The sequence below is a fragment of the Parambassis ranga genome, chromosome 22 (genome assembly GCF_900634625.1).
Source record: "Parambassis ranga chromosome 22, fParRan2.1, whole genome shotgun sequence".
NCBI lineage: Eukaryota > Metazoa > Chordata > Actinopteri > Ambassidae > Parambassis > Parambassis ranga.
In genome coordinates, this window is record NC_041042.1 from 17,714,376 (window position 1) to 17,993,805 (window position 279,430).

General features: G+C 42.6%; 8 protein-coding genes, 1 long non-coding RNA gene and 1 other non-coding gene across 18 annotated transcripts; 5 read left to right on the forward strand and 5 right to left on the reverse strand.

Annotated features, from left to right (window-relative positions):
- Positions 1-3,952: 3,952 nt before the first annotated feature.
- rab3gap2 (RAB3 GTPase activating protein subunit 2 (non-catalytic)) lies at positions 3,953-14,417 on the forward strand. 4 transcript variants are annotated; one of them, XM_028394933.1, is made up of 35 exons: positions 3,953-4,568; positions 5,471-5,559; positions 5,794-5,911; positions 5,995-6,076; positions 6,265-6,312; positions 6,428-6,503; positions 6,622-6,723; positions 6,849-6,948; positions 7,634-7,732; positions 7,859-8,007; positions 8,087-8,166; positions 8,342-8,434; positions 8,523-8,662; positions 8,784-8,979; positions 9,062-9,205; positions 9,448-9,530; positions 9,618-9,682; positions 9,765-9,855; positions 9,938-10,059; positions 10,144-10,354; positions 10,433-10,530; positions 10,716-10,824; positions 10,907-11,067; positions 11,165-11,339; positions 11,454-11,621; positions 11,727-11,833; positions 11,934-12,000; positions 12,169-12,239; positions 12,332-12,367; positions 12,470-12,598; positions 12,966-13,181; positions 13,263-13,352; positions 13,450-13,662; positions 13,745-13,909; positions 14,006-14,417. In XM_028394933.1, the coding sequence occupies exons 1-35, from the start codon at positions 4,460-4,462 to the stop codon at positions 14,156-14,158; spliced, it is 4,155 nt and encodes a 1,384-aa protein (XP_028250734.1). In that variant the 5' UTR covers positions 3,953-4,459; the 3' UTR covers positions 14,159-14,417. The 4 variants fall into 4 exon arrangements, with proteins under 4 accessions (XP_028250734.1, XP_028250736.1, XP_028250733.1 ...); XM_028394935.1 differs by having other exon boundaries at positions 12,470-12,544; XM_028394932.1 differs by having other exon boundaries at positions 3,954-4,568; positions 5,468-5,559.
- A 275-nt stretch (positions 14,418-14,692) lies between these two features.
- On the reverse strand, positions 14,693-21,668 carry iars2 (isoleucyl-tRNA synthetase 2, mitochondrial). Of its 2 annotated transcripts, XM_028394936.1 has the most exons (24): positions 21,251-21,668; positions 20,881-21,003; positions 20,600-20,753; positions 20,375-20,523; positions 20,254-20,303; positions 20,058-20,167; positions 19,882-19,969; positions 19,645-19,760; positions 19,370-19,539; positions 19,180-19,270; positions 18,950-19,101; positions 18,698-18,858; positions 18,503-18,605; positions 18,319-18,412; positions 17,750-17,830; positions 17,068-17,176; positions 16,888-16,990; positions 16,640-16,762; positions 16,425-16,556; positions 16,241-16,347; positions 16,021-16,166; positions 15,744-15,934; positions 15,520-15,664; positions 14,693-15,411 (listed from the first exon to the last, which is right to left on the reverse strand). In XM_028394936.1, the coding sequence occupies exons 1-24, from the start codon at positions 21,515-21,517 to the stop codon at positions 15,266-15,268; spliced, it is 3,111 nt and encodes a 1,036-aa protein (XP_028250737.1). In that variant the 5' UTR covers positions 21,518-21,668; the 3' UTR covers positions 14,693-15,265. The 2 variants fall into 2 exon arrangements, with proteins under 2 accessions (XP_028250737.1, XP_028250738.1); XM_028394937.1 differs by lacking the exon at positions 17,750-17,830.
- A 998-nt stretch (positions 21,669-22,666) lies between these two features.
- LOC114427682 (uncharacterized) lies at positions 22,667-23,741 on the forward strand. The gene is made up of 2 exons (XR_003669475.1): positions 22,667-22,779; positions 23,117-23,741. It is a non-coding gene; the product is annotated as an uncharacterized LOC114427682 (long non-coding RNA).
- An 8,965-nt stretch (positions 23,742-32,706) lies between these two features.
- Positions 32,707-36,345, reverse strand: qrsl1 (glutaminyl-tRNA amidotransferase subunit QRSL1). The gene is made up of 11 exons (XM_028396265.1): positions 36,197-36,345; positions 35,469-35,628; positions 34,991-35,089; positions 34,817-34,913; positions 34,565-34,726; positions 34,314-34,489; positions 34,106-34,218; positions 33,832-34,024; positions 33,635-33,752; positions 33,316-33,521; positions 32,707-33,066 (listed from the first exon to the last, which is right to left on the reverse strand). The coding sequence occupies exons 1-11, from the start codon at positions 36,218-36,220 to the stop codon at positions 32,870-32,872; spliced, it is 1,545 nt and encodes a 514-aa protein (XP_028252066.1). The 5' UTR covers positions 36,221-36,345; the 3' UTR covers positions 32,707-32,869.
- Positions 36,346-36,363: 18 nt separating this feature from the next.
- On the forward strand, positions 36,364-42,816 carry rtn4ip1 (reticulon 4 interacting protein 1). The gene is made up of 9 exons (XM_028396266.1): positions 36,364-36,918; positions 37,103-37,254; positions 38,590-38,658; positions 38,768-38,892; positions 39,134-39,182; positions 39,297-39,433; positions 39,565-39,748; positions 42,171-42,263; positions 42,356-42,816. Exons 1-9 carry the CDS (start codon positions 36,648-36,650, stop codon positions 42,473-42,475), a joined length of 1,200 nt encoding a protein of 399 aa, XP_028252067.1. The 5' UTR covers positions 36,364-36,647; the 3' UTR covers positions 42,476-42,816.
- An 862-nt stretch (positions 42,817-43,678) lies between these two features.
- crybg1a (crystallin beta-gamma domain containing 1a) lies at positions 43,679-76,545 on the reverse strand. Of its 4 annotated transcripts, XM_028394826.1 has the most exons (23): positions 76,121-76,545; positions 63,471-63,612; positions 57,152-58,548; positions 54,824-55,827; positions 51,244-54,707; positions 50,795-50,833; positions 50,596-50,714; positions 50,325-50,502; positions 50,041-50,180; positions 49,507-49,633; positions 49,390-49,425; positions 48,670-48,818; positions 48,300-48,426; positions 48,042-48,187; positions 47,070-47,196; positions 46,963-46,992; positions 46,758-46,870; positions 46,538-46,670; positions 46,319-46,458; positions 45,601-45,724; positions 45,139-45,297; positions 44,721-44,883; positions 43,679-44,451 (listed from the first exon to the last, which is right to left on the reverse strand). In XM_028394826.1, exons 1-23 carry the CDS (start codon positions 76,459-76,461, stop codon positions 44,363-44,365), a joined length of 8,487 nt encoding a protein of 2,828 aa, XP_028250627.1. In that variant the 5' UTR covers positions 76,462-76,545; the 3' UTR covers positions 43,679-44,362. The 4 variants fall into 4 exon arrangements, with proteins under 4 accessions (XP_028250627.1, XP_028250630.1, XP_028250628.1 ...); XM_028394829.1 differs by lacking the exons at positions 63,471-63,612; positions 76,121-76,545 and adding an exon at positions 60,762-60,914 and having other exon boundaries at positions 44,363-44,451; XM_028394827.1 differs by lacking the exons at positions 63,471-63,612; positions 76,121-76,545 and adding an exon at positions 60,037-60,159 and having other exon boundaries at positions 44,363-44,451.
- Positions 76,546-79,534: 2,989 nt separating this feature from the next.
- On the forward strand, positions 79,535-83,269 carry ccr6b (chemokine (C-C motif) receptor 6b). The gene is made up of 2 exons (XM_028395615.1): positions 79,535-79,776; positions 81,644-83,269. The coding sequence occupies exon 2, from the start codon at positions 81,659-81,661 to the stop codon at positions 82,745-82,747; it is 1,089 nt and encodes a 362-aa protein (XP_028251416.1). The 5' UTR covers positions 79,535-79,776; positions 81,644-81,658; the 3' UTR covers positions 82,748-83,269.
- A 12,878-nt stretch (positions 83,270-96,147) lies between these two features.
- Positions 96,148-136,387, reverse strand: pxdn (peroxidasin). 2 transcript variants are annotated; one of them, XM_028395403.1, is made up of 23 exons: positions 136,154-136,387; positions 126,387-126,458; positions 125,244-125,315; positions 121,602-121,673; positions 119,491-119,562; positions 118,286-118,357; positions 116,491-116,660; positions 114,809-114,926; positions 113,650-113,819; positions 112,839-113,111; positions 112,381-112,656; positions 111,146-111,258; positions 110,861-111,017; positions 109,968-110,076; positions 108,698-108,855; positions 105,468-106,474; positions 104,889-105,385; positions 104,605-104,739; positions 104,254-104,462; positions 101,766-101,877; positions 100,943-101,072; positions 99,373-99,486; positions 96,148-98,355 (listed from the first exon to the last, which is right to left on the reverse strand). In XM_028395403.1, exons 1-23 carry the CDS (start codon positions 136,336-136,338, stop codon positions 98,212-98,214), a joined length of 4,437 nt encoding a protein of 1,478 aa, XP_028251204.1. In that variant the 5' UTR covers positions 136,339-136,387; the 3' UTR covers positions 96,148-98,211. The 2 variants fall into 2 exon arrangements, with proteins under 2 accessions (XP_028251204.1, XP_028251205.1); XM_028395404.1 differs by lacking the exon at positions 121,602-121,673.
- Positions 114,466-114,559, forward strand: trnai-uau (transfer RNA isoleucine (anticodon UAU)). The gene is made up of 2 exons: positions 114,466-114,503; positions 114,524-114,559. It is a non-coding gene; the product is annotated as a tRNA-Ile (tRNA).
- Positions 136,388-142,409: 6,022 nt separating the features above from the next.
- Positions 142,410-195,800, reverse strand: myt1lb (myelin transcription factor 1-like, b). Its single transcript, XM_028396064.1, has 22 exons — positions 195,789-195,800; positions 195,641-195,686; positions 193,563-193,596; positions 172,049-172,509; positions 167,204-168,385; positions 164,194-164,331; positions 160,760-160,850; positions 158,144-158,251; positions 156,862-157,088; positions 156,490-156,782; positions 152,866-153,102; positions 151,466-151,587; positions 151,067-151,129; positions 150,345-150,413; positions 149,108-149,170; positions 148,893-148,976; positions 145,902-146,123; positions 144,755-144,849; positions 144,449-144,552; positions 144,198-144,341; positions 143,412-143,471; positions 142,410-142,670 (listed from the first exon to the last, which is right to left on the reverse strand). The coding sequence occupies exons 1-22, from the start codon at positions 195,798-195,800 to the stop codon at positions 142,530-142,532; spliced, it is 3,996 nt and encodes a 1,331-aa protein (XP_028251865.1). The 3' UTR covers positions 142,410-142,529.
- Positions 195,801-279,430: the final 83,630 nt, after the last annotated feature.

Consider the following 279,430-nt stretch of genomic DNA (forward strand, 5'->3'; position numbering starts at 1 on the left):
TCTGTAGCATTACACATCAGAATGTTTTGGCATCAGATGACCACTTTTGTGAAATGATAGAAACAGAACAACCAAATAAAAGAGTTCATCATAGAGAATCAGAATTTGTACAGTGGGGATCGAAAGTTTGGGCCCCCAAGGTAAAAATGTGTATTAATGTGCACAAAGAAGCTGAGGAAAGATGGAAATAACCACCTGGGGTGCCCAAACTGTTGATCCCCACTGTATGTCCTCAGCATCTATGTATAATCACATCTAATTGTCAATGTGTGAGCTGCGATTGGCTCATTATGCACACAAAATTCAAGGTCATGTTGAGCAAGTGACAGGAAATCATATGAAATGAAACCGAAAAATAGTGAGAAAAAGCAATGTTTGTCAAAGCCTTCCAGTTAATGGCAGGAATGCTGATGAATTTCAGTAAAAGCTGATGCAGCCAGACTGTTGACATTTCCCGGACAGTTATTGTTGGCACAGGCTAAAAATGATCACAACAGCCTGAAGGGCTCAGCAGAACCCCAGTGAAGAATTCACCTCAGAGGTCTGGCAGCACTGAGAGGTGATATTTGTATTACCGTCTGATGTTCATATTATCAGCATGTTATTGCTGCTTATTGTGACGGTATGTGAGGCGGATTTTTTAAAATGTGCAAATGAAAACATTGTTATTGCACTCCTGCCATCAATGTTTGACTAGAACGGGCGGTGTCAGACAACCTTCACCCTTATAAATGTTAACTCGTGATGATTGCTGATGATGGTTACTGGACCAAACCGAAGAGAGGGCTCAGTGTGGAAATGTGCTGAGTGTGGTGGAAAGCAGAATGTCTCCTGTTACTGTGGGATTCCAGGCGCAACATAAATCAACTCTCCTCAAGTTCCTCACTCCGAAAGTGGGATCCAATATGTACAAGTAAATTACAATGGACACTGAAACCATTGTTATTTAAAGATCCTGAAGCGAACAGACCGTTTTTGTTAAGTATTTTAAGTCGTTCTGGGACTTTTAATACATACATAGATGACCGTGGGGCAGATAAATGCTACACAGACGTTCAAACCAGTTTCTGAGGTTAGAACAATGTAAATAATCTGGAGAAATGATGACAGACTTTTAATTTAGGGGTTAGGTGTTAGAAACTGTTGGCCGACGTCACACCTTCTATGGATTTATGTTGCTTTATAGTGGGTTATGTCTTACGTGGTTGTCCATTACAACTTCACTTACAAATTCTAAAATAGTAATATATAATAATGACAGTACCACTATATGTGCTCAACCTTCACACAGTAGTTAAATCAATACAAGGTCCTCGTAAGTGGAGCATGTAAGCACTTACTCATTCACCACCCAAAGGAAGCTTAGAGAGACTGAATATCAAATGTACACACTTTACTTCTGCTGTAAAGTTGGAGTTTTTAACATAGACATCGATTGGGATTGTTGTGGTTTTGCCTGGTTGCTGCATCATACAAATACAATTGGGGATCAATGGCTCCTTGGGTCAAATAAGGCAAATTTGTCCAAGGTAACGCGCTGTCTGTAAACATTATAGTTTAAGCCTCCATCCTTCTTGTTTCCAAGAAGTGAAAAATGACACAATAGGAGATGAACACTTTTTTGAAAACAAGTGGCAATCAAACCCTTGACCTTCGACCTTTAAACTTAAACCTGTTAAATCCTGGTTGTTTCACCTTCTCCAAAACCCAGTCCACTTCAAGACAATACAGTAACAATGTTCAAGACCCAGACAGCATAATATACCTTTAAGGTAAAAATAATACTGGGCAAATTAATTAACACCTTCATTAAAAACTGAAGAAATCATTGATTAGAAGCTACATAAGAAAACAGGAAGTGACTGCAGATGTGTGGAAGCTGTCCCATAAGCTCAGTCAAATCAACATATTCCTCGTCTAAAAAACAAGTGCAGGATGCCTCATGCCTGATGAAACTGACATTTTGACATCTGTAATCAAACTCAAAGACGTACTTCTGAGTCAGTGTTGATCAGTTAAATCAGCAGAAGTGTATTTGTTTCCTGCACAACTTCCTTTTTCTGCAATAACCACAGCTGAAGGAGGATCAGAGAATCTTCTGTCTCCTAGTTTCACGGCACGGCAGCGATGATTCCGCACGGGGGGATTTACCCATCGACGTTAGATGAGGGTCAGAGATCAGGAGACATTTGCATTGTGCAGAGATAAATCCACTCATCTCAGTCTGTCGACTTCTGTCCTACACACTGTTCCTGGAAACGAAGCTTTAGAGTGTCATTCTGCTCATACTTAGAAACTTGTTTAAAAGACTTTATATTGCAATTCAGCAGAAAGGTGAATGAGTTACATATTATCATTGAAAACCCAGAAAATTATATTGCAGAGCTCAGGTTTTATTTGTCATAAATGGCTGTTTGACCTTTGTATCTATATTACCATCTTCACTGCAGCTGTTATGTCGAACTACAGCGGGTAATAAACAGTGAACATTCACATCCTGGTATGCCGACTGAGTGTTGCAAGAAGATGCACTTCATAAAAGATCAGACAACATTTTACATTTCAAGGACAATATTACGTTATTGGACATTTCCTTTAAACTTTAAATTAGTTTGTTATCATGCCCTTCTGGATGTGCTAATAAACCAAATTATGTAAAAATGCAAATAAGGTCTGGCCTCTGCTAGGCTTGCCTTATAGGCAGCAACTTATATAAGTTGAGAGACAATTAACTATTTATCTAAGTCTGACCTGATAGCACGAGCTGTCTGAGCTGTGAGGTCTTCCAGCTGTGTGGGCCTGTGTCTGTGTACTGTTCGGATTATGCAAGCAGACCTGAAAGCAGCCAGCGTGGCAGCCTCCGTCTTTCACACCGCACTTCCTTCAAAGTTTGTGTTTCCCCAGACGTAGCGTGTACTTGTGAAGAGATTACAGCGAGGCGCCATCCAAGGCTGAAGAGTCAGAGCACACTGTAGCCAAAATGCATTTGAACCGTTTGTGTCTTATGCTATTAAAAAGCTCTCTTCTTAAGTCTTTCCATGTCTTTGTCTAAAAAACGTCCAAAACACATCTCAAGGTCTTATATTTGTGACTAAGACTGGGTGTTTGATTAAATCTGTGCCATTTCTCTCTTCTCTTTGTCTGTCAGCAACACGTCCATCCTGAGACCGAGTGATGCCAGCTCACTTTTTTTTGTCAACAAAGGAAGAGGGGGAACCAGATGGAGACTTGTTTCTGTGGCCTGTAAAACAGCCTACGTAACAACAGTTCAATAACCAGCAGGCCCAGGACGGGGAAATGTGACGAGCCCAAGGACCTCTCTGACACCCAATTGTTTCCTGAGTTTCTGTGTCTGGCCTTCCGGACCGGAAACTTTTGGGCACCCCCCTGAGGTGAGTTTGTACTTGTTGGGTTCATGTGTGCATGCACTCTACTGTATATTTGCGTGTGTGAATGTTTTGGATGTGAGAGGCAAGGATTGTTAATGAAGACGCAAGAAGTACGCTGGCAGATTGCCCGTTGCTTTTTTTAAATAGTGTAAAGGAAAGGATGGGAAAGAAAGACAAGGGGCAGCGTTTAACAATGCCAATAACAGCTGCTCCTGTTGACCACAACCATTATGTTCCCAGGAAGGGAAGTAGTAATTGTGACCTTTGTGACCTACATGGCAGGACCCCCTCTCAACATGATGCTCTGTGTGGGACAGAGTCCACAAACAACAGAATGTTTGGACCATTTAAAACATTTTATGGAGGTTTTAAAAGTGCTGCTTCACATCTTTTGTTATAAATTTGCTTATATTTTTGTTTCTGCACCAGCTTTTTACACCAGATTCTGTTTTTAGGCCCCAAATTCCCCATTTCCAGCCAGAATGCTTATATATGGAATATGCTAAATAATAATAATAATAATAATAATGTTTTGTTATGTTTTAGTACTAAAACAAGAAAAAGTGGGAAGAGAAGTAATATCTTGTAAAGTGTTCCTCTATCGCCATCTGGTGTAAAAATATAAAAACACAACCTTTTAAAATCTAAATGCCAGCACTGTGCCTCTAAAATGGAATTTATATTTTAATAACTCTAAATTATATGACACATTCCGTCATGTTGTATTCGCATTTGTAAACAAACGTAGCTTTTATTTTGAAATTTTCGATAGAGCTCTGACCCGGAAGCACATTATTGTTATTATGCTAACGATGTGTCATCAACACATTAAGACCAGGGTGGGAGCTGTACATTTCGGGGAAAAAAGAGTATCAGACAGTTATTAATATTTCTTAAGGGGACAGTTTAAGAAAGGGAAGAACTATTGACTCTGTGAACAGGCTGTCATTAACTTAACACGAAAGCAGGACAGGAAAACAAGCTTAAACTACTACGCTACGTTGACTGCTAGCCAGGCGGCTAACTGGCTAATTCCTTGTCTTGTTGGGTCCTGACGGGACGGGAGAGGGATGTCCTGCAGCTTGTGGGAGTTTTGCAGGCTCCAGGAGCTCAAAACGGTCCGGGACTTCTTGTTCCAGAACCAGACAACCGAGCCAGCCGAGGAGAAGAATCAGACGGGTAGCGTTACGATGTTTGCAAGTCAGATGCATGTCTGTAGCATGCTAGTGTATCGCTGTTAGCCTAAAGGCTGCAAGACTTTGGAAAAGTACTTTTGTTTGCCGTTACTTTTACATTTTGGGTTTCAGCGGAGAACTACAATTTTAGTGGCTGTTTTGCATGAATTCACGGTTCTTAATACCTTTCAGTTTGACAAAATAAACTCGTATGTTCCTACCTACAGCGCATCTTACTTTGCATTATATAACAACGTGTTTTGTTGGCCTTGAAATGTTGCGGATCTACCATCAGAATATTTATTGTTTTGAGTATATACCAGCTGTGCATCCTGGGCAGAGTTTCATCTGTGCAATGTAACACCAGCAAAGAAAAGGGAGGCGAAGATATCAGCCTGCCCTTTCTGCTCTGAGTCATCCCTCATGTTATGATGCACCTGAATGCACCATCACAGCATGCTCAACAACACAGAAAGAGCACTCTCTGCACGCCTTAGTCATCATTTCACATATTTTGCTAAATTTCTTAGCTTCGGATAAATATTCTATTCTATTCTATTCTATTCAGTCACCACCTCTTACACTAGACACGATGTATTATAAATATCCATGGAACCACGTCTTCCAGCCTCATTTAGGTTATTTCCCTGCAGCAAGGTGTTTCTAGGCTGTTCTTCTCTTGTTCTTTTCTCATGTAGTTTCTATGGTTTGCATTGTTGTGTGTGTTATACTGTCTCATGCAGCAGGCCACAGAGCTCCCATTTATCTAATACAACAGGCCTCTGTAACAGTAATCAGTCACTTTATACTTTATACTCTACCAGAAATGTTATCTAAATTGTATGTTATTCACCTTAAGTCTAGTTTCCCATAATGAAACTAGATTTTGTTTTTCTTCACCAGCAGATAATGACCTCACTTGGGACACCTCTGACTGGGAGTCAGCATGGGATAGTGGTGAAAATGAAGAGGAGAAATCCACGTCTGCCACAGAGGTCTGTATTTGGTATTTTATGGTGTATTTTCATATTCTGCAATATGCAGAGCAACAGCAGTCTGATATTGAAAGTCCAAAGCTAAAACGCTGATTAATTACATACCGTCCCTAAAGAGTGATACAAACGAATTAAACCAAAACAAACAAAAAAAAACAAGTAGTTGTGTGTGTGTGTAACTGATGTAATATTTCAGGTGTGAACATCTGTTCTTTCTGACTCGTTTCTTTTAAGGTGGAGAGTGAGACCACAGGGCAGAGTGGACCCTGGCTGCAGGACTGTGTTGTGTCCCTGTCACCCTGCTCTGACCTGCTAGTGGTGGCCCGTGAACACAAGGCAGCCTTCCTGTCAGGTCAGATATCCAAACGGATGCACACATTGTCTCTTGTCGCAATGTAGTTTCTATATTTCTGTTACCTTTGGTGATTCTTACAGCGAAGTGGCGTACAGATGACAGTGGCAGAGAGGAGATGACTCTGGCTGTGTCTTGGACTGGAACTCTCAGCACTGAAGAAGGGTGAGTGAGAGAAAATTGCGACAATATGAGGAAAGATGAAAATGTTGCTGGGTCAACAATAGATAACATAAGTCTGAGTGAGAGTGTTTGCCAATATAATAATATCAGTAGTTTTGCTGTATGCCAAAAACAAGCACTATAAAGAGATGAAATCATATTGGATGGTGAAAGGATCTTTGTCTCTCCAGAGAGTGTGTGAGCAGCACCATCTGTATCCCCCTGGCAAGTCAAAAAAGGCAAGAAATACTCTACTTTATTAAATTCAGCATCTGTGGGATCACAGAATACTTGTGGGTATGTTTACATGTTTGTGTTTTGTGTGTGTGTGTGTGTGTGTGTGTGTGTGTATAGGAGCTCCACTGGAAGGCCTGACTGGACATGTGTAGTTGTGGGCTTTACATCTGGCCATGTCCGCTTCTACACAGAGGTATTGTCCTGCCTTCAGTGCCTACTGCTGTCTTCAACATGTTATTTTGCTGATTGGAGTCTATAAATATAAATGATAGTCTTTGATGAATGTAATAACTGTAATTATGTCTCCTCAGAACGGAGTTCTGCTTCTGGCCCAACTGCTGCATGAGGACCCTGTACTGAGGCTCAAGTGTCGCACTTATGAGATCCCACGTCATCCTGGTGTCACCGAGCAGGTAATGCTCATCCCGGAAACAAAAGCCCGAAATCTGTCAAAGAATAATTTATTCATACCAAGAAAAATGAATCCCTCCATGTTGTTCTTCTAATGTGTATAATTATCGATGTTCCTCTACTGCAGCATGAGGAGCTGAGTATCCTGTACCCTGCTGCTCTGGTCACCATTGATGGCTTCAGTCTATTTCAGTCTCTGCGTGCCTGCAGAAACCAGGTGGCAAGAGGTACTGCTTGGTTTTTTTGTGATAGCATGCACCATGTTGCATTTATCTGTGTTGCCCACTAGGGAGGGGGATAACAGATATACATAGGGATAGGTGCAATATTCACACACCACAGTGTACAATAAATTATTTATTTAGTTTTTGATGCACTATGTACAGTTTTCGTACAGACCACTTCTACCTCCACTCACCTGTGCAATAAATGTTCATATGTTTACTGTTTTTTTATTCTATTCTATTCTATTCTATATTTTATTGGTAATCTATTTTATCATGTGTATATCTTTCTTAACTTATGCTTACCCATTGTGGGACTAATAAAGGCTTCTTAATCTTAATCTTAAACAGATATACAGTATGTGATTAGCAAGTGTTGTGTGATTTTCGTTATACTGTGCTAACATGATATGTGTTTTTCATTTTCTGGCTAAATGGATAGATATTGCCACAAAGCTCTCAGGTACTAAGGAGACATTGTTATAAAATCACATGAATAGTCTTTAGAGGTTAATAGCCTAGCTTTAGCAGCATTTAGCAGTGCTTTGTGTGTTTGCCAATTAAAACACATTTTTTGTTATTTTTAAGGTAAGGTGCTACAGTTTTAATGAAGCTACATGCAAGGCCTGTGAAACAATGAAAATTAATTTTCAGAAATACTTAGATTCGCTTTGTTCTTTCTTTACAGCTACAGCAGCAGGCAGCGATGTGATCCAGCCTCCTCCCCTGGCCTATAAGAAGTGGGGCCTGCAGGATATGGACACCATTGTGGACCACAGCAGTGTGGGTAAGGCGCTGTTACACTGACTGGTGAATGTTGCTTATCCAATTTTCAGCTTTTAACTATATGGCAATGATAAGATTGAGGTTACTCTTAATATGTTTCACAGCAGTTTACCTCTCCTTGTCTTAGGGGTTATGACACTGTGTGTTTTTGACCAAATGAAGAATGCATCAATCCTGGGGGGGTTCAATGCATCAGTCAAGGGCAGCCCCCCTGCCATGAGTCAGTATGTCACCGTTGGAGCTGGGCCATACACAGGCTTCTACTATGCTGTAGAGGTAAGGGCATGAGACAGAGATGGTGCTTGTATGTATACAGTTAGTAAAGTCAGTATTTATGTGTCTTATCTGTTTCCAGGGAAGCTCCCAGCCTCTGCTGTCCCACGTGGCTCTGGCTGTGGCCAGTAAACTCACCTCAGCCCTGTTCAATGCTGCCAGGTGAGTGCATGCAATATCACTGCATGTGAAAGCGCAATTAATACAAACATCTGTCAAAGAAACTGAGTTTCTGCAATGAGGTTGTCTGTGTCACGCACATTTTATTTTAGGTCAGCATCCACACACTATTTATAATCCTGTTCATTTGTCTGCTCTTCCATTGCTTTGCATTCAGTGGGTGGTTGGGGTGGAACAAGAACAAGAACGAAGAGGAGGCTGTTCAGAAGCAGAAGCCCAAGGTGGAGCCTGCAACCCCGTTAGGGATCAGGTATCACTCATAATATCTAAATACAAATACATCAGGGTGCTATTGATATTGGCATTCTGAAGTCTGTTTATGTCCCTCTGCCTGTCAGATTTGGTCTCCCTGACTCTCGGCGCCATGGCGAGTCCATATGTCTGTCCCCATGCAACACACTGGCTGGTGTGACGGATGACTTTGGTCGAGTCACTCTACTGGACTTGGCCAGGGGCATTGCCATCCGTATGTGGAAAGGTAAGGGAAGTAATAATCAGACTTTGAATTCCTTCATCGGTCCTGACATGAAGACATGTGATTAGTTCAAATGTTTACTGTGTGTAGTATATACCTGACCATTAATTGAATTCACTCTCAGGATACAGAGATGCCCAGCTAGGTTGGCTTCAAGTTCCAGAGGAGCGTGGTGATCGGGAGTTCTCCCCTTCCGCTTCCCTTCCCAGACGCCACGCTCTGTTTCTTGTGATCTACGCCCCCCGTAGGGGAATCTTGGAGGTCTGGGCGATGCAGCAGGGGCCTCGAGTTGGAGCTTTCACTGTGGGCAAACACTGCAGGTGACTTTTTCTGTAATCTAAGACAAAACAGGACTTTGTACTGGCATTTAGAGGATATTGATATGCATGCATGCTCTCTCAGGTTGCTATATGCAGGTTACCGTCTGATGGGGGTTAACAGTGTGACCAGTAAGGGCTGGCAGCTTCACACACAGCAGGTGTGTCTGCTGGATCCAACAACAGGAGCACTGAGGACAGTAAACATTCCCTTCCACCTGGCCCTCAGGTTGGTACACAAACGTTGAGGTCTTATATTATTTACATACTTTCAATTGCATTTTCTTGTCTTGACTTAGGAGCCTTGTTCATGGTTATAAAAGCTAAGGTGAACAAATATGACTCCTAAATGCTAAATTCTCGTTATGCTGTTTTGAAATGATAAAAATTGCTTCATGCCTCCCTGCATAAGGTCGTAACGAAACACTTGTGGTGCTTGAACAACATCTTTCTGTGTGTTTTCCACCTCAGTGACAAGAAGAGCGAGCGAGCCAAAGATATGCACCTGGTAAAGAGATTAACTGCTCTACTAAAAAGCAGAGACGTGGAGCCTGGTAAGAAGAGTGAGAATGAAACCAAGATTATGTAAGTGAGGCAGTAATCTTTGTTCGTCTCATTGTTTTCTTATGGCTTCTTTTTAGATGTTTTGGAGAGTGAAGCCAGAAGTGTCCTGCTGGATATCAAACACCCTGCCATTAAGAAGCAGGTACAAATACATTCTCCCCTGCTTAACAGCTGTTAAGAGTTTGTTCAGCAGTCAGAAGTCTAACCAGTCTGTTTCCCTTCAGGCTTTGGAGTCTCTGCTTGCAAATAAGAACGTTCCTGTGTCTTGTCTTACTAACGTCACATGTGCCTTAAATGACACTTTAAAGCAGCAAGGTAAAGTATATGATTATTGGTTGGAGGAAACCGTTTTTAGATATAATATGTATGAATGGTTATTCTTGTTTCTTTGTGGCAGACCCTGAGGAGGTGGACACATCATTACTCCAGCTCTGCTCCTCCCAGCTGAAACTGCTTCAGCTCTACACTGACATCCAGCAGCTGCACTCTGCTGGAGACAGCGAGGCTTCCTCGGAAAACGTGCGAGGACACACAGTCAGAAACAACCATATAGATTGCAAACTTTTCCTGTAGGTGTCTTAACATTACCTTCTCACTCAGCAGGACTCCCTTGAAGGCATAGAGGAGGAACTGTCCCGTGTTGGTCCCATCTTGCAACGTTATGCCCAGTTCACCTCAAGACCCAGTGTGACCTTTGCTCAGGACTCACCTGACACACCCCTGCCTGCCCAAGCGTTTCTCTCCCAGATTGAGTGCACAGAGGACGGGGAGCTGAAGGTGCTTCGCAGGTCTGAGACAGAATGGAACCAGCTAGGTATGGCAACATATTTATTTATTGCTTTAAACAACATATCCTTATCCTAAAAGGGGTTCTCTTGTGTGTGCTTTGCAGGGAACTTTTTGTTTTGGGGTTGTCTGTGTGGAAAAGGTCCACTCCATAAAGTCTGTGACACACTACAACAGGCTGGCATCAGTCCACAGCAGCTACTGGTAAGATAGAGGAAGAGGAGCCAGGGAGTGAAATTAGGTTTAGGTGGATGAGTAAGATCTAGAGGAGAACTGACCCACTACTCCTTTCATTTACAGTATCATGAACTGAGCATCTATGGCTTCAAATGACAGGTTATTGCCTTGTACTGAAAAATACATGTTTTAAATGTTTCTCTTTATTTCAGTCTTTGTTGCTTAGCGTGTGGTTGCAACGGGAGAAGGAGGTGGTGCAGAAACCAGCTGAGACTGTGAGAAACCTGCACACACTACTAGTTGCTCTCAGCAACATAAAAGGTTTGTATTCATCTTCAGTATATGCTAATAAAAGGTTGTAAAAAACAACAAGATAAGAGTGCTTATTTCTTCTTCTCTTCAGGTGCTGTTGAGGATTCATGGGACCCACAGTCTATCTCCCCCTGGTGGCAGCAAGTTCGACACACATGTATCCAGTCCCACAATGCCGCTGCTGCTTTGCTGGCTGCCTTAGTCGCTCACCGCGCTGCTAAGGCTTGCATCACAAGCCGGGCCGACAGCAAGGTAGAGTAGTGCCCTTGGCAATGCAATAAAATAAGATTTTCTAAAACTAAGCAGAACATTGTCATCATTTTTTTGTTCTGTTGTGTTTGTGTGACAGTTGCAGTCTGAGTGGGAGGCGGTGTCGCTGGAGCTGGAGCAGTGGGTGGTTTGTGTTCGCCAGCTGGAGGATGTGCTGGTACTACAGACTCTCCTGTTGGTGCCTCCTCCTCAGGGAGCAGCAGGGGGCGCTGCAGTTCAGTGTTCCATCAAATCATTGCAAGAGGGAGGCACAGGTGGGTTGGACATAATCTCAGGATGTGCTTGTGTTCCCTTATAGTGTATCTTTTCTCCTTCTTTGTCAGTTTGCATACACAGGTGTTTATTTTCTTTCTCTCTTCTCTCTCAAGGTGGCGTTGCCGACAGCGTCTCCAAGTGGGTATTTAGACAAAAGTTGGCCCCTGAGTGCCTGAAGGAAATTCTCCAGAAAAGAGAAAATAAAGATGCAGATGACAAAGTGGAGCAGAGAGAAGTGGTAGAAGGAAATGAAGAGAAGGAGACGACAGACAGGACAGCAGGTGAGAGCTAAGAGAAGCATTGGCATTATTGTAAACATTATTCCGCTGAATCTTTTACCCTTGAAGTCCAGTCCATGTCAGACCCCTGTCCTCTCTGTCTCCCAGAGCTGTTGGCGGCAGTATGGCAGCGGTTCCCGCACTCCCTTTCACCTGACTTGCTCTTTGCCCATTGCAGCTGGGAGTATGTGGTGCAATGGAACAAAGACCCAGAGGTGCACAAACACAACATCTTTGTATCAATTCTGTGCCTAATCCTAGAAAAAGCAGTTTTAAGTGGATTCTCTTACTCTTAATTTTTGTTTCTCCTCATAGGAGGGTGCGTACTTGAGATGGGCTGTGGAACATTTGAAGCTGGTTTCCAGTCCCCATATTCAACTAGGTAAGTTTCTATTGATGTGCGTACATATGTCTTATTTTATCTAATCAGTGTTGTATATGTTTATACAGATGTTCATGAAAATACTATAATGTACTAAAGTCCTATAATGCCAGAAGTCATGTCAGTGTTCCACTTTGTGTGTCGTTGGTGTTTATTGAATTGTCACAGGCATTTCTACAATGATGTGGAGTACATTCATTGTCAAGCGTTTCTCGGCAGCAGCTTTCCTCATGGAGAAGGTAAATCATGCATGTACAGAATACAGCAAGGCTGAGTACAGACAAGCTTGGTTAAGTCTGAGAGGATTTGAATCAAATGACATTTCTTTTAGGTGGGAAAAGCACCCAAAGATCGCTTATGCCGTCGGGTAAGCATGTCTCTTTAGGGCACATCCTGCAATTGGTGGTTTAATAAGTTAATCCGTCTGTATGTATTGAGCTGTGTATAATACACGTACATTTGTGTGCAGGATGTCGGGATGGGAGACAAAGCCATGACGTCTTTCCTGGGCTGCTGTGTCCAACTGCTGCAGATTCTCATGGAGGTGACTGGAGTGTTGTTTAAGAATCAGTGCCCTTTGTCTTTTATAAACTACTATGTAAGTAAAGATCATAGAACAAAGCATGGGGAATGAGCAGTGCCTCAGATAAATCAGTTTATTAAGTAAGCATATTAAAATGGCTTTTTACTGACATGAGTGTAGTAGGATACACAGAGGTGTGTTGCTGCCTGCTGTGTGATGAAGTTGGATAACAAAGTGCTGATGCTGTTGGTGTGTTTTGAAAATTGCTAGAAGTACCATTTCTAAAAGTTTAAATTAAGGCAACTGGACTTGTTTTAAAGACATTTTGAGGAGTCTAGTTGCCTTGATTTAAACTCTTGGAAATGACTTGGATGAATGTTACTAATGTTTTAATATAATTATCAACACATCAACTAAATCACCATTTCCTGTTTTAATAAAGGCGGACTCTGCAGTGGAGGAGGTCCCTGTGCCAGAGCTGTCTGTTGAGGAGGCCTGGTGCGGAGCAGAGGGCCCAGCATCCATAGCTGAGCTCGCCCTGGAGCAAAGAGGCGTCCACTACCCTCTGGTCCAACACCACTGCCTGTTAGCCTCTCTGCTACATGCTGCTATGACTTTCAGTCTCAAGGTCAAACCACTCGGCTTGTTTGATAGCAAGGTGAAGACAGTCACACACATCTATTCGTTGAAATCCAGTAGGATGTGCTCAGTTTAATCGTACTGCAATGTGTTTGTGTAGGGAAAGAACGCTTTCTTCAGAGATCTGACAACTATCCAGCTGATGCCGAGTGGAGACATGGACCCAGGCTTGGTTTCAATACGACAAGAGGTGGGAGTAGAATTTAATTGCAGAAGATGAGAAGAAAATGAGATGTCTGCACCCGTCACCTCATCTGTTTCCCCATCACTCCCTCTCTCTGCCACAGTTCCTCCTTCGGGTGTTGACTGGGTGGGTGCAAGCTGTAGATGATCCCTCCAGCACAGCCACCACCCCTCTGCCTTCTACTGGACCAAAGGCTGACTGGTGGCCCTCGCTGTGCTTGGAGTTGGGCTCCCTGCTGCAGGTCAACCCAGACATCCTGCGACGGCACCTTGTCTGCGAGCTCTATAACCAAGGCCTGGACCCGCGTGCTGAAGAGGTACAAGATGTGACATGTTGACATCTGTTTTATGAAAATGCTTCGCTGACCCCATGTCTGTCTTTGGCATCCTGCTTTCTAGGTGATGTTAGAGGTAGAAGATAAGGATGTGCTGGGCTCCCAACTCTTGGTTCTGACTGGTCAGAGGCTGAGCTACTCACTTCTGCACAGTCAGAGTCAGACACAGGCTGCCATGGAGCTGCTGGCCCGCCTGCCCCCCACCCTCTGCACATGGCTGAAGGCTATGGTAAGAAACCCAACACCTTTCAGAAAGGAGAGCTGACAGCATTTGGTGTGCTCTTACTCTCTATGTGAAATCTTGATTCTGATGTATTTTGTGCAGGACCCAAGTGAGCTGAGGTGCCCGCTGGTCCCTCTGCCCCAGACCAGCCGGCTGGTCGGCCGCCTGATTGAAATCCTGCCAGAAAACCACGCCCAGTACAGCCTGGCCCTGCACCTTCTAGAAGCTGTGGAGGCCCTCACCACTGAAGACTGATGGACACTGCAGTAAGTCAACCACCCTGCAAATCAAAGAGATTGTCCTGGAGTACGTTGTCATCCTCAACTCTTGTTAATGTTGGTTAATTCATCCTCACTGATTAATTGTAGAAGGCAGTGCTAAATACAATATGGCTTTTAATTTTTTTTTAATCCATATTTTTGCATGTAACCTCTATTACATTAAATATTTGCATTATTAAGAGGATGTGTTTATTGTCCAGATGGTTATTGAGGAATAGATCATTTCTTTTTGCTTCTCATGTTTAGTGTTGACTTTAAAATCTGACGTCTGTGTGCCATATCAGAGTTCTGTTAGACATTTATCCTTCCAGACATGAGCTGTATCATAAAAAAATGGACTTTATTTTTTATTTATATATGCAGACAGTACTGTACTAGCTGTGCCTGTACACCTACTATTCTGTAGTTTTATGTCCAGCTGCTTCCACTGGACTGCAGTGCAAAAACAATGATGTTTCTCAAAAGCTTAGATGTTGCTATTGTTTTTTTCATTCTGATTCTGAAAAGATACAGAGATAAAACTTTATTTATTAATACAGAGACAGTTCCTTCAATATACCCTCAACTTTATGGGAAAGACCAGAATATACAAAGAAGGTGTTTTCAAGAACTCTTCCACGTAAATCTTTTCTGAAGTGTAAATTCACTATTGTAGTCACATGGTGACAGTCATTGTAGTGAATTGCCTCCATACATTAAAAAAAAAACAAATACACCCTCTGAACCCTTTCGAGACTGAAAATCACTTTGGTTCCTAACAGTATACACACAGCATGCTGCATTAGGTTGCCGATTTAAACATTTTTGTTCTACAGTTCACCCCTGCTGGAACAAATGTGCATACAACAGTTCTTAAGCACACTTTGAAACCAAAAGCTTTGTTATTTGCACTTAAGCCATTTTCTCCCAGTTCCAAATTTGCAATGACGAGTTTTATGACAGAACAAGCAAAGGAAAAGCTGATCTTTCATTCCTCGTGGCCAGCTTCCAGCAGGAGCCTAAAACCTGTTCAGACCTCAACGGTGCTGCATTCAAACCAGGAACACAAAAGAAGCCGGTGTTTGAGGAGGATATTTGCCTGTCACTGAGCCTGTGAAACAAGAGTCTGACAGCGTGGGCACAGGCAGTCTGCTGAGTTTGCAGTGTATCGGCGACAGCGAGGGCACCGGGCAGCTGAAGTGGGCACCACTGCTACGCTGTAGGCACTGTCCTCGCGGATAACACCACCTGACAGGAAATACACAATCACTGCTGTGATGTAGAGGGGTATACAGGTCTAAGGATTTCAAACAGCAAATGATCAACAACTATTAGTGTAGTGCTGTAGTTCCTCACCCTCCAGGTTGATGAGGAAAGTACCGTGGCTCAACAGGGCATCTGGGGGCAGGTCACGGGGGAGCTCACTAGTCAGGGTGACCCTGGCAGCCATCATCATCTCAACTAGTTGCGAGGTGGTGGAGGTGGGCTCTTCCTGGAGAGACTGGGGGTAATGTGGAGGACGGCATGAGTGGACTGAGTAAAGGGAATCTACTTAACTGATCCAGAGAAATTCCACTTACCTCCATGAGTTCAAACAGAAGACCAGGTTCAATGGCAATCATGAGCTCACACTGTGCAGCATTTTTGCCTGGTATGGACGACAGGAAGGAGTCTCTGATGGCACAAGCCCCTTCCACTGCCTCCTCTAGTCCAGGTCGCCGCCACACAGAACTACTTTTGATCCAGCCGCTTTTAAATAGGGTCTCTTCTTCTGCAGACACAAGTTGTGAGTGCACTTATTAGCAAACACAGAATGTAGGTTTTCAGGAGTAACTACAGAAACTAAATGTAACATACTGTCATGTCCTGGTGCATGTAGGTAGACCTCTTCAGCTAAATGTGGCAGGATTGGAGCTATGGATCGGGTCATGCCATCTAGGATTTCTTCTAAAACAGTCTGACATGATCTTCTGCCCAATGAGTCCTCTGGATCACAGTACAACCTGAAGGAGGCATTATTAAGGCATAGATAAAGCTCGGGGGATAGCGATTACCCAGTCATATTTATGGGAAGTACCTGTCCTTGATGATGCTTAAGTAGAAGCTGGAAATATCCCTGCTAATGAAGGCCTGGAGGACTCGGATCACCCTGCCTGCATCAAACTCACTGTAAGCATCTGTAACCTGTGGGGAGAAAGATTTGGGTGAGCAGCTGAAATCATATGGACGTAAGATGTAACCGCATCATTCCTCAAACACACCTTCATACTGTACTCGCGGAGCAGATGCAGCATGTACTGATCTATGTAGTGCATCTCTTTGGGGTCCACAGCCTGAACACGTGGGTCGAAGCCCTGGAGGTTACCGAGCAGGAACTTCAGAGTGTTCCTCAACTGAAAGGTGGATAGATAATAAAATAAGAGGAGATAAGGAAAACAAACAAACATGTTTTGCTTTCTGCTTGCTGTACTGGTACCTTGTTGATGCTGTCTCTGGCTGAGTTGAGAGCTGTGGGCCCGATTTGGACTTCGGAAAATATGTTTGATTCTGCCACCCACCAACGGAGCACATCCGCCCCGTAGGCAGGCATACTAGGGTCCTGACAGAGAGGAGACATGAGGAAATCAAGAAAGGCTTAGTTCACATACGGTCAGCATTTAAAGGCAAAAACCAACCACTGTTGAACACAGTCCCGTCTAATTTCAGTGTCTCTTGTTTTCTTACCTTCCCTCCATTAATGACTACATCAGGATCCACAACGTTGCCCAGGGACTTGGACATCTTTTCTCCCTTCTCACTGACTGCGAAGCCATGGACCACCAGAGACCTATAACAAATACAATGACTAACAGATCTGTATCGGTTCATTTTGTCTGCTGTGGCACACAGGGATGGGACTCTTACTTATAAGGTGCCTTGTTCCTCACAGCTACACTGGTGAGGAGTGATGACTGAAACCAGCCTCCAAGCTGGTCCTTTCCTTCCACATATGCGTCTGCCCTGGCGTCTGACTCTGTAGGATGAGATGAGGTGGTCAGTCAAAATCAGTCATTTATACAAACAGTATTTCCAAAATGTAGATGCACAGAATGGTTACATCTTAGAAGACAGTTATATCTAGAAAAGGACAAGAGAGAGCAGCCACTGTTAGTTTAAATCTGAAGCAATCCATCAAGTGTGCAGCAGACAGGTGTGCCATGTCCGTACAAAAGAACAGAGAAAGGTTAGAAACTGACAGACGTGCTGCAGCTTTCAGCCTCCTCCATTTCCACCTGGAATAAAATCACAGAAACTCGCCAGCAGAGAAGGAAGGAAAGAGTTGTTTGCCAATCGAAGAAAGAGCAGAAATTGCCAGGTTTTTTCCAAGCAAGGGCTAAAACCTGCATGCAAAGAGGAGACAGACGTGAGAGCCAAGATGCTGCACTTGAGACTTTAGAGGTTTGATATTCTAAAGACTCCTGAAACTACAGCATACCCAAGAGCAAAAAGAAGAGATACGAGCAGACACTCAGTAAGAGAAATAGTCTAAAACAGAGGTGGCTGAAGACATATAAAAACAGAGGCTGCTGTGTTGTTCTCCAACAACCTGTGACCCGAGGTTTGCGGAGTGTAGCCGGAAGCCAACTGAGACGTGACTCTGTCTCTGCAGAGTCCTCCTGAATCTCCTCTGGAAATGACAACACAACCCAACACAGACAGTAAAACACGTTTCCTTTAGGAAGACACTTCTGTAAACAAGAAAAAGCCCTTTAACATATTTGACACTTGCAAAGTTTGGCTTATGTTGAACTAGCAGGGGGTGACAGGGCTACTGCACCACCTGACAGGTGTGGGGTTACTCTGGATAAATAACACCTCCTGCGTTCAAGGTAAACCAAGAGTGCACATCTTGCTAATCCAGGATTGTGACCTAGAGCTTTTGCTAATGATACTTTGCAAAAGCAGCTTAATCTGTATTGTGGACTGCATGAGGTAGCTTTAAGTAGCTTTCTGCACAATAAAACTAATTACAGGAGACATGATTAAAGCCATTTTGACAGCCTGCACTCACCTTTACAGACTGTAAGAGGATTACCAGCTGTTAACAACAAGCAACTTCTATTACTGTTTATCAGAACTGCACATGGCCTGCGACTGAAGACATTCTAGATATACCTTCAAGCACTGCTGCCCATGATGCTCCACTGTCGAACCAGATGTCCAGGACGTCTTCTCCACGGACATAGTCACTCACTGGACCCGCTTTACTCTGACAGAACACAGACATTCACAGACAGCCACTTAACTCACTGAAGTTTCCACTATTTATTTTAACAACTAGTAAATAACATTCCCTCACCTTCTTGAGCACCTCTGGTGGCAGCAAAGTCTCAATGGGAAGCTCCCACCAGCAGTCACTGCCCTGTTCTTTGAAAAGCTTTGCAGTGTGGGTCACAGTGTGTCTGCAGAATCCAGAGATTGTGTTTGAGCGTGACGGAGATTTTGTGTCCAAATATGTGCATGAGCCAGTTTGTCAGTATGTGTGTCAGCTTACTTGTTGATGAGAGCGTCTCCGGTGTCTTTGTGGTAGAATACTGGGATCGGTACGCCCCAGCTCCGCTGTCTGGAGATGCACCAGTAGGTCCGTCTGTCCAGCATGGCCAGCAGGCTCCCCCTCGCCGACTCTGGCAGAACACGCACTTTCTGCAGTGCCTCCTGGACAAACACACAGCAGTGTTTTGTTTTAAAACCACACATTTCTGTAAGCAACAAAACTACTCGAGTATAATATGCATGTCAAATTCACCTTTGCTTTGTCTTTGAGTGATGCGGTGTTAATAAACCACTGTTTACTGGGCCGGATGACTACAGGCTGCTTCGTCCTCCAGTCGTACGGGTAACTGTGGACACACTTCTCCTCCAGAACCAGAGCCCCACAGTCCTTCAGCATGGAAATCACTAACACAGGCAACAACACACAGATAAAACAAACACTCTCACACCTGCAGCAACATGTCCAACATGTTCCACATCTACCTTTGTCCGTGCCCTCTGTCATCACACACAGGCTCTGTAGCTCAGGCCCCGCCACCTCAGTGAACTTGCCATCTTCATCCACTATACACTCCTTCAGAAGGAACAAAAACACGCATCACGTCATTCTGACATAATATTCATAACTGATGCCGCTACATGTAATTATTGTTGACAGTAAAACAGAATGTACCACAGAGAGTTTAAACTGTGAAGCCACATTGTAATCCTCCATGCCGTGAGCCGGCGCCGTGTGGACCAGTCCCGTTCCTTTTGCCATAGTCACGTGATTGGCTGGCAGTAACGGCACTTGCTTCTCAGGAATTGTGGGATGTTTGCAGATTCCGCCTTCAAGCTGAGAGCCTGTAGGAGAAAGACGAGCAACAATGGTATGTTTGTAAATAATAGGACACACTTATACGAACTGCTGTGTGTGTGTGTGTGTGTGTGTGTGTGCATGTAAATTACCTGTGAAGGTGGCTACGCTCTGCAACTCTGTGCCCAGCAGTTTTGCCATGCTGGCTGTGCGCTCAGTTGCTACCAACAGCAGCTGAGAACTGTCGGCCCTCTTTACCACAGAGTACCTGCAAACCAGACCTTAGCCACTTACTTCCAAAACAAATATAACTCAACTATTTATATTTAGATTAAAACATACATATTTTTATATATATATAAAATGTAGCAATCATTGCAGGTTCGTACTGAGAGTTAGGCATGAAGCAGACTGCCTGGTTGGCAGGAATGGTCCAAGGCTGAGTGGTCCACACCAACACAGAGATATTTTCCAGACCTATTGAGTGGGGCACAGTCAATAGAATTTCAACAAACACAGTAAAATGTAAAAAAAAAAAAAGGTCTGATGTATGTGTCTGCATTACCTTCTTCTGAGGCGATCTTAGGCGGCAAAGTAACCAGTGGAAAGGTGGCATAGACCGCTCTGCTCACGTGTTCCTGGTTGTACTCCAACTCTGCCTCTGCCAGAGCCGTTCTAAGGCACAGAGACAGGAAGAGAGTTTATATGAACAGTCTGAAAACAAGGATACTCCCCTGAAATAAGCTTGTTCCATGTGATACCTTGATGAAGGAGACCAGAAGACAGGCTTGTAGTCCTGATATATGAGCCCCTGGAGAAGACAGAGGTATTAATATTTCTGACTACTTTGATTCAGAATCATAGGTCACACCCAGCGCCCACCTTGCTGTGCATGTCCAGGAACACTTTGAGCTGAGCAGCCTCATAGGCCCCATCGAATGTGTAGTAGCACTGGTCCCAGTCAGCCATCACCCCCCAACGACGGAAAGCAGCTTTCTGACGAGCAATGGCCCCCTCTGCAAACTCCCGTGCTTGATGAGACAGAAACAAACCATCAGAGGGTGCACATATAAACTCCTAAACATGCACCTGACAGTTCTTTATCACCTTTCTGTCTTATCTGTAGAGGACTGAGGCCACTCGTCCCCAGGTCTCCCAGAGCCTTCAGCTCGATGGGCAGACCATGGCAGTCCCAACCTGGGATGTAGTGGACCTGTCGTCCCCTCAGCATCTCAAAGCGGTTACGGATGTCTTTCAGGATCTAGATGGAATAAAATTTAATTGTTACTTTGTTTGGAACACAATCACATAGCAGCAGCAGATAATACTGAACGTATCAGTGATTATTATTACCATGGATAATACTAAGAACGCTGTGAATTCATCACCTTGTTTAGAGCATGCCCAACGTGAGGTTCTCCGTTGGCGTAAGGGGGTCCATCATGGAGGCAGAACTCTTTCTTGGCCTTCCTTTGTCTCTGCCATGAGTACAGTTCTGCGAAACCACACTCCTGAAAAAGCACATGGTATGAGTATGATCAGACTGATGATGTGTGTAGAGGAAGTCCTTCGGTTTTAACGCACCACAGCAACATGCCTGTTTCTGGGACTATTCCTGTGCAATACAGCAATTAAAGACTGACTTCTAAAACTCTATACGTGATTAATGTATGTTCTGCAATTTGTGTCTAGCTATTAACAAGCTAATACTTAATATTAACTCGACAGTCTTTGAGTGAACCGTCCTGTACGACGTACCTGCTGTATCTGGAGTTCTCGGTCCAGGAGCTTCTGCCCGGTCAGTTTCATTGGAAACGCAGTCCGGGGCAGGAGCACCGTGTCCCGATACAGAGTGTCTGCGGAGCCTGCCTCCGCGGGCTGAGCGCTGCCTTCTCCCGAACTGACACCATGACAGCGGCTGGAGCTGAAGGAGACAGCACGGTGGAGGAGGCCGCCCACCCGGTGTGACCTCCGTCCCCATCTAGCTAGCGTCTGGCTTACTGCCGAAACCCGGCACAGCAGCATGGAGAGGTGAGGTAGTTCCTACGCCAACAGGGAAACGCCAACACTGTACGCTGTGCCCTTGTTTCTGTGTTGTGACAGTATGAAGCTATGTTGTTGTTGTATTCCGCCCTTCCAGGCGTGCTGTGTTTCCACCGGAAGAAATAGCGAAGAGGACAACTACGGAACCCAAGTGGGGTCATAAGTAAACCATTCGCGTTCTAATCCGGTACAATCACAAGAGGCTGAGACTCCACATTCATTTCTGATCGTACATAAGATTGCACACTGTTTATATTATGCAGGAGTCTATAGATACAAATAATATAAACATTATAAAAAATTATAGTTTGCAATTTCGGAGTCATCAGCCAAATGTATCTCCTCCTACAAATTTCAAGCTACAGACTCCAGTTTAGTCTTAAAATGCTCATTAGATGCTGCTCTATCAAACTTGTATTCAAACATTTTCTACTTTTCTTTTTAAATTCTTAACCGTGTTTCAGCAAATTAAATTCAGATTGCAGATTCTCCAGCAATTTAGAGCAATCCTTCACATCAGGATTCAAAGCAATGCTTCAGCTGCAGGAATCAAACTGGCTTTTTCTTCAGCTGCTTTTCTAGTTATACTTAGAGTCAATATATCAGGTGTTTTAGATTATAAAAAACTGTTTTTTTTCTAGAAATACTCCTGTTTAAGAATACATCGTTATTGCTGCCCCCTGTGGTCAATGTAAAAACATCTAACTTCAGTGGGTATTGATTAGATTCACATAACTGTAAATCTATTGTATTCATACATTTCTAATCTGTTAATCACAAATGCATATGCCTATTATTATTATTATTATTATTGTTATTGTTATTATTGTTGTTGTTGTTGTTGTTGTTAATCATTATTATTATTGTTGTTGTTGTTTTTATTATTATTATTAATATTAATATTGTTATTATTGTTGTCATTATTATTATACAGACAGCATCTGTGCAATTTCACTAATATAACCATGTAATCCAAGGACTTTGAACCAGGGAATCCTATTTCTTCACTCTAAGTCAATATTTCCTACAGTCCGTGAATGCAGCATGGTGTAGGTCAGAACCACCTGTTTGATGGTGATGATGTCACTGAGCGGTATAAAACGCACGCCTGCAGCCTCTTTCATTCACACTTTCCCTAATCAGAGGAGCACAGCGGGTCTTTTTCAACACTCCACGCCAAAATGAATAACAAGTGCGTCGCATACCTGGGACTCCTCTTTCTGGCGCTCTGTTTCTCATTACAGGTTAGTTTGAGTCTAACTGTTTTGTTTGTGTCAATCAAACATTAGGAGTAAATTAGGCTACTCGGTTTTGGGTAACTTTTTTTGAGGTTTGTTTAAATGATGTTAATTTTCACTCGGAGAAACTCAATGGTTTTATGCGCCTTCATTATCTGAAAGGTTATTTTATTTTACATTGTGACTTAGAAAAATTCCACTAATTACCCTTTTAAATGACTTAAAGGGTTAACGCAGTCGTAGCGTCTTGAAATTGCTGTTAAATGGTCGCAGCTGTGGTAGGCTCCTTGTTTGTGTCGTCTGAATGTGCCGGGCAGTATGTGACGGTCCTCTTGTGTTGCAGGTGGTCTGTGCGAGCAACAACAACATCACCACCTCCACCAACGGCACTTCGTCCGGCAACAGCCTCGGTAGGACCGACGCCTTCACGCTCCTGGTTCCGCTGACTCTGGGGGTCTCCCTGCTGCTCCACGGCTGGTCCTGGTGACCGCACTATATTTGCACATGGCTGGACTGGAGACGCAACTTTAGCCTCTTCCAACAAGGGGGGATATGTTATCTCTCTCCCAAGCATACGAACTTCACTAATGAAAATTGTCATCGATGGGGAAGTTCTTAAAGCGCACCACTGTTAGTCCACCGTGCCGTCTCCATTTTACGCAGCAACTCCGGACGCGCCCTGCTTGTCCGGGTTTTTTTTTTTGTTGTTTTTTTTTGCAGGGGTTTTTCGTGGACTATAAATATCCCCACTATGCTGGAAAATATTTAAGTCTTCTGTTGAGGTGGTAGAAAATTGGACGGGTAATCGCTATGCGCGCAAAAATGCATCCTTTATCGTGGGTTCCATAGGCTTAGAATATAACTTTAAACCAATTCTATACTAAAAATGATGGGGGGAGCGTGTGACTAGTCATGTTTTTAGATCTTGACTTTTGTAAATTCAATAAAACTTTAAACTGAAAACTTGACTCTTTTCTGTGTCGGTTTTTTTGTAGTTTTGTCCATAGGACAAACAGCTCAAGCTTGGATAACAATATTTCCGCTCTCCAAGCTCGTACCCTGACCCATTAAAACTGCAGAGGTGTGTGTGTGTGTGTGTGTGTGTATATACACGAATGGTATGTCAGCGGAGAACATAGGCCCTAGAATATCAGCTCAAGTGTCACTATCGGTTGCACTGCAGATTATCCGGATCTGCTTCAAATTCTAGGGCTCTTTGGAGGAAAGGTAAACGACATGCTGCTCTGGCACACTAGAAAGGGTTAATTTTCAAAATGAATGTCTTACTGATGCACACATGGAAGTGTAAGACTTCATGTAAGATTATTTTTTGTAAATGGGTTTTTCTAAGAATGTGTAAAAGTCATCTCCTTTCAAAGTAAACGCTCCTTTGTTGGTACAAAGGAAGTCATTGTGTGAAGTTAAGAGCTGCACACTTGGGTTAAAATTTGAAGCCATTGCTGAAAGATGTCTTCAAAGTTTGTCTTAAAATCTATTGAAGCCTAATTTAATATGATGGAATGAGTCGAGTTTAAAACTAGTATGCAAGCAACCTAGATGCAAACCACATCGACCACCATCAGGCAACCACACCTCAAACCGTGTCCTCCCCACACAAAGGGAGGATGTCTGCAAAGGACAAAGGACCATTTCAATAATTAAGAGTGAGTGAACAATTGAAAGACCTGAGCCCTTCCTCCTCTTCCTCCACCTGGAGGAAGGGGGCTGTGCAATCAAAAGGCCCCTCTATCTGTTTGAAAAGCAGCCTGCTGGAATTCACCTGCTTCTGCCCCCCACTGTTGATCTGTGTGGGAATTGCATCCCTCTCTGATCGTTCGACAAAGGATGTATTGTGCAGTTCATCTTATCTCCCGTCATCCTTTGCTGGTTCTTCATCGGGCACTGTAGTGTGTACCCGTTGTTTTTGGAAGTTGTGGGTGTCCACCGTTTTTCTTGCGTCTTATCTCACCATTAATAATCCAAGTCTAGAGGCCTGTCAGAGCCACATTCCAGCAGGACTGCTGTGAATCTGTAATCAGGTGAAGAATTTTCCTTTGGTTGACCATCAGTGGGACTACTCAAATTGCCCCCTCCTCCTCCTCCCCCTCCTCCTCCTCCTCCTTGTGCTTATTCAACCGTTCCACCCTCCTTCTACCATCCACCTGGAACGTAAGGAGAAACCTGAGTTCACACATAAAAGGCAGAGGAGGTGGTAAAGGTGAAGGACACTCTGTAAAGCTCCTCTACCTGTTCTTCATCATCGAACAGGGGAAGTGAAACGGTAAAGTTACTATGGTTACAGTACAATCACCATGTGCATTAACTTCCTGTGTAAAGGTAATGATGTAAAAACAGCAGGTTGTTTTTTTCAGTTCTGCTGCAAAGACTGATGCAATGCCAGAAGCTTGGTTTTCACAGGGTGTGGCAGTCACAGCAGGCTCACTCACACCGCACACAGAGGATGGTCTGTGACTTCTGTTAAAATTTTCCTGTGTGATTAGTTAGACTTAAGTGGGAGAACATGACATGGTGATACCATGGTAACTGAGATGTACCCTGACTGTGTATTTTTATGCCTGATCATAACCAAACAGAGAGTGAGAGTGATCAGGGAGTGAAATTGAAACCTCTTGTGAGCATCAAACCTCGGTCTGTTGTCCATGCGGATCGGTGTGAGAATGTATTGTCCATACACACTGAAACATTTAACCATAATGATCCTGACATTCTGTCTTAAAAAAACATTGCATGACATGAGAGGACTTATTTTGATGATCCAGCAACCATGATCCTGACTGAATAGTAGTAGTAGTATTACATTTTTGTTGACAAATCTCAATACAGACAGTGAATAAATGATGATGCACATGAACATGAATGAGGACCAGAGAGGCCAGTGCTAAAGAAAATTATGTAATCATATTCACGCGCAGCTGTTTTTCATTTGAATGTTCCTAATATTTCCATAGCACATGCATGGAGCTATTGATGCACTCTTTCCATTGCCATGGAGTCGGGGCAGCTGTGGCTTCAGTGGATGATCTCCCGCTGTGTTTACTCTGTTATTTTGTGAATGTGTGCATGTTTGTGTGTGCAAATGAGTGAATGTACCTTTAGAAGCTCTCAAAGATAGATTGTCATTTACACACGTCAGTGCCCACCATCCATCAGTGGATGTAGGTGAAAGGTTACGTCTAAATAAACTGTACTAAACTTATGACTCATAAATGTGTCCCACTCAGGACCATCACTTCATCACCTCTCGTCATCATCAGGATGTTTGTGACTAATTCTCAGCTGTGCTGTTTCCATATAGTGCTAAAAATCTAATGTTAGCCTCAGTGTTAGGGTTTCAGATCTTTGGTATTGCAGTGAACTCACATTTGAAAAGTGCAGTTGTGCCTTTGACTGTAATCTTCTTGTAGCAGCAACGGTAAGGGAGGAACCTCCAGCCCACAACTCTCTTGGTACATAAAGGAAGCTGCAGCTGTTGTGGTTGGATGTCTTTTCACCACAGAATAGAATTGTCACAATAGATATGTATTCACAAATTTTTCACAGTATACTGTTTTGCAATAGCTGTTGCAGCAGATCTTGGTGAACACACAAACCATTGTGTTCCATTTAAATAATGCTATTTTGCGGAAAGTACACAGTGTACTACATGGAAGTGAAGCATCATCATGATTAGATTAAATATATCACTGTTAAAGCAGGATAGAAATGGGGACCAATTAAACATGACATGAATTGTGATGTGCGACGTGGTACGCTGTCATTTTATTGTATGAGTCAACATAAGATCCTTTCACTTCATAGGTGTACTGATACATTTGTGCTGCAAGTATCACTTCAGGGAAGTTCAATTGTGCTCTGACCACATCCTGTACACAACGGAACTTTAGACACAGTTGAAAGATTATTCCCTTTAGAGCAAAGCCTCACTTTCTGGTTACTTTCATTGTTTTGCCTTACAGTATTCACACACACACACCTTAGCCAAATGCTGCAGGCAAATCAGTACATACATCCTCCTTTTCCTTGTTTTTGACCAGTGGTGTCAAAAGTACACACGTGTATACTCAAGTGGATGTATAGACACAGGTAAAGTAGAAATACTTTAGTAAAGACTGAAGCTCTGACACAACATTTCTACAGAGGTATGGTTATTTGAGGGCAAAACTAGGTAGAAATTCACATCACTATAGTGGCTGCGTATTGAGCGCCATCAACCAATGTTACAGTGGAAGATATGATAACAGGCTGTACAACTATTGTAAGGCATGAAAGCTGCTTTTTACATAACCAAGTCAAAAATAATAACAATAATAATTGAAACCTTTATTAGTCCCACAATGGGGAAATTGCTTAAGGCAGCCAAGCAAAGAGCGCCATACACCAGTGAGTACACTGGAGGCTATGCAGGTAAAGTGTCTTGCCCAAGGACACACAACAGTGACTAGGGAGGAGTTGGGATCGAACCACCAACCTTACGGTTACGGGACAACCCTGCTATACCACTGCGTCACTGCCTAATCAAAATGATCAATATATATTGACACACAATTGATTTTTATTAATGTATGTACAGGTTAAAAAGTTCAATCACATTTTCAGTACAAACATCTTTGAAATGTAGCATACCCACAATCAGTTATGGGCAAGTAGTCCAGTCTGTGTGGTGGGGCAGGCTGTGGGTATTAAGTGAAGACAGGGGCTGCTGAAGGATGATAACAGGCATCCGTCCATTATTACTGTGTATTATACTAGCTGACAGTAGGGAACGTTTTCCTACTTTAGTTTGTGTTGATCAACTTGTCAATGATGGATGGACTTATGTTAGCAGACAGACGCTAACTAACGAACCAGTGCACCAACATCAGAACACAGCACTGAATGACACCATCACTCTTCATCCACACGCAGAGTGCAAATATGTGTGTTATTCAAAGATCTTGTATTAATACCTGTGGATGATTTGTAACAAACAGAAGTAACATGTAGGCAGACAAATAAACAGTGAAGTAAAAAAAATCCAAAAACTCTACTTATACCCCCTAATTTCTGTAATCTCGTAATCGTCTCGGTAATCTTGTAACCTCAAGCTAAGTCAATTATTAATCAAAAACACACAGCAGTCGGCAGTCGAAGGCGGGGGCCTCGGCGACCTGATCACTGGACACAGAAACTGGCTCTGGGGACATGGAATGTCACCTCGCTGGGGGGGGAAGGAGCCTGAGCTTGTGCGGGAGGCCGAGCGGTACCGACTAGATATAGTCGGGCTCGCCTCCACGCACAGCTCGGGTTCTGGAACCCAACTCCTTGAGAGGGGTTGGACTCTCTTCTATTCTGGAGTTGCCCATGGTGAGAGGCGGCGGGCTGGTGTGGGCTTGCTTATAGCCCCACAGCTTAGCTGCCATGTGTTGGAGTTTTCCCCAGTATGTGAGAGGGTCGCCTCCCTGCGCCTTCGGGTTGGGGAGAGGTCTCTCACTGTGGTTTCGGCGTATGCGCCGAACAGCAGTGTACTGACTCCCAGAGACTTCTTACAGTCTCTGGGAGGGGTGCTGGATGGCACCCCAACCGGGGACTCTGTCATCTTGCTGGGAGACTTCAATGCCCACATGGGCAGTGACAGTAACATCTGGAGAGGCGTGATTGGGAGGAACGGCCTCCCCGATCTGAACCCGAGTGGTGTTTTGTTATTGGACTTCTGTGCTGGGCATGGTTTGTCCATAACGAACACCATGTTCGAGCACAAGGTTGTCCATCGGTGCACCTGGCACCAGGACACCCTAGGCCGGAGGTCAATGATCGATTTTGTAATCGTGTCAGCTGACCTTCGACCTTGTGATTTGGACACTCGGGTGAAGAGAGGGGCTGAGCTGTCAACTGATCACTACCTGGTGGTGAGTTGGATCCGTTGGCGGGGGAAGAGGCTGGACGGGCCCGGCAGGCCCAAACGTACTGTGCGGGTCTGTTGGGAGCGTTTGGCCGAACCCTCCGCTAGGGAGATCTTCAACTCCCACCTCCGGGAGAGCTTCACCCAGATTCCGAGGGAGGCTGGAGACATTGAGTTGGAGTGGACCATGTTTTCCACCTCCATTGTCGATGCAGCTGACCGAAGCTGCGGCCGCAAGGCCTCTGGTGCCTGTCGTGGCGGCAATCCCCGGACCCGGTGGTGGACACCGGAGGTCAGGGATGCCGTCAAGCTGAAGAAGGAGTCCTATCGGGCCTGGTTGGCTTGTGGGACTCCTGAAGCAGCTGATAGGTATCAGCAGGCCAAGCGTGCTGCAGCGAGGGCAGTTGTAGAGGCAAAAACTTGGGCCTGGGAGGAGTTCGGGGAGGCCATGGAGGAGGACTATTGGTCAGCCTCAAAGGGATTCTGGCAAACCGTCCGGCGCCTCAGGAGGGGGAAGCAGTACTCTGCCAACACTGTATTCAGTGGAGGTGGGGAGCTGTTGACCTCGACTGAGGGGGTGGTTGGACGGTGGAAAGAGTACTTTGAGGGTCTCCTCAATCCCACCAACACGCCTTCCATTATGGAAGCGGAGGCTGATGACTCGTTCATCACCTGTGCTGAAGTTGCCGAGGTAGTCAAAAAGCTCCCCGGCGGCAAGGCACCGGGGGTGGATGAGATTCGCCCTGGGTACCTTAAGTCTCTGGATGTTGTGGGGCTGTCTTGGTTGACACGCCTCTGCAACATCGCGTGGCAATCGGGGGCAGTGCCGCTGGACTGGCAGACCGGGGTGGTGGTCCCTCTTTTTAAAAAGGGGGACCGGAGGGTGTGCTCCAACTACAGGGGGATCACACTCCTCAGCCTCCCTGGGAAAGTCTACGCCAGGGTACTGGAGAGGAGAATTAGGCCTATAGTCGAACCTCGGATTAAGGAGGAGCAATGTGGTTTTCGTCCTGGCCGCGGAACGCTGGACCAGCTCTATACCCTCCACAGGGTGCTGGAGGGTTCATGGGAGTTCGCCCAACCAGTCCACATGTGTTTTGTGGACTTGGAGAAGGCGTCTTGTTCCCACAAGACGCCTTCTCCAAGTCCACCAAGTGCTCTGGGAGTATGGGGTCCGTGGCCCTCTGCTGAGGGCTGTTAGGTCCCTGTATGGCCGGAGCAGGAGTTTGGTTCGCATTGCCGGCAGTAAGTCAGACCTGTTCCCAGTGCATGTTGGACTCCGGCAGGGCTGCCCTTTGTCACCGGTTCTGTTCATAATTTTTATGGACAGAATTTCTAGGCGCAGCGAGGGACCGGAGGGGATCTGGTTCGGGAACCATAGGATTTCATCTCTGCTTTTTGCAGATGATGTTGTCCTGTTGGCTTCATCGAGCCGGGACCTCCAGTGTGCACTGGGACGGTTTGCAGCCGAGTGTGAAGCGGCTGGGATGAGAATCAGCACCTCCAAGTCTGAGGCCATGGTTCTCGACCGGAAAAAGGTAGTTTGTCCTCTCTGGGTGGGAGGAGAGCTCCTGCCCCAAGTGGAGGAGTTTGTGTATCTCGGGGTCTCGTTCACAAGTGAGGGAAAAATGGAGCGGGAGATTGACAGACAGATCGGTGCAGCTTCCGCAGTAATGCGGTCGCTGTACCGGTCTGTTGTGGTGAAGAAGGAGCTGAGCCGGAAGGCGAAGCTCTCGATTTACCGGTCAATCTACGTCCCTACCCTCACCTATGGTCATGAGCTTTGGGTAGTGACCGAAAGAATGAGATCGCGAATACAGGCGGCCGAAATGAGTTTCCTTCGAAGGGTGGCTGGGCGCTCCCTTAGAGATAGGGTGAGAAGCTCAGTCACCCGAGAGGAGCTCAGAGTAGAGCCGCTGCTCCTCCACATCGAGAGGAGCCAGCTGAGGTGGCTCGGGCATCTGGTTCGGATGCCTCCTGGACGCCTCCCTGGGGAGGTGTTCCGGGCATGTCCCACTGGGAGGAGGCCCCGGGGAAGACCCAGGAGCGGTGGAGAGACTATGTCTCTCGGCTGGCCTGGGAACGCCTCGGGATTCCCCCAGAGGAGCTGGAGGAAGTGTCTGGTGAGAGGGAAGTCTGGGTGTCCCTGCTTAGACTGCTGCCCCCGCAACCCGGCCCCGGATAAGCGGTGGAAGATGGATGGATGGACAAAGCAGCAGTTAAGGATTGGTAATCATCAAAGCAACATGGCAACCATGTGTGAGTAACTTTTGTTATGGTATTTCAGAGTGTGTGGTGCTTTTACAGACCATGCAAATGATGTTTGGATTAAAAACAAATGAATCTAGTCTGAATATAGTCTGAATATGTGTTAGAGTCTGTAGTAACTCCTGCGGTGTAGTAACACATGGGTGGGACAGACCCACATTACATCCCTGATGCCAAAACTGACACACTAAAATCACAGACATTGTGATGTTTGAGCTTAAAGGGATCTGAAACAACCTTTAAAAGCAAACAAAATTAACTTCACATAAGCAGACATTAATTTGTGGAAGGTGCACTGTGCTTTAGGGAACCAAAAAAATATTTTTGTGTTGTTCCACACACGTTCAGTCCTATTCTGTTAACTCTTTTACTTGGATTATTTTTCAGTAAAAGTGCATAAATCCACACATCCCGATGGCAGAATGTCAAAGGAAACAAGAGCCTGGTTTGAGGTCTCTGTGTACAGCTGTGTGTATGTGAAAGGGAACACTGGAAAGCTGTGTGAAAAACCCAATATGCAAATGGTAACATTTTGTTTTACATATTTTCATAGATTGTGACATGAATATCACAACCTGAAAAGATTAGACATAATCCATCTATGTTTTTTTCATAAAGCTTGGGCTAAGCTACAGATAAATAACAGTGATAGATGCTCATTTCCCTACAGACACAGGAGCAAAGCCTTTAGCTCACCTCCACTAATCCTGTTTTTAATATTCCAAGTGTTGCCTGCTGAGTCAGAGCAAACACTCAGCTTCTCAGTAGAATAGAAAATAATAGAATAGAATAAAAGTACTTTATTCATCCCAAGCTGGGAAATCTTGCTATTGCAGCAGCAGTATACAGGCACTCATACTAAACATATACCTCTGCTGGTAAAAATAAACAGTATAGACATTTACAGAAAATAAAATGTACAAAATAAAAAGTACAAAAATAAAGTGTGCAATGAGTTAAATGAATGCTGTCATTCACACGTGTAGACGAATAAAAAGAACTGACACCAGTGAAAAAGGAAATACGCATAGTTGTTCTGATAAATGTGATAACAGCAAAGCATTAGTTGTTACATCATCAGTACTTCCTAGCTCTATTCTCCCACAGGCCTGAAACATATTCACTTATGTGCAGCAAAACAGCATCGGGATTAATTTACGTACACCAAAAATTAGGATTACATGGACTGAAATAAGAAGACACCTTGTAAACAATGTGTATGAAATGCAGCATCTTAATTTTAGGACAGCTTCCAGCGATGTAAAGAGCTGATTGGTCAACACTTAAATGTGGTCCTTCGTACTGTCTCATGAAAGGGTCTGCATGACACTCGATCTGCTCATATTTGGTCTCACAAATTTGTCACACAATTTGGTCTCACATGTTCTTACTAGTGCTGTTTTCAGAACAAACCCTAACTTCCTGCTTTACACATTTCCGCTTAAAATAACACAGACGGCTCATTTGAAAATGTTTAGATACTGCTCGTCTATTTTGTATGTCTTTGTAGCTTTAAATGCAAATGTAATGTGGGTGCTTGCCCACATCCTGTTCCATAGTACCACCATTATGTACGCAATGAAAAGATGGATTGCTACGTTCTGTTCACATGAAATTTACATGAAGTTAGGTTGTTGGTTTAGCAAGTATTATATAAGCTTATATGTAAGTTTAGTTTATATATAAATGTATTTGAAAGCAGTTTCTGTGCTTTCACAAACTGCATGCACTAGATGCTGCACAACAATGACACAGGTCTGTGCAAACACACTTGCATTGCATGTATTTATTTGCATCATCTTCACACAATCTACACAGCAGGATGTTCATGAGTTGTAATTAGGTTTCACACAATCAAGGTGTCTGAGTTATGAAGAAATGTCCTAAAAAGGACACAAGCAGTCATTCTAGTGTGTGACTTGTATCAGTTCACACGAATGAAGTCTGCTCCATGCCGCTCTCCTGAGAGTCGTCACAGTCACTGATGGAGGGAAACTCAACCCTTTGCTCGATCCATTGGGCGACACTGAGCAGCTTCTTATCTTGGAAGGCTGGTCCTATGAGCTGTAAGCCAATGGGAAGGCCCCGTCTTGATAATGCAGTTGGCACAGAAACAGCAGGGAGACCTTGGGAAAAAGGAGAAAGAGAGGTGAAAGGAAGTTCATGGAAAAGGTAACAAGGTTAGTTTGGAGAGTGATAAAAGACGGGAGAAAGTTTAACTATGCAGTTGTTGTAAAATGGAGGAGAGTGGCAGGAAAGTGAAGGTTTTCAGTTACAGGTGTGAATGTGTGCATCACGATGTAGAATCTAAGTTCCTGTATCCTCCCACACTTCTGTCATGGGTGCAGTCTGTAGTGCTGTTCATGGCTCCGTACCTGCCATGTTGGCGGGCTGGGTGAAGACATCTTCCTGTGCGCTGCGTGTTCGGTTGTCTTCCTGTGTGAAGTCATGGTAGCAGGCTGCATCCGTCAGTGTGGTGGGCGTGAGCAGAACATCAACACCCGAGCTGAACACGCGCCTGAAATCATCCGATATTAACCGACGAACTTTCTGGGCCTTCACAAAGTAGTGCTCATAGTTTCTGGAAAAACATGAGCGAGAGGTTATTAAATCTGCTTGTTACTGTAGATTCTGATGCCGTGAAAGTGACATGTTGGTTCAGGTTGACTAAGAAGGGTAGATGGTTCCAGTTACTGTTTTAACAAGAAGTAGTTCCCAGACAGTATCCTTCCTCTTACTACATCGTTGAAGCCCTCATGTCGTGTGGAAGCATACATGACCTCTGTTGAGCTGTCCATCTCACTGCGATGACCTGGTAGAACAGTGATTAAAAATAAAAAACATAATACTGTATGTATCATATGAGCAATAATGGCCATATTGGTTCATACCATATTCCAGGCCATCAAAACGGGCCATGTTAGATGCCACTTCAGCGTGGCAGAGAACGTGGTAGCACACAATGGAATACTGGGTATGAGGGAGGGACACTTGCTCCACTCGCGCCCCTGCTCTCTCAAACAAGTCAGCAACATGACTCCACTGTGCTAGAGTCTCCTCAGACAAGCCCGGAGCATAGTATTCCTGACATAAATGAGAGCACATTTCTTATCTTACACTTTCTGTAGCTCACTTGAAAAGTTTTTATGAAGCAAATGGACTCACCTTTGGGATGCCTACGCAGATGTTCTTAACATCAAAGTCCTCAGGAAGCTCTGTTAGTGATGAAGGTGCAGGAACTGTTGTTGAGTCTTTAATATCAAGGCCTTGAAGGATACCTGTGTCAATACAACATCAGCTTAGGTTCCATAGTTGAAGTCAGTTTTTAACATGCTACACAACTTTAATCTGTGTAAATAGCATTGTTTCCCACCTAAGACAATGGCTGCATCATTGACACTGCGCGTCATTACACCAGGGACATCCATGGAATTGACCAAAGGGATGAGACCATGTCTGGACAGCAGACCGTAAGTAGGTTTCAGGGCCACAACACCGCACAATGCTCCAGGGTTACGGGTGGAACCGCCAGTGTCTGAACCCAAAGCTCTGCCAAGACAGCACATTTTTAATCAGAGTTCTTTGCGATGTTTTTCTGCAGTGAATGTGAATGTGTTCTCTCACAGGTAGCTGGTGAGCGAGGCCACAGCTGCAGCGCTTCCACCTGAACTTCCTCCACTGATGACCCAGTCAGAGTCTGGTGCTGTGGCAGTCTGTTCTCTGTAAGGAGCAGCGTAACTCCACGGGTTCCTCACCGGACCAAAAGCCCCATCAGTACTACCCGCACTGCAACCAGAAACACAGTCAGGGTGGGTACTCTTATTTTTTTTATTTTAATAGTACCAAACATTACGATTATGATAAAAATGACTTTACCCCATTGCAAACTCATCCATGTTAGTCTTCCCTATCAAAACTGCCCCATGGTCAAGGAGTTTCTGAACCACTGTAGCATTGTATGGCGGGGTGTAATCTGAAACGTAATGGCACTTTAATAATTGCAGTGGACTGACAGAGAGTGGGAAATCCGAATAGCTTTTTTATTCAGACCTTTAAGCATTCTGGATGCACATGTAGTCTTTATATTCTCTGTGCAGAAGTTGTCCTTGACCGCAAAGGGGATTCCATCCAGAGGACCTTTAGGGTTACCTGAAAAAATAAAAAAGACAAGATCGTACAGTAACCACTATACGATCCAAAACATAACAAGCAAGGCGACGTTTGTGTAAATGAACATAGTGAAACATAGTAGGGAAGAAGTGGGACACTGCACAAATCCACACATCTGCATGGGAGAATGTCAAAGGAAACAAGAGCCTGGTTTGAGGTCTCTGTGTATAGCTGTGTGTGTGTGAAAGGGAACACTGGAAAGCTGTGTGAAAAACCCAATATGCAAATGGTAACATTTTGTAATTGTACATTCCCACAACCATTTATGTGATTTAGCATAAAGCTTGGGCTTAACCACAGATAGTCCCAAATGCTTCCTCCAACAAAAAACATATCATATTCTCTCTCATGTCCACACCTTGCAGCAGCCTGGCTTCTGACTGCTGAGCCTGCTTCAGTGCCAGCTGCTCGGTCACAGTGATGTATGCATTCAGATGCTTTGTTTTCTTGATGCGATTCAGACACTTCCTGCAGAGTTCTGTAGGGGAGATCCTTCCCTCCCTGAGTGCCAAAGACACCTGGAGAAGAAGAAGTAAAGTTCTGAAGGACGTGTTACAATAAATAAACAGTGCCGTAATAGTGTAACAAGTGAATCAAGCATTTTTGTAAAGTCTTTTTTTAATTCTAATTTTCATGTGTGAATACAATTTGATGGACTATAGAATCATTCGGAACCATTATATTTGACACTAATGCATCCTTGCTAATACGTATTTTATGAACTGCTACCAAACACTGTGTATAACACTATATAATACTTTTGTCACTTTTAACATTACTGGACTTTTTGTCATTCTCTCACCTTTATGAAACAGTTTGTGTCATTAGCTTCCCTTTGAATGTACAGTACACAAGAACATTAGCAACTCAACCTAAACCTAGATATCGTATTATTAGCTATTACACATTTGTACAAATACAGAGAAAGCAGCTGGACGATTGAAGTTTTTTTATACGTTTACTGTAGTTAATGACATTTAGTATGATTCTGTGTACGTCGGCAGGCAACAGCAGATAATGTCAATCTAAACGCGGCTATCAACCGCTGAGAACTGCCTCATAAGATAAGTAAACAGTCGTACTAACCTCCTTTATTGTCAGGCTGAGCATGTTAATGGTATTTTAACGATAAACTTTTAAATTAACAACAACCTTCGAACAGTGTGTAGAAGGGAGCTGCCATGTTTATTTCCAGCGCCAATATCCAACAATCGCTCCTGTGATTGGACTGCTGTTGAAGAAGCGGCTCTCTGATTGGTGGACACGTTAAAGGCTAATTTACACACCGGCAGAGGAAGGGGCATGTTACGGAAGAGGACGTTGTTTTGAATTTCAAACTTCGAATTATTGCATGTGTCGAAATTAGTAGCTGGAAATGTTCTAACAAGAAGAAATACGTACAGTCAGAAGGTAGTGGTGACTTATCATTAACTTTAAGGAGTGCATTAGCAAGTCGGGCCGGTTTTTATTGTATGTCAGGGGCTAAATGCACTGCTAGCCAAGTAATACAGATTCATTTCTGCCTGGTGCTTGAAAAATGAGCTCTGTTAGACATTTGGTGACCAGCAGGTTGCTTCATCTTAGTAAACCATGCGTCCACACGGCCAAGCAAAGCAGCCTAATGAGACTTTTCAGTACCTCCAGCAGGTGTAGGACGGTTATGCCTGCCTGGGTCATAGACAAATATGGGACCAATGATGTTCTACGGTTTACCAGAAACGCCAGCTTCCCCGTCATCAACTACCCCAATGAGGTCATTGTCAAAGTGTTTGCAGCAGGCCTGAACCCACTTGATGTCAGCATGAGAGGTGAGCATGTTTTATTAGACTTTTATCTGCACCCAGAGACTCGTTATAGATACATAAATATGAGACAGATGTTGACCCTGTTTTGTGATAAATGCATCATCTCCTCCCACAGAAGTGCTTCGGGCTCTCCCGTTCGTGTAGGTGTAGATCCTGAGACTGCACTAAACCTTTTCCTTTCTGTTAGGTGGCTATGGTGCAGCTACATTGTCTATGAAGAGAGACCCTCTGAACCTCAAGCAGTCAGGAAGCGAGTTCCCGCTCATTCTGGGAAGGGATGTGTCTGGGGTCATCATGGAGTGTGGCCTGGATGTGAAGTACTTCAGAGAAAGGGATGAGGTAAACGGTAGATGCACAGTAAATACAAAGAAAGTATTAAGAGTCCTGTATGAATATGGAGTGTGTCACAGTGACAGACCAGAATCACAGGATGGTGAAAACACACAACCTGTGCTGATGAATCCTGATTTCTGATGCAGGAACAATGTTATTATCAGCACCAGCAGCCTGTCATGTATTTTCTCTTATGCCAGCAGCAGTATTCTGCGTAGTAGTCTGAGAGAGGAACACATGCATTAGATGACAAATATGACAGGTTGTTGTTGTAAAAAACAGTAAGTTACAGAGAAATAAAAATATATAACTGAGTAGGTAGAAAAACGCTATATAAGTACAAGCCATTTACCATAAGTTACATCAACAAGTGCGCTCCAGGTCCAAGTCCAGGTTTAAAAGCCTGACAGACCACCAAACCAGCAAACTAAGGAAAAAGGTAGAATCTTGATAAAAGACTACACAAAGATACACAAAGTCCTGTCACAGACTGTAAAGGAGTTCAGCTTCCTTAGTAGATGCACTCTCTGCTGACCTCGTTTGATAATACATACAGTATTTTTTATCAAACATTAACTGCTGGTCAAACACTGTACCTAAGTACTTTTGTCTTTTTTACATTAAGGTCCAGGAAATTTTCACCACACCAGTTAACAAAATCTGGCAAATGCTCCCGTGGTCCAGCTCTGACCCTTAAAGAGCCAAGAGTGCTGTGCCATCTAAGAATTTTACCAAGTGGCTGCCCTCATTTCATGACCTGCAGCTGTCACTGCGATATGCACGATAAAAAGGAGGGGAGATAAAACACAGCCCTGTAAGCGTACTGCAAATATAAACAGCATAAACAAGTATACAGAATAACATTGAGGACTAGAGCTGCAACGACTAGTTGACTAATAGTTGACAGCAGAATTCATCAACTAATTTAGTAGTCGACGGGTCGTTGGTGATGTCATCGCATGGCATGCAAGTCTTTGTTGGTCATTGTCAGTTGAGCTCAGAGTGATGCTGCCTTCACATTAGGCTACTTGTGGAGTTTTGGTTCTAAGACTAGTGTAAATGATTAGGTTTCTGTGGGAGAATTTGAATATGTGCCAGCGAACCCGTTTGCAGCCTGACATTATTCAAATGTGCGCACACACACAGCTCTTTTGCCTTTTGTCAAGAATTAGTTACTTATACATGTGTCAACATCATTTATTTATGTAGGCCATAGGCCACTTAGAAGCAGGAACTGAAATAAACTGCACTTTACAGAGAATAAGAAATGTCACATTACAGTGTTGAGGACAAACTGCAGTCTCAGCATAGAGATGAAATGTGTTGCTGTGTCTCCCTAAGGTGTGGGCAGCCATTCCACCATGGAGGCAGGGCAGCTTGGCTGAATTTGTGGTGCTCAGTGCTAATGAGGTATTGCCCCTCTTTGTGTATAGTGCATGATTTCATCAGTATTACTTATGTTTAATCAGGTTTGTGTTTCGTTGAGTGTGCAATTGCTTCTACTGTGTGTTGTGCTCAGGTGTCGCACAAACCAAAGTCACTGAGCCACACAGAGGCGGCAGCCATTCCCTACGTGGCGACCACTGCCTGGTCAGCACTGGTTAATACGGGTGGGCTCAGTAAGGACAACTGTGCTAATAAACGGTGAGCCAACACACATAATTGTCATACACACTTCTTCCCAAGGACACTCATTGGCTTTGTTCAGCCATTTATTCCACTTGTTGTGCCTTCTTAGCCCCTTTTAGCTCAGTCATTAATGAGGGTCTGGGCCCTGATGCTAAAACCCGGAGCAGCTTTGACATAAATCCTAATGTGGGAGAGACTCTGTAGAAATAGTGTGGAAAACATTGTTGACCTGTTTGTTGTGTTTTTTTCCCCACAGGGTTTTAATCCTTGGAGGATCAGGGGGAGTGGGAACATTCGCTATACAGGTATGCATGAAATAAGCACTGTTGTAAAGGAAGTTAAGATGATGGATAATTTTACATTCTCTCTGCTGACATCCTGTGCCCTAGTAAGTAAATGACACTGATATTTATGTCCAGATGCTGAAGGCGTGGGGAGCCCACGTGACAGTTACCTGCTCCCAGAATGCAGAGCGATTTGTCAGTGACCTCGGGGCGGACCACGTGGTGGACTACACAGCCGGACCCGTAGAGGAGCCACTCAGCGCGCTAGAAAGGTTAGAGAGAGGCACACACAGAAACCTCTCAGCCCAGGCAGTGTAGCTGTGGCACACAGACACACACACCACACTTTAGTTTCTTTTGTGCCAGGTCAACACACACCTCTGGGTCTGCTTTTCCACTCAAGATTTGACCTGATCCTGGACAATGTTGGGGGGGACACAGAGCGGTGGGCCCTGACTCTGCTAAAGCCTTGGTGTGGCGCCAAGTACATCACCCTTGTAACACCCTTCCTCCAGAACACAGACCAGCTGGGTATAGCTGACGGAATGATGCAGACGGCGGCGACAGTGGGCTCTAAGGTCCTCAAGGTAATCATGAAAACAGTGTGACTGATGACATATTACAGAATACAGTTTTGTATTGATGTTGTCTGCCGTGATCGATGTGGATGAGAGCCCTTACTGGTGAAACTTCCAGGTCCTGTCAATTTATGGGTTATCTTGCATCAGCAGTGTTTCAATGATACTTACATCAGGGGACGCTGATGAAGCCTGATGTCATTAAGTTAGGGCCAAAGGTCTTTAGATTGTGATTTATTCATTTATTTAGTCAATACAGACATTTCTCATTACAGAAATATGCTGTAAATGAGTTGGAGTCAGCCTTGTAGGCTAACTTATGTGCTGTCCACAACAATTCTTTCTTAGGCAAACCAAGATAAACATGATTTCTGAGAAATACCAAGTCTGCAGATAAGGTTTCATAGTCTACACATAATAACACCACACACACAACCACTCATTTTCCCCTTCTTAACAAAACTGATCACCATTTTTAAAGTGCACAAAAGAGGTGCTTTATTACTGTCATGTGTTTTACCAGTGTGATTCCAGTGGTCTAACCCTTAGTTCTCCCATTTTAAATGAGCTTGTCTGAACCCTATTAAAGTCAGGACTAGTATAAGAGTGCAACACCATTCATTACACACACACACACACACACGCACACACACCTACACACACCTACACACACACACACACATGCACACACACACACACGCACGCACGCACGCGCGCGCGCACACACACACACACACGGATGTGAGGGCACAGCATCCTGTCAACGTGGTGACTGTGGTGAAGTGCACAGCAACGTTTGCAAGTAGTCACTTCAGTACATCCATGCCACAACCTCTTTCACTCAACCCCCCCAACCACACAATCCACAGTAAAATAGAAAATGTTTCTAAAATCGAGCGTGTGTCGCTCTTGGTCGAGGTACATATAAATAGCTGTTATTGTGGCTCTAAAAAGTTACACCTTGGTCCTGTTGGTGGTTCAGTGAGGTCAGATTTGGTTTCATTTTTCAAGTGACGAAAGAAAGAAAACGTATGCTGTGTTTTCATCTGTTTAATGACTTTAATGATGTTGTGCTGTCGACAACATTATTACAAAAAAATCACGAGGCTGTGTTCTTCTGAGGAATATTCCATTTTAAATTCTGCAGTGTTCTCATATCATTCCTATTAAAAGCCGTGTGTTAGTCCATTTCTGTCTTTCCTACTAAGGTGAACTTTTGAAAAATCGGGGACAGCCCCATTTGTCATCGTTTCTTGTTACTGTAAGAGTTACACTAAGTGTGTGTGTGTGTGTAAAAAGGGTAGCGTGACATTTGGTCTGATTGTAGCATTTTTTTAGAAATCTAATGAACAGCCAGTGGGCTGCACTGCTAACCTCCTCTGTTATACACGGCTATATTTTTTCACACCTTGTGATTCAGACAATAAGAAAAGGAGGCCTGGCTGAGGTCTTTCTCATTAGCATCCACACTGTCCCTGTAATCTGATCTGCACGCTGTGACTGAAGTGTGCTTTTACACTTGATGATTTGTTGTGTCAGTGTAGAGTTACAGGTTGGCATGTTTACAGCACAAAGCTGACATTGTTAGATCGGGGATTGGATAAGGATATACAGTTTGTGAACACTTTAGAATTTCCCTATTTCTGCATTTTCATCAAAATTTGCAGATGTATTGGCTCATATTTATGCAGAAATATAGAAAAATTCTACTTTACTCTAAAAGTTCACAAACTTTGAAACTGCAGAGTAGACAGGAAGTAAAATGAACAGTGCTGTTGTATCTCTGAAGAAAAAACTAGAGCATCGACTGCTGGTTTGTTTGTGAGCGTCCTTGTTTCTAAATGGGCCTGAAGGTTGAGCAACTTCTTTATTTTGACAATTCCTACACACGAGTGTCGAGCATAACAAAAGGACTAGATTCACCTTGTTCCTCCTTTTGTTATGAGTTGCAGAACATCCTGCTTAGCTGTTCCAGTCATCTGACACACAAGACTTTGTAGGTATCTGCCTCAAAATTCTGTGGATACAAAGAAAAGTTGCATTCTCATTTAAATGTATGACCACCCAAGTGATCCGATTCAAACCAGCAGATCTGATCAACACTTTACACACATACATTTTGACAAGAGCTCTGCAGGTGCACCTTATGTGTGACTGTTGTGAGCCCTCTTGTGGAGAATCTCTGTCTTTTTTTTAAGCTGAATTTGTTTTTCATCTACATCATGGCATGGGAATATGGCTCTTTTCATGTATATATTTCATGTATGTATGTATATATATGTATGTATATATATAGTTTGAACTGCATGGACTGTCTGACAGTATCACAGTCAGAGTGGATGAGGCTTCATGACGTTGTGCAGTCATTTAAAATGTTCTTGTCATCTTACTCAAAATGTATTTCTGCTTGTGTCACTTTATTTTCTTGTAGCACCTGGTCAAAGGAGTTCACTACCGCTGGGGATTCTTTGCACCCAGTGGTCCTGCACTGGATGAAATCAGAGTCATGGTGGATGCAGGACATGTATGATGCCAGATTTATCCTGTTTAGTACCCAGTGACTGTGAGTGAGGGGAAACTAACACCTGTTTCCTTCCTTTCTCTCTCCTCATACAGATCCGGCCCGTGGTGGAGGAGATTTTCAGCTTTTCGCAGGTTCCTCAGGCCTTTGAGAAGGTGGAAAAGGGTCATGCCCGAGGAAAGACTGTAATCCAGATCGGCAAAGGGCCAGAATGACTTTTGCACTGACTTTGAAAAAGTGCGTGTTTGCAACAAACTGAATGCAAGGTATCTGCTTATTTTGACAGCAAATATGGATGCTACAGTGGATGCTACAGTGGTTGTGTCTCCAGTGTGTTGCTTTTTTATGTTAGGCTGATGAACATTTTCACATATGCACCTGGGCTGCTGTTGGTCAATTGGTTTAATTGAAAATAAACCAATTTGACTAATGTCAGTTCATTCAAAGAATAAATCTGGACTTTATTTAATGAATGTGTTGCTGTAGCAGGAAGTAGCAAAGACTAGAATACTAGAAGGGATTGAGTGAAGAAGCCTCTGAGGAGGATGAAGAGTGGAAAGGCTGTTGTTGGCATACCTGTGAAGGTGTGAAAGTGTCGAGAGACAGCAGTGGAGTTTCTAACTAGTTTGTTCAACAGGATTTTAGAGAGTGAGAAAAATACCTGAGGAATGGAGGGAGGGTGCTCAGATGTAGGAGAGAGAGGGGTGGGTGTGGTCAGCAGAGGAGAGGCAGAGAGGTAATGAGCAACTGCTTACACCTGGGCGTGTGGAGGGGAGGAAGAAACTGGTCTTGGTTCAGAGTGCATGAGGATTAGACTGTTTTAATCAACAAGTGTGAGAATCAGCCCAATACGTTAATGGAGCTTTACCGTGAGAGCCGGTTTGAACACCGTAACGGACGTGATGGATTTGTAGCTGCCTGCCCCGTGTGCTCCCGAGGACAGGCCAGCAACCACCCACCCTCTGGACAGCTGTTACCCTTTCCTATTCCGAGCCCACCCTGGTTGTACATCTTCCTCGACTTCATCACAGGACTTCCTTCATCTACAGGTAAGATGTAGACAGTATCTTAACGATGGCGGACTGTTTTTCTAAGGCTGCACATTTTGTTGTTCCTGAGAAATTGCCTACAGCTTGTGAAACTGCTAGGCTGGTAATCCACATGGCATCCCCATGAACATGGTGTCTGACCAAGGCCCGCAGTGTCCTCTCCCAAGTCTGGCTAGCATTCTGCAAGGCCTTCCGGACCACCGCTAGCCTGTCATTGGGGTTCCATCCACAGACCAATGGACATGTGGGGCGAACTAATCAGGATCTGAACCTTTCTACAAATCCATAACATCCAGAGATTTAAGGTACAATGGGAAATGGTAAAATCTGATAGAAATTATGTGGAAAAAAGCCCTCTAAAAATGTCAGTTTGAGAGAATTTGGTGTTGTATTTTAATAGAAGACAATAATTCACATTACAATTTTATATGTAACTGTTTCCTCACATTTTCAAAACACCTAAAGACAACTCTGATTGTAAAAAGCGCTGTACAATTAAAATTGAATATTTACAATTAACAGTGGGCAGCATTGTTGCAGTTCCATTTCAAATGTCTGTACAGCTTGATGTTTATATACAACTGAGTACAGTTTGTGTAAAAAGTCCTAAAAAGATATCAAAACATCTTTGGAGTATAGGTACGTCAGCCTTCATATTGCAGCTATCAAGTGTACGGTTTACATTCATATTTCCAACATGATGATCAGACTGTGTAACCTAATGTAATAGAAAAGTACCAATAAGGTAAAGAAGGAGTGTGCAGCATTGAAACAGGGCTGAGCTCTATATGTGGTAAAAAAAGACTTGTTCGAAATACCATTTAACAATCACATTTACATCATTCATTTGTAATGAAAGTACAAACAGTTGGAGAGAATGTCCAAAGATTGATTATAATATTGATCCAATCAAATGGTTTGCCTCCTTATCAAGAGTAAAAATACTAACTAACAAAACTCAAAGCCCAATACAGGATTACTGCTGTGAAGCTGCGTCCACTTCAGGGCTCAGTCTCTGCACAGGGCTGCGGCAGCAAGGGGCTGCTCTTCAGATCACAGCATCTCCAAGGTCCACCTTTGGTTCAGCTTTCTTTCATCAAACGTGTTGAGGATCACCTGGTTCTTGTCATACTGATGACCACCTAACACACACACACAACATAAAATGTTAAAATATAGCAAGAACTGATATTTTCAAATATGCAGTACAGTCCTGATACTAACTGTAAATGTAGAATAGACAGACACAGGTCTACATGTACTTCATTCAAATACAGCAGCGATTCTCACTGCTGCACCTCTTTAATCCACCAGGAGATGGAGCTGTTTAACTCTCCTTTAGTTAAATATTTCATACAAAATATTACATACATATTATTAGTATTGTTATTATTTATAAATCAAGTCTAACCTTTGACCTCCAGGACCAGATCAGGTTTGAGATGGCAGCGCACCACACCGTGTGGGGTGATGTTCCACAGCTGGTTGTCTTTGCCTCGCTCCGGGGAAACACAAAGCCGACCGCCCGCCATCACCACGCTGCCCGCCGTCTCCAGACAACAGTCCTCCATTAGCTGGAGGGAGACGATGGATAAAAAAATGTCATTATCCAGTTGTTTTTGCAGACAAACTACACACAGTGTGCACTACTACTGTGTCCAGTGGAATGAACACACCGTGGTGTGTTCAGGTACTCTGTTGCTTTATACACATTTATGCATGAATCTCACTACTGTAATATTAGGCTTGTGAGACCATGTTTGGATAAATACTTTGTGTATTGTGACGCTATAAAAAAATATCTTCAGATTCCTAAAGTTGTGTGTCACCTTGCAGGTGAGCTGTCCGTCCCGATAGAGCCAAATCTGCTCTACTCCTCCTGTCTCCTCCATGGCCTGAACCCTCATGAGCTTGATGTCATCCAGCGTTCCTGTCAGTGACATCACACTTCCTGTCTCCCTGTTCCGCAGATGGAAGTACATCTGTTTCTGTTGGAGGAAAGATTTATATAAAAAAAACCTCTTAAACATCTGTATAAAGTGATATTACATTCAAGGAAAACACACTAAGCACAGCTCGAATATTTCCTAATATAAATCATGCTATCACATCTGACAGTTTCCGAAAATAATAAATAAACCCAGTCCAAGTGACAAGAAATATTGGGGAAAAAACAAACAAAAGTGTGATAGGTCAAACTTTTGAGAAAACACAATCGCACATGAAATGAAACAATTTGCAATTAATGTTCTTATTATTGTGTAATGTTTGTTACGTCTGTGCTTCTGTACCTGGAGTAATGGTCGGAGTGATCCTATTCGCTGCCAGCCAGTACACCTGCACAAATCCTCCACTTCACCTGGCTGGAGGAGCAGCTGTCGCCCCCTGTAGTTAATGCCTTCATACAGCACCCACCTGGAGACAAGGCAGTCAGCTGCTAGCTTCAAATATTCCCATTAAAACATATAATTTTTCCACAAATAAACAATATGGGTTATAATTTGTTTTGACATTTTACTGGCACATCTTTGATGACTTTTAGACATGACTAAGCTAAGCTAAACACCTTTTAAGGGAAATTCCTGGGTGCCTGTCAGACCTTTTACAGCAGCTGTGGGTACAAGCTCTAAAGCTTTCAGTTAACATTTTTTTATCTTTTTTTTGTCTAACAATTTGTCTTAGTATGAGGCAAATACAACCTCAGACATGCAACAACATACAACTTTTTTCACTGTGCTATTATTTATTTAGATAAATGAAGCCAAAAAGAAAAAAAAACTCAGTACAGTACAATGTGCCCCCTTACTGCTTCCATTGAATTTAATTGTGTGAGCTGCAGCAGGTGCTGCTGACCATCAAGCCTTGATGAATTGATCATCAGCAGGTGTACAGACCTTTATTTTGGCTTATTTTTTTCTAAATAAATAATAGCAAGGGGAAACATTGTATGATGTTTTTACACAAAAATAACACAGTTTATGAAATGAAGTACATGAAATGGATACATACATTCCTCCTTCCACCACCAGGGAGCGTACATGTGCACAAGAGCCTGCCTGCAGCAGGTTCACAGCACCGTTGGTGAACACCACCCTCCGACCTTTGCAGCCCAGCTTAGTGAACAAGATGACGGAGGGCAGGGAGAGCTCCTGAGACACGAGAACAGGATGTTAAACTGCTGTGACTGAAAACGACACACACACACACACACACAATAAAAATACTCACATGCCCTGCTGTCTGTATAGAGCGGATGTGAGGCTCTGAGGACAGGATGCCCATGGCCTCTGTGCTGGGGTACTCTCCCTCCTCCAGGACATACATGTTCTCTGTGAACTGCTCTCCCTCATACGCCACCCAGCTGACACAAACACACACACACACATGTTCAATGTCACAACCTTAGGGCTCTCTGATCACAGTATGACATGTGTGTGTGGTGCCTTACCATCCAGTCAGCACCTTACAGGACCTGGGTGTGAAGTCCTCCTCCAGAGCTGCTGTGGTGTCCTCCAGAGCCAGCAGCCTTCCCTGGAAGTCCGGTTCAGAGTACAAATGGACCTGTAGTGCACATCCAAACATCCTTAGCACACAAGCACAGACTTATTATTCATTCTTTTAAATACGGAGCATGTGGAATGAAGAGATGATACCTTAAATTTAGTTGATCCCATCAGCATGTCCTACAGAGAAAACAACAAGTCAGCGAGCCGTTTTTGTAAAGCATGTCTTATAACATTTTCTCTGTGTTATTTCTTACGTAGAAGACGGGCTGTATGGACGAGATCTTGAAGTTCTGTGCTCCCCAGTCCTCTGGTGTTGCATACATGCCTTTCTCCAGGACATAAAGCTCTCCATTGAACCCAGGGTTTTCAAACGCCACCCACCTGTACACAAACACAACACACTGTTGCGAGATTTTAGAGATTACAAACACAGCTAATCTGATTGGTTCTCTGAGTGAATCGCTGACCTAACCTTCAAAGCTGTGGTTAGAAAATGAGTGCACGCCTCTAACAGGTTGTAAATGGCAGGTGAGGCGCATGTAAAGCAAACATTGTACTATTACATAAAAGTGGGTCAGTTATCTAAAAATCTGTTTTTAACTTAAAGAACCTTAAACAACAGGTATAGTTACAGTCACTTCTTGACATACAGCCACAGGTAGAACAGGCTGACCCCCCCCACCACTTCCTCAACACCATCTCTCTTCTTCCTCTCCCCTCCTCTCCTCTCAACAGGCCGACGTATGATTATTTCATGGTACTAACTGTGTATCCAGTTGTCCTCGTAGTGTTGGGTCTGTCCCTCCCCCCTTCTCTCTCTCTCTCTCTCTCTCTCTCTCCATCCAGATTAGCATGCTAAAAAGCATCCGGCCCTCTGACAAAATCCAGTGTCTACTGTAAACACCTGCCTATGTCCTTTTCCATGCAGTAGTAGTATAACTGGAACTGTAACAACCTATCAGCTAAAATACAGTCGCTCAGCACTTCAATTATAACATCCTGTCATGTTTGTTCTCTGTATGTCTGTGCATGTCTCTCTCTCTCCTTCATCCTGTCCTGTCTCCCTCTTCTTCTCCTCCTCTACCCGGCCGGGGGCTGTGTGTGAATACCTGTGTGTGTGTGTAGGTGTGTGACAGAACAATCAGTCATGTCAGTGAATCACACACCCAGGGTGTGCACGCCACACCCTCAAAAGCTTTCTTTTGCATTTTCTTTGCCTAACTTACACTCCCGCAGTGACGTTGACAGACCGTGTTTTGACACTGTGGCCAATGTCCTCCATGTTGGGGACGGGGCCCAGCAAGTCTACGTTGAGTCCCAGCACATCAAAGTTCTGCTCACTGAACATTTTGAGGTGAGGGGACAGGAAGTCCTGGAGGAGATAATCACAAAGGAGAAAAATACACATAACATATCCACAGAGCTCAGCACAAATGATGGAGACATAGAAGAGACAGAACAAAGATATTAATAGTGGCGCTTACTGTCAATATAGGTCGTAGTGACAGGAGCCCGTCCTCACACCCTCCCCAGTCACTACAGTGAGGATACTCCCCCTCCTCCAGGACATACTGCTGCCCTTCAAAATCTGCCTCTTGGTAGCCAACCCACCTATCACAAAGAAATTACATTAAATAAAAAAAAATTATAACGTTAATTAAAATAAATTAAAATACTTTTTTAGCACTGTATGGATTGAAGTAAATGGCTGATTTCTGGTACTGTGATGGTTGGCACATTTTACCTGTATTTTTCCATATTTTCTATATAAAAATAAATTATAAAAAATGAAAATTCCAATAATTCCAATTGAAAGGGACAATGGGTCACCTTATATTTGGAACAATAACTTACAGGCCGCCAAGGATCTTTAAAGACCCCACTGCAGACAGCGTCGTCTTCACAGGTTTGTCTCCTTCCTCCTCCACTTCTGCTAAGTTGTAGACATCACCGTCCACCTCTATATACTCCCCTTGGAAGTTTGGCTTCTCAAACACTAAAGCCTGGATTATAGACAGAGAGAAAGAGGAAATGAGTTCATAACCTCAGGTGTATTTGTGGTACAAAGACAGAATGCCATTCATTCCCCAGGTTACACTGCATCTGGACATCTACCTATCTATCAATATAGGCTGCAAGTATTAGTACATGCTGTAGGCAACATACCAGAGGCTCACACTGGAAAGTGCTTGGACTTGCTCTTAATGTTTCTTAGACCAGTTTTCGAGCTATTCGGTCATGAGAATGAACATATTTTGGGTTATTTACAGAGCCAGCAGGGCATCATGTGAAGGCATCATCTGACTTTTGTTAGGCTTTTTCTGAGCAAGCTCCCTTTTTGAACCAAAATCCACTCGTCTTTCTCCTTTTTCATTACACACACACAAATATTTCCCAACACTCTGTGTTGTTTGTCTCTAAGCCAGGCTGTCGACATAATGAATCACATCAGGCAAACATACCTCAGCTTCATTTTAGATTAGTATTAGTAACTTTCCTTTCTCAAAAGGACTGATTGAAAGCACCACTTCCAACATGTGTATGTCTCTGCAAACAGGAGGTAACGGTACACACCTTGACATCATGAGGATGCTCCACACGGATTGCTCCCTAAAAATAGACATACATTATCAGACCTAGAATAAATGGCAAACACACAGTCAATCATTTTGTATTTTTAATCTACTGTACCATTCGGAGGGGCCTGAGAGAACCGATGAAGGGCTCAGGGAAGCCCCAGGTCTCTGGACAGGGGTACTCTCCTACCTCCAGCACTCCTACAAACCCTTCAAACCCTGGATCAGTGTACACCAGCCAGCTGCAGGACAGAAAGAGGGGGGGTGAAACATGAGCAGGGTGACAGCATGATACAGAATTGCAGACAAGATCTTGTCTTGTCTTATTCTGTAACACAATGAAGGAAATAAAGACTGGAATTTCACTTTCTGCACTAAGAGCATATTACAAAATCTGTGCAAACCATCAGTAATCTGCAGCTGCAAACTGTGACAACTACAAGCTGTAGCCTGCAGACTGCATTCCTTCTGAGACAGAAAACAGATGCTGCATGAGGACCGTTTCCACAAACCTTACATCTCTGCTTTTAAATGATTAGTTAGTAGCAAGGCAGCCTCCATTTGTAAATCTCCCCTGCGGGGGACTAATAAAGGATTATCTTATCTTACCACCAGCGAGGGTTTTCAAAGATAGAATATAGACACTTACACTCCAGAATGGACCTTGATGGAGCCAGTGGTCTGAGGGATCCCGTAGGAGCCGACCTCCATGGTGTCGTCGCAGTAAGACGACATCCTCCCCAAACCGTTCACTTCGGCAAACAGGTCGATCCGAGGGATGCTGTAGTCCTATACACAAAGAAATACCTTAAAGATGAAGCTTCTGTAAACCCCTTTTGGAAAAACCATTCATTAAACAAAGATAAACCTTAATTGTCCACTTAGGACAAACAATAACACAAACACCATGAATGAGGTCAGATAGGAACTTACCCTTACTGCCAATCGAATAGAACCTATCACCATAGGTGCTGTTGGGACAGGTTGCTCCATCTCGTTTAGTGCTGCTGGGGTTTCCTCCTCTACCCACATATTTACTATTTGCTCTGTAGGTCCCTCCTCCAAGGCAATGATACGCCCCTGGAAGCCAGGTTTTTCATAAAGGAGCCAGCTAAGAGACAAAAAAACACACAAGAAGGTGAAAAATGAAGGTAAGTAATATTCTAGACATTGCAGCGACAGAGAGCAGTCAGAGGGCCCTCACCATCCTCTGATGACTCTGACCGATATGACAGGGGACAGCTTCATTGCGGTGGCATCTTCTACATCGCAGAAGAGTTCAAAGGCCTCGCCTGCGAACTGCGCCTGCTCATGTATGACGATCTAGATTAACAGATAGACACATCATTGTATTCTGTGCTCTCACTGCAGTAACAGTCAGGGTTGAACATGCCATGTCGTACCTTTCCGGGCCTTTTGTGGAACCCTCTTACTGCAGGTATCTGTGAGAAAATGTACACAAATATTTACACAAACGTGCAAATGCAACATCAATGTCTGCATACAACTCAGTCCACAATGATTTATTATTACTAATAATAAATTATTTCTAGCTTGGTAAAACTGCATATCAGTCCACATTTTCCTGTGTTTTAACTTGCAGTGTTTTTGCATAGGTCTGCTCCATTTGCCTGTTGATGCAAATATTCTACCATGATGCAACAGATAGACTTTTGATCACATTGGAGAAAATATCCTGTGGAAAAAAAATCCTGCCCCTACTTGCAAGTGATTCATGACTCGCCTGCAAAAACATCATCAAACAAAAGAACAGGATATAAATCAGGGGCGCATGTCGCCGTGGTAACAAACTAGAATACACTCGTTGATTCATTTGAAGTATGCTTCCTACCTTTGTCTTAGTGGCAGAAAGTCCATTTAGAGAGGTCTTCTGCTGGTTGTTGGTGGTTGGAGACAGTCCTGCAGGGCTCTTCAGGCTCATATCCACATCAGGTACGCTGCTCTGTTCCATGGCGTCACTCCTCTTCAGGTTAGTCTTATGTATCTCTGTAGAACCCTGCGACACCTCCGACTCCCTTTTGTTCTTCTTAAGGTGCTTCTCTAAATCGGGCAGCTTTATCTCAGAGAACGTGGGCAGAGGAGGAGGAAAGGTGGGGCTAAGTGCTGACTCACTAAGTGTGCCTGCACCACCTCCCATGAATGAGCCTTGGTCTACACCTTTCACGCCCCTGTTATCAGCTGTGACACCAGGCAAAGGTGAAGCAACAACTCCCTGCCTTCCCTGTGCAGGCTGGTCAGATGGAAGTGTGCTATTTAGGGAGGAGGAAGCTTCCTCTTTGTTCTTCCTGAAAGACCGAGGAGAGCTCAGTAAGCTGGAGAGGATAGATATCCTTCCGAGTCTTGACGTCAGCTTCCCTTGCTCTTCGGAATTGTTTTGTTCTATCCCTGCTTCGGCTTTGGCCCCCTCTTTGACTCCATCTGCCTGATCATTGGTTTGGTGTTTGGTGTTGCTGGGCTCATCAATGTCCTGTGAAGGTTTTCCCAGAGTATTTTCTCTATTGGCTGCTTTTTGTTTTATCACCATTGCTGGGGACATATCCATCCTGCTGTTTTTTCCTAAGCCAAAGTGGAACTCCTCTGGGTCAAATGTTCTCTCAAAATGATCCTCCTTGATGGCCGGCATGGCAAAAGGTGGCGGTGGGGACTTCTTACGAACAGGCCTCTTTGGAGGTAGTGAGAAAGGGATTCCTCCCTTCTTAATGCTCTTGATAAAGTCCTCAAAATCATCGGGCTCAAGAGATTTATCCTCACTAGCTGATGTCTCCACCCTTCTCTTATGTTCCCTCTTCTGTTTGGGTCGATGTTCCACATCCAACCAGCTGGATGGAGATTCAGTCTTCAGTGGAGCAGATGACTTCACAGATGAGTTTGGAGGCTTTTCTTTTTCCTTTAAAGTCTGCAGCTCCTGCTGGATAACTCTACTTGTAGCAGAAAGTTTGACTGCTTCTTTGCCGTCCACTCTGATGTGGATGCTCCTAACATCTGAACCAGAAGCAGCCTTTTCATTTTGCTTTGCACCGCCCGTGACCAAATCATGCTTATCATTTTCAGTGAGGCTTTTCTGTTCCAGTTTCACTTCAGCCTTATCAGCTGTGGGTTTTTCAACTAATTTTGTGGTTGTTTCTGAGAGGTTGGTAGCTACAGTCTTCAGTTCCTGTTCTTGGTTCTTAGCTGGAGCTTTAGAATCTGGGGCCTGATCTGTGGTTTTCTCTGGGTCCTCTTTGTCAGATCTTCTCATGTCAGCTTTCTCAGTTGTAATCTCATTCACGTTCTGCACTGATGCCACTTTGGTTTTAGTCTCTTCTTTTGCTCCCTCATCACTCATGACGTTTAACTCCTCTAGAACTTGGCTCTCAGCTGTCTCTGGGAGAAGTGTCTCCAGTTCCTGCTTCAGGTCAGTATGTGGACTTTCTGATTTGTTTCTAATGTGGTCACTAACAGTTGTGGGCATCTGGACCTGTTGGCTGCTAATGTCATTTGATGATTTAGTGGCTTCTGTCTTTTCTTCAGTTCCTTTAATGAGAGTGCTGACAGTGGTCTGGTCTTCGGTTGTGTCCACTTTCTTGCTCTCTGTTATCTCTTCATGAACTTCACCTTTTGTTGTCTTTGACTCCTGTTTTAATTTATCATCTAAAATTTTGTCTGACTTTCCAATGTCCTTCTGCTGCTCTCCAACATTTATGGACTTTTGCTGAGTTTTTAGCTCCTCAGATGTATCCACATGTCTTTCAGGAGTCTTCTGTGGGACTTCCACTGTCCCATGTTCCTGATCTAGGTTCACATTTAGACATTCAGACTCTTTGACGTCTTCACCTTGGTCATTAGCTATTAAAGCCTTATTTTGCCCATTGACTTCAGTCTCATTTAAAAGGTTATTGATCTCTTTTTCCACATCCAACACGTCTGTGTTCGTTTCTGGAGCTTGTCCTTCATTTACACTGTCAAAATGTTTGCCATCCAGATTTGTGTTGACCTCCTCCTCTGTCACTGCCTTCTGCTGCAGCGTTCCCTCACTGTCTGTAGACTCATGCAGTGCTTCTTTTCTCTCTTCTGAAGCATTTTCAGCTACCAGCTGTGGTTCCTCCTTGGACTCCTCGGGCTGTAAACATTTCTCCTCTGATGACAGATGTGTTAGTGTCTCTGAATTTGTATTGTCTTCTTCTGTTTCTGCTTTGAGCTCCTCTTTGCGACAGTTCTGAGAGTCAGTGTTTTCCACTGCTGCGTCATTAAGCTTTTCATTTGAGTCCTTGCTTTCAGATTCTCCTGCTGCTAAAAGAACCTCTTTGTCTGACTGGTTTTCAACATTCTTGGCCAATTCACAGACAGTCACAGTCTCTGTTTCTATGTCCAAACCCACAGCAGTTTCCCTGCCAACCTCCTTTTTACTTTTCTCCTCTACTAAATCCCTGCTGGGCGTGATGGTTAGAACCTCCATTACCTCCTTTACGTGCTCCACAGCTTTGTCTATATCAGGACTGAGGATAGCTGCCAGTACATCTGCCGGTTTAGGATCTTTTAAGGCCACTTGAGCAGGAAGAATGCCTTCCTTAAAAGCTCCTGTATTAATTTCATCATGAGAAATACTTGCAGGTGTAACAGCCTCATCAGATTGGGTCATTATGTCATTGTGAGCACTATCAGGCAGCACAGGTTTGGCTGAGGTATCAGTTACATCCTTGTGAGCTGGTGCTGCAGCATTTCCCTCTTTCATCTGGATTAAATCTGGGCTCATGTTACTTGTTCTCTCTAAACTGTCTTTTACAGCAGGAGGAGGTGCTTTCTCTTCCTGAGTGGTGTAAACACTTTGAGAGAGATTTTCAGGTGGACCCTCCACCTTTTCATGCTGTCCTCCATCTGTTTCAGCTTTATTTACAGCAGTACCTTGTGGCTGAGGTGCATTGTTAACCTCAGCTGCAGAGTCTGAAACTTTTTCCGGAGCTGTGATAATGCTCTCCTGTAGCAACTCCTCTTTCTCTGCAGAAACAAACTTAAATCTAAATCCGTCATCACCGGTGTGTTCCTTAAAATCCTGACTTGACTCCTCAGAGTTTCCATTCAAAGATGCTTTTTTGGGTTCAACTTTGTTGGAGCTTCTCTGTCTAGGCAATTTGCTCACAGGCGACGAGGCCTCGGCTGACTCGTGTAGAGGTTTGTGGTGTTTGACGTTGTCATTATGTCTGGTGAGCCTTGATGAGGCCATTTTCTCCTGCGGGGTTGGAGGTGGACTCTTACTCTCTTCGAGGCTCATGCTTCTTTTAGAAAGCTGCTTGGGGGGTTTCATGGAGAGCAGGCCCCCTGTTGGACACACACACAGATTAAATACACGTAATACAACATTTTCCTAAACAAATCTATTGTGAGAATCTAACACTAAGCGAGGATGCACAAACTAACAGAAATGACTTCCTTACCTTTCTTGGGGCTTTCAGAGAGCGGGGGTGGTGTCTCACTTCCAGGGCTCTCATCAGGTCTGTCTGAGTCTGAGGAAACTTTTTTACTGCTAGTCAGAGTCACATCTTCATTCTTTCTTCTTGTTTGGGATGTTACAGGCAATCGGCTCTTATTCTCCAGATGGTTCTGCGGCTGCTTTCTAACATCCGGGCTTTCCCTGTCAGACACTGTTTTCCTCTCCTTGTACTCTTTCTCCAAACCATTCACAAGATTCACGGTCTCAGAGTCCTCATCTGACTTCTCTTTAATAAGCTTTGTTCCCGTCCTGTTTTTTGTGGGAGAGATGTTTCCTGACACAGCTTTCCCTGCTTTAGCGTCCTCATGAGTCGGTTTCCTGTCAGCTTTTGTTGTTGTAGTTGATGATTTCACAGAATCCTTGCCTTTGGTTTGTTTTTGCAGTTTAGACCCTGAGGCGTCAGGCAGGGAAGTTTTATCTGGTGACTTCACATCACCATCTGATGTCGACCTTTTGGGGATTTTAGACTTTGAACCTGCTGCACTTGAGGGACTGCTGGTGCTTTGGTCTTTTAACGTTGGCAGCATAGAGGCTGTTTTCTCATTGCTGGGCTCCTTCTGTGGATAATCACTGGAAATTTCCACTTTTGTGCCCTCTGTGGAACTCTTTGCTTTTGTTGTGACATTCTTGGCCTTGCTTCCAGCTGCAGAGGACAGAGCCTTTGTTCCACTCGTTGTGGTATGCCGGCTCACTACTGCCACTTTAACCCCTCGTTTCGAGGCGGCTGCCTGGTTAGCTCGTTGGCCTCTTGCCCCAGATTCTGCTGCTTGTGACTTGGGTTTGTACATGTCTGAAGCTGAAGAGGTGTCATCAGAGGTCTCAGAGTCGGTCCTTTCTTTGACTATGGCTTCAGGGGTGTGTCTGTCAGAGTGTGTAGTCTCATCTGTTGTGGAAAGTTCAACGTTTGCATCCTTGAATTCAACATTGTTGTTTTGGAGGCTTGGCAGACTGATGGGAAAAAGATTTGATTTTAGTCTTTAGATTCAATCAAACTATTTAAATAACACTTTTCAAACAACCCAAACATAGCCCCTCCCAAACATATACCAATGCACACACACACAGAGGCGTACCATTAAAACCTAAAAGATAAGCTAGAAAGTGCTAAAAACTAATTCCATGCAAAAAAATAAAAAAATGAAAAAAAATATTTTAATAATTAAAATAAACCACATAGGTAAACTATGGTAAGACGGTGCATGACATTAAGCTGCAGGTAAAGTGAGTGACACATTAAAATACAGTAAATTGTAAACAGTGCACACTTTGTGACACTGTTACCTTTTGTTACCTTTTCACACACACTGATGGCCTTATGGGCAGCTGCTGCATAAAGACAGAGTAAAAAAATGCCAGCCAGCCTGTTCGATGAAAGATAACAAATCTGCAAAGCATCCTAATAAAACCCTGTTTGTTTTTGTTGTTGTGTGTGAGCTGTAATCTAAGCTGTTTCTTAGAATTAGGTGTGCATTATAGATTAGTGAGCTGTTTCTTCTCACTTTCTCCTGTCTCTAAGCTAAAAGCTCGAGCTTCTGTCTCAGGTCATCATCTTCTTTCCAGAAAGCAAGAATTTCCAGACTTATTGTCACATTTTTAAGATTTCAGGCATGTACCTTGAGAGAAGGTTTTAAACTTAGGACTGCACATTCCATTCTAAACAAGCAGGCGGAGGAGAAGCAGCTTAAAAACAATACAGGCTAAAGAATCCCCTCACAGAAGCCATAAAACTGTAAGTCAGTTCCAGTGGATTTTTCAGGCGTGAACACTTTTAGCCTGGAGTGCACTCAGATATTTGCGAGTGATTGCCTTGTAAATTATACCTCTCTTTGTCACGAGAACAGTGTCTGTACTGAAATGCCGAGTTAAACACATGTAAGTGAAAATGGCTGCTTCTTGCCTGTCATGTTCTGTAATGAGTAACATATTCAGGTAGTGAATATGCATCAAAGACAATGACAGAAAAGGTGACCTTGATTTCAGCTGAAATATGACCAAACAAAAAACAAGCCTGACTTCTTTATGGCAAAAAATACATAGTTCAGTAGGTTTGTTGATAGAAAATGTATGGTAAAATGTACTGTGTATTAATATTTCAGTGGCTCGCTGCAGGTTTTACTGATTGTTCTTCTGTGGTACAAAGGAACATGGGAACTCAGGGCTCAGGTTGCACACAGGCTTAGCTCTCTATAGCTCCCCTGCTTTCTGCTTCCCCTGGGATCAAAAAGACTATTAAACAATAACTACAGGAAAATCCAAACAGACAGATACTCACTCTTTCTGCTCTGTTGTGTTTAAAGCCTTTGAGGTTGAAACTCTGCCGCTCTCCTCTCCTCCCACTCTGTCCTCTTCCAAACTTGGCTCCGGGCTAACGTATACCTTCTGGGCAAAAACCTTGTGCTTGGAGGGCAGATTCACTGTTTTGCGTGTGACGCAAATTTCTCTGGTCTTGCTTTTGCTCTGAAGTGAACTTGCCTTTGTTTCTGTGCCAGTGTCAGGCTCCTCTGGCTGCGGTAGGGTTGTTTGGAACTCCCCTGTAGTCAGTGCCAAGGAGATGGCGGATTCTGGCGGGCTGCCACCGGACCGCTGAGTCTCTGAGGGGGTAGAAGGGCCGTCGGCGGCACACTGTTTCACTGAGTCATCCTCAGGAATTACTGTGACAGGTACAGCCAGCAAGGGAGGCGAGTCCGCTCTGAAGACCTCCTCCTCTTGTTTCATAGTATCCTTTCCCCTCTCTCCTTCCTCCTCCTCCTCTCCCAGGTGTGTTTCCACCCATATGGCTTTGTGGAGCTGGATGGGAGAATCACCTGGAGGTGCGGTGTGTTTCTCAGGGGAAGAGCTCCATGTAGTGGCAGCAGTTTCCCCTGCAATGCTGCTGGAGGATATCTGCACATTACTACTGGCTCCTGTGCTGTCTCTCTCTACATCCAGAGAGTTTCCTTGCTTTAGAGTCAGGATTGTGTGTGCTGTGGATGACTGTGAGCCTAAAGTTATCCCTCTTAGTGCGGTGCTGTGTCCCTTCTCTCCAACTTTTACTGCGGTTTTCTTTGATGCTAAGCTTATAGACGTTAAGTTAGGGGACTTTGGGGCTTCAGCAGTCTCAGAGCATTTAAGTGACAGCAGCGTGGTCGGGCTAATCATGTTATCCTCACTGGAGCTCTCGGTCCTCAAGATGCTTTCCTCTAAGTGAACCTGCAGCCTGCTGTTTATTTCCTCCACTACTGACTCTGCAAAGCTTAAGTCAGAGCTGGCATCAGCAGCTGATGCAATGGTGGGAGTCACATTCCCAGAATTCCTTTCACTGCCGGCTCTGCTGACCCTGCACACATGGGCCTCCCTCACACTGCTTCTGCTGCTGTTACTGTTGCTGTCTGCAAACGGGAGGTCAGCTTCATCCGTTATCAAGGAGCCCATGCTCGAGGTGCTGGGAGTGGAGGTGCGGCTTGGCCTGGACTCTGCATGATGCGGCGACGTCAGCTCGCCATCTTTGCGAGGGGGAGTGGGAGTCTTTAGCCCATCTTCCTGAGGTGGCTGTGGGGAACGTGGGGACAAGGGGGACGCTGGGGAGCTTACTTCGGTGGAGGAGCTGGAATGCTGCTTATTAAGGCTCTTTTTTCTGATGGAGCTGAAGAAGCTGCTCATTCGATCAAGCACTCCCCTCTTCTCCGAATTCTGAAAGAGGGCAGACAGAAAGGTAAATACTGAGATGACAGCACAGGCGGTCACACCCTTTTTTCTCAAGCTCTGCTAGAAAAACAAAAGAGAAAATGAAAACTTAAAAGAACGTTATGCACCTCATCAGACATGCAGACATGGAATTTAATTACAGACTCCCACATCCTTTGAGATATTTTAATGTTAGAATCTATCTACGTAGTTCTGACGTAGTTATGACACCTATTATATAAATACATTGTAATACAAGTTAACAGCTGGAGCACAACACATGCCAGAACTTAAGAATGGAAATGATTTGCATTGAAAAGAATATAAAATGGTTTTGTTCAAATATCTGACCTTGTTAATATACTGTTTTTGAAAGGGTGATATACTTTTAAGATGTTTATTTAAAGATTATATTTACCCTTTCCTAAAAAGTTTGTTAAAAGTAGTTTAAAGGATATAACAAAATACAAAAGTAAAACAATCAGGCTGAATAATGAGTAACTTGACAGATATAAAAATGTCTTGCTCAGACCAAGGGTCGCTTATTTCAGCTACTGCATATCCACAGAATGAAGTTAAAGAAACAACTATAGGTCGAGGAGTGAACAAACAGCAGCAGTTTGGAGAATTGTACATGAACCATTATTTTCATGGGAGCTGAAAAACATTTCAGTAAAATGTCTTTTAAGAACCTAACACAAGGGAAAAACCACCACCCTGCCATCACACAGCATGGAACCTGGCTAGCTTTAAACAGAGAGCACATGTTAGGACAAGAAGCATGAATGAAAAAAACGCAATGTATTAAACAACAGACCCATACCATTCCGACTTCCTGGAGTCTAAATTCTGTTAAAGTCCTGCATCCAGTGATAAAAAAATAACTGGGTTAATTTTTAAGTCCTTCAGAAGCCAGAGTTCTGCCTACTGTCCAACCTGCCTGCTGTCTAAAAAGAAGTGTCTACTCTGAGCAAACACCCAAAACCGTCTGCTTCTGCTGGTGTGTGTGTGTGTTTAGAGTTAAGTGTCCCAGCTTAGAAACAAAGTGTCTGACTGGAGGGTACGGCCATTTGCATCACAGCCACACTGAGGAAAAAAAAATATTGTGAAAGAAGTTCACATGGCAAACAAGAGCAAAGAATTCACAATCCAGTAAAATTGAAAGGGTGTGGAGGAGCCTGCTGAACACAACCCCACCCTTCCTCATTCTAAAGCTGCGGGTATCAATAGGACTGGCAATAGGTCTGTTATCAACTATAGGTAGGAAGAGGTTTGTATGTGTTGACTCAGTATCATTTAGATAGCAGCTATACAGTGAAATGGGTCAAAGGTGCGACGATCTAATAACATAAGGGGCAGTAAATGAGACAGGTGAATATTTTTCATCTGTTTCAGTCAAACGTTTACATATTTTCACTGAGCAAACAGTCTGCGGCTGGGTTTCCTGTTCATATCTAAACAGAATAAAACAGTGTCAAAGCTGTGATACTCTACCTCCGGATTGTTTCCACTCATTCACACAAATCCAGCTGGGGTTAAAAAAAAAGCACCAACAATTAAGTATCCAGTGTCCACTGGCTACCTGTTGCAGACCTACTACTCCAGCAAGCCTCGTGTTTACCCACAGCAACGACATGTCAGGTAGGTGGAGATATTGAACTATATCAGTGCGTATCACGGCCCATTTCCTTATCTGTCAGCCAAAGCTTTGCTTCACTCTCTGATCTCTGCAGCAGATTATAATCCGAGCAAAACCACAATCTCCATCTTAACTATGGTTAAATACTGCAGGGTGCAGGATCTGTACACACTGCATGTCAAAGAGTAAATACAACTGTTATTAACTCAGTAATAGAAGTCTTCATGTATAAATAATATCCATGACTTTTTAGAAATTATCAACACTAAATATGACCATACTGCACACTACCCCATTGTGTGTTTGACACAAATAACACAGAGAACAGGTCTGACAGGTCTGAGTCAATGGAAAGCTGGAACAGGGACAGTCAAATCCCACAGGATTATAATGTGGACCGCATCTTAAAGGGGAAGCACACTTTACCAGCCTCACTTCGACCACCTGAGACGATCTGTCCCCTACAGGCAGAGAGGACAGGAAGCACTGGTGATGTCTTGGAGCAGTGCAGCTGTTTAGAGAGACCCCTGTTATAACCTCCATAAAACAGCCGCGCAAATGAAAGTGACACAAAACATACCTCTCTGTCTGCAGGCCGTCATGCCTCAGTCGAAGAAGCACTTAAGCAAAATGTAGCAAAATAATTATTAAAAAATAGCAAATAAAATAGGTAGTGGGTTGACACATTGATCTAAGGCTCATTATCCTACTGCCATATAAACAGAGGGTGTATCTGACTGTCAATAATGGAGCACTGCTTCTCCTTAGTCAGGGTGGAGCAAATTCACTGTAGGTGGACCCTGGAATAATAACGCACATGTTACTGTGGGACTGATAAAGACTGATAAAGACTGATAAAGATTTTTATTGCATGCTGTTATAAGTGGTGTGGCCTCTGAGACTGAGTAATGTGGGTGTGTACACCGAGTGAGTGTGTGAGAGAATGTGAACTTAGTGGAGGAAACCTTGCCTCCAGGAGCTCATGTGTTAAGCTTTGCAGGTGATATATGAAGCAGCTAACAATAAAGCTGAAGGGTGCTATTCCTCTGATACGAGTTTACATATCCAAATCAGAATCAGAATTACTTTATTTATCCCCAAGGGGAAATTCTTTAAATAAATATTAGTCCAGATCAACCTCTCTGGAAACAGGCTTTTAAACCTGCTGTGATCATTCCTATACTTAAAAGTCCAGTTCACTGGACCTGGACATCTTAGCAAACTACAGATCAATCTCCAACCTCACCTTTATTTCTAAGATACTTGAAAGAGTGGTTGTACGTCAGTTAAATGACCACCTGCATAGGAACAGTCTGCTTAATGTGTTCCAGTCTGGATTCAGAGCCCATCACAGCACAGAAACAGGTTAAAGTCACTAATGACCTCCTCATGGCATCGGACCGTGGACTTGTCTCTGTACTAGTTCTACTGGATCTCAGTGCTGCCTTCAACACAGTAGATCACAGCACCTACACAGATTAGAACATGAGATTAGGATTACAGGGACAGCACTGCGCTGGTTTAAATCATATTTAATTCATATTTTATGTTAACGATGTTTCCTCCTCAGGTACAAGGGTTAACCACGGTGTTCCACAGGGTTCTGTGCTCGGACCGATCCTGTTCACCCTCTACATGCTCCCTCTAGGAAACATCATCCAGAAGCACGGCATAAACTTTCATTGTTATGCTGATGATACCCAGCTGTATTTATCCATGAAGCCTGAAAAAAACTAAGCCGCTAGTCAGACTACAGGCTTGTCTAAAGGACATGAAGGACTGGATGTCCTCCAAATTTTTACTGTAAACTTAAATGAGGTCATTGTTTTTGGCCCCAAACATCTCAGAACTAGATTATCTGATAATATTCTATCTTGATGGAATTACTCTGGCCTCCAGTACGACTGTGAGGAACCTCTGAGTTATCTTTGATCAAGACATGTCGTTTGTCTCTCATATTAAACAGGCCTCTAAGACCGCTTTCTTTCACCTGCGTAATATTACTAAGATCAGGAGCATCCTCTCTCAGAGTGATGCTGAAAAGCTCATCCATGCTTTGTCACTTCAAGCCTGGACTACTGCAACTCTTTATTTCAGGATGTCCACATTACTCCATCAACAGTCTGCAGCTGATCCAGAACGCAGCGGCTAGAGTTCTGACAGGAAGCAGCCAAAGGGATCATATCTCTCCTGTTCTAGCGTCTCTTCACTGGCTCCCAGTGAGGTCTTCCTCATAGTTCCCTCTCTCTCAAACCAATGATTACGGTAATGACTGCACTAGTCTCTGTTGTTCATGCTTGTTTTATAATGAACTCATGATATATACATCCACTATAATATAAACAATAGTTTTAGCTTGTCAACATCAACAACCTGTCATGTTTGTTCTCTATAATGTATAATGATGTTTATGCGTGTCTCTCTCTCTCTCTCTCTCTCTCTCTCTCTCCTTCATCCTCTCTGTCCTGTCTCTCTCTTCTTCTCCACCTCTATCCGGCCAGCTGCCAGCAGGAAGGTTCTTCCTTATGAGCCAGGTCCCCTCTTCATGTTAAAAGAGTTTTTCCTTGCCACTTGAGTAAGATACTGCTTGCTATTTCTAGGTTCAATCAGTTGATTATTGACCCCAATAATAATCCAATAATCCATGTTGTGACAGCACTTTTTAGACATCCTCTGGTGCCTGTTGCATTCATATCTCAATAACTCCCGAGCTTGGTTTACCTAACCTATGGTAAACCAAGCCAGTGTGAAAACCAATTCCTCATGTGTCCACTTGGGACTGAATCCAAAAATATTGAAATACACAAAAAAGTTTTTTTATTGTATCAAGACTTAAAGTTATGAGCTTCCTGAGTCCGAGACAGACGCCGTCAACCTAATGATGACTGGGGCAACCACGCTGAGTTTGTAATCCACTCTTTACAGAAGAAAGCTCCTGCCAGCTTTATTACAGCATGATCACACCACTCTCACCATGGTGAACACTGGCTGTAGCTGCTACATCTGCTGAAACAAGCCAACCTGAGTGTTCTAAGCACTGCTTAAGGAAATCTGACCCATTGACCTTTTCAGGAACTTTCTGGTTTACATTAAAATACCACTGCTTCAGAGACACTTGAGCCAAGCTCACGAGAAAGCGTTTGGAAGTTTGCTGCACAGCAATCAGGTCTGGTAATAGAAAATAAAATAACATACTGCCAGCAAACATAACATGCATCAATGAGCCACAATACTTATATACAAACTGGACTTAGATATTTATTACCGTAATGCGTAAAGAAACACTGACCTTGAAGAATTTGGAGGGTGAAGTAGGATTGTGCGGCTGAGTCATGTCGAAGCTGATCATGGAGGTGGACTCAGAGTGAGGGTCCCAGTCCGATTCAGTCCGGAAACTGCACTCTGTGGAAATACTCATCTGGTCGTAGCTCCTGGGATAGAGAGAGGCAGGAAACACAGAGAGAGAGAGAGAGTGGGGAGGGGGAGAGGATGTTATGTCACGGGCTTTTGTTTCTCCTCTCATTGTACAGTACTGATGTTTCTACAGTAGTTAGCAGACAGCTTGTCATGATACTTTAATTTCTTAAGAATCTCCATGGAAGATAAAAGCAGTTTTATAATTGAAATGCTCATGAGTGCACATGATTTTAATGTGTATCTTTGTAAAAACAGATCCATAATATGGTATGAATTTCCCAATGCAGTGTTCCTCGTGAGTAGTAATAGAATCAGTAAAACTATTAGTCCCAGAGGGGTTGCTGTGGGACTTGTTACTGTTGTAGTGAGGCGCTGACACTAATTGTTCTTAACTGCAGTGACATTTTCATTCTTTAGCGATGACTTGGAAAAACACACTGGAGGACAGAGAGGTTGAAAATATGACACTCGACGAACAACATTCACTCGTCAGCGGTAAACAATTAGAGTGCCACAGAGGATTCTAGAGCGTACGTGAGGCATGAGGAGGAGCATCTATTTCTAGAAGGAGAGGTTTCTCAACAGTTAATGTTTAAGTCAGAGCTCGTACAGATCGATCACACCTGGTGTGGAGCAGTCATGTGATGTAGTATTAAGGGCTCATAAGGGCTAATAAGAACTCAAATACCTCATGGTGCGATCACATTCATTTGCACAAATCCACATCATCACTTGTTTTTGCAGCAGCATTTCACACTACGGCACAGACAGGAGACATTTATCAAACACTGCTCTATACTGCTGCTGCAATGTGGAAACATCTTGTTGACAAAAGTTTCCCTATAGTGACACCTTGTCCCCAGCCACAATCACAATGCCTGTGAAACACTGTTTTTCCCCCACAAGGGGGCAGCATGCGATTGTTTTTTAAAGAACGCTGGTAGAAAGTCAGTTCAGTTACATTTTGTAGCTGCTGTGTGTCGGAGAGTCTGTGCCAAGACTTTGAAGTCAGACTGGTTAATGAGTTACTGAAGAAATACCGAGGTAGAGGTGAACACTGAGCTTCCTCACAGCAGTAAAGTCATGTCGTGTAAACTTGACTCGCTGTAGAACAGCTGACTCTAAGAACTCAGAAATATTCAGAGACATATTTACATTTTCTATTCCGACCACGCCTCAGCTGATAGGATCCTCTGTAGCTTTAGCTTTCTGCTCGGTCTAACAGGCTGATCTTTGACAGTGCTCTCTTTGGTTAAGAGATTAACACCTTGTAATGTTGCTCATGTGATTAAATAATGATATTGCATATAATATAAACACAATTTCAACTGTAGAAAACAATAGTTTTCTACTCTTCCTTTAATGAGAACTGTTTCCATGGAGTTTATACTGCACTGCACTGTGGTGTTTAAGAGTTAATTTGAAAGAAGGCACATAAATATGACTATATAGAAACCAATTGTAGTTTAAACAAAGCAGGCGGATGTTAGGCAGAGGAGTGGTTGTCAGTTTTCATACCATCACACAGTGGAAGAGGGCATGAGGCAGTGTGAGGGACGATGAGCTGAGTTGTTTTGTTTTCTAGTATGGGAGCTGAGCTTTGTTTGAATCCAAACCTTTTACAGGTGATCAGAGACATTCTGTTTCCCAGCCTGAACAGGCTTTTAATTAATATTAAAGCAAATTATTCAAGTAGCAACCAGGACAAGTAAAGTCCCTGTATCCATTAATGTCACAAGCACCAGAAAAACAGTAGACTTCTAGGACAAAAGAAACTGAGAGAGAGCCAGAGGGAAGCAGAACTTTGCAAACTTTGACTTTTTGATGCTCCTCTTTTCTACTTTTCTTTAAACGATTGAACACCTTCCATGAAAACAAGCATCCACTTGCTTATTTTCTTGGAAGGTGTTCAAAAATCAAACATGTGCATATGGGAATTCAAGTGACATCAGTGTTTATCATGATGATACAGGCAACAACAGGTTAAAGGTGCTGCAGCAAGTGCTGACATAGATGCCTCCAGCACTCACTGTGACTCACTGCGTCCCGTCAGTGGATGGATGTGCCCAACAGTAATGAGGCCACATCGTGTTTTACTTTTAATCTATCTGGAAATAAACAGCCCCTGATGACCAGAGCATGATCAGAGCACTTGTGATTGTCACATGGTATCTAAATCCTGCTGCTTAAAAACACAACAAATCATTTCTTTTCTTAGACTGTGGTAAGCAAGTTTCCTGATGGTGGAAAAAGTTACTGTTGTATTTGCTGTTTCCAAACCCCACCTTTTTAATGCTATGTTACATGAATAGTAATATAATGTAAGCACTTGAACTTCAAATACAAATGTGAACAAATAAAACACATCAAACGGTTGAGTTTATGAGCCAATCAAAGCTTACAGTTAGGGGAAAAGTGGCCAGTGGATTAAGCAATCTATGACAACACAGGCACACAGGGCAAATGTCACATGACATGAGTCATGTGACCTATGAAAGCTCATCTAAAAAAGCCTCTGTGTGTGTGCGTGTGTGTGTGTGTGCGTGCGTGCGTGTGTGTGTGTGTGTGTGTGTGTGTGTGTGTGTGGGGTGGGGGGCGGGGGTCGGGGTGCAAGATCATTTGGGTAAAATCTGTCTCACACTTACACAGGCACAAACCAGCTCCAACGTGCCTGAACCTTCACTTTGTTGCACCACAGACAAAGCACTACTGTAATAAGCACTAAATTCATAGGATCTCATCCAGGAACGTTTGCTGTTGTGTCTGTTACACCATGGTAACTGAAAGTATTCATCAAAGTTTGAATGTCACTTTATCTCATCCTTTTTAAAGATGTAAGATAAATGATGTTATGACACTTAAACCTCTAAGAAGAAGATATGAAAGGAACACCAACAATTGTTATTGATATAAGGAAATAGTAGATATGATCAAATTGCTTAAGTGCATCTACACATCTATGCAGGTAAAGAGGCATCAGAACAAACACAACACAATACAGTCACATTGGAGCGATCTAACGTCTGACAACCATGACAAACATAAACGCCTTCTTGGCAAAAACCCTGAGTGAGTCAGTCTGCTGAACCAAACAATAATGCTCTACTTTTTAACTGGATTACAGGATATTTATAGGCTTAGGTTTTCATCAGACTGAATGACTCTTTTTATATTTGTGTAGTCCTGTTCCTTCATACAAACATGTTTTACCTTCGGTGTACTGCACACTGATGTTTGAATTTGGAACATTTACAGGCTCTCCACGGAGGTCAAGACAGCTTACAGTGCAATTTTAGAAAACTGATGCAAATAGACAAACACCAGCAAAGTAGGAAATCTATATTAACGTGACAACACATACATCTCAAATCCACAAAATATAACTAATATAAATACAGAGATGTGACGCAAATAATCAATCAGAAACAATGGTAATGTTTTCAGGAACCTGCTGGACAATAAGCAACATAAATATCAGCACTGAGTATTAGCAGACTATATAAAGATCAGATGGGGAATAACAAGTTTTTTCCCAGCATGCCTCTTGTTAGGGTTAGGGTTATGGTTAGGTAGTAACAGTATTTGTATTTGCTCATCTTGTCATATGACCTGATATAGAGCTGATGCAGAACTGTTAAAACTGCAGTTCACCTGCCAGCCTCTAGGTGCTAGCTCCAAAAAGCGAGTCAATCTCCACAGTCAAAAACAAACTCATTCTATTTACATGTGGACTTAAAATTACATGTAATTATGGGTGTGACTGCTTTGACTGACAGGCAGGTTTAGGCTGACTGCGACACTTCCGACGTGGCTCACACACTCAGAGGAGCTCCTCAGAAACCTACAGGTGACGTCACAGAGGATTCATCCGTCAGGGCCACAGCCCGAGACTTCAAGGTGGCACTCCATGGGGGGGCTGGAGATGTCAACAATTCCCCCATCCGCAATGGAATTTCACTACCTCATACTGTAGCAGAGAAAATTTGAATAGTCTTGTGACAGCTGACAGTACTGTATCCACATCCATGGAGCTACTGTACCATACGTGTTTACACAGCACTAGACTGCCAGGAGGTACATTTTGCGTGTACCGGAACCTTTACGAACTTAATCTATTGCCTTCATTAGACTGGTTAGACACAGGTTATCAACACCAACTCATTTTCCTTGTTCCTGAACAAATTAAACAGTCGATTTCAGCTCTGCAGCTGCTACTGCAAAGACTCAAACAAGGGATGGAACGGATTCAAGCACTGACTCACCCTCTGCTTGGGATCTGAGGGGTTTAATGAGTCACTGGGAGCTGTTGATGGAAGATATCTTGTTCTAACACTGTATAAGAACAGTGCAGAGCAGACCACACCGAAGGAGGCCACTGGATCTGACTGCTGGACACAGCACAGACACAGAGATGCAATCCTGATAATAAAGCTTGTATCAAGGTCAATGGGAATCTTGGACTTCAGCGCTAAAAAGTCTGATGTTATTACATGAAATCCAATATAATGCATTTTTAAAATAAGCCAACAGATCACAAATAAAGGAAGAAAAATAGACTCTGCACAGCAAATCAAAAACAGCTGTTGTTTGGAAGAGCGACTCAGCATTAGGGAGTGCCTGGAACAACTGCTGCGGAGTCGAACGTTTGCCAGATACAGGGCGGGTCTGCAACAACCAGTAGGCTGCAGCCACTAACGCTTCCTCCTGGACCGATGGCGTGCAGAAGAAACCCAGCCAACATGTTTGTGAATGCTTTCAGGCATTTTTTTTTCTAAGGCAAGTCTCAACTGCAGACCTCCAAGTGAAACCAAACCTCTGTGTATGTGCAGCACAAGAGACGACTGGAGGAGGTGGAGGTAATCAAGTGCATGCAGTTACAGAGACAGACACACGTTGTTGTGACAATACCACAAGAACAATGCTGCTTATAAAGCTGACATGTTGACTTTGGAAGGTGAAGCGGAAACCAAAATATACTGACACCTTGTATCTCCTCTCTTACATTATATCAAACTCATCACATTTAAAGATAACATCATCGAGATAAATGATGCGATGTGCTGCAGGGGTTGTGTTGCTCAACCTTTCTCTTTAAAGTACCACATATGTGTTTGGATTCGGAGTTTTCAAGTGGTTTTTCTCATGATTAACATGCTGGAATTATCCTTCTCTGGGGAAAAGGTTCATCTCCATTAAGTCCTGTATCATCACCATACTCCCACCTCTGAGGTATGTTAGTGTTTTAAGTGCCGCAATTTGCAGTGCCGCTAGTGGCCACTTGAGGCTGACTCCAAAAGCGAATCAATACCCAGTAGACCTCCATGTTAAATGTACAAACCAGAGTGTGACAGGGGAGTGAATCTGTACTCCTGTCCCATCTCACCTCTCACAACAAACTTCCTGTACCATCTCGGTTAAAGAAAAAACCCAGTGTCATCATACACTTTATTCTACGTCTTTATTCAGACTTCTTCACATCTGACTCCATCTGCTGCTGCTGTTGGATTTTCGGTCACTGTGCTGTGCATGCTGACGTACACCGTCAGGTTCTAGTCAGGTATATCACTGTAATCAGCCAACACACCAGATGGATCAATGTTTACTCTCTGGTTTGCTTGTAAGTTCATTTGTACATATTGTGTTGAAGAGGTAGACATAGTACTTTCCCTGGACAAAGTGCCCTGTGCCAAGTCCAAAGCAGGCAGCTGTTTGTTATTCAGAGCCAGAATGTGCAAACAGTGTACTGCCTGTTGTTAGCTCAAACCCTGCACACGGTATTCACTTCTGTTGTATATTATCAGCCCAGATCCAACATCAGTATTTGATAGCTTTGCTTAACTTATACTAAAAGGACATGCATTTAATAAGGTAGAGCAGGGGTGGCCACATTTTTTGTGAGGGTCACATAGACTTCCATAAGAAAAGCAAAGTGCCACATTTTTTCATAAATACTAATATAAATTGGAAATCACTGGCACAGTATCTACCATTATAAATATGCTCTTGTTACAGTTTCATCATTGTGAGAGTCTTTTGCTGTCATTTTCTGCTCACTCCTCTGCCCTCGGTGTGTGTGTCCATGTCTACTTTGAGTGTGTGCTGGCGTCGTGGAGTTTCTGCACTCTTTACCGTACATTTCAGCATAGTCGCGCAGCATGTTTTAAGTGTACACAGCGCGACAGTGTTTCTCCAAAGAGTAGATGGGATGACGCAGTACTGCAGTGTGGAAGAGACAAGGAGGGTTGCTCAACAGCTGCCTTTGTTTAATACTGGGTGAACGGTCGCTTGCGGGCTAGAGCGGTCCGCCGGCCGCATTGAAGACACAAGCAGGCCGGGTCTGGCCCGTGGGTCTGAGCTAGAGAGACACTACACACTATACACTTTCAGAAAAAGAAGCAGAGTTCTTATTGTTGTATTGGTATCAGTTGTTGTCATAGCTATTATTTTCAAATCCTATTATCATTATTCCCCATATTTGAAATGAATGAACATCCAGCTTCTGTTCCACTTCCATTCTTTTGTTACATTTGGGGCTGGGTTATCACATCATACACAAAATAACTTTACACCTCCATAACTTCTGCCAACAAAATTTCCTGCCATCTGTTGTTGTCATTTTGCTGTCGCATCTCAGCCAGATCAAGTTTCTCCTTGAACACATCATGCATGGTATAATTATTATTACCACCAGATATTCCCTTAAAAAGAAATAACAGCTATCAGCCAATAAGATGGAGGTATTAGATGAGGGGACACTGACCGAGAGGATGCATAAAAATGGCTCATTACATCAGTGAGTGTATTAACGTGAGTCTGCCAAGGTTCGCAGTGTGACAAACTGCTAACATTTAATATTTTTACAACAAAAAAGGCTCGATAGTCTTTACGGTAAGGTAGGGAAATATGTGAAAATATCAGTAGAACAGCAGCATCGGCCAACAGAAGATAAACAACAATCAAACAATCAAAATGTACATACCTATATTTTAATGTCAAATATTTTCAACAAAACTAAATCCCGGTGACCGGTGAACTCACGATTCACCAGTTGTTCTGGAACAAAAGTCAGCTATTCTCAGCATAACTAGCAAACCATCACTGTCACATGACAAAAACTGGTCTACAGGCTTTCTACAAATGATTTGTAATAATAATAAGCCCCACAAGAGAAAAAAAAAACAAGCCTACAGCAGCAACATTCTGGTAAGGTGTGTAAAGACAGTAATAAACAGCATCTATCAACAAAAATAATCTAATTTCCCTACAGGGATTAATAAAGTTAGTCTTAATCTTAATTTGCCATGTAGAGTAGTGCTTTCTGAATGTATAAGGTGTTAACCTACACACAGTGGACTCAATAAATCCCACAATGCATTACAGAAAGTAAAGTACAACCAGCAATCACCACATTAGCACTATGTATGTACCATCATGCATTGCGCTAAATACTAAATTTGACACAATTATTAACAGCCCTGAGAAAATGGTGCCAATGCTGTCCAAAGTCCAAAGCTGTATGTTCACATAGATTTGACCGAGTTAACTTCGCTGACTCAAGGAACGCCGACATGCTCATTTTATTTGGCTCACTTCATTTGATCCTTTGAACACGCTTCAAAAATGTTATCTCATTCCATAACATCACCTCTCCACATGGCTTGAATTTAACTATTTTCATTTTCATACTTGCAGCACAGCAACATGAGCGCGTGTTTGTTTAGACAAAGTGCAAACGGGCCGAATGATACTGCAGACGTGAAAGGTACGAGCTAAGTGCTCTTACGCAGCTTGTGAGCACTGTATTCCAGCTGATGCCTGTGCAGGATGAACACACAGAGTGTGAGTCAAAGCTCGAAGCTGCTTTGAACAAATAAAAACCTCCATACAAAAAAAAGTCCCAAAATGCTTTGCCAGTTATCAGACACGTTTTAATGCCTTTGTTCTGTCACAGCTCCATTATTGTTTTGTGATTTGGTCCAGTTCTTTCAGTGAAAGAGATTTAACAACTGCAAGCAGCTCAAAATAAAGTAGCATGCTGGGATTTACTGTGCTCTCACAGAACTAATGTAGCACATTTTATTAGGAATGTAATAGTGACTCAACCACTGAGGATGTTGATGTTATGAAAGCTTTTTCTATTATCAAACACAAAACAGAAAGTCCACGATAAAAGCAAACACAAATATGAAACAGCACGCACAAACATGGCAAAGCAGAATTGATGATGAGTAAATCTGGGAAATAAAGAGTAATTATTATATTGGGTTGGCTTCATGCTCATCCTCTGGAGACCATGTAAAAACGTTCCTGGACCATCAACAGCTTCATCCCTAGAGGCAAAACACTGAAGGGGCTTATAGGGGGAGTCATGACCCAAATGATCGTAATTAAAGATGCATCTATCTGGTGTCAATATCATATAACAGCCCAAGTATTGGCTAAATAGCTAGATTAGGTATCAGATGATGGGGCTGATCTATTCACTTCATGCTACATCAGTATGCCAGTTGACTTGACTCACAACAAATGCAAATGTTATTTGATCGGTCACACCCAAAGCCCAGACATATGTGTCGTTATCAGGGCTACAAAGTTAGGATCACTGCATTCCCAGGTTCAAACCCTCCGCCTTTGTCCTGTAGGTAAATCTGCCAACTTCAATAACTGAATTAAACAGCTTTCATCAATAGAAGGATGGGTAGCGGCAGGATGGGAGGCATTCCTCAGACACATTTTGGCGTATTAAACCAGAACAAAGGTTACAAACTCGACAAAGCTGGCTTGTCAATAAGGTATTGAACAACAATGTCTTAACAAATCATGTATTAGAGCATGACAAGCCAAAATGTGAGCATCACAGATGCAGGTTCAACAACTTTTCAACCAACAAACCAGCTGCAAGCGCTGAAAAAAAATCCCTCTCAACGGTTGAAACATGAGGCAGCGCAGCCTGCTGCCTGGAGCGGCGAGGGGGAGGATTCATTTAGCTGCTCCTTTCACTGATCAGTCTGATCTCTTATCTCAATAGCAAAACTGCAAAACATCTGGAATAGTGGCCAACGGGTTGGTATATGACAAAAATCAAACTCAGTTGTTGACAACGCACAATTCCCGCTAAGGCGGCCTGCAGGTTAGTCAGCGTTCAGTGGCTGCCATTAACTGCAATGATCCTGCTTCATGTTAAAGCACTGCTGGCAGAGTGCATTCCTGCACAAGGGACAACAAGGAAGTCTGCTCAGATGTGAAGAAGTGAAAATGACAACAGATTTGATTCATGCAATGTGTGATTAATCACCATCACACTCAGGCTGATTCCTTATTGGCTTTAAATGCTAAGTTAAAGTTTATGCATGTTCAATCATTTTCAAATGTCATGCACCATTTTTAATGTTTTTCTTGTTGCTCTATGAAGTCAGCTAGTTCTAACCAATAAATCCTTAATAAAGGCAGCTTATTGTTGACACACACACACAGGTCTTGTGTACAAAACTGTGTTTCCATCCACACCCCTGCTTTCAGGGCTATCATATAATTTTGAAAGCAGAATCTGACAGTCTCTGTTGAAGGGTGTGACAGGCTTATCTAGTCTGCCAGATCAGATGAATGCTATATAAACTTTCATCCTTAAATGTCTCAGCTAGAAACCTTCTTGGAGCTCACCTCAAACACGAACTTTTTACCAATCCCTCAGTATCATCAGCAAGTTTGAACAGGCAGTATGACCTCACGTGTATGTTTGCTAGGCGAATGAGTGCCTCACTGGTCGGATTCCAGCATGTCACAGGCCTGGAAATGATGTGACATAGTCCCTTCTGTCATTTCAACAGGGCAGAGTAAACATGCCGCAGTCTTCAGTGATCTTGTTCTCTTGCATAACAATCTCTGCACTGATAAGCTGCTGTGTTTTTACCAGCTACAGAATATAGGCCATGCGCCTTAATGGCCCAGGTGTGGATGTTTGCTCAAACACAACAAGCCATCATGGCCGCAGAGGGTCACATACGGGCCAGGGATATAAATTAGAACCATGACACAGTTTGTTAATTGAAATATTCTTAGAAAGACAGTAAGTGGTTAGTTCTACTCTTAAAAAGAACAATGTCCTAAAATTCGGATCAGTTTAAGTAGAAGAGATGTGGCAGACATCATTTATATAAAACATATAAATATATATACAGTGGGTGTGGAAAGTATTAGAACCCCTTCAATGTTTCACTCTTTGTTATATTGCAGCCATTTGCTAAAATCATTCAAGTTCATTTTTTCCTCATGTACACACAGCACCACATATTGACAGAAAAACACAGAACTGTTAACATGTTTGCAGATGTATTAACAAAGAAACAGTGAACTATGACCTGGTCCTAAGTATCAGAGCCTTTGCTGTGACTCATATTGAACTCAGCTGCGTCCATTTCTTCTGATCATCCTTCAGATGGTTCTACACCTTCATCTGAGTCCAGATACTGATTGGACTTGATGAGGAAAGACACACACCTGTCTGTAGAAGAGCTTACAGCTCACAGTGCATGTTAACCGAGATATTTCACTTTTTCTATTTTAATAAAGCATCATTCATCAGAAAATATAGATTTTTGTACGTAAGGGAAGGAGCAGCATTAATGTAATAAATAAAAACGTATGTATCTATATGGGAATGATTCCGAAATGATAACTCTGTATGAATAATCCAGTTCCTCCTGTTTGTTCGTCTCCAGAAGGCAACAACCCATCTGTACATGTCAGGGTAGTGATGGTTCTGAACCACTTGTGGCACAAGCACATAGCTTCATGCCTGCTGGCAAGATGGACATGTGAGGAAACTTCACAATAATCTAGCTGCCTTCCAAGATAAGGCGGTGCCCCCATAGTGACCCTTTGTAGCACCACCTGTAGCACTGTGTTACATTAACACCTTGACTAACATATTATGTTGCAACTAATGCTACTGTAATGTAATAAAATTCTTGACATGACATACAGCATTGTTAACTATTCATAATAAATTGAGTACTCGGTCTGGTCCAGTCAACAAAACCAGTGTACAGAACCAAAACAGCTGGTGCATCACAAACTACAGTGGGATGATACAACATCCACATACTGTATTAAGTCCAAACTTCAAAGGTTGACAGCATCAGAACCCCCTTCCTCCGACACATTATTGATTTCTTCAGCTTTCAGATCAAGAAAGTTTCTAACCCATAACTTTTTGAAAACCAACAATCTCACACACCCACTTAAGTCAGCTGCAGAGGGGAGCAGAGGCACTTTAACTGAAGGAAACATGGAGGCCTTCCTGGGGTCTGTGTCTACAACGTGTGGCGTTACACCTACATTTTACCCAGCATCCAGTACATTGTAAGACAATATGTCACACAACCTCATTTCTTGAATAACTTCTCAATCGTATTTCAACCAGGAAATCATACGTAAACAAAGATCACGCTTCCTAGTGTACAAAAATGTTTCCGCCTGCAGAAGGAGACAAAGACTTGTTTATCACAGCATGATTAGAAACGACTGTGAACACAGACCATTATTTGAATGCTCTATGGCACTGAAACAACACAAAGCAACGCTGCATCCAAACAAGCTTGGCGTGAACATGAATCATTGTCACATGATTAGGTGAACATACACGTCTATGACTCAAACTGTGTTCCCCTGTCAATCATGCAGTGGGAGTGTCCTGCTTCTAACCTGTGCAGTGCTACGTGTCCTGTCAGTTTCTTCTCATCACATATAGACTATTTCTAACCCATCAACTCCACCGAGCTGCATGTAACATGGCGTACCCTGCACGGCATGTTTTTCATTTTAGCATCAACGTTTTACAATTGCTGCCTCACAACAGCCTCTGTCAACACAAGTCAATAACAAGACAATAACACCTGAGTCACGGGCAACATCTGAATCAACCAACAAGTCCAAAGGAGGACGACACGGAAATATCTGGGTTAAAAAAAAGAATCGGAAACTTCAGCGTCATTTCTCCGACCATGTGAGGTTAACCAGTTTCTTTCTCAATCTTTAATTTAACCATGAACGAAGATGACTCACAGCAACACAGATCCCTACATTCACATCAAAGTGTGTGTGTGTTGCTAAGGCCCCTGGAGCAACACTCTTGCCCAATGGTGCCCATGCAGAATGGATCGGTCTGTTTTCCAATCACCTCCATCATCATCATCATCATCATCATCCCAGTGCAGAGCACACATTACACCTCCACCTCTCTGTGTGTTACCATTTACCTCTCACAACCAAGAGTGATGCAGGACTAAACTAGTTCCACAGAGGGCCAATATGTTGTGAAACTGCTCAAACCTGCTGGGGGTCCCCCAGGCAGGTTATCTGGGTCACTATATTCACTGACATGTGTCTCTCCTCTAAACAGTAACTGTATATTCACACAATGACAAAGATATAAGTCATTATTCAGGCCACAGCTGTGGAGAACACTGATCATTTGTTTTTGTAAACTTAAACCTACACTAATATTAAACGTTCTTGGCTTACATGTGGCTGTTGAAGCTGTCCAGTTCATCAGTCTCTGGGAAGAACACCTCTCCTCCTCCTCCTCCTCCTTCATCTTTGCTGCGTTTGGATTTTTTCCGTTTGAGTTTGAACGGCAGTAGCCTCCGTCCCTTCTTCTCTTTCGGGGAAACAGGTAACATATCAGCGGGCAATGTGGCGTTTCCTCCCAGGTTGGGGGACCCGGGGCTCCCCGGCAGAACACCCACATTGTCTCTGGTGGCATCTTTGAGGGACCCCCAGCGCTTCAGCTCCTTGTTCTCCTTGTCGGGGGACTTGCCTTTGAAGAAGCCCTTCACTTTCAGCGTGCTGGACTTGGCGCTCATGGTGTCTGGAGGAAGCAGTGCGCGCGGAGAGGTGAGAGCATGAGCGGCTGGGCTGGAGGAGGGACTCACCGGGCCAACCTGCAGAGCGGGTTGCCGCGAGCGTTTGGACATGCCCACACCGGTCGCGTGCGCCACCAGGTGAAGGGAAGGTGCAGGTAGATCACTTCCGATTATGCATTTCAAAATAAAGTTAATACGATTCTGAAGTTATCTGTTTGGATATTTATTTACACACATTGTCGACGCTGGAGTTTGTTTTCTGTTGTTTTTGTTTTGCTCCATTAAAATACATAAAACATGGTCATCATAGCCTATAGTCTTAAAAGTCACATACAGGTTTTACATTTAACACATGATTTATTTTCCAGTGTTCAGTTAATAACTGTATATATATATATATATATATATATATATAATAAAAGTTAACACTAAAATAACACCTCCTAGATCTCATTGAATGAAATACTCCAGTTAAAAATCTTCATTCATCACATAGTGGAATACATGGAGGACAAAATAACATAAATGATGATTTATGATTAAGAAGTGATGATGAATGTAAATCAAAATTATTAACCCATGGAGGTCTGGATTTGGAACCATACTCAAAATAAAAGTGGAAAGTCACATCACAGGCTGATCCAGCATGAGTGAAGAAATTCTGAATTTCTTCAAAGTCAGAATGAGGCTCAGTAGTGTGTGTATGACCTCCCTACAACTCCTGGGCATGTTTCTGATGAGGCGGTGGATGTTGTCCTGTCAATTCCTGGACAGTCTGTGGTGCAACGTGGTGTTGGTGGATGGAACGAGACATGATGTCCCAGATGTGCTGGATTGGATCCAGGTCTGGGGAACGGGCAGGCCAGTCCATAGCATCAATGCCTTCATCATGCAGGAACTGCTGACACACTTCAGCCACATGAGGCCTAGCATGGTCATGCATCAGAAGGAACCCAGGGCCCACTGCACCAGCATATGGTCTCACAATGGGTCTGAGGATCTCATTCCAGTACCTAATGACAGTCAGGGTAACTCTGGCTAGCACATGGAGGGCTGTGCCTCCAAAGAAACACCTCCCCACACCATTACTGACCCACCACCAAACCGGTCTTGCTGGAGGATGTAGCAGGCAGCAACGTTCTCCACGGCGTCTCCAGACTCTGTCATGTCTGTCACATGTGCTCAGTGTGAACCTGCTCCCAACCATCAAGAGCACAGGGCAACAATGGTGAATCTGCCAACCGCCCTGCACAGTGTTGGGCTGCAAGCCCCACTTGTGGACGTCGGGCCCTCATACCACCCTCATGGAGTCTGTTTCTGAGCAGAACCATGCATATCAGTGGCCTGCTGTAGGTCATGTTGCAGGGCTCTGGCAGTGCTCCTCCTGTTCCTCCTTGCACAAAGGAGGAGGTAGAGGTCCTGCCGCTGGGTTGTTGCCCTCCTACAGCCCCCTCCATGTCTCCTGGTGTACTGGCCTGTCTCCTGGTGTCTCCTCCATGCTCTGGACACTGTGCTGACAGACACAGCAAACCTTCTTGCCACAGCTCTCATCGATGTTCCATCCTGGATGAGCTGCACTACCTGAGCAGCTTGTGTGGGTTGTAGTCACGGCCTCATGCTACCTCTAGGGGGGAGAGCTCTGACAAAATGCAAAAGTGATCAAACATCAGGCAGAAAGGATGAGAGCAGAGAAATGGTCTGTGGTCAGCACCTGCAGAACCTCTCCTTTATAGGGCTGTCTTGATAACTGCCTCATTTCCACCTGTTGTCTGTTCCATTTAACAACAGCAGCTGAAACTGATTCACAATCAGTGTTGATCCTAACTGGACAGGCTGATTTCACAGAAGAGTGACTGACTTGGAGTTACACTGTGTTCTTTAAGTGTTCCCTTTATTTTTTTGAGCAGCATTTGTTTTTGTAGATGAATTGCAGTATATACACATGTGCACAGCCGACTTTAGAATCATCATAATATTTTACATGAGATTATTATTATTTTAGAACTTTTTCTTTTGGTAACTTTATTTTGAAGGCATTTCTCCTTCCTCTTTAACTCACATGGTTCTAAATCTTTCATCAACACAGTTTTAGCATTCAGTGCCACCTGGCTGCAAACCTTCAAATTTTCATCAATTGCTTGCTGTGACTGTGGATTGACGTTTACTCCATCCTTTTTATTAGGTTTCCTTTACTTTTTAGGTGTGTCTCCTAAAAAGTAGAGCTTTCTATATTGATGTAGCTTAAAACAGTTTGGCAGAAGATAATTATTGTGATAATTGACAAGATTGTATTCTATGGTATGGTACACCTGCTATAGATAAAATCAATGAAACAAATAAATAATACTCTTGTCTACACTCTTGTCCAGATAAAAAGTGGTAACTACTCCCATGATGCTCTTGTTCCAGTTCTCTCTCCAGAATTCAGTTACATAGTAGCTCCCTCTTCTGACCATAGTGGGGAATTAAAAAGGTCTGCTGGAAGTGTTTTTCCTACCTCATATATTCCTCTGTCTGTATTTATTTGAAATAATTGTATATATATATTTACCTTTATAGGCCTATGGGTAGTATGCTGAGTACCTGTACATTGCTGCTACAAAAGGGGAGTTTCCATCCATCTATCCACCCATCCACCCAACTATCTATCTATCTAGTTGTGGCCCGTTGTCATTTTGTTTTTGTTTTTTTTTTGCTGCTTTGCTACAGTTTTTGTCCTTCATTGTAGAAAAAAAATCAAGTCAAGAAAACCAATATCCAGTTTAACTCTTAAACACAATACCCGTGTGTGTGTGTGTTGAAAGGCAGAAAACAAGAAGCAAACATTCAGACAGTGGTTTACAAAACATCTGTGATTTCATCATAAAGAAAAGAAACCTTTCAAAAGACGCTGTTTACTGTGTGGGTTGTGAAAATGTAACAATTGTGGGTAAATTAGGCTTCTTGTTCTTCGATCAAAGCTTAAAAGGTTGACCTGATGCATGCACGTGGGAGCGTCCCTGCTGCTGTTTGGAGAAGCATCAGATAAGGAGGATCTGCGTATGGGCAGAAGCTACAATTGAGTTCAAAAGCAGGAAGATCAGTGATGAGCTTGACTCATACATCACACCAGAGACTGTGAGAATGTGGCTTTGGCTTCCTCAGCTTTGGAATATCTTTTTTTCGTTCTCCTGTCAGCATTTGCTTTAAACACCTACACAACTGAAGACCTTTTTCACAAGCAGCAGCTGAGTTCTGGTATTATTATCTTTGGTTGAGCTGACAGCTGCAGACCTCCAGGACAAACCCATCGAGACTCAGAGAGAGTCCTGCAAGGTATGTATATAAACTCTGGTGGCATTTGAAGATGATGAGACATAAAGCTAATGTTTCTTTTAATTAAGCAACCTGTTTTAAGATTTTTATGTATTGTGTTCCACAGATAATAAGACGGATCACCTTTACATAACTGGCCATTTAGTAAAATCAATACATACGTTTTGTGTAACTCCTGAAGTTTTTAATTTGTGTTTTTATATATATAAGGCTTGTCCTTTCCTGTTTTTCTTTCGTTGTTTGTCTTCCTGTGCAGATATGTACAAAACCTCCACACCTTCCTCATTCAAGTGCCACTGTATTGTTCTCCATCTTACTGAGGGCATTTTTGAGAAGTGAAACTGCTAAAAACAAGAATGTCACCTTATCAGGTTCGAACAGTAAAGTATCAGGTTTTGAAGCTACTGTTAGAATAAACAGGAAGCCTTTTATTTACTCCTATGCTGATTGTCATGGTCACCATCATTTTCAGAATATCAGTAAGTTTATTGGCAGGTTTCCTACGCATCGATACATCAGAGATTCTGACTGATAAGGATCACAGAGCAGCCACCTGCAGCCTACCTTCGCATGTCTAACAGGGCTTAAATTGGGTCACAAACAGAGGAAGAACTAAAAACTAGAACACTGGGTAAAAGAGTCATCACAGGGCAGAAGTGGAGCGCTGACAGCGCAGACAGAAAGCTATGCTAAGCGTTTTGGTGTTGAGGTTTTCTTGTTGGTTTTCTTTGTCTAAATTAAATGTTTTTTGTTTGTTTTTGGTGTATGCACATTACATCATGATGCATTTCTCCATTCTTTTTAGTTAAGTGGAGGACATAACTAGCCTACTTCCTCAGACTTTCACCACCTTTAAAATGTACACAAACATACACAACTTAATAAAAGAAGACATTTGAGTGATGTATTGTAAGCAAATTGCAAAAAAATTCTGCTGTGCAGAAACATACTTTTCATATATATATACCTTTACGTATAGTATAGTATAGTATAGTATAGTATAGTATAGTATAGTATAGTATAGTATAGTATAGTATGGGACAAGGTTGAAGTTAAGAGAAGTCTGGATTACTGGAGAACTCTGCATTACTAACATACAAACACAGAGGCAGATCACACACACTCATCTCGCCATCAAAAGCAGTGCAAGGATGAGTATCTGTAAATATGTAATATCATACACAGAATTCCATTGGAGAATAACTGCAGTAATTCATATTTTTTTAAATTGGCAACAAATTATTTAACTCAAACTAAAGTTATATTCTGTGTCTGTTGTGAAAACAAAACATGTTCGATGCTTCATTATTCAAAGAAAAACAACTAAGATGTCCAACAGATGGTTAAACAGATGGTTAAAACATGGGGGATAGTGGTGAACTATCATCTTCCAGGATGAAATGTGGTTGTGATCAGAGATCAAATAAATGTATGGTAAAAAGCAAATTGTACAAAAAAATCAACATGATGGGAGCATCATAATAAAAAGAAGAAGTGATGCTCCTATCATACCTTGTGTCTATTGTACTAACCTGTGGGGGGACTCCCAATCTGGGGATTGTTGAAATGATGCAATAACCAAAGCTAAAGGTAGTCTGATTACATTTTAGAACGTGTGACAGTTTTTGGTTGGCAGTATATGTCAAACACTTTAAACCATTTAAATGTGTAAGAAGCTTCCAGACACATGCAGTGGAACAAGAAGCCACTTCCCTCAGAAGCATAGTGAAGTATCATGTCCAGGTTTGCGTTAAAAAGACCTTCCTCCTCTCTTAGGCTTAAATAGGTCGTCTTTATTTCCGGTTTCACTACAAGTGTTTACTATTATTTTCAACGTAAACTTCTTCTGTTTTGTGTTCTTTTTCAGAATTTTAGAAACAAAATGACAGTTACTCCAGATTATGATGAGGCCACATATGGAGACTACCCAGACGATGGAACCCTATGCAACTTCGACCCTAATCCTGCGGAGGTCCTCACCCAAACTTACATCCACTCTGTCATCTGTGCCTTCGGCCTGATTGGCAATGCTCTTGTTGTGGTTACCTACATATTCTACAAGAGAACCAAGACGATGACAGATGTGTACCTCTTTAATGTGGCCGTGGCTGACCTGCTTTTTGTAGTGGCTCTGCCTTTTATCATATACAATGAGCAGCACAGTTGGTTAATGGGTCAAGTGGCATGTAAGCTGCTTAGGTCAGCCTACAGCATCAACCTCTACAGTGGCATGCTCCTGCTTGCGTGCATCAGCGGCGACCGATACATTGCCATAGTTAAGGCTCGGCGCTCCTTTGGGTCTCGCTCACGCTGTCTGATCTACTGCCGCCTCATTTGCTTGGCTGTCTGGGTGTTTGCGGTGGCTTTAACTCTGCCCACGCTCATCTACACTGCACTCTTTAAAGACCTAGATCTGGGGGATGAGACTGCAGAGATGGTTTGTGAGCTGTCTTTCAACAAATATGAAACAGCCAAGCTGATGAAGGTGCTGGTACCCAGCCTTCAGATGGGAATCGGCTTTCTGTTGCCTCTGTCGGTGATGGTGTTTTGCTACTCCAGTATCATGTGCACCTTGATGAGAGCACAGAGCAGCCAGAGGCACAAGGCCATCCGTGTGGTCATAGCGGTCGTCATAGTCTTCATCGTGTGCCATCTTCCCTATAACGTGGCCCTGCTGAGCCACACCGTGTCTCTTTTCAAGGAGAGGAGCTGTGAGGCGGAACGGATCAAACTCAAAGTTCTTGCCATTTCTAAGAGCGTAGCCTATCTCCACTGCTGCCTCAACCCCATCCTGTACGCCTTCATCGGAGTCAAGTTCAGGAGCCACTTCAAGAAAATTATGTCCGACCTGTGGTGCTTCAGCAAAAAGTACATCTACTCTGCTCGCTTGTCTCCTGGGACGTCTGACGCTTGCACCTCCGGCTTTAAGTCCTCAGAAGGCTCCAACCACTTGTCATCATTCAGTGCCTGACAGATGAGAGGGTGTTGCCGTGCCACTGACCGAGCGGCCTTCTATCTGTCTGTAGTTGTAAATAAGTCAAGGTCAAAGCTTCCTGTGCTGAATGTGCTTCAATAACAAAGAAAATGAATTTGAATTTCTTACTTTTTAAATATAATTAGCACCTTCAACCTATCCAATGAGACTAATAACATTCCTAATGATTACACCTGTGCTTTATGTATTTTTTCTGACTTCCCTAACTAAAACGTTTTGTTTCGCTAATGCAGTATTATACTCAGTTTATTGTTTTAACAAAGCGTCTCGGTGATTGTTTCTACATCAAAAAGAACAGACAAGAATGAAACGACTATCGCAGAAAGGAACTGCATGTTGAGAAGAAAATGTTTTCTTTTGTAAAAGCAAAAAAACAAAACTTTCTTCTATATGTTATTGTTGTCGGTACATAGCCTACAACCTTTTTTGTTTTGTAGGAAGTTGAGTGAACCTAAGCTAAAAGAGAGGCTGAAGGTTCCTCATTTTTAAAAAATCTTATCAGACTGTTTGTAAAGTATTTTTGTACATATGCTGTGTTGATGTTCTGAATATGTACTTTTTTCCTTCATAATGCCTGAAACTGCATTTTCTTTCAAATACATTAATACCAATTATTTGAAACTGAAATTTCAAAATGTCAAATTTCAAAAGAATTCAATAAAAAATGGAAAACTTTGCCAGTTTCATGTGATATTTAAGTCCAATTTTTAGCAGCATTACTGTGTGGTTTGATTTATTCATTTTAGTCTAGATGCATCAACAGAGAGAGCAGAGGTGTGGCTGCACATTGTGTAGTTGCAGGGCTCTGTGATCTGATCGCAACAAAGATAATCACACTGATAACATCTGTTACTGGTTCATCATTTTGGTGTGACTTCAAAAGATCCTGTGAAAGTGGCTGCATGACATTTAGCACATACTCTAAAGGTAGGGTAGGAGATTTTTGAAAAACATTAAAAACATTATATCCATCGTTTGAAAAATAATGATGAATGAAGCTTGAACATGGTGGACCTTACTTTTTAACACTGATACCAAACACACACAGACACACATGCAAAAACACATGTGGTAAACCACATCAGTAGCTGCTGCAGTTTCATTATAATGTGGAAATTACCTGCAGAGTGGATAGGATACTTACCGGTAACTTAACAACATGAGAAAGTGCATCTTTTATTTTTTTGAAGAACTCACCAGGAGGAAGGTGGTATATTTCCAATGTTGCCTCATCAGTCCACAGCACCTGCTCCATCTATCTGCACAGCAGTGCCTATGTTTTTGTGCATAGTTAAGTCACCTAGCCACTTCTGTCCAGACGTCTGGGTCCCTGATGGTTCTGACAGTTCTGTGCTGACAGCCCTGCTGAACATCTTTTGATTTCAAAGGGCAGTAAGAATGGTGCATGTTTCATCTGCTGCAGTAAGTTTCTCTCAAACTCCAGACTGCTTTGAAATCCTAGCCTGGCAGAGAGCTTGGTGATGCAGGAGGATACAGGAGACAGGCCAGTACACCAGGAGACATGGAGGGGGCTGTAGGAGGGCAACAACCCAGCAGCAGGACCTCTACCTCCTCCTTTGTGCAGGGAGGAACAGGAGGAGCACTGCCAGAGCCCTGCAACATGACCTGCAGCAGGACACTAATATGCATGGTTCTGCTCAGAAACAGACTCCATGAGGGTGGTATGAGGGCCCGACGTCCACAAGTGGGGCTTGTGCTTACAGCACAACACTGTGCGGGGCGATTCACCATTGGTGCCCTGTCCTCTTCATGGTTCGCACTGAACAGACTTGACAGAGTCTGGAGACATTGTGGAGAACCTTCTGCTGCCTGCTACATCTTCCAGCATGACCGGTTTGGCGGTGCATCAGTAATGGTGTGGGGAGGCATTTCTTTGGAGGCACAGCCCTCCATGTGCTAGCCAGAGGTACCCTGACTGCCATTAGTTACCAGGATGAGATCTTCAGCCACCACAGCCTGGTGGATGAAGCTGTTCCTCAGTCTGCTGGTCCTGGCCCGGAGGCTGCGCAGTCTCTTTCCTGATGGCAGCAGACTGAAGAAGTGGTGTGAAAGATGGGTGGGGTCTCCTGTGATGCGGAGGGCCTTTGGGGTGAGGCGGCTGTCGTAGAGGTCTTGGAGGGAGGGGAGAGGGTGATCCTCTCAGGTGCTCTCACTATGCAATGAAGCATCTTCCTGCAGCTGGACAGGATGCTGTAAACAGCCCCTCTGTAGAAGGTGCACAGGATGGAGGGAGGGGCTCTGGCTCTTCTGAGCTTGCGGAGGAAGTAGAGGCGCTGCTGTGCCTTCTTGGTCAGTGATGCAGTGTTGTTAGTGCAGGAGAGGTCCTCAGTGATGTGCACACCCAGGAACTTGGTGCTGCTCACCTGCTCCACAGCAGCACCGTCGATGGTCAGAGGGGTGTGCTGACTGTGTGCTCTCCTGTAGTCCACAACCATCTCCTTTGTCTTCTCCATGTTCAGGGAGAGGTTGTGGTCTCTGCACCACTCGGCCAGGAAGTTGAATTTATTTACACTCCTGTTACACAACTGTCGTAGTATAATGATATATGTGTCATAAAAGACTAAGCTGTATATTTATATAACGCTTGTGAGCAACTTTTTTAATGTTTTTGCGCACACGCCAGCATGCAACCAGGGTGGGATCGAATGAACAAGCGCCTTTAGAAACATCTGACCAGCAGGGGGAGCATAGCACAGGAAACTGTCCAGAGCAAGGAAAGGGATAAAAAAAAAAAAAAAACAGGCGAGAGGGGGTAAAAGGTGGGGTAAAAAGTCATAAAAGACGACTCTACTTATTGGTTTCTCTTAGATCCAGACATTTCACATATTCCTAATACTGTTACATTTCACAACCTATCTTTGACTTTCCCTAGATTTGATTCTTGACATCGCTACAGTCCTTTCCAACAACCAACATATCATCGAGCCTTTTCACGCTAAGGCCTTTTCTCAGTTTGCTTTTACCCTTATTCATTCAGACATATTAAACATCTGCCCACTCATAACCACTGGGAACCAAAACACTCGTATCAAAATGATCATATTTGGACACAGATTTTTACTTTCTATGAAAAAGACCAAATGTTTCATCTTAGAGACTAGTGGGTCACCATGTGACATATAATACATCTTTCTTTGCATCTAGATAATTACAATATATTCACAACAAATACAATGACATACTTGACATGAATTGAATCTACAGCTTCAGAAGCATCAAGCAGTCCTGAGATTAAGACGTCTGGCGACCTCACACTTTAAAAGTCACAGTTCCATTTGGATCCTCTTAATAAGGAAGTGGGCGAAATAAGTAAAGCCGCAGTAATGTTGTTGGCCACGCGGGGGCAGCAGAGCAAACACAACAGAATCCATTGTTTATAATCAATTTGTATGTCTTTTAAATTCACTTACACGTGTTACGTCTCCTCTCAGCTGACCCCTTAGAAAAATATGATGCTAAATGTTCAACAGCTGGTCAGCCTGTCTGCTCCGTGGTGCTGTGCTGTCATTTTTTTATCCTGGAAGCTGTGTGGGTTTGTGCTCTTGTGTGTCACTGTAAGAATGCTGATTGCATGCAACAAGATCACAATGGTTGTATGTTAAGAAGGAAGTTAAAATGTGACTCTTCCTGGTCCAAAATAACAGCATCAGGTGATATATGAGCACCCATTTATCTTCAGAGAAACGACAAGTTGTAAAAGTTGTTTTACTGAGATGATTTAAAGACCCCCCCCCCTTTAGCCCCAGGCTCATTGCAGATGAGGAACCCCCCTCCTCTTCACGTCACGTCATGGACATGCTATAACAAGGTAACGCCAGGTGCCATCTGTGGCGCCGCAGAGGCTCAGAGGGTCCTTCTTTGAGGATAAATTTACTCAAAGTGGCTCCTTGGCGCCTTTTCATGAGCAGTATTTATTTTTTAATGTAAACATCTGGGGGTTTAATAATAAAGTCACTCCTTTGACACCTTAATTACACCTGATTCATTCTCCCAAGAGTCAGCACTGCTAAAGGGTTTATTGTAGTATAGTATTGACAGACATGCATAATTCATATGCTAGTGTATGCAATGGGATGAGAAATACAATAGTGTAGTGTGAGGGGCTGTGCACCATAAAGGAGTTAACAGTGTCATTAGAAACAAGGATAACACAGGGCTTGTACACCTGAAGAGGCATGTGTGCTCAGCCACACTTTCTCTCTGTGTCACTGACATCCTACCTGTGTGTGTGTGGTCACATGTTTCCAGTGGTATTTATTCAACCACAGCAAACAGATCACAGATACAGGTCACCGAATTATTGCTGCCAACTTCTGCTTGATTATGGCTGTGTTCCAGAGTCCATACTTCTTCTATATTTCACATGAGGACAGCTTCCCTTTTGAAAACGTACACAAAAATGTAAACAGTGTTACCACACATATTGTCAAGATATTTCCCCCCTCCGTTCATCAATCAATAGTGAAAAGACTCATAATGTACAATCATTTGACCAAGTTTTGACAGCTTCATGGTTAAACTGTTACATGAGACTGTATGTGCTTCTAATAAGGGGGGGGGGGTGCCTTAGCATCTTCTCATGTGACCTCTTTTTATCCAATCTGGGGCTGATGACAATAATGTGAGCTATTCTAACCCCAAAGGTTCAGTATACTTCAAGAAACATTATGAATAAAAGTTGTTTTTTAACCCATCCATCCATTCTTTTAACCTGCTTTGTGGTTGTGGGTGGTGGTGCTGGAGCCTTTCACAGCTGTCAATGGGTGACAGGTAGGGGTACACCATGGACAGGTACCTAATTAACCTAACATGTACGTCTTTGCTATGTGCGTGAGGAACCCAGAGTCCTCCTCCAGTAGGACGTGCAAACTCCACACAGAAAAGATTTGAACGATTTGAAAGTATGTATGTAACTATGTTGTATACCAGATAAAATACATGGAGCATCAACTAAGTTATTCATAATATTTAAATTATGTGAATCAGAGGAATGGAAAATGAAACTCACCATACATGGAGCATAAGAGCTGCTCCAGCTTCAACCTCAGGTGCCACGCACTGTAAAAAGTGTCACAAAAGTACAAATTTCACTATCGCTGAGATTTAATGGTACAAAACAGCCATTCAGCCAACTGACCAGCCATATGAACGTCTCTGGAACACAGAATGTCAAAATAATTCTAAACATAATCATTCATCAAGAAATAGTTCTTCAGATGATGACTCATTGTAAGACACTCTTATAGTTTGTTGGTGAGGATACTATGACATGCAGCCTGATGTAATGAACATCCTGGCACTTTTATCATACTGCACCTGACATATACGGTGCATTGGGAAATAGAAAGAATAGATAACATACATGCAGGACCAGCAGTCATGAAGGGACTATACAGGAGGTGATTGTTTTGACAGTAAAAGCTTCTTAAAGTTGAAGGTGATAAAATGGTTGAAGGTTGAAGATGCAGGTGGACCAGCAGAGGTGATGGAGGTCATGGTACAAATCGAGGCTTATTTTACACATTCAAATCATTTTGTGTTTGAATTCACTTCAAACATTTCTATGGACTATACATAAAACAGTGAGCACTGGTTCGTCTTCAGCCATTTCAATGCCGGAATGTAAAATTCTGCTTTTGTTGACAAAGAGTGTGTAATCTTCATCTAAATAAAGATTATTGCTGCTGACCCGGTGTAAACCCTGTCTGAGAAGCAGCTGCACGTAGTGACTCAGACGTTTGACATTTCTTGACGTTGGTGCACGTCTACAATGTAGACCTGGACATTCTTCAGTCTGTGAGCTGCTGTAAACAATAAGACAATGTAACTTTGTTCAAAGGTTTTGGAAACTTTCATTCATGGTTTGCAGTGCAGCAGAGAAAGAATTGATCACATGATCACGATCTAAGAACCGACGATGTGGTTTCCACACAGTCACACTATTAGCTGCAGTTAAACAATGAATCTTGAACTTGACCGTGAGAGTACAATATTATCTTCTGTATACAGCATTAATAAATTGCATGTGCTTTTTTAAAGGTAAGTACCCACAATGTAGCTGGAGGATCACACAGCAGCAGGGTCCTTGGAACGTGCATGTATATATGCACATGGCACACTACTGATAACTAATAATTATCCACAGTATGGATGCATGATCAGTCAGAATCATACAGCAAATGACACAGTGTTCTTTTAACCTTCAGACATGTCTGTGACCAGAACTGGCTGTGCCTACAGTGACACGGCCCTATAACCGCTTTCTTGTCCAAGTTTAAAATGCAAAAATGGACTTTAAAGCAATTAAATTGTTTTGTTTTTTAAAGTAAAATTGTCTATATTGTTATGGAAAAAAAGGTAAATCAAGTATACACTGTGATAACATTACACAGAATAGCATAATATGGGGTATCTTGCAATCCTCGAATAAGCTTTACAACCCCCCAAATCTACACTCTAGTCCCTACCACGAGACTAAACCTAAAGCTGTAAATTTAAATTTTTAAAGTTTTTGTATGTGCACTGTTTGCCAGCAAGTGTAAAAGGACTTTAGTTTCAAAGTGTTGAGCGACTGATTCCTACAATACTGACTGTAGGGTGTATGTTGATCAAATTACTCATATTATTATAATAATAATACACTTTGTGTATTTGCTTTGTATCTATAGCAATCCAGTATCAGCTGTCGGTTTTACTTTATCACTCTTTCAGCTAAAATTTCCCAACCTCTAAGTAGAAAGTCCCAGCCAACTTCATTATCTTGTCCAGCATATTGTTTCATTTAGACAGAGCTTTTATATGTGTGTGTGTGTGTGTGTGCGAACATACATTCCTTCAGTGTGTGAGCCTGGCTCATTTTAGATTGAGAGGAGGAGAGCTGATTAGGGGTCCTGGCGGAGAGGGGATTATCACGCTGGGTCAGACTGTACCCCGCTGGTGTCTACAGAGGAATGCAGGCAAATCAGTCAGCCAGTCAGTCGGTCACGCACCGAGTCATCCCATCTGCCAGTCAGTCATCTGTTAGCTCAGCCAGATTGGCTTCACTTTCAATCAACAACAATTACTTTGTAGGATATTTGTCTCTTTTTTTTGATATGATCATATCTGTGCCCGGTGACGCTCAGGATAACACGTATCTGCTAACCTGTTTTGTCTATATTTCAGCCATTCTGTTTAGGCAATCACAGCTAATAGACCTGGGAGAGGAGTTTGGTATTTTCTTATGGGAGGAGAAAGTCCCCTCAGGGAGAGAGGGGGTCAAATGTAGCACTCTATTTTGGCGCTGAGTTACAACCATAAATTGAATTAGTGTAACTTAAACGCTGGGAAACAACAAAAGCTGAGAATGACATCAGGGTCGGAGGAGGAGGAGGAGGAGGAGAGAGGAACACAAAACCAGCAGCCTTCACCTTCACACTGGTACAGATGCACGATAATGACTAAACCACAGGCCAGTCACGAAGTCAAAACAACCGCAATCTTTGTTATGTCAGTGTCAGCGAGGTGAAGCTCAGTCTGTGTTCACTGAATCACAGAGACTTTGGTAACAAGCTACGCTGACATATTAACACTTTACTGTCTGGCTAAAATGCAGAAAACACAACACTTGACATACTGTTTTCCCTGCATCTGTCTGACTGTTAGCCTCATTGTGTTGGTTTGTGCATTCAACACTCACTTCCTGTATCTGTGTCACATGGGCTTTGTCTCTGTCCCACCACTTGGGCAGGCAAGCAGGGAGTCTATTGACTCCTGTCAGATCAGCCAAATATCACATGTTATAGTATATTACAGTATCTGGTATACAACAAATAAGCACTCTGTTGTGCTGTTGTTGCTTTATAATGTCTCATATGTGTTGACACATCCTCCTTTGTGCAGAGGATTGTGTAAAACAGGATGTAGTAGAGTGAGCATCGTTGTACTTTTAGCATACTGCACCTTACACACTATGTTTAGAGAGATACTAATTCTTCATATAGCCTTCAAAATGATATAAAAGTCTACTAGACTAGAAAGCTCTCCATGTTAGTAGCCCTGCAATGGACTGGTGAGCTGTCTAGGGTGCAGGGCCGGCCCAAGGCATATGCGAAATATGCGGTCGCTTAGGGCCCCCCAAGAGCACCAAAATTGGATGATAATATATATATATATATTTTGTTTGTTGTTTTGTTATGTTATTTTTTAAAATATATATATTATATTTTAAGAAATAACATTGATTAATACAATGATATTACACATTTAGTAGCATGTATTTCACACAGTGCAGCCTATAGGATGATGGTGGGGGTATGAAATTTTGCTTAGGGCCCCATAAAGGCTTGGGCCGGCCCTGCTAGGGTGTACAGGACAAAGCAGCTTCAGACAATGGATAGATGGAAATCCTGACCCGCTACTATAATACAGGAAGCATGTATTTGGGTTTGGTTTAGTGCATGAAACACACTTGTAACCTACATTAAAAATATAGTCATAAATTTGCTGCCAACATCTGGCCTGACATCTTTGGATCCGAAGACACAGAGGCTCCATGGTTACCTGGTGGATGTGTACAGACCTTGTACGCATAGTGCAGTTCACTATATGGCCGACATCATTATCAGCTGCTCTGCTAAAGCCCACACCTGAATGCACGTCCCAAACATCTGCACTGCAGAACATAATTGGAAACATCAGCACTGTATGTAGTCACCTTTTTGCTCCAATTGCTGCGTGAGGTCGTCACCTGGCACCTCTCCAAAGGAGTTCTCTCACGTATGCTGAGCACTTGTTGGCTGCCTTCCCTTCGGTCTGTGTTTCAACTCATCCCATCTTAGCAGGTCAGATGATTGTGGAGGTCAGGTCATCTGATGTTTTGGCTCATCGTCCTGCTTGTTTTTTTGATAATGTAGAAAGATGTTATAAATTTGAATAAACCTCCTCCTCTGAGGTGGTCCTGTCTCCTGTCTCTAGAGCGGAGGGTAATGCTGAGTCTGTCTGGAACAGTCTGAAGCTCAGTGACTGTGGTACCACCACAGAGACCTCCTGAGGGGCTGATTACTGCAAATGAGGCCAAAGAGTTATGCAGCGTGCGCACATTCTCTTATCACTGTCTCACAACAGCACATCTCATTGCGCTCACTGTGGAGCAGCTTTGTTATTAGTTAAGGCAGCTTTAAACAACTATGGTGAAAGACTGATTATTGTATGAATAAAACCTGCTCTATAGGATCTCTTTACAGAAAATAGTTGCTCCCATTGTGGCCCTAAAATAGGAATTTTAACTCCCACAAATCTGCAAAAGCATCTGAATGTATTATTCCATGTAACATGTGTTACTATGTGTTTTACTTGTCAGACTATTGCCCATCTTGAGCAGACCCCCTTAAAAAAATAAGAATGTTCGAACTGATGGCTCAATACACCACAGTGAGGTTGAGAAATGACAAAAGATTAAAATAAAAGTCAAAAAATGGAAATGATTCTTTTAAAAAAGGAAACTAAAGCAGGAAATACCTGGACTGGTGAACAGATCAATAACACAGGGGCTAATGACACTCAGGTGATGAGGGCGAGGCAGCCAATCAGAAAGGAGAGGAGATCAACAACAGGAAGTAAATATACAAAACATGACGCACAAAATAAAACAAGAAGTAAACTAGAGCATAGAACTGAAGACCAGATATTTCAAAATCAAAAGGAAACAACAGCCTATGGTGCATGATGAAAATTATTATTAAATTATTCCTATAGATATAAAGCCTGAATCGCTGTTTACAACTGGCGGCCAGCCAGAAGTCAGATAAAAACACACAATACACAAAGTGAGCACATGTACACACGGTGAAGCTAACGAGACACAGGTGGAACCAATGAGGGTGCGGCAGCCAATCAGAGAGAAGAACACAAGGACAGGAAGTTAGCTTCCAAAACACTTTCAAAATAAAACATATTGTGCGGGAACAGTGGGAAAACCACATAACATAATTGTTATGGTATGAGGATATAAATTATTATTTTAAAAAAATCTAAATATTGATTTCATTGTTTGAATTTGGTGCAGATTCAAATAACATTCATCACATTGTTTTGAATATTGATGGTCGCTGATTGTTTTGCTTGCTTGTTTTTTAATGCTAATGCTTTTTGTGTATGAAACCTCTTCCTGTGTAGCACTGTGTGAGTTTACCTGTGGACTGTATCTCCAGCAGGTAGGACAGTCACTGTTTTCAAGCTTCTCTCTGTCTGCTCAAACACCTGCACTGTAAACTCAGTGGCTTTCTGCGTCAGAGCCAAAAACACTAGTGGGGAGCCATCTCATGACATTTCCCACCCGTTAGGGGTCACAAGCCATCGCTGCAGTCCTTTGAGTCTCAGGGATGCGAAACCTATTTTCCCTCAGCGGGACGCCACTTCTCTTTCTTTCATCCAGCTTGCTCTGGAAATGAGAGTGACGTTCCATTAGCGAGGGGAAAAGAATCCCCCACCTTGGCGGGATAGAGAGAGAGAGAGAGGTGCAACGCAGAGAGCCAATTGCCTAAATGAAATTCCAGTATGTGATGAGTGGGAAGGCCTGCTGGGGAGCCAGGACTGTGCAGCTGCAGGATTGCATGCTTTCCAAACCCTGGAAGCTGCAATCCTCTGCCTCCTTCCTGCCTCAAGACCTCAAAGAATTAATACTCCAGTCGCTGTGTTGGCTGTTTGTGTGTGTTCTGTTGCTTGTTAGCACTTCCTCACTTACATCATCAGATTTTCCATCTCTCATTTGAGCAGACTGGATGGGAAACTCTGCAGCAGATAGGGGAACAACCCAAAGGAAGCACATGTATTCATGTTTGGATCTTACTTTTTTGGTAAGATACAGTAGGTCCCTTGCTGTCAGGGTGATAATGTCTTTTCCTGCTCGGCATAAAGACGAAGGCCCTATCTGTGCAGCCGCTGGATACCTTATTTCCTGGTCCAATTTTTCTTCCAGAGACTCTGTGTCCACTATAGGCGCTCAGCCTGTGGGGAGAAGCAGGAGAAGGGTGCACACGGAGATGGTTGGAAGCCATCAAATACTGATCTGATTGAGACAAATTCCAGAGAAGAGGTAATTCACCTCGAACCACATGTGAGTAAGAATCTGACATAGGTTGGAGGGTTAATGTTCTCTGATGGTTAATATTACTCACCTTGCAAACATCCTCTCCAGACAGCTTCACAGCTGCTTTATGTTTGTCTTCATTTAGACAGTGTTGTTTCTCATGTCAGAACCTGGCAGGAAACTGAACAGGGGGAGGAAAAGAAACAGGCAGTGAAGTTAGCAACCAGAGCTTTGGACTCATGTGTTGGTGTTTAGGACAAAAAAAACACTGAACAGTCATCTGTGTAATAGAACACTTACCTGACAATGGCACCATGAACAAAAAAGATAGAAGCAGAGACAGGGACAGCTTATTCTGAACTTTCATGGTCTAGATCAAAATCAGACAGACAGACGGACAGACGGTATTTGTGCACAAAGTGTTAAATTAGTTTGGACATCATTCATTGTCTTTTAAAACACTCAGAAGTGAAGTTAAACAAATCATGCCTGAGATGTGTGCTGTGTTGCAGAGATATTGATGTTAGCATGCTAACCCCTTGTGTAGTACCACTCCGTGCCACTAGATGGACTACCCGGTCAGTGCTACTTCAGTAACTGTGTGCAACAAGACACACAAAGCACCATACTACAAGAGCATTCCTTTCAGTCAGACCAGTGTTTTTTGTGTTTTTTACCTTGACTCTACATGTTTCGACTGCTTCCTGCAGTCTTCCTCAGAAGTCACATGATGTTACCGGTGACGTGTCTGCCAGCTGATTTTATGCAGGTTGTGGCACCATTCTCCCACTACTCCAGGTAGTAGGGGAACAGCGCTGTGTCCGAGGTGTGGGACAGCAGTCTGGTCTCCTCAGGACAGTGTTCCAGGTGTGGGACAGTGTGAAAGTCCCCTCGACTACAGGTGGCGCCTACTACCTGGAGTAGTGGGAGAATGGCGCCACAAACTGCATAAAATAAGCTGGCAGACACGTCACCGGTAACATCATGTGACTTCTGAGGAAGACTGCAGGAAGCAGTCGAAACATGTAGAGTCAAGGTAAAAAAACAAAAACACTGGTCTGATTGAAAGGAATACTCTTATAGTTAAAAAGGTGAAGACCAAATGAACCTTGTCGAAATACACAAAGCACCATATCCCCAAATTTATATGCGCAGACAAAGGGGTGGAAGTGGTCAAGGATCAAGTGTCTGACTTTATGTAGATGATGTGGTCCTCTTGGTTTTATCAAGCCAAGACCTCATTCTCTTCTCGCGTGTAAAGGGGCTGTGTCCAAATGACCATCTAAATTAAAGGTGGCTATTAGTTCTTAGACAGATGCCCTGTCCTGGGAATGAGGCAAGGTAGCATCTCAAGTGAGGTGTTCAACTACCTCAGGGGTGAATGAAGAGGGAGATTGGCAGGCAGATCTGCAGTGATGACGAAGCAGCGAAGTCTAGTCCGGTCAGTCTAAAATTTCTCTAAAATTGTTTCTGTTTACAAGCTGTTAATTCCCTCCACAGGATGGCTGGTCTCTTCTGTAGTAAGGTAAAGAGCTCGGTCATCCGGAAGTAGCTTGGTGTAGAGCCGCTGGTCCTCCATGTTGAGAGGAGGTGGTTTGGACTTCTGGTTAGGATGCCACCTGGGTGACTCCTCCGTGAGGTGTTCCAAGCATATCTATCAGAGAGAAGGCCCTGAGGCAGACCTAGAGCATGGTGGAGAAATGACACCTCTTGGGAATGCCTCCTAATCTGATGGATGAGCTTGAGGAGGTGGCAGGGGAGAAGGAGGTCTAGGCTTTCCTGCTTAGGCTGGTGCCCCCTGTGACCTGACCCCAGATAAGAGTGAGAATTTGGATGGATGGAGGTTCAGCAACAGAAAGCTCACCTTGCTATGCAAACACTTTGTACAGAACACAGCTGTGTGATAATGGCGGCAGCTGGAGTGCACAAAACAACAGGCATTCAGCACATATATGACTGTAGTTCAAATGTGGCTTATTTATTTCTTATTACTGTCGAGAGGCATACATTACAGTGCAAACCATTCTTTGGCAAAGGTACAATACAACTGTCATGATAGGTACTAGTATATCCACATTGACCACTGGTTAAGGGACAGTGTAGGTGTTCAGTGGGAAAAGAAAGAACCATGATAAAAAGAGAGAGAGAGAGGAAAAATGACTTAATACAATATTTTTATCAATATGCAGGCTGGTAACAAAGAGAGCTCACAGTGCTTTGGCAGCCAAACCAAGGGACACTTGCCAAAATGCATTTAGCCTGTTACTGCAACAGAAAGAGACTCATACACTCACAAAGCACAAGGTTTATGAAAAAATATCAAAATACAAAATTCTGTAAAACACACGCACCTATCAGAACACTTGATGGTGTAGCCACAGTCAGAATACACAACTGTAAACAAACAGTCCAGTATATTTGATATGATACCAATTTAACCAGTGTGACTGCCAGCCCTGTAATCCTGCTGGAATCCTGAATGGAACATTCTGGAGAGTATTATTGCTTGGTGACAGATGCTTTACCACATAAGAGATAACAATGGAATGGAACACTGCAGCCACCTCGACACAACTGGGAGGCCGAAACAGGAAAACAACAAGACGAAGCAAGCCAGTGCACGGAGTGGTATTCGTCTGTGTACAGTACATGTAAAAGCTGACAGGAGTCCAGAGAAGTTATCATAATAAGAAGTTATGACGCTACCCCGGTCATCATCGGCGCCCCTCCCTTCCGCCCCACACTCGGCATTGCCCCTGCTCCCCCCCCCCCATGTCTCATATGGCTTCCATTACAGTGGAATGAGGGTCAGAGGGCTTGAGAAGCCTGTGCTCCACACATATGCTCAGTGGAGTGACGTCACTCCAGACTCTACGGTGTGAGCATTCCTAACCTAGATCAACACTCACTGGAGTGGGGGCATGGACAAAAACGGAAAGGAGGAATGCGTGCTAGCGTGTCCTTGTGTAAACTGGAGCTGCAGGTCCACAACAGCAGAAAAGAACAGTAAGCGGTCCTTCAGTTGTGTTTAGTGTGGACTAAAGATTCAACAGGGTCAGAAGAAGAATACCATTGTGGTAGCAGTACCAAAGGCGAACTCCTGACCATTACAACATTCATACATATAGATGGAGACATGCTAGTAATTTTAGACTAAAACATACATTTGGCTTTAGAAAAATACTGGGATACGTTCACAACATTACAGTGGTAAAAAAGGATATTCTTTCACTGCTTTCTGAAAGCAAAATACAACTTGGAAAGGAGCACAATAGTGCGAGAGCCGGTCCTGCAGCGGAGTGCGCTGCTTGACTCCCCCCCGCCTCACTCAAGCTTAGGACAGGCCAGCAGAGACGATAAGAATCCGTGAATAAAGGAATCAGTAGACATATATATGTTTTTTTGCGTTACAAACATTTTGTAAGGGATTCACATTATCTTCATATGTAAGCATTTTTTATACAGAAAGGGGAAAAAATAATACATGATATAAAAGCACCGTGGGTTAAAAGATGAAGTAACACTATTCATAAAAGTCTTTGAGTTTGAATAAAACAACCCTATCAGCTGTGTTGTATCATTAAAAGACATATACTGAGTGTATATAGGTTTGCATACAAAAGACAACACAAGGGGTGATTGATAGGTTCAAGGCTGCAGGGAGATAGATACAAATTCACATACAACATAAAGGAGCTCAGTGGTAGCTGTAAATGTAGGAAGTTGGAAATGAATGTGCCATTTTTGTAAAATGATTTTAAGCCGCAAAATCTATCAATCACCCCTCACAGTTTGACGATTTTTAAAGGCTGAATCATGTTTCAAAAACGGGGAGAATAGCACCAGTTTTCGGCATTTCTAACCTGAGAAAATTTCGTGAGACAACAAAATGGCTGCCGCCTTTCGATCTACTTCCCTTTCCTGCTCGTTGATGGCAACTGGTCCTGCATTTGGTCGCCAAGCGTTAGTCGCAGGAGAGCAAACAGTCGGCCGCTTGAGAAGTTTGTCCATCTTGTTTGTAATCCACCCATTCATCCATCCATCCGCCTTTCAGTTCAGAGATAAATCCATTTAGCGATTGCCGGCTTGTTGCCAGAGGATTTCGAACCAAGACTCGAGGCTAGTGGCCCTGGTGTGTGTGCAACAAGCTGAATAAACAAACAACCCTTCCCCTGATCGAAGAAAATAAAAAAAAAACTGAGGCGAGGCTATTGGGTCTATCGAGGTCAGTGGTGGCTGTGGATCAGCACACCTTCACAAGTCTCCTCTCCGGATACGTCTGATTGTGAATGTGTGACTTTCAGACACTGTGGTGTGTTGGTCAGGGGGGGTTGTCAGGGAGTCCTGAGGGTTATTCGTGGCGGGTGTCTGCCTTTTGCCTCTTGTCAACATCTGCCTGCTTGAGGCACACCGGGCAGCAGGTGCCTTTTAGCTTTACAGGTTGTTTGCACTCGGTGGCTGGACAGGACTCCACAAAGCAGGTCACCTGGGCGTTCTGTGGGAGGACAGAAGGAACATCGCTTAAAGAAAGTCCACTCAGCTAAAACTAAGCTGAAAAGAGCACAGAATACAGGGAGTGGGAAGTATTAAAGAAAAAAAAGGTACATATTTGGAGCCTTCAGCATTCAGACTTTATTCCCCACAGAAACTGGATTTCTCCGAATTCCAACTTTTTAGTTTCTCAGAAGCCAGAAATTCAGACTTTTGTTTCTTTCCCCCAGACTTTGATTCTGATATTAATGTCAGAAATTAGACTTTATTCTAGGAATTCAGAATTTTGACTGAGTGGCTGGATGAATGTACTGTATCTGTTATATGCAGGTCAGTTATTGAGCTGGCACAGGCTCATGGTTTTGTTTTGTATTAAACAGTAAGACTGGAAATATTTTACACATGGTAGACCTCTAATAAGGTGCTTGACATAGACATCAAATAAACTGCACACTTCTTTTCTCAGAGCAACAACATGTGTTGAAGCAGACCGTTTTCTTCCAGACAGAACCTCCTTAATGTGCTTCTGCCTGCCAAGTTTAATTATTACAAAAGCCCTATGATGACAGTGTTTGGGAGAAGCCAACAGACAGAGAGAGAGAGAGAGAGAGAGACACAGAGGAGGGAGACTGACAGGTGTGTTGTCAGATGTAGAGGGCAAAATAAACTTAGAGTAGGAAAGGTGGCAACAAATGGCACGAAGGAGTGAAAGGGGAGGCCTGCAGAAGATCAGAGGCTGTGAGGTTTGGCATGAGGGTGCCAGCACCTCCTCCTGCGCCTGGCAGGCAGTGTCAGAGATAAAGGATGAAAGGCAGAGAGTGACGTGCACACACACTGTAGAGACACCGGTGCCAGGAGGAGGGCGCTGCCAAGAGGTGAAAAGCTTCCAGTAGGGCCAGATAGAGAGAAGTGTGTAAACTGGACGTACACAGCGAAGGTTCTAATGCACAGCCTGGCTACAGTAAAAAAACTAAGATACATAACGTGATCAGCATTAGGTGCTGTGTTCGTGTGCACATACTCTGCATTCACATGTGGTGCAGGAGTCCTTTTTCCACCGGTCTCCATCTGTTCGCTCACGCCCCTCACTATCAGTGCAGTCAGTCTTGCTCAGACGGGTTTCAAGTCTTTTAATCTGCAAACATATAAAGAGAAGTTAGAGAATACACTAAAAACAGACCCTGTTTTTTAAAAACACTGGACACTGCTGTGCTTTTTCAGCATAGCCTCTCCCCAAAGGGAAATGTGAGGACGCTGGGCCCCATCCTGAGGAATTAACTGTGCCGCTGTAAAGGGAAAATATGTGTGTGTGTATATATACATATGGGGTTGTGTCAACGTGCTAGCCTTCAGCATAGTTTTAAGATGCAACTTGGCAGAACAGGACATGTTTGGACCCATGGGATGATTTTAAACACGAGGGGAGGGGAGAGCGGTGGCTGACTGTCAGTGCTTCAGAGGTTGGACAAAGAATCATCTGGCCACAGGAAGCTTCCCACTCTCTGTCAGAAACCAATAAAAGCCTGAATTTGTTTGTTTAAACCTTAAGTCTGTCAGGTTACACTGCAAAGCGGCAGAACTGTCGAATAATATGGAGGATCACATAAGAGAATAACAATATGGCTTGTGCTTGTGCCTGAATAGCAGGACCAATCAGTTGTGGCCGTGTTTTTAGGTTTGCTGACAACAGTGAGAAGCGATCTAATTGGCTAAAGTTAACCCATGACAATCATTACTGGCTGACTTATGAACCACCTGTGTGCATGTAAAGTTGTTTGTTGTTATAGAAACCACTGAGTGCATGTCCATAAAAACAAACATGGAGTCACAGCTTGTGTGAACCATGTCTCCAGGAGATACAAAATAAACGAGCCAGAAAAAACACTATATAACACGATGTTACTCCCTGTCTCTCCTTCACTGTAGTCTGACAGAAAGCCAGCTACTGCCTATGAGCCACACTAGCAGGAGAAGCTGGTCTTTTAAACCAGAGGTTTACGTTCTATGCTACACAAATCTGGAAAGATAACAACAGATTAATATTAGGCTGCCTCAGCTCAAACATTCAGGGGGTTAGTAACACAATCATTATCCCAGGAAACTGGGAATTGAGCAACTCAACTCAACTAAAGTGGAGCAGCACCTTTCTGTCAGTCTTCATTGAGGGAAGGCTCACGATCCTTGATCACACTAAACCTCACATCTGGTGATTTATCATGCTTTGTGTGACAACAGCCGCTGTAAATGTGTTGCCCTAGCAACAGTTTGTCTCTTAGGAAAATGTAAACAAAGCATCCTGTCATCAACAGGAAATAATAGATGAGATAGTTTTCCTATGCCATGGGAATACCCAGTGTTCACATATCTGGCACCCTCCTGGGATTTTGCATCACATTGGAAGCCTTGAAAGTGCAGACAGACAGTTGGCACAACAAATATCGACTAATCCAAACCATAATCGAGGTGATACCGTGTATGTGACAGACTGACCATCTGACTTTGGGTCGACTTTTTTAAAGCTTTTTTATGCATGAGGACATATCGAAACAGACATATCGAACTCTAGTGTGAGTGCAGATTTAGAAACACACCTGCTTTCTTAAACTTGTGATGGTCTTCTGCATCTCTAAAACAAAATCCTGGAAGTTGATTGAGGGTTCAGTGCTGGTTTTAGAGGTCACAGTGACATTGACAAGACTTCCACGGTTCTGCTCCACGGTTCTGGAAAGACAAACAGATATGATAGAATTGTTTGTTTTTTTATGAGGGGCTTTGTGATCGGAGAAAGGAAAACACTGCATTCCTGCATAAGAACCTCATGGTATCTGTGAATCATGGTGGTGGTAGTGTCATGGTTTGGGGCTGATTCGCTGCGTCTGGGCGAGGACAGACTGGATGACTGAATTTTGAATCATACCAGTGAATTCTGAAGGAAAATGTCTGGCTGAGATAGTGGGTCGTGTAGTGCGTCTACAAAGAAATGGTTACAGAAGAACAAAGTTCCTGTTCTGAAAAGTCAAAATTCTAATCTAGTCTAAATGAGATGTTGTGGAAGGACCTGAAGCAAACAGTGCATGTGAGGCATCCAACCCACATCACAGAACTGAAGCTGTTCTGTACTGAAGAATGGGGTAAGATTCCTCTAAGCTGCTGTGGATGACTGATCAGCTCTCATTGGAAAGGTTTACTGCACAGAGATACTGAAAGCACAGCTTCACATACTTTTACACTCACACATACGCAAAACTGGATCATTGTCTTAAATAAATAAACGACCAAGTCTAATATTTCTATGTTATTCGTTTGATTTGGTTCTCTTTGTCTACTTTCAGGACTTGTGAGATTTTGGTCATATACATATCAAAAGCGCTGCAATTACAGAATGCAATTTTAGGACATAACATCTTGTACTACCTGTTTGCTGCGATGTCGCTGGCAGGTTTATCCTCTGCGTAGCTGTGCTCAGCTGATCTGCGCCCCCTAAAGTGGTACGACAGGGCGTTGAACTGGCCCTTGGTTCTGCAGTCTGGTGAGTCAAACACAATGCGAATTACTACAGTTCACCCAGGGCAAAAAAAAAAAGACAGACAATAATATTATTTCTTATTTATAGTGGTAGTACTTGATTGCTTTAAAACAATATTCACTTTTGGATTCAAACAGCTGAGGCCTCCTGCAATGCTCTGCACCCAGATCAAACACTAGTGCACAAAGAACCCTCCTCAGACCCAAGTACACTTCTGTGGTCAAAGAACATCAAGAGACAGACCCATAACAAACGTGAAGAAGGAATTAGAGGGACTGCATCTTTATCTAGCTGGCTGCTCATTGCTCTTTGATATATGAGATAACATTCTGTAAAATGCTGCTATCTAAACCCAACAAAACATCCCATCTCCTGCTGATAAATGAGAACAGAGATGCACGCACACACACACACACACACACACTAAAACTGTAAATCTAGCTGACAGATAACCAGGCTTCTCCCTCTGGCAGGATATTCTCTGTTTATTAGTTTTGCTCTTTTCTATGTACAGAGCAGTTTGTTAAAGAGTCACAAGCTGGGATAAAAGAAGAGTAATTAAGAGGCGCCGTGTGTTTCTTATTAACATGTTTTCTTTTTAAACTAGCTTGTTCTCCATCGACAATGAACCAATGAGGCGACCTCTTTTCACCGTAGTTCAGTCATTTCACTGGTAATACTGCTCTGAATAGCTTCACTCAATAAAAAATCCATATATCTCTAACAAGTATTTTATGGCATGAAACCTTCCACTGGTAGTCACAGAGCAACGTGTGTGATCAGGTAATGCTCGTCACGCGTCTTTATTAGTTATTTATGTTGGCACTGCTCCAAAAAAAGATGGACTTTGCATTATGGGTGTCTAGAAAATAGAAGGGTGAAATCAGCGATTCAAGGCCAGAGAAAAGTGAGAAACTTCACAGAGCAGCAGATTGTTGGTCAGAAGTAGAAATCCATAACCAGAATTGAGTATTTAACATAGAAATGTAAAACTCAAAAAAGCAATAGCATTTTAGCTTTTCCAACTCCCTTGTCCTAAAGCCAGTAGCCTTTTGAGTGTATTTTTGGTTAGCAGCCTCATATAACAGCTGTATATAAAATTTTGTCCAAAATGCTGATAAAGACTTTTTTTGTTTTATGTCTTAGCAATTTTTAACTAATGGCTAATTGAGACTAAAAACAGTGGGGCATGGCGGGTTTGAACTGTAGGTGCAGGAAGAGCAGTAAAGTGAAGTAAAGGCAGTGACAAGTAGGGCAGCTCCAGTGCTTGATGATTCTGATATTTAAATCGAGGAAAGACCAACCACAATACACCCCCACCTTATTCATATCATTAACAGCCTGTTTTGTTGCAAAATGTAAACATTTTATTAGACACTGCAGTCTCAGACAAACAAAACAAACAAAAGCCAAAGAGCATGACAAACTGCAACTCTTCCTGGACATGACCATTTCCTGTCGTGACCATTTCCGTTTCACAAAGTAATTCGTCCGCTATAACTGAAAGAAAGAGTGGGCGAATCAGCTGTCAGTATGTTCGCGTGCTTGCATGTGTGTGTCTGTGTGACCGAGAATGAGAGGGACAGTTGAGCGAAGTTGAACTATATATGGAACTATAGTTCTATTTTAAAATCATGTTTAAAAAAACACAGAATCAATTTGTGGAGGCAGGTGTTGTTCGTGTGGCATCCCGCCACGCATTGGTCTATGTATGGGAAATACTGATTGCTCATTCTTCTCTTAAAATAATCACAGCATGTCTCGCCGCCATTTTCTTATTTCACATCTCCACATAAACAATACAAGGCAAAAGATCCCTATAGGCCTGTTGGTTTATTGTAACAGCAGGGGTGCCTCTTCACTGATCTCCTTTCTTGCTCTGTCAGCTGCACCCACACATGGAATGTTTAAACATCAAGGACTTAACTCCAAATACCATGTCCTAACCTAAGTTTGTGCAATTAGCACATAAAAAATGGTTGTGTCATGAGCTTTCAGTGAACAAGAGGCAGTCCGCCACTGATCCAGCTGAGCGTTTCACAGAGTTCGACTTCTAACTTTATAATACACCAATTTCATCATAAGAAAAGAAAGTGACACAAATAGAGAGGGATCCTTTTGAAAAGGGGTGTTCTCCCTTCCTGTTTCTGCTCCTATTCCAACAGTGTGAGATCCGAGCTGTGCCAACGAGAGTGCTCAATAACCTTGTTCCCTTTAAAAGGGGTCCTGGAATCATTGGCACAGTAATTATTGCAAGCCGGACTGCCTTGAGGAAGATTTTAATCAGAGGGAAACAAAGGATGTTCTGGCTATATTTTTACAAAACAGCTCAGTTACAGAATCAGTATATACAGACAAGCTGCAGACTTCACTTACCTTCACAGCAGTCCTGCCACATGCGCAGGTCAATCTGAGGGATGTCATCGCAGCTGCTGTATCCGTGGGGCAGCTCTGCCACCCTGAACGCATCGTGCTGCACGCGTGTGATGTTGTCCCCGTTGTCACACAGCACCCGACTCAGAGAGGCCTGCTTCAGCTGGGTCAGCTGGGCAGGAGTGAACACGCCTGGGTTTTCATACCAGAACCTGTGTGAAGTGAAGTGAATGGAAAGAAAGAAATACCGTCTGAGGCTTAATACCCTTGAGGTATGTAAGATAAGCAGTAACAAGTATTGGCATTCTTTCATGTCATCAGGCAATGCTGAGATGTGTTATGATCTTGCTGTACCTGTCACCGTCCCGCAGGCGTTTGAACTGGTTTGTGAGAAGACACATGAGGGTGGGCCCCAGTCTGCTGCCAGGGACCAGGTCCTCAGCCATGAGGGCAGGGAACAGGTCAATGTTCAGAGGAGTGCCATACAGCCTGCCACAAGACATAACCAGGAGAAGCCCACTAAGTGACAAAACACGTGACACGAGTGGAGAACACCCCCCACACACGGCTGGCATAGCTCATATATTGCATCTCAAATCTCCTGTAAGACACAAACACATCACAGAGAGCATAATTACCTCTGTAGTTTCTCTCTGACGCTTGGATTTTTAATCTCATTCCTCAAGTCATCAAAGGTCTGGGCTGAGCTCAGGTTACAGAAAGTCCTGTAATCGTTATATGATGGTATGCCATGATCCCTTCCTCTCTGTATGTTCATGGCGGCTAGGTCCAGAGCCACAGCATGGGCCATTGAGAATAACCTCTCGGTCAGCTCTGTATTTAGAAGTTGTGTGGTAACACGCATTTTACCAGCGACAGCAAAGAGCCCACGGAGGATCGGGTCGATGCCACCCTCATTCACGATGCGGAATGGGGAGAAGAAGGCCCGGTGCAGGGATATGTGGCCTTGAGGGATAGGCTGGAAGTCCTCATCCAATCTGTAGAGTATTGGGTTGATGAGTGTGTGTCCGAAGCGGTAAGCAGCTGTGGCGAAGGAGTTGGAGATGCCGGCGTTGATGTTGGGATTGTAACCAGCGTATGGCCCCATCATCTTCATGCCTGCCTCACCTAGGATCTAAAAGAAAAAGACGATAAGAAGTGTTGTATTATCAACAGGTTATCTGATCATCACAGAAACAAAAGTTCATAGCTCCTACCTTTGGCAGCCAGTGACTGTAGGTGATGTGCTGCATCTGTGCGCCCACGATCTTCCTGGCCTCGTGGTAGATAGTGTCCCCGTCCCAGTGTGGGTTCAGTCTCAGTAGCTCTGTAGCAATGCGGTTGTGCTCCCTGAACCACACTGTGTGCATAGCAGTCAAACCTAGCTGCTCATTGGAGCGGTGGTCTCCGGCCAAGAAACATGGAATCGGGCTCTCGTTCTCGTCCCTCATGCACTCAGTGGGAGGTCCAGGGGAAAACGGCATCAGTGGCTTCCCTGTTCGCTGTATGATACCTTGGCGCAGCAGACCCCTTTGGCTGGCCAAATCTCGGATTTGCTCAGATTCATGTCGCGAGCTGCCGTAGACATTTGAAGCATCAATGTAAGAGGTCAGTTGGTTGAGTTGCTCTCTTGGGTATACACTGTTCATGAGCAGAGATGTCATCCCGCTGCCGCAGACAGGGCTGGACCGCACAAAGAACATACAGCGGCCGCCGCTTCGCAGCTGCCGTGGGTCATTCGGTGGGAACATGATGGGGAAGCATGGAGGGTCATTGGTGCAGACTTCAGAGCACTGCTGGCCATCTGAAAAACGTGACTGGCTCAGGGCTGCTACTGTTAAGTCCAAGTCGTGGTCTAGGAATTGACCCCACTGCATCAGCATGTGAGTGTAGCGGTCATCGGGAGTGATGGCCTCGGTTCCCATCATTGTGGTAGACACCAGCCTTGGCAGCGGCAGCCTATACCCGTTATGCAGCCGCTCTGTGGTTCCTCTTGGCAGGTTAAAACCATTGTCATAGACGGGTTTGAGGAGCCGCTCAAAAGCGGTGTGGGAGGCGCCCCACATGGCGTGCTGCAGATTGTTGCAGGTGCCATCGTGGGTGCGGTACTTTTGGTGAAAGCAAATGTCGGAGCAGTTGTTGATGCGGCGGTGGGCGGTGCAGCCAGATAGGTTGGCAATCATGTCGAGAAAGCGGGGGGAGACCAGGTCATTGTAACGGAATGCTGTGGAAAAGCAACATACTGTAAGTGAAACAGCTTCATAGCATGGAAAAACATTAACACACTATAGGTCGAAAATTTTTTTTAAATTGTACGTGCAAATGTTTAAGTAGCACTTTTTCTAGTAAATGCAACATTTTTGCTTTTTGATTTTTTTTCTCATAGTTTTTTGTGATTTGAGTTTATCCAGCACTGTGTGTTGTTACCTAATAATTTTAAGACTTTTAAGTTAGACGTACTGTATTGATCCTGCAGAGGGAAATTGTTATATTATAGTTTCAAGTTAGGTGTGCATTTATTTAAAATCCTTCACACCAATCCACTGTGTTAGACCATCTGCATTAGAGTATAGAGCAAGCTTGTGTCTGTCCCTATGATTCCTACACATGTATTTTAATAGTAGCAGTCATTCAGTGCTGCAGTGGAAAGAACCTCGTGTCCTGAGGGTACAGGTCGCAGTATGTCGCAAACATGCCCTGACTCGCTCTGATATGTGAGAGCTCCTTTCTAAGAGCGCCATGTGCTGCATGTGTGTCTGTGGTGCTTTGGCTGTGTGTCGTTATGCATGAGTGTTAAGTGTATGTGGCCAACCTCAATTAAAGTTGGGTGAGACTTCCTGTTTAAATGGTACCGCCAGCCCCCCGCCACACGTAAAAACCAGCACACCAATATTGGTCTATGAGTGTGTATGTCTGTGTTGCCCTCATAGGTGGCACAATAAAAACTGAAATGTATGTGTTAGCTTGGTTGAGGGTGAGACACTTGGTTGTTGGCATAAGTAATGAAAAGACTCCCTCTCTGTGACCTCCCTATCTTTCTTTTTTATCACCTATAACTTTTACCTAAATCTCACTTCGCTTCCTTTTTTCACAAATCAAATCAAAATGATTTGATTCAGAATTAAAAGCACCACATACTGTATGACATCATGTATAATTACAGACTCTGTCCACACCTCGCTGGTGACCTTTGTGCTGTTAAATTTAACCTTCCATTACAACGACTTCTTTCATGCACTGTAAAGTCAGAAATCCACTTTCCTTCCATGGGCCGCTGGACATTTTTTCCTATGTGTATATGAAAGCACATACAGTCAGATGCTAATGCACATAAACATTCAAGTCAACCCATGCTCTCCCCACACGCAGGCATAATTGAGACAATCTGTACGCCAACACAAACCATCTTGAAATTTGTCCTTGGCTGCACAGCCATTAGGTTGTATGTAGGTTAAGTGTTATGCGGTGTGACACAGGACTAATAAAACTGTTTACAGGCTTCTTGTCAACTGCTCCATGATTACGTCTGCATCCCTCAGGTCACGCCGAAGAGAAAATGACATGCAGATGGAGGACATGTACACAGCCAACTGTTCGCTCACAGTAATTCATAGAGGGAATTGAATTACTGGCTTCACAAGATTTTGCTTACGAAACTGGATGTCTGAATGCAGACAGTAAGCTTTGGTATGAGGCTTTGTACAGTACATTCAGTTATTACTAAGAAGGCAAGTTCGGTTGCCTTTTGCTTTGGATGGGAGCCTCAGAGCATCCGTAGATTCAAATAGTAAGGGGCTCTGGGGAAAAAAGATTGGGAATCACTGGTTTATGGTGCAAAAGCAAGAACTCATCTGATTGGTTGTAATAGATACAGGTACACATGTGATTGTCCCAAACTCTTTCAAAAGGTAAACATATATTCTGTATATAGACAGTGTATATACCTGACAAACTGATGTCACCCATATGTTTCTGAAGAGTTGCTTCTGGTTGCCATTTTGGCAGCATCACAGTCTGCCTAAACTCATGGTTAATACAAATACAGCCACAGAGCATGAGTGGAGCTGAGGTCAGCAGGCAAGTGTGGAAGCAGGAAGCTTGCACTGTTTGTGCAGCTTTATTTACAGTCTTTTGATGTGTCAGGTGGTTTGAACCATTACAGGAAACAGTTTAGAAAGGACAGGCACTTTTAAAATAATGGCAAAATCTATCACAAACAAAAAAGGAAACACAGCTGTCCTCACACCTGACAAATCCTCACAACTATCAGTGCTTCCCCACAGAATGCTCCAAACCATTGGAAACCATAAAACATGGTTTATAAACAAGTCCACAGCTCGGAACTTGGCAAATGGATTTTTATGATCTGACAAGAATTCCGCCACCTCATATAGATAGTGTCAGATATAACCATGTGGTATGATTGTTTGTTTGTTTTTAGCCTCACCGGTGCCGTTGGTGTCAACAGTTAGACCCTGGTTGACATGACTCTGGATTAGCAGCAGAGTCTGCTCAAAGATCTCCCCAGCGCGCGCCTGCTCCACCGTGTAGGGGTCGCGTGGATAACGGAAGAGCGCTAGCAGCTCTCCTGGGGTACGAGGCTGACTGGAGGGATGAGGGATAGAGAGACGGCAGTGTTGAGAGAGACCGTGGAGGACAGTGATTGGAAAACAGCAGAAAAGTATGGGGGGAAGAAGGACAGAAGGCAACAAATTAAAATAAGGCAGAGAACGTTCAAATTACATTTATGAATAACATTTTTCTTTTTTCTTATTTACTGGCAATTTCCAGAAGAGTTCAAAGGAGTAGCTCAAAACATGGACAAACGTCTGAGTCGTTTCAGATGTTCACATTGATTCTGAGTCTGTGTGCACAACTCTAGGATGTAGCTGCTTCCCTGCTTATTTTTCAGCCCTGCCAAAGTTGGACTGGGTGTAGAGCCAGAGTTGTTCCACCCAATCACAAGTAAAAAATGTCCCCCTTTCCATGCACATTTAGATGACAGTATAAGCCTGAAAACACACAGCTAAATCTTACTGAATATCTTAATGTTAATAAAGCTAAATTTGGCAAATGTTATTACTGTAGAGTGTTACATGAATTCTTTGTGTGATTTGTCTTCCTCCTGCAGCTAACAACAGTAACATTAAGCGTTAAGCCAGGAGAGCCAAAGCCAAGACCTATTAAAAGGTGCGTTCACAGTGCTGGGGAAAATCTGGCAACACCCTTTGAACAGCTGCTACCATCAGCAAACAACACTCAGTGTCTGAGAGAGCAGCAGCACAGAGAACGTGTTTTATGGTCTGACTAACAAACGGTACTATATCTTCATTGTTTCCAAATGATCAAAGACAGTGGTGCCATCAGCCAAAGGAGGAGGCTGCCTCTCATTCTGTGATTGTCATTAAAGTGAACAGGAAATCCCCTCATCTCAACTGAGGTTACCGCTGTGTGTGTCTGTTTCTCTCTGTCGTATGTGCTTGCATGTGTGGGCAGAGTGTGTGCATGCCAAGAAAAGCACAACTGCTAACCACATCATTCAACAGGATGGACGCCCATACTGAAAGCTTTCAGTGATAAAATACGGTATTACCTTTATCATCGCTATTCAACATATGAAATAACACAGTAAAGCACAGCAAAGTCAAGCTAAAACAAGGTGGTCCAAAGATATATATAAGACACCATTATGGAGTGTGTGTTCTCTCATATCCTACCCATCAAAGAGCCGTCTCCTGGTGGACTCAATGGCCCTGTCTACATTACGGATGGCCTGCTCTATGGACGTGCTCACGAAGGGGTCCCCCTCCCTGCTGACTGCGGGTACTGACAGACAGACAGACAACACATTAGAGCTGAGTCAAACAAAAAATAACCATAAGTTAAAAACTATATTTTATAAATAAAGAGTGGGTTAAGGTGTCCTTTATTTTCAGGCAAATCCTCTAATCCTCAGAGTTTTTTACTGCAATATAAAGGCCTAAAAGAATAAAAACTGGAATCATTACATACAACAGTGCATTGCACATCAAACAGAGAAAGGCTGCAGTCATAAGATGTTACGCTCAGATTTGGTCATAATTTGGTCACACAATGCATTCACTGCACTGACTATTAGAAAGTTCAAAATCTGATTATTTTTGCTGTTTTTACAGCTTATGGCTGGCTGGTCGGTGGATAAGAAGACTTCAGAGCTTCAGCTTCCCTCTTACAGTTTGACTGAACACATTTCTGGCACACTCCTTCACCTTAGTGTGCCACTGAAAACAGTAAGACTGTGACGTGAGGACTAGAAGTCCAATAACAACTAAAGCACACTGATATGGTTTATGGTTCAGCAGCAGAGTGCTGCGGTCTGACCTCAGAAATCTCAGCAGGAAACACATACACATGGGGAAGAGCTGAGAGGAATCCGATAGCTTTGCAGCAGAGTGTGACTAAGTTACTGACTGGCTTGGACAAGGAACATCAATAGAAAGCTTCTCATGCTGTGACTGTGCAAAAAATGTTTACCGAGTTTACACCATATTACACCTCATTCATCCTTACACACATCTCTCTGACATGACATTTGAATACTTGTAAGCTGTTACTTTCGACTCTTTCCTACCTGTGACGGTGAGTACCATGCTGGCGACCTGGTACCCGATGGGATTGCGGGCAAAACACTCGTAGCGCCCAGCGTCGGCGGTACCCACATCCTTCACCTCTAGGTACCCCTCAGAACTGATGTGGAACTTACCACTTTCTGTCACCTGTACACCATCCTGTTGGAGAGAGAAGGTGGAGCGCACAATGCTAGTAGGAGCCTCAGCACCTGATACTTGAAGTACTAACCCTAACACCTCAGTGGTGATGAGGTTGACAGACACCTACGGAAGCTTCAGCGTCTAACCTTGTTCCATGTGATCACCGGCTGTGGCTGTCCCTGAGCACTGCAGGGAATCTGTACATCCTGGCCGGACTCCACCGTCAGGTCCCTTGGAGCATTTGTGAAAACAGGCGTTACTGAATGAGTTAAAACATACACACATGTTAATGATTATGCACCAGTGCTCATAGTACAGTACAAGTAAATGCATGTAAATACATGTTGCAAACAATCAACTCTGAGACTTTGCATTTTGCCGCCCTGCATGTACTCACAGAACATACACACACATCACAGTCTTTGTGTTACACTCATGTTGCTATTTTTCTTTTCTCTATCACAGAGCTATAAGATATGTGGTATGTATGCACATGTACATACTGTCTTTTCTGGTTGTGTTAATTTAAAAGTGTGTGTGGTGTACAAAGCCTGACTGGGTAAACAATAATTGACAAGCACACATTGTTAAGGTCTTTGTGTTACACTGAGAATTGGACCTCCTCCCCCATGGTTCCCATGCATCATGATTGCACCAGAGGGCTTTGGGGAAAATCCCACAATTTCAGACATGGGGTGGCAGGTAGTTCCATAGTGGTGTAGCTTAAATGGACTTTCTTAAAACAATGGATTCAGCATTGAAGCTGCAGAAAATGTCAACAAAGAAAAACGGATTAGGAAACTGAGATTTCTGTGGAGTAGAGGTACACTAAATATCCACACTGGAAACCTCATAATCACATGCCCCTCTCACTTTCTCCTCATGTGTTTCTCTTAGACAGACTTATCCCCTGCCACCGTGGACGTGGGCTTACACAGTACTTTTAAAAGTGTGCAGCCATTATGCAACATGTACTTTGAGCCATGTTAACAGTCATTACTATATGGAAAAACATGGTGTCATCTCAGGATTACAGACTGCCATGCTTTCCTGTTCTTAGCCAGGCCTGTAATTTGACACACACTCAAACCTTTCTATACTTGTAAGGACACTTGTAGACATAAAGCATTCCATAGCCCCTAACATTAACCTAATTCTAACCCTAAAATTAAGCCTTGCACCTTAAATTGCTCCTTAAAGTTGACCGGAAAACATCATACTGTAGGTCTTTCAGAGTTTACATGCACGGTAACAATTTAATAGCATGAGCAAACAACAAATTAGCTGTACTGCTCTCTAACCCTACACAAAAAGGCACTGTTCTAAGAGGACTAATGATGCAGGTCTGCTACTTTTATCTACACTGAAGCGTCACCCTCACCTCTCTGCTGGATGCTGAGCTGCACAGCGGTTCGCACTATCCCCACTGGGCTGACTGCCTGGCACTCGTACTGGCCCTCGTCATGAGCTGCCACCCGAGTGATGCGGAGTGTACCGGAGGACAGCACTACGTGGCGACGGTCCAGAGGTAAGGGGCTGCCACCGCGTGTCCAGGCAATCACTGGCTGCGGGTAGCCGCTTGCCTCACAGGGGAAGTCCACAGTATCACCTTCCAGGACTGACTGGTCCTGTGGCGTGACGGTGAGCTGTGGGGTTGCTGTGGGCAGAAGGTAAAATAATGTCAGAAATTTTTATAGAAAATATAAAAGAAAAATGTGAATAAGTATTCAAGTGTTCTATAATTGTAGCTAACACTGAGCCCACACCGAGTTAAAATGTTCAAAACCCCAGAGAGTGCCTGGAGTTCAGCGAGTTATAAGTCCTTAATAAAACACTAACCTTGTACAATAATAAAAGCTGTAGCATGTATGGTATCGACATTATTGGAGGCAAAACATGTGTATTGTCCTCCATCTTCCTGGACCACATTCTGGATGTAAAGCCCTCCTGAGGGAGTGATGGTGATGCGTGCATCATTGGGCAGGGGTGTCCGGTCGCCTTTTGTCCATGACACTCTGGGCTGTGGCTGGCCTGTGGCGCTACACTCCAAGGTCACACTCTCTCCTACCAGGACCTCCGTGTTCTGGGGTTGGATCACAAAACTTGGTCGTGCTGGATGAGGAGAACACAGGATTCAGGTTACAATAATTGGGTGATTACTCATTGTAATTTGTAGGGTATGAAGATCATCTTTGCGAAATAATATATCCGGCTAAGTTGTTACCCATATTTGGGCAGCGATTACACTAGAGTCAGAGAAAATATGTACATAGTGAGGGACCTGAAGTTTACAATAAAAAAAATAAATCAACAAAGGCACAGGAAATGCACAACATCTGCTCTCAGACTAGTGATGACCCTTGGGTGATATAGAGACAACCATGCTACTCTCCCCTAGCGGCAGTTATTATCACTATGACGGATTGATGAGCATGCTCTGCTTAAGACAGGGAACACAGTGTACTTGTATGTGTCATTGGAAGTTTACATGAAAGCCACTAGGCTCTGCTCACAGCTCAGTGGGACGTCCCAGTTATTTGACCTGCTGAACTCTCAGTGCCTCTCACAATGCTGAGACCTTGCTCTAGCCTCCTCTGTCACCCTTTAAATGATACAACTCACTCTCTGAACACTGACAGCAGTCACTTACAGGGTGCTCCAAAATATCGCAGTGTGACCTGTGAAGTCTTCACCTCCCCAGCCACGTTTTTGGCCATGCACTGGTACACTCCCTGGTCTGTCTCCCGGGTGTCTTGGATCATCAGTGTGCCATCTTCCAGTAGGTTCAGACGGCTGTCGTCACGCATGTTTAGAGCATTGCTGCAGAGAGTGCACATGGATAGTATGTATAAATAACAAAGCTGATGCTAACCTCAATAGCCCTTGAAGAAATTAGAAAACCACCATGGTAAATCTATTGGTTATTTAAGGGGGGGGGCTTTAACACCTTTAAGGCTCTTTCACACAGCTTGCTGGATGCAGGGTTGTTCTGTGTGAAAGGCACATAGGCAGAGTGACACAGCTTTATGTGATGCCTCTATTGTGCCTTTGAGTCAGCAGCAGAAGTAGGAATTGACCACTGTGTGAAAGGCTGGTGTTTTGGAATGCTCCATAGAAAGCAACAGACAGAAATTGTTTAACACGGACACGGATGTGAGATACAAGGAAAAAAAAAGTTTGTTAGCCAGTGGGGGCTCTTTGCAGTTGCTTTCCTTGCCTACCAGGTGTGTATGTGACTGCTGTGGAAACGTGACAAACAACATCTTACCAATATGTGATAACCAAACAACTTTGCCACTAAACTTTACTAGATCCCTGGGAATTCACCACACAAATTTGAAGACCAGATTGTCACAAGAAGAAAAAATGCTGCTAAATTCTGTAAAGGCAACATTACACACACTTTGTATAAGGAACAAGGAAATGCAGTCTTGGCGGAAGCAAAACAAGACAAACAAACAGCAAAGCTCCAGTGGCGCAATCGGTCAGCGCGTGGTACTTATAAGACAGTAACCTGCAGAGAGATGCCGAGGTTGTGAGTTCGAGCCTCACCTGGAGCAGTAAAGTTTTCGACTTAATATTAATTAACTCAGTATGTGGGTCTGCAAGCAGGAAAATGAATATTGATACATTAACTAGGGTGATACTTCCACTATTCCAAAATACATCATTGCTGGTTACACAATTCACTAGAGTATCTGGCTCAATCCTCGTAGTGACTGAATCTAACATCTCTCCCTAATAGCTCCACCTTATGTGACCACAATATATTGGGAGTGCACCAGATGTGTTAAAAGTGAGAATCTTACTTGTTCCTGAGCCAGATAATCTGTGGTTTAGGGTTGCCTTCAGCCCTGCAAGTGAAGTAGACAGTGTTTCCTGATGTAACATCGACATCCTGGGGCTCTGAGGTGATCCTAGGAACCTCTGGAGGAAAAATAAATAAATTAATCACAGAAGGAACAAAAAACATCCTGTAAAATAACGGGCATATATCTCTAGTCATGTAAATGTACACATGTATGGGATAAACATAGGTGCAGTTTAGATGAAAACATAAAAGACAGCTTATGATGCATCTGTCAATCTAGGCAGAGTCAGACTACTCACTTTATTTTTTGTCAAACGTGCATATTAAGACACACAGAGAAAAGGAACATGAGCAAAAACCTGCTGCCCCCTGAAGAACTGTAAAAGTTAACCTGTGCCCCAACACACAGACAAGCTCCAACACACCTGCCAACATGTGGCACACACACTCCCTGTGGGCTCTGTCCAAAACGCTAAGTGTACATATGGCAGACACATGTCAGCAACAATTCTCTTCACTCAGCTGACATGGAGAACAGCAGGTAAACCAAACACAAGGAATACTATCCCACCTCTTAACAATGAATAAATAGAACCAATGCCAAATGAGAAGGTGGTCTTGGCTTATAAGATACCACTTGTGCAGGGAGATGGCACTGTGTCTCAAGGAGGGTGACTGTTTTGACAGCTGCCTGACCTACTGTGCATTGTTCCACCCTGCTTACAGGGAGGGAGGTGCAGAATGGCTTCCACCATGTTTGTAAGGAGACACGCTATGGAGACAAGAGTGCGGGGGGATACACTGAGCAGGAATGGACAAGTTGGGGCCATCAAATTAGCTGCTGAGATTTAAATGTGGTTGAGTTGCAATCAGCTGCCAGCTAGTTTGTCTGCCTGGCTCAGACTGCAGCATTCAGTGGAAGCTGGAGGAACTTAGACAGTTGAATTTACTACTATAGGAGTTGACTGCCTGTTCAACACAGATCCAGACGCAAGCACACAGACAGTGGAATGTGAAGGTTTTTTACTATTGGTATGAGGTACAAAGTATTGATACACTATTGATTTACTTTTCCATTTTTAATCATGTGAAGACAAGAAGTGAAAATGCTTCATCAAGCCAAAAAACTTCAGCCCAAAACATTCAGATGCAAAGACTTGGGGTCCCTCCAATACACTACTTCACTAACACATCTAGTAGATGGACTGAACAGCTGCTGGGTTGATACTGGAGAGGCCAAATTCAAGGAGCCCCGCCTGACATTTCACCCAGACCAGAGACATAACCGGTGGTGTTTGAAGAGCGAAACAGCTGGGTGTCTGCAGAGCTCAGAAACAAAGAGAGGATACACCTGTGTGTGCATCTGTGTGTGGGGGTGTATGCCTGAGACAGGGTGACTAAGCATACCTGCTATGAGCAGGAAGGAAGGCTGGAGCTGTTGTTTTCTATGCATATCTTTGTAGGTGAATAGGAACATGGCAAACATACATGTTGCTAGGCAACAATGTGTTCATGACTGCCCAGATGTGTGTTCCTTTTAGTTTCAAATGTGTTTCTTTTAGTAAGTCCTCCTTTGTCCTGCCTATCTGATGATATTACAGCCCACTGCTAATACAATGAAAACACAAGCACAAATGCATCACAAGCATAAAGCGAATGTGACATGGTCAGTGTATGTACCACAGTTTAGCTCCTCCGCAGTAAGTGTTGCCACCGATCTGCCCTGCAGCCGGCTGGGGTAGTCGCAGGTTGCGGCGGCCTGTGCGTTTCCTGATTCAGCATACTGCTTCAGCAGGTCAGCAAGCCACAGCAGCTCACAGTCACAGTTTAATGCATTGGAATCCAGCCGCCTGAACACACAAACAACATGCACATAGAAAGAGACGAGTCAAACATGAACAGGTATATCGTCGATACAGCAGATAGAGCATGCACAATATGGCAAGTAACTGTGGAGCTGTGCGTGCCGCAGTGTTGTGTAAACCCTCTCTGGCAGTTTGGAGGTCTGGCACTGCCAGACGCAGCCCCGCTCAGTCCAAACAGTGGGGCTCCGCAGGACCATACTGGAACACACTGTCTTTCTGCCGTGGGAAACTATCTTGCTGCTTGGCCTCATCTTACAGTGACTGGTCCAGCTTTCAGCTCTGCTACAATGTGCCCATTATGCATGAGATGGAACTGCCAATGTTTTATATTGGGGATGCTATTGGTGAAGCTGTCTTTTATTAACTAGTTTTAAAAAAAAATTAACACATGTTTTCGAATCAAACTGTACATGGTTTTCCCAATTCCCTTTTGTTTCATCTGGTGTAATCACAGTTAAAACAACTAGACCTTAGACCTCCAGAGAGTCTCCACAAGCAGTATATGCAGCAATAAAATAAACAATAAGAAGGGTGACAACCAACGTTTATGGGTTGGTTTATGGTTAACCTTTATGTTGTATAGTAGTATAGTAGTCCACACCAACACAGATTTCTGTTTCTGTGTTTACTTTGTTTTGTTTACACAGCAGACACATCTGGCCAATAACAACAGAGGATGTTCTAGTATGTTTTGAAGTGATCCATTTTGATACGCTTGGATTTGTCTCAGAACCTGACTCGGATCAATCCTATTAAACTGTGAAGGTAGACTAATTCACCAACTGACCAGCAGCAGACTGTACCCTGGTGTAATAACTTTGTTTTAATCACAAGAGGGCTAATGAGAGGATGATACTGCAAGCTAGGTGAGTTGCAGCCAATGTAAATATAGCAGCATGAACATTAAGTGGACAGGCTCTGTGTGGAAGAGTGTTCATGTCTAGCATCAAAATGATTGAACAATAACCTGTCTGCTGATCTCAAGCTGTCATGTCAGACTGCTATAAGGACCCGGGTGTCTGACACCAAAGTCCAAAGTCCAAAGCTCTGACCAAGCCCCCTTCTATCAAAGTTGTTTAGAAACTTTAACTGCTCATTTTTGCGCAGGCAATAATTTGACTTCAAGGACTGACTGTACACTTGCTCTCTGTAAATAGCACCGCCTTTTAATGGAGCCTCTATAATAAGCTAATCAGCATTATTAACTCCACCTGTCAGTGGTTGAATGTTGTGGTGGATTGGAGTATATTTATATCCTCTCGTCTCCCTTTGGGATTATAAGGCCAAACTGCTGATGGCCCTTTATTGCCAGGGTTTGAAGTTACAACAGGTTTCTTTTTCTTTTCTTCATCCTGGGTTATGCCTCTTGCTTCCTTGCAATTTCAACTACATCTGACTTAAAATGAAAAATAAAACTGGGGGAAGGACCGGGCTGTGAGCCTTGCAGCCAAAGCGTGAGAACAGAGTAGTGTGGTTATACAGCGTTTAACTGATTAACAGGCCCCACTTGATGCTTGAGGGTCATGGAGGTGAAATACTGTGCAGACACTGAGATGTGCAGTCATTCTATCACAGATGTTTCAGCGTGGGTCTTATTGGCTTATACTTACAATCGCTTCATGGCCTGAAGATGAGAGAAGGTTCCTGGGACTAAGTGGGTAATTCTGTTGTTGTGTAAAAACCTAAATGGGAGACAGGAATATGATTATTAGTGCTATAATCGCTTAGTGCTATAAAGTTATAGATTGTAAGAACATGACTGAATGACAATTTTAGAAATGTTGTCTTGTCTTGACAATATATTAAAGATAATAGTAAACAAAGAATAAGGATGTGCCTTTTGCTAATATCATTTTCAGTTTTTCCAAATGGGATATGATCTTCCCAGACATGCCCTGATAGTTCAGCTTGATAACTCTAGAGACTTGTGTTTGTTGGCTGAAAAACAAACTTCAAAACATTTCCTTTATTTAAAAAAACTATAAATGAAATTAATCTTTGATATAATTATTCATCTTCTATCCAACCCGCAGGAAGGGGATCCACAGATATGCTCACTGCTTTGAACGTAACCATGGAGATATTCCCCCAACAACAACACAGTCCGCACCTGGGAATTCCTTCCCTCCCCCTTTTCCTCATTTTTTTTTTTGAAGGTGTCCTTCCATCTCCTCACCAACCCCAGAGACTGGGAAGTAAGGATATGCAAGGCGGCCATAGCCCTATAAACAGTGGAACCAGAATTTAACAGGACTTTATCTCTTATACACCTGGTAGAAAGTTTGTAGAAGCAGAGGCTTCTTTACATCTGCACACTCATCTTTGCCGGCTTTATGGTGGCTACAAATAAATATTTTAGTTATATGTGTGGGAGAAATTAATTGTATGTGCCTTGCAGTTCTAAGCCTTTCCAAGAGTGTGGAAGTTTATACCTTAGCCTCTGTTTGATGTATGCAGATAAATGACTATTACTAGAGGTTATACGTCTATAAATTGCAGTTCTGAGGTTGTATATCTATACATTTCAGTTCTATGCCTCGTCCAGAGATTGTATGTCTGGACAGTTCAGTTCTGTGCTGTAATTTGAGGCTGAATGTCTTTACTATACACCAGCCTTAGAGGTCTATGACCTTCATCTAAAGTTATAGTTTTATAGAATTAAAATGTGCCATTAGTTAGACTACATTATTCTCATAAACTGTTATGCAATGTTACAGAAATTTATTTTGCAAATCATTAGTGCACAGATTTATGTGAAAAGCATTCTTTGTGAATGTGTATGAATTAGATACAGTTTAGAAATGAATGAACTTACAGTCGTTCTAACTTAGGTAGATGAGTGAAGGATTCTGGTTCCAAGGATTCAATGTTGTTGAAGTGCAAGTACCTAGAAAACAACAAAATGTAGACACAGAGCACAGAAAACCACAAATATAAATATTGTATGTCATCATCTTTTTTGTTTTAGTAATTCCTAATCTCAGCCCTATTTCTTTGGCCATCCTTGATACGTCATAATGCTAAGGTAGGAGATGAGGAATTACATTACATGCACATGCATGTAACAGGTTTCATGTTAACTTTTGTGGTATGTCTGTAGTAGAGGGTGCTGCTACCTATAGCATGGTAAAGGGTTAGGTTGCTAAATTCAAATGTGGCTGAGAGAGCCTGAACCATAACCCCTATGATGGAAGGCTGGCCACCTCCACCACACAGGTGACTGCTGAGAAGTCTCTTAACGTAATCCTAATACATTGATGTATAACACATTGCCACAGTCATCTCTCAGGAATGTGTCCATGCCATAACTCCAAAACACCATGGTGTTAGATGGTGGGTTGAGAAGGAGATACAGCACAATATGTCAAGAGACACCCAGATCCCAAGAGGGATTTTTCCAGCAATTTGAACTCAGAAAGGCACAGCTTCACCAGAAAGACAGAGCAATCAAGCAAGGTAATTGAGCATGGTCAGCAGGCAAGGTGGTAGTCTCTTTTTTCTGTTACTGATGGACTACCACAGAAAAGGAGACAATATCAAGAACATTCTATGTGGGACAAAAGCCAATGCTCCAGCCCACAACAGTGTCTACAGTGGAGATGGCTGCCGTCCTGTCCTACAGTCACCTGATATGGCATTTCCTTCTCAAGAAGAGGAAGGAGCATTTTGGCAGTGATGATCTGCTTATGATTTTCTTAGTATTAACCTGATGAACTGTGAGAAAATATGGCATTTTTAACCTTAGAATGCATAAAAAACAGAAATGCACTGAATGTAAAATAAAAAGCAAATCTTCCCTAATTACAGATTTATCTTTAACCATATCAAGGACTCATATTTCCTGAATGGACCAAAAAACAACACAATACAGACAGTAACCTCATTTCAGAGCTCAAAGATGAACAACCATCCCACACCGATTATGTAGTTATACAAACTATTTGAGTACGGCTGTCATAACGGCAAATTATAATGACGTACCAAACATTCCTTCAACAATTAAATTAACTGCATAAAGAGGGCTGCTTTGTATTTAACTTGCTTTAAAACCACAGGCAGACAAACACATGCATAAGTGATTGGTGGTGCAGGTGTAGTGTTTGTTGCACCATCCGAGCGTAGTTACAGAAATGCATTGCACACTGGTGATTCCTTTTACAATACCTAAACCCTAATGAAAGAGTAAACTTTTTATTTTTAATACTGGTTGTAAGGCGGTGCATACTGGTCACCCAATCTAACAACCACTGGTGCGTCTTTGAGGGGTAACGTCTAGTGGACACAGTTACTCACTGACATTGTACAGGGATGGTTGCTGCAGTGATCACAGAAATTTCTATACTGAAAATATATTTGTAACATCAATTAACAATTGCCAATATATTTTTCATCTGCAGCATGCGTGTCAACATATAAAGAGACAGATTGGAGCTAGCAGTGGAATTTTATCACATAAACAGATAACAGCAAATCATAGGAAGACAGATGCAAGACCAGAAGTAGCCCTGACTCTAGCACAACACTGCTAGCAGGGCTAGCTAAGATATCATGCTTTAAGCTTCCCACGGGTGGGGTGCTGCATATCTGTCATCCTGACCACAAGACATGCGACTCATGCAAAAAGGGTCAGGGGGGATCAGCGCAACACACGGGTAGGTGCACACATGGCATGCATGGTTGCGACAGAAAAGGGGACAGAGTAATGGACATCGCACAAAGGGGTAAGGACAGTGTGTCACAGTTACACAGACTAACTCAGGAGAGCTATCATGACATGTAACAATGCACCATTACATGTAGACCTTGCCAGGGGTTGTTTATAGCAATCTTTTAAAATTGGGATGTGGGATAGGCAGGATGTAGGTAGGGAGGAGGAGCAGCACTGCGAGCAGTAGGAAAAGTTGGATGAGGAAGTAGGTCACTTACAGTTGCTCAAGAGAGACAAGCCCCTTAAATGCTTGTCTGTCAATTGATTGGATTTCATTCTTGTACAAATAGCTGAAAGGAGAGATAATCAGTAACATTAGTGACACACACACTCACACAATAGATCATCTGAATGCTGCCTGGTTATAGAGATCACATTAAATCAAATAACAGAGATTGTCAAGTGGTCATTTAAATATGCAGTGGTAGTTATAGACCAAGGCTCTTTTCTATACGCTAATAGTATTGATAACAGTGCTGAAGTTTGTAAACCCTGTTATGCATTTCTGCATACATATGACCCAAAACATTAGAACATTTTCACATGGAGCCTGACAGTATACAAAGAGAACCCAGTAAAACAAATGAAACAGAAATATTAGACTTATTCATACAACAAAGTTCACATTACCCAAAGCAGTCCTGACCTTAATCCAATTGCAATGTGGCAGCAGGACCTAAAGTGAGCAGATCATGTGAGGAAACCTACTAACATCTGAGTGAAGTGCTTACTAAATACTGTAATGGGTAATGGGCTAAATTTCCTCTATGTCCTTGTGGATGATTGATTGGCAGTTACTGAAAACATTTAGCTGCTGCAGAAAGTCACAGCAGATCATTTTTCATAAAAAAACGAAATAATTTATTTCGAATTTATTCGTTTGCTTTGTGTACTCTTAAGGCTGATGTTTTGGGGTATATTTATGCAGAATTACAATTCTAATGGTTCACAGGCTTTTGAGCACCACTGTACAGTAACAATGAGCAATTAAAAATTATGGTAAGAATGCACTGAGCTAGAAATGATAGCATACATTGTATTTAGTGCATTAAAAATAAAAAAAACTGTGGCTTTAACTAATAAACTTACTCTACAGTAATGTAGGCTTAAACAAATAAAGCTTAGACACCCCTCAAAAAAGGGAAGTTGTTAAGATCTGATGTCAAACCTTTTCACCATATGTCTCCACTTTTCTGTGACTTCTATGGTTTCAAATAGGGTGATGTAATTCACAGCATGTAAAGGATCAAAAGGGTATATAGGCACACCGAAAAGACAACCACCTTCATCATGCATTTTTTCTCTATCATACACGTTATAGAAATGTGATACTAGAAAAGCAATAGTGATAGCTGCATACCATTTACTCTTTATTTTACCATTCATGATCAGACTTCAATGAGAATGAGATTCAGATTCAAGTCACACAATGTATGGAATAATAAACATGTTTTGTGGCCTGCCTGAACAAAGAAGACAGTAATATATTTAACACGTATTTACTGAGAACATCAGGTCGCTACTGTAATGGAATATATTAAAATAATTTAATCAATAAATGATAAGGGCAAATACAGTAAGTATAAATAGTAGTCTAAGATAGTCATGACCAGAGACAAGAGAAAACACATTGAGACTACATCTGATTAAATGAATGCTTTCATGTGGTGGCTGTCTGCTCATGGATTTCACAAAGGACCAACATAGAGGCCAGTTTGGAAAGTTTCTCACAAATATGTTTTGCGAAAGCCTAGCACCATGTAGCATTGTTACGCCATAACACTGCATTGCACATCAGCACATCGCATGTACCTTTAGTAGCTTATATTTTGGACTCAACTTGCGAAAAGTCCCCTCTGGGAGAGCCCGATGGCTTTGTGAATGAATGTGTAACCCAGCTGTCTGTAGTCCTGAGTGTGTGCACACACAAGCATTGTACTTGGGGTTTACATAATCTCTCTACCCATCTTCACATAAACTATTCATACAGAACATGCTAATGAAAGATAAGAGTATGCACTGAAGTTCACAAGCACAGTTAAGTATAGTACTAAACTAAAATAAATCCACTGATGGACAATTAAACATGGATTTGAAGCAACTGAACTGGACAAAGATAAACAGTTAAGGTTTCCCACAAAAAGGCATGCTGACCTCTGTTTGACTTGTTTATGGAGGTGGACGTGGGAGAGGGGATGGGGAGGTTTGTATAGACAAATGCCTGGCCATTAGGTTCTGAGGATATGCAAGTAGGCTTTCCTGAGGCTTAAAGGAAGTGATGAGGTGAGATGGGGGATGTAATCTAACCCCAAGCTATAGCAGGGCGGGTGAAGGGTGGAGGGACCTCCCTCAAGCTAATCACAAAGGCTGGGGCAATGGGACAGCTTTTTAGACCAACTGTGCTTCAAAGTGAGAGGAGCTCTGTAATTAAAATACTTACTAAAGAGCTAGAGGATTTAATTACAACATATAGGAAGGGATGCATGCCAGGAATGTGTATGTTTGTGTAGGTGTGAGTACAATGAAAAACAGAAAAGCCTATGACCTCTCCACTCCCTTGTTAAATAGACCTGAAACACAGTCATGTGAAAATGTTAGTGTGTGCTGGTCTATTCTTGCTTGCTTGCACTACAAGTGTTCATTAAATCTACTTCAAATGTGTGTATTGCTGGGAATTAGGAGAGAGCTGGCCAATACAGTGTTGAGTTGTTTGGACGAGTGGTCCTTATACTAAGTTGTTGTTTTGTTAGGGTTTCATTATAAACAGAACATCCATAGATGGACAGGGAACTGTCACTGTCACTATGAGCAGCCGAACAAAGTTACAATACAACTACTACAAAAAGTAAACATAGTGTTTGTATACCGTCTATGTATATAGATATGGATGCAATTCAAAGGTTATCCTATTCTTTAGCTGATGCCAAGAGGTAGCACCAGTGAAGGACTTGTTTGTGCTTTGTTTAGTTATTTGGTAGTAGGCCTGGCGATAGGAGAAGCTGATGGCCAAACTGGACCATCGACCAGGTGACATACTGTATTAAAACTCGAACGCATGCTCTCACTAATACTGATAAAATAATGTTTTGTCTTTTAACAGTGTGCTGTCCAGGAGGCAAGTGGCTGTGACAAGACTGATAAGAATATATGCCGATAATAAAGCATACACTTAACAAGTATATTAACAGACTTCGTTGTCCTCATTGTCTCTCATGTCACATCTACATCTGCTCAGGTTATCCCAAGGATACAAAAAAATGCCATCCCTGACAGCCTTAAATATTTGGTATATTCTGCCTTATTGACCATTAGACAAGCGTACTGCATACATACCACAAGCTCTAATCACAGATGGTAAAGCATGAAAAATAAACACAACATCTTACACTAGCACAGGATCTTAGAAAGTAACATAAGGTGTCTTCCCCAGTGAAATCTGATCTATCTGTGAGCACAGAGGCTGCTGTCGTCCATAACAAAGTGAGCCAACTAGAGTTGCCACAAGAAGCCTAAGGCAACACACGGCTTAAAACCACTTCTGTTCCTCAGTCTGCCCCCAGGTCATGACTTCCAGACACATAAATACAGAGGATCAGACAAAAGGAGACCTTTCATTGACAATTTCCGTAAAAAGCACTGATACATTTCCACTGACTGAGCAGTCTGGCAACATCAGCTGTCCTTCACATTTATAGTCAATAAGTAATCAGTAAGGCATGCTTCAGCATGCTTTCTGCTGAATACACAAAAAACCTCTGTAAACAGTGGCACTTTGCCTAATAATATAGAGCTGCATTGTCTCAGAATGTGCCACCTGAACTCGCCTCAAAAACACAGAACTGACATGAAAAGCAACTTACAGATATTTGAGGTTTTCCAGGTCTTCAAATGCCCCCCTGGGGATTCTTCGTATATGATTGTTGTTGAGGAGGCTATGGAGAAAAGAAAGTAGCGGTTAGTTAGTTAACATTTATACTGGCAGTATGAATGAAGAGATTTCTACATTTATTTTAATTAAAAGGACCCATTAGCAAAATACTGAAATGTTTATAATGATATTTATATTGGTGTCTATTCATCTGTAACTATGCAACACAGTGGTTTTGTTAGCTTAGAATGAAGCTTTTATATCTACATGGTTTTCTTGAGCCTGTCATGTTGTGCAGCCATGATTCGATGGTTACCTAAGCATACAAACTTGAAGAGCAAAACCATTTAAGATTTTACTTCCAAATAAATGCTAGACAGGTGATTGGCTCCACCGTCTGTTATGAGCTAACTTCAACTAATGAAATAAATGAATCACCAAAGTGATTCAGTTCAGGTGTTTTGCTAATATAAGGAAGAATTAAAAGTTAATGGAGCTTTATGACTCATATGTAAAGTCTGTAGACAATCAGAAACTTTCTTGTGTGTGTTTATATATGGAATCAATCCATGACCAAATTTGTGTAACACTTTCATTGCAAGCTGGTAAACAGTCCATGTGGGAGAGCAAAAAAGAGGCAGACCACCCCATTATAACCTGTTAGATGCAAGCTAATGTGTCACATTTGTCAAGACATTACCTTAAACAAAGCTATTTAAGTGGTTCTGAAAAGTCTCTCAACTCCAACATTGCATTTTCACATCTCCATTGGTTAGCAGGACTGTAAACAACGTCTTGGCCCAGATATCTGTTATCTCGATATCCACTGGCTACATGGGAAGCCCTAAAACATTAGCAACTGTCCTCAGGGTCTGAGTTATCACAAAATAACACGTTTGTTCCTAGATTGATGCTGTATTAGCTTAGCAATGAATGAACCTTCAAACAGACTTAAGATAAATAGCACTGTGGGTGGAAGTGAAAAGATACATTCCTTTAAGATTACAAGCTGACCTACAGGAATTACCCTGTGTAATACAAACTATGCATCTAATAAAGCAAAAGCCACTCCAAGGGTGTGAGTGCTGTTTTATGGAGAAATGATGATGGTGCTTGAGCAGGGACAAAGACTCACAGTGTGTTGAGGTTCTTTAATCGTCTGAAGGAACCCGGCTGTAAATCCTTGATTTTGTTGAACCTCAGGTCTCTGTAAAACAGATGAGAATAGGATTATATACAGGAAAGTACAAGACACACATCTGCGTGAAATTCCACAGCTGAGCCATCATACGATAAACTCGATGGATAATTGGACGTATTACTCATCTCACAAAAATGCCTTTGTCGAGCTTTAATATGAGGATAGATTTAAATAACATAGCATAAGGCTGGGTGCAACAGTCAGCAGGTTTCAGTATCTTTCTCTTCAAATTCAAAGAGGCTGCTTAATGATAGCAATGTAGTTTGACATGACACTAATTACTCTTGGCTTTACAACAAATGACAGCATGCCATCAATGTGACAACATAAAAACCCTAATGATGCAATTAGGCCTGTGAAGGTGATATTATTCTTAACCCCATGTGGCATTAAGAGCCACAAAATGACGAGCCGTCTGAAACCTGAACATCTCGCCTCAACACTGATGTTTGTGTAACTTGGCTGTATGTCATCTGATCCTCAGCTATTGCTTCCTGAACACACACTGTTGAACACATTTTAAGCTTGAACATGAAAAAATATGACCCACAACATCAGCTAGTAACCAAATTAATTAAATGAGACAGAAAAAAAGTGTTGTTGTTGCTAAACAGGCTGGAAAAGCCACAAAAATCTACAGCCAGACTTTGTAATAACGGTGGAAATTCAAGACTACTGCTACCATTGGTTGACCAACACTGATCACTCCAAAATCAAAAAATGTATCAGTCCACAAGCTCACAAAAGACCTAATGATGACCTTTGAGTAGGCCTCTCACACATTGACTAATTTTGATCATTCACCATCAGTGGAAGATAATAATAATAACAATAAATATATATATATATATATATATATTTTTTCTTCTAGACTTTTAAAGCCACAATGAAAAAAATGAGAAAAAAATGAAGCAAGAATTTGGGTGGAAACACAAATCAGATTTATAGCTGAACTGTTGAGAGAATGGTTGATGACCACTTCCCCTTTAGAATGTTCAACTCCTCCAAGAGCTGGGGCTATCAACAAACATTTTTGTCAGCCAACAACCTCACAAAGTAAGTAATGTGGGACGAGGTCACACAGACAAGATATTTCAATGATTATGCAAAAGTATAAAGACAGCTATTCAGGCTATTCAGTACAACCCAAGATTGTATTTAGATACTGTAAATACCGGTATGTGAGCCAAATAAAAACTCAAGGATTTCATAGCCAGTGAGATGTTTATAGGTCATTCTCTCTGTAAAAGCCTTCACATATGGATCTAATCAAAGTAAGTCCAGCTTTTTCATATGCTGACTTCCTTTCATATAGTCTGTGAAGCTTGTGCAAAAATCTAGTGTTCTGTAACTGATACGCTTTCAGAAGAAGATCCTTTATGTTGTTGTTTCTGGTACCATCTTTAGCATATGAGAACGTCTCTTTCAGTTGGCCTATCAATACACTCAATGACAGATATCATACCAAAATAGAAATCAATTTAAAGTGGAGCGGTGTATAAACAATCTCATTTAAAGGCATGAATCCTCAAGAGGCAAGTTTTTGATACAAGGCAAACAACTGAAGCTGTGACACAGCTCCGGAAGTCTCTCTTTGAGCTACTTAGATAAGTTTGACGTGTTTCCTCCAATTGTTCCAGATGCTCTGTGACATTGTTCTGATACCTATTTGGGTTGTCTATAACTGACTCAAACGCTTTAGACCCTTGATACTGCACTCACTGTTGCCAATACATACATCACTATAGTCTGATATTTCCAGTGCTATTATAAAAGCAGTATCTATAGTACTGTAGCCAAACTAGAATGATGCCACTAAGAACTGCTGCCTGGTTCTAACATATTAACCAACGCACTACCGGTACATGGAATGCTCCACAGAACTGAGATGGCAGAGTATACTTGACAGATAATTGTAAACAAAGACAAAAGAGTGAACAACTGACACTGAGGATTTTGGCAAGCTAACAAGCAGCAGTAGTAGTGTTGTAAATTAAAAAATGCCTCATTAGACAACTTAAATATGTGGACCTCAACACCAGAAGAGCTGTAGCATTAAAGCATTCTGGTTCCTTCTGTCCTGTCTCTCTCTCTCTCTCTCTCTCTTTTTTTGCTTAAGTTGGCCAAAGGTAGGTTCTCAAGGTTCTCATGTTGTTTTCAAACACAAACTTCACAAGTTATTACTCTGCAGACAATTTAATGAGAGGTTTAATATTCTTGAAAAAGGCAGGCGCTAGCTAGTGAGCATACAAACATCTTCAAGGTATTTGTTTTGAAGAAAGTCAAAGTCATGTGACCATGCAACAGTTGGGTATAGCTTAAAGCTTTGTAATTCTGTTGGTTGTATTTAGGCCTAAGTGGTGTTCAATAGGTATGATTATCCTGCTGAACAAGAGTTGTAAGCATGATATGTTATTGTGCATCTCAGAGGTTATTTTCTGCAGAAATTCCAAGTCCATACAAAAAACTACATGGCCTTTTTTCAATGGAACTCATTAGATACTAACTTCAGTGTCAGCCAACACAAACTTCCCTTATGTGAAATAACTAGAGATCTTAAGATCACAACTTTTGATAGATCACTTGATGGATCACTATCCATGCAAAGCCAAAAGCTTTGCAACAATGTGTGACCATTGCTGGGAAAAAATGCACCAGCATTTTTAGACAAAGAAGGGGGAAAGATGGTCTTCCATAAATTAGAAGATCCTTCACATCTCTCTTCAGGAAACAGACCAGGGGTGCAGAGTACAATGTCTGGACATGCTGAGGCATGGACTGTCCTGCCTACCTGCCTCCAGCTCTAATGCATGAGGGCAAGGGGGAGGAGGAGAGGAGCAGGACTACATGCTAGTTCAGGCGGCACCCATCTGAAGTAAATACGCTTTATAACAGTCTACTGGCAAAGAGTTCAAAAACTAATAATACTAATACTGCTAGCTACTAGCTCTAATGTGTCGGATTTAGCCAAACACAATACCATTAACTGGACATGTATACCAGCAGAACCAAGTGGACTGTGGTGTCAAAGACTAAGGTATGTCCCCACTTGTCTCTTCTATAAAATCTTATGTGCTGTTTAAGTATCTCAGAGGTTTTCAGAAACATGTGCTACCCTGATAATATGAAGGGTCACACTAATCCTACAATGCACTAATAAAAACATGGTTAAAAATACCAAATTCAATTTCTGTTGGACGCTGGACAGTTAATTTGACCTGCTTGGTGACTATGTTATTTTAGCTCTGTCTCACTGTCATGGCAGCAATGACTGTGTTTCTTTGTAGAGAAGGCTAAATAAGGTCAAGCCGAGCTTTGACTGTGGCAGCAGAGTGTGTTTAAAGCATCAGCTGTCGAGTGAAGGGAAGGAGAGGCTCGACTGACCAAAATGTGCTGGAAGTATTAATGATATCACCGACGAGGGCTGAGAGGCCTGCCGTGAGTGTGGCTGAAAACTGGCTTCTGATCGTGGCCTTGTATCTTAATAAAATCTGTGTGTGTGTGTGTTCCAAAAACCTGACACTATGCATCCATCACATCCACAGATGCACAAATAATCCTGACATTTATTCAGAAGCCCAACTTTAATGTAAAAGGACTACAGCAAACATGATAGCATCAATCTATATAGCAGTAAAGCTGAAATATTCTGGAGTAATGTAAGACAAGCAAAGAAGGACGATGGGTTTAATAAACAGTGTGTGCAGAAGGCCACAGCAAAAACTTGCACAGACTGCTGAGCATTTTATGGTATTTGTTTGGGGACTTATTAAATCAGTCTGTAAACTACCATAATGTGTTTTGGTGGCACTGTGCCCGGGGGAACTATAAAACAGCAAGGCTAACAACCCTGCAGAGAGGACAGGCCATTCTAGGTTTTGCCTAAACACGTATTGAACAATTTCCCTGGGAGAGGTGGGAAACAACAGCACAAAATAAAGCGATGTGTCAGAATCTTATTGAATATAGAGGACATTTGTCCCCACAGGGTGGTTGAGACAAAAACATGCAGATCCAGTAAATGCACTCTGTGGCCCCACACAGAATTACATTTCTGACTGGCAAATGTGTCAGTATAAACAATCCACATGCCAGCAGCTCCACTCTGAGTTGAAATATTTACTAGTAAATCACTCCAGTGCATCCTGCAGACAGAACTTTCTATTAATTTCATTTAATTTCTTTTCATAGCTTTATGGTTGACTTGTGGGGCTACTTGTACAAGTATAAGACAGTACAGAGGCATTACTGAGGAATTACAAAGGAGTATAGTCCACACGAGCAAACCTCAATACAGGAGTAGACCACAGAAGAAAAAGAAAGAAAACAATTAAAGCCAGCAGAGTGAAACATGTGTATTAAGAGTGAAAGTGACACAGTACTGATGTGAGAAACACATTACGTTATTTATATGCCATCTGTTAGCAAGACCCCAGTTTGTTATTCCGACATTAACGTCATATTTTAATGACATTTTTGAAGTATTGCTATATTTTTGGCACAGGGGAACTGCATGGCCTTCTCACTCTATTGATTCATTTTCTCCACCTTTACAGACACTAGAGATCCACAACTACAAAGAACCACTTAAAATGTTACTTAATTTGAACAAAAACAAGATTTTCCTAGATCAACACAAATTGTTTTATCATACACTGACTCAGTTCCTGTATTAAAAGAGGCTGTGCCAATATGCTGTACTACCATTTTGCCTGTGGTTATGCATATTTGATTAGAATTTACACTGTGCACTCTATTTAACTTTCCACTGCTTTACATGATCTCACTGCATAATTATGCACTTCAAGTATGTGGACACAACACAAGAGATTTGACCTCCCTGTTCTCTGAAAGTCAGGGTACTGCAGAGAAATGTGAGGGAAAACCCGCAGAACCCAGTGAACCTGTGGCCAGTCGCACCACCAAAAGCAGATCTCTGCTGTAGCACAGGGAACTGCTGAAGTGGAAGACCTACTTTCAACAACAATAGGTCCACTAAACCCTCCACATAATGGTGTGAATGAGACTAATATGGTCATCTTCGACATCAAAAACTGAAGGCAGAGCCAATTAACGTGAGATTCAGTGACCACCAGTAGTTGGAAAGTGTTTGTGGACTAAGACAGAAGATTTCCCCTTAGTTATTAATATTTTATTTTTACTTTATTTACTTTACAGAAATGTAGTGGAATGACACACAGCTAATGGTATCCAGCTGGGAACTGAACCAGGAATGCACAGCATTGGGCATATTTGCCCATATAGTGGTATGCATGCATGCTAACCACTTTGCTATCAAGTCGCCCCATGCTGTGACAATTCGTACCTCAGCCATCTGTGGTAAGAAGACTACAGGAAAGAAAGTGAAGTGTAAGCATTCAAAGCTCAAGCAATAATACAGTAAATATCCACTCATGTGCGTGCTTGCAGAACTGTGCCAATAGGTGCTATAGATGGTGGAAATTTCACAAGAGGTTTCTGTAAATTCTCCTCTGAGCCAGGACTGCTGCCCAGCATCTGAGTGCCATGTGTGCACCTCTCCCCTCTGTCTATCCCACTGCAGTCATTTAGCTCTGTGACACATGCCCAAGCGGACTTGCCAAGGACTTTCAGGCGTGCGTGAGTCATTCTTAGTTAAACAAGAACACCACTGGCTGCTTGCATGGTTGGAGGATCAGTGAAGTGGGACATCCAAACATGGCTGCGACGGCTCTCTGTGAAATGCTTCCTGTGTAAAAATGACAAGGACGTGTAGATGCACAGCAAGAGCCTTCATAGTTTAAACAATTTTGACTGAGAATATGGCTAAGGTCAATAACTATTAAAGTGAGCTGAACTTAGAAATGGATAAATGAGTATTTCACTCTTTCTTGTAGGATATCTTCAACTCCTTACATTTTCAGCTAGGACTGATAAGCTGCAGATTTAAACTTGGAGACCTACTTGTCACAAGACCAATGCAACCATTATTAACTCAAACATTTTATTGTGACCATAACTTTTATAAAGTTGTCTTAATCCACTCCAGTCCCCTGTTTATGTGACTTCACAGGCCACTGGTCTTCTGTCTCTCTAAAACCTCCAGTTCCCCCTGCAGACTTTGGGGACTGACACAATCCCCATAGACTCTCATGTCAAAATGACCAACTTTAGTGCAGAAATAGACACATTTTGAGCCTGGCAAACGCACTTTGAGTAACAGGTCAGTGACAACTCTGATCTAGAGTAATTTAGAAGATATGTGAAGTTCCCCTAAATTCAGCAGCGATCCTTTATTGAATGGGCACAGTAAGGGGCCGGTGAGGTTCCTGTCAACAACTATCTTGGGCCCAATCTCCCTGTGCAAATGAGCAAAGCTTGGGGGGATTTCTGGCTTTGCATTCCATAATGCTGTAGAGACTGAATGCCTTGCAAAACCTGACTGCAGCAAATTCCAGTGGGACTTCACTTATGCTCTCCGTGACTCACTGTCACTCAGTCAGAGCAGGGCACTGTTTGAGAGCAGGGTGAAACACATTTAACCTACGACACAGAGCCTCACTAAAAGTGATTCACCAGAACCCACAAACACAAGATTCCACTCATGATCTGGACACTGAATACTGTCGTTCACACACAGCTACTGAGCTGAATGCTTTTCTGCACACTTCTAAAGAGCTTTAAATGGACTATTTACAATAAGATGTTTAAGACCATCCTTCATCCTTTAATGACACCACTTTGGAATACAAGCACGCTGCTTGAAACACAGACCTGTCAATTAGCAGCCAACACATGCAAACAATATGTGAGTATATCACTTAAGGCACCATAAAAATGAGACAGAACTATACTTGAGAACACATCATCACATGTGTTTTGTATTTGGACCTTTTGAAGCTGGAACACAGCCAGAGTCACACAAAGATGTAAGCCATGTTGAGACGTTTCTGAACTGCTAAGGCAATACCACTTAACAACCCAGTTATATTTGATGTTGGCACGATATCAGGATGTAAAAACAACCATTCCTTCAACTCCAGGAAATCTGTAAGAGGATCAACAGCAGTTTCATTACAGAGAGGAAACGTAATTTACTATCTTGCCTAAAACGGGAGGGTCCACAGAGACAACAGCTGAAAAATACATGTAGGCCAGTGAGAACCTAAAAAAGTCGGGGAAAGTGGGGGAAAAAAATCATGTTTTGTGTCCAAATGTTATATAGGAAAGAGTTTGGCACAGAGCTCATGTGCTCTGGTATTTCTGAAACAAGACTAGAAACTATTCAAAAAATCAGTTCAAAATCAGCAGAGTCCAAAATATGGATAGTTTAGTTTTCATAGATCATATTAAAAGGAGCTAACTATATGAGCTCTATGCTCAGAACTGATTTCAATGTGTACTTTTTTGTTTTTTATTCATGAACTTATCATTAAAGTTAAAAATAAGACCAGAATGACTAAGAATGTGATAGGATAGGGTTAAAAGCATTTTTCTATCAAGAATAGCAGAAATGCATCTGCTGTTATTGACATGTTTGACAACCAGGAAGACCATCTCACCTTTTTATTTTAAAATTCCTTGAATGGCACGCTGCCAATTGAAAGGAGGAATGCAGTACTCATTCCTATGCGGCTCATAGCTCCGAGTCAAGTGCCTATACACCCAAATACACCATCTGTCTGCTATCCATACAAAAGCTTAAACCATAAGCACCATGCTGGACTTAAAGGTAGGGTAGGAGGTTTCATTCTGATACACTTTTTGTTAAATTAGTGTAACTTCTCTTTACAATCCGATAGCAACCGATTAGTTCGGCAGTTTGGCTTTAAAACGAAGAATATGAATCATCTGTGGAAGCTATAAAACACTAAAAACATCAGCCAATCCTCCGGGTGGACCCTGCGCGGAGTATTGGCTGGTTGTCACTCTCTTCCTGCTCTGCGCGCACCAGAGAGGTACGTGCATGATGGCCGAAGTCACAGACTGGTTGGGAGGCGTGGCTTCGGGGTGAGCGCCGAGAGAAAGGGCCGTGTGTTTACTTTGGAAATCTGGCTGACTCTCACTGAGTTTTCAAAATCTCCTACCCTACCTTTAAAATCTAACCGGAGACCAGCGAGTACCTGACACTGTACACTTCTCTGCATATGATTTCTGTGAACAGCTGTCACCTGCAGATGACCAGTCATGAGTTGAACATTTCATAAAACACAACGAAGAAGGGCCAGATAGGAAGTGAATTCATGCCCTAACATGACAGCCAAGGGAGGAGGAAAGCGACAAGTGGCTGTATATCTTCAAAGCTCACCACCATGAAAGCCTCTGGGAAACCACAGCATGTCCTCCTGGTCTGATCAGACACATCCTACAGAAGACTTAAACAATCCTTTCATTGGGGGACTTTCATCTTCCAGGGCGCAACGCCGCTGTGGGCTGACCACAGATGGCGAAGGATGGGACTCATTCTGACTTTATTATTGGCTGACTGAGTGGCCCCTTTGTCCCCCTGTTTACAGTATGAATGAAGCTATTTATATGCTATGTACTATGGGCAATTTGAGTGGCCAATTAAAGACAAAGCGTGCCACATACTTGGAAGACTGGGCAGAGGTGGAGCTTTGTGTTGTCATCAAAAAGGAAATTGTTGAGCTAGATGACTGTAAGAGAGTCCTGTGACAGCCGGGAGACTTTCACAAGTGCTTGCCGAGTAAGAAGAATGTCCCTCCTTTCAAGTAAGCCCACAGACATAATTAAACTCCACGATATAGTAATCATAATCAATGACTAAAGCTGGTATATGACAGATAGGAATCACATTAACAGTTTCCATATGTGGGATCTATTTAAACAGGCAATAAATTATATTGTTAAACAATTTTTACAGTGCTCAACACATGTAAGGACCCAAAAGCAGTGTTAGCTAGCAGGCACCAACATGTTTAACTGTGAAACTCATTACAGGCCAGTTTAGCATTTAAATGACCGGATCAGCTACAGTTCAACGTGTTTTAATCTGATCTTTTTAGGGCATGCAGCTGATCTGTGCTGCGTTCAAGTGCTTACAGCTTTTTGATACTGCCTCACATTGTGACTTCATCCGGTCCCTAAACATCATTCCAGCAGCTGACTGTTGCTTTCATACTGATGTGATTAGATCAGTAGTGCTCCAGGACTAGAAAAAGAGAAAAATTGAAATAAAAAAATAGAAGTTTTTTAAGATTTATAGGCACCCCAGTACTATTGATCAAATCTAACTTTGGACACGGGTCTGTCCTTCAAATCAGGAGCACATTTCCCTGAACAAGCAGGATACCATGGAACTTACAGCATCAGCGTCACTGTGGAGGTGGTCACAGCTCAGAGCAGCTCTCACTCATGGACCTGCATGCAGCAGAACCTCCACATCGCCTGTAGTTGACTGAGCAGCTGTGTGACCCTAAAAACCTCCACAGCCCACAGCTGAACTCACTGGCAGGTGTCATAACTTCGTGAAAACTTCCTGAGACATTTTAATAACCTTTGCTCCAACCACGGGACGACTTCCACGGAACTGTCTTTCAACTTTAACTTTCCAAAGTCTGTTTGAATACTGATGAAATGCCACAAGAGGCTTCCACTGTGCATGCATGCACAGGCCTCCTAATACATTCATTACATTCCCAATCCTGCGTCTACGTGAGGGTCAGTCCCCGTTATATTTAAGGAGGAAAAACGCTACTTACAGAATGGTGGTCTGCGGAGAAACTGCTGGTACGGTTTCCAGGTTTAGGTGCATACATCTCACGGTGGTCCGGAAACACAAGCAGCGACTCGGACAGCAAAGTCCAAACTGCGGTCCGTTAGCGAGCAATAACAAAGCCAAGGCGAGAAGGCACGGAGAAAGGAGCTGGCCGGCCCGCAGCGCCATTGCTAGCAGTACGCCGAGGAGAGCACAGACCGCTAGCTGCCCCCACTGCTCACACACTGGGAGAGGCAGAGAGAGGGAGAGGGAGGGAGAGAGAGAGGGAGAGAGAGAGGGAGAGGGAGGGAGAGAGGGAGAGGGAGAGAGAGAGAGAGAGGGAAAGAGAGAGAGAGGGAGAGAGAGAGAGGGAGAGGGAGAGGGAGAGGGAGAGGAGGAGAGAGAGGGAGAGAGAGAGAGAGGGGAGGAGAGAGAGAGGAGAGGGAGGAGGAGGAGAGAGAGAGAGGGAGAGAGGAGAGAGAGAGGAGAGAGGGGAGAGGAGAGAGGAGAGAGAGAGAGAGAGAGGGAGAGGGGGAGAGAGAGGGGAGAGAGAGGGAGAGAGAGGAGAGAGGGCGAGAGGGAGAGAGAGGGAGAGAGAGAGAGGGAGAGGGAGAGAGAGGCAGAGAGAGGGAGAGAGAGGCAGAGAGAGGGAGAGAGAGAGGCAGAGAGAGGGAGAGAGAGAGAGAGAGGGAGAGAGAGAGAGAGGAGAGAGAGAGGGAAAGAGAGAGAGAGGGAGAGGGAGAGAGAGGGAGAGTGTGTGTGTGTGTGTGTGAGAGACAGACAGAGAGAGAGAGGGAGGAAAAAACTTTTAAACTGCTAATGTCTTTCAGCTTTTGAAGGTAAACCGGCGTATGAATACATTAGACCTCTTGGAAAAAAGCTCATGTTAATAGCTCATTTCATTTCATAGAGCGCCCTCTTTGGTCCAAACTGTAAAAAAAAAAAGTGTGTAACACCGGTGTTTTGTCAAATAATGCTGCCTCATCTAATATATATCGCATATACTATAATAACAATATTTAGCAGAATCTACTTCTAACCATCAACTACGTGTGTGCGCAAGCGCATTAACGTCAGGAAGCACAGATGGATACACACCGACAGAACACCGGTATACAGCAATTTCTCCCCGATTTATATGACAGCTAGAAGAAACATCAGAATGCCATGCATAATCTGGACACTTTTAACCTCCAATAAAGAAGGTTAAAGTTATATATTCAGGTTTTGACCAGAAGTGAGTGGAGAGAAAGAAAAATCAATGAGACAGTAGTGAGGGCTGGTTTCATGATAAATCTTCATAGTTACCTCAGTACAGTTGTTTGGGGTTTTGATTGCTTCTAATTAGTGTGCACAAAACAGAGTTTACACCAAAATCTGATATTGCTCATTTAATTATGGTCAATTGCAGAGAACATCAAGCCTTTCCCAAAGGTGCAGAGCTCCTATAAGACACCAGAGCTGTTTCTGACACTTTAAATATATCCACACTGCACATCCCTGTTTACATGCTCACCAACAGAATAGAAATCTATTTCTATTTGACATTATGTTGGCTTACAATATTTAGTATTATGCTATGTAAACGCTATGTATGTAACACATTCATTATCAAGTTTATGACACAGCCGTCATCGTGTTGATCACTGGCAGAGAGGAGGCAGCCTACAGGGAAGAGGTGGCTCTGCTGAGATAATTGGCGTTATTAATCACAAGTGATCATGATTATTGAGAGCTGACGAGTGGAGCACCAATCAAAAAGGGAGAGAGAAAACTTTAGCATTATTATGCCACAATGTTTCTTTGTGTTTGCTGACACCTGCTGGAAAATGTAGGAATAACACTACAATGCACAATTCCCCAGGCCTGAGTCAGTCACTGCACATTTCAGAATTTAAATGTGCTTTAAATACCAATATAATTGGTATTATAAATGGATCACCAGTGAATAAAGCTCCACTGTTTCTAGTCTACGCCTGTGAAGCTGAATGGCTGAGCTTCATGTCTAGGGTTATGTCAGGTTTCTGTTCCTGATATTGTGTTGCTCAGAGGTAGTTGTGTTTGCTGCTGCTGGCACGCTACTGTGTCATTGTTAGAATTTCCACTACTAACAATGCTATCTCATTGCTATTGTTTGGCTTTTCTATAAGCAGACAGACTGGAGGGACAGATAGACCTTGGAAGTTTTGTTTCTGTCCATAACAAATCAACATGTTCCATGGACTATGGTACTTTATTTATAGTTCCATAATAAATTACTATTGGGTATGTGTATGTCAAGTTTCATGGCTTTCTACTGTACAGTTCAAAATTCCAGAGATAGGCCTCATTATATTGAACGTCTGCAATACCACTACTCTTTTTAAAGACCTCACCTCACTGTCTCCCTGTGGAGCAGTGTTAGTAATGTCTGCAAAGAACAGCTGTAAGGTCTTACCTTGTTCTACTGTATCTTTAAATAAACAGTTATAAACGACAAGTTGAGCTATAATCTGTAAAATGTTATTCTATTAAATACAAGCCATTTAGGTCATGAATAATCTCCTAGTAATGTGTATGAACTTACTTGTTAGCAAGCAAAAAAATGAATATTTATGTGCTGATAAAAAAATGTACTGATAAAAAATGCCTACTTTGCCATAAACAGTAAGAACGTAGCCTACTCACCTGACCTAGCATTAAAATCAAAGTAGAGAACAATTATACAAGTTTCTTAAAGTTTTTAGCTGCTCCTCGTGTCCTCGTAATGAAAACAAAGTTGCAGAAGAAGAACTCCCTCAGAGCAGTCAGCTGGGTTTGTTTTTAGCATTTAGCCTAGCAAAAAAACTGTAGTCTACCTTGGCGCCAAAAACTCTGCTCCGTATCCGCTTCTTGTGCACCGGTTCACCGGCCTCCGTATGGCACAGCGAAGGAACTGAAGCATGAAGCAAGCAGAACTTTTATACCTCATTCCCAGATCATCCGGCAGGTTGTTTTCATTATTTCTGACAGACAGCTATCAAACACCACCCCACTTTACGTTACTTCTTCCTCTCCTATTGGCTTGACGACAAAGCGCTAGATTGGCTCACTAGTCCACCCTAAGGCACAAAGTGGTATTACATAAGGGTACGCTTTGCGCCCGTGCCTTTAGAGAAACTCATGTTTACCTTGAAATATAAACAGATAATAACAGTAAAAACACTGCAAAACAAGTATAAACGCAACAATGATGATTAAATTAATTTAAAAACATTTATGTGGATCTGTGTCACACAAAGAAAACTAAGTTGACTGGCATTTGAGATGAGATTTTAGGTGTGGAGAGTATCAAAATTAGAATTTGAGCAGAATAAAAGGCATATATGTTTTTCGTTGGCTCAAACAGTCTATTCAATAGAAAGTCACCTTTCAATGGTATGAAAAATCCTAACTATACTACAAATAACCTACTTTATTATCAACATATATTATCACACAGTTGCAACTTGCAACCAATATGCTACATTATGAGAAATAGAACTGTGTGTTATTAATATTTTTGGAAGAATGTGCGATCACTATACACACTGAGATCAACTGCAAAACAACGCATTTAACTGGAAAAGAACCTATGGCTGGAATCATCTGCAGTTCATACAGACTCTGTGTGTGTGTGTGTTTTGCTGACATCTGCTGGCAGACTGTTGAATCAACACATAATGAACACAAAAACAGGATGATTTTACAGGCCTCTGGCAACACATTTTTTCTTTATTCTGAGTAAGATGTGTCAACATCCAGCATGACAAAAATTGTACAAAGTTCACAATTTATAAATGAAATATCACAGCAACTTGTGATCTCACACATTTATAGCAAAATTAAAATGTCAACAAATCCATGCTGTGTAGTACAAAAATAAATCAAACTTCAGTTCCACAGAGAGCACAATAGTTTATACAAAATCCTGTCTTTGTTAATGGTCACTGAAATCAATCTCAAAAATAAAATCAAATAAAATATATAAAAAAAATGAACTGGCTCCAAACAAAATAATAAACTCTGATGAATTCACAATAATTTATATGAAAAGTCAGCATTCTAAATATGTGACAACCTTTTTGTGTTCCCTATAAGATAGTCACAGATAACTCTTTTCAGATTTGTTATTTTATGTACCAACATCAGATGAGCAGCCGGTTTGTGCTTTAAAAATCCCTCTTCCATTTTCACTGATAATGAGAATTAATTCAAAAACTGGTACTAGCTATTACTCTACTGAAGCATTACTATATTGGCAAAAAGCTGCAGACACGATGCTGTGGAGAAAAAGGCGTATGCAGTCATGGATGATGGGTAGTAGGGGGGGTCCCCTGAAGAAGGGACCCTTAAAGTACAATAGATGAGATTCAATCAGGTGGACGACAAGCACCTTTTTGCATTAGCTCTCGAAAAAGGCAAAAATTCTGAACATGATCATGATCTCTAAACAACTAGGACGACAGAATGGAGGGGGGTGCATACAAGTCAGGCATACGGATGTGGCGCTGGATTGTATATCACCCCGCGGAGGTCTCGTTTCACCAGACCTCACGCTTCTTGTTCTGCTTTATTTTTTTTAAATCTTGAATTGATTAATCCTTTGTACAGTGATTAGATATAAAGTGCTGCTGGGGGATAACTTCATCTTCCTAAAACATAGCAAAAAAAGAAAAAAAAGAAAAGAAATTGTATGTTTTTACAGTTGATAATAGCCTACAGTTTAACTGCTATAATTATAATCATCCTTTTTTTGTGTTTTTTTTTTTTTTTTTTAATTTTTTATCTGATTTCAAGTCCCTGTTCTTCCTCTCTCGGTGAATCCACACACCTGCAGTGGCTCCAAGCAGTCATTTGCTCTAATTGTGTGCCAAAAAAAACAAAAAGAGGTCACCTGGAAAAATTGCACGCCGCCGTACGCAAGGATAATATCTTCAAGGACAAGTGCAAATAGTCTACTGGCACATAAGTGGGGACAGTGACCCTGTAAGTCCCGCTGTCATACTCTTATAAATACTCTTTACAAAAACCCTCTGAAACCCCTTCAGGTACTGCTTTTTTTTGTTTTGTTTTTAGCTTCTGTAAGAACATCAAAACATGGAAACGAAGGTGTCCCTGTGCAAAATCGTACAGAAAAAAAGTGGAACTCATATACTTTCGCTTCTAAAACTCAATGTCCAGGTTCCCTTTCCTCTTTTTTAAAAAGATTTTTTTTGTTGTTGTATTAAAAGATTTGTATAAAAATCAATATTTTACATAGGCTATATTAAAAAGATTCATGTTACCCCGCTATGCTTATAAACAAGAAATTGCATATACCCAACCTTTTTTATTTTCCTTTGCAGATTGCATCCAGTACCTACTATAAACAAATGATTCAATTATTATATTGCTGAGACGTTTCTCCATCCTAGCAACGCAAAAGTCTCGAAATTGAGCAGATTTGATACTAGAAAAGGCTAGATTATTGTCTCTATAGGTCATTGTCTTTACACATCTTCCTAACTAATTAAGGACGAGCATGTGAACACGCATGCACTGCACAGATGTGTTCCTTCTATAGGAATGAATCTAGACCGTCTCTCCTAGATAATGGGATATCCACCATCATGTTTCCGTGTAATGATGTTTACAATATAACTGTTCATACATACATTCATACATACATCAGGTCAGTTTCATCTCCAGGATTCATTTACAGCACCATTTTTTTTTAAATTCCCCCACCCCACAGCTCTTAGTTTTCTTTCCATCGAAAAAAAAAAAAACGAAGCACAAACTTTTCCTCAAGCATCAGTCAGAAAATAAAGCCAACCACTTTCTTTGCTCTTGAACAATCTACGAGTAGAAGACGAAGAAGAAGAAGGAGAAGAAGAAGAAAAGAAACATCTAAAAGTCCAAAGTCATCCACTGAGGAGAAAAATAAGTAGCTTCCTCCTTGCTTGTCATTTTTTTTTTCAGTTTTATTTCACCGTCCGCTTTTTCGTCTAAAATGCTTTGTTGTCAAGCAATAAAAAGAACTGACGTTCTGTTATCGTTAGCTTACTGTTCAGAAATATACACTAAAAATGTGCATACATGAGCAGCTAGAAACATTACATGACACTATGTCATATGAAAACGTACAAAATGTGAATGTCTTCAAAAACTATTTTGCTGTTTTATGTTCTTCCTCAAAGCAAGACCCAAAAAGAAAAGAAAAGAAAGTATCTTCAGGTCTTCCCTAAGCTCAATACCTCTGTTTTTTTTGTTTTGTTGTGGAATATATAACACTATAGAAGTTACTGCACTGATTCAACCGTCGCTGCCTGGTGACGGCGCAGCCACACCTGCTGGGTGGGGTGGGTGGGGTGGGAGTACAGTCTGCCATCACTGAGTGGTTACACTTGAATCCCTTGAACAGCTTGCTTGATGTTTTCCAACAGGGCTTTGTTTTCTGGGCTCTGGTACTGGTCTTGGTTTGTGTACATATCCGTTAGAGTCGTGACGTAGGCATCAAAGTTCTGCTCGCTGATTGGCTCCTGCAGGACCAAGAATATAACATTACACACGGTTAGAGAAAAATAATATTTAAGTACCAAATCTAGTGTTGTTAATGCACAATATCAAGCTGATCTTTTAGCCAAAATATTGGACATTTATTGGTATAATTAGTGCCAAAAAATGTGTTTGATGATGTAACAGTGACCACTTAATATGCCCAAGTGAATGTATGTGGCGGCCCTGTAACATGTCCTTACTCAGTGACACCAAAAGGGCCCCGGAATTATAAACCTTCATCACACTAAAAAGCTAGTTATGCTGACCAGATCAGGTACTACATGACAACTTGTCAAAGAATCTTTTTACATGATATCCAGAACTCTATTTATCAGATTGGAAATCATCCTATCCAGTGATCCGTAGCAACAGTCGGCTTTACATAGTAATGCTTTGTTAACTGACCGCTGTGTCATAAATGGACCAATCAGAGATGAGTAATACACCACTAGTTTTGAGACTTTCACCCAGGAGGCTGGGGTTTGTCCTTTGCTTCAAGTGCAACGATATGCATTGTGCATAGTAATTCAGGCATTGAAACTGTTGGATTAGATTATGGATTATTATCAGATTACCATGCAAAGTGCAAAGTCTGTACAGACACTTACATCCATGTTTATCCTGATTTGTTTTTTAACACAGACCTGAGTCTCTTCAGAATACACTCCTACATGGGATATATATCTGTTCTCAGTTTTATTTGACTTCAGTGATTGACTTACTTGCTGGTGCAGCTGTAAGCAGCTGTTCCTTAGAGGAGGCTCTTTGTGTGCCAGGGGTTTCTACGGAAGGAGAGGAGGGACAGACTTCTTTTAGCTCTTTCTGTGTAGGAACATTGTTATTCTTACAATCAAACACTAGATGGCAGTGCCACAGATCTCAAATCAACTGGGAAAAAATAACAGCACATACTGTACAAGATATCAAGAACAGGCCCTCTGGTGTTATAATGAGGGATGATTTGTAAAAAAATAATAATTTTACTCCAGTGTCATAGACTTTTTTTTTAATCTGAATAACTGCTGTAATATAAAAGGATGTGATTATACAATCACACTTAGAGAAGGATGCTTTAATTCCTTCCTTTGTCGGTGAGCAGTAACTGATCCATTTTGAAGGATATCATGAAACAGCAGTGTGAAGGATAAACCCGTGTGTGATTACTATGAAACCCTTAGCAACAAAATGTAATTGTGAAACATGAATTTGAACATAATATCGTATCTGAAGTCTTTTCTTTTTGTTCCTTCATCCACTACACAGCGAAGCATTCTGTCATCATACCTCTCTAAAGCACAGATGAAACCTCAGTATATACTGTATGCATGCCCAACCAAACCTCATGTAACAACTCCCCCTCACGCTCTGGAAAGACAAGCAATGCTGCACATTTTCCACTAAGCATGCACAATATAGGCTGTGGGTAAATATAACACAAATATAATAGTGCTATGGTTAGCTTTATTATTTCTGCAACTTGCTGTCTTGCCGTTCCTGGTGGCCCTTACCATATGAGGGAGCTGGACATTAGCTAAACTGTTAATCAGTGACTGGCTGAGGTTGGCCAGCTCATGCAGGAGAGATTCATTTTGCTGTTCAATCACCTTGTTTTCCTCCTCTATGGACTTCAAGTTGGACTCCATTGTGGTGATCTGCGGACATGAAGGGGAGCAAAAGACGGGACGTTACGGCTATAACGCAGCGCTGCAGGAGAAGAATGGGTCAGTGAACGCAGCATGGGAGAGGTGTGCTTTCTCACCTGTGTTCGAAGTTTGATCATGTCTGCTTCCACTTGTGAATTAGATTCACTTAAATCTTTGATTTCTTCATCCAGCTGTTTGATCTCCTCTTCGTGCTCCAACCCTGCAGAGGAGAAGCAGCAGGAGTCAGATTTACACACAATATGAAGAATGCTACTGGAAAACACACACACACACACACACACACACACACACACACACTCCTGATTGGTTTATTATCTGAAATTGGAACTCTCTTCAGTAAATCATCCACGCATCCGTGTTCCTGATTGGCTGCATTGTTGTGGGTGAGTGGTTGTAGTTACCATTGCTGGCACGCTGCTGCTTTATTGTTAGCATTTCCACTCCGGAGAGCCTGGCTTTCCTCATGGCGGAGGTGGCACGTGGACAACCCGACAGACTGGAGGAGGCAAAGAGAAAAGGAGGAGGCATTGTTTCAGTATATCACGGGTTTCCACATGCACATACAGCAAGCCAACATGGGTTACAGTCTGCTGTGTTTGTAAAAAGGCTGAGGAGAATATCACTATCTTGCAGATTACCAGACTTGAGCTAGAATTAGCACCTTGCTTAGATCTGGCAAACTTGTAGATTACATCCATATCTGTGCACACACAAAGCAGTTTAGGGATATTCTGTTTTTCTCTACAACTTTTTTTAGTCTAAACTTCGAATTTTTGTGTGTTTGAGTCCTAATAGAGAGTTTTTAGAAAACACGATATCATAGTGTAGTCTATCTTTGACCTTTTAGTCAATAACTACATCCATGGCCATAGCTACCATTAAGGTCCCCCGGGTCCACAACTTTGTATTGTTTCTGAATTGCATATATTAAAAATCACATAATAATTGTTGTACTTGGTTGCTGCAAAGATGTTGTAGGTGTCATTTAAAAAAATGAGAAATCATCTGAAAAAGCTAATGCAAGGATTTTACATGCACGTCTATACTAAGTGTTACGGTAGGGTTTCTCAGGGCAGCCAAAAACAGCACAGAAAAGGTCCAGATTTCAGTTATCATGTGTCAGCTTTTTCTAAAAAAGTATTTGACCAATGTATGAAGTCAAATTACATGATATTATGACCATATGTTCTAGGTAATTTTTTAAAATCTAAAAAGCCTCAGATATGATATCTGGTCATACTGTCTAAACGTATTGTATATTAATTAAACTGTGCCAAAATTTTGAGGGTAAAATCAACTTTCAGTGTTCCTGATTATGTTGATTATAGCTATGTACATTTTCACGACTTTACAAATGTGGAGAAAATTAGAGGAGAATTTAGCTCAAATGCCATTTTTACATTTTCAGTATTTGGTCATAGCAAGTTCACTTTTTGGTTCTCTGTATTTGTATAATCCTGGCTCTGGCCATGCCTCCAGCCACATATTTGTCATACACTTCACACCTTTTATGTCATTATCTCTCTTTTGATCTGACCCTATACTCACCTTCGATGCGTCAGGAAGCTCCCACTGACGTGCCCCGAGCCATCACAGCCCGGCGTCGGGCAGGACATGCCCTCTGTCTTGCCAGACTTCCAAGTGAACTGAATGCCATTTAAGTAGCCGTCTTTTTGCCTCTTTGCTGCTATGGGACATCCTGACGCACTTCTGTGGGACACGTACTTCCCTGTCACGTGTCCTTGACCATCACAACCTGGCACTGGACACCTGTGGGGACACAAAGGGAGACAGCATTTTTTTTTTATTATACCACTGGCTCTGTTTTATTCAGCGGTAAAACACCAAATATTATACAAGCAATTTCTATCCTCTATCTCTTTTAGCTTTGATATAAACAAAGATATGATCGTCTTATTTTAAAGCTGTCCCAGTGGCAGCCTTATCGCAGTTTTGGGATGGCGGCAGTGCATCAGCACCACCGCTAATCAGATGCAATGAGGCAGTAAATTATTCCAAATGTCACACCTTGCAGAATGGATTAAAACTAATGCTAGCATCAGTTGTGAAAGTATCACTTCTGTCTGCAAATAGCAGCTATCTGCTTTATGGGTTTCTGGCTGTAAAAAGAAAAAAAACAAAAACATACAGGGAGAATCTTTCAAAGAGGTCGCCTTTTGCTACGATTGCAATGCAGCCTTATGCTTTTGATTATGCCGGGATGTCCATCAAAGTGCTGAGGGTGTGAAGGGATTATTTACCACAGTCAAAACACTGTCTGGGTCGTCTTTGATTCCAATGCTAGGGGACTGGCTTGTGAATTCACAGTAGAATTTAAGTCACAGATATATTGCCTTTGTGTCAAGTTTAACCCTTTTTTCCACCCTTTGTGCTTAATCCCCTGTCTCCTGTGCTTTAATTCTAGTCTAATGAATTCAGTCATTTATTTGGAAGAACACCAGACACTAGCTTAACCTACTGGTCTTTAATGCCATCTTTTCCCTTCCAGTCCTCCAAGCATCCTTTCATTCATTCCCTACATTATGTCCTCTCTTTGTTAGATTAGGTTCACCTGTTCAACTGCTTGTTAATCTGATCAGCCAATCAGATCGCAGCAACTCAATGCATGTCTGTGTGTAGACATGGTGAAGACGACCTGCTTAAGTTTAAAGTGAGCATCAGAATGTGGGATGATCTCAGTGACTTTGAATGCAGCATGGTTGTTGGTCTGAGTGCTTCAGGGATTTTCAGTAAGCACAAGTTCTATGAAAGGAGAATGGTCAGACTGGTTGTAACTCTTAGAAAGGTAACAAATAAGCACTGGTTCCAACAGAGGTCTGCAGAAGAACATCTCTGAATCCTCAACAACCTTGAAGCTCTACAGCAGCACCAGGTGTCACTCCTGTCAGCAAACCGAGGCTACAATTGACACAGACTCACCAACACTGGACAGTAGAAGATTGTAAAAACGCTATCTGGTCTGATGAGAGTCTCCATTTCTGCTGACACATCCAGATGGTCAACTCAGAATTTGGTGTAAACAACAGAAAGCATGGATCCATCCTGCTTTGTATCAGTGGTTCATACAGCTGCTGCTGCTGTAGTGGTGTGGGGAAACTTTTCTTGTCACACTTTGGGCCCCTTAGTACTAACTGAGCCTGGTTTAAAGACCACAGCCTTCCTGACTATTGTTGCTGACCATGTCCATCCCTTTATGAGCACAGTGTACCATCTTCTGATGGACACTTCCAGCAGGATAACACACCATGGAGCAAAGCTCACATCATGTCAAACATGACAATGACCTTACTGCACTCAAATGTCCTCCACAGGCAGCAGATGTCAGTCCAACAGAGAACCTTTGAGATGTGCTGGACTATGAGACTCACATCAAGGACGTGCAACCTACAAATCTGCAGCAACTCTGTGATGCTGGCATGTTGATATGAAGGAAAATCTGAGGGATGTTTCCAGCACCATGTTAAGTCAATGCCTTAGTTCATACTTGCACTTCCAATACAGGACATCGTTTTTAACCCCATGTTGTTGAGTCCAGTATGCTCTTGTTTTAACATGATCTAATTTACCATTAAGTTCAAATTCCAACATATCTGACAAGGAAAGGCCACTCTTACGTTACCCTCCCTTCAGCCACTCAGTGTTAAAGCTAAGATCTGTCCGTTTATCATAAGAGCTTGGTGTGATTTAGGACAAGAGGTCCTAAAGAGAACACACAGACAGAGGACTACTAGCGGTGGGTACAGTGACCTTCCCTCTGGTAATATGATCACAAGGGAGAGAGATGATGTCATCCCTAATAGTAAGAGGGAAGCTGGAGAGATCAAGAGGTGGGGTTGATTTATTTCCTTTAATTGCTGCAGAATATAAAACAGATGAAAGTGAATGTGCTACTTGCTGTTATTTTGTGTATGTGTATGTATGCATGTATATAAACAGGATGTACAGTCAGGGTCACCTGTGGCAGACTGTCCTCAGAATGACAAGCTGGTGTTGTTTGTGCTCTGCACCACCAGAGAAATCAATGCAGCTGCAGGGCTGAGGCTAGAGAAGCCCATTGTGGGATTTAGGTAAAGTCAATCAATCTCTCTCTGCCCCTATCTCTCCCTCTACCTGTGTGTGTGTGTGTGTGTCTGCAGGAGTTCACCAGAGACTGCAGAGCGCACACACACACACACACACACACTCCCTCTAACCTGCTACAACCTTGCACTTCTGAAGTTTCTCCTGCACCTTTATTCCAGGGTTGAAACTTTAAACTCATCTGTCTTGTCAGAGCTAAAGCTAACGTCTTCCTGCTTACAGGAATGTGCGTCAAAGACGAAGACATACACCTTCTGATTGTACTTCAGTCCCTCTTTCACACTCTTCTCACACTCTTCTTTGCATCATTTTAAAATAGGAAATAAAAGTCATACATCACACCATGTGTCACCTGGGAAATGTAGGAGCAGTGCTGGTAGCAGGAAGGAGAGTTCAGGGTTTTAGACAGAAGACTGATGATCAGTGTCTGTACTGTACCTGATAGGCTCCTGGTCCTCCTTGTTCTCTTTACTGTGGTTGATCTTTATCCCACTTTTCCTGGCCCGCGGACACCCTGAAAGACTGCAGAGAGATGACAGTGTTACAAAGCTGTAGCATACAGTGTGTGTGTGTGTGTGTAAAAGACAGACAGGAACATTAAAGCAGAGTAAGGTAAGATCTTATGTATCTTGTACATGGTGATTTAACTGTACCTTCTGTGTGAGGCGTAGTTGCCAGTGATATGTCCCGAACCATCGCACCCTGGTGTAGGGCACCTGGGGCAGAAAACACAACAAGGGCTCAGGGTCTACAGCAAAGGTGCAGTATCTGATGGAGAGAGCTAAGACAGTCTGCTAAGTCCACTCGTGTTCAATGTGTGAAAGTAGAAAATATGCTGTAACTGGGCCACTAACAACTCAATGTAGGCTATTGCTCTACAGTTGTAATAAGCAGGACAAACAATTAATATCACCTACCCATTCAGTATAAGCCTTTAAAATCTTAATTTACTTTATAGCAAAAAAATAAATAAAAAAATAAAAATTAATGAATTATAACAAATCTCAGAGGTTAGGAAAAATGTCAGACGTATTCTAAAATATTATACAAATATATTAAAAATAAAAGGGTAACAATTCTGATAATTGTAACTTTCCTCAAATTCTTTATTTAAAAAAAATATATATATATATAAAAAATTAATTTTATAAACAAAACAAAAACAACAACAAAAAGGGTCATACACCTATATGTGTTCTTTTTTTCTCAACATTAGCCCAAGTCTTCTTCTATAAATATTCAAATTAGATTTTTTGTAATAATAATTTCAAGCCATTTTTTTCAAATAAAAAGAAACAAAAGCAAATTTGTTTGGGCCTATTTTCCACAGCGGATTGATACAGAGTTTAGTGAAAAATCAGGGCCTCCAAACTCTTTCAAGCTCAGGGGAAAAATATACAATTTTAATATATGCAATTAGATCAATTTTGAAAAGAATTATATGCAGAATGTAATTTGGTTTAAGAGCTGCAGTAGTTTAGAGGGATTTCAGTATTTAGCCCACTTTCTAAGTGTAATTTTTTTAACCATTTGTTGTACAATGGGTGAATATGATGAATCAGCATATGAAAACTTCCTGGTGGAAGTAAACCAAGTAAGATGAGATGGTGAGGTGCCACTGTTTTCCAAGCTTTGAATCTAAGGGAAGGCAGACCGACCACACGTTTCTATGGCAATATGGAACTATATTTTCAGGTTAATAGTGTAGCTAATGGATGTGTTTTAATAGCAGAGAGCAATAACGTGTAGTTTGAAACACACTCATACATACAGCACAAACACCAGCATGAGCTTTAAATAGTATCAGTGAAGTTAAAGCTCTCTCAGCAGTTTAAAATTAACAAGAAAAACAAATCAATCATATAATCGGTGAGTCATCTCATTCCTTACTTGAGCTCTTGTGCGTTGTTGGCCAGCATACTTCGAATGCTTTTATCAGCTAAAGGACAACCTGAGAGACTGAAAAAATACACCAGTGCAACATTAGTTAGATGGAAACATCACAGAAAAGTAGACACTCCATCCAGTGTAACACAACATAACAGCCACTCCGAAAACATGCAGAAATAAAACATCAACCAGGAAATGTAAAAGAAAAGCCATGATGCAAAGTGCAGGGAGTTGATTTAAAAAAAAAACCCTCTGAGTATTTGTATTCATATAAAACTTCATGCTCCTGTGCTGGATTCTGAATAAAAGAACATGTTTTCAGAAAGTTGGGAGGAGTAGGTGCAGCCGTGTCCGGTCCTTGCAGACTCATCTCGCACCGCAGAACTCAGCAGTTCTGCTTAAATCTTCTTGCTCTGAATGGTAAATGCTTAGTTTGCACTGCACTATGGGAAAGGGCCTGAAGAACTGAATAACATCAGCTTAGAAGGCTTTACACGTGGCCCATTGAGAAATAACTTTATCCCTGGGTTTAGCTTTAAGATAGCACATACCTGTTCTTTAATTAATTTTAACCTCCTTTTGATACCCAGCTGCCAATAGTGCCACAAATAAGAGAAGAGAGAGACAGTCTGCCTACAGATGTTTGACAGCATAGTTGAGGTAAGCTGAAAACAATAAAGAGAAATAGACTTAGGATCCACCAGGAGAAAAGGAAGTCACACCTTCGATGTGAGGCGAAATTGCTCGTCAAGTGACCACTTCCATCACACCCCGGTGTGGGACATCTGCCACCAGAAAAATAGACAGATTCATAAGCCCAAAGGGAAGGAGAAGGAAAAGTGAAAATTACAGGAAAAAAGGGGGGATTTTTTGTTGTTGTTGTTGTTATGGTTGGGTTTCATTGTTTCCAGTTTAGCTTCACTGTCTGTGATTCTATTGTGTTGTGTTAAACTACAATGGAAGCATCAAGTCAATAAATAATAGTCATATAGCAAGCCATGGCCAGCAGCACAGGATGTGAAGGAGGAGGGCAGGGAGGGAGGGAGAAGAGGATCTCTGTGAAGAAATCTAGATGGAGCAGAGCATGAGTGAGGTAGAAGCAAGTGGGGAGGGGTCCTTACGTTATCAGGTCCTTCTTACTCTCCTTGCACTGGACGTACTTGGGTTTGGGGCTGGGCATGCTCACGTCCGTGGTGAAGGAACGGTCCTCCAGGAGGTCGTGGAAGGGATCCAGGTCATCGGGCTGAGGGGAGGAGACATGTGAAAGTTTTACTGACATGTGCAGAAACATCTAAAAAGTTAGAATGCATTTTATGAAGAGGCGGTGAATTTGAATGCTAATGGCTGAGCATGTGTGTGGGCTCACTCATGGCAAATGTGTTCATATTTTACTTGTGTGTGGGAGGGGTGCGCTTATGTATTCAGTCACAAGGTGGCACTGTGGTGTAGCGTCAGAGCGCTTCTGGCCATGGTATGTGGGGCTGTGCTTTGTCTGCAGTGCATGCAGCCGGGGCACGTCGGCTGTTGATGCAAATCCTCTTTTTTCTTTTTCTTCCATGCTCGCAAGTGTATGTACAGTAATGCCCATAAAGAGACAGGTCCAGATACAGCCCAAATTATCCGGCACTCAAGCTGTCTCCGAGTGTGTGATGCTGGGTCAGCCTGTGCGTTCCTCCAATTAAAGGGAGGGGGGGGGTGCAGGCTGAGAGAGAGGCAGACAGGAAGGCAGAGGGACACATGCATACGTACGGAGCGAGGAAAAGTAGGCTAGGGTAGGAGCTGGCAATATACACACAGACACCCTCCCAAAGAGACATGGGTACAGACACACACTTATGAATATTCACATCTCTCTCACACACACAGACAGAAAAAGAGGTACGTGCATGCGGCCGTGCACGCCGACAGGCGCGCCCAGCAGTGCTGCATTGATTTCCAGCAGTTCTTTGATGAGATGAGCTATTCCGATTCCCTCCCAAGGTGCTACTTTGCATAATTCATTTTGGAGAAGAGCGAAATGTAAAAACAGAAAGCCAGCATGCGGGGAGCACGATACAAACAGAGCAGATAGCTCTGTGCATGGCAATGCTGACATCAATTAACATGCAGATTCATTAGGTTTCCCTCAAAAAATCCCTAATATGACTTTCTAATGATTCCAAATATAACAGCGAGTCAGACGGGGAGGTAAGAAACCAGGAAGACAATCAGACAGCAATGCAAATGTTTGACTTGGAGACAGTGTGTTGAATCAATGGCTTGGAGGGAGATAATTTGGGCTGAGACACACTGAACAGACAACATAAGTGAGGCATGCCAACTGTACGGTCTATCAGCTCCCAAAGCCTCCACTACTCCTTTATAATTATCATCAACATCATGACTGACTGTCATTTGGACTCTTCCTGTCTCTCTTTTATTGTCCTCTCCATCCATGAACACTTTCTTGTGGATCAAAAGCCTCCTGAGAAATCAGCGGCGGCTGTGAATGTAATCTTTTTTTTTTTAAAACCGCCTTTACCTCTTTCTCGTCCTCGTCTATGTGTTTGATCTTGGTGTAGTCTATGGGCAGGTCCCAGCAGTCTGCGGCGTCCCCCATGCCGTAGCAGCGGGAGCCCAGCAGGGCGGCTTGCCTCTGGGGGGACATGGGCTCTAGAGGGGTTAGCACCGAGTCCCCTGCACCGCCGCCACCGCTGCACAGACGCTTGCTCATACTCAGGTCCAACGTACCGTTCTCATCAACATCTAGACCAGGACTCTGGAATGGTGTATGTGGATGTGTTGTTTTTGTTTGTGTGTGTGTGTGTAAGTAAATGCAAGTGTGTGTGTGTGTGTGTGTGCAGATGATTATGAGAAAGGAGGTGGGGATGGAGAGAAAGGGATAAAAGAGAGAGAGTTTTGGATTAAATAGCAGTCAAACATTTGCATATTTTCGGATCAGAGCTGGGCAAAACAGAGACAGTCGTACATGAAAAGTGATCAAGATGGATCAAGAGCACCTGCAGTTCAAATATCTGAAACAATATTCCCAATTATATTTTTTGCCCAAGTCTGTCTAGGAGGAAACATGACACACAGTAAGCATGTTCCAGGGTCAAAAAAGGAGAAGAGGTCATCAGCACTCAAGGACGAGCGCATCCCTCAGTGAACACCTCCTTTTCCTCTGTCTTTCTCTCCATTCTCTCTCATTCCTTCCATCCCCACTATGGTCTGAGTGTGACTTTGTGTGTGTGTGAGCCTAATGTGAGTGGACATCGCAGCGGCTGAGGGTTAGGGTGGGGTTAGCTGCAAAACCCAAAAATAGAGGCAGAACTGTTCTGGAGCAAAGTGGGCCATCAAGGCCGCATTCGCTCTATCTCGGTGTAATATCCAAAATATATGTACAAATTAACGTTCAGTGTTTTTGGTCCTTCCTCTGCTACACACCCTCTCTCTTGCTCCTTGTTTTTTTTTTTTTTTTAAAGCAGGAAAGCCCGCTTTAATGCTGATTCCAGCCGACAGTGTCGACAGTGTCCCTAGGGGTGGATTCTCCTGGTGTCTCGAGTCAAAACCTCTGTGACGCACTTTGACTCAAACACACTGGGTAATAGATTTGGGGCTGAATATGCAAGCAAGGACTAACAAATGAATAGAAGAAAATGGCAGAAAATACCCAACAAATGCTCTAAAATAAGCTGGAAATGATGGAGGTGTAAAAATAATTGAAAAACGGGATAAATGTAGGTAAGAAACGAGTTTGAGGGAAAGAATTAAAGGTCAAGTTGTGGACGAACAGATCCGACCGCCCTCTCCTTGTCAGTGATTGTATTCTATGTCATTGTCCAATTAACATGACCCACCCCTTCATATCACATTAATGATGACGATGTGTGACAGTCCCCCACCCCACCCTGTCCTCCACATCAGACACCACCCCTCTCCGACCTGGCCTCCTACCCCCTGTAACCTGTGACCTGCGTCGCCTTGGCGATGCTGGGAGTAAAAGTGCCAGAACGTGAGAGGTCACTTGCTGATTCTCACCACATCACTTCTGCCCAGCTACTCCGGCTCTTAAAATAAACTGGCCGTACGCTGGTTGTAGTATAGTATTTTCTTACATTTTTACACAGTCCACAGTATACTCCTTCAACCAGGGGTCATGGGTTCAAATCCCATCAAGTGCCAATCAATTTCTTACAGGTTTTGTTTTCACTCACTAATTTCACTTTGTCCGACATCTTCAGGTCAGCCTCTACTTGTTTAGGGTTAGAGAAAACATCATGAGATGGCTGGTTACCATGGTTACAAGAAGAGGAAGACAACATAGTCTCCTAGTGCTGTCATAGACTGTATATAACTATCGACAACTATAGTTAATACAAAAATTCCGATTGTACCAAAACACACCACTTCAAATCATGGGAAAGCATCCGAACTTCTCATTGGTCAAATGTGTCTGCCATGGAAAAACACACAGGAAGAAGACGCTGTGACAGGACACAGACAATTTTAAGCATTTACTTCTTTAAGGAAATGTGAAGTGCGACTACAGCTGGAAAACAGCATGCTGCGTCACCAAAGATTTATCCTGCTGTTGTATCAGTAGTAAAATCAAACAATCTACCCATAATCCTATGCCCTCAGATCATGTGATCCATATATAAGCTATAGCTTTGGATGCTGTTTAGCTTTCTGACTAGGATGACTGTTCACCAGATGATAATCCAAGGCATCATTTTAACCACCTTTTTTGTATGTTTTTGCTATTTTTACATCAGATGTAATGAACTGCACCACGAGGGAAAACCAGCAAGAGTTTGATTTAAACAGACTGCAGCCTCTAGGTGTAAAAGCAGCCTAAGATAAACATCTGTTCTGATGTGTTTGTAGTGTCTCCCATTAGAAGTGATGAAATCATTATTTGATTCTGCCTCCTTCTTGTTTCTCCAATCTAATTTCTCTTTTAAAAAACCCATCACATTTACAGTGCTCCCTTTTTTGGAATCAACAATTACCAATGAAGTAAAAAATATTTTTTTTCAACTATAGTCCGTTAGATAGTTGACGTTATATGAACTTTTTTATGTTTTTGGTGCATGTGTGTACGAATTTGACACCTGAAGTTTGCCACTCTAAAGGTGCCACTCTTTTTCAAGTGATGTGTTCATTTAACTTTTTTAACTTTTATATTGCTTCTTTGTTTGTTTGATTAAATTGCTGTATTTTATCTGCTCTACATCTCTACATCCACCACCCAGCTCTGTAAATATCACCATCACACACAAACACATACACACAAAATCCCTCTCTTCACCCCTTATATATCAGTCACCTGAGTCTTTGAAAGCAGCCTCATTTGCTGTTGTATGTGACTTTAAAAGTGCAGAGAGTGCAGCTACCAATAAATTCAAGGAGCGGCCTGACAGAAACAGGTGGATAGACTGAGTGTGGGGGAAAGAAAACCAAGGAGGCTATAGAAAATAGACATGCCTGTGTGTGAAGCTTCATTCAGACACAGAGTGGAACAGTGTGTGCCACAAGGTGAGGTGTTGAGATGAAAGAGGAAGAAGAAAAAGAAGAAGAAAAAAAATCCTCTGAAGTCTCTCCTGCCCTGAGCATCCTGTCTGTCTGTCTGTCTGAGCCCGGAGCAGGCGGAGGACAGACAGCAGGAACTCTTCAGGAGTTTGCGCTGCCATGTTGATTCTGTCCCACTTTTTATTTGGACCTCCCTTTCCCTTTCCTTTTTCTTTTTTTTTTTACCCTTCCTCCTGACTCTCTGGATGTTCACATTAAGCCAGCATTAGCCCTCCGCGGTGCTCTCTTTCGCTGGCCTCCATTTTCTAAGCTCAGCATCTGGGTACAGATAATACAGGAACAGCGTCACCTTATCTCCTCAGAAATGACACGGCGGACTCACGCCGTGTCAAACGGTGCTTCGTCCTGCTCCTATCTGATCCGCAGACAGAAAATAAAAAACGGCCTACTGAGTCCTGAGTGTGAGACACAGTCACAGATCTTTAATGGAATGTGTATGGGTGTGTGTGTGTGTTCACAGGCAGCATCAGTATAACGAAGGAAGCGTGTAGATAATCTTACAAAGGTGTGCTCCACCTTATGGAGACCCAACCTAACTTGACATTTTTGGATCAAAAACACATCCTTTTACCTGCGTACACAGGTCCTGAGGCTTCCCTTCCATGCCGTGGGGCATCTCCCGGCACCGGGTGGACAGGTTGAGGATGGCGGTGGCGGCCATGTGGGCGGCTTCCATGTCGTGGCTGTAGTCAAAGCTGCTCTTGCTGCAGGTGCTGCTGGCACTGCTGCCCCCTCCGCCACCTCCTCCCGCACCCCCTCCACCGCCGCCGCCACCCCCGCAGCTCAGGCTGCTGCTGCTGCTGCTCGGGGCGTAGGTGCTGGTGGTGCTGCTGGCTGAGCTGGAGTTCTTGCAGTAACGTTTGGCTGAAGTGAAAGAAGAAGTGACAGAATGATGGAAGGTTCCTTAAGAAAACCGAAAAGATTTTACAAGTCACTACAGTACCGTCATATCCTTTGGGCGAGGTGTCTCTGTGTCCATGCATTTTGGGTGCGATGGCCCGTTTCCCGTACACTTGGTGGTTGTTGCTGCCATCAAACGCGCTGAAGTCGAAGCTGGTCTTGGAGTACTTCTCCAGCTCCTTGGCCAGGTTGGAGCGGGGCGTGCTGGTGGAAACATTGTTCTTGTAACCATACTGTGGATAGTCCAGTTGTTTGACAAAGCACATAGGCCTGGAAAATAAATGACGAGGGGGTGGAAGTTGGACCGAGGCACTCAACATTGCCCAGGAGGGGAAGAGGGAGAGGACACTTAGGGGGAGCTTTCGGGTCAAAAGGAGTGAAGGGACGGAGGGAGGGGGCAGACGGAGGGTGATGCTGGAAGATGGAGAGGTGACTGTGCATGGATGTTTTTCTGCTCTTCTTTTATATTTTTTTTTTCAAGCGCAAAACAATAAAAAACAAGCCAAATTGAATTTAGGCATTTCTTTTATTAATCTTGCATACTTTTGTTATGCTTTTATCGTCTGATATGTATTTATAGCCTCAATCCCGGCTAAGGAAGAAATGAAATGTAAGATCTCACACTGCTGATGTTCAGTTTGATATAAATATAAAATGCACAATTACTTAACACTTTTCATTGCTGCGTTTTCATGACAATCAAAGATAGTTATTCAAAAAGCTCCGCTGTGATAAATGAAGCCAATTTTGTTAAAATCTAATAAAGCCGTTCGCTTTCAGAGAGATGAACATGCGGTCTCTTGGATGTATTCTCAGGGGACGGGGGAACGTCAACATGAAACAAAGAAGAGTGATGTCAAATCTCAATAGCAAAATAAGCGAGAAAAAAAGGATGAAACGTAACACGTGTATTTTACTAAACTTGCCACAAAAAAGGTCACTTTTGTTGTGAATTACCTGCACATAGAATTTACAATAGTCTTACAGAGGTGCTTGAACGTTTTGAACCCTTTAGGATTTTCTATATTTCAGCATATGTATGACCTAAAACATCAAACAAGTCCTGAAAGACACAGAACCCAATCAAACAAATGGGGCAGAAATATTATACTTGGGTCAAATTCGCATTTATCATTCAGAATTCATTGTTCTGTCAATGTTCCAGATCCAGCAAAACAAGCCCAGACCATCATACTACCACCACCATGCTTTATAATAGGAGTTCTTATGCTGCAGATGTTTTGGGTCATATTTATGAGGAAATCTAGAGAATTTTGAAGGGTTCACAAACTTTCTATCTCCATTGTATGCAGAGTGAATACTACCTTAAAACTCGGTCCGACGCCTGGTTGGACTTGGGCCCATCGCAGCTCTGGTGCTTCTCCTGGGCTTTGGCCAGCTTCTCGGCTGCAGCGATGGGACATCCTGACAGACTGAAAGGAGAAAGCGGCTTAAATGGCACTGCAGAGCACACATTCAAAAAAGAAAAGCTTGTTAGAGAGCCTGTCATGTGGGCTAGGAAAAAAAAGCAAGTGCACATCTGCCTGTCACTCCCAGTGTCTACAGTTCAGAAAGTCTCAGCTCAAAATGCAGATTCATTAATGTTAACACTTTAAATAACAATTGGCAGCAGCTTGCGTGTTTCTGGTTGAACAGAACTCTCAGAATAGATATTCCCATATGTGCATTCCTATGTGCAGCTCGTTTCCTTCAAACACCTGCTGATAAGACACACTCTCTCTCTCTCTCTCACAAACACAAACACACTTGGGATGTACACTTTAAGTATGTTGCAAACTTCTTTCTGACAACTAACTGACCAAATGTGACAAAATTTCATGTTGTTATCCTTAACCCCTATTATTCTCCATCCAGTCTGTCAACTGCAGTGTGTCGGGCAAGGTTGGAAAAATTATCTCTGACAATGGCCTGAAGCCAGTGTAGTTCATGAGCACCTGCCATCAGACGTGCATGAGTGTGTGCAGTGTGTGTATCAGGTGGGAAAGTGTGAAGGAGAGGTTTATATCAGCTCTTTCTAGTAAAAGTGGAAGTTTAGTGTGCGTGCCTATTTGGCGCTGCAGCTGTGTGACTGAGCTCAGCATGGAGGCATTCCGGTCCTCCCAGGTCTGCACCTCTCCCTGTCACCCCGACTGAGTGGCAGAAAGGTGCTAATATCTGCTGCTATGCCCGACTCCCAGAGCATCTGCTGTGGGTGACAATCCTCTTTCACTGTCACCTCACCCCGTCTGACAGCAGTGGCAAGAACGCCCCGCTATTTCAGTTCCTCCCTCCAAACCTGCACCTGATAGATGCCATTTTTCGCCACAAGCTGATAAATGATTTATGCTGTGGAAGGTGTGAATTACTGCATTCTAATAAGTCTCTGTTACACTATGGCATCGTTAGGCAGGTGAAGCGCTTTTAAGCAACATTTCATTGATTTCACAAACTAAGACGCATCACAGTTAAAATATGTTTTCCTAGTTACAAATTTAACTCCTTTTTTGTCCAGATCACACACTCTGACACATGAATTTACTAATTTATCAATGATACATCACTTTAAAGTGTGTGTTTAAAGTTTTTTTTTCCATATAAACACACAACAGCCATTACTTATGTATACATATATATGAACATTTTTTATTATAACAAATACAAATGTACAGTAAAGTGTGTACTAAGCATATGAAAATAGAATTAAAATCATACCAATAAATAATAATAATAATAAGCTGTATACTTTATTGCGTTTTTAACAGCCCTATTACATTTGTTTTGACACATCCTTTACTACATGGGTAGGGGGCTGCTCTTCTATGTGAATGATGTGCCAATATATTTTAAATAAAGCTGCCAAGTTTTCACAGAAGTATTACATCCTTCCCTCAGGTTATACTATATGTAAAACAAACACAAAACAAAAGCCATTTAGTAATTGAAAAATAAAATAAAAAATATGATGTTCCGGTTTCAAAAAACTAGGGAAATAAGCACTGTATAATCTTGGTCCATGCATCCTGCCAAAATATTCAGACTTTGGTGCCAGAGCTTTTATTTATGTTAAATGCAGTTAAACTTTTTTTTTTTTTTTGGGGGGGGGGGTTCTCTCTTTGGAACAGGTTTTGGAGCATTGCCTACAGGTCATCAGCAAATATTGGCTTTAAAATGAAATTCCAGTAATGTGAACATAGACAGGAAAAACAGTTGACACTGACTGATAGTCACTGTGTACTCGGTGTGCATCAAAAATGAAGTTGTGGATACTTCAGTGTCTGCAGTTGAACCATATCTGATATCAGAAAAATTCAATATTATGCATCCCTAACACATTCAAGCTGAATGTATATTATGCAATATTCTTGCAACACAACTGCCTAGCATTATGATACTAAAGATGTGGAATCAGTGATTTTACTAAAATATGAACAATAAGGATCATAAGACATGAAATCAAATAAGTTATTTAATTAATCTTGTTTTTTGCATTCAGAGGATGGCTCAGTCTTCATTTTACATGTTAAATACCACAACCTTAAGTACCTGCTGATATGGACATCAAACCTAAACATAATTTTCCTTATTTTGAACAAATAAAAATTTGGTAATGTGTGTGCACGGATCTGATATGATAAACCTTACCATCTAAAAACACTTATTCTGCCCTCCTATAGAAAGAAAAGTCAACGTAATTGTGCCCAGTATTGGTCTGACAAGGTATCTTTTTACAACAAGGCAACCTAGAGGGTTCAACTCATAAAAGTAGGAAACTCTAAGAGCTCTTCTGATCGCAAATAAAATAAATAAAAAAAAGTGCCTGGTCAAAAAGGGTCATCCACACAAAATAAAATAGGGCTGAATCGATTAAAAAAATGTATGAACCAAAAAAAGTATTTAAAAAAATGATGGTTCAACATGTTTCGTCTTAGCTGTACTCTTACCTTCTGTGGGAATTTCTGTTGCTATTGACATGGCCGCGTCCCGTGCAGCCAGGCGTAGGACACTTAAGAACATTCTCATACATTGCCACAACTTGGCACAGACAGGAGATAGGAGTGAAAGACAGGGAAGGTTAGAAGCACCCATTTACAATCACACATGAGCTCTATTAGTGTGTGAGGAGCTTGGCATTATAAACATCATTAAGAAATGAGCCTGTGTGAACCCAAATGACCTCTTCTTCATTTTAATGAACACTAGTTTGAAAGGGCAGGCGAGGTTTCCCACCATATTGCTTCCACTTATCCAGCTCTTTCAAATTAGTATTCATGGAATAGGGACAGTCATGAATAAAAAGATGTCATTTAAGTTTAACAGGACAAAGCTGGCAACAGACGGGGATGGAGGGAAAATGTTTTTTTTTTTTTTTGGGGGGGGGGGGGGCATGCAAAAAGGAAAGCAAGCAACAGCTAGCAATCATGCAAAAGCCTTACAATCAATGGAGGAAGCAGACAGATGGAATACAGCTCCTTGATGGAGTGTGCGTTGTTATCATCCACACGTTGTTAGGGTAGAGAGTGCAGTCTTCAATACCGTTTACCATTAAAACAGTCCATAACTGTCTCAGATCCCCTCGGCAACCAGCCAATTAGATTAATGATCTATGGATGTCCGAGAGGAGCCATCAAAGTGCTGCGGGCAGGGGAGGGTGGGTAAAGGGGGAAAGGGTCGTCTCGACACCGGCGGTGTGCAGGGCCAAACCCCATCGGCATCGGCTTCATCATTATCACCCCCCTTAAACTTTAACCCCTCATCATCCTCCTTCCCCTACATACTAATTGGTGTTCGGTGCAGGTAATTGGACAAAGCCTGCCACCTCGACGTGCCACAAGCCAATACATTATGCATATTCCAGTTTTTTTTTTTTTGTCCTGCCCTCAGCTAGGAGACGGATACAATGGTAAGAAATTTATTCACTGTAGCGGAATGGACAGGGATGCCTAAAACGTGGTTCCAAATGCCTGGTGCTATGAAGGTAAGACAAAAACAAGGACACCCCGATTAAATAATTGAACATTCCGCAGAAAAGAGCTACAATGAGCAAACAGGAATGTGAAATAATGAATTTAAGATCTAATTTAATCGTCATTTCTCAAAAGGAAGAGACTGGCTGCACTGTGTGATTTCCCAATTAAATGAAGCCACTGCATTAATAATGCATTGTCCATTCAGTACAGCAAATGTGTTAACGGTGGTGAGGGGGGGACTCACCCTTAGCTGAGTCCGCCTAGCAGGCTGCTACGTGTGTGTGTGTGTGTGAGACTTGTCAGCCTCTTTGTTAAGTCCACCTGTTCAACTGCTCGTTAATTCAAAATATAATCAGCCAATCAGATGGCAGCAACCTAATGCATGCATGTAGACAACCTGGAAAAGTTCCAAGTGAGCATCAGAATGTGGAAGAAAGGTGATGTCAGTGACTGATTACAGCATGGTGGTTTAGGGATTTTCATACTGTTTACAGAGAATGATCTGAAGAGTGGTCAGAGGAGAATGGCTGGAGCTGAAAGGTAACAAATCGTTCCAACAGAGGTCTGCAGAAGAACATCTCTAGATGCACCACAACCTTGAAGCAGCACCAGGTGTCACTCCTGTCAGCAAACTGAGGCTACAATTGACACAGTCACCAACACCGGACAGTAGAAGATTGTAAAAACACTATACGGTCTGATTAGTCTCCATTTCTGCTGCCACATTCAGATTTTGCTCAGAATTTGGTGTAAACAGCATAAAGCATGGATCCATCCTGCTTTGTATCAGTGGTTCAGACTGCTGCTGCTGTAATGGTGTGGGGGAGATTTTCTTTGGGCCCCATAGTACCAACTGAGTCTGGTTTAAAGACCACAGCCTACCTGAGTATTGTTGCTGACCATGTCCATCCCTTTATGAGCACAGTGTACCATCTTCTGATGGACACTTCCAGCAGGATAACACACCATGGAGCAAAGCTCACAGCATCTCAAACATGACAATGACTTTACTGCACTCAAATCTCCTCTAGTGAGCAGATGTCAGTCCAACAGAGCACCTTTGAGATGTGCGGGAACAAGAAATTCCACAAATCACGGATGTGCATCCATCACACTGGTGGAGCTGTTCCACCAAGGACTGTAGGAAGCAGGGTCCAACCTAGTGCTAACACAATGGACCTGAAGAAGTGGCCAGTTCACCGAGGAGGCAAGCAATCTGTCTGACAACAAAATAAGGTGCGTGGCTGAAAGTAGACAAAAAAAAAAGACAGTTTCACTCTCAAGTATCCTGAGGAAGAAGAACTGAAGATGACGCCACCTGTTAAGCATCCTGTACAGCATTAGTGGTATCACTATCCTCCCCAAAAAGTCAGCCTGACACAAGTGAGGAACAGGAGGAGGAACACACACCTCATATTCCAAAATCTCCTGTGACAATCAATTAAAGAGTATTCCAAATTCCATTTTGGGGCTCTTGATGCCAGTGAAGGTCACCCGCTCTGAGCCATTTCCTGGAGACATCTCAGGTCAGGGACCTTTGAGCGGAGCGGCACTTCACTCTACAGACTCATCTGTGACTCAGCTGGTCTTTACAAGCCAGGCTTTAATGGTAACTAATTTCTGTGCCATTGTTAAAACCCTCTTTTATTTTGATTGCAGTCTGGGTCATGGCAGATCATAACTTGATTTTCACGCTGTGTTTAATGAAACGTGTAAAAGGGGCTTTTTATTGAGAAGTTTGCACAAGGTGAATGGGACTAAATAGCCAGGGTGAATTCTCTGAGGGGAAAACTCACTTTTCATTCAAGGCTAATGTTTATTGCCACATCACTTGATCTGTGGCTCAGAGATATGACACTGCCTCTCTATTGAATGGGACTTAATTGAGCAAAGGAATACAAATAAATGAAGGCGGTTTATGTCATGGGTGGTAGAAGCACGCTCCGTGTTACCAAGGTCTGCGAGCGTTTCCAAAAAAAAATGACACGCTAAGACACAGGGACTGATGAAGAAATGAAAACAATGAAGAATCATGCATCTCCAGTGATGGAACCAACAAGAGCGCATGGGATTATCATACACTCCTAATCACTGTCAGTCAATGGAGCTGATTACAAAGTGTCATGCAGCAAGTAAATCACTATTTGGCAGCTCTTGACCGCACCAGCAATCTCTGCATTGCCTCACTGTTAGCAAATTTCCTACTTCATCACCACAGCACAATAGGCAGGCAATCAGCAAGCAAAAAAAAAGTGCAGGTGCAACCCATCTGACCCCTTCACTGCACTGTAAACGTGTACTGAAATATCAAACACAGACACCTCACAGGTAACATGCCCAATCCTGAACATCAAAGCACAAAAAGGACACACATCGGGTGGTTATAAGGCCGGTGTGACGGTGCTTACTTTCTGGTGGCACCCTGTCTTTGTGCGGACAGCCGGACAGGCTCCGGTGGTGGGGGTACAGCCCTGTGACGTGACCCGTGCCGTCGCAGCCTGGCGTCGGACACCGGCTCTCCTTCTTTCCATCTACGCGAGAAGCATCTGTGGGCAGAAAGGTACATGGAGGCGATGAGAAAATTCTGCCAGCACATTTAGGATCAGCAAGCTTGTGTTGTCATTTTGATACAATCAGTGCTCCCTAAAAATATCAGAGCAGGACTCATTTTTCATACCCAAAACAAACTTAAAGCACAATAAAAATATCATAAATCAAGACAACAACTAAATATTCTACACTTTAATAAGTAAAAGTCTTTAAAATGTATTATTTTTGTGATGGCCTTTCCCTCCCTATCGGCCACTTTATCAGACACCTGACCTTGTAATGTTGTGTTGTTTAGGCGTTTAGTGATTCACTTCCTGTTTTATTTTGATGATGCCTGTTTCCTGCCACAATTGTACTCACCCCCTGTTGTGATGTTGTTGATCAACCTGCGTAGCCTACCTCAGTCTAATTTCCCAGATGTTTTGTTGTTTGACCCTGTGTAACTTTGCCTTAAGTGACCATTGAGTCACTTGTTACAAATCTAGATATTTAATCAATACTGGAATATTAATATTAGATTGGCACAACCCTTACTGTGTCACTGCAAAGCATGAGGACACATGCAGCATGCTTTCATAATAACTATGTAAAACTCTGGAGCACTTCTTCAGTTCTTCATTTTCAATGATTCAATATAAAACCAAATAATCTTTTCTTACTATTGAAATCAAATGCATGTTAATTTCATTTTATTATTCATGGCTGTGTTCATCTGCAGTAAGACTGACAAGGACACAGCTTTAATAATCGGCTTGCTGACACATCCTCATATCATAAAGTTTGTTTACTGTAATTGTTAGGATTTGTGAAAAATAAGAACTTTTGTATCAGTGGCCTTCAACCAAAAAAAGTTAGAAATAAAAACTTAATTTATTTTTTCTTCATAAAACACATCGTAGGTCCACATGACAGCAGACAGCGAGGGTCAAAATTCCAACACACACACACACAGCGGATGAGATCGTCTTTCTCTTCCCAAAATCTTGATCTCCTATTTCTCCCAATCCCAGATCAGATATGGTTACCACCAAAAAGCAAGCGATGCCAAGCCGCGCCAACTGGCATCGTTTCGGGAAATGCAACCATCCAACCTTTAAAAACCCTTCAACTGTCAAACAAGGTCAATGCCTCTCATTCCTGTAAATATGAAATTGACATTAAATGAATGCAGGCACGACATGTATCAAATTATAGAATCAGTCTTGAGCTTTAATCAGGAGCTGGATTATTATCTCAGACTACAGAAAAACAGACAACAAATTAAAGATTCAAAGACCAATATAAACTGATAGGTTGGGAGCAAAGTAGAGAATAATCAAGCGAGGACAAAACTGAGAGGTGGCACAGGGAACACCTACTCATACATCTACAAATGAGTCACCAAACCACATCTCGTGTCTCATTCATCAGGGTGGTGGTGGGGGAAAAAAAGCACCTCATTATCCTCCGTGGCTGTCATCCATCTATGTCACGTTAGTTTGGTACAATATTGCTATGTCATGTCTGGCACCAGCGCAACAGAAGGCAGGGAAATCTCATCCTGATAAGGAACATGTGACTTCTTTACAATGGCGCACATTATTACATTCACTGTTAACATTGGGAATAATCCTCCATTTCCATGTGTATGCAGACACCCGTGCCTGCCTTCTATTGCGGGGAGTGGAGGCAGCCAAGTGGAAGGCATATTAGAAAGCAGAGGATATTGATTGTGGCTGGGGAAGGTCTGCGCTTTGCATAGCAAATGGCCCCCATTACCATACCATCTCTGGATAATTAATGTGCAGTCAGTGGGCCTGTCGTTCGTTATCGGTCATTCTGATACTGTTCAATTTTCATCTCAACCTCATGCTTCTCTTCTCTACACCCTCCCCTCTTCTCTTTTGACAAACCCCCACACCCCCCACCTCTCTCCCTTGCCACGATCTGTTTTATAAATCACGCACGAGAACCCTGGTCAACGAGTGTCTGCCACTATCTCGCCCGAGGAAAGATGTTATCGTGACGCGGCCGTCTTGCGTCCTCTCATTATTCCAACATTAGCCAGACGCAGGGGCCGTGGAAGGCTCTTGAAATTAGCATTTGTGTGGCATTTAAGTCGCAATATAAACCTGCTGTGAGTCGCGTGGCATTTAAGGTGCAACATCATCCCCGCTGTGAATTAGCACGCTCTTATTTGTTGCTCTCGTCGGATGTGTTCCTTATGGGAGGAAATTATTTAACCTAGTTAAGATTGTTGTTGTGGTAATTAAAGGAGTTTGCAGTCACACTGCTGTGAGGAATACAAACAGTAGGTCTTTCTTTTTAATGAGTGATGAGTGTGAATGTGTATTTGACATCTGATAACCCTACCCCTCTAGGTTAGGGTTACCCTAGGGTTAGAGTTATCAACAGTCAATCTTATCCAAAGGCAACAGGCCTTTATTTTGAAGTTCTTTCTCCCAAGTGTCCCAGGTTTAAAAATAGGCATCTCTACCCCAAGCTGCATCACAGGGATGAGATTTGCGGTCCTAACAGGCCGTGCAGATTGCCATTACTTATGCCTGACAAGCCTACCCTCTGATGTTTCCATGCTGGCCTATTTTAACAACATAAGCTGCTGCCGCCGCTCCCGCTGCTACCGAGATGCGAATTTCCAAATTGGCTGAAAAAGCTTGTCCTGGGGTTATAGTGAGGTTCCCAGAATGCATGTGGGCTGTCTAGTCCCCAGTGCAGGATAGATAAAATACAGAACCAAACATCGGCAGACAAACATTTTACCTGAGCTTGTTAAATGAGGCAAACATGTCTCACTGCTTGTGCAGATATGGTTTCCAGTGAAATCTCGGTGTGCATCTGAGTGTGTCCGTGTCTGAAAGAAGCACTCACCTTTATGGTAGAAAGGCTTCTTCATGCCGTCAGGTAGCCGGGCTTTGCGCTCAATGCCGTAGCCGTGCCGCGGGCCATGGTCTTCATGGGCGTACCTCACCCCTTCTCTTCTGGCAGCCTCGGCTGCCATTTTATCCCTCATCGCCTTGGCGCGCTCCGACTCTAGTGCAATGGCCTTCTCCAACAGAGACAGATTACCCTTCGTCATGTCAAACACTTCCTCTGACCGGTCCGACGTCACAGATGCAGTGTCCTCGTCAAAGTCCCGGTGGTTGGTGTGATACCGGTCGTCATGTGCACAGCTGGAGAAGGTCTTAGACCGCGGGCTTAGCTGCTCCTCCAGTTTCATGAGATTGTCCATGTCGGAATAGTTCCTATCAAGTGTCCGCCTGTCATCTTGGTGGAAGTCCTCATAGCCATGATGCTGGGGCTGTTGATTGGGATCCACGCAAGAGAAATGATTTTGCTGGGACAGTCCATTTTGGTCGGTGGACTTTGTTTCACTTAGTTTCCGAGCCAGGTCAAAGCATTGGTTCCGTAGGCACTCCAGACTGCTTAAACACACCTCCTCATCACTGTTATCTATTTGTCCATTACTGGTGGTCTTAATTTGTCCATTACCACCATTATGTGCATTTCCACCATTATGACTACAGTCAGTCTTGTCCCCATTCTCCATTGCACTGTCCTCAAACTCCTGTCCATCTAAATTATCAGACAGCACCGCACCGTGACCCTGCGCTAGCAGTTTAAGGGAGTCCACCGTCTCCCGAACCACATCGCTATCAACGTCCAAACTCAGGTCCCCCCTTTGCGCTTCATCCCCATCGTCTTCTTCCTCATCTTCCTCCTCCTCCTCTTCTTCCTCCTCCTCATCCTCCTCATCATCATCCTCATCCTCTTCATCCTCCTCATCTTCCTCTTCTTCTTCCTCCTCATCCTCCTCATCAGCGCCGTTAGAGGAGTTACTGTTCATCTCTGACTCCGTCATGGCGCGGTTGGCGGCGTCTTCGGCGATCTTTCCCAGGTTGAGGAGGGACTTGGCCACCAGTTCGTCGTAGTTCTCGTACTCGTCATTGTTGTTGTCGTCCTTCTCCCCCGCCGGGCCAGATTTGGCAGCGCCGCTGCCGCCTCCTCTGCCATCACCCTCGGCCCCTTCGCCGCTGCTCATCTGATCGTCCTCTGTTCGGAAGAAAGAACAAACGTCTTGTAATTTCATTTCCGTCATTCTATTTTACTGCTAAATCAGATTTCTGGGCTTGGTCCATCTAAATTGGATAAGGAACTCTTTGCTTCCCCTAATAATTTACTTTGAGAGTCTTAACAGCAGCTTGTGTTCTGAATTGTGAATCAGCACAGGAAGTTAAATATAGTGGTTTGGGAAAGTTCCAGGGAAGGATGCTCTGCTAAATGAGAATCTAAGGAACTGAGGCGTATTTTTATCCCTATTTCTTTTAGACAAATATTCATCTCATCCTAAAGAATTCTCTAAATATCAGCAAATCGAAACACAGAGATTCCTCAAATCAAAGAGAATAGTTTAAACAGGAAAATCAAATATAATACGTTGTTCCATCTGTAACACGATGATCCCCAGTAGGTTGCTATTCATTGCTTCTTTTTTTCCTCATTCAATCATCAGTATCTTTAGAATTCCTTTCAGTGCCTAATTGATTCTGACAGACTGCAAAAGGTTACTGAACCTCTTCTGTCAGTAATTTCAAGCACTCACTCCTGGAGCACTTCCAATCTCTCCTTTCACATTTCCACCTTAAGCCGCCAAGAGCACAATGGCGCTCGACGTCGGCGTCACTTCTGCCACTTACATTCCAGCAGAGGAAATGAATCCAGGGGACCACACATAATAAATGAGAGTACTGATGTGAAAGAGCAACACACCAAACACAAATGCTAAAAAAAAACTTGTGATGATGATGAAATATTAATTCCTACCTTGTCTATAATCATGCATAGCAATGATTTTGATTCCCCTCCCTACACATACATTCGTAAACTCCGGTCTAATGAGAGCAACAGAATATTGGCACGGCTGAGGGCTTTAAAAGCAGGAAAAGAGGGAACAGTCACGAATGACCGGGCACATGTTTTGACAGAGGAAGACTTCTCACAGCACCCGGGGTTTAATTTTTGATGGTACGAGACATGGCACAGGAAAGCAATTTGAAGAGCAATCAAGGTACACAAAGGGGATATGGAAGCGAAACAGATTAAGGAGAAGGTGTTGGGGTGGAGAGGAGTGGGGTAGGGTGGAGGACAGGGAAACTGCCCTGCCCTGAACTGGATTAGCCTCAGAGATGTACATGCTACTGAAAGATTACATTTTGGAGATTACTCTGTGCTGCTGCTGCAGCTGCTGCAATGAATGGGGAGCATGGTGCATATGCTTCTCCTGCTGCAGATTCAAATGATTGTTCTATTCCAATAAGGTAAATATAAAAATTATCATAGAGCTCACAGACGAGATGGATTTCCACAGAATTCATCCTGGCAGCAACTGTGCCATGCAAAGCACTTATCAAAAATACACGGTAATCAGCTACCAGCCACAGAAAGAAAGGCTGCTGACAGGCAGTGGCAACAGTCCACTGTCTCGGTGTTAAGGAGAAGACCTTGGCTGTGGGCTCTAATGAACACCAGTCTGCAGAGATGTTTTCACGTGTCTGAGAGAAAATAAGAGCACGGCTGCTGAGATGCCACATCAACACTTTGGGGTGGGCACACTCCTCTCTCAGAGCTTCACTCTTAATTGGACTTGAAGGCACTGTCAGGTCCAATCGTGATGCGGGGGTGCAAAGCTGAATCTGCTGGAGAGAAACCTGCCAGATCTGGTGTTGGGCATGTCACGGTTGGGAGGGGAGGCGGCAGTAGTGGTGGAGGTGGTGGTGGTGGTGGGGGGTAACATATGGGGCAGGAGATTCTCAAATCCCAGTCCCAAAACTAGGTGGTATTTTTGTTTCATGTCTTCAGGAAATGCATAATTAAACTATGCTGAGGCTGGCAACAGCAGGTTCCTGTTAAATGTGTGGAGAAACCAGGAAGTCTGACTCTTCACAAACAATAGTATGTACAAAAATAATGGTGGATGGCTTCACATTTTCAATAGATAATAAAAGGAAAGGAACATTATTTTAGATCTGGAATCAAAAATACTAAATGCAAGAAATGCTTAATCTTAATCTTACATTAACTACACTAGCACAGAAATTGTACATTTTTTGATATTTTATTGCACATGAACTGGATATTGTGGTCATTCTCATCTCTGTAAAAACCTTTACTGATCATGAAACTGTCCAGCTGCAGCATAAAATAATAAACATAGAAACCACCAACTGAATGAATTTTATGTGTAATTGTGATATTTCTCCTATGCCCCTCTGATACAGAATTATATCCACATGCAATAGCAATATTGATGTAATTTTTTGCTTTAGTTAAATAACAATAGTCAATAGTCAGTCATACTGCCAATAATTATGCAGGAATGCTGTTTACCCAGTGATGGTCATATGGTTTTATATTTTTGAATATAAAATGTCTCCCTTTTCTTTACATACTTAGTACATGCTTTAGTTCATTATTGATGTAAATAACTATTTTAGTTTTCTTGTTTTCATTTTAACTTACACAAATTTTCTTTGTGTATGTCTAAAAAAACATGAATAAAAATGGGGGGAAAAAAAAGCAAAAATTTTTGTAGGGGTCGACTGATATATTGCTCTGCTGATGTCATCAGCCAATATCAGCCAATCATAGATAAAGAAGCATTCTTGTATTTTGTTTTTTTACCAAACCAAATGCAGAATGAGTATGCAATATCACATAGTTTGAGTACTTCAACAACTAATACTCTCAGCACATGTAGGAACCCACAAATTTTCCCAAACACAATAAAAATGCATAATATATAATACTATTATATTGATATTGGTACATATGATTACCAAAAAAAAATAAGGCTTCAAAAAGTCTGATATTGGTTGGGCTTCAAGACTTCCAAAAAGTACACTGTATACTTGTGTGTACTTGTGTAGCGTGTGCGTATTTCAACAATGCAGTGTTGATTTCTAATCAAGTGAGTTACACTCGAGATGTGTTTATACTCTTATACTCTGTACTTAACTGCATTTAATGTAACTTGATACCTCTGGCACAAGAATTTCCTTCGGGATTAATAAAGTTTTATCTTATCTTATCTTATCCTATGTACACATTATTTAATCGGCTAATTTACCAAGCTAACACTACACGCTGCATTTTGTGGAAGGAAATCAGTAAATTACCCTAATAAAAAGATCGACTGCTTCTATATACCAAAAATATGTCATTTAGGGCAAAACAAAACATTTTGCACCATGTGTAACACAAAATTTCAAATGTTTAAATTTAGGCAGTTTTACCTCTGCTGGCTTTCACACACCTGTTGCTACCACATCCAAAGCTCACTAATGGTCCTGTAAAAGCAACAATTTAGGAGGTGCTATTTCTTAGCCTGGTTTCCATTTCCTAGCTGTAAAGTGACCCAGTGAAGAAACAACAGCGTTACCGTGGCAGCCAAACAAATAATTCCTCACACAACCAACCATTAAAGCAGCACATTGTTGTTTCTACAGTTCACTTTTTTTATACAGTTTTAACAAACAAGATATAACATGATTGTTGTGAGCCTTAGAGGTGCTGATCAGTGGTTTTGAAAAAGGAGCCAGCCCACGTCTTTCCCTCATTATCGCCCTTTGTGCTAAAGCTGAGTCGCCCGGCTGCTGGCTGCAAACTGAAAATTACAGTACAGACATGAGAATGGCACAAACACGCTTCTGCTCTCACCTTGCATTTGATTCTGCTCTCCTTCCTCCTCCTCTCCTTCTTCATAATCCACCTCCTCCAAGGCGTCCTCCTCATCCTCTTCCGCCTCCTCCACCCGCTCTTCGTCACCCTCCTCCTCCTCCTCTTGCTCCACCTCTAACTCCTCTTCTTCTTCCTCTCCATCCGCTCTTTCCACCTCCCCGTCCTCATGCTCCATTTGCTCTACATTGTAGTCCATGTAGCCTTCTATTTCCTCCTCCTCTTCCTCCTCCACTTCTCCCTCTTCCTCCTCTTCCTCCTCTACGGCCCCTTCCTCCTCTTCTTCCTCCCTGTCATCCATGTCCTCGGTCCCGTCCGTCTCGTAGCACTCCTCCATTGTGGAGTTGTCCATGTCATCAAGGTAGGTGTTCCTCTTGGGAGACGTCTCTAGGGTTTGTCGGTCTAGACTCTTCCTCTTCTTGGACAGTGGGCAGCCGTACACACTGCAGAGGAGAGGTATGAAGGTTAGCTATTAGCAGCAAGGAATTAATCTGAAGATTTATTTATTCAGGAAAATTGTATATAGGTAAGTGTTCCATGTTCGATGAGATAAGAATCTGGTGGTCGACCAATAAAGATCGTCTAAAAAAGTAACACATGTAAAAATCCATAAGGTCGCAAAGGAAACTAACTTCAAAGCAGCTAAAGGCCTCTCTCACATTGGCTGATGTTGATGTAAATGTTTATGAATCCATCATCAGAAGAACACTAAACAGCCATGCATGGAGGAACTGCAAGGAGAAACTCCCTGATCTCCAAAAAGAACAGTGCTGCCTGTCTGTGAGGTGTTATAAAGATCATGTGGACAAACCACAGGGCTGCTGGGCAAATATTTAGAGGACAGGTAAAACCAAAATAGAATTATATGGTTTAAAATACATGTTTTAAAGGATAACACTGCATTCTGGCATAAGAATGGCTTCTTCTATCAGTGAAGCATGGTGGTGGTAGTATGTATGTATGTTTCATGGTTTGGCCTATTTTGTAAGAAAGACATTTACACAGTTCTACAGGTTTCACAAACTTTCAAGCCTCTCTGTATATCTATATACTTAAGTGCCACTTACAATTGTCTGCTGAAAAAAATATGAAACTTCAACCTAAACCAACCTTAATCAGACTCATGATTGAGACATTGTAATAAAATGTCCTATTTCTCCCAGATAACAGTAACCAATCTCCATCTTTGAAGGAAACAATGCAGTTTATTTTCACATTCATTTATATTCAGGTAACATTAATTTGTTCTCCAGGCAAAAGAAAATCAGCGTGCATGCCCTGCAAACACTTTGTACCAGACTGATGTGCCCTTGTTCTGAAGTGAGCGTGGCAAAACACAGCTGCTCGTCTGTGGAATTGACTGTAAGAGGGGGGAAAAGACAACCTGTAGCCTGATTAATTGAATCTCGCCGCAGCACCTCAGGTTTTAATGTATTCTCCCGCTCCCCATCGGCAGCAGGGGGACAGATCCTAATCTGATAATCTGATAATCTGTGTATTTGCTCAGGCTATTGATCACAGGGGCTTAATCCATTTGATTCATCAAACCTCCGCAGCCCGCGCTGCTACTGGAGCTGCGTGTGCTTTGGAATGTGTTTATGAGTGCATATTTGTGTATAGTGCAAACATTTTAGAAGAAAAGTAACCCACACAGGCAGAATCATGATGACTTCTGATGAGTGCATCACATAAACCCCTCCAATCCAGGCTGGAGAGTAAGAGAGCTAAACCTGCTTTGGGCATGTTCACTCGGCTGTTAAATATCCCGGGCTCCTATTTTTACAACCTCTGGATGTTTCCCAGTTTCTGCACTACTTAGAGTAAGACCTGATGTGAATGAATGGCAAAAGGAGAGTAAGAAAATGGTGCGTTTGTGGTATGGGCAAAAAAAAAAACACACTGATACCCTCCTCTCCCTCCTTTCCCCTCATGCGTCCATCAGTCAGTCAGGTTCCAGTCAGCTGGCAGGCTCAATCTCACCCAGCCCAGGGATTCCTTAATGGTCTGACCCCCTGCACCCCCCTGCAACCAGAGGCCTCATTTCATTAATCTAAGCCCACATGGAAACTCATTCCCTGCCTGACAACCTCTCCCCCTAGGGCAGTGAAAGGGTCTGCGGGACAGTGAGCGAGAAGGAGCAGAAGTAGAAGAAGAAGGAGGAGGAGGGTTGGGGTGGGGGTTTGCTGCGGCACAGTGATCAATAGTGCTTGTGACCAAACATCTCAAAAGCACATTAAAATGCCACTCATCCTGGCCCTGCCGTTCCACGGCCCTCTCCAAATAAATCAAGGGCCGGTCCCAGCAGGTTAGCGGCTGCCAAGGCAGGCGGGCTGGCAGGAGAGGATGAAGAGGAGGAGGAGGAGGAGGAGGAGGAGGATAGGTGAGCAGTGGGGAGAGAGAGAGAGAGAGAGAGCGAGAGAGAGAGGTAGATGGAGAAGTGGTGTGAACGGCAGATAGACGTGGGTCCTCACCCCCTCTCTTTAGTCCTGCATTTCGCTTTGTGTTCGCTGTCAACCATTGAGCCACAACGTAGCTCAGTAGATGACAGGTATTAATGCGACTACACCTGAACACTCCAAAAAAAAAAAAAAAAGTCGCTACAATTGCTTTGCAACATCAGCTAATGGATAGCAAATAATAAGTGCTGGGTTGTGTGTTTTTCATTGTGTTTTTTAAAAGGAGTCAAGTGCGCTTCATTATTTTGGGTCAGGACTGTACAAACAGAGATGCCTTTTACCCGAGCTTTTCATGCTGGAAGTTTTAGAGTGAAGTGCCCCCCCCCCCCCCATATAAAACACAGAACATCTTATGTAAATGACTTTTAATTGAGAGGCGTTGCATGCAGAACAACCCGGGTCTCAGGTGTCCTGGTGTCCCTGAGCTGTCAGGTTGTTGTGACACCGTGAAAAGGTGTGTTTGCCCCGACGCTCCACTTTAAGCCCTGCGATGACTAAGCCGCAGGAAGCCTCCACAGCTTGGCCATCCCACGTTCCCTGGCTCTGTCGCCGTGTGACCTTGGCTACGGCGTTCGTCATCGCAGGCGCCGCATCCCACTCAGCGCGCTTGGCAATTAAAATTCCATAAATAATTAGATGGCATTTGAATTAAAAAGAAAACGAGAAAATGCTGCAGCAGAGACAGAGAGAGAGGAATGAGATGAGAAAATGCTGTAGCATTCGAAGTTTCCCTTTTTGCTTTGTCCCCCCCCCCACCCTCCACCCCCTGGCAGAATCACCAAAATCCTCCAAGAGGAGTGTGCTGTATGAGAGGTAGCAATCAAAGAAGAAAAGAGCTTCAGATCACAAAAAGACCACTTCATATTTTATGGAGTGGGCATCCTCGGCATTATAAGATGGAATAAATTCTATTACAGTGTGAACAAGTGGCCCCTTTAATGCAGAAAAAAACCTGGAAACGGAGAGCGCCCTGTTTCTGGAGGCAGGCGAAGAGGAGAGGAGAGGAGAGGCAGGAGAAGGAAGGAGGGCTCCTGTTTGGCTAATTTTGGCCGACAGTTGAGCGACTGCTGGAATGCGACAGCATTCCACGGTGCCTTTATTAGCAGTCATATTAGCGGCTGTTCACAGCGGGGGCAAAAGCTTTAGCCAGTCATTAGCATTGCACGCTATTTGTCTCCCTGACACGGGGATGAGGCTGCACTTGCCTCTCACTGCTGCTTCCTTCTCTCCTCCTGTCACCCAACATTCTCACCTCAGATTCCTCCTTCCTTTCCACCTATCTATAGCACAAATTTCTCTTTCACTTTTTATTGTCCTCTTTGTAGACTAGAGATGGAGGGAATGCACAACCTCCAACTGTGCTCCCTATCCAGCAGAAGGATCTATAGACACGTGTGGCAGAGCCCCGTCTCCATGGTGATACCCTCCAGAAATCCATGAGGGATTCACCATCCTCAGCCAGCCAGTGAGGGAAAAAAGAGGAAGAGAGGAAGGCAGACGGGGAGAGAAAATGGGAGGTGGGGAGGAGAATTAGAAGCTATAGGAGCGAGATAGATGGGGTAATGTATGTTTTTGTGAATGTTTTCCATGTTTGTACGGACCTCCTCTTTTGTGTGTGCACAAAACTGGGAAATATAGAGGAGTTGAAAAGAAATGAAATTGAGTGTGTGTGTGTGTGTGTGTGAGAGAGGGAAATAGGAGCGAGGATCATTTCAGAGCTGTCAGGCTTCTCCCGCTAGCAGGGGAGAACAAAAGACAGTGTCTCGGTGCAGGAGGCTCAGCGCATGGCAGACGCTGCAATTTGGGGCGTTTTCTGGCGGCTCAGGCTCCAGCTTGAATAGCTGCTACGGTCCATTCATGCACAGACTAAAAACACACTCATACACACAAAGCAGCCTGAGTGTCAGATTCATAAAATATTACTTCATACTGTAATGGTGGTCTTAAAATAATAAAAATAATTCTAACTGTTAGTAAGTGAATGTTTATGTGATTTACACTGAACCTTTTCATTTCATTGGACAAGATGCATCATTTTCTGACACTTATTTTGGGCAGTGAATGCATCGTCGAGGCCCTCCAGTCACTGTTCCGGCTAATAAACCCAGCTACAGCTTTAGCAAAACACTCCAGCTCTTGGTCTCTTCTTTAGCGCTATACTCCAACATTAGTACTAAGAAACAGCACCACCGCTCTCACATCACCACTTCCAGAGTCCATCCTATACCCGAGCTGCTCCTTTTTACCTCCCTTTGTCCTATTTGCCAACTACCAAAGCTCCTGCTTGGGGACCTTCTAACAGGTCGTTTGTGTGCCTCACTGATAGTGAGGAGGGGGATGAGAGACGGAGCATGAAGAGCATTAAACATGAGACGGGACAGAGATGCTCATAGTTTTTTTATCGTTGCTCCTGATGAGATGCCAAAACACTTTTGGACTTTCAGCTTGCATGATGCATGTGTATGCAGATATGTGCACTGTATCATGCAAGCTGCTTTGCATAAGTGGAAGTTGTGAGCGTGAGAGCTGGTCAGGCAGCGGATTCTGTCGGCGTAATGCGGCTATCTGTCATCCTGCAGCTAAAAACACTCCTGGATTAGCCAGGTAAGGAGTCTCTCCACCGGCGTAATGACTTCAATCAATCACCCCAACTCGGAGGCCAGTTAGTTAGCTGCTAGCCCATAAGCCATTTTGGAGCAGGAATTCCTTCCAGGTGCTCATCCATTTGTCTGTCTGAGACAGTGAAGGCTGTCACAGTTGCTGATTATTAAGCTGTGCAGGAAGGTAAACTAGCAAATAATACTCTTCACCTGTTTTAGTCATTGTTACACATGAATGCTAGTGTATAAAGAGCTAACAACACATTATACAGGACTGATTGATATGATTGTTTTCATTACTGATCATTTTAAATACTTCTCAGTCCAGCCTGGTTTTTAAAGGTAGGGTAGGAGGTTTCATTCTGATGCACTTCTTGTTACATTAGTGTAACTTCTCTTTACAATCCAATAGCAACCGATTAGTTCGGCAGTTTCACTTTAAAACGAAGAATATGAATCATCTGTGGAAGCTATAAAACACTAAAAACATCAGCCAATCCTCCGGGTGGACCCTGTGCGGTGTATTGGCTGGTTGTCACTCTCTTTCTGCTCTGCGCGCACCAGAGAGGTACGTGCACGATGGCCGAAGTCACAGACTGGTTGGGAGGCGTGGCTTCGGGGTGAGCTCCGAGAGAAAGGGGCGTGTGTTTACTTTCAAAATCTAGCTGACTCTCACTGAGTTTTCAAAATCCCCTACCCTACCTTTAACAAATGGTGTATGAATAAGATGCTAAACTCATTTTGCTTTGTCACATACCATCGCAGCAGAAGGGCACAGTTATCCTTTTAGAATATGAAAACAAACAACCCAACCCCGGACTCCTGGTGGAAAATCCACAGCGTTATATGACCACCACCACCCCCAACCTGCCTCTTTACATGGACTTGTTTGTTTTTTATCATTCCATTGTCAACAAATGTCAGTCAATGTTTGTTTGACCAGACACAGCATAAAATTACACAAGTAGTTTAAAATGTGAGTTGTTGCAGATGACACAGCTTCAAAACAACACGTAGACAGCTTAAAAAGTTGGGTGTTGTTTATACGCAATAGCATAATGTAACATTGCTCAGTCAGTCTGTTTGTCCTCATCACTAAGCATTAACCCCTGCTTGTTGGGGCTGAGAAACGACAACGCTGCAATTCCTCTGGTGACCACATGAGGCTGTTTCCAAAGCCAGACAACAAAGCTGATTCCGCCATGTTAAAATGTCCCACTTTACAGCAGAAATAGTCATGTTTACAGCCTGGAACAAAACAAAACGGTTTTGGTCTTTATTGATTCCTGAGAACTGAACTGGGTGATTTTATTTATACAACTTGCCTGTTTATTGAGTTTCTATTTGGGTTCTTTAGCCTTACATTGACAGAGATCTGCAGAGAGACAGAAAACACTAGGGAGCAAGGCAGGATGATGCACAGCCTCAGTTTATAAGGTCACCCACATTAACCAGGTGAGCTATGTGGGTGCCAACAAATGCCGTAGGTTCAAAACCAGTCTTCAGAAAGCTATGGGTGACCTCATAGAAGATACATCCATATTTGTTTACAGTATACTGTATGGTTGTCAAGGTAAACAATACTATAGCAGCAGGACTTATCACCATGGTACCATGGTGGTACCATGGTGATAAGTCCTGCTCCCAACAACACAGCATTGTTGTGTGTTTTAACCATAGACTGTCTGTAACTAGGTCTGTCTGTCACCCATAGCTTCCTCATGAGCCATTTTGAGTTTGGCAGTGTTGTCGTCAGCATGAAAATCCAATTATGGTCAAAGTGATGGTGCATGAGTTGAACTGAGATAGGAGGACAGTTGTGGAAGTGAGAAACTAGTGATGTAAGTCAGTCTCTGCCTGTCAATCAAAGAAGTGACTGTAATTATGCACAATGTAAAAGGTATGAGTTATAAAAACATGCGACAATTGGTTCACAATACATCCACGAGATATGATATGTGGGTACATTTATAAAACATGGAGCCAACAAAGCCACAAAAGTCCATGTTAGGAGGCAGGATGGGGATGTGGCGGTACAGGTTAAGGGGGTTGACGGGTTAAGTAAAGATCATCTTAAAATACATTTACAAAAATGTCCACTGTCCCCATTTTTGGCTACCACCCGCATGAACTCATAGAGATGCAACCAGAGTAATGCATACACAGGTTCCTTTTTCAAGGACTGAAATATCAGCGTGGCATGTTATGTTATGTTTTCCTGGTGAGGACGGACTGAAAATTTGAACGCTGTAAATTTGGACATTTTCACATGGAGGCCTGTGGGGAATTGACTCAGTTTTGGACCCAGCCCCCAGAAGCTGAATGGGGGAACTGCAGTTTTTGATGCATCCGCATGGGCTTCATTTCTCAGCTCTTGGTTTTAAATCACAGTGTTTGTATGAAGCTAATTAGGTGTTGCCATGGGAAACGGGAACCCTAGCCTCCTCGTTCTATTGCAGATTTTTGCAGGAATATCATTCATGCTCAGAGAAAGACATGCTATTCTACCCATAACCACGTGTTGTTCCAGGGGTAGGTGATTACTGTTGATGTTTTTTTCTTTTGTGGGAACATGATTATTATTTGTGTATCTAAAGCCATTGAACCTATTGTTCAAAAGTGCTATATTATGAAGCAACAGGCTTGCTGCTAAGAGGCGCGGACCAGCCAGGAAACAAAGAATGTACAGACACATGTCCGTGCTTAGTCTTTTTATGGGACTTGTTGACAAAAGCAAAAAAACCTAGCAGCCGTAGTCTTTATTGTAATCCTGGCATAAAGAATAAAGAGTGCGCCCTTTGTGCGCTGCATTGTGATTCCCACTCTGTGTCATGTTTAGGGAGGAGGAGGCGCTTTTTGACATTGATGTAATTTACTTGGCAGCTGCTGTGAGTGGAGGGGCTGGCCAGGGGGGGGGGAGGGAGCAGGGAGGGTTTGTGAGTGTGGGGCAGGGGGTTCAGAGGTCAGAGGTCAGGATGTGCCCGTGCCTGGAGCTGGCCCTGAGCAGCTGCCCGCCTCACACACACACACACACACACACACCGCCTCCCCTCTTCATGCCCATGTCCCCCTGGCACGCTCTGCACTCACCGCACATGATCTGTTATTCCCTTTGATGTCTTTCCTCGGGGAGGCAGTTATAAAAAAAAAAAGAAGAAGAAGAAAAACGAGGAGGATGAAAAAAAGCATAAACACCACCTGTTTATCTGACGCCGGGTAATGTCAGAAAAGGTAGTTTGCAGGCTTGTCATAATATGAACAGGAGGCAAATAAGGGGGGAAAAAATTACAAAGGGAAAGAAATAAACAAATGGCATCTGAGAGGAAGTCACATGTGTGTGCCACTGTAAATTCGGCGGCCCTGGTTTTGAAATGCTTTCAAAGCGTTGTTTTAAATTGCATTAGGGGCTTTATGTGAGGACAGAATATGCAGCAAGGAGGGAAGGGGGGGGGGGGGTAGCATTAATGCGCTAAGAAAGAGACAGAGTGATATGGAACAGACAATATAGCAGCATTATTAGGAGATTGTAGGATACAGTCCAGCTCCTGTGATAACAGCTGTATCAGAGCCAAACTCAAATGAACCCCAAGGCTCCACATGTAGTCCAAAGTGTAGAAGCTAATGACAGTGCTGACAGATCCAACCGACTCCGTTCCTTTCACCCTCAGCCCACACTGTCTTTTTGGTGATATAAAGCTTTCCCATTAAATATGGAAATTTCTGTTTCGGTGACAGATACTTCACAGAGGGGGGCTGATGGCATAGACGGTGTTTTTTTGGAAGGGGAAGTGGCAGATTTTGATTAATGCGACCTTATCTGGTTGTGCACATGGAGGCAGAGGGGTTCCTGAGCTTGGCGGGGGTGGATGGCTGCCTGTTCTCTTCTTCTTCTTCTTCCAGCCATCCTTTTTCTCCTCTGTTTAAAAATGGTTTCTGTTCCTGTCTTCTCTGCCATTTTCTCTCCTTTTTTTGCACACCCTCCTTCTATCTTTGCTTTAATGTCTTGTAGTCACACTGTTCTTTACCTTAATATGGCCTTCTGATAATACTGTCTGATTTCTTTCTTCACCCACTGTCCCCTCTTAAACTCTTGAGTCTCTTCATCTCTTTATCCCCACTTCCTTTACCTGTTCCACTTAGCATCTTCCTGTTTCTGTTAAAGCTGCTCATCTGCCTGCTGCTACATTCAATCTCCAATTTACATATCCTTCACTTACTGTATGTCACCTCTCCTCCTGGTTCCTCTCCTACTCCTTCTATCTCTTTCCCTCTCCTCTCTCCTTCTCTTTCCCCTCTTCCTGTATCCTCCTATTCCTCTCCTCTCATCTCATCTCTTCTCCCGTTTCCTCCTACCTGCCCCAACACACACACACACACACACTTCTCTTTTCCTCACTGCCTGTTTCCTCTTATGTCCATCCATCTCCTCTCTTCTCCTCTAGCTTATCCTCCTCCCATCTCCTCTCTGCTCCTCTAGCTTATCCTCCTCCCATCTCCTCTCTGCTCCTCTTGTGCTCTTTCCTTCCCTTTCCTCTTATCCTATCCTCTTCCTATCTCCTCTCGCCTCATCTGCCTCTTTCTCCTCCACTTTCCTCTCCTGCTGTTTTCCTCTGCTGTCCTCCTCCATCACCTATGTCTCCTCTCCTCTCCTCCTCCCAGTCCATCTTCTCTCCTCCTGGCTCCTGTGCTCCTGTTTCCTTCTCCTCTCTCTTCAACCCTGTCGCTCCATCACCACCTGGCCCAGTTCCAATGCTTTTAGTGAGAGCTATCTGTCAAGCTATGAATAATACAGGCCCAAGGCTGGCGTTAGCTTGCTAGCTAGCTATGTGGAATCCAAATGAGGTCTACAGCAGGAAGAGAGCACTTGACTTTTAGCTCACTACCACGGTCTCCCTACCAAGACAGGCAATTACTCAGCCCACAGCCCCAGCTGCAGTCGTGGCAATCATAAACGCAACCCCTCACATTCCCCCGTCTGCACACACACACACACACACACTTTGCATGTATAAGCAGACATGCACACCCCCATCTCCTGATTCAAACAACACCAAATTGTCTATGCAAGAGACACAAAGTCCATACAGCTTTCTTGCCATACATGACAGAAAATCCATAGTACTATCTCCTCTGGCAGCTAAAAGAAAAACAGCGTGCATTCAGAAATGTCTTCACAAAGTGCAGAGCAGCACACCAAAAAAGCTGAAGGGATTTCTGACAGTGTTTTCATGGAGGATAATGATGAAAGTCAATCATTGATTGTAGGCGGAATGCATGCTAAAGAAAGAAATGAACAGAGAGAAAGAGGTGCGCTTGTTTTTTTTGTTTTTTTTTCTCTAAGAGAAATAAAATGAAACTATGTCTGTCTATATTTAAGATCTTTTAATCAGCAGCGGAGTTACTTCACCATGTCTTAACTGTTGATTAACAGGAGACCTGGTGTCTACCTTTATCACACCTGTTCCACAGTTATGGCAGGAGGCTGAGAGGGCCATCACATGTATCGGGTATATGACACATGTACGGTCGCATAATTAGCTTTGCGCCGAGGCATCCTTCGGTGACAGTGTTAACCCATCCATCATTGCTTCTAATCATTGGTTGGTGAAGTGTGGGATGTAATTACAGAGTGCTAGGCAACGACAGGCTTCACAGGTAAAAATAGTCGCGGCAGAATGAGAGACTTCTGTATGTGTTTGGCATGTGGGGTGTGTGTGTATGCACAAGGTGTGTGCACGTGGGTGGGAAAAATGTGTGTGTGTGTATGCATGCCTGCGAGTGTTGAGGTAATGAGATCTAGTTAGTGATGCTCCAGAGTGTCTTATTAACAAATAATAACAGCACTCCTTTGTTTTTTACCTCTCCTCCCATCTATTATTCACACCTCACAGATTTACACATGATTCATTTATAGGAGCATCTTGTGCAACCTACAAACTAAATGTCACACAAAACATCACTGTCGGTGTGCGAGCAGGTATACGTATTGTTACCTTTCTCTGAAGTGGTCATGCATTTTTGTGCGTCCACCCCAGATATGCAGACAGACACTGCTGTAACAACACCATGAAAAACCGGGACTTGTGCAAACCAGCTCCACTTGTATATGCACACACGCGTGCAAATGACAGAGTACTATTGAAATAGATGAGTCGGATCTTGCCGGATCAGTAACGAGGGCTGCAGTGAGGCCATTCTGCCATTCAACCCCCCTGTTGTGAAATCAGCATGACGCCCTGTGTACTTTAGCTGGATTCTCTTGCAGCTGAAATTGCCAGGTTGGAGAGAGGCACTCAGCTGGGAATGCTGCTCTACATGTGAAGTAGGTTGTGTGTGCGTGAGGGCTTAGGAGATGTGTGTTTGTGTGTGGCTTGTCAGCACGCATTTAAAGAGCCTAGGTAGGTGTGAGTGTGTGCGTGTCTGCCCTTTGCTTCCGTCCCCTCTCTTTCTCCAGGTGAAGAGCCTGTTCTGAAGGCTCTGCTCCAGTCGAGGGCCCTCGAAGGCTGGCTGCTAGCACTCTACCCAGATAGAGGTAAACCTCCAGTACACCATCTGTCTTAGTGGCAAACACTCAGTGGACCATCAGCCCGTAGCCACAAGTGGTTTGGAATGAGAAGCCAGCAAGAAAGAGTCTTAAAGACCAGGTAGTGCCTTAATGGAACAGTAAATGCAACAATGGCTGAAGCTCTTGCTAATTGGAGAGGCGAACTAATGGAGGAACCGGCTTTGTTTTTAGCCTAGCATTAACCACTTTATGCATCCTAGTTGCCTTTTTATGACTAGCATTGCTGTCACTAAAGGGTGGAAACCAGGTCCCTGCAACAAGGCAAGATTGGTTGCCAGCAACAGGTTGGTTGCTGGATCATTCTGTGCTGTGGCAAGAATATTATTTATTCTAAAATGTTTTTTAAAGCCTTTTACACTTTATTTGAAAGAAAAACATGAAGCAATGAGGACAGAGATTAGTGATACACAGCAAAGGGCCACAGCTCTACCATGTGAGTCATCAGGGTGCCAGGACATGCAGGAATTAAAGAAAGTCGGGCTAAGAAACAAAAAAATAGGATGTGTACCGTGACTCTCCCTCCTGTGAGGGGCGCTTATCCATTTATATCCAAAAATGAAGGCTCGGTTTAACACTTTCACACACAGCATCAGTAGAACAAGCTGCAAGAGGACCTTGCTGATTTTGTAACAGCAGCATCCACATTAAGTCCACTTAAAATACACATATGTCAATAGCCAAAAACGTAGGAATAAACTATGGTTATCATTTCACTTACTACCCATGATCAGGAAATTTGTGTCAGAGTTGAAGTTTGGAAATCTGTCCCACCATCCTATCTAGGTGGTATGGGCATGTAGTTAGGATGCCCCCTTGGTGGAGAACCCGAGACCGCCCAATGAGCCACTGGAGCTATGGAAGTAGGGAGATGGAGGAAGGAAGGAAGGAAGGAAGGAAGTTGTTGGGGGGCAGAACTTGTTACCATGGTAGCCAAAAATGGCAGTGGCATTAATATAGCACTTTTCTGAATTCACAGATACAAAGTGCTTTACAAAAAAAAAAACAGAAGAAAAACAAAAGAAAAAAACAGGATTTATAAAATAAAACATGATTGATACAATAAAATAAAAAAACAGGTTAATAAAATATAATCGGATTTATAAAATAAATTTTAATAAGCCTTAACGTGAACTTTCTCAGGTATATCAGTCCCATAGCCAGACAGCTTCAAGCTGTTCACCCAGATGTGATCATCTGAGTAAACATGGAGGCCTATGATGTAAAAGGAGCATATTTGTGACTATGTGCTGGTTAGGTGCTGTGTAGTATATTACACGAGCTTCTGTTTTGCAAAATCCAAAATGATCTTGGACTATTTTCATGTGCGGATGAATCCATATTGGTGCTAAGGAACACTCTCTGCAGGCTAAGAATATATGTGAAGGGTATAAAATATTAAGGAGGGCAGCTTAGAGGTATATCACAGTAGAAAAACACATTACTTGTAAGTGGAACCACTTCCTCTTCGCACTGCACATGTCGACAGACATAAAATTATGTTCACTTTAAGAATGAATATTAATGGATTATAGATCAATAAAGTTTTTTTTGCTTCACACTGATCTGTCACTCTCCTTGCCCACTTCCTGCTGTTGAGCTTTTTCCACAGCAGATACCCTAAGACTCATTGTGCCACTCTACTGTTTGCTTGCTGCTCTCATATCAGTCTGAGTGCTTTGAGAGCATGACATAGTAGAGAGAGCAGAGATGACTGTGTGTGTGTGAGAGAGAGAGAGACAGAGAGAGGGAGTAAATAGCATCCCAACTGCAGAGATGGCATTTAAGTGTCTCTCCCTTTGCACTCCAATAGTACTGCAGACCCATTACCTCAGTGCGTGCCTTTGTGTGTCTACCAGCATCAGTGTGTGCGCGCCAGTGTAGGGCTACAAATGTATCTCCGAACCATTCCTCCAATCATCTCCATGCTCCCACGCGACTCACCCTCTACCTTTCTGTTCTGATCTTTTCCTCATTCATCATGCTTCCCTTCCTGTCCTCTTGCCAGAGGTCTTTGCTAAGGTGTAATTTAGCTCCTGCTGTTCTCTAATTTCTACCTTAGTCAGAAGGGGGCGTGTCTGCCCCCCCCCCCCCCCCCCCCCCCCCCGACACCATGGATACGATCTGTCAATCATTCCCCACAGCCAGAAAATTGCGTTCAAAGTAAGAGTAATTATTAAGTCTGCCCTGTGTGGGTTGAATTGTACACCCCCCACCCCATCATCCCCACCTCCATTCGGCGCGAGGAGAAATATGTCTTCAGAGGCAAGGCCAGGTGGATTTGCGAGGCTTTTATTGTCGCTAAGAACAAGGTGAGGTCTTTCCTCATCTCACCTTTTGTCTCGTCTAATCTCTTCGCCTTTGCTTTATTTCTGTCCTCAGTCTTCATTCATCATTATCAAATTCTCATCTACCGTGTTAAACCACCCTAACCTGCCCTGCCTCTGCTCCGTCATATCTTACAGGGAAGGAGGGAACAGAGAAAACCAGGTGTCAAAGACAAGTCTTACGTGTCTTCTGCATACTGTGGATGTGTCGGTATTACAATGGCAGAAGGCTTACAGCTGAAAGAAAAGAAAGTCTACGCAACGTGTCTGAATTCTCAGCTGTCCTTGAAAGCTAAAATCAAAACAGATTAGCATGTAAAACAGCTCCTCTGCCTTCACTCTTGTAGTTGAATTACTGAAACATACTTAAGAAAGTACTGGAGTCTATGGCAACTTTCTGCACCATCAATAAATATTAAAATGTATACCTCTGATAACTGCCAGAATCATTTACCATAACTATATACAGCATGCTCGGCATCAAGGACATCAATTCCCATGATTCCCTGCGCGAACAGCTCATAACACCACGTGCCATTTTTAATTAACGTCAGATCCTCGACGCAAGCATCTTAGTCAATCACCTGTGTCGATGTTGTCTAATCTGCAACGCGCTGCCAACCGAGCCTTGTTAGCACGCGGATGACACATTAACCTTTGTTCACAAGCAGATAAGTTAACAAGACGTTCCTGCTGCAGCCATTGTGTGACTTCACTTTTGACCCAGCAACCTTTCATGTGCAGGACGGTTATTGTAATTGTGTTACTGGGACATCATTCAAATCCAGCATGCAGATTAAGATTCTTTAGCCTGTGCCAGGATTAGACTTGATGGATGTACAGTGCAGTATGTAGATTTGCAGATGGTCAGTTAGCAACAGACTGACGTTTTCCATTTAAGTATGGCTCATATGTAGTTTAATGCAGACGGATTATCACTGCTGCTAGCTAGTGAGCTAATTAGGACACAAACTTGCATATTGGCTTACACTCATTTTGCCAATAAGAAGACTTAAATATTACAATAGAAATGGGCAAACTAAAGGTGGACGAAGTCAAGTCAGCAAAAAACTATTTGTCCCTGAGTGTCAAATAGGGACAGGTAAGCCTGCGGTGTCATCAAAGCACTGATGATAACTCTTCATCGTTTGAGGAGGAGCCAAAAAGCATTCCTTCAACACTAACTTTTTAATCAACCAATTTAATATGGTAATTTCACTACAGAATACTTGGTGGGAAAAAAGTGCATCCATTGGCAAAATGAATTGGCCCATAATGGCATATCGAATAGCGGCAGAAATTCAATATCACTATAGTAAATGAGTGGGTTTGATGATGTAAATCAGCTAGGGTAGGTGTAAATATAGGGTGATGTCAATACAGGCAAACAGGTGGAGTGTGAGCAGAGCTGAGGTGAGCGGACAGTTGCTGAAGCACCCGTCTGTCACTCAAAGTGGTCACACTCATATTGACACAAAAATGTTATAATTAAGATGGAAAACATCTCTATGGTGATTAACTCATTTTTGAAGTCACCCCCCCAGAGCCCACAAGGAGGAACTGCAAACTTGGACACGTCCACCCTGGAGATTATAGCACACAGAAAATAAATAATAATAAACACATACACAAAGTTGCATCTTTTAAACTTAAGCTCTCCCTACAGATTAAAAACCAGGACAGGGGTTTGAATATAAGTTTGACATCTGATGGTGATGAAACAGCACATAAAGATATCCAAAGCATGACGGGTTCTCATGCTTAGTTAGAGCAGCTAATGCTAACATTGGACAACACTGTTTAATTGTGCATCACACGACATTATGCCGCTAACAGTTCTTATGAACTAATGCAACTAATCCATGACCGAAGACATGTAATTACATTTACAGTAGCTTATGGAGCGAACACACACACAATAGACAGCTGTGAATGTACCTTAACCCCCATGCGTGGATGTCTACAGAGTCTTATGGTATTTGCGGGGCCTCTGAGGGTATTCAAACATTCAAAGGCTGAGGGTGAAACACACAGACAGGCAGAGAGTAAGAGGAGACAGAGAGGTGGAGGATACGGATGGTGCCCTGACGTCTAAAGGCGGGAGAGAAAAAAAGAGGGGGGGGGGGTAATTAACATATTAATGACCCCACCTTCCTACAGCTTCTGTCGGATAGTCCAAACACTTTGATAAGTATGCAAATGAGAGCCGCCGCGCCATCTGAAGAGGGAATTAGCTCCGCCAGAGACAGCCGAGAGAAAGACGAGAGGGGTGTGGAGAAAGAGGTAGGAAGGAAGGAGGGAAGGAAAGGAGGAAAGGGACAGAGTGGGAACTTTAAAGGTGGCAGGAAGGAAAGAAAGGGGGGAGACCAAAGGCAAAGAGTGAGATGAAATGATATCTTGTTTGTTTAGGTGTCTTTAATTATCCAAAGTGCACAGTGGGACAAATTGTCTGCGTCTGTGTGAACACGGAGAGGTGGAGGAAAAGAAGAGACTTTGGTTCTCTTGGATCGATACAGAGGTGCCCGTCATCCCTGCAGCCACGTGCAAGAATGGCTGCAGGGGCTCAGGCCGGTGGGCATTACAGGCTGAGGTGGGCGGCTCGAAGTTAACGACCCCGAGCAGACAAGGGCAAGTAATTATAACACACACTGACTGATCTCACTCCTTCTATCGTTCAGGAGAATGGTGAGTAATAAAGACAGAGGGGAGAGCGAGCACAGGGTGAGACAAAGAGAATAGGTGTGTGTGTGTGTGTGTGTGTGCACCAGGGATTCACAGACATGCTTGTCACATTCCACAATTATGGTGAATAATTTCATTAACGTGATCATTTCCTGTCCGGCCGGCCATGTCTCAGCTCTGACAATTAAAGCCGGGATGGTACACAGCTCTCTCGTCAGGAGGACAACCTCGTGTGTTTTGTATGGAAGCAGAAACCTGACGGGAGGGAAAAATGAGGGGCTTTAGCAGTGATCCACCTTACTTAGCTGTTCTCAACACTTCACAGCTAAAGCACACCGGGACTGACAATGAAATCTATGTGTTCAAGGTGAAATCATGCAAATCTGGTTTCCGTTTCCTTGAATTATTTTTCTGATTAATGCAAATAAGGGACTGAATTGTTTATCTCTGCTTAGGAGGCAACTGAGGCAGTCAACTTGAAAATCTCGTACACACTATGTTTCTAACGCAGGTGCAAAGTCAAATGAACAAATCTCTCATTCCTGTGGTCCAGATACCATCACCTTTGCGTAATGGTGCGTGGATTCACTGCACTATTTTTGGAGCGTAAAAACCCATCAACACAAAAATATCTTCACAAATCTTGGCCTTTGTTTAAAATCAGGGGGATTCTTCACTGAGCATTAACACCATAATTAGCAAAAGCCTGTGCTGTCCTAGTTATGTAAGACGGCTCTTTTTGTCTTTTGAAATTGGATTACCGCAGGAGGAACCATTTATTTCCAGAAACAGGGGGGGTTGGGGGCAATATTTTTTTTATCCAAGTCTACCATAGAGTCTTTGCCACAAAGCTATTCCCTCCCCTATTGAGCTCATGCACACACCCCAATAACCATGATTAGCATGGCAGACTGTAAATATGCAAATGACAGCAGAGATGTGGAGCGAATGTTTATGCTGTGAGCTCTCCGTCTCCCCTCCCCTCCCCACCCGCTCTATGATGAGGTTTGTTGAGATGGGGTCTCCGTTAACACTACCTTTACTTTTGTTCTCTTTCATAAAAGAAATTCATCCATGTAATTTGGGCTTTGAAAGCGAAGGGGATGCCTTTACCTACGCTGTCTTTTTTCGTCTTTCGCCGCAGATGAAGGCAGCTGCAATGATGCATACTGAAAGGCAACATCTCTAAATGCCCTCTTCCCAACTCCAGTAGAATTCTGTCTAATAGCTAATATATACAATATACATTATAAATTCATAAAATTTCACCCAGTACACATTGACGACGAAAATATATAGCTGTGCTACTTGAAATATCTTCTTTTATTTAGGCAATACAGTGCATGTTTTGTTTTTGTTGCCATGGTAGCCAAAAAAAAAGGTATATGTAAATATGCTTGATACAGATGGGAAATTGTGTTCAATGCTTTAAAACTTTACCTGAACCTAACCGAGTAGTTAAACCAAGCTGCAAACTGCAGGGCTAAAAAAACCCAGAAAAACTGCACTTCCTCTAGTGGCCACTCGAGGGTGACACTAACAGTAAGTCAATCCTCATAGACCTCCATGTTAAAATGTCCCAATGTCCTTTACAGCACAAATAAACATGATTACAGCCTAGAACAAGAGCAGCTTTAGTTTTTATCTATGACAACTATATGGTGAGGTGACTTTTCAAATAACTTACTTGTTAATTAAACTTTTTTCACAATTAAGGGCATGCCTGCTTCAAGTGACAGGGGATTGCTAGCTTCCTGTTTATGTGACTTTCCAACCACCTCAGCTCCTCCTTTTCTTGCCTGTATTTGGATTGAACAGAGGTTTAAGCAGACTATGATGTTGCCAACATAGCGACAGCAGAGCCTCTCACATGGATTTATTGGAAACCTAAGGGTGTTGCACAAATGCTTTATACACATTCATTTCCACGTGCCTTACATTGTATGTCAGAATTGTGGTCAGATGTTCTGAAGTAGTTAAAATTATTAACAGAGACCTTAACTACCATAATGACATACGAATAAGAGGCTAATACTGGCCAATATGTCAGTGAGAACCGTAGATTTTTTAAACAAACATCCAAAATGATAATCACTCAAACGTGTCTTCACCTCATCACATTTACCTAGTGTAAGTGTGTTCTTAATGACAATAAAAAAATGCATGAATTCTATTTAAACTCACACATACAGTGACCCAGCCCAGGTTGCTCTATGCAAAGTCAAAGCATGTTCACCCTGAAGACTATCAGCTCTCCGGGGAGAGAGGCCATCGAGCGGCATTATCGACATTATAGACGCCTCGGCCTGGAGATAGGCTTCACATCGATCGCCTGATTAATTACTATCTGCAGGCAGCAGCACAGTGAGGGAGAGAGAGAGAGGAAGAGAGAGAGAGCAAGGCAGGAAGATAGAGAGAAGGAGGTGAGAATGATAGAAAATGGGGAAAGGGCTAAAAGTGGAGGGGTGGGGGGAGCGAAAGGAGGGGAAAGTACACCTTGTACTATCTATGAATATCAGCTAAAGGCTACACAGTAATCTTCCAGGTGGAATATTATTTATTGATATATAGGTAGGCAGGAACCCTTATCTTAGCTGCAACCACCCCCTAACACACAGCCAAGGACAAAATGAAATTCACACATTACTGGGGTGGAAACAACTTCCAAAGACAAGCAGAGGGCACTGAAATACCCACCCCTGAATTCCTAAACAGGTCACACTTTTCACTAATGGTGAAACATGTACACAAGCTTCAAGTGTCAAACTGAGTGGCTAACTTTAATGAACTCCTAGTACAGTTGTAGATCCTTTGGTCTATACACTCCTCATCCTCCCAGGATAATCAATAGGCTGCACAACAGTGTAAAGACCCTTTGTTGGTCAATGAGTGTAAATGTGGGTTAAAAGTGGCCCTGTGCAGCAAAAACCTAATGTTACGTGTAGTTTTTGTTGGCTAATATGAGATATTTAAACAGCTAGCGGTCATGTTAGCATCACAGCAATGACACTAACAGGACATTTGTGAAAATCAGTCGTCAAAGCTCCAGGGATTGTACCGCTGAGACCCAGACAAGCGTCCAACAAAGTGACTTTCTCCCAAAATTTGTTGGCATAAAATGAGTAATATTATTCATCAGAATGCTCCCAAGCTGTGCAACAATATTCAGGTGTAGTTCCCAATGGAATTAGTAGACTCAGGAACCAGCACTAGTCTGCTGAAGGGTCTGCTTTCAGTGTTACAACCTGACTCCGCCCCTCATATGCAGCCCGCTATCATACATCATAACACTGAGACTAGCTCTGTATACACAAAACCCCTCCATGTGTCAATCCGCTAGATATTTAGACAATATTTAATGTAATATTAATATATGTAACTGCTCTACTATCAGTGCCAGGACCTTGAACTCTCTAAAGCTCACCCACAGGCAGCAGGAAGGAGCTGGGCGGCAGTTTAACCTGCAAGCAGCTCTGTGTAATATATTTCTAGTAATTGGGTGTGTAGCACATACATAAAGTAGAATTACTGCCTTGTGGCTGTACGTCTCCATCAAGCAGGCAAGCAAGTTACAGTTCACATCATGTCTGTCCAGACTCATAATGTACACAGATCAGCCATATTACAAAGTGAAGTAAATAACACAGATCATCTTGTTAGCAAGTAATCACTTCATTTTTGCCTTTTTAGGGTAACATTAGGCTTCAATTAACATTAGGCATTCATATCCTGTGCAACGTTTTCATATAGATGCATTACAGGTGATGTGAATAACACTGATTATATGGTTACCATGGCACCTGTCAGTAGGTGGGATATATTAGACAGCAAGTGAACATTTTGTCCTCAAAGTTGATATTAGATGCAGGGAAATGGACAGCAGAAGGATTTGACCAAATCCAATCTTTTTGTATAATAAAAGGCATCTGAATGTCATTTTATCCTCTTAGAAATTTGTGTGAAACTGTGCTATTGGTTTAGGGTGAATTGCTGTGTTTTGGCTGAAAAATGTTTGACCTTTGACCTCCAAATTCCAAGTTGTGTAAGTGAAGTTGAATTTGAAAAAAAAATCATTTAAATGCGGAGGATTAAACTCAAAAATGCCTCATATCCCATATAACATGCCTCAAAGTTGATGTTGAGCAATAAATAAAAATAAAGATAAAAATCACAAAAAGTCTGTGTAAACGCTGCCTCCTCTCACCTGTTCACATATCAGTTAAAATATAACTTTTACATTTGCTTTTGTCAGACATTTGCACTTTAAAAAAATATGACAAGTCCATAAAAAAAATAAACAGTGAAAACCTTCAAATCTGAAATAAAGTCGTACTTCACCTTCCACCCACTCCGCTCACCCGACAAGAACTTCACGGCTGTGGGCGTATTGAGAAAGACTTGTGCAGCATGGGTAACAAATTGATAATTGACTATCATTCGAAATATATCTGTGTGTGTGTGTGTCAGACAAACACAGAAATATTTAGCTCGTATCATTAAATGAGGGGGAACCCCTAATGTTTAATATTTCATATGGGGCTGCTTGTTTTTGATGTGGTGTGTTTCTAACACAGAGTATGTCCAAAATGAGGAAGCTAGAAGGCAGAGAGAGTAGAAGTATGTCTTCATCTGGAGACACACAGAAAAATATGAAATAAGAAGGATCAATTTAGAGAGGGGGGGGGGGGTCTCGGGTTGGTAATAAGGAGAGACTCAGGTAGTGTTTGACTGTGTCTGTCTGGGCACTACATTTGTGTGAGTGTGTGTCTGTAACTCTCTGGCTATTTTACACCCATCTGTGAATGTGTGTGTGTGTGTGTGTGTGTGTGTGTGTGGAAAAAAAACATGCACGTTTTCAATCTCACTGACCTGAAAAGCTCTGTTAATGCTGGATCCACAGGCACTGTGTGAGAGAGGGAGGAGAGAGCGAGAGGGAGAGATTATGAAACAGGGCTGACATGAGCATGCTAAATCCACACACTCTTTGTATTCTACACAAAAAGGAACCTGCTGAATTGTTAATGATCGTGACTTCTGATCTGCGTAGGTTTCACCGTAAAAATAAATTACCAGCCGAACACTTTCAGTAAGTAAAGCGTAGGAATTTGTTTGTGGAAACTCAAACTGGAAAACATGTTAAAAAAATGTATCATTGACTTTGTGTGACCAAAAGTAAATGGACATCATGTGCAGCTTAAGCGTCCTGCTGGTCTGTTTGTAGATGTAAATGTGGAAAATCCTAATATACAATAATACATTTTAACAATTTAAGGACCTGTTTCCAGACTTACAGCTTCTAAACTTCCATTCAGTTAGTCACTGTTGCTGCTGACGACAGCTGTGTGCGTTTGTCGGCGTGAAAAAAAGCTCAAAGAAATCATCATCCAACTTGTCTGTATGGCCTCATTACTCTTCATCAGACTTCTTTACAAACGCTCAATGAGTTGGACGGAGAAGGAAACAAAAAATGGACACCAGCAAACACATAAGGCGGCTGGGTGATACCTTTATCCATATAGTTATTATTAGATTTATTATTATTAGGTAGCTGTGGGAATGGGTGAGCGGACACACACACACACACAGATTTAAAGCACATGGGTTTGTCAGGATGGTAGCCAAAAAATGGCAGCTGAGAAAGGGAATGTTTTTCTCTGTAACATGTTATGAATGTGTGTGTTTTTAATGTTTTTTTTTTGTTTTGTTTTTTTCCAGACATTTACCCTGTTTGTAATGCCTAACTTTAACCAGTAGTCTATAATGTGTTACTCCATCTAGACTTAGCAGTGAGTGACAACACAACAGCTCACAGTGTCGGGGGACTCGAACCTCGGACTCATGAGTGAAGGTACGCCATGTTGCATGTAACAGTGGGTTTTCCAGCTGTATCAGTGCCCTGACTGGATGATGTCAGGCAATACAATCATATCTTCCATTAACACACAACCGCCTGTCGTATCCGTATGTGGTGTTTTTTTTTGGTGAGGACGAGTTGCTGATTTAAGCACATGTGATTAGAGGACTGGCAAAATAGATACATACATCTACGATTCATACATAAAAAAGCAGATCAGAACTGTTATAGTGAGGTTTCCACTCTTACAGACATTCATCACTTAATTCGAAGTGTAAATTAATGAACAATCCATGTGGATGTCAGTTGAGCCCAAAAGCGACCTTGTTAAGCCAAGACTGTGCAGACAAGTTGTGTGTGAAATCATTCCCTTATTACAGATACAGCGTGCCATTCTTCATGATGTTGAATAGTGCCGATGGTGTCGACGCACAAAATGGTGAGAAGAGCTGATGTGTGACAGACAAGGGGTGATCCCCGTACATGGGTTCGGTGTCCTCTTCTGGCCGTGGAGCAGAGGACACCTGCACCACCATCAAACACCTTCGTTGTGTGGTTGGTCAGGGTGCATGAAGGAACAATGGTCATACTTTTTCTGCTTGGTCAAAGACACTTTTTAAAGTTAGAGGTGATAAAATATGGATCAAGAGGATCCAAAGAAAGGCCTTAGATGTTTCGCACCTGTGAGTGTGGACGGTGATGGTGGCTGCTGCGGAGCCTGTTAAATGTTTGATTGAGCTTTATGAAAGGAGATTTACTGTAAGACTTATTGATTTTTACACAGAAAAGACTTTGATCATTTGTTTAAATTTTTCAGTGTGTACGGTTTTTGTAGGATTCTGTGTCGCAGTGTAGATATTTCATTCTGAACAAAGCTCCCTAAAATGTGGATTTCTGTTTCTGTGAGATATATTAAAAAAAAAAACAGAGCGATGGAGGAGGAGGAGAGTAGCGGTGAGAAAAGGCAACTGGAGTGTGACAGTCGAGGATTTGTGCAGTGGTGTGTGTACACTGTATGTGCGTTTTGTGTTGGGGGAGTGAAGGTCACCCTGAATGACTGTGTGTGCGAGTGTGTGTGTAGTCGTGTAGATACCTTTGGAGCGTGTGCGATGGCGCTTATCGTCTGCATCCACCTCCATCTGCAGAGAAGGCACAAACAAGCTGTTAAACACACAGCAGACAAAATTATCTTTAATTTGGAGACATGTTCTTTCAGGTTCACAGTAGTTTTTTTCCCCCACCTTGTCAAACATTCCAGTTTGAACCTGGCGTTATGCGCAACATGTCATCATGTAGATGAGTGAGTGACAGCGTTTGTGTAAATGAATAAAGTAATTTAAAGACAGTCAGGTTCCTCTTATCTTAAATCATCAGTGAATAAATGAGACCTATAAAACCTCTTTCTAAACACATCTGTGCTGCTCGGCTTACACTGAATGCATTCACACCCGCATCAGCTATGATATCACAGATTACACTGTGTTACTGTAATACCATGATATCAAAAACCCATAGAAATTCTGCACACATATTTGCATGACAGATGAACTGAAATCTGAAAAAACAGGTTTGAAATGTGTTTTTTTCCTGATTTCGAACTTTCCAACGGACCTTGAATGCATCTTGTGCATTCCCATTGGAAATCATTGCCAACTCCTTGCTTTATTCTATATGTTACTGTGAGGGAGCTGCAGGCATCCCCTCACTAATTCAGTGCAGTTATGGAGGCACGCCCATGAATGTGCTGATGAGGCCCTGATGGAGGTCTGGTGTGGCTGATCAGCCTTGTTGGGGCCTACTATGTGGACTGGAGAGAGAGGGGAGGCTAGAAGGGATTTATTTGTTCTTTTCCTCTTTATGTGGGGTTAAATTACTTATAATATGGGTTTATGGGTTGTTGTTTTTGCCTATTTTGTGTGTATATTTGTTTAGTAATTAGACTGCTTTGTATGCTTGTATATATTGGGTTGTGGTTACTTTCCCCCCCTTTTTGTTTGGTATGGAAGGGGTGGGTAGTTTGTATAAATATGGGAGGAGTGATTTTTTGGCGGGCTTTTCTTTTTGTGTGTGTTGGATGGAGGGGCTCCCTGGCTGTTTTTTGTTTGTTTGTTTGTTTAATTAAATTTAAACTGAGCTCAACTTCCTGGTCTGTTGTGCTGGGTTTTTTTCTCCAGAGGTGTACTCGGCGGCCGCCGTGATCCATTTTGTGTTGAGTTGCAGCTTGCAACTTAACAGTTACATTTAAAAATGAGCTAAAAATTTACAATTTGCACAAAAACTTCACTCTGCAACTAGAAAGCCATCACTGTGCACTGTGACTTGTGGTCATGTGACAAAAATGATTTCATATCTACAGCATGTGGAGTCCCATTTGTTTTGTGTGTTTGGAAATAACATACAACACTTGAAGAAATGTTACACATACAAACTTCAGGTTTTATCAATTAGAATTAAGTCAAATAAATTCAACTTTTTATTTTTTAATTTACTTTTTTATAGCTCTCACATTATGCATGTTTAATTTGCTTTCCTTCCAGCTATGATTGTCCTTTTTCAGTGGGAGGTGCCGGACTTTGTCATGCCGACAACCATGAGCCTGCGGCAAACACAACCGGCTTTGCCTTCAAATAAAATGCTTTATAATGAATCTTATGTCCTATATGTTTATAATTTTATAGTTTACATATGTTTATTTAGTTATAACAACATAAATCCAAGCCCTCATTCATAAATCTGTTATCATCCATTCAGTAACACACCCAGCAGCACACTCCCTCTCAGTGTTCAGACCTTTAAAGCTCTTCATATGCCAGAGTAAGCATTATCCCGCCATCCACCTCTCTTTCATGTATGTCAGAACTTTATCCCCACAGCAACATCATAAATTGTTGAGAAGTCTGAACACCTTCTGAACGTTGATCTGTTATTTCCAGATGTCCCTAAATATTCATGCTTGCTGGTTTTCGGACCGTGATGGTCCATGGCTCTGTTGATGTCTCTTTTTATTAAACATGATTTATTAACACCGCACTTACTTTACTGTGGAGCCCCTCAGTCCTAATGGTGTGTTTCTTTATGAATGGCCATAAATGTTTCAACGGGAGAAAAATAAAATGATGAAAAGCGAGAGTACCTTGTAAATCTTATTAGCGGAGTAAGGAGGGATCGACCTAGAGTATTTTGGCAAGGGTGTATGGAAGCTGATAAAAGAAAATACGTATGTATAGTATAGAAAGTGGTTTCTATGGTGATGAAGAAGACATCTTTCTTTTTATAGGACATATAATAAAAACGCTTAACATAGCGCTCATGAGAACAGAGGGTTGGGGGGGGGGGCAAGGTCTCTGTGCAGCCGTTAATTTTTCTAAATTTTATCATAATTTAAATATGAAAAAAGTCTTTAAAATAAGAGAAAACATATTGTCCTGTTTGCAGAATATTTCCCCTGTACCATCAAAACTATCAGTTGTGGATTAAAATACGAGCTTGTTTAAATGCACAGTTGTTAAAGTGTGTACACACACACACCCTCACTCACTCACACACAAACTAACACTGCCTATCTGAGGCTGTCAGACTCTCTCTGAGGGCTGTGGATTTCCACCACTGCACCACTGCTGAACACAACGTCAACAACAAGTGAATAAAACAACAGCAGCAATGACGGCGGCTAGCCACGGAGGTAGGTGTGTCCCCACCCCCCCACTCCCCCACCCACCCTGTGAGAGTCAGACCCGTGGATGGATGCACGCCTCTGCAGCTCAGCATATGTTAGAGAGCCCTTCATAGTCTGTCTGGCTCTTCCTCCCTCTTGGGAAAATGTCACGGCTGTAATGAAGGTTAGCTTGCTTATTGAGGATTAGGAGGAGGCCCACTCCTTCCCCTGTCTGTGTCTCAATTAGACCCAGGATCAATGGCATTAGATGCCAGCTCTAAAAGTTTAGTTTATGATAATGCAAACTGCTGGAAATGAGCATTTTTTTAATACTTTCACTAGCTGCTACTGCTATAAAATTCATATAAAAAATGAATACATCTCTGATAAAATGAGTGATTACTTGTTTTATAATTTTCTAGAAAATCCCACAGGATTCTTAAAAAAATATTAGTAATTACTATGTATATGACTCACTTTCCAGTGAATTTCCCTGTGGGTCCATTTTTTAATATAATAAAAAAGTCCTGCACCTCTGTGGAAACAGCAACAAGTAGAGTGAACTTGTGCACTATAACAATGTTGATTATTGAGTTTCCAAAAATATTAATATTTATACAGCCACTATAAAGTCACTTTTTCACTCTGTTCTGCACACCAACTATAGAAGATCTGCCAGCCAGCTAAAAACTGAAAAAAGCTGAATTTTGTCATTTGACTGCTCATCACGAGTGAGTGAATCATAGCTTTCTTGTCTTGCATTGAGGCCTCCAAATTTATTTTACAGAAATTTGTTAGTGAAAAAAGGGTCAATTTTGGCATTTTTAAAATTTCGATCTGCAAATAAAAGAAAGATTTTAGGCTTAGATAATGGAAACTGTTAGTCACGTGATGCATTCAGTGACTGTTGGAAAGCTGAAAATCTTTTGACTTGGTCTGTTTTTACTTCTGGCAATTTTTCATTCATTTCAGACATGCTGTATAGATTTTTTAATCCATGTGGTCTTATTATGATGCAGCCTATATTGCCTTTCACAGGGCACATGGCATGGTTGACAGCAGCATTGCATTTCCGATAAACATATTTAATTCAGCACTTAAAGAATGCCTTTTATGGGTGGAAAGCCCATAGCAGCTTTTTATTCAGCTCACATATAGAAAACAGCAGCTGTCCAAATGCCACCTGTGTTTGTATCGATCATAGAGACTGCATCAATACAAGAATAACATGTAAATTCACTTTGGAAATTAAAGCAGCTTTAGCTGTTATTGGTGTTGCTACAGAACACGTGAACGCCATCAGACGCAGACAAATTGCATAAAGAAGAACTTTGTGTTTGATGGAGGAGAGTCGGGATATTACAGCGATAAGAAAAGCACTGATTATTGTAATATGCACTGAGCCAACGCGCATTCTGTATGTGTGTGTTTATCATTTTTGGTGTCAGCGACGGAGGGTGGGGGGGTTGAGAGGGGGAATAGGGTGGGGGGGGCTGCTCAGACATCTGTCACAACAATTCACATCGTTATCAGTTTCCCTTTGTTTTCACCTTGAAGTTTTGAGAGAATGCGTTTCAGGCATATGGCGCCCAACTCCACCCTCTGCCACACATAACCCCCCCACCCCACACATACATACACACACACTCTCACACTGGTATTCCGTACATTGTAAGAGTAGGATACCACCAAAACTGTGCTGGCATTATCGACTTTCACAGCAAATAGGTATTTACGCCATGCATCATGTAGTGACAGTAAACATGTGTGCCAAACTGATGCTAAGTGCATCTGAATTAGTGTGAAGGGCTGTGGAGATAGCATCTGAGTGGGCGCTGAGCGAGAGAGAGACAGAGGCAAGAGAGAGGGAGTGAGAGTGATAAAGACAGGCAGACTAAAAATCTGGGGAGTGATTCAAAACTAGTTTGGAAAATGGCTGTGGTGGGTGACAGCAGCTGTGCGGGGCTCTGAAATGGTTAGAGTGAGAGAAACTGTGATCTGAATACAATAAGACAATTTATCAGTGTGTCCAGTGATGCTATGTGTAGCTTAAAATGATTTCTATCTGATGCCTTTTCCCTTTATAAAATGTTGATTCTATTTAACTTCCGAGATGTATCAAAAACATTTCATACTTTAAAAGCACATTCTTAGAGGACTCCAATGTAATTGTCACTGGAAATAACTGTGCGTCTGGAGTCTTTAAAAACTGGTTTGTATCGGCTCATGTTTGAAGGAAACCGCTGATATGAAAATCTTGATCATATTTAGTGCACAGAAAACAAACATTGATTTCATGTTACCAAACATGAAACTTGGAAATCTTTCATCAGGGGTTTTACCAATAACTGAAAACAAAATAAAAACATCCCATATGACAAATGTGGCTCTCTTTATTGAAATCTCTAGTATTATTCTTGTACTTACAAATTCTGTAGTTTTTATTCTTTCGTTTTTCAACTCAATTCTTCATAAAATTGATATTACATGTAATTATTAAAAAATATGAATTTGATTTTATAGTTTAGTTTTTCAACAAAGAACAGAACTTTATTAAAAACTAGTCAAATCAGCAGAAATTGCTGCGGTATCACACTCTACCTGAAATGTTTTGGGATTGAGGGAGCTTTTTGGTCCAGACCTCAGCTTCCACCGTGACCTACTGATGTTCAGCTTGGAGAGGAACGGCTCACCACGTCTCCTCCAAACTCATTTTCTACACAGAGGGAGGAAGAAGACGGAGAACATGCATCATTAAAATCATTTCCAGAACAATCATATTCACACACAGCCATGACAGGATCTGAAATTTCCTCCTCTTTCCTTTTGACTCCAGGCTCATGAATAGTCATATAGCATCAGCTATGCAGCACACACCAAAGCGAAACGCTGATTTCCGCCATAACGGCGGCCGCTTGTCGTGTGTGCGATAGGCTTGGCAACATGGGGTAATTAGCTAGATCTATCATCTGCTGCAGGAAGTGGGGACAAATATAGCTAATGATCCGTGCCTGCCTCCATGATTTCTCTCCTCGGCTCTCCCATCCTTCGCTGAGCTAGAAGGAGGAGAGGAGAAAAAGAGTACAGGAAAGGTGGGAGAAGAGCAAGTAAGGGGGTAGATGTCCCACACCTTAAAAAAAAAATGGAGATAAAGATGGAGGTGTGAGTGAGCACTCAAACAGCCTGTGCATAAAGCATGTCACATCTCTCCATCCGGTGCCGCTAATTGAGAGAATGTATGGGAGAGAACAGATGAGGTGTTGATGGTGTATAGGGACCATCACAAAGAATGAAGGCCCCCCCATAGAGAGCCAAACAGACGGCCCATAACACACACACTCACACACACAGTCATTCCCTACCTATCTCAAAGCAGCCTAAATCAAAACAATAGCTGGTCCCTCAGGACAAACACAGCCATAGGCATACAGTGAGTGCTCAGTGTGCCTGTTGTGTGTTATGTAAAAAAAAGGAGAGCCGGTGCTTACGTGCGTAAGCGGACTTTACTTTGAACCAGCAGGGGGTCTATTTCTAGCCTTCATGGCACACGTACACCTCTGTTTTCCACTTTTTTTTTCCGTATACTTCCTTTGTAGTGTGCATAATAAGCATGGAAACAGTGTGAGTGGGTTGTAAGGGGATAGCAAACAACTTTGAAAATGCCTATTAACGGGAAACCCTAATGTGAAAACAATGGGACACTCAAACTGTATTTTCAATCCACGACTACTGCCCTGCTGTCTTTTGTTTTTGTGCGAACGGCGTCAAAAGGTTGGTTTGCGTTTGATTATGGTCACAAGGGCAGCCTGAAAGCTTTTCCATTCAGAAAAAAATGTAAAATAATACAGGGGAAATCAGTAGTCATCAGCATATATCAGTTTATATGTGCACAAATGTGTAACTGTTCTTAAAATTAATGATTTCTGGTACATTTTTTACATAATTCTCTCATCCTATACTCCCCCCCCACACACCAGACACACACAAACACACACACATCCCTGGCCCCATGGTCTTTATAATCAGAGTGTAAGTGATGGGTCTGTCCTCTGATGAAGGTCTTCATGTTGAGGCTGATGACAAATCACAGCTCTCTGACTCTTCATCAGGACACAGCCCACATTATGTGTGTGTGTGTGTCAGCAAAGTAAGGGTGAGAAAGAGAGGGAGAGACCAACACAAAAGGACAAACAGCAGAGTTGTAATAGAAAAGATAATGTACAATGAGCTATAGCTGTGTGTGTGTGTGTGTGTGTGTGTGGTTTGTGGTATTCCAGTCATGCAGCTGCAACTTTTCAGCACCAAGGACAGCGAATGGCCTTCAACTGTGTGGAGGACTGGCAGAAAACTCACACACAAAACACTTACAGACATACATGTGCATCTATTCTTATTGTAAGAAAGGAAGAATATATAACCAAGGACTTCTTCTCAGCCTAGAATACCTACATGTGTGTGTGTATGTGTGTGTGTGTGTGTGATTTTCACAGTGTATTCCTCAGAGAAAAAGAAGGGACCATGCCTGGCCTTTACTGGGCTCCTATATCTATCAAAGCCAGGGTACACACTGTAAATAGCCTGTATGAAAGCTGGCAGGTCTGAGACACACACACACACACACAGAAAATGTAATGCAACCCTACTGTATGTACACACTGCGGTATGGAAAGTGGGTTGTGATGTCCGCTGTAACATTTTCTATGACACAAACTACACATGGCAGCCGTTTTAGACAAACAACACACACAAAGAAAAACAAATCACACCCATCTTATGAGGACACACACGCATACACATGGCCCACAAGGACAAGGGGGCACACACAAATAAGCACATATTACAAGAGAGACACATGCTTTATTCATGTGATGTGTATGCACACACACAGCAATCTCCTTTCTCCCAGGCTCAGAGAGTGACTGGGACTGCCTGACCTACATTCTACCAGATATGTATACAGGCGGAGAGGAGATGAAATCTCTCTCTCTCTCTCTCTCGCTCTCTCGCTCTGTCTGTTGCTCTCCCTCTCTCTGTTCCATATCCTGTGTTCTTTTCAGTGCCTGTTCATTGCCTCTTGGACACACACACAGCAGTGAAGAAGCAGTTATGATTTCTTGGCCTGAATGTCCTCATGCTGCAGATGAAACTGGAATTGTCACAGTATAGCTCCATGTGTTTGATGGATTCCAGGCTAAGGTAACAGCAGGGTTCTTCCTCAATGCTAGCTATGAAAGATCCCTTTATGGATGTAAATAAAATATCCACATCTCCCGAATGTGCCACAAGTCAAGAATAAATCCAGAAAGTTATGCTGGCAAAAAAAAGAGAACAAGATCATTTTTGAGTAATGAAGCTAAAATGTGCAATTTCTCCAGAAATTGCAGTGTGATTGCTGCAAAGCATTTAAAGCACGCAGCAGCACACTTCACAACAAACCAGGGACTCATCACTGCTAACCATTTGTGCCTTTCCTTTTATCATGATCTATCATTAAAAACTGAAAACTAGCAAGATATCAACATTAGATTCACTTTAAGGGTACACCAATCTTGGGAATGCTGGAAGATGGGATCCAAAAAAGACACAAGTAGGCAAACTCTTCTGTGGTCCCTATACAGTGAAATTTCCCAGCTTGAGATCAATGAAGTACTTTAATTCTATTCTACATGAAGGTCAGCTTTAGTCAATATTTTTCAATAAAGTCTGTGACTGCATGTCTGTTTGAAAAATATTGTCAGTCTTTAAAACTCATAAAAAAATAATTTAAAATGACTTCTTTGCAGCAATCACACTGTATGCCTATACAAAAACATGCATTTACTGGAGGCGTGATGGTCTGACAATAAAGCGAGCTGGCACCTATTCTCCATACTCTTGTGGAAATCAAGGCCTCCTATGGACTGCAAACACACACCAAGATAAAAGACAGTGCTACACATATTATTTCTTAAAGGGCCCATGTTTTTTTTTCTTGCTCTCAAACCATCCTAATGCAGCGGGAGGGCTCTTTATTTGTCCAGCTGCAGATCCTCTGTCGTGATTCATATCCACACTTTGACAATTTGTTTTGTTGTTTGTCAGGGGAGCAGTCCGTTCAGAGTGTCTATGCGGGAGCCCTCTCCATGCCCAGACGGCACAGAGGTTAGTAATTCAAAAGGTTCTCAGTGTAAAAAAAAAAAAAGACCTGATCCACTATATCCCTAAACTAAACCACCAAAACCCTCTAAATCCTAGCGAGGCATTACACTGACCACACTGTCAAAACAGCGATACAAGCAGAAAGGAGGAAATCCCATGACCCTGCATCGGGACAACTTTAATATTACAGGGCTTTTTTAAAATATTTTTTTTCAACAAATTCTCTTGCAGGTAGAAAGAAAGGACAGGAAGGATGGAGACATTCAGCTGATTCCAGGTCTACTTTTTGTAAGAGTAATCCAAGAAAATAATGACTAATAATCACATCTGGGAATCACAGGAGAAGCTGTAATATTTCTGTCATCTGGCTGAGGGAGCAGCAGTATCCCTCTCAATGGATGTGCATCCATACAGCTCACTGTCAAAATAAGGCAGCAGGACACTTCAAAATAAAAGGTTTAAATAAAAGAAATAACTGTATTTCATAACTTACTTCTGTCTGATTATTCAATTAAAGTTCCATTTACAGTACATTGTTTTCAAGTTGAGAGGCATCCATCCCTTTCAGCTCTACAACCCTATACAGATTCACCATCTAATACTAAAAACATTGCTAACTATGTATTCCATAATATTGTGAGTGATCTCCTGCTACAACATGCTGTAAGAAATGAATCGGCCTGTCTGGTGTGAATCTTTCCCAGAAAGATGTTGTCTGAGACACTGAGGTTCAAGGGTGAGAGAAGCTGTCAGGTAGTGAAGTGGACTGGCTCTTTATGACTTTCCTTTCAAAAGAGGAAGAGCGAGCCAAGGTAAAAGCAGTTTTCTGACCCACTTTTCTCTTCAAGGACATGAGAGATGGAGCTGACCGCATACATGACCTGCTGAGTTTTCCAAACACACACACCACATCCACATAAGCTGGATGAGCCTACATGTAGAGAAAAAAATAAAGAAAGAAATATAGAAAATCCACCCAGGAACACATACGGTGCGCTCATTATTAGTTTGCCACTCCTACACATGCACTGCTAAAAGTGCCCCCCCCCCCCCCCCACCACCACCACTACCATCACCATCACCACCACTACCAATCCTCTTTCTCAAGGGAGGCAACTCCTCTGTAAGGGCAGAGAGTGGGGGGAAATAACATCGGGCGAACAGCCGCCGCAATTACCCACAGTGGGGTAATCACCAGCACAATGCACTATGGGTTGGTTGCTTTGGAGAGAGACTGAAATACTAAGGTGAGGAATGAAGCCAGACAGCAATCAGCCCAGCAGGAAGAGGAAGAGAGAGTGAGAGAGAGAGAGAGAGAGAGAGAGAGAGAGATGCAGGGGAAGAGAGAAAGAGGGGAGAGCAAAGGGCCATTCCTTTAATTTCCAAGGGAGAGCCAGGGCCTTAATTACTTGATGAGTCTTCTTCTCTCTCTTTCTCTCCCTCCACTCTGTGGCTGTAAAAAAGGTGTGTGTGTGTGTGTGTGTGTGTGTGTGTGTGTGTGTGTGTGTGTGTGTGTGAGAGTGAGCATGGTTGTATATGCGGCCCATTATCAGACTAGGAAGACTCCAATCACCTCTCAGCACAGATAGCAAGTGAAGAGAACAACATTGCAGTGAGGGAGAGTCAGAGAGAGAGAGAGTGTGGGGAGAGAGAGAGGTGAGACAGAGAGAGAGGGAGAGGTGATTTACGCCTTTAGAAGTGTTAACACCATCTCTTATCCCCAGCAGCTATAGAACACCAAGGTCGAGAAGTGAGACAGCCAAGACTTGAAATAGCCACAGGAAAACACGGAGTTGTGCGCCACCTCCACCTATAGAAAATGACACCATTCATGCTGGCTGGTATTCACGATGACATGAAGGAGCATTTAGGATTCTCTGGGTTTCCAACACGCTTTTTTGCATATGTGAATCAGAGACACTGAACAGGCAAAAATGATGATTGAAACTGAGCTGACACTGAATGAGGATTCAAAAAACACTGACAACTGGTCAGCTTCCATTTTACAGCCACCACACTGGTTAACTATGACTAAGTTTGGTATCTGCAGCACTGATCTGTTTATTTCTTGGAGCCAAAACTGACTCCAGTTCTACTTTCATATCCAAAGACATAAACACACACAATCCAGATTTGTTGTTCTTCTGGGAACCAGTGATGTCATTGGTTCATGGAAAAAATACATGGTCACAGTTTGCCAACTCCTTATACTGCAAACTATCTAACATAACAGCAAAAAGGTGAGTGCACAGGGTAAGGTTACTTTTTGGCTAACGCAGAACTATAGGGTATAAAACTCGAGTGCCACCACGGTACAAAAAATCTAATATTCCTGCCCATGGGTTTTCTGTGGGTACCTGTGGTATCCTACCACATACCAAAGATTTGCATGTTAGGTTAATTAGGCAGTTAGTAGGTGTGGGGGTGAGAGTAAGTGGTGGTTTGTCTTTCTGTGCTGGCCCTGTGAAAGACTGGCAACCTGTCAAGGGTGTACCCTGCTGCTCTCCCATTGACAGCCCCCCCTGACCCTGTAGTTCATGACAAAGTGCATTATGAAAATGAATGGATGGATAAAGCTGCAGAAACCTATTAAAAATGGCCAAGGCAGTAGCTTTGGAAGAGGGTATGGCTGGGGGGACCATCTGGAAAGTGAGCTGCTGATTAGAATGAATGAATGTATAAAAAGTCTGTTATGCTTAAATACTTCAATCTAAATACCTGAAATTCCTGTGGGGATCAATACAGTAGCTTGCAAAATACTATTTTGCAAATTAGTCCAAATAGTGCTAAAATCAACTTATTTTGTACACAGAGCCAAATTGACACATTTGCTTAGGCAGTTTGTTGTGAGGACCAGCTTCCAAAAACAACATAAGATATGGAAACTTTTGCTGTAAATGATACATTGCATGGATACTTGATTTGGTATGGGAACATTTTAGAGAATGTAATGTCATTGTCATCATCCATTTCTATGCTGCTTTATTTACTTATTCTTTGCTGTTAGTTGGCTCCACTTCACCTTGGATGAAATGCTATCAAACCCCACATCCACTTGCAAATAATAAACAGAGCGTACACCATCCCTGGGCAGCAATGTGATTTGTTCATTGTTAGGTCCCAAGTATATCCTATGTTTCAGAATTCTTAAGCGATCAATATTAATGAAAATAGTTTGTCCTCGTACCTTTTTTTTGTAAACATTTTTAATGTTAAAAAAAGTGATGCATTGACCCGACTGATCAATAAAGACATCTCCTCATAGCTGCACTTGTCCTCAGAAATAACAATATAAGCAGATCTGAATGTTTTTGCTGGCGAATGATATTAGATCCTGGTCCCTCTGGTTAGCCAACTGATACCCCACGGCATGTGGCCGTCTCCCAACACAGGCTGAATGCTTATTTACAGGGAAGGCATATATGGTATTCAATGCAACAAGGCCGTTTGTAGAATCTATGCAGGGAAAAACAGGTGCCAAACTATCTTTGAAGGTAAGCTGTCTGAACCCAAGCGTTGGAGAGCTTTGCCCCGGCTAATGAAAAAAAGCTCCTTTTGTGTTGCTGTCAATGGCATTTTCCAACAGTTAGTCCTTGTGCTGTCGTCCTTATCTATATTCAAGTCCATTATGAATTGATAAGGATGCCATGTATGCATACAGTGTGTGTAAGTGTGCATATACTAATGAAGGGTAGTATACACGTGTGTTAATTTTACATGTGTGGATGTCTGATTGCACCCAGAGCTCTGATGAGCTCTATTGTTCTCTTCTCTATTTTTTGCTCTCCCTCTTAAACTCCCTCTTTTTCTCTTCCTAGCTGTGTCTATGTGTGTTTTTTTCCCTCCATCCTTTCCACCCCCAGCCACCACCCCCACCACCTCCTGCTTGACTGCCAGGGTCTACCCAGAATACCAATGTGGCAGTCTGCAGATAGATGGATATGGCTGTCTGTCACATGACCCTATATGTCCTCAGGCTTTACCCCAGGATGACAGCAGGCATATACACACACATACACAGAGAAGATACCCCTAGCATGGCACGCCGTACCTCAGCATAGGCACCGGAGCATGGCAGTCAGGCACATACACACACACATTCACATTCAGAGGTGTATACACACACTCAGGCAAACTAATGGGCATACACGCACTGATACACCGCAGGGGAGCGAACCAAAGAGAGAGAGAGAGAGAGAGAGAGAACACCCCACCACTGTACACACATGCTGCTTCTCTCTCTCTCTCCGTCACACACACACACGCAGGCAGTCCTGCAGGCAAGATAGAAAAACACTGAATATACCCCCCCCCCCAATTCCATCCATCTCATACACACATACATATCATCCTGTGGGAAGGCACCCCACCCCTGTTTCTCACACAAACACATTCGTCATTGACAAGGCTCTACACAGTCACCGGGTATCCTGTGGCACCAAAAATAGCAGCCTAATAGAACGGAATAGAAAACGTCCCCTCACTCTCTCACTCAAATAAGGTCTGTATTTCCAGTGTGGGAGTCAAAGGCGTTGGACAACATGAGACAGAATTTGTTTCGATTTGAATGAATCACACGGTAATTCAAAACAGCTCCCGAAAGCCAGAGAGCGTTCTCAGAGGTATAGACACACACACACACACACATGCAGGCAGGCAGACTGTGCCCTCTTTACTACCTAAAGCCCTGTCTGCAGGGTTCAGGCTGTCACTGCACATCTCTGACAAAGAAACAAAGGCTGTCCATGAAATGTGACTCTGATTTAATCATGCTTATTAACTACAATTTCTACACCACTTCTGTGGCTAAATGTTATTTGTCTCCAAAGTTTACATTTATGCAAATGAGGTAAATAATATATTCATAACCCGTTTATAATGTATTCTTTGCATGCTAGGATACATTAATCGTCATTCATTCAGGTCATTTCTAATGCAATAAACTGTAATGTCTCTCAGGTTACCCAACATTTCCCTTGGATAATTAATTTTGACATTTCAAGAGAGGTTAGCTTAGCTCATATCTTACAACCTGAGGCAAGCACAGTCCAAGTGTTACATCAAAGTCTGTGATCAATCAGAAACAAGTTCTGGAGATTGACACAGACAGTGAAGATGTCTAATTATGACACTGGTAATCTTTCATTTTTGCCTTACAATATAATATGAACTAACAATAGCTGACTTGAGCATTTTGCTCCATTAATGTCATTCAAATAGAGGTTCCATTTACAAACACACATTTCCATAGTGAGGAATGGCCAGAGTCCTATGCAGTTTTAGAGTACAAAAAGATTTCAGGCATCTTCAAGTAGCTCATCTATACGCCTGTTACATATCTTAAAGGAGCCCAGAGTTTAAAGGGAAGCCTGTGAGCAAAAATCTTTAGATATAAAGCACAGTCATCTACTTTTTTAGGACAGAATTTGGACTAGCACAGACTCCTTTTCCACTCTAATAGGATGGTGACTTACAGAGCAGCGCAGGTTTCAATGCTTTGATTAATGCACAGATAATGATCATTGAATCCTCGGTTTTACAGAGCTGGTGTGTGCATGTGGGCTCACTCCCATCATTATTGTCATTAGTAACACCTGTGCTATTGTGAGCCAAAATATCTACTGAAACTTTACCTGTTCTTTTGTGGTATCCTGTTAACTGTTAGTTAGCATCTAAATCATTACATTATACTTTATGTGGTGCTGTCTTCCGAGGTGGATGCTTGTTGCAGCAGCTCCCATCGTGTCATTTAATTTTTGTATTCGAATTATTTTTTTCTTACTCTCTTGTACTTTAACTTGGATCTAATAACAGCAACAACAGAGCAGCAAGTTTTTTTCTACTTTTACTGTTACTTTTCATAACTGAGTATCACACACAGTGGCAGGCCCATTTACTCTGGTGATCAAATAAGTATTTGATCCTCTATAAATCGGCATGATTTCTGCTCCCAGGTGTGAGCCCATTGGGAGCCCTCTCAGCTCGTTACCTGTATAAAAGACATCTGTCCACAGAAGCAATCAATCAATCCAGATTACAAACTCTTCACCATGGCCAAGACCAAAGAGCTTTCCAAGGATGTCAGAGACAAGACTGTGGACCTACACAAGGCTGGAATGGACTATGAGACCATCGCCAAGCAGCTGGCTGAGAAGGTGTACACACATGTACAGACCCGTTTGAATTTTTCCACTGAACATCTGAATGATTGAGAGGACCACTGGCTGAAAGTTTTGTGGTCAGATGAGACAAAAATCCAGCTCTTTGGAGCAACTCAAGTTGCCGTGTTTGGAGGAGGAGGAATGCTCTCTATGACTCCAAGAACACAATCCCCACTGTCAAACATGGAGGCCTTCAGCCAGGACATTGAAAATGAGTCGTGGGTGGTTATTCCAGCATGACAATGATCCAAAACACACGGCCAAGGCAACAAAGGGTTGATATTTGACTGAAACACTTTCCTCAAGTCAATCATTAGATAAGAAGTTATACAAAGCAGCTATGTATCTGCCATTTTTGCACTGCCACAGTATAGATTCAAAAGTTCATGTACAGAACAGAAGGTAGAAGGGTGGTGGCTGGCTCCAACCTACTGTGGACCTCCACCCAGATGTTGCTTTTTTTCTGACTGTTGTAAACGTCATTTCCATTGCTCTGTATTTGGTGTTTAGGTTAAGCATTTAAACACAACAGGATAAAGTTGCAGGTTGTCATGTCACCTGTCATGAAAATGATTCTTGTTACTCTGCACGAAACAATACATGAAACTATGTTACTCTCTGAAAAAGGCACAAAACACAATTCCAAATGAAGCAATTCATTCAAAACTACATGACTATTTTATGTTACATGGCTAAAAAAAAAGGAAAAAAAAGACAACGTAAAAACATTAAGCCTCCACACATGCCGGTCGGTATAAAATATCAGCTGCACAGCACCTGTTTGGCAACCGTGGAGCTGTGGACTGAACACTGGCTGGCTCTGTGTTCCGTCAATGAATAAGTGTTTATTTTGGACATTCAGCACCCACACTTATTTTAGAAAATACAAGCACAGAACCTTGACGAGAGTCGCTGAAAAACATCTACCAAATCTTAGAAAAAGAAACAGGTGCTTAATGTGGCACTTGTAAATGAATTTGATTCCACGATCTTGCCAGAGTTGTACCAGCGACAAGCGAGTCACAAGCTCATTTCAATAATTATCAGCTTGGCACTCGGTGTGCCAAGCACACATGCCCACACTGAAACACAAGCTGAAAAAACAATCATCTGCAAACACAAAAGTGTGTGTGTGTGTGTGTATATGTAAACGCACAGATACAATGTATGAATGGCTATGTTTGTGTGTGTATGAGCTCCTCCACCTCCATTCTTTTCTTCCCCCTCTTGTCTTAACACCTGTTGTGAAATATGTATATGTGCATTTCTGGATTCTTGTCAGAAAACTTGTTATGTTGATATCACACTGCGTATTGCAGCTACATCAAGGTGACAGCATGAGAAAAGGTGGGATGTTTTTATGCAAATGGTTGTGAGAATGAAGACGCTTCTGAGCAGAAGCTGAAACAAGGAAAACACACTCAGGCTGGCTGCGCAGGTATGCGCTCAGTATCTGAGTGTCTGAGGTTACATTTCTGCATGTGCGTGTGTATGTGTGTGTGTGTGTGTGTGTGTGTGTGTGAGTGGGCTCAGGTGGATTGTGAACTCGGCAGATGGACATTTGGAGCAGCTTTGCACCCTCCAGCAAAACCACACACACACACGCACACACATATATTCACACTCCCATGCACGGCTGTAACATTAACCTTGTGTAACTCTAGCCAAGAGAAAGCCATAAAAAAACATCCTCAGCACCTCGAATCGCATATCGACATACTGATCCAATATTTCAACTGTCCAAACATGGGGTAAGTCAAAACGACCATAATATTCTAAGGTTACGTCTGTGTCCTGAAAATACCTTCACTGGCTTTTTTTTCTCTTTTTTTAGCAAGCCAAAGACTTTCCTTTGGGTTTTTTCAGCGCCTGTGTGCTCTGGAAATGTGATCAGGTAATATTATAAGACCCATACCAGTAACAGCATAATAAATTATACCTGCGTTAAATTATACATCATAGTTTATTTTTAAAATGTTCCATTTTCTGATATGTGATATCATTGCTGAAATTTAGCCCTGACTGCTGCAGGTATTTTACTAATAAAACCTTTTCTTCTTTTGCTCTTGGTGTCAGCTGAAAATGCACAATATGATGAAAGAAAATGTACAGTATGACAAAAGTCCAAATTTTCATGGCCGCTTCTTTGTACAGTTATTGGCTCAGCTGATTTTATGAAGTCCAAAGTGAATTGAAAAACTGCAGTTCTTCCTGTCAACTCTAGGGGCTGCCTGCAAAAGTGAGTCAATAATCGCCAAAGACCTTCATGGTAAAAATGTTCAACTTTACTTCAATAAGTTCCTTTTTTATGACCATTGGCTGTGGTGCTGGCTTAGATCAAGAGCTTCCTGCTTCGTCATCTACCTGCCTCTTTGCCTGTATTGGGATTAAACAGGAGTTAAGTGGATAATATGATCCTCCCCACATAGAAGGTTTATTTAAAATATATATGTGTGTGTGTGGACTGTTCCTTTAATAAGAAGCCATAGTTTTGTCACACAACAGGAGTAAAACTTTGCTTTTTTGCTTAAAATCTTTGTTAGCGATGCACCATATAAAACAAATAAAACGTTGCAGCATTAAAAGATAATATGACACACACCATCTCTTCAATCGAAAAGAGTTATGTTACATCTTTGAGCATAAACTTCTCATAATAGATCAGCATTAGTCATGCAAAGAGGAGCCAAAATACAAAACTCAGTGGTATAAATGGAATTAACTGTCTTCATATGCTATTTCTATCAAGAAGTCATGCTTCATGTTCTCTCATCCGATGGACAAACTAACTAACTATAGTTCGATATCACCCATACATAACTAAGGAGCTGTTTTGGAGGATCTGACTGTCACAGCATCATGGTGCAGGTGATGATGAGCTGACTTGAGTTTTAATATAGAATTGAGTGATTTAAAAATATTGTTTATTTCTGCTGTAAAGTTGGACATGTTATATGACGTCTATGTGACAGCTTACTTTTTAATCCAGCCCCCAAAGGTTGCAGTGGGAACTGCAGATTTTGACTTTTCAGGATGGAGAAATGAGTAGATCATGGAGCCCTAAGGTACACACACACACACACACACACACTATAAGTATAATTATACTACAACTAATCAAACATACGTACATATATATATTTACCCTGTGACTGTGACAATATGCACATGTAAATATGACATTTCTGAGGGTTGCTAAATGTAGAGCAGTGTACACTATGAAGTCAAATTAATATCCAATATTCAAATTCTAAAAAGCCTGGAGTATATAAAGAGTAATGTCTTCTAATTAGACGCTTTCATTTCTGTTTTCCTGCCTTTTACCGCATGCATTTTTCACTCCCGACTCCCAGCTTCGCCCGCGTTGGCCTTCTCTCACCTCCCTGTGCCACTGTTTGCTAAAAGTCTCTCCCTTCACAGGCTTGTCTTTCCAGCCCAGCTGGGGGATGGAGGGATGTAGACAGAGGCTGTGTGGAGCTGCTCTCTCCCTGAGGAGCCTCTTCTGCCAGCCCAGTGCCACAGATCAACAGTCAGCCAGCCAGCCGTGCACTGACCTCATCCCTCTCTCCTTCTCTCCCTCTCTCTGTCTCTCTCTCCCTCTATTTCTGTCTCCTTCTATCTCGCTCTCCCTCGCCGCCAGAGGCACTTGCTGTCCCCATGTCTCCTTCCTACGCCAACTGCCTGTCCTGCTACCAACAGTGCATGTCTGTCTGGCAACCTCTCCGCGGCTCTGCGTGCATGTCTCCCCCTCTCTCTGTCTCTGTCTCTCTTTTAGTCTCTGTCTGTTATTCGTCCAGTCCTCCTGTCTGTCTGTTTCTCGTGTCTGTGTGCCTGCCTGTCCATCTGCCTGTCTGCCTGCCAGCCACTCTCTCCAGCCAATACCTCCTCTACCGGAAAGCGGCCAGGCTGTCAGCTGCTCTGCCAATCTGCCTGACTATCTGCCTGTCTATTCGTCATCTGTTTGTGTCTCTATTTGTTTGCCTGCTCGTCTATCTGCCTGTTTACCTGTCTGCCCATCCATCTGTGTGTTATCTGTTTATTTGTCTGCCTCGCTGTATGTTGAGGTGCCATGTTATATAGCAAATATGAAGCCCTAACCCGGAGAATGACTGTAGTAACTGGATGGAAATCTCATCTCGCCATCCAAACATCGCCGTGAAATCAACGTTTACATTTGAATTATTATGAATCCAACAATGTAAAGAATGCCACCACTATTTGTGAGGCTTTCTTTCTTGGCCAGACAATCACTTTTCATTCACTGTCTTCCCAAACAAGATGCCCGGAGCTCTCTCCCCCCCCACTTGTCTTCAGACGCTTAGTCATCAGGCCAACTTCCTGCTAACAGTCTTCCTGTCTCATTCACGGCTCTATAAGAAGATGCTGAATTGAAAAAGGGTCTCCTCTCTCTCTCTCTCTCTCTCCTCTCATGTCCTCTCCTATTCTCGTCTCAACAGGAGAGCCGGGGAAAGCGTTTGACTGGCTCCTCTCAACCAAAGGCTGCACTGCGTGCTCGCTCGGCAGTCAAGGACAACTCTAATAGAGGTAGAACAAAAGAAAAGGGGGAGAGGAGAAGGGGGAAGTTAAAAAAAGGGGGCATGCTGTGGTGTAAGGGTCTTTGAAATTGTACATATTGTGAAAAAATTAATAATGGAGCGTAATTCTCTTTCCAGTGGAGCTGACTTTTGCCCCCTGACACTACTGTCCACAGGTGAAAATTTAAATCTTCCTCTAGAAGATTCAAGATTCGATTTAAATATTTCCATCTGTTCAGGACGAGAACATTTTACAGTATTAAATCTTAAATAGATATTTTTATTGTAATTCCACAATACTCCATTCTCTTTGTAAGGCGTCTTCTCCATAGCATTAAAAATTCAATGTGACATCCCTTTTTTTAAAAAAAAAATAAAATAAAAGTCAAAACAATAGGGTGTAGTTCTTTCTTCTCTCTGACACCTCTGTGTTTGTGTTTACAGTCACTCCCACATAAAGCTCAGAGCTCGCTATGAGCACATTTAAATGCCTCTGCAGCTAGATAGCTAATCCCTGTTGTTGTGGATTGGCCCAGTTAGTGCTTTGGTTCCCAGCTTTTGGAAAAGGGAAATGCTAAACTGGGGATGAGGTGGGAGGAAGGGGAGGAGGAGGAGGGGGAGGAGGAGGAATGTGGGTATCTCTCTATTTATAATGGTAAAACCTGGCCCGTGTTTCTGCCGCGCTGATAGATGTTATCTGTGTCAGCCTTTGTTTCTTCCTCTTCCCTCGTGTTCCTCCCAACACAGTCTGTCTCCCGCTCCCTCTCTCTCACCCTCTCTCTCTTTCTTTCTTATTCCTTTCTTCTTCTGCATCTCGCTCCTCTCCTCCCTCCTCTTTCAATCCGGTGCCCAGATGCAGAGAAGGCAGCTGTGTTGTGTTTTAAAGTGTGTGCCCGACTGAAACTACTGTGCCTGGCATCTGCTGTTGGCAAAAAAAAAATAATAATAACCAACCCCCACTGCAGGCATCCATCTCTCTCTCTCTCTCTCTGTCTCTCTCTCTCTCCTTCTCCCTCTTTCCTTTTAATCCTCTGAAATGAGATGAAAGACAACTGCCGTCCTTTCGGGGAGGAAGGGGTTAACCAGCTACTGAGCTCCTCTTCCAGCAAGCTCACTAATAACCACCAATTATTGAACTGCACATCAGTGTACAAAAAAAGAAAAATGGCCTTCTCTCTGTTAGTCAAGGCTTGTTAGCCCGAAGGTACATAGCTTTAGCTATAGCAGGCCGGCTAACTAGTTCCTCAACCAGAGTAGCCCAAATTAGGTCCCCGCAGATTTATAATGCCAATGTTTGTTAGACACGATACCGAAAACCTCACGATCAAGCCAACAAGCTAAACGTGCTGGGTGGCTGTCTGGCAGCCCATCTGATAACTATCAACAAAGGGAATGACAATATAGTCAGCTAGCTGGGGATCTCATTTAAGCCGGCTAATCAGACGCTGTCGCGCTTTGTGGTGAGGTGGAGTCCTCCTGAGACCAAAGCATGGGAGACGAAGGGGAGCGTATCATCTGACTTTGCCAGGGAAGATGCACCCAAACACAGGGAGGGCAGAGGGGAGGGGGCTGAGGGAGATGCAGGCAGCAGGCTATGGGAGCCGGGCCTGTAATTAGGTGCCCTGAGTTTGATGCCCACGCGCCTTGAATGAGACGCCATCTACCCATCCATCCCTGCAAGCAGGCTCAGGGCTCATGGTGCGCAGGTAACTCACAATCACCATATATACAATAATATAAACAACGTTAGATCCTCTCACCCATACATTGGCTCAAAGGGTGTCTCTTTAATAAAGGAATATAAATGAGGATTGCAGCGTATGTTTTTTTTTTCAGCCAAAAATATATGCCAAAATCATTTCCACTGTGGACAAAAATAGAAACCAAAAAAATAAATCCCGAGCACAGCACAGAAAAAAAAAGAAGAAGAGGAAGCTAGCTATCTCCACCGCAGAGCCTGTCTCCCCCTCATCTCCCCTGGTCCGTGTGAGCAGAACACACACTGGTGCGCTGGCTTTTGACCACGGCAATTTTAATCAGTCTTTTTCACACTTCATTGGGAATTCATCGCCGCCTTCCCCCCTTCAAACATTGTTTGGGAGAGTTATCAGCGGCAGGCAGCATATCCGGTAATTATACATGCAAGGTAACGCTGGGAGCTGGGTTTGAATATTTCAGCCAAAATGCATGTGCTGCTGAGAGGCACTGGAGGGTACAGCTGCTTCATAATGCTGCGGTCTGTAGCAGCCACCACTGAAGAACGGCTGTGTGGATGAGACACATCCAGAGAAGTAGTAGATGCTATAGATTGTGATTGTGAAGTGGGCTGAAAAGTTTAAAGCATCATGATTTGCATCACAATGAGCCACGACATTACAATGGAAAGGTGTTGTTCTTTAATGTAAATCCCGTCCCATGAATTAAAACAGATTGCCGTGTTACAGATACAAGCGCGCAGCAGATGGAGAGTGTGAGTGTTTCAGCACATCGCATATTCGAATGTGTTGCAGAGGCATGGTGCAAACACTACCAGAGACTAGATCGCTAAAAAATTTTGATGGTTCAATGTGATTGTTTACTGTGTGAGTAAGAGGCCAGCTGTTAATAGGTTCTGAACACACAGCCAGAGAAACACACACACACACACACACACACACTGAAACCACCAGTCAGACACTAGAGGGTCCTCTGGGGAACATAGCAGCGGAGGCAACAGTGACTCATCCAAACGGTCACGGAACACACACACACACACACACACACACACACACACACACACACACACACACACACACATCCTCTATGGCAGCCAGGCTGTCAGATAGCATCACCACCCAGCCTATGGAGCACTGTTGACAGGTGTGGCCCGCCAGTCACGCACACACACACACACCAGCCAGCCACGTCCTCCAACCCTTCGCCTGACAGGAAACCACATGTGATAATGTACCCCTTTCTGTGACTGTGTGTGTGTGTGTGCATGTGTGTGTGTGAGAGAGAGAGGGAGAGACAAAGTGAGAGGCTGTATGTTTTTTTCAGAGTGTACACACGTGCGTCTATACTGTCTGTGTCTGTGTGTTGCTGGGTTTATCTGTATGAGTACAGTAGTTTGATGCATGGCGTGTGAAGGTCAGTCTGCGGGTATGACATGCTGTGAATGCTGTATAGATGGAGACAGATCAAGCTTTGCAGCAAGATCAATAGAATAACACAGAGCTGGACTAATTCTCTCTTTATTGTGTGTAGTTTGCACAGTATAGAACCAATGTTCTCTATACTGATGTAAACAGCACTGGTAAACTGTAAAAAATCCACACAATTTTAATCATTCCAATGCTGAATTCCAATGACAGGTTGGGTGAGCGTAAACTATAATAAATATGATAAAGTGACTATAAACTGAGCTGTTTTTTACAGTGTGCTAGTTTTGTTCAGACAACATGAATGTAGAAATGGTATAAACTACATGAAAACAGCTAGCTATCAGGTGTTAGTGCCGATGTTTTGGTCTGGTCTGGTCTGGTCTGGTCTGGTAATCCTGTCTGGTCCAATCCAGTGAAATTCTAATATCTGAGATTCTGAATTTTGACAGTGTACCAGCGCTCCCTAAGCTGTAGCATGCTAACTCTGTCTAAGTCATTTAAGTGTACATATTACAGGGTCACTTGTACTAACTGACAAAACATAACCAAACCTCTCAGGATCACGCAATAACCCAAATTTTTTAACCAACATTTTTATAGAGCACTAATTTTTGTGTTGCTGAAATATAAAAAAAATAATACTTGGCTTCATTTTAGGTTGAAAAAAATGCTTTAATTAACAGCTCCTTGCACAATATAAGCTTATATTATAGGATATGTAAATATATATGGGACCTGTGTGTGTCCACAAGCGTGAACTAAACAAAAAAAAAGATACACAACCTTCAGCACAAACCCAAGACCCACTGTGAGGATGAGCTTTCTCTCTGTATCATTGCTAAATCCTAATTAAAAAGCCATATGATGGGATTCTCACCAGAGGTGTACACACATTCAAACAAACACACACACACACACACACCTTGGCACAAAAATGCATGTCACTCAGAACGCACACATACAGGCGTATACAACCCACTCTCTTGCCTCCAAGCAGTCTAGTCCAGTTACAACAAAGCCCACCAAGAGCTCTTTTGCAGATCAAATAATCATGGCTTCCATCTGTTTCCATTTCTCTACATTAGCTTTGTGAAGGCGTCCTACAGACCCCGTTAAGAAGCTCCGCAGCCATGGGTAAAATAATGATTCCTCTCTCAACCCCCTACTCCTCATTATCTCCATCCAAAGCACAATTCAATGACAGGGAGTAGATACGGGGCCAATTGCTGTGTTCGGTCCTTACCGCTGTTCAGTACCGTCATCTCCCTGTGATAATGTGCAGTTCTTGTATAGTGGGCTTTTTTAATAGCATATGAATTGTTATTATGATGTTATGGTTCGGTATCATAGCAAAGGTAGAAAAAGGTTTTCCCTGATTTTGCCCTGCCTTAAATGAAATGACATCTTCAATTAATGTGAGTGACTGAACAGGCGTAGTGCACACAAATGATAATATCACCGTCTTCCTTATACAGCGAGGTGGGAAGCTGAGATTCCAGCCTGTGAGAGTATGTGCCATCTCGCCATTGAGCTCAGGATGATGAGGGGGGAGAAGAGGGGGAGAAGGAGGGAGGGAGGGGATATTTGGTCTCTGTTATGCAAGATGGAAATGAGTTTGCCACGCTTTGCTGTAGCCAAGCTATTTTGGAACGGCTCACATCGGAAAACGCTGGGCCGAGCGGGAAAATTAGGTCACTTACAAGAGCGGGGGGCAGTGCCTCCCTCTTTTTGGGGGGGCAGCGGTGAGGGCTAAGACTAAAAAGAACTGATACATGTAGTGGTATTTATTCAGGGCAAGGGGGGTTGCACAGATTTTGAGTGAAATGAACAAGATGCAGGGAAGCTTAACAGAAGCAAAGCAAAGAAGCGTTTTAACGGAGACCCGGCAGTGACCTGAATACATTGCTGCAATGAGAAAAAAGGGGGGACTCGAGAATCCAGCTTGGGAAGCACAGCTTCGAATTTCTCCTGCATTTTGTAGCAGATCACGCTGCACACACTATGACTTTCTTGTCTGTATGCAAGCGACCGCCGCTGACACAGAGGGTCTGATTTATTATGCATGGGACTATGGGGGCGCAATTGGTGAGGGAGAATGAGAAACGATGGCATCCTCCTTGTTAACGGTAAATATGTGATCCATCCCCCTCGTTAACCACTGAACTGAGATGAAGAAGGGAAGGCAAAAACTTGCACCGACCCCCCCTTCCTCGTCCTCTTCCTCTCCTCCCCCCTTTCTGTCGCAGTTATATTTGAACTAATCATCCACTAGGACAGGGGAAAATCCTGTTACAGAGAGCAGGAACAATGAAACAGAGATGCTGTGCAGCTAAAAGGACAGAAAGGGTAAGACAGAGAGACGGAGGAGGAGCTGCTGTGTATATTTGTAGATGGGAAAGAAAAAAGAGAAATAAAATGACAAAGGGGGCAGAGGAAGGACAGACAGGGATCAACCAGACCTCTCTGTGTGTGTGTGTGTGTGTGTGTGTGTGAAAGTTAGAGGGAAGGCCCTGAGGAGCCTTGTCAGCAGTTTCTTGGGGGCCGTGTCTGCAGGTGGCAGGTGGATGTGGCCTAGTTTGAGGAGCGGTGTCTCTGTCTGCTAACACATTAGCACCCAGACATACAGGAGGCACAGATTATGTAAACAACACACATGCTTTGGATGCTGGGATTGCTCTATTTACATGTGCAAACATTGCTGCACTGTAAAATAAATTGTTAGGTTAAAAAAATTATAATATGGGTTTTTAATGTAACCCAGTGCACAATCCAGCAGGTTGGCTAATTGAGTTAAGCCATTGAGCATGCTTCAGATTAGACAAATATAAATGAGACAGTAATATTAGCACACATTGACAGAAATGCACGGCATGGCTCAGGACACCAGTGAGCTAACTGCACGGAATAAAATCAATACTTGCAAATAACATGCAACATCATTATCACATGGCAGGTTTATGTACTCTGACAACTTTGGCCCCATTCACACTGGAGAAAGTCAATCCAGCTAGAGTGGGATTGAATCCGGATAGCCTTTGAACTGGATACGTTCAGACCTATTTTCAAATCTGGCTCTCACACACGGGTGTCCACGCTCAACCCAGCTTAACCCGGCTTGTTTGTTGTCCTCCAAACCGCTAGGTGGCACCTTGTAAAATTCCATCCATTCAGGCCGCGGTAAGGCCGCATGTGCGTGCCGCCAAAAAGCAATTTATTCCTTTGTAGCCCTTTCGAAAATAAACTCGGGGCAAAGCTGTTGTAGTTTGTCACATGTGACTTTTGTATGCGACCCGGACACTGTCCCTGTGAACCCGGAAGTATCACGTCGCTAGCGGAATTCCCTAACCGCATTTGCGTTCAGACCTGAGTAAGATGCAAGCCAATGTAGATCCACCTCCGAGAGGTGGATTGAAATCAATCCGGATTCACATTGTTCAGACTCAGAACAAAACTATCCGGATATATCCAGATACGGTCTGAATCCCGCTCTAGCCAGATTGATTTCCCCAGTGTAAACAGGGTCTTAGATTAACTTGCACGAGCTAGCTGACAATGATGAGAGCTAGCTTGCTAAACACAATATGTTTATTCCAGCCAGCTGGCTAACATTTGTGCGGCAGCAGAGGATAGTCGCCACAAAAGACAGCGATAGCAGCGATCCTGTGGCAAATTCTCCATAATCTAGTCTATAATTGTTTCTCTTATTGAGTGTAAGTAGAAGCTTTATTTATAGTTTCTTTCACTATTGTATTGTTATTACCATAACGGACTATAAACCTATTGTTCTTGGAATTAAAGAAGCAACAAATATATTTTCGTCTTCTGTGTTGACAGCGAAACTGTATTCTCTAAAAAAATGTCTTGAAAAACAGCAGTGATTGAGTGATTGATCCAACTCAACAGAAACTCAGATTATCTGAAACTTAAATGGCCTTTTCAATTCAAAGGAACCAAATCAAAAGGGAGCCTTCGCCGGTTTTTGTTTGACACAATCCTTTTCCGCATCCGAGTTTGATTTTCACAGCTAGTCAAAGCTAGACATAAGCAGAAAGTGGTCAAAAATTGAATCCAAATCATTGTTTTCCAAACAAAAGCTGTATGTTCACGAAACAAAGCTATCGATCTGTTCTCTTTTTTTTCCTCTCTGTGGAAGTTGCGCATGTGTGTCAATATTTATGCCTCTATGCCTGTTTTATGTTCCAACTGGTGCGAGCTTCAACCCGCATATTTGCATGTATGTGTACACATATGCCCATTTGGTGTGTGTGTGTGTGTGTGTGTGTTTGATAAGCCGTCAGTCCGAAAGAGGGGCTGCGCCGCTGTCATGCAATGACACCTCTCATTTGCTGCTGTCTTGTGAAGCGGAGCTGAAGGCAGAGGTCAGGCCACCCTCACAGAGACGCTGCGACTCAGAGCGCATCATGTCTGCCTGCCTGCCTGCCTGCCTGCGGTATATAGGCATCAGCCAGTAACACACGAAACAATCTTAAATGTATTTATTTGCACACACACACACACACACACGTGCTTACTCAAGCTTCACAAGTCAGTTATTTGAGTGTGCATCTTTTTCCAAATATAGCTTTTCAGTTCACACAAAAAAAACACTGAAAATTATAGGATCATGAAAGCTGACTGCCTCACTGTTTATAACAATGGCTGAAACAAACACAATGCCCTCTTTAGTCAGACGTACATCCAGCTTTCATTCACCCCTGCACGTGAGGAGACCTGTAACACACAACACTACACTTCATAATAAACTCCTTTACCCCCACCCCCATCCCCCGAACCCCCCTTTTTACTCCCGCAGGGCGTCCATTCATCTCGACCTGGTGTCACATGCCGTCATCAATTACCTATTTACACACTGTAATATTCACCCAATATTGCCCGTGTGTGACTGGGAAATTTTAGAGTGATCAAAACCGACAAATCTGATTTACAGAGCTGGCATAAATAAGGAGATTGTGCCCTCTCTGATTGTCCCTGATGAATAATGGATGGCTGTTTGGTAATCATTTTCCAATATTTCACCACTTTCACACAGACCAGGCCCCTCTTCCCTCTCTCTCTCTCTCTCTCTCTCTCTCGCTCTCTCTCGCTCTCTCTCCTTTTCTTTCTGACTCTCAGTAATGACGTTACAGTGATGTCGTCATTACTGAGGAGGCGGGTGTTGCTGTGATTTCCTTTACTGATTCATCTCATCGTTGTTTCGTTGAACTAAATGTTCTCATGTCGTGTGGATGTCGTTCTGCTGATTCAACTGGAAAAGTTCTGTAAACTCATTATAAGAGCTTGAAAATAAAATGTGTCTTTATGCTGTAAGTAAACGGTCCAAACGATGACTACTTCAATGGCTTCAAATATTCGACACACTTCAGTGTCATTTGAGTCATTTGCTACCAATACATTGAACTGTTTATAATTGCTTTGGTGCGTCGGAGCATGTATTTTCCAGCTGGATTAAACTCCCATTTTTGGTTTTGTGCATGCAAAATAACAACAACAAAGCAATGACAAAACATTTTGTTTCAGCCGACACACTGCAACACACATCACAGCCAAAATCATCCAAAGTCTAGATGAACATCTGTAAGGTGGAGCACATCTGTTTCGCTACATTCAACAGTGTGGACTCACATCACCAAGTTAGTGAGGTTGTTATTGCACATTTAAACGTATAAATGTTGTATTCAAGGAGGTATTAAATGACTAATTCTACTGTTGAACAGTGAAAGCACCACGGAAATCTTTTCGCAAACAAAAGTGTAATCTGCAGCAAACTAATGAGCTGAGCTAATGACATAGCATCGAAGTATTCACCTTTACTGTCTCTACTATTAGTTAGCACATGGCTAAAACAACCAATCAAAACCGTCATTCATTGAAGCCCAAATGGACAGTTACACATTCCAAATCATTAAGACAAGGCCGTGCTAATTGCGCCAATCTGATACAATTAACAAGGAAAGCTGCGAATTGGAGGCGCTGAGAGGAAGACCACTGACGTCATATTAAATGATGCACAGACTATATTTAATAGCTAAGATCTGACATGACTTATGAAATATTTGACAATATGGCAAATTTAATAGTATGTTTTAGCGTTTACATTTTTTTTTCTTTTACAATTACAGCCCTCTACCAGTAAGGGGCGCTGTGTGCTCCTCAGCATCTCCATTGCTGTGCAACACCGGCCGTTTCTGCAAAAGCATTTCTAACCACATGATCAGATTATATCTAATTTGCTGAAAAAATAAAAATAAAGACAAAACATTGTGTAAACATATTGTTTTTGTTTTGTATCGACCTGATGCAATGTGCTGGAAGCAGTGAATTTGACCCTGACAAGAAGCAGAGGTGTATCAACCTGTAACCCGTATTATGTTTGAACCAGTCCACCTTAAAAGCTCTTCTCCTCCATACGGAAGCCTGGCACAAAACAATGAATGGCATCGTGTACCTTCCCATTTTTTTTGCTTACACAACCTTCAATTCATACTAAATATAGTAAAAAAAATAATTGTAATCTCATGACAACAACACAAGCAGACTCAAGGTCAGTGCTTTGATGATATCTTGGCAGCACTCTAAACAGCTGCTCCTTGAGCTCTTTGTAATATTCTTCAAGGCACAGTTGTGCCTCTAATGGGAAAAGGCCAAACCAGGTTATGAAAATCCTTATTTACAGCTAGCTGCCAGGCTGTGTGAAGTAGGTCACAGCAGCTCCTGAAATGGAACGAACCTCGCTCACACAGTTTAATATTTTTTTTTTCTTTTAAATGCCTGACAATGGCCAGGCACAAACACACTGTTTCCACCCCTAGTCTTGACTCTACTGTTAAAAAATGTGTGCGTGTGTGTGTGTGCACCCTGTGGGAAAGTCCAGCTTTTACCTGACAAAACAAAAATAGGCAGCAACATCACGTCTGAAGTCTGCAAATATGTTCAGCTATGAATACCATTAGATCCTCTGTGGAATGTCCTCTGCTGTTTAACCATGAAAAAATGCAGAGTAACTGTATTAGTCAGGATGCTGCCGCACAGCGAATGATTGCAAGCTGGCCTACGGATCAGGCAGGTTAATACAAAGCTACTGTAGCCTTGTTCGGGCACTCATGCGCTCATCATCACACGCTCAGACGTTTGCAACTTATACAATATGTCAGACAGTTGTGGATAGGTGTGGGGGGGGGGGGGGGGGGGGGGGCGTTGTCCCCTGAGGTGATGGATGCCTTGTGGGAGGATGTTATGCCACAAGGTGAAAATGTCCATTAATCAGCCGCACTTCCTGCACTGCCTTGGCTTTCCCATTACCAGCACACTCCAAGCAGCCTGATTGGTTTTTAATTGGCCTGCCCGCCAGGAGATAGATCACGTTTTCCCAGAGGAAAGGCACGAAGGTGTGTGTGTGTGTGTGTGGATAGTGGAGGGCACCCGTGCCATCACTGGTGGAATACCCACGTTGAATTTCTATGTACTCTGCGTTCTATAGGCTTCTGTATTTCACAAGAGGGACAGGCAACTATATGTAGGTGATAACCTGCAGCTTATGATCGTCATTTTTCTACCTAGTAACAAGTAGACTTTATTATTAAATTGCAGCAGTGACATTTATGCACGTGACTGTACAACTGCACATATGTGAGTGAAGAAACTACATTTAAAGGCCAACCCTGAGGCTTTTTATTCAACTCTTCATCCTTCTGTGACACTGCAGTAATGTGTTTATAAGAATAACAACTTATTTAATTGATCTCATCACATGTAAAGATTCATTTTATTTCCTTTTATGTCGCCATGCATAAGAAATTGATTTAATTTTGAGTCAAAGATCTGACTGTAAAATGCATTTTGACTAGTTTTGATACATTTTCCAGTATCTGCTACAAATTTGTGTCAGACTGCTGAACATACCATAATTAATAGCCTGTAGGAGCTAGAACTGCAGGAATGTATGTGTGAAGGACACAGGAGAGGCTACATCTTACACTGAGTAGATGTCAGTATTGACAATGTGTCTCCTCAAATAGATCAATCTCTTCTACGCCCTAGTCTGACCACGTCATTGAGACTGATTGGAGAAGTACATTGATTCCTCAGTTCACAAAGCTACGCGGCGGATCCTTCTACGAGTTAGTAAAAAAAGAAAAATCTAAATATATACGAAAAACTGAACTCAGCGGTGCAGGCAAACATTCCTGCAGGACAGCTCTGAAGTCAAGGGCAGGTTATGTTAAAAGGCCAGTTTGTAAGCCAGTCTTAGCCTTCGCCATCTGCTCTATACTGGAGATATAGGCTCCTTGTGCTGGAACAAGCTGCATCCAGTACAACAGAGGCAGCAGATGGGACTTTTTGAGGAGAGCCTTGGCTTCTATGCCGATGCTGGGATGTTATTGTTCATAATTTTAAGCATTTTTGTGCCTGTAATAACACATAAATGCAATATTTAGTTGCCTGTCTATGTGTTTATTTCATTTCTACTGCTGTCTCTGATAAACAGCAGGCCACTTCCTTTGCAAAGTAGCCTCACACAGAGGGCATGTGAGGATCAGCTGCACTCAGCTCCTTAACAATCCCACTGCAGCCACAGAAAATGTATCCATGTACATAAAACGGCAGCAAATAAGGGAAAAAAACATCTTCGTCACCATGGCAACGCATATGCTGCTAATACTCACAACAAAAGCAAATAAACCATGACAACACAACGCTAATAGTGTTTCCTTAAAAGAGGATGGACCTGGTTTGATAATAATTAGCAAAAGGCTAATTAATAATGCAGCAAAGTTGTTAAAATGAATCTCCACTGATGATTATCAAACTTTAATAACTTCAAATGGCGTTAATAACAAGTGTTTTTCAACTGGTCCGTCACCTTTTAATGTCCCCGGAAACATTTCCTCCATCAATATTTTAAGCTAAGTTTTTGTTGTGAGCATGTGCATCGTTTATCTGTATTTAGTTGTGCTCGCATCATATATGTTGTCATGGCAACAAAGACATTTTGCATGCATTGTCTGTATGGTCACTGTGCAAGAAGAAGGGCTTGCCACTAAATTTAGTATCTAAGTTCAAATAAAAAATGTTTTAATATAAAATACTGGCTGCATATGTAACATATTTCCATATGTGAAGGCACCCAGTGACTGTACAGTCAGTCTGAATGTATAGTCATGATATATGGTAATATGTGTTTCAGACATGCTATGTACAGCATGCAGATGTGGTATCCAGCCACTCAACATGGAGGCTAATATTAGCGCGCATACCCCCCCAACTCTTCAACCCGTGCATGAAGGGGATCCCCAGGAGGCTTTTTGCTGCTCATTCATTAGGCTACTGAGGAATAAGGGACATACAGCACAGCTCCCACGCAAGAGTGGAGTAAAGACCCCCCCCATTCATGTGTTTGACTAAAAAACAGGCACGCTTAAATGTCATGTTTCAATAATGCATTCAGATATAGATTATGATTGTTAGGGATTAAGAACACACTGAGCATACAGGAAGGCGTACAGTAGAGCATCTTCTGACCTCACACAGCAATCCCATCAACACCCAATTTCCTCTCCCCTCCAGCTCTGACTAGACTGTTGTCATTACGAGGGGCTGGGTTATTTCGGCGGGGTGCAGAGGAGAGAGAAGACGGGAGGGAGGATGGAAGAGGAGGAAGAGAAGGAGGAGGAGGAGGAGGAGGGGGTTCCCGCAATGTTGGTCTCAGTAAGACCCAGGTAGCGTGCTTTCCCTCTATAATTTAATCACATTCAGCTGTCTCCCTGTCCTCAGCTCGCTCAGCAAAGCACATCAGGCACCGCGGTGGCACAAACACGCACAGCACAACACCAAGCCCCCCCCCACCACCACTAACAAGCGAGACATCTCCTTCCTCCTGCAGCTTAAGGAACATCCCGGGGAACATGGTTTCACCTCGTGCCGTGCATGCTCATCTACATCACCTCAGCGAAGTGACAACATTTTTTGTGGTGAGAATTTTAACAGCAGCTTTTCTCTGTGTTTAAGATCCATAACAGGCAAGTAGCACTATGGATACAGTGAAGACTTTCACCACACCGACATCCCAGGTTGATGTTTTGCCAAATGTTTATCTCTCTGCGTGTCAAAATTCCCCTCACTGTGTCCCTAAACTCTGCTTCCTCATTTGCTGACATGAGAAACATTCATTCTGACACACTTTGGTGCACTTTTGTATCAGAGCTTTGTTTGTCTTGACAGAATGAAGCATGTTGCAGTGCATATGCCTGCTGCTGCTGCTGCTGCTGCTGCTGTGTGTGTGTGTATACAGTATATGCCACCCACGGGAGCACAAACACACAGGCACACAACAACAACATCTGCATTGTCTTTTCTGACACGCAAACCAAAGAATAAAGTGTCCAAAAGGGACGCGCAAATGTGTGTGAATCACCCGAAGAGTTTACAGATGCTAAGTTAAGTTCCTCTCTAACTTTTGAGTCTCGTCCCCTTTTTTTATATATATATATTTGCAGTGTTTTTAATTATTTTCATGCATTGCTTACAAACCTCAAAATGAAAGCATAGCGAAGACAAACAAAGATTGATTTTGAGAAGCAAAACACACACAAAAAACACACAAACACACAAAAACAGTTAACTGATGGTAAAGTAGAAACATATGAGACAGAATTCTGAGGAAAAGTCTTCAGAAACGCAGCTGAAGTTTGCAGGAGCACAAAACTTACAGGACAAACTTTTGAAAAGCTGCATGCTACTTGAAGACGGCATGCTTCGTTGTGTAATTTAAATAACAATGCAACAATATTAACCAACAAACCATCTCAGCCAACTGTTCCATTCCCTCACTGCACCAGCACCACAACATCACATAACAATAGAACGCAACATTATAGGAGAAGTTTCTGTTGTTGACCAATTACAGATTAAATAAGGACACATTTTTCCATTCACATATCGCAGCATTACACATAGGGTAAATCAGTGCACAAGCAAAGAGCTGCCACCAGCAAACAAATACAAGTTACCTACCAAGTGCGGTCTTCTCTCAAACTTTTCCTCCTGCTCTGCACAGCGCGCTCCCTCACCTATTTACAGCCTTTTTCCCCTTTTATTTCTCTAACTGTGCTCACTGCAAAGTTCTGCTCTCCTCCTGCATGCAAATCATTTTTACGACTTGAGAGATGACTGGGAATGAGGGAAGGAGGGAGAAAGCAAGAGGGAGAAAAAGGATGACAGAGGGGTGGACGAGTGGAGATAATGGTTGGGAGGCAGACGACCAATGGGCCTGGAGCCTAATGGAAAAAGGGAATCAGGACACACCAATGAGGCGCAGGCTGAAGAGAGAGAGCGAGCGAGAGCGAGAGAGAGAGAGAGCAGGAGAAAGAGAGGAGGAAGCGGGCAAGAGAAGCAGGGATGGCGAGATCGCAGTCGGAAGGAGATGGTGTAACGCAGACCGAGAAAGACACTGAGGGAGAGAGAAAGCACACAGAGAGAGGGAGAGGGAGAGAGAGAGCTGCCTGTAGTGGCTGTGCATGGTAGGTGGAGAGAGGCAAGAATCCCAAGCGAGATGGAGAGACTGCAGCTCAGAGAGGAGAACAAAAAGCAAAGGAAAAGGCTCACAGAAAGACAAAAAGAAAGACAGGAAGAGGAAGGAAGGAGCTTGACTTACCCGGGTGCTGCTAGTGGCATCCTTCACACGCTGCCTCCCAGACTCCATACACACACACACACACACACACATGCACCCACCCCGGCGGTAGAGGCGCACGCCGCGCTGCCACTGAGACTAACCAATAGCAAAAACAACAAAGGAGAGGACTGCCAAAGCCGACTGGTATACCCTAAAGCAACGTGCCTGTGTGTGTGTGTGTCAGAGAGAGAGAGGCTGCTGGGAGAGTGTATGAGCATGTGTTTGTGCTGGGAGGAGAGGGAGAGAGACAACCGAAGGAAGCTAAACAGCTCTCTCCTTTCTTAGTCCTACACGCTGAACTGTCTCTTTCTCCCCCTATCTGTGTATCTCACTCTCTCTGTACACTCTGCATGTATGTCCTCCAACACTCAATATGTTCTCCCTCTCTCTCCCTCTCTCTCTCTCTCTGCCTGCTAATGTGCCCTCCCTTCCCCTTTTCCCTCTTATACATTTATTCAGGGCTGCAGACTGTCTGCTCCCAGAGTCAGTTCTTCCCACGGGCCCTGGGCATGGGAGATGAAGGGAGGGAGGGAGGGTAGGGGAGCACAGAGGAGGGGATGGGGATGATAGCGAGCCATGTGGAACATGTGCAGTGCATTTATTTCAAATGGGAGAGATAAGAATTTGTGCCTTTAAACAAGCAAAAATGAGCTGCACTCGCGGTTCAGTGCACATTATTTGGCCTGGGATCATTCAGACAGCTGAGAGAACGAGAGCGAGGGAGAGACACAGGATGCAAACTTAAAGGAAGTCTCCGGCTCATCACTGGCTTACTGTTAATTAACGCTTTTTCCTTCCCGTTCCAGGCTTCGAGGCTGGCTGAGCACCAGAATTAGGAGTGGAGAAGATGAATGGGTATTGAAAGAGGCTAGCTGTAGCCATGTGTTGGGTGATGAGCGCCGCTCCTAAACAGGAGACAGTGTTTACAATATAATCACACTCCAACCATAAAGAGGGTGACATTCATGTGCACTCTTGTGTGAATGAAAATGGGAATAACAACGTGATGATTTTCATATTTACACAGATATGCAAACACACAGAATGCTAATTTGATCCCTGAGACATCAACATAATTAGATTATAAATTAGGTTCATTTCTTACTGGACAAGAGGTGCTAATTCATTCATTTCCCCCCCACCCAGTGGGGTAGACTCAGCTGAAAGCAGCCCTTCTCTAGGCAGACAAGAAAATTCTCAGCAACAGAAATTCCTGTTTACACATTAATATTCACACTAGAAGCCAAAGACGCCAGCCTATGTTGTGCTCATCAAATAAACAATACGAAGTCACATTGTTTTGATCTGCCACAAATTTAAATAGTATTTTACAGAACCAATGAGCTCTGCTTCTCTCTCCAACAATGCTGCCAGGCAGCTGAGGAAGGCATGATAAGTACTCTGGTGCGTTGGGACACAGATGCCCTCAAGGCGTTCAATATTACCAAATTCAAATTCTTATTTGGCTATGTTAATGCCAATCAAGCACAATTAATTTACCCCACATTCTTAAATAAATAAACAAAAGGGGGAGAAGGGTGCAAAGACACAGGAAAGCGCTGAAGAACCACCACACATCACACATTAGGGATGCTAGCTGGAAATCAACGTTTGGTTTATTGAATTATAGCACTGACTCATGTGTCAGGGTAATGCACTGGACTGGTAAAAACCTGGGCGTGAGAATGTAATGTAAGACTTAGGCAATACCTTTACTTCATCATGATCAATGTTTTATAAAAGATATTCATGTTTTACGTCATATGCTTCTGTACTTAATAATAAATAATAACTTAGAGACAAATAGAGAATTTTATGTGAAATACATATGATGCTTTCAAACATGCAATGTAAGAATTAACTTTTGGAGAGAGAGAGAGAGAGCAAGAGAGCGTGCACCATGTTCGTCCTGCAAATAGCAAACTCTTCCACTCATAACAAACAAATACATGAGCAAAAATGCTAAGATGGGTGACTATACTTGATTGATTATACTTAAGCAGCCCATTTCAGTACGTGGAAAATACTCAACCACTCAAAGTTTGTTGTTTACACGTGTTAAAACATGCTTTAAAAAATGTTGGTGCTTAAAAGGAATTTGCTTGGTCAAGGTAATATTTATATATAAAAAAATAAATGGCTAAATCTATTATCACTGTCAGGTAAAAGCAGTTGATGTTATTTATCACAAACATCTGTCAAAGCTTCTGAGGCAAACAGATGATTTCCCCCATAATATGGCTGATATGCTTAGCAACTACTGTTTTAAGTCATATTACGCAACATCATGGGGAAGCCAGGTTATATATGGAGAGTCCCACCCTCTGAATTTTCTGTCCATAGGGGGCACTCTAGAAGTCCAGAAAGAAAGGTTTTATAGAACTGAAGCACAAAACTGTGAAGTTCATTAACGTTTGTAACTGTCATTGTCATTATATATATATGTATATAAGGGGTTAAAACAATAGAGTTGCATGGCTTTTAATGTAGTAAAATACCATTCTAAATCTATTAGCGACATCACCAGGGTATTTATGGCAGCCAACATTTTAACACTTACAATGAACAAGTGAGCCCCTATTGGCATACATATGTGAAGACTCCAGGTGCTATCACGGCAGATCTCATGGGTGTCAGTTCTTGATTGACCAATCAGCACTGACTACCTGATTTGTCATGTTTTAATTTGTTTCTGATATATATAATCCATGCTGTATTGGCCCAAAAATCATGTCAGTTCTGAGGTTTTGTTTTGTCTAGAAGCAGTAGCAAATCATTATTTCAACCACAGAATTCCATCCATTTGTACTGACAGAGGATTATCTTAAGTTATACAGCTGAATTTTAGCCTGTTTGGTTTTTAAGTGAACCAACTCTTCAAAAACTGTGCTGACACGATCAAGCGGGAAGAAGCGAACTTCCATGAAGATGGTAACAATAATCAATAAAGTACAATTGTTGGTCAAAGAGCAATGGCTTTTTATAGGTAGGCTACAGCAGCCCCTGTAGAGCTGCAGTGATGGACAGCTCCTGGTGCTGAAGTCCAAACAATCCTGAATGGAAGTGAAGGGGAATGGAAGTCAATTCCAGTGACAGCTGAGCTAACATTTCCTGCTAATCTAGCTCAAAATACACCAGCTCACATTCAGGAACTGCTTCCTCTTATGTATGTGCCACATACTATGCATATGTACAAATGCATTTCAATTTAAAAGAACAGCACAAGTGAAGGGAGACCCAGAGCTGCAGTAGGGATGCAAAGAGCATGGGAGAAGGATGTTGTTGAGGTTAGAGGTGTTGATGCTGCTGAGTGGAAGCAAGCTAGCGCCAGGGAGCCAAAGGAGGGGGAGGAAGACAATCTCTGTGTTTTGGGACTTGAGATGATAGCATGGGAGAGGGTGAAGGCTTGTTGTTCAGTGGGACTGAGGGAGGAGAGCAGGTGGGGTGAGGAGATGGGAAGAGAAAAGGAGGAAGGTGAAGAGGAAGAGAAAGCTGAGGAGAGTGTGGAAGGGAGGAGAAGCTGCATTGCTGGCGTATTGGGAGTAAGATAGGAGAGAAATAACAAGCCTCAGCCTACTTATGTACAGTATGCTGTGTTTGTGTGTGTGTGAGGGAGAGAGAGAGAGAGAGAGCGGTGCACACTTGGGTCTTTGGAATAGATGACAAATGTGCCAGACATGAAAGACCAGAGCACACACAAACCCATAGGGAGCCTCTTTACCTGCACACACACATGGCATACACACTCTCTCCGCCAGCACACGCATACACACAGCAGTGGCTTTGGGGAATAAACACACACACGCAGACAGAGTTTCTTTTGCTATGCTTATGAGGACTCACCAGAACTCCATATATATGTGCAAGCTACACAGCCTTAATTCATTTTAAACAACTAACAGCACCTGGAATATTTTACATTTACATGAAGAGGCTAAAACACACAGAATACCACACAGTGTTATCTCACATTGTATCTTGTGAAATGCATTTCATATTTAATTATTCCTGGCAGTTTAAAGAGGGCTGGTAAAGGAACTTTACAGTGTGCTCTGTGCATAAAGATTGATAAACCCCTTATGATATCATCTGTAGGTTTATGATCCCTTTGAAGCTCAGTATGCCGGCTTAAGCTGTCACCATCTTGGCAGTGCCTGATTCCACCAAAGATCTACCATGAACGGTTATAAATGTTCCTTACAGTCTCCTAAATTGGTGGGTTGGAACCAACAACCTCTGGGGCTCCAGTTCCCCTTGCAGTCTCCGGGTGCTGGTTCCCAAAGCGACTTAAAAGTACCCAACTTTACAGCAGAATACACATCTTTGGGTCTGGAATTGATTTAAAAAGCACAGATATTTAGGATTTTAGGATTATTATGGTATATCTGCTCCACACTGACAATAAAGCAGTAGCTGGATCTGGATAATGGGGCCAATCTATTTACGTCAATTCTATGTTTGCTTAAGGAACCAGCACACAGGTACTTAACACGTTACACCAACAAGTTTGCAATATCTGCAAGGGAATTGTTGGATTACTGTTAGTTATCATCCAATATGCAACCTCAATATTGGTGTTGTCATTGGGACTCCAATGGAAAGTCCAATCATTGCATCTGTACAACTGATTACTTATGGGCGCGGCCACTGTTCCTTTTAAGATACTTCTGGGCTACATCACAGGTGGACTGTGACATTTGTCAGAACATATGATTTAGTACAGTTCAGTTTCGTTATAACAACAAATCCCTCATGAAGAAGAAAAGTTGGTTTTTGTACCAGGCTTTAAACATGTTAATTTCTCTTTATTTCTGCCTTTTCTGCTGCCACCCTTAAGTGGGCCCTTTAGGAACTGCAGTTTTTGTTTTTGTTTGTTTCTTCTCCCAGACCAGCACACTAATAATATCATCAAACTATTCATTATTGGCTCAGCAACATGACTCCAAATAAGGATGAAGTATGCCTACCTGGACAAAAAGAAAAGAATGGACATCATCAATCTGAGTGCAGAGTGATCAATATTCTTGTTCTGATTTCTAATACTACAAAATACCAGCAGTTCCCTCCATCACAGATACACACCATCTAAAAACACACACACAGAAAAGGTGTTCTGAAAATATATGCAATCACACACAAAATTACTACATGCAGTCATGATGGCGAGTACACACGAAAACACACGCAGGCATGTGCTTATGTAAATTCAAAAGCATCCCCATGAGAACAAAAGCATGGCAAGAGGGCATACATAAACATAACATGTCCATGCATTATGCAGGCGCATGCACGCAAGCCCCACTCACACACACACACTCCATTTACCTCATTCATAGAGGTAAGAACACGCATCATTTCACCCTCTCACTCTCTTTCTCTCTTTCTATAGTCCCCAAATCCATGGCATATGACCTTCTGTGGGACAGATAAAGAATGTGCTTATCAGTCATGCAAATGAGGCTGAATTCATTTTCCACAACAGATGGCCCCATAGATAATGATGATGGAGGAGAGAAAATTAAATGTCTCTCGCTCGGTGACCATGGCAACCGCGCCTCTGCGGCGTAATATCAATAATAAGTGTGCCGCATAATAAGGTTGTCAGTCCTGTGAATCAAAACCTCCCATGATGGGATAGGCCGACAGAAGGAGGGGGGGGGTGTCTGTCGGAAAGTTTGGTTGACTCTGTAGGGCACAGTGGGAGGTCTGCTGAGGACGAATGTTAAGCAATGGAATTTTTGATCTTTCAAAATGAATGTTGGAAGTTAATTAACCAGTATGGATTGAAATAAATATACCTTTTTGTTTTACACTATGATGGGTAACATAATTGATATTAAATATGAGATCTAAATGGCCGATTTCTGCCCTTATACTAGTTCACAGTGGTCCTTAGAATACACAAAACTCAGAAATGGGCAAAAGGACGTTGGGATCTGTACATAGCAGGACAACTGTTAATAGGATGGCAGGGCAGCTTGGGTTATCTCTGTGTACAGTTTTAGGTTATGAAAGTAGTACATTGTTGGCCATTTAGGCTAAAGTATGCTACCAAGCTACTGTCAAACAGACCACACAGGTCTGACTGTTGCCATTTAGAATTTTAGTACAACATACAGCAAACGATACAATACATTGTTAACATGCTTGTGCATGTTTAACCAACATTTCAGAAATGTATCTTAAAATTTTATGAGTGTTAAATAAAGCAGCCTCATTAAAATTGCTAAACAAGCTTGCTGTTTTGTGATGCTATGACAGCCAAATCTTGTAACCAGGTTAGCAGGTACTACTCCTCTACTGTCGTGGATCCATCATCCACTCACATACAAGTCAACCTATGCTAAGTGGATTGGTTTCAATGGGCACTCAACGGGCTTGTAAACACCACGTTTAGCTCACGCTGCATCACCATGGCAACAAGCTGAAGTCCTTTTGAACCAAAACCAGTTAAAATGTAAAACATTGTTTTTGAAGTTGCAAACATTGAACAAACAAAAGAAACACGACACTTTGTCACAACATCACGTTGCGTTACTGCAAAGTGCCCTCGAAGCGATACACGCCCTCTGTGGCCAACATTTGTAATGACACAGATTTTCTTCTCTCTACAGAAAGCTACAGCAGAAAGAAAATGTACATACAAAGTATGAAATTTCCCAAAAGAAATTGTAAACACTATTTTGGACTACTGTTGCTTTATAGGATTGTACCATGAAATGTCAGCAATCCTTGTAGTTCATATCCACAGCCACTAGATATAGTAATTGGGTTTAACTTTTACAGCGAGTTATACACCAATCCCAACCAAGCGGCAACCTCTGGGGCTAAGACATGAAGCTAATGCGGAAGTGTTACAAATTGCAGTTCATGCTGCAGCCTCTAGAGGCTGGCTCCAAAACCAGGTCAATCCCTATAAACTCCCATGTAAAATGTGCACCTTTACAGCAGAACATGTTTAGAGCTGGTACAAAAAAATGATTCTGGTCTATAATGATAAGTTCCCATCTTCTGGGTGTGACCACTTTGAGTGATGTGTCGTATCACAGCGTGAGCTTCCTGCTTCTGTGACCCACCTCACTGAAACTCCACTCATGCACCACCTCTGTCTGTATTTGGAGTTTAGGCGGACTGTGATGCTGCCAACATAACGAGGGTTGGAGCCTCCTGGTGCCTACCACAGGTACTCAAAAGCGAACTTCAAAAAGTGGAACCTTTGTCCATATTTTAACTGTGAGTGGAAAAATGCTAAAAGTTGGGTATACCAGCTTTAAGGCAGATCTGAACACTGTTCACACTTGTGTTTTTGTGCACCAGTTTATAACTTCAGTTTATCTTCAATCTAATGTAATAATGGTTTCTATGGACAAAGGGGGTGTGTGGCATTAAGCAGCACAAGCCCCACTTAAATAAGAACACTTGGATCTGCAGAATTCAGCATAGTACTGGAGCTCCGGCCTCTTTTGCACCACAGTTTGCCTAATTACAGAGCTGATTTATTTGCTCCATTATTTAATCTTGAGCCTCTGCAACACTGTCCTGATGAAAACAGTGATTACTGCCCATGTATGAGGCAGAAAGGGGAATTGAACTGCTCAGAATTAGAAGGAAATTGTTAAAAAGTTGCCAGGAGACCTAGAGAGACGCACTAATACCTACTCTCCATGAGCTGACCTTGGCTTTCAACATCATCCTTCTCTTTATTGACCAGTTGCTCAATCACATTTGAATGAGTACTCATGCTTTCAATTCGCTTCAGCAATCACCTGCTCAGAGCAGAAATACCATGCAGTCCTTCTAATGCTTTGACTGAACCGGATTGTGCCTTTGTTCTCTCTCTTGCAGTCGTCAATGACCCGTTCTTTTTCTTGTTGCTACCTGATGGCTGTGCTTGAGCTGACTCTTTATGCAATTCATTTTCTAACAATACCTTAACTCTAAGTAACATAGTACTGTTAGGCCTTGAGTTTTATTTTCTATGCTGATGTCACACAGCAGCCTGAACTCTTGTTTGACTCCTTTTTTCAATTTTTCCAGAATCATTCAGTTCTTTGATGGTGATCATGAAACCAGCGAGTACAGGAGAACATCATATGTTTGGTATTTCTGTCAAATCAAATACACATTTCTACAGCCCGTGTTGCAGGGTTACAGAATCCTGTACATCCCATCTCTAATCAGGAGCTCAAAATGACACAACCATTACATCAGTCCTGTGTAAAAAGTACATCTCTCAGTTATCCATACCCGCATCCTCCAGTGGAAGGTCACAGCAGGCTGGAGCCTATCCTAGCTGGCAGAGGGTTAAAGCCAGAGTTCACCCTTTATAGGTTGTAGGTCCATTATTTGACTAATATAGAGAGACTACTATTCACACTCACATTCAAACCTACAACCAACAGTCTGAGGACAACAGTAAATCCATGTAGACATATAGGATTCCACACAGAAAGACTCCAGGCAGCCAAACCGACTGGCAACTTCCTGGGGCTATTGATGGACACACATTTTTTTAGTTGTAAAAATATCATTCTACAAAATGAGGTTCCTCAGGGTTTTATTCAGGAACCTCCTTTATTTGTATTATTCAACATTTATATGCTGACTTTAAAATGATAACCTCTAACCTTTTCATTGAGAAATGAAAAAAGTAAAAACGCCACATGAGGCTGGCCTTAAAGAAAAGGCAGCATCCTCCAAGAATGTCCAACTTCACAGCAGATATTGTCTTGTTTCTGGTGTGGACAACTGGATTAGAGCAGAGAATGTCATAAAAATATTATGTAAAATATCAATATTTAAAAAGATAAAGCCAAAAATCCTTAAAGCCTTAATCCAAAACCAAAAATGTCTCCCACAATACGGAAATCCATTTTATTTCTATATTCATATGTAACGCTTATTAAACCAAACAAAAACTGCCTGAAAATGTAATTCCTCTAGTGGCCACTTGAGGCTAGCCACAAAGTGAGTAAATCCCCATAAACCTCCATGTTAAAATGTATAAAACCTTACAGGTGAAATAAACATGTTGGTATAAAAACAGTTTTGGTTTTATCATGGTTCAAATCTAGAATCTTCTTAATGCACCACAGCATCTCTCATGTTTAACTAACAAAGATGTTAAAAGCACTCTGTTACTGTACTGTAACATGGTGTAGTGTGCAGTGAAGTATCAGTCAAGTTAGCACATTGCTAACGATACAATGCCTGACTGTGAGGTCATACCATGAAAACTCCTATCAACAGTTGTTGCCCTTTTAGCCTCATCTCCTCTTTGTCTCAGTTCAGCAGACCTTTAGGAGCAACAGTAGACCCCCCCTCCCCAATGAAAGCTGTATTTACACCAAAGTTGAAGCTGTTTTGAAAAATGTCTCCAGTTATGGTATCTATTCTGCCTGCAGGGAGAACTGCTTGCCGTAATCACACACAACAAACTTTTCAGCTAATGATTCACTGTAGCTCCTGCCATTACACACCCACCTCCATCTTTAATAGATACTAAGAGCTGGAGGCTTCTTTTTGTCTTTCTCCAAATATAAACCCATGGATAGAGGGAAAAGACTGGATGACTCATCAGATGATTTTCCATTGCTCAGGGCTCCAGGTCCTGTGCTCCTTCTGCTGGTTACACATCTTGCAATGGCTTCACATATAAGCAACAGTCAGAAAGTTTCCATTTTATTTGGGAAAAATAAAACTAAAAGTTATAGCACTGCTGTGATAGTTACATTTGGACAGCAGCTTCTAGTGGCTTTAGATCTCTACATGGGAGGAGGAGGTTGGGGTGGAAGGAGGGGTCAAAGCAACACAGATGCTTTTACAGGATATGAATTCTAGATTCAGTCAAAAAGGCAAAAGTTGTCAAAAGCTGTATCTGAACACAGCCCACCAAAGCCAGCCCATTTAAAGGCTCCATAAAATGCAGACTCCTTTTCTCTGAGCTGGAACATGTGAATAACTAAGCCCTGTCCATCACAGGGCTAACACAGAGAGACAAATGACTGTTCACACTCACATGCAGGCCTACAACCAGCAGTCATAGGACTTGACGAGAGAAGATTTAGCATCATATTCATCAACAACCATTGTGAAGCTAACTTCAATTGTGACTAACTTCTGTTGTCAGGCTTTTGCATTCATTTTGCAGCTTCCTGCATTTATGTTGTAGCTTTTGAATTTTCAGCCACCATAGAGGACCCATCTGATTCTTGCTAGTACTTGCCTGTTTGTCACTTTTAAGGCTCTGTTGCTTTAGCATCGCTTGTAAGCATGTGCTGTGTGTTGTGTATTATTGTGTGTCTTACAGCATTATCTAACACTGTTTCTATCTTTGTCTTGCTCATCGTCTTGTGTCTCTCTCACTTTCTCTCTCACCTCTCTCCTTTAGCCTCATCATGCACTCTCGCCCCCCTCTTTTCCTCTGTGTCTACCAGCCAGACGCTCCCAATATAGCTCTCCTCATAAACACACACACACAGGGAGAGAGAGAGAGAGAGAGAGAGAGACTCCTGTGCCTGTAATAAAAATTGAGTGAGGAACAGGGGAGAGATGGAGATTGGGGTGAATAAGTGGGAGGAGAGAAAGAGGGAGGAGAGGCCGTACTCATGTAGAGCAGCAGCCTGAAGTGTGTGTGTGTGTGTGTGTGTGTGATAAAGAGAGCAAGGGGGGAGAGGGAGATGAATCAAGCAAAGCGACAGATAAGTCAATGAGCAAGACAGTGGGAGAGAGAAAGGAAAGAAAAATGCAAGAAATGACGCAAGACAGCAGGAGAGAGGAAGCTGGGAAAATGAGAGGGAGACAAAAAAACTAGGCTGGTGTGAAGTGGTGGAAGGAGGAGGGAGGAGGAGGAGAGGGCTGGGGTGAGAGAGGAAGCAGGGCAGGACACAAGAAGATATCAGAGATAGCTTTGAAGGCCAGACTGTCCTAGTTTAACCACTCATGTAAATAATGAATCTTGTTGCTGGAGGGACCACGCACGCACACACGCACGCACGCACGCACGCACACACACACACACACACACACACACACACAGTACATGAGCACACAAAACTCAAACATTACCTGAGTCCGGAGAACAATAATGAACATGGAATCTGCCCACACTGCAAAGTACACACACACAGGACGAGGTTGTGCATTCGACACCACCACTCCAAACACCACCTGCCATTTGTTGGTTGATGGTTGATGGCATCAAAAACTGTTGTTACCATGGAGGGCTGTGGGGAATACATCACTTGAAGCTTGGAGCCAGCCTCAACTGGCCATTTAAGGAACTGCTGCTACTTGCACCTCACTATTTGCTTCAGGGTTGTCGCAGAGGTTTTATGAATCAGTTCCTTATTTGTTTAAACTAAGCATGGCCCTACAATCAGAAATGGAAGGGAACTGTACAGAAATGGCTATGGGTGAATTCTTTAATTGATTTTTAATGCAAAAACATTGATTTCTGCATGGTTGTTGGGCATTTTGGAGGCTCACATAACATAAACCCCCTGCATTCCAACAACAACCTGTGTTTGAAGCATTGAGATAAGAAAAATGATTACATTTAGTGATGCAGATTCACTGCAATGTTCACACCTTTACCAGTATATATTTCCATTTTATGTGGCTCTCCATCCCCTCATAACTGCTGATAAACCCTTGTGACTGTGAATGTATGTGTCATGTGTATATGCGTCTTTATTTAGCCAATCGCCCCCAACTTCCCATTAACCTTGAGCACACAGGCATGTAAGACAGAAAGGTGTGAATGGCTGCGAGAGAGAGGGAGAGAGAGAGAACACAACATTGTAATTACCGGCTACACGCTGGCTGGCAATCATAGCCTCTCTCTTCCTCACTTGTGTTTCCTTCCTTGCACCTCCCTCCATCCTCATCTCCTGCAGACCTCCGACATCTTTTCCGCTCTCGCTCTCTCTCTGTTACTCTTGCAGGGGGCCTGAGCAGGCCTGTGCAGGCGGGGTGCAGCTTTCGGCACGGGCGCCTGCTGGGCAGCTATCGAGGTAGATAAACTTTTTAGCCATCAGACATAGTCATTATAGTTCGCACAGAGAAATTGCAAAGAATGATGACAGCAGAGCTTAGAGTAATTACAGCCATCCCTGCTCCTGTTAATGCATTGCCACCAATGCAGAACACAGTAGTTATGCTACTGCTATCACTTTAACTGCTGTGTACATTCAGGCTTAAATTACCACTTAGCATGCTGTTGTTTTTAACTTCTCATTAACTGAGGGTTGCTTTTAAGAAAAGAAAAATAACTTTTACCATATTATAATAGCATACGTTGTTTATATGATCATGCATTGATAGAGTCTTATTGCAAAAAATGATACATTTCAAAGATGTAGTAAATCTGACATACAGTTAGCAGCCCGCTCCAGCTCACACACAAAAGTGGTAAGACTACTAGATTAACTTAACTCGCTCGGACATTGGGGCTAGCAGCTAAGACAACGGTAACAATTCTTGTATGTTTTGTATAGCAGGGACCGGTTGCGCAAGCACCAACCATAGCCACCTAGATTAGCAACTTAGATTATTTTTCTAGCCTGTATTTCCTCTCCTATTTCTGTCACTCGGACAGGCAAAGTGCAGTGTGCTGCTTTTTTAAATTCATGTGCTGCTGCTTGTAATTGGCTGAGTGTCTTCGTTGATGTGCTGACGTCAGGCAGTTCATTCGCGTTTGTTTACCGACCATGGCGGAGAGCTCGAGAGGTACAGCGAGATATGAAAGAGAAAAAAGTAAGAGAGCTTTCCTGCCTTCGTGGAAGGATATTTATTCCTGGGTACACTATGATGAAGAAGTACCAGGTATGTTTGATCTACTTTTTTCAATGAATGAAACAAATACATATAAAGGTAATGACAAATAACATAAACTGCTTTCTGAAGACATAAGTGATGTGTCGGTTGTATACAGGAAATGGATTTTAGTAGATATAAGTCATGAGTGAAAGTTCCACACTGCAAGAAAAAAGACCTCTTAGGCAGGGCAAGTAAAAATTTAGATGGGGCAAGTAGATCTGAGAAGTAACCCCACCTCTCCCACAGGTGGCTCAGCTACATAATGAAATGCTAATGTAACTTCCGGTGCACAGAGATTTACTGTGAATCCCAAACTGCAGTTTGAGGCTGGCCACAAAAACGAGTCAATACCCTTAGACCTTCATGTTAAAATGATGAACTGTAGAGCAGAAGTAAACATGTTTACAACCTGCTACAAAACACTGTTTGTCTCCATAGGTTATGCCTCCATGTAACACCGCTACAGGCGTACATTTTTAGACCAACCCTTTTATTTTAATTGTATTGAAACCAAACCAAAGCAGAAAGAAGGTCAAACTGCCCGGCATCCATAGTGTCTCTGTGTTTCTCAGGCATTTCTCCTTACATTCGCTTTATTAAGAACATTTAAAATCAATGCAAATTCATTCAATTCATTTTGAAAAATAACAGGTTGGTACATTTTACTCCAATATATTTGTTGATTGTGTGATGAATAAAGACACACAAAGTATCTGAAAAAGCCCAGTGCATCTAGCCGACTGTAGTTTTACAGAACGTGGTGTAAGTGTGAACTTCTGCAGCACTGTTTATTTTAAATTGGGGATCAGGGAATTTAACTGTTTTTGTCGTGTGTGGCATTTCCCCCTCGTGCAACATGAACATTTATCTACAAGAGGCCTGCTGAGAGTCTGATCCTAATAAAATGTCTTATTAAAACTTCTTGATGTGCCATGGCGCAGAATTAAATAAGAAACAATAGCTAGTGTTTAATCTTTATGACCATAATAAAATGATTATAATAACGTGCTTTAGTTATAGTCCTACTGAATATTCCAAAGTAAAGATGTTTATACGGTTGTCCATCCAGAAACCCTATGCACAGTTGTGTAGTGTGTGCAGAATGTGTGCAATCCTTCCGAAAAATCCATTTTGTGGATAAGTGTGCATCAAAGCATGGTCAAAAAAATCTAATCCAATCAAACAGAGACAGAAAAAAACACCCCATACCTTTGAAGAGTCCTCACGTCCCATTGCATGTCCATTCCTCGATTTGTAATTATTCCTTCGGTGCGTAAACATTCCACTGACCAAAACCAAATGAAAAAATAAAGTTGTTTGTTATGAACAAACTACTGTGTGTTCAGCCATGTTTGGATGCACTTGTTTTATATAACTTGGTGCGCACGTCCCCCACCAATTTCATGTTCACTCGCCACACCTGGACAGCCTGTTACTAAGCCAGCGCTCCCAGCGTGGAAGAACAATGAGCTCTGACTTTCTGTGCCAGTAAAGTCAGCTGTTACTGACTGTGGAAGATATACCTCACTTACGGCTGTAGCCAATCATTTTCTCGTTGGAAGGATTCTTTGGCTGCGTTTAAATCCACGTGGTGCGTAATGGTTCGTTTTACCGTTACACACACATTTTCTAAACTACGTTCATAATAGATTTTATTAATGCACGTGTCTAGTGCCAAATTTCACACAGCATTTGTTGACAAGATATGAAATGTATGTGTAGTGCGCTTTGCATAAATGTCCTATTATTGTGTCACCAACAAATCATTTTTTATGTCTTTTAAAAGCCTGGATGAAGCTTCTTTTTTGTAACCCCCGCTTCTACCTGTCTCCTACATCGTGCATGCAGTGTGGAGTGCTCTTAGGATGCCTAGCCCCAGCTCCTCTGAGGAGGGCCATGATAGCAAATTATCTAAACCTCTGTACTGGAGCCTGAGGCTTGTTCTACTCTGTGGGGTGAGACAAGCATTACAAACACAAGGCCACTAGAGGTATGCAGGAGTTTGCTGTGGCTGCTCTAACTCAGGTTAGATCCTGGATCTAGTGCTGCCCGGCCTCATACTTTCAACAATTCATGAGCGGAGGAGCCTCCTGCCTACCCCCCACCCCCACTGAGAGCGTGAGCTGAGACAGAAGGATGGCAAGGAGGAGGGTGGGACGCTGCTGTGTTTTCTACCGCAGAGCTTTGGAGAAAGCGAAGGGCAAGTTCCTCACTGCAGCTGCGGTGGAAGTTAGAAACATCAGGTGCCCGCGTGGTGTCGGACAGAATCAGCGGCAGGGATTTCTCAGAGGACAGATCAGGGAATCTACAGCACAGCATGGACCCTCACAGCAAACTGTGATTCCCCTGAGACTGTTAATGAGTTTATTGAACGGATCCACGTGTGTCAGTTGAGGTTGGATGGTGTATCCGGGTGAAAGTTAGGAATTACACTGTATTTTTTTTTGTGACTTTTGAACTACAGGCAGGTACAATATGTGTGTTCATCCAGGAAAAAATGTGGACTACTGTGGGGTATTTAAGGACACAGTTATAAATGAAACACAACAGCAAAACAAGAAGTGTCACAAATCTATCTATTGCACTGTATCCTGTCTTCTTCAGCCAGTTAAATGTTCTCAGGTAAGCCTCCAGAGTCGCAGCACTTTGAGGGCAGCTTTCTGTCATGCAGTGTGCTGCAACTAGAGGCTCAACTAGCTGCTGATGGTCATTAAATACCTCCACACCGCTGGCTGCTTGTTAAACACAAACCCTGTGGGTGTAGCAGTTTGAAAGTTGGTGACTTATGACAGTTGGACTTGCACTAACACTGAGTAATAGTGTAAATGATAGCTTGTACTTTTTTCCAAGTAACTTGCTCATTTCTTATATTGTTATTAGGGACGCACAAAATCAGATTTGTACTAATATCCTATATGCTAATATGGACCAACACGTTTTGGGAGATTACTGATGGTACAAGCATGTAGAAAAATACAGTGTATCTCAGAGGCATCATTGCATACTGATAGGTTCAAGCATCATACAAGTAAACACACATTTACTGTGTGTGTGTGTGTGTGGAGCAGGAGGAAGGACCTGTGGACCTTCACATAGGAGCCCGTTAATGAAGGTGCTGCCACTGTGTCACACATTTGGTAGGATGTGTTATCCATTGGGGGATTCTAGCTCTGCTATTATCCTTCGGGCTCCCACAACCCTCACTAGTTTAAGATGGCACATCCCAGGACAGAGTAGGCAGTCCATAAAAGATGGTTAAGAGAGTCCTAACAAAGTCCTATCCCCTGTAAAGCACCACATATAAAAAGCCCAAATATATGATCTTCTCAGATGTGGAAGAACTCGCCTGTGCTGACCCTTCAGGACAGTAAGCCTGGAACAAGAAGACCAGGAGACACATGGTGTTAGTGGCTGTCCATAGATGGTGTATCTTTATAAAGCCATATAGTGTATATCACACATTACTGAGCATGCCTGCTTGTTATGTGCATTTAACCTAGAAAAACCCCTAATAATGAACCGACTGTATATGTTAGCACTGTCACCTTATAACAAGAGGGGTCCGGGCTGAAACTTGTGGTCCAGCTGGAGCCTCTGTGTACTCTCTCAATCTTTTTAGCTTGCTCCTAGTTTGTATTTTATGTTTTGTATGCTGATTTGTTTTCCTTTAACATGCTCCTTTCTTCGTACCCGTCTCTTCCTGCTATCTTTGTCTCTTCTACCTTTTCCTGTCTGTCACACTCCATCTGTACTTTCTTTACTTCCTCATCACCTTAACTTGTCTCCCAACTCCTTACTCATCATTTTACTTGTTTCCAAACTTAATGCCTTATGTGCCTCAGTTTCCTCCTTCCTGGATATATATATATATATATATATATATATATATATATATATATATATATATATATATATATATATATATATATATATATATGAGTGATATATATATATATACTTGCTTCCTCCTCCTTTATATATACTATATATATACTTGCTTCCTCCTCCTTTCCTGTCCTGTACCTACAGAGTTTTTCCTGCTAGGTTTGACTTCAGAGTAGCTACAGACCCCTATGTACACACACACACTCACACACAGGAGAGTTATGACACCAGCAGAGCCATTCATCCATGTTAATGGAAGCTATAGCATGTTCACACACACACACAAAGTGGAGGCGTAATCAGGTAAGCGAGTGTGAGTCTATGACACATGTGTGTGCGCATGATTCACACTGCTTCATGTGTATCTTTCCTTTGGGTGTTTCATCTTTAACGTGTGTGTTCATACATGTGAATTCTGTATGTATGTGTGTGTGTGTGTGTGTGTGTGAACGGGCTGGCAGACAGACAGGAGAGCTGATTGGCCGACTCTCCCCAGACATCTGACGAGGCATTCTGTCAGAGTGCGTTCACACGCAGCGGGTCACCTCATTTCCTCTGACACACACACACAGACACACACACGGACAAAGAGTCAAACGCAGGCACACTTACACACACGGTGGAAACATAAATCATTGTCAGACTTAGCGTTATTCAGCAGCTGGGTGAGTCTTAGTATATGAGACAGCAATCTGAAGCTTGTTGTTATTTACATTTCACTGTTTCCAACAAGGAAGCTTAAAATGGACTTATATTGGCTATATTTTTATAATTTGATACCGTCATAAAAAGATCTTCTTTCCCAGTTTAATCTGCCTTGCATAAGTGTCTAAAGCCTACAAAACTTTTAGCCACCAAAGAAAGAAACAAAAATGGGAAAACGGATGTTTTACACCTGCTAACAAGCTTGTACAACATCAACACTAGTAACTGATTTCATGCACCCAAAGCAGGAGAGCTGCACACACACACCACCACACAAAGCTGCTTTAAAGAGCTGTTCCACTTCATCAAAAGTTGTGTTATTGGCGGTCCATGCTGAACTAGGAAGTTAAACGTTTTTCTTTTACTTAAAGTTTTTTTTTCTTTTACAAAAATGCTTAGTCAATGCTGCTTTAATAAACATTTCTGTCATAATAATAGAAGGACTAAAGCTCAGACACTGTTTGCACCACCGTTGATAGAGATACATCAATTTTAGCCCTATTAAGTTTTTAAAAAACATAATTAGAAATTAAATAAATTAATACATTTTAGCTATAGATACTGCTCCAACCAAACACGTAGCATATGGTAAGTCATAGGTTACATTCAACTAATGACACTAAGACAATTTAAACCAGCCTTTATTATGAATTTTTCCATGGATATGAATAAAATATCTATCTATCTATGTTTAACAGAACAAATGATCGTGTTGCTCTATATGTCTTCTGAACATGGGACCAATACAGCTGATCCAGGCCCAGACTTTTACTCACAGGACTGACGGTCGAGTCCCACTGACATCATGAGCTGTTTTTCACAGCTAAATTTGGCCTAAAAAACAACTGGCTATGGTTAGGTAAAGATCATCTTCAATCACCTACATTCATAATTTTTAACAGTGCCCGTCCCCATGAACACAGAGAGATGTGACCGGTCACATGTTCCATTTTCAAGGACTGAAATATCAACCTCATGTTACAAATTACTGGTGAGGTACAGGCTTCTTTACCAAAAAATATGACCTTATGATTAAAAATGATGTGATACCACTCGAGTCGCTGTCACCTGTGGGTAAAGATTTTAAAAATGATTGGAAGAAGGTGAGCGTACCAGGACTCTGCAGTGTGCTCATCCCTGCTTGAGGCTGGAGAACCTGAGCTAACATCCACAAAACCATCAATAATGTTTGGTGAGTTGCATTCTGGGTAAGAAGGAAGAAAAATAAAAAAAAAGACAGAAACAGTGACCACAACTTCTTACAGTGAAATGTATGCTTGTTAACCTGCATGTACGTTTTCCACAAAAATCCTCATCAGTGGAAGGGCCTTTTCAGATTTTGACTGACATGCACATGTGGAGCTTTACTCTTGTTCTGCTCGCTGTGCATCAAAAACTTTGCGTAAACTGCTTTTACTGAGTCTCCACTGAGACTCGATATGAGAATACAGGCGCTCAGATTTCTCCTTAGAAATAACATTTTTATGTGTTTGAAAGTTTTGGGTGGGGCTACAAAATTGCACTGTGCGTGGTGGGAGACGTGGTGAGTTTGACTATGAATTTAAAAGTCAAGTGTGCTTGTGTGGGATGGCGCCTCTGGCACTAGTGTTTTTTTCTTCAAGTTTTTTTTGTTTTAACTTATTATTAAGTCGTGTATATGTGCATACATGTGGGTGGTATCAGCCTTCTCTAGTTTAAGTAAATTTTTCAACTTTCAGGTTTGAAACTATCTTTGCATAAGAGTAGGATGTTTTAGCTATGGAGACGACTATTTTTATACTGTAAAAAGCAAATCTCACGCCGCTGTCATTTCTGTCAGCTGTCTCTTGGTGTTCCCCCCTTTTTTTAACTTTCAGCCAATCAGATCGCTCTCTGCTTTCTGTCAACCAATCATGACGTGGGGGGTCTTGTTCTGTGAACTCCTCAGGAAGTCCTGCTGCAGGTCAAATCCATCTAACCTCACAGATGAAGATTAGCTGCTGGGGGGATCATTCTCTGCTCTTTTTCCCCCCACAGAGCAGGTTCATCTGAGGTTACCACCAAATAATGTTACATCCTCATCAGGGCTGCACTAATGACTATCATCTAATGATTTCTTTGTCTCCACTTCAAAATGGGGCAATAAACACCATTTGTGATGTTGACTTCTAAGCTGAAAATGAGAGCAGGGTTAGCTTTAGTGCTCACTGTTGTACTGATTGTTTTACAATCCATACACTGTAAAGAATTTTTCTGCAAAATAATGGTAAAGAGCTGGCAGCAGAGACGCCTGTTCTTTACTGCTATTTTACGGTACTTGTACTGTTGCGAAATTTAACAGTCTGTTACAGTAAAAACAATATGCAGTATACTTCTGTGATTACTTTATTTTACAGTAACATGGGAGTTAAATTTTCACTGTTTACTGCACACAAGTATAACAAAGACCAAGACACCAGAGTATCTAAAATATATATAAAAATATTCAATGCCGTTAAAATTAACCTTGTTCTGTGGGCTACAAAGAAGTACTTAAATAATCAATCATCCTGATTAGCAAAATAGCATCAGCCAAATACCATTTGCTGGCAATAAATTAAAACATGAAGACACGAAAGGTGCAACTGTTTTCATACAGTTATTTTACATACAGTGTCTAATCTTACCATATTAAAAACAAACAAATGGGCAGAATACTGAAAAGACTAATACAACGGAAATAAGTGTTTAGCCTGTAACGGAATGGGGGCCATTTAAATTGGATGGAGTGATGTCCTCAGATATGAAACTTCAGGCTGATAGCAACATCAACAACATCATTTACTTTATGTACACATCTACAAAGTCTCATAATAATGACCGATTTGATGAAGCAGTGAAAACACAATGCTTACCGAGCAGTATCAGAGAGGGCTTCAGGAGGGGTGAGGGTTGTCTCCATGAGATGGACACCTGTACGGAACAGACATATTATAGAAAAAAAGACAATCATTGATCAGAAACACCAGGTGAGAGTAACCTGCTGTAAACATAGATTTGCCATTCAATATTTAAAACCATAGCAAGAAAGAAACTGTGTGTGCACGTGTGTCTGTGTGGCATGCAGGAGAGCAACTAACCTATTTTCAGTCTAATCATTCAAAAATATTTACCTCATGTAAAGTTGATGACTGAACAAAGATGCTTACTGGTTTTAACTCGATAATTTCATTCAAACTCGACATAAAGAAAACTGAAACACACCCCAACCATCTCTGTCAGTCAATTCACTGTTCAATCAACCACCAACTGCAGTTTGCTCAAATTATCCCTTAATTCTGCCTCACTGACCTCGCCTCGTTATGCTAACATGTAGCCTAATGCTAACTGAGCAGCAGCTCTCACTCCTCAGAATGAAGCCCAGTTTAAATTAACTAAATAAAACGTTAAAAAAAAACATATAACGTTAGTCAGATCTTAGCTTTACCGATAAGTGGCACTGAACATCACAAACCCACTAGCTAGAAAACTTACTGAGCAACAGTTTGATTTCAAACATCATTTAGTAGGATTCTCCTGGCAAAAGATTAAAGATGAAGTTTGTAATTAAAGGTTTTTGTCGACAAAATCCAATCGATGCAGATGAAGCAGGACTTCTCGTTCATGTTTAGCAACCGTCCTCAACGCTCTGGGAGAAGAACTGAATTTTCCCTCGCGCCCTCGGCTCCAATTTTTGAAAAATACTGTAGTTTACTGTATTTTGTAACATTAGCATACTGTTGTCGGCTGTGTGCAGTAACTTCACGTTGAACAGCCCATAATGCATTGCAAACTACAGTACACAACTGTATTATATCAAAACAGTATATCACTGTTGGAAAATGGCTGTAAATTTACAGCAGTTGGTTACAGTGTACCATTAAATGCTTTTTTAAGTTCATTTTAAGAAGAAAATGTCCACTACGGCCCTAATTGACTTTCATAGTCTATTAATGTGAGAGCGAACATATGTTTTTGTTCAACTGTTTAGTCTGTTGAAACTGTCCTCATGTACCATGAGTGAGAATTAGTCACAAACTCAAAATGACAGCACCATGGTGAGCAATACCACGGGTGAGGTATAATATTGCTATTGGTAATAAAGATATAGTATTAATGTATGAGCCAACTTAGCCCCTTATGACATCACAAGGGACTAAAATCCTGAATGGCTAATTGGGATTCTTTTTTATAAAGGAATACAGTTTTTACTCATACCTTTTGGGTGTATGGTCACACTAAGGACACATATCAGTGATCAGCAGGGAGGGATGCATATTTGTCGTCCATGTGCAAGCTAGAATCTCATGGGTTCCTTCCACTGGCTTTTGGTTTACTATAATGTTTATGGATAATCTTCACAAATTAAAGCCACTTTATGACTTTTTCTAAAGCCTAAATACAATTACTGCTCTGTCTTGTTCTCAATGACATTTATGTTCCCCTTTAGCCTTTTGTTAGCAACCGTTAAGACTTAATTTAAAATAAAAATCACCAGTAGGGTATTTTTGTGTGTTATCTCAAGCATCTAACACAAATCCTTTAGGAAGAGGGTGCCAGAAATGCTCAGATTGTCATGACCCTGTGTGAACCTGTGTTTTGTGTTCTGTTTGACTCCTTTGTCTCTTGGTGGGTTTAAGTGTTCTCTTGTGTTTCTGGCTGTTTGTTGTTCTTGTTTTCCACGTGACACCCTAGATGCAAAATGTGTCTTTAATGACAGCATTTGAAGGTGTTAGTAAAAAAAAAACTTAAGCCATCAATAGGATGTGAAGACTTAAGAGTGCTGATGTCACCTAAGACATCCATGTCTTATATCCCTGTTGTTAAGCACCATTAAGATTGCTTTGATTTAACTCAATTACAAATCAACTCAAGTAATATTATTTCAGTGTACACTGATGAACTGCTCCCCCACAGGTCATTTTGCAGTTTGCATGTCTTTTAACTCGTGTGAATTATTAATGTGTCAGCTTAACAGCCTGACCTGCAAAATGGAAGTGTGAAATGGCAGGATTTATTTTTTCTTGAGGAGAACCATTGACTCACTGTGTAAATTGTCCACCCCAACAAACCATGACTCACCAATCCACTCATGACGATATACATCAGCGACACACGCTGTGTATATGTGGAAGTTCATCATCCAGACATTTGCAGAAATTGGCTGTACCGCACATCAGTGATGAAACAAGATGTATGTATCCATGCACACACACACACACACACACATACACATATTTGAGCGCCAGTATCTTGGCAACAGCAGTGGTCAGGTCATTGGTAGGGGTGCCAGACGGCTGCAGGGACAGACGAGTCAGTTACAGACACACACATGGCTTACTCAGTGCTGGGGTCAGGTGTACACTGTGTACATATGTGGTATATGAACAGCATGAAGGAGGGTGTGGAAGGGTTGTATGAGGATAAAAATATAAAGACAGATCCACATATACAGTTCAAAGGGAAAACACAACAAAGCAAAAAAATAAATCAATACATTTCCAACCAAGCAATCTTTAGGAAAAGACCTCAGATTTGAACCCTTCTAGTATGAGGTTCCATTTGTGCCAACATTATGTTAACATGCACCTTAATGTAGTCTACTGAGATTGTGACATAAAACTTTTTTTTTTACAATCATATTTGTCAGCTGCTCACATGACAAATAATTTGGCAGTTTCAATTCAGCTTTATCTGTCATTCTGTCATCCAGTTGCACTCCCATCTAAGCATCCATTTTCGGAACTGCTTAATCCATCAGGGTGTGATAAGCCACAGGGGAGAGCAGAAACACCTAGACCCTCCTGTCTCCAGCAACTTCCTCCAGCTCCTCCAGGGAGATCCCCAGCTGCTCCCAGACCAACCTAGAGGTGTAGGAGTGTGTATTATCCAGGGTTGGTTTCCACCCAGTATGCCATGCATGGTAAACCTCTAAAGGGAGGTTCCCTAAGGGATTAAACCACCTCTTTTTGTCTCACCTAAATGTGCAGGAGCCTACCCTGGAAGATCTCCTGTGTTTTCCAAATGTCTCACCCAGTCTTGGTTTGTGCCTTTCCCATTGTCTGAATGTGATCCAGATGTCTAAATTCACAGCTGAAAGAAACGTATTTGCAACCTGATACAAAACAGTTTTGTTCTCTATTAACTTGCATTATTAAGACTGACAGATGCCGTTTTAGATTATGAGCTATTTTAGCACCTTTTACACAACATGATGACAACCACCACAGTGCCCAACACCTGTAGTCACATAAAGGAAAGCACATAATATCTCCTGGCAGGGGTGGTACTCTTTATCATGGTATAGCCACAAAAAATGGCAGAAAAGCTTGTTGCAGCTGAAGAATGTTGTGACTGCTCGCACTGATCGGATGACAGGGAGTGATTATTAATATAATAAAATAAAAGCAGTTCAAAGTCAGCTGAAATTACTGCTATAAAATCTATTCATCAACCTGATCCATTCATGTAATGTCACAGCCACTGTATGAAAGCAGTCCTTCTTCTCTTCCCAGCTTTAGTCAGACAGATACCACGAGGTCAGGATTACAACCGGGTTCAGTCTGCACCATTCACAGCAGCACTGCTACTGTAACTGCCTCTCAGAGCACTCTGAAGTGATATGTCATACCATTTTATTTCCTGTCCAACTCTCTCACACCACATCCTATCAAGGGCTCAGTGGTTTACTGGCCCTTCAGCATGTGAAACGGGAAAAATCCAGCAGTTCGTTTAGAGGCTTTAAGATTAGCACAATATGGCTGTGATGCAGGAGAAAACACAAAACCTGTCAGGGATTAGAGGAGATTTGGGGAGAGAATTTCACTTCCCATCCACAAGACAGATGGAAAAGTTTGGACAAGGAAGTGAGTTTGAAAATTTACACCACTGAAATTTGAGAAAACGTGTATGTATTAACGGATATTTGAACATGTTTGTGCAGGTGTACAGGTGTAAACATACAAAACTTGTAATTTACAGCAGTTAGCATTTTCTTCTCATCTGTTTGCAGAGAGAGCACAACAGGGTATTAAAAAGTAGGCATGGCGGACCCTCGTCAGCACACACGGTCAGATACAGACAAGAAATCCACCTTTTTGATATGCACACACACACACACACACACACACACACACACAGGCACACACACACACTATTCTTGAAGGACAGCCAAACCACACTGAGAGGTTGCAACTGGATCAGGGTTACACTGTGTGTGTGTGTGTGTGTGTGTGTTTGTGTGTGTGTGTGGAGGGTTTTTAGGGTGCCAGCAACCAAACCAGGGCACAGATATTTATACTTGGCTAATGCTGATGCAGTCTTATTTAGCACCAGTGGCCTCAAGCCCCCACTCTCTCTCTCACACACACACACACATGCACTGTTACACAAATATGTGAGTGTTTCACATCCAGAGCCCATTATTGTTCTTATTTTCCACGTCAGCAGGTTTGGGTCCCGTCCAAGCATCAAAATGTGGAAAGATGTGAGCTTGTGGTGGGGGAAGCTCAAGACGGATTGTAACAGTTTGCTAATTAAGTGAGCTGCACAGTTTGATGGCTGAGGTACAGAGCAGGCTGCTGCTTATGCTGGCGAGGGTGATAACTGACTGTTCGGTTGCATTTCACTTTGTTCTGTAACACCACCAAATGATGCGGTTGTAAAGGTCTATAAGTTCAAAGAGAGATAGGGTGACAAGGGTGACAAAGGAAAGGATTTAACATAAAGTGTGTAACAGGGTTACTATGTCGTCGATAAAAATGCTGCTCTGGTCTTCTGACACACCTTTCGAGGCTAAAGGAATGCAGGGTATATGCTGTAGCTAAGTTCTTGTAGATCTGAATATTTGTGGTTCCTGTGTTGAACTTCTGCATTGCTGGAAGTGTCCTTTGTGCAAACTAAAGCCAAGCTGACGTGGTTCATACTTGTGGTTAACAAGCATCAATCACAAGTGGACTTGAGGTGACACCTGCAAGTTGGTATGCACCTCCACAGTCTCGACTGACCAGTTCTAAATGGATGCCTGCACAACTGTATGTGCAAATAATTGTGAACATTATTTTTATTTGCAAGGACCAAAGCCCTTGTTGCTTTTGACCGATTTTCTACTGCAAGCTAGAGGAAACTTTAGAAATATACTTGATACATACTGTATGTGAAAGTAAATGGATGCCGTGTCCATCCATCCATCCACCCACCCATCCATCCATCCATCCATCCATCTATATATCTGACCTCATCACTTCTTAATGGGGTGGACAGGGAAACAGAAAAAATGAGGTGTCCACATAGTTTTGTCTGTATAGCTCTATGGTGTTCTATGATGTGCACAAAGCCAGACCTGTCCATGTATGATCAGATCACCAAGGCTCACATTGTATTCACCCTGTACTATAATCTCCCATTAAAAGCTTACAGTTAGCTCCATCTTCAGTCTGCAGGTGGTGTGGTGAGTTGCACTGTAGCCAAAAATAATCATTTCAGAGTGAGCAATACAATACTACAAAGCTATTGGTGAATTTATCAAAAACAAAAATATATAGTGGAGATCATGTTATATATATATATATATATATATATATATATATATATATGTTATTATTTGTTGTTGTGTTTTTCTAAGAGTATATTTTCTTAATCATAAACATTAGCCACATGATTTACTTGTTTGCTCCTCCACAACACTGAATCAACATTATGGGATGTCAGTGCTTAGTGTCTGTGCTAATTGGTGATGGCAGTTTGTCTGGGAGGCCCTGGCACAGTGTGATCAGCCAGGCGAGCACACACACCTCCCAGCTAGGGTAGGAGGAACAGCAGAGCCCAGTGTGGCTGTGATGGATGAAGTGTGATGGACTGTCTGTCTATGTGTGTGTGTGTGTGTGTGTGTGTGTGTGTGTGTGTTAAATCTGAATATGATGCTGTTATTGTGTTAATGTTTCTACAAGTCTGTAGATCTAGATCCTGTGCAGAGGGACAATAGTCACAGGTCTGTAAGCACTGTGGGGGTGAGACACTCTCACCTTCAGCTTCACTGTCCCACTTGGATGGTAGTGAGGCGGGGGGGATAAATGGGCTCTCCCTCGCTCACCTCCTCCCTCTCCTTGCTCTCTCTTGCTCTGCCCATTTTGAGAAGGTCAGAGTGTCAGAGGGAGAGAGGGAGCTGTCCTCTCTCACTTTGTCCTAAATAAGGTGTCCTGTTTAGCATGCTGCATAGAGAGCACTACAACCTGCTCAACTCAGAGAGTGCTTAAAAGATGATTACAGTTATTTTCAACTTTCCTTGTTGTTGCAGATATGACAATTGTTAGTGTTAAAAAAGTTTCCCTTTTTTTCTGGCAGTCAGTTCCCTTTAAACACCTGCCTTACCCACAAACTCCCCCGCTGTTTGCTACCTGCTATGCTGGGAGGATGTGATTGCCGAAGAAGATGGCTGAGGTGTTTTCAAAGAGCACTCTTCATGTATGGTTTTCCTTACTTATGATTTCCCTCCACCAAAGGCCATCTGAAGGCAATGCTTTCTGGCTTCTTGTTGGCCAACCTTACAAGACATCTTCCTCCCTTGTGTGACCTTGCAAAAAAAGAGAAGCAACTGGTCTGTAGTACATCCCCCAGATACTATACACATGCTTACATTTACATATATTTATACTAGAACATGATTGTATGGCTTGATATCATCCAATCATGGGACCAATATAGCACCAAAAGTCTGCATTGAGAGGTAAGGGTAGGTGTGGAGATGGTGGGGGCAGTGTGGTGGACATTCACGCAAGAGTCTCAGGATCAAGGCTGTTTGTTCACTAGTACTTGGGGTTTGACCTATAGAAACTACTGGTTAAGGTTAGGCATCACAAAACACAGAAAGGTGTTAGGTCAAGATCATGGCTTGTTTGACCTCATGTTACTTTTTCCAGGTGAGGATGAGCTGACCCCAGCCATACATCCTTCTCTTCCTAATCTGATGACCATATAGGTGAGAGATTCTGTACAGTATACAAACAGTTTGTAGCTGCCTCCAATTGCATCAAGGGTTTGGTCACATTTGTCTTCAGTCCATTCCCAGGTGTTTCCCGGTCAATGTCCAGTCCCAGTAAATGCATTCAGCATCAAAGCAGAATGTGTGAACCTGTCTTCACTCAGTCCAGAGTCATCGGGATGGTGGAAACACAGCTTTGTTCTGCCTTTGCTTTTTAACCTCATATTTTAGCTGATCAACTAACCAACATCTACATAACCTTAGCTTAATATGTTGGCTGATTGACTTTTTAATAGATTGACCTCATAAAGTGAGAAAAATATTATTTATCCTCTTCCCCTCAGGGTGGTTCACAGACTTTAAAGGTGCCCTTCATCTGTTCTCCTTATCAAAATGAATGGTTAGGCCACTGAGGTGGTGATGCATTATCAATACTTGGAACATTCACTGATCACAACCTCACTATGGATGCCAACTCAGCTGCTGTGTGTGCAGGATCAACAGAAGATGTATTTTTACTGTAAATCATAGGAACTCAAATGTCGACAGATGTTTTATGAAAATCTTCCATTCCTGTGTTATTGAGTCTGGTTTAACCTTCTCTTCTATCTGCTGGTTCTGGGCAGGTACTTAGAAACCATTGTATTTTTTTTTTCATTTCTGGGGTAAATTGGGTTAATCTTGACTACAGGACAGTCCAGGCTATCGTGGCCAATGCATGAGTTACTGCTATCAGGTCACAGATATGCTCTGCAGGATTCCTGTCCTTTATACCTAGCACTATTAACCTTCTCCTCCCATCTCCATGTCAAAGCTTAAATGATATAAATAGGGGCCACAGGAGCCACCGATGGTACTAATGTATATTTTGTACTCATTTGGATCCTCTAAAATGTCTCACACTGTGGTACTCGCTGCTAGAACTGTTTCACCAGTGCAATATTTCTCCACAGACCCATCAAAGCATGTCGTCAAAACAAAAATAGCAGACATGAAAGCCCCTGATCCTTCTACACCGTATTGTTACATGTCTACTTATCAGTTCCTGTGTTTGCAGGTCAGCCTTGTCTTTGCACGCTCCGCGTTCCAAGTGAGCTTCCATGGGGTTTGTTTATATCCTCATTTGTTTGCTTGTTTGTTTGTGCTTTCGCTGTGCTCTGCAGCTGAGCTAACAAGGCGCCATTTTGCCCAGGCTGCTGGTATGGTCCAATTAAAGCGTGTGATCAGCCAGAACGCTTTAATGATGGTTGTGGTGCTAGAGTTGACCGGCTTACACAGAGAGATGGGGAGGGAGAGAGGGAAAGCATGCTGTGAGGTGTTGTCTGCAGCATACCAGTGTTGTGGCTCAGTAGCTCCACTGCAGACAGCAGGCAGGGTAAAATTAGCCTTATTCTCCTTTTGTCAAGAGGAAGGGAAAAGGCCAGCCAGCCAGCAGCAACTGCCTGAACTATTGTTTCAGAAGAGAAGCTAAGAGAAGCTTTTTTTTTAGGTAAGTGAATTCACTACACAAAGCTTGCTCATTTAATGGCAATCTATAATGGTAAGAGGTGTCAAGAGATCAATATAGAAAGGGAAAAGGAGCCATGCTCAGACCGAATACCCCACCTAGAACATGTACACACAAGATGTGTGAGGGGCAGGACATTGCGTGGGCACAGATGATTGCCGGGATTTATGCTCCTTTATAAACTCAGACAGCTGCAGACACCAAGGACATGTAGGTGTTTCTTTTAAATTACATTAAAGTCCACCTGGAGTCTGCACACATGCACAGCGGATCGGATTGTATATTCCTCAGTCACGCATCAACGCTGCTCAGATTCAGGTTCAGAATCTAAACACTAACTAAACCATAGTAACTGATCAACAAATTGAGTCACAGTGGACTGCCGTCACATTGCTTAGCTTTGAGTGTCTGGACAGAAGCAAAGTTTGATATTTCAGCTCTTGAAAAATAGAAAATGTACATGTTTGTGTGTGTGTCTCCCTCTCACTATATTTCTGCAGGTCTCTCTAACTCCAGATCAGCATGCTAACCTGCATGGCAGCTAAAATACAAATAAATACAATACATAGTTTATCAGCATTATACAATTAACATCCTGTCATGTTTGTTCTCTGTATTATGATGTTTATTGCATGTTTGTTCCTCTCTCTCCCTCTCTCTCTCTTTAATTCTCTCTGTCCTGTCTACCCTCTTCTCCTCCTCTACCTGGCCAGCTATCAGCAGCAAGGTTCTCCCTTATGAGCTGGGTTTTTCCTTGGGGGTTCAGGCTCTGGGTTTCTATAAAGCACCTAGAGACAATTTTGATGTAAAGGGTGCTATGTAAATAAAAAATTAAATTTAACTTAATTGAATTGAGAGAAAGTCTGCCACACTCCATGTCTCACCTCTGTCCCCAGCCTACCTCCTAAGGTGGACTTTTGCAGCTGAATCAGCCTGAAAGGCCTGAAGAGCAAAACATCCACTCACTTGGCATAATTGTAACAATGTGTTGTATATCTGGGATGTTGTGTTGAACAATTGTGGCAACTTTTTGTGAAGACATATTAAAGAAAAAACACATTTAGATCTCAAAATTAAAAGACAAATCAGTGCCGTCCACGGAAGACAAGCACCCTTCCAACATTTAGGATACCTAATGCCCCTGATGCTACACCCTCAGACTATACCTTTTCCCTAATAGCCGGTTTACACTGTGCAATTTTGGGCTGTCCCAGACAAAAGACGACCTTCAGAGGATCATATTGGCGATATCTTTGTGTCTTCTTTGTAGCTCTAAATTGGTGGTCTTATGTCGCACTGTGAGCCGTTGTCAGCATCTTGCGACCAAAGCTAACCTGAGATAAAATTCTAGCATGTCAGAAATTTAGGATGACTGTCTCACAGTGTGACAGCTGACCTGTCATTCCACACCCACGTCCTCCTCCTTTTTGCACGTTGACGTACGTTGTAACCTGTGATCGCCTGCGATTCAGTAAATAGTCATCGCACCATCTGCACGCATCAAACTTGACGTCGTACCAAAGTTTATTATATCCACACCGCATAGTGTGTCATACAATGGTCTTATAAGACTGATAAAAATGGCACAGTGTAGAGAGGCCATTAGATGAAGCTCAGTTTTACCATGACACCGTGACAAAGACAATATCACTGCAGTGGAGCATTTTTTGGAGGTCAAAAAAGGGATGTTTCATGACCCAATTATACAAAAGCAGAGGGCAAAAAAGACTAATAAATGTACTTAGTTTTCCAAAACTAACTACTACTCTTATCCTTAATACCGACACGAAGCCAGAATGTCCTCCAAATGAGAATAATGCTACTGAGCAACCTATCACCTGCACAACATATTACAATGCAATGAGGATTTGACCACTAATAATTGTCAGATGGTTGTCTACATGCTCTGAATAGCAAACCAGCAAGGCAGTCAATACTAATGTGTTTGCACTGGTAAATCTGCAAGCAAGCACATATGATGACGTCATGTGTTTGTTTACATCCACCGTGAACTGAAAAAATGTTTTTGAAACTCCCTCACATACTCTTGCTGAGGCGCGCACATGCCATCTATACATAACTGTGTACCACTTTATGTGCCTCTATATGTGTGTGTGTGTGTGTGTGTGTTTGTTGGTGCAGCGAATGCGAAAGAGTGTGTACAGCATCCGACCCTTGGCTCTCAGCAGATGCCAGCGTCTGTTGTGGAGCCCTCTAATGGACGCCCAGCTGGAGTCAGGCACACACAAGGGCAGCCAAGGTCACAGCCACTGCCTCTTAGGACCCCATCATTTGGCAGAGCTCTGCAGCCTGCGGTCTGCTTGTGTATCTGTGTGTGTGTGGTTCTGTTTGTGCACATAAGGGAGTAATGTGTGTTTCTGTGTGTGATACTGAATTGTGTGTATGAGAGAGATAAAAAAAACAAGGTATTTTGGGTCACAGTCATCCCTCACACAGCAGAAATATCATCACTTATTGTCCCAAATATAATAATGCCCACTTAATTAGGCCAGTTAAAAAGCTATCCTTAATACAAAACTGTTTTGCACTAGCTGCAGACAAAGAGACAATACACTACCAAGGCAACAACAACAAGGAGAAAAACTCAGAGAACCTGAGAGGAACTAAAGTTCTGAAGATTATTTCATCTTCCACTCAATCATTACCCTGATATTTCATTCTTGTGCTGCTGGTTTTGATGTGTGCAGTCAGCACAGGGTTTGCCGTGAGAGTGAGAAAGAGAGAGAGAGAAAGCATAAGAGCAAGAGAATGTATGCCAACCTTGTGGGGTCCACCGTTTTGATCAGCCATGCAGGCTGCAGGACTTGAAGGGCGGAGCATCAAACAGAATGCTACAGATGGTCGCAGTTCTTCCAGCATGCTGCTCAGAACAGACATGCTGCTGCTTGATTTGTGTGTGTGTGTGAGCTGCAGTTTTGAAAAGTGTTTTGGTTGCAGGCTGTTGTGTTTTCCTGTCAGAAAAAGGGGAAAAATCAGTTGAAACTAAGAGACCCAATAAACAGAGGTGAAAGAGGGCTAACAATAATAAGACACATAAAATCAACAATAGATCTTATATTATCTAATACAGCACATGCAGACTTGTGTAATCCTAATCTGAATTTCACTGCAATCCTTGTACCTACTATGGTTTCTTCAGCCTCATCATGGTCTTCCTCATTAGAGTAGCCAGCCAGCTTAGCCTCTATCAACAGCTGGCTCCATGATCCTGTACAGCAGGATCTATGAAGAGATAACATGTGATATAGAGGTTTTTGACGGGTTATCAAGCACACTTTTCAAATCTGTAGAATAAGATACACCTTCAATCACCACATTTTTCCATTTGAAATGAATGAATTCTCACTTAAAGTAAACCGCTGCCTCTACACCATGTAAGAATAGATTTATAGTAGTCGCATGTCTCTCCAGGATGCAATCATCACTAAAGGCCCAAATACATACAGATGATTGCACATAATGGAACAGGCAGACAGAAAGATTATATATAAGGAAAGGACATGGGGATGTGAAGGTAGTGGCTGACAGCCATTCACAGCAAAATGAAAGCAGCATAGACACATAAATATTTGATTAAATTAGCTTTTCAGGATTTAGATGAATGTTCACAGTATTCTAAAACAAACAATGATGTATGTGTTGCAGTGAGACATTTTACAGGATGATCACCTCCCGATTACACAAAAAACAACATGGCAAGATGGCTTCCCCTATGGAGGAGGGCTTTATTTAGGTAGCTGCTGACGGATGGGACTGGTTCTTTGGCTACTACCATAATTTAACATATATACCAAATCTATGCCTTGTGTTATGGTAATGTTTGGATTATAAACAGTTATGACAGCAATACCGAAGGCTGAATATAGGTGGAAAAAAGAAGAAGAGAAGAGCTGTGTTCAAGCGAGATAACAAGATACCTTAATCTCTGATCTCAAAATAAGGCAGAACACTGTATTTTTTTTTTACTTAAAATACAGAATGTTTTTTATGCTTTTGGATTATAATTGGTACAGTAATTTAGTTTGACAGTTTAGTGAGAGCAGAATTCGCTAGAACATATTCATTTTCCCCTACTGGAATCAAAAAATGTCATGCTGCTGGTCTCAGAAAAAGCTCATGTGACACAGAAACAGGAAATTACTGCTCAGTTAGTGTCTAATTTCTTAGTTGTCTTTGGCCTCCACTCATTTTCTTAACCTTGCTTTGTCCTGTACTGCAGTCAACAGAGGGCTGGTGACACATCAGAGCACATACTGGACATGCACATCTTTGGTATGTGGGAAGAAGCTAGAGAACATTTGGGGAACTCCAAAAACCTTCTCGCTGTGAAGCACTGCACCATCATGCTGCCCGTCCTAATATCCCTCAAATTCACCAGGTTAACCAACCAAAATCTTCTATAGATCAGGGGCATAATGGCAATACATCAATTGTTATGGGATGTTTAGGTCACGGTGAACTAAGTGACAGCTTCATGGTCAGTAGACAGTCAGTCAGTGTTATGCGTTATGTCATACTGGAGTATGAGTTGCAGTAGTGTGTTTTGGATGTGAGATGACATGACAACTCTTGTGCAGAGAAATGTTGCATATGTATCTGATAACATAGCTGTTCCATGACAACTGAATATGTTGATGAATGATTCACAGCAATCAATAGAAAGATTACATTAATGTTTTAATTGATAAAGTAGTCAATGGTCTGGACTTTCTACATACATCTATATATTTTTGCAGATTTTTGGTTCTGAATCTCTACCAACTGTCTCTCCAAGCAAAACCTGCCTCTGTTGTCCTTTAACAACCTTTACCAACAGTACAGCAGGATTTGTATGCTGATTGCACAGGGCCTTTAAAGATCAATGAACAGGAACGATAGCTCTGTTATCAACTAAAGCCTCCTGTATAATGAAGCTCAAGTGCATCAGTATGTACCAACATGTAAACAAGACCTTTGTATTGTATTGGTTGATGTTCATCCATCCAGAAACACCAAATATGCATACATACATTTATGTATGCGCATGTGAGTGAGAACATATCTTGCATTTAAATACTTGAGGTGTCAAGTGTGTGTTTTTTTGCTTTTAGGAAGCAATTGAGCAGCACACACATCTGTTCTGAATGTGCCTGAAAATCATGTGAACACCTGTCCAAGCGCATGCAACTGTCATTCAATATGTATGTGGATTCTTTTACTGTGTGGCTGCAGGTGGAGAGGAGTGTGTGAATGTAGCATGTGTGTGTTTTTTGTATACATCTATGGGAGTTAAGTGAAAGCATTGGTCCACGGATGAAGAGTGTAGCCACATATGGTGAAAATGTCAATTCATCATGTGCAGACACAGAGCAAGGTCAGTTTTATTTGTTCCACCGGGGAAGCATTGTATCTCCTGGAGAGACAAGATGAAATGCTTCAAACACAAGTCGCTTTCAAAGACATATCTACACTGATCACCCACAAACAGCCAAAACAGCGTTCACTTATAGACTGACTCCATAACAGCTACTTTTCATCACACTGATCTGGGTTCAAGTGTTCCATATGTTTGTACTTCCACTCATTGTTGGCAAAAAAAGAAGGAAGTAGCAAAGCTGCTGGCCTGACATGGAAGTGGAGCAGTGACGAACCTCTAGTGCACATATTCTGGTTCCAAGATGGCATATTTTTCACCCAGAATAAAATATGTTGGCTTTACTTTTGTATAATAAGGTGTTACGGCCAGTGGATGGCACTTTGTTTGGAGGAGGTTTGAGATCCACAGCTTTTCTTGTCTCTTTTATTAAAAAAAAATGATTTTCTCCATGGTTGTCCTTCACAAAACGAAATTCAAAATAAGAACTAATCAAATCAAATTGCGGTTACAAAACCGTATCTCTCCTCCTCCTGACTTCCTTCTCCTACACACACCTTGCCCCACCTGTCTGCAGGTGGTTTAGAGCTGATTGCCAGGGAGGAGCGACCCATTCATTCTATACAATCAGTGAATTTTATCTATAAAAATAATTCAAATCATAATTTAATCAGTAGCAACATAAATTCTGATTGTAAACATATTTAAGTAAATTCAAAATGAATCTGGCTCCAACATAAGGAATAGAGGAAACCATGTTGTCTATCTGTTACACACTCACCCATCAAGACATGAAGTCATGAACCATCAGTCTCCTTTAACATTTCACAGAGGCTTAAACAGAGGACAATCTGAAGAATGTAAAAAACACATTCTTCAGTCATTTTTTTTCCGTTTCTAAGCAATTATACCATGTTATAGTGCCACAGCCATCAGGGAATACTGCTGCCTTCAAAGGGCATCCATGGTCTGCAGATGGTATGTGCCAAAGTCACATCCACCCAATGATTTTCAGCAGAAAATCGCCCCGACCATCACACTGCATGTGTCAGCCTGCCTCAGGTGAATGACAGGCTGTCCATATTACATACAAATCAGTTTTTTTTTGCTATCACTGCCCACTCCTCCATGGTCAGTGGTGGATGAGTGGAGGAGTGGTGTAGTGAAGTTTGGTACATAAGTAAAAGTACAATTTTAAAAGTACTCCTACACAATGAGTTGTCTTCTCAATATCTAGGTGGACTCATTTTGATAAAGAATGCAGATAAAGCTCCTGGTAAAACTTCTGCCTCTATAGATGTGTACACCCACTGGTGGCTCAGTTCAGTGCAGGCTGACTCTGGATCCATGTTCAATGGGAAGGTTAGCTGCAAAGGACAGGAGGACAGGGACAGTCTAGTCTACTGCCGTGCTGTTCTGCTATCATTGGATACACAATCTATATTTTTGTGTAGATCGAGGCAACATTTTGGTGACAATGGACAGGGGCCAGCATGAGCATTTCCATGTGAACCAATCAACAAAGACCAGAAAACCAGTTTGGCTAGTGCAACTGACAATCCAACCACTGCAGCGAATGGCAAATCAACGCTGATTCCAGACCAATGCAGCACAGGTCTGAAAAACATATCCACCTGTTATCAACATCAACAACTAGTATGAAACTAGTTAGGCTTTAGATATGAAGCCTGCATCACATAGACCATTTAAAGCCAGGATCACTCCTATTCATCAGACAAGTCGCAGGCTCTGTACCTGAATTTTACTACTGCATTTTCTATGGGATCCTCTGTATATATGGAAAAATGTCCAATTCAGTCGTCAGTACAGACCGGTGAGTTTCAACTCTCAAGACTTTTGATCTAACTCTAGCCTCACCTCCACAAAAACAACAAGCATTCAGCAGCTAAAGAGCAAGATATTTTTTCAGGAATTGGTGCAGACACAACTAAGCAAAGAGTGATTGAGCTGGTATAAAACACACTTTTGAGCAGCTTGCTCAATATCTCCACAAAGGATGTGTTATTGTGTCTTTGTTTTGGGTAATTAGCAAGCCAACAATACAATAAGATAGCAACATGTTTTGGTGATGATCAAGCATTAAACAGGTATTCTCTTGTGTTCTAGACAAGGGATAGAAGCTACAGTTGGCACAGGCAGAAGCCATGACACTTACTACAACTTGTCACTAGGAATAATGTCATTTTAAAGCTAATTTAAAATGGACAATACGTTTCACAACGCACAAAAGCAAGACAGAAAAAAACAGCAAAACAAAAGATGTGTGTCGAGATCTTTGGACTCTTAAAAAGGTGTCCAAACTAAAGCTAGAATTATGACTTACTAACTCCCAAGGACCAAACAGCAAGCTTGAAGTTTGTGCAGCCGTTCTGTAGACACCTGATGAATTATAAATCAGTACACTTTCACATTCTGCTGTGGTGTTTGTTGCTAAGTGGAAGATTTGTTTTTTTTATTTTTTTGCTCTATAGCTACAGCAGATCACCACGGATGGCCTAATGCATGATTAAATTATCCAGAGGACCCCCTGCTGTTAATGGTTGATCACTGTGGATAAAAGGCAACTTTGAAATGGGACTTATGAACCAGCATCTCAGCTCTGTAGTGATGATTAGCACTGCAGCCCCACACACCACTGCACTGCTGTGGTTAAGGAGACGTTCAGTAAAGGATACACTTCTGTGCACGTCTTGTTATCAGCTGTGATGACATCATTTCTTGTTACCCCAAGCAACTTCCAGATCTAATTCTGTGCATGTGATCCCATGGTGGAATGAAGCTACCATCTGGGTGTTTTTCTGTCACTGTCAGCACTCTCTTTCATCCAGCCTGTGGGCTTTCAGACGTTCCTCTTTTCTTTTTTTTTTGGATTTCCGCTGGAGCGCAAATGCACGAAGAGCACATTCCATCAACGGTGAGCACAGAAATAGCTCTGATCAAACAACTGTTGTCACATAGGTGATAGGACTGTGTGTGTGTGCCTTTCTCTCATATGATGTATATCTACAAGCATATAGGGGAGTGTGTGGTTTGTCTATTTGCAAGTGAGTCTGAGCCTGCAGGCATGTGAGTGTGTGTGTGTGTACCTGCTCCCTCAGCTGGTAATGTATGTGTGCCATGTCTGTATCTGTATACATGGATGTGACCGCATACAGGGGCTCTGTGTGTGTGTGTGTGTGTGAACTAGCGTGGCGTTGTGTAAGAAAAGTCAACATCATCTTTCAAGTCTGTTTGACGCTGCCCCGCGCTCTCTCTCCCTCTGATCTACGGACTCTTCTTCTTGTAAATGTAGCATGGCTGCTGGCCGTGTGAGTAAATGCCAGGCTCACATTCCCTATGCCCTTTAACCAATCCTGTGGTGTAGAGGGCCATGACACATGATTCTTCCACATGCAATCACGTCTGCATAAATCACGTTTATGCATAGAGCATAAACGTAAATGTGTCATCATGTTAACAATAATAACAATAATAACAATAATAATAATTGGTCACATGATGCAGTTAGCTTGCTAGCCAGCTAGCTACTAGTGAGGCATGTTGCATCAAGTCCATCTTCTGTCCAGCATGCAAAGCTTGGTTGCATTCCATTTGTGTCTAATGTAGAAATCGCACAACTAACCTCCACAATGTGACCAAAAGTAAGTGGACCCCAACTTTATTTGTTGCATAGGTGTGAAACCTAATGCTGATGTCTGCTCGATCTAAAGCTGCTGCTTGTTAGTATTATTGATTGATTGTCCTAATTGTTGCTGCTTTAGAGCATATAATCAATATTTAGATGATAACTTTTTTTGTTTGTCAGCAAAAAAAAGAAAAGATATGAGTGTCTGTGTTTGATGCAGTAGAACTTGCCTGTTCTGATCAGCACCCTTCATTAGACTTCACAAAATTAAACAGGATGGGCAGGGAACCAGACAAATACAGGCCAATGAGCACATACGGTGGCTGGTGTCCACATATTTTTGTCCATATAAGGTAAGTGATGACAAGGGAATACACATTTTTGGGTTGTTGTCCTACTAATATAATGCTAGTTGCTGGCAGAGGGGACATTTTGAGGAAGTGAAGGTCCATGCTAGACTATCCAGGAGACTGCTGTGTTTTGTTTAAACAGGGACGCGGCTCAGAAACAGAGCTGCTGCTTGCTGCTGTCCAGCTAGATGGACCTTGATGCAGTAACCTCGCTGCATCCCTGCATCTGAAGGAGCGCTCAAACTGGAACAGCATGTTGTGCTGTGACACCCCTGAAGTGGGAAAAAAAAACTTGACCAGATTGCATCACATTTTTCTTCTCTCTCTCGGTTGCAATGCAAAAATTCGATGACAATGAAAACCAAATACCAATGTCTCTGTCTGTGAGCTCAAAGCTGCTTAACATTCTGGTCGAGTCTTGTTTTTCTTTCATACTGGCCTTGATCAGGTTTCTATCCATTTGACTGACATTGTGTCTTCTCAAACTGGTCTGCTGTGCCAGGCACTCCACTTCACTTGCTCAATGACATTCTCAACAATTGACTACACATATTTCTAAAACAAAAATAAATAAATAATAAAAACTCGTAGGTGCTGGCATGTTGAAAGGGATGCCATCTTCAAACCAGAATCTGCATAGCAGAGGTTGCAAAAGCTGCATCTCATCATCACACCCACCCACTTTCACGTCGAGCATGTTTGGCTTCTTTGGCTGCTGATGTGATGCTATTTCCTCCTCATTTTTAAAGCCAAAAAAAACTAATTACATACTAATGTATTTATGTGCACAACTATAATACTGCACCCACAAATACAGGCAGAGGAACACACAGATCCACTTATGGATATATACCAGCCACCTAAAACACTGCACTCTCTTTCCCTTCTGGTCTCTCTGACACACAAACACTTTTGCAATGTCCCAGTGTCCTTCAGACAGCATCAGTGTAACCTGCTCCCTTCCCCTGGGCCCAGCCCAAAGAGGCTGGTACACACAGTGACGCAAAGACAGTAACAGAGCACCATGGAGCGCTCCAATGCTGGGCACCAGTCAGACACTATACCAATGCATTAATGTTAATGTTTTCTTACTAGCACTGTTCTTTGTTGCTGCATAACATCTTACTGCCACCTGTAGTTAAGTGGACATTGGTTGGAATGTGCATAGTAGCATCTCCTGCATATTTGTGTGTGCACTATAGAGAAAGTGTTTTAGAACATGTACCATGTTATAGACAGTATACACAAATGGAACACTCCCGCCTCACTCAGACTGATCAACCCAACCAGTGACATGCTGCCTTCATTAGGGGAAACTATGAGTAAAACAGACAATTGTCTCCTTAGATTAAAGACAGCTGAACTCAACAGTGAAAGAACGAGTTGCCCATGAACACTGACATGTAACAGGGAGAGTGGGCCACATAACACTGCCACTCAACATGTCAAATCTTGTTCTCCCCTAGCTGTCTCAGAAATCAGTGTAGCAGCCATTTTTTTTTATAATGTAATGTTTCCAGGTAGTCCACCAGAAGCACTGTCTTTGCAGGCCAGATGTGTCTTTCTATTTCCACTGTTGGGATTGTTCTTGGTTGGAAGTGGTGGTCCCAGTGGTTGATAGAACAGCTACTGTAGTGTTCACACTCAAACACAGGACTTTAGTACACCATTCCACCAGTTAGTTTGGACACAGGGTGGGTGTAAGTGAAGCAAGTTTATATTAATATGAAAATAAAATGTCAACATACAGCCAAAAATGAGACCTTCAGATCCATGTGATCGCAGATTGACGTTGCAGATTTATAGCAATAATGGTTTTGATTTCAAACTTTCTGCATGATCAGTCAAAGAGCTGAAATGCATGTGTCTGAAACTAGACCACTGTCGTCTACTTACAAAAACTTTTCAATCAGTGACTGAAGTTTTATTAATATAAACACCTTTATTTTGTGACCTATAGCTTGTTGAAACCCTTCACTAAAGCACAGCTAACCTGTTTCTATTAGCTTCCCTAAGGCCGCCAAAGGAAGAACTCACTTATCCAGGAGGATTGACTGTATACTTGCCTACAGCTGCAATTAAAAAAAAGAGCATTTGGCCCCCTGATATTTTAAGAAGGATTGGGTTATGAAGAAGAGTGACATTTTTAAAGCTAGCTAAGGGTGTTTTCTTAGCATACAATCAGCAAATACTGTTTATACTAAAAGAGGAGGAGTCTATTATTGATTTTAAAAAATAAAATGAGAATTTAATAGAAATATGAATGTAATTTAGTATTTTAATGTGAATGAGTAGAAAATTGAAGAATAGGACCCGTATAGGTCCTAAATAAGTTACAATCTGTAATATAATGTGATCGTATGTCTTGAATGAGAAATCATTTAAGACAGTCACAGCCGGAAAGATTGCTGAAGATAGTAGAAAGCCATAAATAATGAGAATATACACAAAAGCAGCAGCAGTGAAATGCTTAGGACGCACAGAAGAAGAGAAAGAAACATGTCCATAAAGAACATACAGAAGGAGGAGGGCATGGCAAGAGAAGAGGATGAGTGAGATGAGAGATGGAGGAGGGAGGAAGCTGCTAATTCGGTATCCAGGCAGGCAGGCGTGGAGGAAGGGATTTGGACTGAGCTCTGGTCCAGATCCCTGCCTGTTAGACTGACACAGCAACAACCCTGCCACCGGCCTAATCCTCCAAATCACCCCCTCCACCACGGGGGAGCAAGAGACGAGCAAGGATTGGAGGGGAGGATTGTGAAATCAAATGGACGGGTGAGGAAAAGTGAGGGAAGGAAATAAAGAGGCGAAGGATGGACAGACAAGAAGTAAAGGAAGGATAAAGGGTGGAGAGATGAGAGCTGGCCGTTGTGTAGAGTGGACACATGATAAAGGAGAAGCTGAGGGGGAAGCAAAAGGAATAAAGAGAGGTAAGGGAAAACAATACAGGGCCAAATTGGCTGAGAAGGATGGAGTGAAGACAGCAATAGGAGAGCGTGGAGACAGCAAGAGAGGGAGAGGGGTGAGGGACGCTGGGAGAGAAAGAGAGACAGAGAGAGGTGGGGGGTGCTTTGAGCTGGTGTTTCAGCTCCATCCAACTGTGGGTCTGGCTGGCACTAATGAGTGTGGCTGCTCTCGGGAGTGTGTGTGTGTGTGTGTGGAGAGAGGGTGTATTGATGCAGCAAGGGTGGGATGGGGGAAGTGATGGGCGGGGGTGGGGGGTGTTAGAGAAGCAGCATGTTTGCCTGGCACTGCCAAAGTATCGTACCACCACCACCACCACCACCCTCTTTTCTGCTTTACTGCCTCCCCTTTCATCCGTCTCCTCTTCTCTCCCTCCCTCCCTCCCTCGCTCATTAGTATGATTGAATACCCCCCTCCTTCTTTCGTCTGCTATCTGCCAGGGTCAGTGAACATGCACAGCATTTCCAAAACCCGCTGCAACATCCACCACCTCACTCCCCACCCCTCTTCTCTCTATCTTTCTTCCCCACAAAACATGTGCTGCCCCTGGGCAACCTCTTGCAGGGAGGCTGGGCCTCGCTCCCAACTATCTGAAGAGCTGGAGGTTGTGGCCTCAAGTAACCCTGTTCTTTTACAGACTCCTGAGGAAAGAACCAAGGACTCACTTTTGATGTTTTCCACACCAACCATGCTGCTTCTCCTCTGCCTGCTCCCCTTCCAACCCTCCCTTTCCTGTCTCCTCCTAAAACCAAGTCCACCATTGATTGCTAAAGGGTGTGAGGGGGCAATCAATACAGCTTTCCTGGTGTGCATGGAAACTATAGAGTCTATATGGAGGAATGTGAGGGTCTGAATCAGTGGTGGACCGGTTTTGTAGCAGTGCAGGCACAGCAGCGAATGAGAAAAGGACAGAATAGAAATGCTATGTTGCATCTGGTATGACTTTACACACATACAGTCACACACATACTGCCCTTCCCACCCCCTGAAGAGGGCCCTCTTTAAAAATTCATTCAGTCAATAATGACCCTTCGCCCTCCCAGCCTCTCTTAGGGGCTAGCATAGCTGCCTCCTCCCACACTGCCTCTCTCTTTCTTGTTCCTCTTCTCTCTCTCTCCATTCCTCCACCTTCTTTCTGAGCCACATATATGACACACACCCTCTTAAACTATCACACACATGTCTCCCTGTCTTCTTAGCCTTAAAGTCAGGAAATCCGACATGGACTGTGGTGTACCAGAGCCATCAGAAAAATCCTACACTTTCTTCAACCTACCTCCATGCAGCAGCTACCAAACCATTATCTCACAAACAGTATTTTCTACTCTGACACATTTTGAAGTTCCTTCAAACGACAGGCACCTTGTGACTTCGCCAGTGGCTCAACAAATTAGCAATGCTATCTGGCAGTGAGGCTAGTAGAGATAAGCGCCGTGCTATACGCATACGATGGGACTTTGATTCAGTCAGCCATGTTGTCTGCTCTTGACTATGATGGTTCCCATTTATCTGATTACTCATACTGCTGGATCAACCATCTTGGACCTGAAAAAAAAAACATTAAATTATATATTTTAGGAACATTGAAGAAGCCCCAAGACCTGGTTGAGAGGCAGCAAATTGGATGTAGTCAAAATCTGGGCTGAGAGCCAAGCTTTTCCTTCATAGCAGTGTGTCAGTGAGTTACTCTGTGTTCATGCCATATTTGAACTTCATTTGGTGGCGTTGCAGGCTTGGACTAATTATCTCGGTATCATGTTCAATATGCTGATTAAAATGACACTAATTTACTTAAAAATGTTTTTATGCAAAAATAGCTCTTGTATTCTTGGATTTCAACCATATTGCTTACATTATATACATAATATATGTACAGTAACAATAAGTATCATTCAAACGTTTGGTCGAGTAGTTTTTTTACAAGAACAGGAGCCCAATAGCCTACAGACTAGCAAAGTATATTGTAGATCTTGTATAGAATCAACACATCCTCATGAAAAAATGGTCGATAATACGCCCGCCATAAGACACATGGTTACACTTCTGCAAACAGTACATGGACACATTTATGTCAGTGGAACATGCAAGCATGACATCATTCAATCATGAGGCCAATACAGCCACAAACACCTGTATTAGGAGGTAAGTTGGGAATGATGTTGGTACATCCAACATGGAACACTCAGGAGTCTGGGATTCAAACCCCCTGACACTGTAAGTTGTTTTGTCTTCTACCGATTTTAAGTTGTGTTTTTGGCAGTGGTTAAGGTTTTGTTATTAACCACAGTTAGATTCAGTATTAAAAACAGAGAAAGGATTCAGGTAAACATCCCCTTAAAATACACAAATTCATAATATTAAACACATTTTACAAGGACACTGTTCCTGTCGTGCTGTTGCCGTTTCTGTTTGGCATCATGACAAGTATTCTGGTATGGACATGCTGGGTAGAACTCATTACTACAGTAACAAAGTCCCCAGTCTATCATTCCCAAAAACACAGATTTTTAGGGGTTTAGCATACCGTCCTCCCTCCAGGCATAGATTTTGTGGTGGTAGGGTAACATTGTAATAAAGCTTAGCAGGAAGTGAATCTGACCAAGCATTCATACATGACAAGGTAAGTGTGAGAAAACACTGATGTAATGTGAACCACAAAACTATCCGTAAAAAGCAAACTGACACTAAGTAGTACTTTTTGCAGCAGTGGTATTATGCCCTGCCATAATTAGACAGTTATGAATAGCAGCCCTTCTGTGATTTATATGTATTGTATGCATTCTTCCCTGTTATTATCCTCATATTTGATTTTTGCTCATTTAATGTAAACTGTGAGCTTTTTTCTAAAGAGTTTTTTATTCTTGTATGTTTATTCTTTTTAAATAATAACTAGCGATAGCATATTTTCTACTGCATCAACACTCAGCCAAAAAGCATGAGGGAATGCTGACCTAAAACAGTGCGATCACCTCTGACTCCACCTGCGTCTGTTCCCATTAGCACCCATTAGCACCATTCACGACTCCAAGAGGAGGTCCCTAGTGACACCGTTCCCCGTGTGCTCAGGGTGCACCACTTCATCTCTCCATCCCTTCCTCCCTCCCTCCCTTCATTCATTCATCATGAGCAGGCTGCTAAATGGAGCAGAGCGCCTCAGATCTGACCCCTTTCAATGAGCCATGGGGTCTTCCAAGGGTGCAACGCTCCCATGGTCCCGGGGGGTGTAATTTGGATCAACCCGCTCACATCAGTAATGTCCTACAGCATTCAGGGTGCATTAACCCTCCGGACATTCTGGCTAACCCCATCTACAACCTTGTCTTTCTTTCTGAAAATACATATCAGCTAACAATAATGTCAAACTTATTATTATCATTCAAACCTGTTATCTGAGCAGCAACGAAAAAGTACAGCTCATGTCTCAACCTGGAGGAAATCTAAGCAGACATAAGGGACATAGATTCAATATCTACATATGATGTTTTGTGTACCCCCTTTTTTAAAGTATGTGCCATAAGCTCCAATAAAGGGACTCCGTCTCTTAGCCTAGCACATTAACATGCCATCAGAAATGCTAACATGCATTAACAAAGCATGGATGGGAATATCTGGAACTATTCATTTAATTTGTAGTCAAGTTGTAGTCCTTTATAAAAGAAAAGGTGCTGCTAATGACCCTACTGTTATCATGATTGGTTGTTGTGCTATAGTTAAACATGTTCAAACAAACATGATCCAAAAAAGTCAATCTATACATCACCTTTAATGAGAAACAACAAAAACGTAGTATTACACAAGGGGGCTATCCAAGATTACCTGATAACAACAGTAGAAATAATAAGTTTAGATCATTTTAGGTTCAAACTAACAGAAGAAACCCAGCCTTAAAAAATAGATCAGTACTTTTTTCAGCAAAAATTGAGCAGCACACAAAGGTATTCTGGGTTTCAAAATTGATGTTGTCATGATCCTTGTTTTCCTTGTTTTGGGTTTAGTTTAGTTCCTGTTTCTAGTGTTTGTCTTGTCTTGTCTCGTGCCTCCTGTATTATTCTGATAGCCCTGCCCTCCTTGTGTATTGTCTTGTGTTTTACTTCCTGTGTTTTCCCTCCTTGTGTGATTATCAAGCGGCAACCTTCGGGGCTCAAAGTGGAAGCCCATGCGGAAGTGTCAAAACTTGTAATTCACGCCGCAGCTGCTGGGGGTTGGCTCCAAAAGCGAGTAATTTCCCATAGACTCCCATATTAAAATGGCCGACTTCACAGCAGAAATTACATGTTTACGGCCTGGTACAAAAAACCACTCTGGTCTCAGATGATAGGTTCTCTTCTAGTGTCGATTGTACGAAGGGGGGGGGGGGTGAATTTTTTTACAACCCACTCGTTTCAATTGTATTCGGACTTAAAATTACGCCTAATTATGGGCGTTGCCGCTTCAGTGACAGACAGTTGACGTATCACAGCGTGAGTTTCCTGCTCCCACGATCGCCCGCCCCCCCTAAACCCCGCTCGTGCTCCCCCTCTTTGTCCATATTTGAGAGTTTTGGCGGACGTGACGCTGCCAACATGGCGGCGGTCATCACGTCCCGGAACCTCCCACCGAGCCTCAAAACGGCTCTTCAGAAACAAACGGGTGACGTCACAGAAGCTCTGTCCATAGTTTTTACTGTCAATGGTGATTACCTGCCCTGCCCTAACGTGTGCCACCTGTGTCTCATTGTCTCCCCTGCTCCTTGTGTATTTAGTCTCTGTCTCCTCCTCCACACGTTGCCAGTTTGTCTCGTCAACTTTGGATGTCTGTGGGTTCGTTGTCTTCATCCTTGCCTTGTAACCCTGAGTTTTGTTATAGTAAATATTACCTGTGTTTTGTCGTAGTGTTCTTGTGTTCCTTGCCTTAGTATCTTTTAGTTCCTTGTTTTAGTTCTTACCTGTGTCCTTGCCGTAGTTTCTTATCTGTAATCTGCCGTAGTGTCCTGAGTTCTTGCCGTAGCTCTTACCTGCACCCTGCCGTAGTGTTCCTGAGTTCCTGTGTCTTCGCGCTTGTGTTCACCTCCCAGTGATCCTGACAGACGTAATATATTCTGTGGTATTTAAATTCCTAAATTCCAAATTCCAAGCACTCAGTATTTCACCATGTCTAAAATTGACATTTAGGTAGATAATGAACGTTATTCAAAATTCAGTCATAAAAGGGGGACACAGTTTAATATTTCTTTAACTTTATTTAACTCTTGATGCTAGCCAGGTTAAGTTTTACATCTGCCCATCTCCCACAGTCAGCAGACAGTAAACTCCCAGTCCCATTAGCCCTTAAATATCTCCCTCACCCCGTCTACCACCTGTCTATCCCATCAACAAGTCCTCCTTTTTCTCCCACCACCCATCCATCCGCTTGTCTTCCTCCATCCATCAGTGCATTTATGCCTCCCTCCGTGCCTTTAGCGCTTCCGCACTACCCTGTCCATTATTTCATCCCTCCCTTCCTATTTCCCTCAGAACATTCAACCCCCTCCATCCATCTCTGCCACCCTCATTCCATTCCTCATTTCACTCATCCATCCCTTTCTCTTGTCACTTTTCCTCTTGGCTCCCTGAGAGGTCATTTCTGTCCAACAGCTATAAGACAGTCCAAGCCCCCAGACCACAAATAACATCCAGCAGAGAGAGGCAGACAGATTCAGCTCATCCTCACAAGGAAAGCAGGTTGAGATTTCCAGCCCATTAAAAAAAAGCCCAGTGTGTATGTATCTGGCACCCACCGCTGGTCATATCTATACAGTGATGTATAGATGTAGAAGTATCACCACATTGTAGCCACAAATGGCAGACAAAAGAAGGACCATTTTCTGAACAGATTTTTCATCCCTGCACAGTATTACATTAGCTTATCATAACCAAGAGTGCTTATCTTATCGTGCACTTGACACCAAACCTATACACTTCAGAGTATGAGGAGGGCAGAAGTCCCAAAAGAATAAAAAAGTGCAGCAGAGAGAAAATCCAAAACAAAGTTCACCGAAGTAAATCCAGAACTAAAGTTAACAAAAAAGGATAGAACTAACAAGGCAACAGGAACTCCAGACAAAGAACATGGAGACACACAAGAGCAGGGACGAGCAGGGATGAACAGGACACACGGGTGGAAACAATGAGGGTGGAGCATGAAACCACAAGGAAGGGTAATACAGGACCAGGAGGTAATAAAATCAAAAAGGAAGTACAACTAAGAGGCATAAAACATTTTGAAAATAAAACAGGAAACCTGAGGTCATCACTGCGTTTATGCTTATGCTTTTGTTTTGCACTCAACATCTGCACACACATGCATATTTTGCAGACATCTGGAGGTGAGGAGAACACAAACATTTCTCTACATCTGAAAATAAAACATTGGAATAAAGTTGATGACACACTACCATCTGTGGTGGCTGCTTATTTAGTTTAAACAGTGGATGTGAAGCACCTCGACCTGTTGTTGAGCACATACACAGTTGCTCTAATAATACTGGAGAAACAACAAGGCTGTCTCAGAATGTAAGCCTAAAGGTTTTGTGCTTTACTGCACATTAAAAAGAATAAAACTGACCTTATGATTTATTCTGATGATCATTCTTTTTTTTCTCCCAGCTGATGTATTAAAGTATGAAAGTGAGATCATTTTAGTCATTTTGGCCAGCACTCAGATGTAGATTATTGGATTGGTGACGGTCACCTTTAAATCCTATAGACAAATAATAACAATCTGCATGCATCCTAATCCTAATATAAAAATGCTGAGCAGTCTTGGTGCTGAATTTAGTAAAAAATAATTCCCCCTGAAGAACAATCAAAGCCACCCAAACACAATTATTTGACAAGCACACAATCAAGCCATTTTAGATGCAGCACCTGGATTCTTCTCCAAATCCCTGGATGCATGGAGCAAAACAAAGAGTCGGCATCATCAGCCTGCAATTGAATCCTCCATTGTAATCCCCTAGTTTTTAATCAAGGCATATAATTACAGCCTATAATATAGCATTAGTACTCATACCCTAAATTATGATTGCACAGAGAAGCTGTGATTATTTTTTCCGAATCTAACCCTTTCTCTGCCAGCATCATTACAGCTACATAGCTCTCAGCGACGGCATGACATCAGCCCTCAAGTCAGGCCATTTTGTACCTTGTTCTGCGGGTGTCCAAGACAGTTCACCTCTGCTGCACCTCACAGAGCGAGAATAGTGCCAGATGAATGCAGCAATCAGTGCTTGGTGGGTACGAAAGAGTCATAGAGGCTGATTGCACGGTGGGAGCCACAGAGCAGTGCTCCTCAGACTCTCTCCATGCTTGGAATAACAAGCTCCATCGCCCACAGTGTGAAACAACAGACTGCTAATTGGAATCAGCACGCCTCTCCCTGAGCTTATTCTAATATCTGCCGACTGCCTAGTCTGTGTTATAGGTAAGATACGGGGGTGTGCTGGTGCAGCTGCTGTCCATGGATGACGCACATCTCTTCAGTTAATGCATTTATTAATGTGCTTTGATGGAACGCCCCTCACACAAAATAACCTATCGAACTTATCAAAGCAGCCGTACAACACCATGAGAGTGGCCTCAGTGTGCCTCAGAACCCACATTCATGCAACTTCTGTATTAAGGCCCATTTATGGTTCAGCATTGGTGTCTGTTTATGGTGTCTGTAAGGATTATGGGAACGAAGACATACCAGACATGCAATTTTGTGCCATCGTACAACTGGGCAGACTGTAAACAAAGATGGACGAACCTTATGTGACATTAGTCATGAGCAGATTTAAATCTGAGATGGAGACTGTCGCCAGAAAATAACTCAACACGATGCATTTGGTTAATAATACCTCCACCACATGGCTACGTTCATAATTGTATTGCCAAACATCATCGAGTTCTATTTTTAAGGACTGAAATATCAACCTCGTGTTACATTTTCCTGTGGACTAACTCTCAGTTAATCCATTTACAGGCAAAAGGTGGCACATAAGCAGCTGGCTGGGCAGCTATACAAGAACTTGGCAGTGACTCCAAAGTCTTACATTAAAAGGACTTGCAGCATGCTAAAAACATTATTTATATGTGCAAGTGGTTAACATTAGCCATGCTGAGCTAGCCTAAGAAGTTCTTTTCCACAGCAAAGACAAAGCCAAATAAATTAGGCTCACCCATAAAAGTTCTGACAGCACCAACACAACACCATGCTGAGAAGTTTGATGCACATTGCAGTAAATGTTTATGTCCTGTGAATATTTATAAAAATTGAAGCGAGGTCTATGGGAACTGACTCACATTTGGAGCCAGCCCCCAGAGGCTGAAGGA

Bases quoted from the DNA above. Each gene is read 5' to 3' on its own strand.
- qrsl1 (XM_028396265.1), bottom strand. From the start codon at position 36,220: ATGCTCAGCCTGACAATAAAGGAG. The intron at 35,629-36,196 runs GTTAGTACGACT...CTTCTTCTCCAG, and splicing joins TCAGCCTGACAATAAAGGAG to GTGTCTTTGGCACTCAGGGA. The intron at 34,025-34,105 runs GTGAGTCCATTT...CATTTATGTCAG, and splicing joins TCTGCGTAGGCATCCCAAAG to GAATACTATGCTCCGGGCTT.
- crybg1a (XM_028394826.1), bottom strand. From the start codon at position 76,461: ATGAGCGCCAAGTCCAGCACGCTGAAAGTGAAGGGCTTCTTCAAAGGC. The intron at 45,725-46,318 runs GTATGTATCCAT...CCTTGTCTCCAG, and splicing joins CTGGTGGTGGAAGGAGGAAT to GTGGGTGCTGTATGAAGGCA. The intron at 44,452-44,720 runs GTTAGACTTGAT...TGTGTGTGTTAG, and splicing joins TCTGGTCCTGGAGGTCAAAG to GTGGTCATCAGTATGACAAG.
- iars2 (XM_028394936.1), bottom strand. From the start codon at position 21,517: ATGCTGCTGTGCCGGGTTTCGGCAGTAAGCCAGACGCTAGCTAGATGG. The intron at 16,763-16,887 runs GTAAGAAAACAA...CCTCTCTGTCAG, and splicing joins TAGTCATTAATGGAGGGAAG to GACCCTAGTATGCCTGCCTA. The intron at 16,348-16,424 runs GTGTGTTTGAGG...TTCTCCCCACAG, and splicing joins TCCGCGAGTACAGTATGAAG to GTTACAGATGCTTACAGTGA.
- pxdn (XM_028395403.1), bottom strand. From the start codon at position 136,338: ATGGCGCTGCGGGCCGGCCAGCTCCTTTCTCCGTGCCTTCTCGCCTTG. The intron at 113,820-114,808 runs GTAAGATTCTCA...CACTCTCTGCAG, and splicing joins ATTATCTGGCTCAGGAACAA to CAATGCTCTAAACATGCGTG. The intron at 111,259-112,380 runs GTGAGGGTGACG...TAACTCATTCAG, and splicing joins GCTCAGCATCCAGCAGAGAG to TAACGCCTGTTTTCACAAAT.
- ccr6b (XM_028395615.1), top strand. From the start codon at position 81,659: ATGACAGTTACTCCAGATTATGATGAGGCCACATATGGAGACTACCCA.
- myt1lb (XM_028396064.1), bottom strand. The intron at 151,588-152,865 runs GTAAAGGCGGTT...TCCTCCCCTCAG, and splicing joins TAGACGAGGACGAGAAAGAG to CCCGATGACCTGGATCCCTT. The intron at 144,342-144,448 runs GTGAGAAAGCAC...TCATGTCCGCAG, and splicing joins TGATCAAACTTCGAACACAG to ATCACCACAATGGAGTCCAA.
- rtn4ip1 (XM_028396266.1), top strand. From the start codon at position 36,648: ATGAGCTCTGTTAGACATTTGGTGACCAGCAGGTTGCTTCATCTTAGT. The intron at 38,659-38,767 runs GTATTGCCCCTC...TGTTGTGCTCAG, and splicing joins TGGTGCTCAGTGCTAATGAG to GTGTCGCACAAACCAAAGTC. The intron at 39,183-39,296 runs GTATGCATGAAA...ATTTATGTCCAG, and splicing joins TGGGAACATTCGCTATACAG to ATGCTGAAGGCGTGGGGAGC.
- rab3gap2 (XM_028394932.1), top strand. From the start codon at position 4,460: ATGTCCTGCAGCTTGTGGGAGTTTTGCAGGCTCCAGGAGCTCAAAACG. The intron at 4,569-5,467 runs GTAGCGTTACGA...TTTCTTCACCAG, and splicing joins CGAGGAGAAGAATCAGACGG to CAGATAATGACCTCACTTGG. The intron at 6,313-6,427 runs GCAAGAAATACT...GTGTGTGTATAG, and splicing joins CCCCTGGCAAGTCAAAAAAG to GAGCTCCACTGGAAGGCCTG.